This window comes from Uranotaenia lowii, chromosome 2 (assembly GCF_029784155.1).
Source record: "Uranotaenia lowii strain MFRU-FL chromosome 2, ASM2978415v1, whole genome shotgun sequence".
NCBI classification, from domain to species: domain Eukaryota; kingdom Metazoa; phylum Arthropoda; class Insecta; order Diptera; family Culicidae; genus Uranotaenia; species Uranotaenia lowii.
In genome coordinates, this window is record NC_073692.1 from 386,309,418 (window position 1) to 386,546,871 (window position 237,454).

A 237,454-nucleotide genomic window follows, 5' to 3' on the forward strand; every position below is an offset into this window, starting at 1 on the left:
AAACACTTTTCCGAAAGGCGGAAGGAAGTACGTGGAATAGCACAAATGGCGCCCAATGGGCGACTATAAACAGATTTATAGTGTCTATACTCACTCACATGTGGAAAAGCTGGATGCTGTATGAGCTGGGACAGCACAAAAAAAACTACTTCAAACAAAGCTCCCCTTTTGTCTACGTGAGCACATTAAAGCCGGAAAAGCTCTTGAACTCTTTACTACTTAGCAGGAGGAGAATGGTTGAGAAACCTTTACGAACCGGAAGGATTTTCCCCCATCTCATTCGAATCAAAATCGTCTGATTAAGCCATTATCTGAACTTTTTCGGCAGCTTAGAAGTGAGGAACAGAAAGAGTGAAAGTCTCTACCGGTCAGTCGTGGTCGTGATGCTTACTGGTTGCTTCCATGCGGAGGAAGAATACTTCGAGAAAACTTTCCATTTTTCGATGACGATTTCGTCTGCTAAACTATACCCTTTTATCCTCCAAAACCCCGAAAAGGAAGGAAACCGTCGGAAAATCTCCTTTTTCCACATTATCTGTGCAAATGGATTTCTCTTGTTTGCGGCGGTGATTTTTGTGGGTTTTTCCCATCTCTAACCAATTCTTGCTGCTGCTGCTGCTGGCAGGAAAAAGTCAAGTTCAAGAATTTTCCTCTGGCGAATTGACTTGGGACATTATTATCTTTTCATTTTTTCTCATCCTTTTGCAAACCGGTCGGTGTGTCATTTTGTGTGCGGAAGAAAAGTGAAATGCTTATAAACGAGATTTTCTCGACAAAGTGGAAACGTGCCAACATCTTCTTAAAATCTCGTTAATCTTGTTATTATTCAAAAAGAAACGCTCTTATTATTATCTGGCATGGGTGTCGTAAAATTTCTTCTCTCTAGGCATCGAAAAATTATTGATATAAAATTCAAAAGCTCATAATTGTACAGCGAAATTCAGCTTAAAAATTCTTAAAAAATTAACCGTTAAATAATTTTCAAATGACAAAAAATTACAAAATGACAAACATGACAAAAATGACAAAAATGACAAAAATGACAAAAATGACAAAAATGACAAAAATGACAAAAATGACAAAAATGACAAAAATGACAAAAATGACAAAAATGACAAAAATGACAAAAATGACAAAAATGACAAAAATGACAAAAATGACAAAAATGACAAAAATGACAAAAATGACAAAAATGACAAAAATGACAAAAATGACAAAAATGACAAAAATGACAAAAATGACAAAAATGACAAAAATGACAAAAATGATAAAAATGACAAAAATGACAAAAATGACAAAAATGACAAAAATGACAAAAATGACAAAAATGACAAAAATGACAAAAATGACAAAAATGACAAAAATGACAAAAATGACAAAAATGACAAAAATGACAAAAATGACAAAAATGACAAAAATGACAAAAATGACAAAAATGACAAAAATGACAAAAATGACAAAAATGACAAAAATGACAAAAATGACAAAAATGACAAAAATGACAAAAATGACAAAAATGACAAAAATGACAAAAATGACAAAAATGACAAAAATGACAAAAATGACAAAAATGACAAAAATGACAAAAATGACAAAAATGACAAAAATGACAAAAATGACAAAAATGACAAAAATGACAAAAATGACAAAAATGACAAAAATGACAAAAATGACAAAAATGACAAAAATGACAAAAATGACAAAAATGACAAAAATGACAAAAATGACAAAAATGACAAAAATGACAAAAATGACAAAAATGACAAAAAATGACAAAAATGACTAAAATGACAAAAATGACAAAAATGACAAAAATGACAAAAATGACAAAAATGACAAAAATGACAAAAATGACAAAAATGACAAAAATGACAAAAATGACAAAAATGACAAAAATGACAAAAATGACAAAAATGACAAAAATGACAAAATGACAAAAATGACAAAAATGACAAAAATGACAAAAATGACAAAAATGACAAAAATGACAAAAATGACAAAAATGACAAAAATGACGAAAAAGACGAAAAAGAAAAAAATGACAAAAATGACAAAAATGACAAAAATGACAAAAATGACAAAATGACAAAAATGACAAAAATGACAAAAATGACAAAAATGACAAAAATGACAAAAATGACAAAAATGACAAAATGACAAAAATGACAAAAATGACAAAAATGACAAAAATGACAAAAATGACAAAAATGACAAAAATGACAAAAATGACAAAAAATGACAAAAATGACAAAAATGACAAAAATGACAAAAATGACAAAAATGACAAAAATGACAAAAATGACAAAAATGACAAAAATGACAAAAATGACAAAAATGACAAAAATGACAAAAATGACAAAAATGACAAAAATGACAAAAATGACAAAAATGACAAAAATGACAAAAATGACAAAAATGACAAAAATGACAAAAATGACAAAAATGACAAAAATGACAAAAATGACAAAAATGACAAAAATGACAAAAATGACAAAAATGACAAAAATGACAAAAATGACAAAAATGACAAAAATGACAAAAATGACAAAAATGACAAAAATGACTAAAAATGATAAAAATGACAAAAATGACAAAAATGACAAAAATGACAAAAATGACAAAAATGACAAAAATGACAAAAATGACAAAAATGACAAAAATGACAAAAATGACAAAAATGACAAAAATGACAAAAATGACAAAAATGACAAAAATGACAAAAATGACAAAAATGACAAAAATGACAAAAATGACAAAAATGACAAAAATGACAAAAATGACAAAAATGACAAAAATGACAAAAATGACAAAAATGACAAAAATGACAAAAATGACAAAAAATGACAAAAATGACAAAAATGACAAAAATGACAAAAATGACAAAAATGACAAAAATGACAAAAATGACAAAAATGACAAAAATGACCAAAAATGACTAAAATGACAAAAATGACAAAAATGACAAAAATGACAAAAATGACAAAAATGACAAAAATGACAAAAATGACAAAAATGACAAAAATGACAAAAATGACAAAAAATGACGAAAAAGACGAAAAAGAAAAAAATGACAAAAATGACAAAAATGACAAAAATGACAAAAATGACAAAAATGACAAAAATGACAAAAATGACAAAAATGACAAAAATGACAAAAATGACAAAAATGACAAAAATGACAAAAATGACAAAAATGACAAAAATGACAAAAATGACAAAAATGACAAAAATGACAAAAATGACATAAATGACAAAAATGACAAAAATGACAAAAATGACAAAAATGACAAAAATGACAAAAATGACAAAAATGACAAAAATGACAAAAATGACAAAAATGACAAAAATGACAAAAATGACAAAAATGACAAAAATGACAAAAATGACAAAAATGACAAAAATGACAAAAATGACAAAAATGACAAAAATGACAAAAATGACAAAAATGACAAAAATGACAAAAATGACAAAAATGACAAAAATGACAAAAATGACAAAAATGACAAAAATGACAAAAATGACAAAAATGACAAAAATGACAAAAATGACAAAAATGACAAAAATGACAAAAATGACAAAAATGACAAAAATGACAAAAATGACAAAAATGACAAAAATGACAAAAATGACAAAAATGACAAAAATGACAAAAATGACAAAAATGACAAAAATGACAAAAATGACAAAAATGACAAAAATGACAAAAATGACAAAAATGACAAAAATGACAAAAATGACAAAAATGACAAAAATGACAAAAATGACAAAAATGACAAAAATGACAAAAATGACTAAAATGACAAAAATGACTAAAATGACAAAAATGACAAAAATGACAAAAATGACAAAAATGACAAAAATGACAAAAATGACAAAAATGACAAAAATGACAAAAATGACAAAAATGACAAAAATGACAAAAATGACAAAAATGACAAAAATGACAAAAATGACAAAAATGACAAAAATGACAAAAATGACAAAAATGACGAAAAAGACGAAAAAGAAAAAAATGACAAAAATGACAAAAATGACAAAAATGACAAAAATGACAAAAATGACAAAAATGACAAAAATGACAAAAATGACAAAAATGACAAAAATGACAAAAATGACAAAAATGACAAAAATGACAAAAATGACAAAAATGACAAAAATGACAAAAATGACAAAAATGACAAAAATGACAAAAATGACAAAAATGACAAAAATGACAAAAATGACAAAAATGACAAAAATGACAAAAATGACAAAAATGACAAAAATGACAAAAATGACAAAAATGACAAAAATGACAAAAATGACAAAAATGACAAAAATGACAAAAATGACAAAAATGACAAAAATGACAAAAATGACAAAAATGACAAAAATGACAAAAATGACAAAAATGACAAAAATGACAAAAATGACAAAAATGACAAAAATGACAAAAATGACAAAAATGACAAAAATGACAAAAATGACAAAAATGACAAAAATGACAAAAATGACAAAAATGACAAAAATGACAAAAATGACAAAAATGACAAAAATGACAAAAATGACAAAAATGACAAAAATGACAAAAATGACAAAAATGACAAAAATGACAAAAATGACAAAAATGACAAAAATGACAAAAATGACAAAAATGACAAAAATGACAAAAATGACAAAAATGACAAAAATGACAAAAATGACAAAAAAGACAAAAATGGCAAAAATGACAAAAATGACAAAAATGACAAAAATTACAAAAATGACAAAAATGACAAAAATGACAAAAATGACAAAAATGACAAAAATGACAAAAATGACAAAAATGACAAAAATGACAAAAATGACAAAAATGACAAAAATGACAAAAATGACAAAAATGACAAAAATGACAAAAATGACAAAAATGACAAAAATGACAAAAATGACAAAAATGACAAAAATGACAAAAATGACAAAAATGACAAAAATGACAAAAATGACAAAAATGACAAAAATGACAAAAATGACAAAAATGACAAAAATGACAAAAATGACAAAAATGACAAAAATGACAAAAATGACAAAAATGACAAAAATGACAAAAATGACAAAAATGACAAAAATGACAAAAATGACAAAAATGACAAAAATGACAAAAATGACAAAAATGACAAAAATGACAAAAATGACAAAAATGACAAAAATGACAAAAATGACAAAAATGACAAAAATGACAAAAGTGACAAAAATGACAAAAATGACAAAAAAGGACAAAAATGACAAAAATTACAAAAATGACAAAAATGACAAAAATGACAAAAATGACAAAAATGACAAAAATGACAAAAATGACAAAAATGACAAAAATGACAAAAATGACAAAAATGACAAAAATGACAAAAATGACAAAAATTACAAAAATGACAAAAATGACAAAAATGACAAAAATGACAAAAATGACAAAAATGACAAAAATGACAAAAATGACAAAAATGACAAAAATGACAAAAATGACAAAAATGACAAAAATGACAAAAATGACAAAAATGACAAAAATGACAAAAATGACAAAAATGACAAAAATGACAAAAATGACAAAAATGACAAAAATGACTAAAATGACAAAAATGACAAAAATGACAAAAATGACAAAAATGACAAAAAATGACAAAAATGACAAAAATGACAAAAATGACAAAAATGACAAAAATGACAAAAATGACAAAAATGACAAAAATGACAAAAATGACAAAAATGACAAAAATGACAAAAATGACAAAAATGACAAAAATGACAAAAATGACAAAAATGACAAAACTGACGAAAAAGACGAAAAAGAAAAAAATGACAAAAATGACAAAAATGACAAAAATGACAAAAATGACAAAAATGACAAAAATGACAAAAATGACAAAAATGACAAAAATGACAAAAATGACAAAAATGACAAAAATGACAAAAATGACAAAAATGACAAAAATGACAAAAATGACAAAAATGACAAAAATGACAAAAATGACAAAAATGACAAAAATGACAAAAATGACAAAAATGACAAAAATGACAAAAATGACAAAAATGACAAAAATGACAAAAATGACAAAAATGACAAAAATGACAAAAATGACAAAAATGACAAAAATGACAAAAATGACAAAAATGACAAAAATGACAAAAATGACAAAAATGACAAAAATGACAAAAATGACAAAAATGACAAAAATGACAAAAATGACAAAAATGACAAAAATGACAAAAATGACAAAAATGACAAAAATGACAAAAATGACAAAAATGACAAAAATGACAAAAATGACAAAAATGACAAAAATGACAAAAATGACAAAAATGACAAAAATGACAAAAATGATAAAAATGACAAAAATGACAAAAATGACAAAAATGACAAAAATGACAAAAATGACAAAAATGACAAAAATGACAAAAATGACAAAAATAACAAAAATTACAAAAATGACAAAAATGACAAAAATGACAAAAATGACAAAAATGACAAAAATGACAAAAATGACAAAAATGACAAAAATGACAAAAATGACAAAAATGACAAAAATGACAAAAATGACAAAAATGACAAAAATGACAAAAATGACAAAAATGACAAAAATGACAAAAATGACAAAAATGACAAAAATGACAAAAATGACAAAAATGACAAAAATGACGAAAAAGACGAAAAAGAAAAAAATGACAAAAATGACAAAAATGACAAAAATGACAAAAATGACAAAAATGACAAAAATGACAAAAATGACAAAAATGACAAAAATGACAAAAATGACAAAAATGACAAAAATGACAAAAATGACAAAAATGACAAAAATGACAAAAATGACAAAAATGACAAAAATGACAAAAATGACAAAAATGACAAAAATGACAAAAATGACAAAAATGACAAAAATGACAAAAATGACAAAAATGACAAAAATGACAAAAATGACAAAAATGACAAAAATGACAAAAATGACAAAAATGACAAAAATGACAAAAATGACAAAAATGACAAAAATGACAAAAATGACAAAAATGACAAAAATGACAAAAATGACAAAAATGACAAAAATGACAAAAATGACAAAAATGACAAAAATGACAAAAATGACAAAAATGACAAAAATGACAAAAATGACAAAAATGACAAAAATGACAAAAATGACAAAAATGACAAAAATGACAAAAATGACAAAAATGACAAAAATGACAAAAATGACAAAAATGACAAAAATGACAAAAATGACAAAAATGACAAAAATGACAAAAATGACAAAAATGACAAAAATGACAAAAATGACAAAAATGACAAAAATGACAAAAATGACAAAAATGACAAAAATGACAAAAAATGACAAAAAATGACAAAAAATGACAAAAATGACAAAAATGACACAAAAATGACACAAAAATGACAAAAATGACACAAAATGACACAAAATGACACAAAATGTCACAAAATGACACAAAATGACACAAAATGAAACAAAAAAAAAAAACAAAATGACACAAGTGTGAATAAAAAATTACAAAAATGAGGCATAATTTTCACACAAGTGACACAAAATTGATTCAAATATGGCAGAAGTTACCGAAAAAGGCATATAAGAAAGAAAAACATTACAAAAAACTACAAAAATAGCATAAATCACCTTTTCAAGATTGTGAATGAGATTTTGAATTCGAACTTTTATAGCATAGTTTAAAAAAAACTTTTTAATTTCAAATTTTTAATATTCTTTTGAAAAGTTTGGAGCTTTTTTGATCAGAAAGCCATAACAATCACCGTTCCGTTCTAAATTCCCATGTGAAATTGTTGTTTCTTCAAGACAGTATCTCTCGGAGAAAATTATTTTTATGAGTCAATGAATCTTCCCGATTTCGACGCCCTTGATTGCCGTCTGTCAGACAACAAAGTTAAGGCGGCGCATTCGGCATGCTTGAAAAAGCACTATTTGTCAACTAACTGAATTCCCTGCGGGACAAATGAGGAACTCTAAGGGAAAAACAAACCCTCCCTAGACCGGACACCGGCTGATGGTAAACCAAATTGCTTGCTCCTATCGTTTTAGTTTTTCCTCGATGTTGTCCATCCGTGCCGGGACCATAAATCGCTGCCTGCCTTCGATAGATAGTTAGTATCCGATCGGTTTGCCATCGACAAATCGATTCCGACGCGTGTCAAGAACTTTCGAGACTTTTTTTCCTCTTCACCGTGTTGGCGCGGCGACGTCTTCGTAGTTTTTCTGACGCGTCTAGCGCAACAAGCTCCCGGTGATAAAAATGGAGACGAATTGAGACATCCTCAACCGAGCATCCCCCCGTGTGCTGTTATGTTGGTTAGTTTGATTCCGGAACTGGCGGCAAGGAAGTCGATCTATTCCCGGAAGAGGTCGATATCACACTAAAATACCCCGCTCTGGTCTGGACCGCGACCACGAGCCTCCTTCCGTTTCCGGAAGCCAAGAGGCGTCGCAACAAAACAAGACAAAGTATCTTCCGCATTGATTGTATCCTACAGATTGTATTCAGACAAAACATTATGATTTATTCCGAACGCTATTATGTGCGTCTAGGCGAAATAACCGTATCTTTCCGGTGGGTGTACTAATAAAGATAAGAGGAAACGAAAAAAAAAGAAATCTGCGAATCGTTATAGGGGAACATGCCCTATTATGCGCCACCTAAGAGAATCGCTGATTTTCTATGTATTCCACGTACAAATTGTGTTAAAAATGGGTGTAATCGTTGAAGAAAAGTGTTTTCTACAAATTCCTATGATTTTTCATTACTCAAATTGCTATAGTTTCTTCAAAAACATGATTTTTAAAAACCATGTTCAAAGCCACAGAATAAAACTGTGTTGCGAATACGCGCCGCTGTGTATTCAATACGCGCCTAGCAGCCGAACACACCCGAGAGCAGCCGAAGACCGAAAACACACCAATACTTACAGACACTTAGACTGAAAAGAAAATCAAAATGGACTAATAGAAATTTAACAAAAAATGAAAAATAGATTTTTTGGGCTGAATTAACGCTCAAATATGATTTTAGACTTTTTGTTCATTTTCAATGAAAATTGGCCTTTTTGAAAAATTAATGCTATTTTCAGCCTACTACGATTGGTGCGTTATAAAGAGCGCATGGGCCGTGATAGAACATACCCATGAAAAGCATACCTTAGCGAGTTCAGTATGATTTTTTAGCATAAAATCATAATTTAGATTCTCCTCTATCGATGTGTCAGAAAATATTGTCTTATTCGTTTTTCTCTGCTTGGTGACACCTTATTAAAAGTGTTTTGAAATTTAGATCGAAATGAAAAAAAACCTAAATAGTGAAATTATCACGACACAGGGGCATTTTAAGGAAAAATTCATACTTGCCATGACCAATCACAGCATTTAAAACAAATTGGTAATATTTTGCAGGCTTAAAATGTTTCAGATTCTTCAGAACAAGAGTGGCGCGTATTAGCCACATGGGGCGTTATATGAACTTTTCCCCTACTGGAGATGACAGTAAAACCCAGAAGAGGAGGAAAAACGCGTCCAGACAGGATCCACGTTTGGTTTCCCAATTTCTTTTGCTTTTACCAGCTCTCAACAGAGTTGGTGGAGTAAAATATGCGGAACTGGAATAATAGTTGCGAAATAAAAGAAATCATCATTCTACTTTCCCCTTCGATGGGGTTGGATTGGATTGAGTTTTCCCCGAAGAACGTAAAATGGGCCTCTAGAAGCAAATTTGGCGGAATTTGGTAAGACATATCCCATGATGGAACCGAGCTGATGGCGTCTTGGGAAATTCCTACTCTACAAGCTTGCTTTATGGGGTGAAAATGTCTGAAGGCTGATCTGCAATTAAATTGCAATTTCATTCAATAATCGTGATAGGTGACGGTTTAATATTCATGGATTTGTTTCATTGAATCTTTTGAAATTGAACCACTGACAAGATTGAACGTTAAATACAAAGGCAATATAAAATATCATGTCCGGTCTGATGTAAGTTTTCTTTTCTTTTTCAATTTATTAAACTCTTCGGGATATTTAAACAAAATCTATGAAAATCATTTTAAATTCTTTTGATATCTTTAGGATAAGTGTACACATCATTACAAAACATCAATTTTTATCAGTCTTTTTTCGTTATCATCATATTCACATCGAACGTTCTGTCGTGTATCAATTCAAAAATGTGCAAGTTAGGTGCAGACAAGCCCCCTAACTAGACCGAATTGAATAATTCATACTAAGGAGTGTATTCGAAAAAAAAACGCAACATTTTGATTTTTGGATAACTTTTGAATGTATGGATGAAAATTGATGAAGTTTTCAGTGAAGCTACGTAGTAGGTAATGCTATGTATACATGTGCAAAATTTAGTGAAAATCTGTCAAGCGATTTTGAGATGTCGTTCTATGCAGAAACTTATTGACAAACATTTTTGAGCAGAATCGAGAATCATTCAGAAAAGTCCCAGTGGGAGACCCAAATACAGCTGGAAATTAACTATTCGACTTAAGTTTATATAGAGTCCTAGAAGATTTAACAGTAAATTGATTAAAAGTGATGATTATTGATTCCATTAAGTTAAGCAATGTGAAAAGTTTTTTCAAGCGCAATTCGAAAATTTATATGACAATCCTGACTTAACTTCCACAAGGTTAAAAATCAATCTGCCCACCGGTAAAGTATCAAAATACGGTGGTCAAATCGTGCGCAAAATATTTGGATCTCTAGTAGGGAGATATGTTGGAAAAAAATCGTAATGGATTGCGAAACGAACTCTCTAGCGCGCACTTGGCTGGTTTCCAGTCTGAAACTTTTCGTAGATAAGTCTCGCCTGTATTTTTCGGAATTAAAGAAAAAAAATTGATGTCTAGAACTTGAGATGGTTGAGGATCTGTGGAAGCTGCAAATAACTCAATGTTTAATTGCGATTGACAAGATGAATGACTGAATATACCAAGAAGACTGCCTCCAAATACGAGTTCTCTGTGTTATATCTTCAACTGAATTAAAATTTTTGATTAAGCTTCAGGAAATATAAAACATAATCAAAAAAAATCTTGATTTAGAAAATGGGTTGTTCAAAGTATACACTATAGAAGCGTAGTGGTGCCCAGAAATAAAAGGGGATTTTTTTTTATTATCTGACAATTTGCGCCGGGGGTCTTCAGATTTTCCCCAAAATTGAAAATTTGGTTCATTTTTGCGACTTAAAAACACATGTATTTTTTCAGATTTCTAACATTTTTATTTTTTGAGTTAGCTTCGGTTAGATTTTTTTGTCAATAAAAAATATCCATTTTTCAAAGCTACATAACTCTGTTGTTTCTCAATGGAAATTATAAAATAGCACATCAAAATGCATTGAAATTTTATCAGCTTTCCAAATAGAATAGTTGAAAAAAATTAAATAATGACCTTCAACATGAAAAGTTGTAAATAAACTTTAAATGGCGTCTAAAAGTACCGTCTGCACCACCGAATATTTTGCAAAAAATACCATTGTGTAGCTCGATTCATGATGCAACTTTCATCTGAAGACACCAAAGTGGGCCATTAACACCTTGAAGAGTTATGAAAGAAATAATGACAATAAATCTCTTTTTTTGCATCAAAAACAAACAATGGTGGAACAACTGCACTCACATATGGAGATAGCAAGCACTTCTTACAACATGGAAACAAAAGAACTTACCAAAGCAGGTAAAAAACACAACTTTTTCGTGCTTTGTAGAGTGTTTGCAGCAAAACTGACTTTAAATTTTAACCAAAATTCTGAGTATCGTATTGTTTAAGTGATATAACTAATAATGGGAATGTTGCTATTACAACCTGGTCATATACTATATAACTTATTAATTTTTCGATCAAAGATCATTGTGAAGCATAATCAATGCCAATAGTAGAAGGTTCAGTCCCTGTGTTTGAGATCACAAAAATGTGATAAAAAATGAAATATAGACGTGCTTTACATAGTTTTTATATCGGGAGCTAAGCACTGGACACCAAAATCCTTTCCCATTGATCAAAAAAGTATGAGAAAGTGGCACAAATGTTGTAGAAATAATCAAAAAGCTCAGTATGGCCAGCCCAGGCTGTAAAATGATGAAAATATGATACTTTTACCGTATTCGTTTTTCTACATTCGCCCAGCTTTGAGGTTTACCATACAAGAACGAACATAATTCGTCGTCAGTGTTTTGCTACCTTGATCGCTCACACACGAATCTTCATTGTTCCACCGTCCATTTTAAATCAAATCTGAGGAATTACGGATGCAAAACTTAGCGCATAAACTTTTAAAAATGACAGTTAAATGTGCATAACTTGTTGTGACCTGGTGCAAAACTGGGTATAAACGAATACGTTATTAGATTTTTGGATATAACATGAAGTCAGTTAAGCTGCAACAATCTACCGCCCCTGCTTTCATAACAGTCCCATATACAAAAATAAGCAAGCGAGACAATCAGCTTTTTCTGTTTTGGAATATATTTTTAAATTGTGATCACCACTTTCAGCATAAACGAAAATCGTTTGTAAGTTGTCATAATAAATCGTTAGGCCTGAAATTTTCGAAATTGGGTTATTGGTAAGGTCGAGAGCACCATTTTTATTCATTATGGGACTGTTAATTGACCATATTTGAAACCTTTTTCGAATCTACTAGCATTGATCATTTTTGAACATCTAAATGCAATTGTCAGAAGAAGAAACATACTTTTGCAAAAAAAAATCATGAATTCCACATTGTAAGTTGAATCTTTTTACGATTTTTGATTGCATCCGATAGTTTTTCGCTCAGGAAGTCATTCCTAAGAAAGTCAGACCTGCCTTCGAAAACTAGTGTGCATCATTCGACATCAAGTGAGTTAAAAAAAATGTTTAAATGATTCAAAGCAATAAACCAAAGACTATTTCGCCGAAAGAAACATTGAAAAGTAACCAAATCCGTGGTATTTCACATATGGGACTGTTTTTCAGATATATTTCATATAGGACAGCCACGAATTGATTTTTTTTTTTCGAAATTTCTAGAACAAAACCTCTTTTTTAGTCTTTTATGTTGAAGCCTTATGTTGACCTAAAATGACGAAAATTCATATGGGACTGTTATGCGAGTAAAGGCAGTCTGAAAAGGACGAAAAAATAGTGTTTTTACCAGCTTTGATAAGTTCTTTTGTTTCCATGTTGTAAGAAGTGCTTGCTATCTCCATATGTGAGTGCAGTTGTTCCACCATTGTTTGTTTTTGATGCAAAAAAAGAGATTTATTGTCATTATTTCTTTCATAACTCTTCAAGGTGTTAATGGCCCACTTTGGTGTCTTCAGATGAAAGTTGCATCATGAATCGAGCTACACAATGGTATTTTTTGCAAAATATTCGGTGGTGCAGACGGTACTTTTAGACGCCATTTAAAGTTTATTTACAACTTTTCATGTTGAAGGTCATTATTTAATTTTTTTCAACTATACTATTTGGAAAGCTGATAAAATTTCAATGCATTTTGATGTGCTATTTTATAATTTCCGTTGAGAAACAACAGAGTTATGTAGCTTTGAAAAATGGTTATTTTTTATTGACAAAAAAATCTAACCGAAGCTAACTCAAAAAATAAAAATGTTAGAAATCTGAAAAAATACATGTGTTTTTAAGTTGCAAAAATGAACCAAATTTTCAATTTTGGGGAAAATCTGAAGACCCCCGGCGCAAACCCGTCAGATAATAAAAAAAAATCCCCAAAAGTCGAAAATTTCTTCATTAGACACTATTTCTAAAACAACTTTATAGAATGTCCCAAAAATTTGCAAATGTAAACATTACATTACTAGGCAGCTTCACTAAAAATTTCATCAATTTCCATGCATGCATTTATAAGTTAATCATAAAACAAAGTGTTACATTTTTTTTCGAATACACTCGTTAACATGTTTTGTAGAGCGATAAAGAGACCAAAAAATTTGGCAGTCGATTTCCCTGGTTTCAAATTGCAAATAAATATTGAAAAAGATGTTTAGGAGTAACTCCAAATGAATTTACTGCAGTTTAATCTGTTTGTTTCGAAATATAATTGAAATGCAATTAACAATATTTAACCTAAGATATATTTTTTTAAAAAGAAACTTCAATTGGAAAACAGAGAATAAACGTATTGAATGTGCTGTTAAGGATTCAATTGATAATTTAAATATATTTGATCAAAAACTGGTTTTATTTTTAATGAAAATGTCCTATCTAAAATGATACATTTATTTGCATGAGAAATTAAAATTCACTCCGTAGCGATAAGAAATCAATTTTAGAAATACGTCCGTCAAAGAGGCTTTTACCTGAACTACGCAGAAAAAAATCTTTAATTAACATTCGATTAATTTTTGATCATTTTAACTAAAAATTTAACGCTTCATAGCATCACCACGTAAAATATACACTTTTTTGATATTTTTAAATTCTCAATGAAAGAATTTCATATTGGTCAGGTATTGGTACAGACTGTGACGTCACTACCACGAACATTTTATTAATTTACTAGGAAACTTACCTTTTTCGTTGATAATTCGAAGAATTTGCTGGAAATTTGACACTTTGAAAATATGTTTTTCTAGAAGGATTCTTGCTCTTTAAGATCGGTACAGAAAAAGTTGAATTTTTGAGTTATAAATCGACCATCGAAATTCGGAAAAATTGTGGATTTTCCCAACTCAAATTTGCAAAACTTTGAAATAAGTTCAAAGTCTTCCATGAAAATGTTCAAGTCAGTGCTGTTTAAGGTCCTTAATGCAATAATCAAAACACAAATTTTCAAACAAAACTACAATCTTTTTTATTGGCATTTGAGTAAACCGAGTTAACAATCATTTGCTTATGTTAATAGTTCTACATAAGAATTGTATATCAGCACCAACATGTGAAAAGAGTATAATAGACCCGTTTTCAGTGGATTCAAATAGCCCAATACGAGCTCTACTCACAAAAACCGTTTTTAGTTTATCAGTTTTCGTAAGATTTATGATGCAGAGAGCAGAGGTGCAAAGCATCGCATCATTTTGTAAGCAACGTTTGACTTTTTCCCGACCACATCAAACTAACTTCATCTTCGGAAGCGTCGGCTTGCGAACATAGCACGCCGACTTTTGATTGTAAATGAACGCATCGCAACGACGCTGTGGCACGATTGGTTCAAATGACTGCATCTCTTAAGTTCATTCCGATGCTTTGCGAACAGTTCGCCTACTGATTTTAAGGCGACGTCAACCGAAGGATCCGTTCGTTTGAATTTATCGGGGATAAGTACAAACGACCTTATCGAGATAGGGTCGTTTGAACATTCAATTGAATGTTCACTTTTGAACGTTCAATTGTATGTTCGTCTGATGCGTTCGGCAGCCTAAGGCAAGACGCCGAGCCGTGTTAGGATGGGATAGATTATCGATATGGTGCATTGCTTGCGTGTGGTGTTCGGACGTCGCTCGACGATTGAGGGTGTCGGGTGTCTTGTAGCGCGCGGATGACTAGGTAAAGAGAATGAGGCGCAGTTACAGTTTACTTTAAAAGTCCAATTTTACTGAATAAAATGCAAACCGCCCAACTACGGTTGGGCTTGTAAGAGATTGTTTATTCTTTTTCAATCCAATTTGCGGATATTGGCTGTTTGCTTTAGTTCTGAACCTTAAACTAAAGCAAACCATCATTATCCGCGAAATTTAATTTCAGGTTCAGTATGCATGAAAATCTGTTTTCAGATTTCAGATTCCCATTTCAGATTCCCATTTCAGATTCAGATTTCAGATTCAAATTTCAGATTCAGATTTCAGATTCAGATTTCAGATTCAGATTTCAGATTCAGATTTCAGATTTGAGATTCAGATTTCAGATTCAGATTTCAGATTCAGATTTCCGATTTCAGATTCCAGATTCAGATTTCAGATTCAGATTTCAGATTCAGATTTCAGATTCAGATTTCAGATTCAGATTTCAGATTCAGATTTCAGATTCAGATTTCAGATTCAGATTCAGATTTCAGATTCAGGTTTCAGATTCAGATTTCAGATTCAGATTTCAGATTCAGATTTCAGATTCAGATTTCAGATTCAGATTTCAGATTCAGATTTCAGATTCAGATTTCAGATTCAGATTTCAGATTCAGATTTCAGATTCAGATTTCAGATTCAGATTTCAGATTCAGATTTCAGATTCAGATTTCAGATTCAGATTTCAGATTCAGATTTCAGATTCAGATTTCAGATTCAGATTTCAGATTCAGATTTCAGATTCAGATTTCAGATTCAGATTTCAGATTCAGATTTCAGATTCAGATTTCAGATTCAGATTTCAGATTCAGATTTCAGATTCAGATTTCAGATTCAGATTCAGATTTCAGATTCAGATTTCAGATTCAGATTTCAGATTCAGATTTCAGATTCAGATTTCAGATTCAGATTTCAGATTCAGATTTCAGGTTCAGATTTCAGATTCAGATTTCAGATTTAGATTTCAGATTCAGATTTCAGATTCAGATTTCAGGTTCAGATTTCAGATTCAGATTTCAGATTCAGATTTCAGATTGAGATTTTACATTCATATTTCAGAATCATATTTTGATTTAGATTTCAAATTTCAGATCCTGATTCAGATATCGGATTCAGGTTTCATATTAAGCATTCAGTTTTAGAATTAAGGTTAAGATTTTGGGTTTAGATTTCAGATTCATATTTGAAGTCCTGCTTACTGAAAATTACTTTTTGTTTGGTGCCGAAGGGGTATAAGTGCAGACCCCTTTGCCACCAACCCAAACGTCATTTCCTGTACGAAGTGTTCATTCCATCGGGACGGAATAAAAAGGAATTTAATTGGCATTTGAAAAGTAAATCATGTTTGAAATATACTACCAACAGTTAATCATTTCATTGCATTTACTGATAGTTCTTGTGAACAAAATATTATCATATTTTTCATTAATATTAATATTGTATTAATATTATTCTTAATCATATTGTGTACGCCACGAATTTGGGACTCAATATATTTAAGCTCAATGTGTATAAGTATGAGATGATTGGGTTAACGTTGAAGCGCTAGTCGTAAATGTACTGTTAAACATCAACTCATAATGAGCGGAAGGCCATTTCCAATCTGAAATCTGAATCTGAAATCTGAATCTGAAATCTGAATCTGAAATCTGAATCTGAAATCTGAATCTGAAATCTGAATCTGAAATCTGAATCTGAAATCTGAATCTGAAATCTGAATCTGAAATCTGAATCTGAAATCTGAATCTGAAATCTGAATCTGAAATCTGAATCTGAAATCTGAATCTGAAATCTGAATCTGAAATCTGAATCTGAAATCTGAATCTGAAATCTGAATCTGAAATCTGAATCTGAAATCTGAATCTGAAATCTGAATCTGAAATCTGAATCTGAAATCTGAATCTGAAATCTGAATCTGAAATCTGAATCTGAAATCTGAATCTGAAATCTGAATCTGACATCTGAATCTGACATCTGAATCTGATATCTGAATCTGAAATCTGAATCTGAAATCTGAATCTGAAATCTGAATCTGAAATCTGAATCTGAAATCTGAATCTGAAATCTGAATCTGAAATCTGAATCTGAAATCTGAATCTGAAATCTAAATCTGAAATCTGAATCTGAAATCTGAATCTGAAATTTGAATCTGAATCTGAATCTGAAATCTGAATCTGAAATCTGAATCTGAAATCTGAATCTGAAATCTGAATCTGAAATCTGAATCTGAAATCTGAATCTGAAATCTGAATCTGAAATCTGAATCTGAAATCTGAATCTGAAATCTGAATCTGAAATCTGAATCTGAAATCTGAATCTGAAATCTGAATCTGAAATCTGAATCTGAAATCTGAATCTGAAATCTGAATCTGAAATCTGAATCTGAAATCTGAATCTGAATCTGAAATCTGAATCTGAAATCTGAATCTGAAATCTGAATCTGAAATCTGAATCTGAAATCTGAATCTGAAATCTGAATCTGAAATCTGAATCTGAAATCTGAATCTGAAATCTGAATCTGAAATCTGAATCTGAAATCTGAATCTGAAATCTGAATCTGAAATCTGAATCTGAAATCTGAATCTGAAATCTGAATCTGAAATCTGAATCTGAAATCTGAATCTGAAATCTGAATCTGAAATCTGAATCTGACATCTGAATCTGACATCTGAATCTGAAATCTGAATCTGAAATCTGAATCTGAAATCTGAATCTGAAATCTGAATCTGAAATCTGAATCTGAAATCTGAATCTGAATCTGAAATCTGAATCTGAAATCTGAATCTGAAATCTGAATCTGAAATCTGAATCTGAAATCTGAATCTGAAATCTGAATCTGAAATCTGAATCTGAAATCTGAATCTGAAATTTGAATCTGAAATCTGAATCTGAAATGGGAATCTGAAATCTGAAAACAGATTTTCATGCATACTGAACCTGAAATTAAATTTCGCGGATAATGATGGTTTGCTTTAGTTTAAGGTTCAGAACTAAAGCAAACAGCCAATATCCGCAAATTGGATTGAAAAAGAATAAACAATCTCTTACAAGCCCAACCGTAGTTGGGCGGTTTGCATTTTATTCAGTAAAATTGGACTTTTAAAGTAAACTGTAACTGCGCCTCATTCTCTTTACCTAGTCATCCGCGCGCTACAAGACACCCGACACCCTCAATCGTCGAGCGACGTCCGAACACCACACGCAAGCAATGCACCATATCGATAATCCATCCCATCCTAACACGGCTCGGCGTCTTGCCTTAGGCTGCCGAACGCATCAGACGAACATACAATTGAACGTTCAAAAGTGAACATTCAATTGAATGTTCAAACGACCCTATCTCGATAAGGTCGTTTGTACTTATCCCCGATAAATTCAAACGAACGGATCCTTCGGTTGACGTCGCCTTAAAATCAGTAGGCGAACTGTTCGCAAAGCATCGGAATGAACTTAAGAGATGCAGTCATTTGAACCAATCGTGCCACAGCGTCGTTGCGATGCGTTCATTTTTTTCAACCACAAGTTAGGCGTCGTAGCTGATCTTAACCTTTTCAAGAAATAATCAGCTTGCGACTTTTTCTCGACGACGTTTGCGCTGAACGTTCATTTGCACCTCTGGCAGAGAGAGGCTGGGAACCCTGGTTTGCGGAGGACGCGGTTTCGTTTACGTTCGGGTTTGAAAATAAATTTCAGTCGAATTTAGCCGGGTTTTAATAATTATTCGATTCGATATCGATTAGTGAAGTGTACGCGATAGTTTATATCATGGAGGTTTCAAGGACTGTTTGGAATATTCGGAGAAATTTCATTTTTCAATTGTGTGTTATTACTATTTTATGCATTACGTGACAAATTTTTTTATTCGGAGCATCGGTGAAGTTTGCAAAATCAAACGAAGGTGGTGCTGGAAAGCTTTTGAGAAAGCTCAGATCAACGCTAGAGTAAGCGTTACAGGCGTTACTGCTTTGGAGAAAGTACAGCATGTGATCACATCCAAAAACACCCGAGTAAAAAGAAAATTCTTTGAACGATTTTCTAGACTGGAGTATTACAAGCTAAGTACAATTTTATAATATTCTTTTATCTTTAATGCTCTTTATTTTTAGTTTTCTGGGTAAGTCTTTGTTTGGAAACTTTTTAACATTTTAATGAACATTAAGTTAGAATATGGTATTCACTCCTCCTCATATAAATATTTTGATAAAGAAACATTCATTTTTATTCAAGTTGTTTATGATCATAACATGAAGACAAAATTGATATGAATAATTTACAACAATTCATTCTTAATTTCGGTTGATGTTTGAGAGGGCACAAGCAAAAACAACCGAACTTATGAAAGTGAAAAATAGATGGAGCTGATGCTGGTTTAATTTGAAAAGCTTTTCGCGTCATCGCTATCGCTAAACTTGCGTGCAATATTGAATGAATGCGAGATAAATGCGTCAAATCCCGGGTTTTAATATGAATCTGTGAACAAACGAATTCATCCTCAACAACTATCACTGGAAGATAAATGTATTCCTATTTCATTTTTTATTGATTTTTTATATATTAGTTTGACTTAATTTACGGCAACCACGTACGCACAAGCAAATTAGATTTTTCATTCCTTACAAGCATATCGTTGGAACTAGAGACAGGAATCATAGCAGCAAGAAATATTTCATTCTAGGAAATATTTCATGGCTAATAATTTGTTTAAAGAAAGCTTGTATACAGGGTCTATTAAGGGGATAGCTCTAGAATGAACTTTCAAAAATTTCACAGAGGTGGAGCTCTCACATCCGCAATCAGAATTATTGATCAAATTTGTAGTTCTAAATGCTTTTTTTTAAACATACATTAATTTAAACATTTAACACATAAAATTCCGATAATACCGCCGTAGGACAGAACAGTTAATCAATATGTATAATTGTACCATTAACACGTCAATCGTTATTTTTAATTTGTATTTGTTGCGCTAAGATTGCTTATGTTAAATTCCCGGGAAAAAGATTAATTAATTGTAATAATGAAAGGTAATATTCTCTGACCCCACCCGACTGTGTCATTAGATGGGCAAGGTTACGATGACTATTGAATAAAAGTTTTTGTTGAGATAACAGTTTAAAAAGGTTTTAAATGCCTCATATCTTAGATAGAGCCATGAAATCAACAACAGACACTATAATTTGTGTTATAAATTTATTTAAAATACATAGAAAGTAATTTTCACTCTCTTTAACATCTCTCATAAGAAAAGGTAAATGCACAGTCACGAGTGATTGAACCATACCGCTTCGGATTATAACTTCAAAGGAAAAAATTGCTGTAATCAAACCTTATTTGAACAGATATGTATGTACTGGTTCAGTTAAAAAATAAAATAGGAACTTTAATTTAGAATGAATGAAACGTCATAGAGTTTTTGAATTTTTTGAATCATTTTAAGAAAATAGGTTCTCTACAAGCAAGTTTAGTTGTTAGTCGTATTTATAAATTCTTTAGTAATTCATCAAAAAAAAAAGTTCATTCAATAGAATTTTGACGTTTGACTTCAATTAGTTATCCCTTGAAAATGTTTGATAGAGACAATATTGCATACGTTTGAATATGAGTCAGTAGCTGATCAATAATAAAAAAAATCTCATTTTATATTGTTTTCAAATTCAATAATAATGGAACTTTAAAGACCAGGGAATCAAGCGAACAATAAACTCTTGCCATGATTTTTTAACCATCTTTCATTTTTAAAATTTTTAACCGTATATGTTACTTTTACAGAAAAATTATATTGCGTGACAAACATTCGAATTGGTTAAAAAGTAGTTGATAAACGAACTATACTATTCTCATATAATAAAGCAATCGGTGATAAAGAAGATATTCAAACACTTTTATGGAATATTGTTAATACTATTCTAAATACACGATTTCTAAAATGTATGAGGCAAAGGAGAATAATGAATAAAAGAATTTACAAAATGGCCATAAACGCGAAATACTGTTTGAAAAAATTGTGCCTGAGCACTATTAAATTATACTTTCAATTAAAGTCATTTTCTATCTTTAACAATAAATGCCCTTTTGAAAATTCTTTGTTTAAACAGGGATAACAGTTAGGAAAAAGAGCTAAATAGTTTGTCTAGGATGAAATGAAGATGATAATAATTTTTAATGAATACTTTACTCGATATATTTTTATCGGATGCCTCATAGTATAGGAGTTTCCTTAGGAAATGTTTAGGAGCATAGGAGGTGTAGGAAACCATGATCGCACCAGTTACCAAAATGGATCCTGATCTTCACCTTTCACTTACTAACATAACCCCCTCCTTGGATACTTGAATATGGATTCGCAGACGTACAGACGGTTTCCATAGTCGGTGATACTAACTTATTTCTGATTCTGAATATTTCAAAATTATTTTTGGAGTATGCAGGAGCAAGAGGTTGCTAGTTGAACCTAAAGAGTACCATACTAACATTCCTTCCTTTTTCCCCATTGACTACTAGGACGTGGCCGGCGCCGTTATTAATCATTTTAAAAAACGAAGAGCATCAGTTTTGTACAATGAGAATGACTGCTAATCCCAAGCGTCATTTTTTTGGACTTTGTGCAAAATTGATGGCCTCGATTAATCACGGAGTAGCAACCATTGGCGATGTGGAACTTGTTCTGCTTAGCCACGCCAGCGATTATGGAATTCGAAATGTATAGATTGAAAATAAATGTAAAATCACTAGAAACATCACTAGATTGAATATATAAAATCTGTTTTTGAGGCATTTCGAAATCAATAATTTAAGGTGGATATGAGTAGTCAATCAAGCTAAGCTAAGCTATCAGTTTTCGTAAGATTTATGATGCAGTTTGAGCAAAGGATCTAAAAAATTTAGAGCCATAAAATGACATTATCCTCACACAAATTGTTTTATACACCCTTTACTCCACAACAAATCGAACGGACTAGATGCAAAACATTAAAAAGGGAAGAATGCGGAAAGCTATTCACTCACTCCTGTAGCGAGAACCATAAGCCTTTGTCAAAAAATAGGGGAAATTTTATCTCCATCTCACTCACACATATGAGACATACAGTACAAAGCAAAGGGTGTATATGTAAAACATTTAGACGAAATTCATTCTCCAGCTAGGTTCTTTAAACAATTGCGAGCTATTTTTCCATGATAATACCCTCGAATCAATAAAAACATATTCAGAATGGTCCTACGCACCGGTTTGACCATATAGACTTGGAAGATTCCTCTTGAATTGTAATTAGCGATTTAAAAATGGTTGCAAAATTTTCAAACGCGTTTTTCTCGAAACGTCATAAATGAACAAAGACCCTTTTTACGTGTTGGTACTGATATAGTAAACCGGTTGGATAAAAATCAAGACAATCAGTTGAATAATCAATAACTACCAGCTAGATATTAAAAAGCTATTTTTTTTCTTATTTTTGCACGTTTTAGCTTCGAGATAACATTGCATTCATTTATAAAATAAGAAAAGAAAACATAATGCAATCTTCAAAGCACAAAAAAACTTCATAACAAACATAATAAAAAAGAGACTTTCCAACACAATTTAAATTAAACTGCAGTATATTTTCATTCTAAAACGTGTTTTTGTTTGAAATTTTTGCCATTTTCATACACGGAAAATAATAAAATGGTAAAATTTACCGAGATAGCATGGTGAATGCTCGTGAAAGCCAAAAAGGTAACTTCTACCTCTTCGAGGTGAAACTAACCAGGTAAAATTTACCTGAACCGAGGTTGGAAAAAAGCTACAATTCACCGAGAAAAAAGGTAAATCTTACCTCGTAGCGAGGCTGGATTGAGCTAAACAAAACGGTACAACTCAACTCGAAAAAAGGTACCAATTTGCCGAACCCGTTTATTGAGGTTAAGTTATTTTGTCATTCAGGAACAAGTTTTGCTTCGTGCCCAATATTTGATAATCAAAAAAGAACGGTAAATGTTTTCTTAGATTTCTTTAGTTGTGCTGGTTTTCGTCATTATACTTTGCTTTTGTTACAGATTGGCCGACAGAGCTCCCAAGTGTTTTCTACGTCATTCCGGAACATTCCCCAGATCATTCCGGAAAAGCCGGACCTCACTGGATTAATCGAAGGACATGAATGAGCCGAATCGCCACGAGCCTGGTGAAAAAAGTTAGCTTGGACTTTGTTCAACAATACTTGATGCATTCAAACATAATTTATTAGGTAAAGTCCCTATTTACCTTTAATAAATTTCAATTTATGAACGAATTTTGATTTTGATTTATTTTTATTGAAGAAAACAATCAAACATATACCAAACATATACCAAACATATACCAAACATATACCTAACATATACCTTTTAAATAAGAGAATTGGATAAAGGTGTTATTTACTATTTTGTTAGGTGAATTCGAAGAAGATAAATTTTATCTTTTTGCTGGGAGAATTAAAAAAAGGTAAAATTTACCTTTTTGCTAGGTGAATGAAAAAAGGTAAAATTTACCGAGAAAGCTGGGTGGAAAAAAATCACCTCCCAAAAAGGTAAATTTTACCTTTTTTTCTATTTTCCGTATAGAAATTTTCACAAAAAAAATAATTAATATGGCTCTTGGCACTAAATTTATTAAAATTTTCCTTGATATAAATGCAGAAAGAATTCTTTTAACAGTGATTTTACACATCTTTTCAATGATCCGTTATACAATAAACAACCTAAAACCTACTGAATCCAAACAATCGAAAGATTCATTTAAATTCGACTACGGTAACCATGGTTAAATTAAAGGGAACATCTCGATGTCTTTGATTTAGTAGAATTATTTAACCAAGAAGTCCCATAACACCTAAATTTTTATAGAAGATTGAAATTTTCAGGAATGTAATTTCGTTTGCTTGGTTTGGAATCTCTCGATTTTAAGAACTCCTCAGACCGGAACAAATATCAAAATCATGTTTTTTCGTCCCTCATCCTCCCTTTGATCTTCCCGAAAATCTCGAAAAGGGAAATTAATAAAGTTTGAGTTATTTTATAGTAAAATTTGTTAAATTCTTCAAAAATCAAACAATTTAAAGAGCGAAAGTCAAACTGAAGAAAGTGGGAGTAATATCACCTTTTGTATTAAAGATTTTGGCAAACTGCAATGTGCAATGTAAACTGTATGCAAGTTTGTTGCACACGAGCTTTTATCTTATTTGTTCCAATTTTTTGAAAATTTGGATTATTTTTAATTATCTTCTTCTCGTGATGTTTCAACCCCAAGTGATAAAACAAGAATTTCAAATATTTTTTCTTCGAATCGGATTAAACAGAAGTTATTTATTTGTCTAGATTCTCCTTTGTTATTACAACCTATCGGTCCTTCTCAATTACTATTTTGTTAGCATCAAGCTGCGGTAGCACCATTTATCAACAAAACAAATCGTTGATCTTGATTTTTTACTAAAATCAAACCATTGAAATTGTCAGGAGCGTCAAATTTTGTCGATTCATGAAAATTTAAAGCAATTTTTCATCATGTTTTAGGCACATTCGGAACTTTTTGTGTTTTGTTTGTGATGTTTGTTATTCTTGTCATGTTTGTAAACTTTTGTTATTTCTCTCAATTGATTAGTTTTTGAACATTTAGTCGTTTTTAGTTTTTTGTTTACCTTTATTAATTTTTATATTAAATTGGTCTTGTAGAACAAGGTCTGAAATCAATCAAATGCGGGCTATTTAATTTTAACAACTAACAAAATCCGGGCATTTGATTTAAAAAATGTCGTCCAAAATCCGGTCAATATCCGCGAAAATTTGGTTAAAACTAGGAATTTCTCATCGAAAACGGCCAAAACAGAACCATACCTAAACTTAATCGTTCTAAAATCGAGCGGGGTCTGTTTTACTTTTTGATGATAATATCGGAATAAACTTTTTTTACAATCATTTTTTTAAAATCTGCACATCTTTAACAATTCTTTTCATATTTCTCATTTCAGGTACGGAATACGTAACAAACAGACATTATGTGGATCCCAAATTTTATTCGAAGATAAGTAACTATACAGTAGTTTCAAAAAATCTACTCACTTTTTCAATTTATCTACACGTGTTAAAAAAGACTGAATCGATTTGAGGTCATTTTCGAATTACTCAAACCCTAAAGTCTGAAAAGCATCGTTTTGGTTTAAAATTTAACTATTATTTTTTGCAGAGGTTTCAAGTAACGTTTACATTAGTAAATTTGAACTTTTAAGTTTCTATGGGAAAATTTAATATTTTGTTCTGAAAAAATCAACATCATTTTTGTATTTTTTTTTTCTGTGAAATCAAGCCTGCGTATGGTTTTTCTGTCAATTTATAAATTCTTCAAAGGAAAATTTCTGCTGAACAACTTTGTCGAAGACCGTAACTGTGTATCTTATTAGACAGAAAAGTTATAAGGTGTTGAATAGAGGCATGTCTTTCAGCATTGAAAAACAATAAATTCATATGACATCACTGCTGAGGGCCTTGAGAGGAATTGCATGGCCTCTTTTCATGCAATACTTCGCTAGGCAACCAGCTGTGATGACAAATGAATTTATTGTTAACAATGCGAAAAGACATACCCCTGTTAAACAGCTAAGAAACTTTTTTGCCTTATAAGATAAAAAGATACAGTCTTCAACAACATTGTTTACAACATTGGTACAACAACTGATCGATCTCATCGAAGATGGTCACCGTAAATTCAACGTCCAGTTAGCCCCTCAATTGTTGTCATGTTAGTGTTTTGCTGAGTGTTGCCAATTAATTGATTTTCATGTAAAGTTGTCGTTATGTTTGAGCGGGAAAAAGTGTAATGGATGATGTATGCGAAATAAATGATCTCTTCTGTTTTATTCGTCGACAAATCGAGACACATTTTTCTTCCATCCGAAAAATGGTCAACATCCAACATTTGTGGTAGCAGAACGTAGTTGTTGGTTCAGACCATTTCGGATGGGAAAAGATTAATCACCTTTTCTTGTCGACGACTTGAAGTAGAAGAAAGATTTTATTTGTTTCGATTTCAAACATCAACTTTTCCCGCTATTTTAAACAATACAAAACTACACACAAGGTTTGGCAACATTATAGCGATGCTAACTTCATGTCTACCTTTAGGCGTTATTCATCCTAGCCAGGGTGACCAATACGTTCGAGATCAAACAACAACCATTATTAAGCTCGGATCCACAGAAGAAACAAAAAAGATGTAGATTTTTCAGTACAAAATATATTTTCGCATGCTGTAATGCTAAAATAGTTAGATTTCTCTCACATGCGGCTGAAATAGAAAAAGGGTTGTAAAAAATTTACTGCCAACGATCTTGAAAACCTTTTTTTATGAGAAAATTTAAAAATGTGCTACAAGCTTCAATATTTCTACAACTTTTTTCCCAACACGAGTGAACTTGCTCTAAGGGTATGTTTGGCGGTCGCTTGAAATGGGTCATTGTAATTCGTTAATCTATAATTTGACAAGTCAAGTAAATCATTCGCTTCTTACACATGTTGTAAAAGGCATTTAGTGATAATTTGGTGAATTGAGTTCCACCTGAATCAAACCTATTGGAATTGCAATTTTTCTACGGTACCCCAACTTTGGTGTACCGGTTTTCAGTACCAGGAATAATTTCATGTGAGGGTCATTGGCTGGCCACTACCTACATGCTCGCGCAATCGATCTGAGGAAATAATTTATGTTTTACGATACCGGCAGCTGTTTTCGATCGATCGTTCGAGAGCCGTTTGAAGTCCACTTTGAACTTTATGCTCAAGTCACGGGTACGGTGGCACGCAATCGAATTTATGAATCTTTCGGATTTATCTCAAATTAAACTTCAACTTTCTTGGTGGGGGGTATCCGAGAGAGCAGTAGTTTGCCAAGTTTGGTTTTTTCTCTGTTTTAACGGGTTCGACATTTTTGTCTGAAATCCAATACACTTGGAGCAAGTATTTATGAGAATTTCATAACACGAAACATGCAGTAGAATTCAAACCGGCTCTTATCGGCCTGATGGAAGAAATTTATGAACTTCTGAAACAGAATCACAATTTCAAATCTTTTATCGCCTAGCCGCCTTGTAGCACCTCCGACAGGTAATCAAATTTTCTCACCCATTTAACCTCAACCGCGACCCATCCCAAACACCCTGCAGTCCCCAGTAATAGTCCGAATCCCGATCGGTGAGGCCCCGTAATACCTACCAGCCAAGGAACGTTCCGACTCAAGTTAGGAACTCTAAGAAGCTCGCTCTCCCATGGAGCCAGACGACAGAAATGATAATTTTGTGTTTATTCTTTTCCCTTTCTTCGGAATCGTCATTCCAAGGCAAAAGAAAACGACGACGAACGACGGTTGGCTGCTATTTATTTTTCACCAAGATAACACTCGGCATGCAAGAATTTTCTGCCCTCGAAACATTCTTCCAGACCCCCTTCACCAACACCATGAACTTTCAAGCTTTCAGCAGCGCGTAAATAGCACCTTGCGTTCAAGTTCTTCCCACCTGAGCTGGCCGGGTTCTGCTCAAAAGCTTATGCTCATTGAACCTCCCTCACCCAACTTTTCTCACTTTTCCCTGAGTTCAATTGGTCCACATTTGCGATAAGTGGACCTGGACATACAATATAGTTTTCCCTGAATGCGAATCGAGGCTAGTGGGGGAGTTAAAAGTAAGAAAGGAAGAAAAAAACTTAGATTGAAATTGTAATGGCTTTAATGAGAAAATAGTCTAGACGAGTTGGAGTGCAATTTCGCTTACATAACCTTAGAGTGGTACGATGACCTCTCCGCCGTTCTGAATGGCCTGTTGTAACTACAACTGACAGATGTGTTAATCTCTGCACGCGTGGAGATGTTAAACTGCGAGGCTATCATTAACAACAACTGTAATTAGTCCTTCAATCAACAGACAACTTTATGAACCACTCTAAAGCAAGATTGTTATGTCGGTGGTCCCTAAATTGTTTTCCAATTGAAAATCTTGATAAACCTACCTACGTATCATTCCGGGAAATATTATCTTACTGCACGCACTCTGGGGCTCGTGCTCTACCGGTGTTGTGTGTGGGTGGATGGAATGCAGCCTGATGATAATGGTTTCTGGATTAAGTTTTCTTCCACCTATCATCACCTATGAATTATTATTGATAATACGTATGTGCAGCTCAAGGCAACGAAATCGTTCACAGGAATTCTTGGTTCATGAAATATTCAATATATAATCAAATTATTTATACATATTAAAAAACTATTCACAGTTTTCTCTCAACAGTTCAAAACGAATAACATTAGATATTCAACCGATACACATAGTTTCAAACGCTAATGTCCAAAGAAAATGTTCTTAAATAATGTTCTTACACCAAACTGACAATATAATACTGTGAGAAACTGACGTTGTGGTACCAACACATTGATATCTCTTTTTTTTTTAACAAGATGGAAATTTGATTTCTTAAAACTTAAAACACATGTATTTTTCAGATTTCTAACATTTATTTTTCTAGTAGAAGTAGATAGGATGTTTTGGAAATAAAATAAACCCATTTTTCAAAGCTTCGAAACCCTGTTATTTTTCACCAAAAATTATAAAGAAGCACATCCAAATGCATTGAAATTTTATCTGCTTTCCGAATAATATATTTTAAAAATTTAAGTAATCATGAAAAATTGTAAATAAACTTTAAATAGTGTCTCAAAGTACCGTCTGTATCACCGAATATTCTGCAAATTCTACCATTGTATAGCCCAGTTTATGATGCAACTTTCATCTGAAGACAAAAACGTGGGCCAATGTATTCTTTTAGAGTTATGAAAGAAAAAATGACAATAAATCGAAATTTTGGCATCAAAATCAAACAATGGTCGAACAACTGCACTCACTTATGCAGGTAGCGCGCGCTTCTAACAACAAGGAAACAAAACAAAATTATCAAAGCAGTTTCTTCTGTGTTGCTGAACTCAACTATTATTTAATTAAATTTTAAATTAAATTTGATTTATTTCCTGCATATTCTTCATTTTATCCCTACATTCCTTCTCACCTCTATCTCAATTAAAACTGGTTACGCATCGACTTTTGTTTTTTCTCTCTAGAACATAATTTTAAATTCCAAAAAATCCATAACCAGAAGGCAAATTCAAAACAAACAATCAGCAGCAGCCTTGAAAATCCAGATAAACAAAAAAAAAAACAAAAGCAGTAGCCTTAAAAAATCTGCGCTTCCTAAGCCAATTTTTTCTTTTTCCACCAGAAGGCCAAATCAAAACAATCATTCAGCAACAGCAAGCTAAAAAATCTGTACTTCCTTAGCCAATTTTTTTTCACCGGAAGACGAAATCAAAGCAGACAATCAGCAACAGCAGCCTTCAAAATCTGCGCTTCAAAAGCCAATTCCGTCTTTTTCCACCGGAAATCAAAATCATAACAAACAGTCAGCAGCAGCAGCCTTAAAAATCTGCACTTCCTAAGCCAATTCCGTCTTTTTCCACCAGATGGCCAAATCATAGCAAACAATCAGCCGCAACAGCCCTAAAAATCTGCGCTTCTAAAGCTATTCCGTCTTTATCCATAGAAAGGCCAAATCATAACAAACAATCAGCAGCGACAGCATTAGAAATCTGCGCTTCTTTAGCCATTTCCGTCTATTTCCACCGGAAAGCCAAACTAAAACAATCAGTAGCAGCAGCCTTGACAATCTGCGCTCTCTGTCTTTATTCTACCAACCGAGCCATTGTCGTGATTTTCGATGCATCTGAGATTCTGTATTCACTCTGTATTCACTCAGACACGTCTTTTACTCACAAATAGATCAATGACTGACTTTGTTTTGTTTGTTTTGCCTACTCGCTAATTTTGAAATACTCAGAGCCCGACTCCATTTTACTCAGACATTGCCTTTTGTATGGCGCAGCCGTCGCTTGATCTAAAATGACTCAGTTTTTCCGATTAACGGCTACTCAGACGACTCGAAAATTGGCACTCTGCATATTCGAGTGCTTGAAGGCGACAACTGAATAAATTTGTATCAGTTTCTGCGAGGCAGTCGACTTTGTCAGTTTTCGACATCGAAGAATTTGAGAATTTATATGGTAAATGTACATTTTGACCAGTTAACTAATAATAGTAACGTGTTTTGATTATTTTACAGGGAATTGCAATGATTTTTGTGGAATTCGAGGTAAAACATTCGCCGGAGTGCGTTGTAAATTAACCGACGGAAAAGTTTAATGAAGGGTTTATTTTAATAAAGATTTATGTGCAATATTTCGACTTGTTATTTATTGAATCAATAAATTCATCATATTTTCCAACAATTATACAGGTTTTCACTTTCCCAGCATCTGGTCAAAATCTGGTCAAAAACCGTCCCGAAATCATTCACGCATTCTGAGTAACCCCGACTCAGAAGTCGCGAAAAGAGCAGTTTGTCAGATCTGAGTAAAGGCCACTTAGTCAGAACTGAGTAAGTGCGGTTTTGGCGACAACTGAGTAACCGTCACTCTGAAGTGAGTAGCTGAAAGTTAGCGAATATTGTTGCCAAAATAACAAACGTTGCCATAGACATTTAATTTATTTTATTTATCACTAGTGTTACCGAACACAACTATTATTTTATTTTATTTTAAATTTAATTTCATTTATTTTCTGCATATCCTTCATTGTATCCCTACTTCACCCTTTTTCTGTTTCTCAGTTTTTGGTTGCTCCTTTATCTTCTTTTTCATTTTCCACCTTCTCTTTATTTCCTCTTTCTCCTTCTCCCCCTTCTCCTTTTTTCTCTTTCCCTTATTCCTCTTTCGCCGACTTCTTTCAAATCAACTCGCGTCCGTCACAACAACCATTCCCATAGGATTTCTAACTATCACGCCATACCGATTGAGAAACCATCATGCTAGAATCCCGTCGCGACCACTCCGAATGGTTTTTCCGCTTCCCTTTCCTGCAGGAATGATCGTGAGACATGATACGTGAGACATCTTCGACCCCACCACGTGTTCATCACTCAAGTGTTGAATCCTTTCAGTAAAATGACCATTTCAGACCATTTTTCATAAGTCAGGAGAATTCAAGCATTTTTGAAAAATCAGGACGGCTTTTCGAAATTCATGACAAATCTTGTATAACCAAGACGTTCCAGGAATTTGATCCCTGGTTTTAGCTTCGAGTTTAATTGAGTATCTCATATTTATTCATTTTATGCTACCCAGGTGAAATTTGAAAGTTAATTGGAGGAAGATAATTTGAGGTTGAAGTGTATCTTGATTTGAAGTTGAAGGAAAGCTATTATTTCATCACAATAATCCCACGAGTGTTTCAAGGAATTTTCCAAACATTTAAAAGATTCGCATTCAATTCCAAACCTTTTTAATTTAGGCTCTGTTAAGGCTGCCATCTGAACTCGCCTACCGATTTCGAGCGGTTCTCTCAACTCGCTTGATTTCTCACTAACACTGCGCGATCGCCAAATTGTGTGAACTAGTTGTTTTGGATCCCATTTTCTCATTTTGCAAGCATCACTTTTCCAACGATCAGCACGGGTTCATGCCTAAAAGATCCACGACTACAAACCTACTGAGCTTTACATCGTTCGTGCAGGACAGCTTTGCCAAGAATAGTCAAACAGACGCCATTTACACAGATATCTCTGCTGCGTTCGATAAGGTGAACCACGAAATTGCAATCGCAAAGCTCGAACGTTTAGGCTTCTGTGGTTCCCTACTGGATTGGTTCCGGAGTTACTAAATGGGACGAAAGTTATCCGTTCGTACTGGTGAATCCTTTTCTAGGCAGTTCGTTGCTTCTTCAGGAGTGCCTCAAGGAAGTCATTTGGGACCGATCATTTTCGTGATCTATTTTAATGATGTACTCTCGCTCCTCGGTGGCACAAAGTTCGCTTATGCCGATGATCTGAAACTTTTTCACACTATAAACGGCCTAGACGACATCAACTTCCTCCAACAGCAATTCACCGCTTTTGCTCAATGGTGCGATATCAACTGCTTGCCCTTGAACCGCAGTAAATGCTCGGTTATATCGTTTACCCGTAAGCGGCATCCTCTTCATGCAGAGTACATCCTCGGAGACCAAACCATCATCCGGGTAGACCATATCAACGATCTGGGCGTTATTCTCGACCGAAGGCTGGAGTTCAAGATTCATACGAACTATGTTGTCGACAAAGCTTCTCGAAGCCTTGGATTCTTGTTTCGTATGGCCAAAGATTTCAAAGACGTATACTGCCTGAAAAGTCTTTATTGTTGCATAGTTCATTCTATTCTCGAGTACGCTTCAGCTGTTTGGTGCCCTTTCTACCAGAACGGAGCTGAAAGAATCGAGGCTATCCAGCGGCGTTTCTTGCGGTACGCTCTACGACACTTAAACTGGCAGGATCCGTTTCGTTTACCAAGCTATGAAAGCCGCTGCCGTCTCATAGGCTTAGATACGCTTCAAGCACGCCGAAATGCTACACGTGCTCTAGTTGTAGCGGACTTTCTCACAGCTAGAATTGACTGCCCCGAACTGTTGGAGGCCATACCTCTCAGCGTACGACCCCGAGGATTACGAAACCAGAACCTGCAGCTCTACGTTCCGATTCGCCTGAACAATTACGGGGCTAACAGCGCTTTCATCGGCATTCTTAAAACTTTTAATCGGTTTTCCGAACATTTCGACTTCGACGTCTCAAGGAACGTATTCCTAAGAAAAATTTTAAGTGTATGAAGTATTATGTAGTTTTATGTTGATATTAATTTTAATTTGTTAGTAAGTAATCATAAGGATCAACATGTGATCCGTTGATGTTTTAAACAATAAACAATAAACAACTCAGGTTGTTCTTTCAACTTGCCTTTCGATTTCAAGCTGTTCTCTCAATTCACTGGATTTCTCATTATCAACTCAGGCTGTCCTCTCAACTCGCCTTCTGATTTCAAGCTGTTCTCTCAACTCGCTTGCTTTCTCATCATAAACTCAGGCGGTCTCCTCTACTCGCCTACAAATTTCAAGCTGTCCTCTCAATACGCTTGATTTCTATTCAACAACTTAGGCTGTCCTCTCAACTTGCATTTTGATTTCAAGCTGTCCTCTCATCTCGCTTGATTTCTTATCAACAACTCAGGCTGTCCTTTCTACTTGCCTTTTAATTTCAAGCTGTCGTCCCAACTCGCTTGATTTCTTATCAACAACTCAGGCGGTTCTCTCAACTTGCTTGATTTATCATGATAACTCAAGTGGAATTCACTCTTCAGTTGTCAAAATGCCGTCCAAGGAAAAAGAGCAGCGTATCAAAATTTCGCTCGCGCATCGCAAAAATCCGAGCCACTCGTACGCAAAGCTGGCAAAATCGCTAAAAGTTGCCAAATCAACCGTTACAAATGTAATTAAAGTGTTTAGGAACGACAGCCAGGAAGTCTGGATCGGGGGGAAATCGAAAACCGGAAGCCGCTGAGACGACAAAGAGAGTTGCCGGTAGTTTCAAGCGATACCCTAACCTCGCTCTCCGAGATGCCGCAAATACGCTGGGTGTATCGTCTACAACCGTGCGTCGAGCCAAAAAACGAGCCGGACTATCGACTTACAAAATGGTAGTGACTCCAAATCGCGATGATAAACAAAATACGACGGCCAAAGCGCGATCCGGGAGGCTGTACACGACGATGCTGACGAAGTTTGACTGCGTGGTAATGGACGACGAAACCTACGTCAAAGCCGACTACAAGCAGCTTCCGGGACAGGAGTTTTATACGGAAAAAGAAAGGGGAAAGGTAGGGAGGGTAGGCAGGATTTGGCATCGTGCCATTACAGTAAAAAGGCCATGGAGTGGTACGCCGCCAACAACGTGCAGTTGGTTCCCAAGGACAAGAACCACGAAGACCAAAAAAACTGCTAAAGACGAGCAGCAGTTCAAGGCAAACTGGCTTTCTGCGGCGTAGAAGGTGGACAAAATCTGATGTCAGAGGCTAAGCGTAAGGCCCGGCAATTCTGATTTGGAAAAGAGGAAGCCTAAGTGAATATTTTTCTTGAATTTTATACTATTTAAACTTGAAAAAGAAATTTAATTTGATTTTTAAAATAAACGATTTCATCAATTTACACGCGTTTCCCTTGACCAAATTTTGACCGCATCACCCTTTAATAACTCTGCTCTGAACAGAAATATTTTTTTTTTCAGGTTTTATTTTTGACACTTTACCATGAACAGAAATAGATTTTTGTTGTTTGCAACAAAGTTTCATATTTTTGCGTTTACTTCAACTTTGAAGGACAAAAAGTTGGAATATTCATTTTTTTCGTAGTGGACTTTTAATAATTTTCGATGATTTCAAGTTATGATGCATGTTTGAAAAAGCAAATTTTCTGAAGAACTTTTAGAGCTAAAATGAAAGACATAGGCGCTAAGAAAAAAGTTCCACTTTCGGACCACTGTACGATGGTATGGGCTCCCGCAGCGCTTGTGGACACTGCTGCATAAAAGGATACACAATGATTTCTCTCAGTTTTTGGGGAATCTTGGGAAACCTTTTTCTAAACCTTTTTAAGAAAAAATTGAGACATGCTGCCAGTGTACAAACTAGTAAATTCTACAAAAAGAGTTCGCACTGTTAGTCATAACATGTGAGCCATGCTGGGTAAAGTTACTTTTTTATACTAAATTTTTACAATGTGGTTACAATTATGTGAACAATTATTCATCCATACAATTTATTGACTCCACCAACAAACAGACGAGGCCCAATCATTTCTCAAAGTGTGAATAAGCCTACCAACATTTGCGCACTCCTATTGATTCCTTTCACCGCAAAGCGTGTGCGGTTTTAACTACACATAAAAGAGCCTTGCGACCGGCCAAAGAAACGAAAGCTTTCTTCAACCTGTATAAACGCCCCCGCTCCGGTCGATCGTTTTTTGTCGGCTTCGATCCTCCACACACTTGTTTCCTGTACATTTGTGTCGGATCGGAACCGAAAGAACTTAGTCGACCGACTCCGATGTTACTGTGCGTCGGGACGTGTCTCTTTATCTTCTGGTTTTCTCTCTCTCTTCCCTCCGTTCGGGATGTTCTGTTTGTGGTTCATTTGGGTTTATGCACCGGTAAACCGACACCGGCGAATCGTTCCCATCAAAGTGCTGCATTTATCCTACGTAGTATGCATGTTGGTGAATCGTCCGTCGTCGGCAGATGGCAGTTTCTTGGTTGATCCACTTTTTTCAGTTTTTGGGTCGTTCTAGAATTTGAACTCACAACTTCCAACCGGAGTCTGATATGGAAGAACGGTGGAATAAAGAAGGAAATTGTCCTGTTCGTCATTATCGTCATCTCGTGTTCCGTTTATGCAAATATTTGTTCGATAAACAAATGATTTGTTCACCTTATTTCGCTTTGTGGTGTGTTTTTTCTGGGTTTTATTTTTATATTTCGTTTTGAAATGTTGAGTAATAATGAAAGTTTTGATACCTTGTTGGTATGAGAATTGGAACTGTTAGAAGTGGAATCGTCTTCTAAGCTAAATTACATGAAATGTTCGGTCATCGGATGTAAACGTTATGAGTGCCTAATTAAATCTTCAAAAATCTAACGAGACAGATTCTCCGCTCTCGATTCAATGACTGAAACATTATCAAATTGTGATTAACAGACCGAATGACAGGCTCGTGACAGCTAATCCTAACATATGAACTGTGAAAACGATTTTTCATTTTCGACGCTATTGTTAGTTTGAAATATACGCACGCATTAGTAACGCCGGCGCGCTTTCAACACGTCTTTCCCCAAACGTGGAGCGCGCTGTTTGCTGTAAAAGAGTCAACCACGCGCTCAACTGTAGACGGAAGGCTCATCAAACGACAGACAGTGAGGAAAAAAGCAAAAAAAAAACAACCTCGTGGCGTTAGTTGATCACCAACAAACTACGGGTTCTGCGACAAGTCAACGGGCAGCCAAACAACAACGACACCCCTATCAGCATCAGATAATCGAGATCTCAAGCCGATTTGCGTTGGCGTATTATTCGATGCGCGCCCCAGGCGATGCGGCGTCGTCGTCTGGCCACGGAAGCAGAAGCAGAAGCAAAGATCTCGACCCTGGACCGAGATCTTTGGTCAGCAGGATCACAGCACAGGTTGTCCGTCCCCGAGTCAGATGAAACATGACACCAATTGTTGATCTCCCGCGCGATCCCCCAGCGCTAACTGGTGACGATAAACATGTCATAAGTAGCTTAAGTTACGTGCCCCGCAATTTGCTACGGATTTATTCGTTGACTTTTCTGTCGCAATGGTCTCGACTCTCGAGACAATTTCCAAACCATGCTTCAGCTGCGGGAACATCGTTTCGCTAAGCTTTTACCGCATAACAATTTTTGACCGTTAAAATGTTTATTTTATTGAAGTTGATGACTGCGACAAATCGATATGCTGTTGGAGGCTGTTGTTTTTTTTTTGTTTTGGTGAAGCCAATCTGCCCCGAAAAATTTGATACGGCAGTTGAGCCGCGTCACACACAAAGTAGCAAAACCATACAGAGTTGAAAAGCAAACAAATGGTGGGATTATGAAGACCATAGGGAAGCCTATCACACCTCAACGTAAGTCCTGCATAGTTGATTCAACCATGAATTTGAAGTCAAAAAAATATTTTGAAGATTGAACTCAATAGCCCCAGTTAGTCAAACGAACCTTCGAAATCTATCGATCACTCCATTTTTTATTCAATATCTCACCAAAGTCAGATCGCTTGATGCCTCAACTCATCAACCAAAAGCTCTCGCATTGGGATGCAAATTATGTCAGGTCCCTCGTTCGGGACAAAAAGCCGCCTCGAAGCTCAAAAGTTCATTCATAACTTTCCAAGAATGACTGGTCGAATGACGATCGGGTGACATGGCCGGAACTCGTAAAGATGACAATTTTATGGATGGTATATTGATTTTTGAATTTCCAGAGCAAGTATCGATTTTCGGCCTGTTTTGTAGTCCGTTGCTGCTGCCGTTGAATTGAGGTAATAATGATTGGGAAAATACTAATCCACCACATTTGAGGCCGTTCGCAGGTTATTATATTTCACTCAACCGAATTTTAAACAACACATTCCATCGCTGTCCCGCAGCGTTCGATCGGAATGGTACTGTGCGTCAATATTAGCATGGGAAGCTGTCTTCTTGCTGACTTTAATGGTTCCACTGCGAAACCAGGAAGGACTGTTAAAAGTCTGATTTGGTAGCTTAACTACAACATTTCCAAATTCGAACTACTGATCAAAATTTCATGAGGCTAGGTTTGAATTTGGTGGGTAGAATGGTATCCAAATTTTGTTACTTCCAGCAATATGGATGCTCGTCTCTAACATAAAGGAATTCAAATATCATTTAAAATATTGTGTCCAGAATCTCTTTTCTTCCTGCAACTAAAAGCAAAAATTGAACGAATATTCATACCCTTCCATAACCTCTCAAGAAGCCAAGCAGACACTCAAGCAACGCAAGGTAATGGTGCGTGAAATTTGATCAAACACCTCAAAAGCTGTTTGTTTAGAATATACAAATGAGCAGCAGCAGCAGCAGGGGCACACCTGGTCGGCAGTCTGAAGCTAAGTAGTCTAGTAAATTGTCTGCTCATTGCTTCTTGAATGAACCCGGTTTCTTTAATGAGAACTTTAATTGCACAATGATAAACATGGATTTTCACTTGTCCGGCAATTTAGCCTTTGGCTCTCGAGTAATAGTTTTAATCAACATGATGCTCCGGTTAGTGTAACGTACTTTGATGTGCCATTTTATAACCACTTTTATTTGAATTTTACAACTAAAAGTTGTCAATGAAAGCTTGCTTGACCAGCCATGACCTCGTCCACTGTATAGCTTATCTTCGTTTCAAATGTTAAGTCTAAACAATCAAGTATCGCTGACTCAATGGGTTCGAAACACATTGATTGGATGGATAATTCGATCCAAACATAAGCAGAAGATCGCATTCCTGGGAGCCCTAACTGACCTACATCAAGCGTTTTCCGCCAGTCGGTCGTATCTTATACCGGATATCGAGTGTTATATACACAGATTGCAATCACACAACAACCCTAGTTTGGTAAACATAAAGTAATAGGAAACGGACAGACTATTTTGGATGCAATAAGCCCGACCTATCCTAACGAGTACATGAATGTCTCGCTTCAACTGGCACTAGGTGACAACGCGTACCTACTGAAACAAATTTGCATTTTAATTACGGGCGTCAGTTCAAAATTGTCAAGAAATCTTCCGAGGGAGGAGTCGTTTCGGCAAAGAATTCTCATCGTTTGGATTGGTTTAACGGAGCATTTTTGTTGAATAGATTAGTTTTTCCTTTATCGGCGATAAATAGAATTATGACAATTTTAAAATTGAAAACATACTCTGAAAATCTAATTTAATCTCCAGTAGGGTGTCTTTTAACTTTATTCAAAATGAGTGACTGTAATTTTTTTTAAATTGGATAATTCCAAGGTTACCCTGAGAATAATTTAAATTGAAAAATTTATAAAACAAAAATAGTAAAAATCCTCCAAAAAAATCTATTTAATTCTGGCAAACTTCATTAAAATAACAAGTTAATTTAAATGCAAGTTTTAAGTTACAGAATTATTTCTAAGAAGAAAACAAGAAGAAAACAGCTCCATTAAATCATATTTCCCTATACATTTTCTAAGAGAAATGCATGGTAAAGACAAAAATAAAAAGATGTGTTTTTGGCTTCAAACTTTGATAATGCAATGCATTTAAATGATCATCAGTGTTTCCTGATGTATTTTATTTTTTCCTTTAAGAACTTTAAGTTCGTGAAAATGTCTATATCACTCTATAAACATGTTTGAAAGTAGAGGTACATTTGGCCTTATAAAGTAAGGTTTTTTTTTGCCGATGGACTCAAAATGATAATGTTATCTTAAATTATAAGAGATTGAAAATTTAGGACCGCCTTAACCCTCGCTGGAGTTGATCTTTGCAATTTGTCAACGATTTAAATCTAACAATTGTTTAATTATTTATTTATGAAAATTGCGATATTGTATTTAAATCAATTTATAATTCAAAAGAACATTTGCGTTAGTTAACAACCCTCGTTCGATTTAAGCAATATCCGATTATGGCAACTTTCGTCTTTAGCGTTCTCAGCAACATTCGATGGAAGAGTAGGCGATGACTTTTGCTAATCGCAATCGTTTTTCCTTCCATACGCAAAAATTTTACAAAACTGTTAATTTCAGTACGCCAAACAATCGGGAATTAATGGCTTAAAATGAAAGCTGGAAGGAAGTACAAAAGTGTCAACCGACAGTTCTGAAAATTTAGAGGGGAAACTGTGTATAATATTTAAAGTAACGGAAAACATGTTTAAGCAACCAAAATTCTTGTTTTCAATTAAAGGGTTAATGTGTCTATTTATTTGTGTCTGACCACAATGCCGAAGTAAGAATATCAATTATGTGTCTCTGCTTTGCACAATAAACTGTGAATCACAAAAAATATTGAAGGAGCCAAAGTAGGAACTGTAAATCTGCCCATATTTGATAAAGGGTCTAATATGCATTTTTTTCCAAAATGGAGAAAATTGTGCCATTTGATAGCTTATACTCTATATAATATCCCTACTTCATTCATTTTTCACAAAATCCTTTGGTGGAGGCATACAACCCTAAAGAAATTTTGTCTAATGTGCAATATGTTTGATGAATTATCTATGTACAGGCAGGTGACGAGACACAAAACTCGGATATTAACTTCCTTGGCAGCAAATTATGGTTGACACAGTCAGGCTTCGGACGTATCTCAGAGCAAAACAAGAGCGGTGTAACTTTCTGCTCCGCTCTTTCAATGTTGTTGTGAGCGGAGCAAGAGTGGTTGATTGGAGCAGAGTGACGATACCCACAGGGAGCGTATTTCGTCACTCACAAAACACTCAAAATTTAAATGAGTACTCTTTAAGTGCGTCTCCAAAAAGAACACTCTGGAAGTGTACACATAGTGCGAACAAGTAATAAATTGATGGTGTTGTTCGCTATGGGTCATTTTTTTGCTGTTTTTTTTTTCGAAAATCATAATAAAAAACTTTTATTTCTTATAAACTATCCAGTCAAGAGGCAATCTCTTCACGATTAGGTCCAAATATGCAACTTTTAAAAATGCGAAATTGCGAAATTGCGAAGTTTGTCATTTAGAGATTTCGTTGATTGCGTGATGACCTGCTCCAATTTTGTTTTTTTATATATATTGCTGTGTGCGTTGCAACACATCCAATTAAGAAATCCATTCAAATCACATCTTGATGACAATCTTGCTTGAAATTAAACTTTAACTTACATCAATGTCTACTCCTTCAAAAAGTATAAATTAAAGTAAATTTTCTTTTTACTTTATATTTTCTTTTTTTGAAAACCATGTCACCAACACCGATACGGCATACCATCCATTTTGTTTAATTTTTAATGCATATGTTGATTGCTTCGAATTAATAGCTTTTAGTTTTTATTTTTTATACAGGAGCCTCCCAAATATTGTTTTTATAAAAAAGTATTTTCATTACGAGATCTTTGTTTTGGATTTGGCTTATTTTTAAACCATGAAAATGACACCAACGATCTTGAATTTGGCACGTTTATTCTCCTGAGTGTGTTAAAGTACCATAAAATTGGGATAGGAGAAAAAATAGAAAACATTCCAAGAAAAAAAATCTTCCTTTTTAAGGTGATTTATTTTAGAATAACTGTAAGATTCAGTGAATTAGATTTTTTCTAACGTATTTAAACGAAATTTCAATAATAAATAATTCAAGATATTTTTCTAAATTTCCGAGCGGTTTGCGTGGTAAGATGGTAATCGCTAGCCCACTGATGGCATAAGTTCGATTCCCATCTCTAAACTGGATGTAAAATGTTAATCCGTTCATTTTTTTTTATTATGGTATTTTCGTCATTTTTATCATTTTTAACTTGCTGGTCAATTTTCCATTTTGTGACTTTTGAAACTCTGTGTTATTTGTCGATTAAACTAGAGGTGAATTTTTTTTTTTTTAGATATTTAAGGACTACCCTTATGGAAAATTTATTTATTTATTTATTTATTTGCGGGTTTCTTGGCAGTTGGATTAGTCTGAAAACTGTTGTCAAGTTTTACAGATGTGCACGTGAAAACACTTTTCCTTTGGCTTCTTCCTTTGGGTTGCCGGCTAGTGTCTACACTTCACACTTCTACTTTGCTTGGAAAAGGGTTGGATAGGACAGGATAATGAAAGGGTACAAGGATTGCAAATCAATAGAAGGACCCCTAGAGTTCCCCAAATTTATATGGGAATTTTAAAACATGTTAAATGTTATGCGCGGCAGGCTAAAACTGTACCTAGGCCTAATACAAGATTCTCATGATAGTTTGGAGAGTAGTTCAGGCGAAACTGTTGGGTAAAGTTGAATTACTTGATCTCCGTTTTCTTTTTTCATCATTTTTTTTTGAGAAATTTTATCGTTGATGATTTTTTTGTTAATTTTTACTAAAATTGCATAACTACAGGGGCTAAGCAACATGACTTTCCGTACTTTTTCGGTTGTAGTTTTAACACACTTCAATTTTTTTGCTAAATTAGGACTGACCCATTTTGATATAATTCTTGTCAAAGATGTTTCACAAATAACTGAGATAATTTAGCTTATACGAAAAGAAAATATTGTACATACCACAACATTGTACAACTTGTACATATGTATGAAGCTTTTTTTTAAATCGAGAATGAAGATAACTAACGTTTTACTGTCTGTAATTTAAACAAAGTGTTTAATTCGAGAGAATTGTGTTGAAGTTTTAAATTGCTTATTTAATGAATTTACCAAATAAAAAAAAGTCGCAGTAATTTGTTAAACAATTTTGACAGGAATTATATAAAAAAATACTTTTAATCAGTCTTAGAAGAGTTCCAAATTCAGATTTTTTTTTGAAAGATTGTAAAAACAACAACCGAAAAAGTACTGAAAGACATGACGCTTAGCCCCTGTTGTTATGGTATTTCAGTAAAAGTCCTACCGAACAAAATGTCTCAAAATACTCTACAAACTTCAGGCTCGTCAATCGATTGTTACCCGTGGTCTGATCTGGCCCAATTTGTCATGTTGTTTGTTTGTTGTACTAGGTCTATATAGGCAGTGCCAGACGTTTTATGCAATTTCTAAGAAATTTGGTATCAAACAGTCATCAACATGTACATACAAGTTTGGTTTTGAAACTTTGTTGATGGAATTTTCCCCATTAATCCACTGTCACACAGATGTATGTTTATGTGATTGAGTTAAGGTGAAAACGATTATTTAACATTACATAACTTTCATAAAACTTGTTGAATATGAACTACTGCGAAGACGCGCTTACGAGCTGTGTTTTCAAAGCGCTGCCTAAAAGAATCCATTTGCGAGCGTCTGTTTTTGTTACGATGGAAAGGACGGTTTCATAAAACACGCTGAACTTTCCTGTTTACACTAAGAGTACACTCTAAGAGCAACACTGGCGGAGCACACATCACTCATGTAAGTGAGTGTCGAACATTTATTTTTCGGGCAGCATGAGTAGAGTGTGTGCGGTTTGCCGCTCACAAGAGTGTGGGTTCCACACCTCTTTGTGAAGCTTTGCTCTTGCACTTTGAGCGACACCTCAGGAGCCGTCCGAAGCCTGGACACAGTTGAAAGCCAAGGAAAAGTCAACCAGCACCATTACCGTGCAATGATCGTTGTCAAGGTTACTCAGGATATCATGAGACACTTTAGCTAGAGCAGTTGTCGTCTACGATAGCTAGATTGATGCTCAGCAAGAAGAGGAGGAGCGTGTTCATTCAGATGCTCAGTTATTTGTGCAAGTAAAACTTTTTCAAGCAGTTAAGACATGGCTGGCAGTACACTTATTGGTGTGAAGTCTTTGGCAGCATTCGGGTTATTTATTTTTGGAATAGGAGTTGCAACGGCTTTCTTCCATATGGTACAGGTAATATGAAGGGGCAAAGCATTTTAAGGAAATTAACGGGGATGCAGTCTGATCCAGTGGCATTAGAATGAATATCGTACAGATTTTTAGAGATGTCATGAACAGATGTACTTTGGAAGTTAAATTCAATGTTACTGTTGCTTGAGTAATCATCGTCCCTCACGGGTGAATAATAATTATTAAACGATTGTAATAACTGTAGATGTCCAGAGGTGAAAAAGGTATTTAGCTCGTCAACATTGATGTCTTGGCTTAAATTGTTCGTTTTGGAATCGTTATGTATTCCCTTTCTGCGAAGATTACACCATAGCAGTTTGGCTGGTAGATCGACAGAAAAACGCCTATCTGCATAACGTTTTTTCGCTTGGGATATAAGGGTTCTTGCTCTGTCACGAATACGAGTGTAATAAATCCACTGAGGACCTCCTTTCAACCGGTTGGGGTTACGGACGTAAAGGGAATACGCTAAATCCCTGAGCGCAATTGTACGCTCTATCTCGCTCGTGATCCAAGGAGTACGTTTATCGCGGACTGTTATCGTATTTTCAGGAGCATGAGTATCTAGAAGAAATTTCAACTTGGATGTAATGAATGAAGCTTTGTGATCGATATCATTAGTATCGAAAAAAGGTGTTAGGTCGAGTCCTTTAAAGTCCATGTGTAGTTGAGTCGTATCAATTCTTGCTTAACTGCGTATGTGGATGTGATTTAGGTACTCTCACATTGGATATCAAATAGATAATTTCATGATCAGAAATAGAGTTTGCATTTGCAGTTTTAGCTTTAGTTACATGCTGAGGTGAATCAGTGATCATGAGATCGATGGTGGTGGCGCAGTGTTCAGTTATTCTAGTAGAAGATGTGGGTAAGACCGTGAGATTAAATGTAGTATGAATACTGTTAAGAGCATGTAGATTGATAGAAGGTAGGTTCGATGATACATTGATATTGAAATCTCCTTATAAGTAGACTCTATCGAAATTGAATGCTTGCAGATCTGTTAAAACCTGTTCGTAGTGCTGGCAACAAGCGGATTAGATCCACATGGATTATAAATGACAGCCAGGCAGATGTTCAAAGAATTTAGTTTTGTTTGGACAGCTAGAAATTCGAATCTTTGGTTCGGAGGAATAGTGGATCATGAGTGGATTTTAGGATAAGTGTAGCTTTTAAGCATTTTTTAACAGACAGTCCTAATCCTCCGTGCGTCCTTGAACGTCTCTCGTGTTTGGTAGCAAGTGAATAGCGTAAAATGCTATAGGAAGGGAAGGGATACGAATTGGGCCAAGAGGTGCAGATGTTTTTAGCATGGTGTCAGATAACCCAAAGAAATGATACTGTGCTTTATCGAGGAGGAGTTTGCAAATAAAGACAGTTAAAGTTAGACATGCTTAAGAGAAGAGGAAGTCGTCGGTTCGTTAAAGTGTGTAAGGATAACTCCGTATATGTCAGAGTTTTCAGCATCGAAAAATACGGATGAGTCATTAGGACTTTCTTCCGACTTCGAGGTTTCGACTAGTTCTTTTGGATGGTCAGCATTTTTTACCGAGCAGTAGCGTTTATGTCCTAGGAGTTTAACCGAAACATTACCGTTACGTATAAAGATGGATTAAATACGTTTTTGATGTTTGAGTCGCAGAGCAAGATTACGGGTACGGAAAGAAGATGCAGACAGAACTTCATTTAACGTAAAGCGGTAATTGAGAGGTACTCGGTTGTTAAGAGCGGATAATTTCAACTCTTCGAACTTTTTATAATAATGTTTGAGTACTGGTTTGCGTTTATCTTCATTGTCCATAACAACAAGGATAGTAGGACTCAAAAAGCGGTCTGACCAATTCGACGGTCTCACGGGTAAACGAAAACAATTCACTACGTTAATGAAGAGATCAGGAACCCCCAAAATGAGAAAAACTTATTATAATGGAGTTAAAATTTTCCCCAGGGTTGAATGGGATCTTATTCACTACAAGCCTATGGCTATTCACAGTGGTTATGCAAGTGTCAGCAAGTTTTTATCCATTCTCAATGATTCGTTGTTTATCACAAATGTTATTAGAAGATTGGTCTCCGACACACGTTCACTATTGATTCGATTGCTGTCATTTAGCTGGGTTTTCAGGTGAACGCATTGTTTCTTGTTGTTGATGCGGATGGAATCAAGTTCGGTACTTAATTTCTGAACATCAGAGGTGATATCAGCAATACGAGTTTCGAGTTTTACTATAAGTTCCAGATCGACGGTGGAAGTTGGCAAAGCTTTGGGTGTTAAAGTGCCTCAAACACAGCATTTCTCACAGGAGAACTGTAGATTGATCAATTCCGGAAGGAATGCATCACTTATTTCGACGACTTCACTGCTGAGTTTAATGACACATCAGCAACCAAAACAGAGTCAAGTTCCAGAAGTAAGGTTAGGTCCGAATCAACTGAAAATATTCTAGTGAATTTCGCACAAAATGATGAAAGTGCACAAAGTGTTGAAATAACACTTCGCGTTTATAACTTGTTCGTTAAAGCTTCAATCAATTCCAGATATGAAACAAAGTAGACTCCGAACTCAAATATTAATAGACTCCTTGAAAAAGGCACAATAAATGCCGAAACGTCGGATGAAGGAATAAAAATCGTTTTAAGTTTTTTTCTTGATTAAAATCGTCGAAAATTAGTTTTTTTTTTCTTTTTTTTCGGTCGTGGAAATTTTGTAATAACTTTTAAAAAAATTACGAGTTTTCGAAATTCTAACTTTCAGAGAGAGTTGAAGTGATTGAGTGTTTGTTCCAAATCTTCCGATGCGTAGAGTTCAAGTTGTCTAGCGAACATTTTTTCAGTAAGAACATTCAGATCAGGTTAGAGGTGTTGACTTTGATGCAGCGCACGCGTTTTTTCGAAGTCCATAGTGTCAGAAGTGATATAACTGTGCGTTTAAGAGTGTTTTTACAACCACAAGGCGAGACTTGAAAGAAAAATGAAATTTTGTAAGATTTCTGTACTCATTTGAGTGCATGTTTTTGTATTTTGGAAGGCATCTGAGAAACAAATTTTCAAATGGATGTGGAAGCGGACATTATTTGTTATTTTGCTACGATTGAGCGAACGTCATAAAGTTGCATACAGAGGCTTACTGCGATCACTTCAATTGGTTCAATGTTTAAGACGTTGAAAAAGTGAAAAAACATGTGTCCTGAATGAGTTTATGCCCAAAAATGCTCTGAATTTTGAGGGTTAGGCGAAAATTTCAACTGTTTCTGGATACATGGAAAAGTTTAAATGTTTTCCATGGCTTCTCAGTGTATGTGTGGGTGAAACGAGGAAGGGGGTAGATTTGTGTTGGGAAGTGAAGAAGGCAAGTTGAATCGATGTGTGCTTGATGATGTCCCTGGGTCGGCGGAACACATTTGGCACACATTCGAATATATGTGATAACTACGAGCGAATGCAGCAAACTCGGTGAGCCAATTCCAATTTTCCGCCTTTCTGATTCTCGTTTTTTCGTACTAGTGATAGATTTTTACGTGTTTTTCTTAATCTTCAGTTAATTAAATACTTCCAATAAATTTAGATGAATAAAATAGATTTTCAACAGATTTATTATAACTAGTAAGTTTCAATTGAAAAATTCACTTCAAAGTTAACCCACTGAATGTTATCCACAGGATTCCCTCTAATATTTTATTGATAGTTTGAACCGCATTTGACGCTGTAAAATGCGCAATATGTTTTTATCGTTGAATTATTTTGAAACAAGTTTTCCTGGGGGAAGGGGATTTGGGAACACTAATTATGTTTTTTTTGTTCTTCTAATATTTCTTTTCAAGAGCGAGCAAAGGCGCTATATCCAAGGTCAAAGACCAGAAATGATAGTGCGTCGAAATCCAAAACTCTAAGTTACTATTACTAACCACGTTAATACAATACAGATCAAAAAGAAAATTATGGAAATTTGGAAGGAAATATTGGAGTTTTGGATATATGTGCAGAAAAACATCATTTCCATCCACAGAAGGACGAATGCATACGGGCCATCATCAAGGAGCACAGAAAATTTAGCATATGTGCTTCCAACGTTAGAATCTTAGTTTTAAGTAGCCATGGAAACGTATGGTACTGTTGTCCACGTTTCTTCCTCCCTGTGTTCCAGTTGTCTTTGCGTCCAATACTGCACAGTGGGCCCGGCCCATTTAAGATGAGTAGTAAATGTACTTTTACTACTCATCGGGATGCTGACAAGATCTGGCTGTGTATGTATCATAAGCATCAGCATAAGTATAAGCATAAGCAAAAGCATAAGCATAAGCATAAGCATGATTAAATGTATAAGAACATTCAGAAATGTGGGATTAAACGAGATTCCAAGCATTTCTAGTAGCTGTAATGAAATATTGCTGTTTGCACTAAAAATGCTAAAAGTAGTATATAACTCAAATTAATCTGTGTTACTTGGGCGGCTGATTACGTCACATTTGTAGTAAGTTTTAAGTCAATCGTAGCGTTAAGATGGCTTTACGTATTTTGCGTTAAATTCAATCTGTGGGTGCATCATACCTTAGAAATGGCACAATTTTATTCGGCGCTAATTAATAGCGTCCTAAATAATGAGCCGAATGTCAAAAGGATAATAGGAACAGTCAAATCGCCTGCTGACTTTTGGACTCAAGCTGAGCTGCAGCGATTCGAGCTGAATTCGATCTTCTCGCAAAAAGCTGCTAGGGTGACCTTCATCACTTTGGTCTGGTGATTGCTTTATTTACGGCAGCAAATTAGCAAAAGCCATACGTAGCGGACGGGTTTCGGGTGTGAATATATCAATTTTAATTTGGACAGCCGAGAGCAACAAAACGGCATCATCCCATGCTTTCGGCTGGATCAAAAGGCTCGGTTATGTTTTGACTAATGTGACCGAAATAAAAACTAACTGCAGTGGCAATATATCAACGAAAATTGGCAATGTTTTTCTTTTGAAGCTGTCTGGAAAAAAATGCAAATTGGCACTCAGGTGGTCTTTTGTTGTTGTCAGATTTTTTAGAAAAAGTTTTTTATATGCTCAATCGTTTTATCAAACTTTTTCCCAACATCATTTTGAGAGCTTTCGAAGCAGCTTGAAGGTGGATCGTGTTCGTCTAATCGTTTACAAACGTCTGGAATGTATAAGAAGTCCTTTACCTGGGAATCGATTCTTCGAAAAGTGGGCAGCAAAATATTACCGATACCCCCCTAGGAGAGAGTAGTTTTTTACTCACCAACAAACGAGCTGTTTTATGTGATACATGGCGACCATCAAAAAACATTCTTGCTATTTGAAAGCTCCGATTTGGCAACAATCTTGAAACATACACGGACACATTGGACCAGTTTATCAGCATGGTGCGACCAACAAAAGAGGAAGAAGCATCTGGTGCATCATTTTGGCAGCATACTGGCAGCGAAGCGAGCAATCATTAGCATATATCCGTCAGCATAGGGAACACTTCTACGTAGATCTGACCAAGTCAGGTGCGGGGACGACCGATCAGATATTGTCACGACGGCGGCGCGGTGAGGTGCAACTTTTAGTCTTTTCGGCTGGGGGTTTCTCCGATGGCGATTTCGGATTATCATAAACCTCCGATAAATATGGGAATTATCGAGTAGACCAACGATGGGCAAACGATGTGAATCGGCTGATAAGGGTGGCTTTTTTGTGAGTCTTATTGTTCGATTTTTTTTTGTATGCTTCCGAAGATTGCGAAAATAAGACACGTAACAAGTTAATGATCATCCGCGGAAACTATCGTCAATCGGACGCAGAAGTGAAGGACGGAAGCTTAGCCGATCATATCTAGCCAGATATGTTGGCTTACGTTTCTACCGGATGAAGGAGCTTGACGTTTTTAATATGATACTGGCATAGATTTATCTTAGAAAGAATGAAGTTGTTCTAACGATATTTTGGCAAAAAGCATCTAATTTTTTATTAAGGACAACATAATAAGCTTTATGTTTGCCATTCGACCATGACTCTCAATGGAAATTAAGCGTAGTCACATTGTCAGAAAACAAGCTAAGTAGACAAACTTATAATAAAAACATCTGTCAAAAGTTTGGCTTACAAATGGCTCATTTCGACGGAACTCGGAACAGTAGATCAAGCCGTATCGAAAGGGGTTATATCCGAAAGATTTGTGTGTTTTTTAGTTCAGCGAATAGATCTTGGATTTTGCTTTCTAATGATGATTTGTAGAATATTTTAGAGTAAATCCTTATTACTCTTGAGCTGTTTTACTGAAGAAAGAATTCTGATCTTGAGTGGAACTAAAATATGATCTTGAGCGAAACCATGGTGTACCATCAACATCTTTAACTGCTGTCATTCCTATTATTGAAGGTTTCAATTAAATTTCATCTTTAAAGATTTTGGAGTTCAAAAATAAATGTTTTTACGTAAATAACAGAACTTTGCCTTCCAAAGTTGTTCGCAAAATATCCGTTAAAATTAATTTCTTACTTCAAAAAAGATATTCAATTTTCAATTCGGTTCTTATTTTGAAAGAATAGATTCATACTTTTTCACAATCGATCATACTGAATTATAACATAGTAAGAAATCTGAAATTTATATGGGCCTAAAAGATTCTAATTTTTGAAATCCATTCAAAATTCAAAAATGCTATGAAATCTGTGAATGCCTATTTCAAAATTCTGTGTCCCGTGACACAGATTCTGTGATAAAAACTGATAAAAATTCTGTAAAATTACTGATTTTTCTGTGATTTAGGCAACCTAAACAACTCATTCATAGAATAGAGTTCATAATAAATTCCAGTTTCTTATGAATCACGATAAAAATTATGTATATTAAAAAATATGGAAACATTACGTATTAAGCTCAATTGTAAAAACAATTATTTCTTGATCCGATTTCCTTGAATTCAATTACCACAAAGTGTTAACATCAATTACAAAGAAATCGGATAGGTTTTCAATACTAATAAAAAAGCTGACCCGATGTGCTTTGCTAAACTTTTTGTAGAATTGCTGAAATTTGTGTTAAAAACAATTTGAATTTGTTTTAATTATTATATTGCTTTCAATTGGAATCTTAACATCAAAATCAACCAAATGAAGGCTGTTTTTTAAAGTTCGAATGGTAATAGCAATTAAGATTGACTGTTATTCTGAAATTATGGTTCTACCTTTATTTGCTTCATAATTTCTCGAATTATTCCGAAAAATATGTATGAAAGCCTTCCTCCTCCTTCCCGTTTTCCCTCTGAAAGAAAGAATCAAATTTTTTGTGTGCCTGGTTTGAAACGCTGTGACAAAAATTATAGTAACTTAATTTTACATCTTTTCTGTCCCTTAAGCTGATATAATAAAATAAATACAAATTTGATGCATACATTCAGGGGTAAAAACTGCCTGTGAGGCATAAGATGAGGCAGCGCACTTAGCGGTTTATTTTGGAAGCTAGTTGTTAGTATTTTACTTTTAAAACTACGTGATTAATTGATATTTTGATGGAAAACTTGTTAAAAAAAAGTCGAATATTGCTTTTTTATGGATTTTTTAATCATTTTAGTCATTAAAAATCAGTTCATAACAGTCAAGGGTTACATAAATTGACGTTCAAAGTCAGCATAGATTGGTTAAAAATTGCAGCAGGAATGCGTATATTTTTTAAGCTTCTAATAACATTATTTCATTTTATCAGTTTTAGTACAAATTACAAAGCTTGTATGAAAAAAAAATTTGAAAGATGTTTTTTTAACATTTCGATAAGATTCATGAATAATCATTGTCTTGCTCTTAGGAAAAGTAAATGGTTCCGCTCACGATCAGTTTTCGACAAGTTCCGCTCAAGATCATATACCCTATACTTTTTTTTTTAAATAAATTGCATTGCCACTTCCCAAATTGGTTAAAAATAGTTCGTTACCCTACTAAATTAGATCTTATCTTTATATTATTGTGTTTTTCTCTTTTGATCGGGCATCGATTTCAAAATTTGCAAACATTAAAGGATCTCCCTTTTAAAGATCCTGCACGCCACATTTAATGGAAATTACAGTACAAATGCTGTAGAATCCAAGATATTTAAAATTAAGGTCTCTTGTTAAAAAAAAAAGAAATCCCCTTATGAGTGTACTTTTTTATGGATTTTAACGCATCAAACGCGATAAGACTAAGTCGATTTAGGATCATTTTCGAAGTTCTCTCTCTAACATTCTGCAAAAAATTATGTAGGAGTTTTGAATCAAACGAAACTTTTAAGACCTCAGTGTTTCGACATGAAACCAAAACGACTCAGTCCATGTTAAATCTGCACACGGATTTCCCGAGATAAGTCTAACCATTATTGTTTTATGAAAGTTTAGCAATGTATCGCACTGTTATCCCTGTTTTGGAGACACTCTTAGAAACACATGAAATATTTCATTTCAAAACGATGCTCAAAGATTTGTCAGAGCTTGGATCAAACATCATCCTAAAAATGTTTTTTTTTTTACACAGTTTCTTTTCTGTTTGCTTCAACTATGGTTGTCTGTTTTATGATAGCACTCCATGCTGTAATAAAAGGTCAACATAAAACCAAGAGATGAAGTTAAATCATGAAAAAAGAGAGTTTTTGATGCTTTTTGATATAAACGCCAAACGAACCTGTCCTGTGATAAAACTCCGATAAATTTTGTTAAAGAGAGCATAGTTATTGAGAGAATTCGTGTATTTGTTTTCCCTTTGAGAGAAACGTCATGGAACGGAGGGTTGCAGTAGAGAGACAATTTTTGCATTTAAAATGGTAATAATCAAAATTCCTCTACCGCTTCACAGTTTGCCATAGTTTGTAACAATTTGCACATTTTTTTCTCTCTCTGAGCACTGATTTCTCTCATTTAAACTCAAATTTACGCACAATTGGCCACAATTTATCACAATTTCAATCATGGGATGCACAGTTTGCGAGATCTTTAACGTATCATCTCCCTTTATCTCAGTCCCCCGCTATTAGGATATATTGACAGTTCTACACGAACACCACCTTAGCAGGAGGCCTCAGCCCTAACCTCAAACCATGGGAGAATAGACTCGATTTTTGAGAAGGGCGCATGATATACGCGATTTTCCGATACTAATATCGACAAATTCGTCCTGTCGAAAAGCGATACTCAGATGTTCGTGTTTTGATTTTTTGGGTGTTCAGGGCTGCCAAGTGCATTGATATTTGGAAAATGATTACCTTTTTTCAATTGCATTGTTATTGAAAAACATATTCATCAGTACTGAGAATTAGCAACTTTCCCGTCGATTTCTATTCGAATGTGAAATAAAACGCATCATTTATCTACATGAAATAACAACTTACTGTATCGCACACTTGAACGATGTAGCGAATTATGTTGATATGTTTTAAATAATCAGAGCATGTAGGCGATTATTTTCAAAGTCAACATAGACGGGGCTTTCATTAATTTACTTGTTTGTAACAGTGAATGACTTTGTATTCGTTTAAAAGTTAGAAACAACTCTTTTTTAACCTACCAAGCAGTACACAAAAATATACTTCAGATGTTTTGAATTCACCTTGAAAATTCATTAGCAAAAGATGGCTTATCTTCATCCATTCAGGAGCGCTCCGTCATTAATTCAAATGTTAAGCTGTTGATAGTAATAAATTTAATCAACTCAGAAATATTATAATCAGTTTGAAACAAACATATACTAATTTTAGTAACGAACCTAGCATCACTGGTGAGGCCGCCAGAAAATCAAAATTTAAGGTTATGGCTGAGGCCAATTTTCGCCAATACTATCGTCCGTATATACCCTTATTGAAGCTGTTATCGATTTTCAAAGAAATCTATATTGTCCAGCCAGAAAGAGGTTTTACTAGGCCACCCAGCTTTGAGTCCACACTAAATTGCCCGTGAGCTGCGTGAAATTGATGGATCAAAGCAAATAATAAATCCCAAAACCATTTACAGCATGACATGTTATTCAAATCGTCAGGATATATGTATGTAGATCGGCTTCCCACCCATTCCTGCACGCTGCTTATCAATGTCCCAATAAATTGTGTCAACTGCCACGGTATTTTTCCCAGAAAACGAATTGTCATGCTCATGCTGTTGTCGTCAGCTGGTTTGGAATTGCAATATTTATTACCTGACACACTCCAGCAGCACTGTCACAAGGCGAAGACAATGTGTGCAGTGCCATACTGTGTGTACTATTTTGTGTATGTCTAGTGTTTGTTCTCTAGTCAATAACTAGCCACTACTGGATGACAGGACCAAATTGCCACCCACTCGCTTGCTATCAAGTGCTCGACTGAGATACGGACTCTAACATTCGATTCCTTCGTAATTTAGTGTATCACAGAGTGCGGCACCCAGGCAGGACAGGAGTCAACCCGATGACAACCCGGGTGGTAAACTTGAACATTTAAATTGAACCTGTCACCGGGCGATCGAAGAAGTTTTTGTTCGTTTACTGAGTACAGGATGACAGATTTACGACTCGGTTGTCCGTTTTAGTTGTTCGATTGCTTACTGTGTGGAAGGATCGTGGGGAAAGTGATGGGAATTTTGCGGCTTCACACTTAGTGAACGACTAGTGGTTCGGCTACTAGAAACTTCCGAGATGGTAAATCAATTTATTCGCATTAGAATTAAATTATTGAACAAGCAATGGAGCTGTTATAGCCATTATATTGGTGGCAGCTTTTAGATCGTACATATAAATCATGGAACTTGACGTAGTCGTACAATCGGATTATCACTTTAACATAAAGGTTTTGGTGACTAATGGTACTTTTGTGTTCCACGACGGACGGTTTGCCATCCCTGAGCCGGTTAAAATTCCTTCGGCAAGTTTTCCGCATCGGAAAAGGTCGCACCAATCAAAAGCCAGGCATAAATCACAGAGCACCAGATCACCACAAAAAAAAACCTGATAACTTACCATAATTAAAAGCTTCTCGTCACAGTCGTTTAGCGCAATCCCAACCCACGGCTGCCGATTAATCATTCTAACACTTTTCCGCAAGGTTTAATCTCACTCGCCCAGCGCGCTCATCTAGCGGCAAGAAAGATACCAACCCACATGATCGATTACGCTCCGGACGTGTATCGTGCAGTACATCAGCATCAGTAAATGACTTCATCTTGTCATCTACTCAGAAGCGGGGTACAGCATTGCTCAAAAATGTTATTCACTGTACCTACTTAGAAACACTTTTGAAAATTTCAGCTCGTTCATAGAACAAAAATCATTTTCTCGATGCACACTGTAAATGTTACTTTAACATCCTTTCACATTTCGAAGGCAAGAGCTTGGGATGTCGACGCATCATGTTTCAGGTGGGTAAAGGAACTGATGTCATTCACATACAGCTTCTAGCATAATTTAGATGAGATTTATATATCATACCTCATTTGGGCCGATTAGAATCCAGTTGAGATTGTCAGAGGTTGGCTTAGCCATTCCAAATTGAAATGGATACAATTTGACATCCGTGAGTTGATCGAGTAAGCTTACTCTTCAAAAATTGTAATACTATCTTTCAAGAAAAGTTTTATGAACCTGTTATTAGTATATGAACATAAAAGTTTAAATGTTTTGTTGACTTAAGAATTGTGACCAGACATTCAGGCTTCAATTCCGAACTATTTTCGAATCCTTTTTTCTATTTAGATTAAATATACGTACGCTAATCTGTAGTTATGACTTTCAAGATACATAAAAAGAAGACTGATTTGCCTTAATTTCTATTTTATTTAAAGAAACTGAACGTACGGAACAAGATTCGCAAAGCTTTTTTTTTATAAATAACACTGTAAATAACCAGCGTTGTCAAAATCAAAGAAAAATCTAAAATTTTACAGAATTTTGGGCAAATTTTCTTCACAGAATCTGTAACAGAGGTCACAGAATTTTGAAAATTTTCACAGGTTTCACAGAATTCTAAAATTTCAATCATATTTTTGAATTTTTTTTTTTTTTGATCCATCAAATGTTTTAGCTTAGTGATTTTCAATAGATCTTTAACAAAAAAAAAATTGAAGATGTCATTTATAAACTAACACTGATCACTAGGGTCGCCCTTGTTTTTAAACTGTCTGGAATTCTTGCGCCCACCCGCTCATCTCCCGGAAGCTAAAATTCCATGAAAGTTTAGAAATGAGGGCAATCCTAGCGATCAGTGTAAATGTATCAAAATGCTAAGTTTCTTCATGCTTAGGGGGAAGTGTTCCTAAATGCGCATGTGGGGTAATATGCGCATACAGCCGATTGGCGATATGGCTGGATATTCAACGTATCTAATCAGTGTAGTTTGAGAATAGTATGCTTTTGAAACATGGCATGAAGAAATTTGATTGTTATATAAAGCCAAAAAAATTTAAAAATTTAAACAATATTTCTGTCAGTTTTGTTATAATATATTGCATGCGTACAGCTTCTGTGAACAAAAATTTTAATGGGTTTTCTTTGTTATTCATCTGGAAATCGGAAATTCAACAAATTGAAGCTTTTGGCAAGGTTGTAAATGATAAGATATTGGAATAAGAGACAAGTTCTGAATGCCCATATCAAGGCAGGTTAAATGCCTATATCAAGAAAAATAGATTAGTCTTATAAATTATTTACTTTTTATCATATAAACATTAAATCTACGCTCAAATCACGATCTTACAGCGAAAAAAGAAGAACTTAATACGATAAAAATACGATATGAACAAAATATTACCATGAAATATGGCTATATGGCATACCTAACTTTGTTTCATGCAAAAGAACTAGTAATGTAAAAAGTTTCACAAAAATTTCAGTCATGGCGTATGCTTAACCCTTCGTTTCATAAAGTAACAAATTTGCAACAATTATCTATTGTATAAAAAAAGTGAAAAATCGTATTTTATTTTAATTTTTTTTTCTTGATGTACTCATCATTTCCAACTGTTAAAAATGATTTTTAAGGAAAAATTATAAAAATCATGAAATGAAGGGTTAACAGGTCTACCATTTTCAATTAAATAATATCAAAATATTGCAAGTGTTAATGAAATATAGCTGAAAACATAAATATGCGCTATTTTGACTTCTTTTATTATAAAATCATTTTCAAAAAACTGTAAGAGTTATTAACAGAAAAATTGCTCTAACGTTTATAAAACATTTGTCCGCTCATGTGTATATAGTTTTCAGACTCCTGTCTATTGGAATATGGGAGAAAATGAGTGCTTTCCTTAATATGCGCATATAGCCCGCCTCTCCCCTACATGCCGAATGATATGGCTCAAACAAGGCAACGTTTTTGTTCAGACTGTTTTTCGTTGCGACTTGAAATATTTCCAACAATTGGGAATGTCAGTAGCATTGCAAACTTGTGGGCCAAAGTGTTTTAGGGGCCGTTCACTAATAACGTAAGCACGATTTTGGAATTTTTTTTAAAGTAAAACTTAAAAACTGTATTTGAAAAGCACAATCTATATAAAAAATAAACAGATGAAATCTCATAAACGATTAAAGAAAACATTACCCAAAACGTAGCATGTTCGGGGTAACAATAATCTTCAATAGATTTCCACAACTAAATAAACAATATAAAATCAAAATTCCGATTTAAAAAAAGTGAAGATTGGATAAAGTCATTTTCGAAATATAATGGATTCAAATCGTGGTGTCACAAAGGGCCATTTTCCTTTTTGTTTCTATAAATTTCTCAATTAAAAAGATTGGTATAATGGAAAGCGAAAAGCTACGTTCTTTGTAAATAATGTGATTTAATGTTTATGGTAGCATGTTAGTTTGAATTTATTCTCTATAAATTTTATAAAACCAGATTTTTTTTTAATTCAAAGACATTAAAAGATAAATAATTAACATCAAAAATAATCAACAAATAGGTAGTGGAAAAAAATTAGAGTTATATGGTTTCGTATGGCTGTGACGAAATATCAATTTAACATTTCTTACGTAAGAATTCTGAAAACCCCACCTCCCTACCCCCCTAGTAAGAGATCGTAACAAAAATGGAAAAGTAACGATCCTTTAGGGTCTATAGAAATAAGCTTCCTACGATTCAAAACGCTTTTTGATCTCAATGTATGTACCTTAGTACCCATGTTGTTTATCTAAAGGTGGGGACAAGACTACTCTTGCACGAGTTTGAGAATAAGTTTTTTCAATGTTTTGATTGCTACGTCACAAACGATCATGAGCGTCTCGACGATGCAGTCGTCATTCATCGACGACAAGTCGCGACATGCAAAGTTTCATGTTATTAAGAAAATCACAATCAAAGCACCCTTTTATTCACGCTTTTTCTTCCTGACGCGTACGGCGACGCTATGAGTTCTAAATAATAAACAACTTTATTTGCGTTCCAAACATTCCTCCTAATAAGTTTCTATGGCTACACTTGGACGCCTAATACTTGGCTCCGTGATGACGTCGCGTTACGTCACAATCGTTCATAAACAACTGTATGGGTACAACGAACTAATACTAATATTTTTGGTTGTCCCCACCTTTAAACTAAATCAACCTGTAGTTAACAAAACCTGTTATTTTAAATTGATTTCCTTAAAAATTAACGAAAATCATTTTTTGTTACAGGACATTTGCGTAATTTTACAGGACATAATTTTTGCTGTGTACTTTTAGCAACTGAGCAAGCTAATTCGCTTACTACCTTCAAGATCACACTGAACCGAGCCAACTAGAGAGAAACTTACCTATATTTTATTAACATTCCAAAAGTTTTTTTTAACGCAAGTGTTTTCCTTAACCTGAATTAATAGTTTTTTGTAACTGATAGGCTACTTTTAATTTAATAAATTAAAAATTACAAATAAATTTTTTTTCATATCCAAAATGACGGCTTCCACATAAGTTTTCAAAGCTGTAAGCAACATTAAAAAATTAAATAAAACTAGGGAAAATAAGTCAAACAAAGGTTTTTTACAAAAAAAAACAAAAAAGAGCACAAGCTTGCAGTTCTATACGTATTTAATTACTTTTGGTATAGATATTGCAACAATTTAAGATATTTAGTCATAAGTGTAAAGCTTCCAATCCTGCATAAATATATTACTCCAATCCACGCTACTTTAAAAACATTATTTTTAGAATCGATTTTAATTGTCTGCAATAAACTTTCGAACCAAAATACATTATAATTTTGAGTTAAGATTCCAAGCATAGATTTTTTTGCGGACATCATATTCAATATGTCATATCCAATTATCATCAAACACATGTCAAAACGATGATGTTGTATGAAGAGGGAGAACCCGATTTCGATTTTATTCAAAACGAATCTAACAGATCGTGTAGGTATTATTCAATTAACGATTTACATTTGCGAAATCACCGTTAAATTTGCATAGTTTTGACCACGCGGTTGTCCGAACGAAATCAAACCCATGGACTCTACCCGATCAGTATTCCTGCCGGCGTCCAGTGGCGCCATCATTCATCGACTCCATCTATTGGCCATTCATCGGGCGGTAATCGTCTTCTCATTTTTAGCGCCACAACCACCAGTAGTCCTTTCTCAAGTGTCATACCATTCGTATGGGACCATGTTGTGGTACGTGACGAAAATCGCAACCCGTTCCGTGTTCCTTGATGCCACCATAAATCAGAAATATTCGGCCTGTTGGTTGCTGACCATTCTTGTCGGCTTGTTTGATTTCGTAGTTTTCTTTTTTTTGCTTTCCTTAAGCCACATTCAAAACCCGCCACAGAAGGAGCGAATGACATTATTGGCAATTTGCGAACGGGACAAATTCACAAATATACTTTTTTATGAGACGTTTTGTCGGTTTTTATCTGCTTAACTATCGCGGTGGTAACAATCAGTGGTCAAAAATTGCCTTGAGGTGATTTTCTGGTCGGCAAATCGGTGCAGACTTTTCACCGAGACGGCTCAGCCGAAACAATAATCGTTTTAATTTGGTTGAATGGGTGTTCTTGTTTTCCTGGTTTTTCGAATTGCGACACTGTCAACAATGGCGCCGTGTCGGTTTGTTGTCGCCTTTCACAATTACCGGGCATGGATGGGACTCGCGAATTTGCCTACCGGCAACCATCCTCCCTATTTAGTTTACAATACTACAGGGTTTGCACGGGAAGGATTTTTTTTCTGTTCGGCCTTCATTCAGACCTAAAGGGTGATACGGTCAATTTTTGGTCAAGGGAAAACGCGTGTAAATCGGTGAAATCGTTTATTTAAAAAATCAAATTAAGTTTCTTTTTCAAGTTTAATTAGTATAAAATTCAGGAAAAATATTCAGTTAGGCTTCCGCTTTTGCAAATCCGAATTGCCGGGTCTTACGCTTTACCCCTGCCGTCAGATTTGGTACAGCCACCTTGTCCACCTTCTTCGCCGCAGAAAGCCAGTTTGCCTTGAACTGCTGCTCGTCCTTAGCAGTTTTTTTGTTCTTCTTTAGGTTCCGCTTGACGATAGCCCAGTATTTCTCAATTGGGCGGAGCTCTGGCGTGTTGGGAGGGTTCTTGTCCTTTGGAACCACCTGCACGTTGTTGGCGGCGTACCACTCCATGGCCTTTTTACCGTAATGGCAAGATGCCAAATCCGGCCAAAACAGTACGGAACAACCGTGTTTCTTCAGGAAAGGCAGCAGACGTTTATTCAAACACTCTTTCACATAAATTTCTTGGTTGACAGTCCCAGAAGCTATGAAAATGCTTCTTTTCAAGCCACAGGTACAGATGGCTTGCCAAACCAGATATTTCTTCGCGAACTTTGACAGTTTCATGTGCTTGAAAATATCTGCTACCTTTCCCCTTCCTTTTGCCGTATAAAACTCCTGTCCCGGAAGCTGCTTGTAGTCGGCTTTGACGTAGGTTTCGTCGTCCATTACCACGCAGTCAAACTTCGTCAGCGTCGTCGTGTACAGTCTTTGGCCGTCGTATTTTGTTTATCATCGCGATTTAGAGTCACTACCTTCTTGTAAGTCGATAGTCCGGCTCGTTTTTTGGCTCGATGCACGGTTGTAGACGATACACCCAGCTTATTTGCGGCATCTCGTAGACAGAGGTTAAGGTTTCGCTTGAAACTACCGGCAACTCTCTTTGTCGTCTCAGCGGCTTCCGGTTTTCGATTTTCCCCCGATGCAGACTTCCTGGCTGTCCACAAACGTTCCCCAAACACTTTAATTACATTTGTAACGGTTGATTTGGCAACTTTTAGCGATTTTGCCAGCTTTGCGTGCGAGTAGCTCGGATTTTCGCGATGCGCGAGCAAAATTTGATACGCTGTTCTTCTTCCTTGGACGGCATTTTGACAACTGAAAAGTGAATTCCAAAAGCAAAATAGGAGCAACATTCTACACACACACACACCTTCAAAATTAGGGGTGTTCAGGTTTTTTAAATGCAAAATTGAAAGAAATACGTCAAGTTGATATTGACCAAATTTTGACCACCCTTTGACCACCCTTTATGCCTTCTAGAAACTTTAGAATGAGCAACTGTCGATTGAAAAATACTCAGCATCTCAACAGATCATAAAAACTGTAAAAAGTGGATTTCAGGTGAAGAAGACTGCGCCTAAAAAAAGGGATTCTGAAAACCACACTGTATCGCTTCTGGACTCAAACCAGTTTGTTCCATTTTGGTTCAAAAACATTCTCAAATACTTAACTCACAAAAATATTTACTTTTACAGCAATTTTTCCGGCAAAATATACCTTTTTTTTTGCACAGTGTCCGTTTTACCCGACCTTTTTTGAAAATTGTAATTTGTATGCATATTTTAGATTGCTATAAAACAGTTAGGAAATTTACTAATACCAATGATTAATGTGATAACCTAAACTGCACGAAGATTCGATGAAAAAAAGCAACGTCTGATTCTCTATTGCAATTAGACCTTAGGGAGTCCATCTTACCAGACTTTCCCTTATATATTTCCTAATATGTCTGAACACGATATCGACTTCAGTATGAGCTGCGAGCCTACTTGGTTGAATAATTCTACCATTTCGACTTCTCCTTTATTAAATCTACTAAATTGGATGATGCTGAAAGCATTTTTTCAATCAAAAATCAGTTAATCTTTTAAACGGAGGTCATGAAAAATTGTCGTGAAGTGAAATTCAATTAAGAATTCAATAAAAAAAATGTGATTTTAGGTTTATCAAATACTAAACAAAATTTCTTTTTTTTTCTTCCCATTGCAGGAGGCGCACTGGACCCTGGCATCGATCTGCTCGACGCGCTAAGTTTTCACACAAATATGTCCCAATACCAGGGAGTTACCGTCACACAGGAATACCAACATCAAAGGGTATTCCATTTGTCAGGTTAGCATCCGATCATTTCCTATATTAAAGTTTATTATACATATTTATGGTAAACATTAGTTTTAAGGCACTGTTGTAATGAACTTTATTGAAATGCGTATGAACTTTATTGAAATATCTGTGATCTCAAGAATTATTATATTGAAATGTCTGTATCCTGGAAAAAGTTGTTAATAGGGTTTAAATTATTCATCAGTTTCTCGAAGCTACTGATTGCAGCTTATTTACGCTATAGGCTAGTAACGGGTTGCTTTATCGATGTTCTTAATACGAAGACATTAGGCCAAGATTAGCTCCATTCAGAAGCTCTCTGTGGCTCTCAAAGAGCTCTTAATTAGTCAGTCATTGGAGGAATAATGAGTGAACGAAAACTTTAAGATGAGACCATTAATCAGAATGGAGAGAAAATAAAGTGGCTAAATCTTATCGTTGTTCATGTTTGTTAAATCTGGACCTAGAAATTTGTCTCACGTAATTTGGTTTCAATCTAAAATCAATTTAAAATAACCATCACAAAATCAAACATTCAAAACCAATCCTTTAACTCAAAAGTCTACAGTCTAAGTGATTTCCGGGGCACACCACCAGGGCAAACAGGGAAACGATCCAGACCCATCCTTCGAATCCTAATTTCCTGAGCTTATGAATGAACCAGAATCCACCGGGGAAACCACCCGAAACCCAACCCCTCGAAAAACATTAGCGCCACATACTCAGTTGGTTTTTATGAATGCCAGGCATGAAACCGTCATTCCACCCGGGAAAATCCGTCACGGGAATGGGTGGCGCGCGAAAAAAAATCGCGCTGGAACTCCGGGTCTAGACGCCGCCGTAAGTCCGGGATCACGAAACTCGTCTAGACTTTGCCGCCATCAGGCTGTGGCTGACTGACAGGGAGTGTGTAAGAGAATTTTGTTTGTCCAGCCACATCACGAGGACGCTCCCACTAGACAAACTAGCTCACTTTCTAGGCAGGAGCACGCCTAAATTAAACAAACCGAGAGCTAGTTCAGAATGTCAATCATCATCTGGCTAGGCGCTACAAATTTCCATGTAGTTTTCCGGCCTTTCCTGGAAGAAGATGGGATCGGGGCTTGACTGGCGAATCACTTAAGCCCAATTTCCCCGAGGAATTTGTGTGGCGGGAAAATTGATACCGAGAGACGGCGACGGGAGTCACTGGATGTGCTTTTCCCAGCCGAATGGGCAACGGGAAAAAAGGAAGTGGTCTAACGGGAAAATGGTGTGACCTTCACAAGTGGTATCTGGCTTGACTGGACCACAAACGGGGGGTTTGAGTTGGCGGAACCGGGAAAGCGAAAGTGCGCTAGTGGAATTGACACTACAGTGGTCGTGGGAGGGGGAGCTGTCTTTTTTGGATACTTTGTTTGGGTTTTTCTTTCTCTTGGTTAGTATTAATCACACTGAAAGCTGAGGTTGTCAGCAGAGCTTGGTCCAAACCGCTCTTGAGATGATTTATTATGCAGCATCGGGAATAGGTACTTAGACTAATTTGTCGAATGGACTACTCGAAAATTCAAACGTTAGCAGTGAATTATTGTCTACTGGAAAAAGAAAAAAAGCAAACATTTAGTCTAGTATCTACTTAGTATGTTAGTTCACTGATTATGAATCACGAGCTTTTAAAGGGTTTCAGAACTTATTTAGATTAAGTTTTATGCACTTATCTAAATTTGCAAATCCAAATAGATTTTTTACTAGCAGGTCTATTTTCAAGAAACCAGGGGTTGAGTTAAAAAATGGATAAAAATCTACAGAAAAATGGGTAGATATATATAGTTTGGACAAAGCTGGTTTCTCTCAAATATTCAAATTAAAGTTTTTGAATCATGAATCAATCTTCTCATAAACTACTATGAACTTTACACGCTGAGCTTAGCTTAGCTTGAATGACTACTCACATAAACCTGAATCATTGAACCCGAAATGCGCTATTATCTTACAATTTTTGAAAAAAAAATTTTACAGAAAAACTTTGTTCCTTTCAATAATCAAATAATAATATCATTGTTGACTTTCACTTTTCTACAATAAATGCATTACGAAAACCATGATCGCAAGCGTGGCTTTGTAGAAATAATTTCCACATTGTCAATGGTAGCTACTCAGGGATTGACCGACGTCATAAATTGTGCACAGAGGTCAAAAGAATGTTACTTGGAATAAGAAGCTCATTCTCATTATACAAAACTGATGCTCTCTCTCTTTAAACATCAATAACGGCCCCGGCCACGTCCTAGTTGTCAATTAATTGTTAGGAAAAATAGAGAAATGGATAAAAGATAAACTTTGCGCTTTAGGACCAAGGTGCATCCTAGCAAACAATTTTGTTTTGAAGGGTGGGTGGAAGGATATAATCAGCAAACACCTTTGACCAGTGCAATCTTTTTTTTTTCAATCATATGTACTCGAAACAACGACTTGTACAACTTAGTGGAAAAAATACAAAATATGGGAATGTGGTAGCAAAAAGCAAATCTTTCAACAACCGACTAAAGTCTTTTGGAGTAGAATAAAATCTGTAAAAAATGCTTGAACAGGATATTTGAGAGTGGGAACTGAACACAAAATTTTAACTAAAAAAGTTTGAGGAAATTCAGCAATTTCTATAACTACTGATTAGAATTTGTGCTTCCCTTGTTTTTCTTTGTATGAAGGACATTCTACTTCTTAAGAACTTCTTATTTATTTATTTACATAGTATTCCGTCTTACGACATAACTTGACGAACATAATTCCTAAAATTCACTCGGTTCATAGCAACCGTTCTCCAATTTCTCGGGCACCCCACGTTCGCCAGATCACGCTCCACTTGGTCTAACCACCTCGCTCGTTGCGCCCCCGCTCGTCTTGTTCCTACCGGATTCGTAGCGAACACCTGTTTTGCAGGACAGTCGTCCGGCATTCTCGCAACATGTCCCGCCCAGCGTATCCGGCCAGCCTTCACCACCTTCTGGATACTGGGTTCGCCGTAGAGGCGCGCGAGCTCGTGGTTCATCCTTCTAAAATTCATTAAAAAAAAATGTTGAAAACCTTGACAGCTTCTGACCATTACTATGTTTGTTCAGTCCTGCTTAGTCGGAAGCGATTAAAACAAGAAATTCAGGGCATAGGAAAAGTTGTTTGGATGTTTGAAATCAAAAATCTCGATGTAGTTTTGATTAAATTAGTTTTTGAGTCAAAAATGGTCTAAGGTTACAAACCGCTTTCCCAACTGAGATAGGAAGCATCTTGAGCCATCATTATAATAATCACCGGCGCATAAGATCCCAAAAAACTTAATATTAGTAGCATATCAGGTTAAAGTTATTAACAAGTCGAACGTTTTTAGAATGTCATTTAAACTGAAATCGCCAGATATTATTCTTTAAATATAAAAATTAAACTGTTCTATTAAAAATTTTTGAACCTTTAAATTTTTCCGCTGAAATAATTAATTTATGAAAGTGAGGTCTTGCAATAATTCAAAATTTAACCAAGATTGGTAAATTAGACAGTTCAGAGTTCTTTCCTGACTTAAGGATTGGAACGATCTTGACTATCTTCCGGATGCTTATTGAATGGCAATAAAGTTCCCGTACCTAGCAAAAAATACTTCAACAACCTAGTATTCATTTTAATTTAAAATCAAATTAAATCAATCAAACCATAGTAACGTTTTTAGAAAATTTGGCTATCAGGTTTAACCGGAAAAAAGCACAAAAATAGCTCGAAATACCTTCCGTGCACACTCAATCTTTTCTCCTGTAGTCGAGATGATTTCGTCCTGTATTTTCATCAGCTGGACGATTTGAGGACAGAAAAATAGCTCAGGAAAACATCTGTCAAACTCACCTGTATAATCGAAACGGCTTTCTCCTGTGGTTTGCAAGAAGTTTAGAATTTTTCCCATAACCTCGAGACTGCTTTCTTTCGAAAACAAAATTAATTTTGTGAAATTGTTCAATAAATAATGAATTATTTATCCATTATATGAACAGCTTCAGCATCACGTTATTGCTGCTGATTCCAGCGATTCCTCGAATTTCCTGCTTGTTCATCAGATCTTTGGAAGTCATCTTATTTTTGTTTTAAACTTCCTCGGTGGATTCTCCCACCAGGTTTTCATTTACTTCCTTTGATTCAGCAAAACTGAGGGAAAATCATTACATTTTGATTAAACCTACCTAGCACAAACCGTTTCTTGGTCAACTCTGTAGACGCCACACAAACTAACACAACGCGACACACAAAATGAAGAAAAAAAAAGCGGAACAGAAAACTGTTGACAGTTGACGATCTCCCGTAATGCAAAACGATTGTTCGAGTACCAATTCCCTCGTAGAAATTTTATCACAGATTTCAGGAGAGATGAAGCGTCCCGAGATTCAGACGGGTTTTTATTTGAACTTCGTCTGAATATATCAATTTCCCTGTGATCATGGATGGCAAAACTCCTCAGATCAGCTTGTTTATTGACAAAGTGTGCATTTTTTTTCGTCTACTCCCCCCAAGCTGTGTGGGGGAGATATTAACCGCACTGCAATCAAGAGAGAGGTTGTCAACACATAAGAGTTAGCGAGCGCTAATGAAGCGAATTCAATTCTCTGCGAAAATCTTTTGCGCATTGTATGGCGAAGAAATCTGAGAGCTTACCCAGTTTTTTCTTGGTATGTTTACTATAAAATACGCTCCGAGCCAGAGGTGTCTGATTTTTCAGGTTTCGTGCTAATTTTCGAGAAGCCGTCCTGACTTTTCAAAATTTCTCGAATTGTTCTGATTTTTGTAATTGGCCTTTAAAAGTCCTGAATTGTACTGAATTTAATATAAATATCTAGTGGAATCGCTGGCAGCGGGGAAAAAATGTTCTTATTTTTTGGGCGTTGTGGTGGGAGTCTAAATTGTTTCTCCATTTACACTGAGGTGTATGACTGAAACTCTAGAGCGCTCTTGGCTAAAATTCTCTTTCTCCCTCTCAGATGCGAGAGCTCTCACACTTCCCGTCCGAGTCACTTAGAGCTTGTGAAAACTCGGATAACGAGTTGAGCACGATCAGCGGAAGAGGATTACACTCGGAAGCCAATCTGCAAACAGTGTTGTTTTCTCCCGACTCTTTGTTGTTCGGCGGGAGGCGACCACCAAGCCTGTGATTCGGAAAGTCATTATCCCGAGAAGAATAATTGAAATTTTAGTGTGTAGACCTCCTTCCTTTTTTCAGTAAGAAGAACATACCTCCGACGCTACTGAATATCAAAATTTAAAAAAAATTCACAGCGTTTTCTTTGCCTAGATTTTTACAACTGAACCACTTCACTACCACCAATTGCTCAAGGAGGGTCTGTAGCAGCATTCTAGAAAAAAAAATCCTCAAAAACTGTCCAGCTTTTTTTGAAAAGATTATACCTCTATCCCTGGAAGGACCCTTGTTCTGTTTTTAAGACTTTAAGACCAATACTGCTAACCACTTAGCAACGGGTTCTGCGTGTCGTACTGGAGCCGTACACAACGGAGCACTTTGGTCCAAATGGATTCACAACCTCAGGAGGTTTTAAGATATCTTCTAGGAAAAACTCTCAGCATCACGATGTGGTACCGGAGATAATCTGACGTTGATAGGGTCTCTCTAGAACGACATTTACGAAAAAAAATTCCAGAGGTAAAAACAAGTATTGAGGTCTTGGGACGAAATTTCGAACAAATCTTGAATTTTTTTTTCGTACGATGTTGTTGCCAAGATTTCATAGAATGCTGCTTGTTATTCAGGTGATTCGATTTGAATAATTACTAAGCAGGGCTACGGATTAGAAAACATTTTTTAAAAGTATACGGGAATTTTATTTTCACCCTGTATAGAGCGCAGTTCCTAGCCCTGGCGAGGATAGAGAAAAAAAAAGACAACTTTATGTTGATATTTTCAAAAGCTCATTTTAGGACTTTTTATAAACGCGGAACATCCGTATTTTTGGGAATCATCAGTATACTTATTTGACAGATATCTTGATTTTCAAGGTACTGAACCAGTGGTTTTAAGATGGGCGTGGACGTGTTGTTTTACGTGGCTTACAAATGTACTTACGATGCAGAGAACCTTGAGAAGTTGGGTTTTCAGCCCACAATTTACACAATATCCACAATGGTCTGAAATTGCCGCCTAAATTTCAGGTCTGGTCTTTTCTTTTATGAGATCCTCTATTTATGCAGATCGAGGTCTACAATCTTTAGATTTCAAACCTCTCAATCTGATGTCAAAGAACATTGCGGAGTAAATAATTGGTTACCCAGGAGGTAGATCCACGTCAACCTGTTTTGCTACTCTCCACGGGTGCAATGGCAGTACTCATGATATACCTCATAATCTCTAAACTTTAACTGGAGCCAAAGATCTTCGTTCACACTACCAACTGTCGGTAAACTAATCTTTAGTGGTGAGAGGTCTTTTCGCGCTAATCATTCATCACTCACAGACAAAATCATTTTCAGCAATACTTCTCCTTCCCTTCTGGAACATCGTCTACGACGAACTGCTAACGAGAGTGCGACCTGTGGGATTCGCCGACGACGTGGTTCTCCTAGCATCGGGCCCATCAACAGAAGAGATCCAGCTACTCGCCACAGTAACGATCGAGAAAGCGGAAAGTTGGATGCGTACCAAGAGCTTACGTCTAGCTTACCACAAGACCGAGATGGTGCTGATCACAAACCTGATATCACCCAGTACTTATTGCACTAGGGGTGATGATCGACGATTGGCTGAGTTTCACGGTGCACGTCGACTACGCCTGCAAAAGAGCGGTGATGGCGACTGCAGACCTCTCGCGGGGCATGACCTGAGTGTGACCTCGGGGAAGGTAGCTTTGAGCAGGCACTTTAATCTGCAGCGTCTGATGGACCTGCGGGTTATCAGCGCATACCAAACAGTGTCCTCGGTAGCAGCTGATGTAGTGGCGGGGGTTATGCCCATCTCGGTCTTGTTAGAGGAGGATATTTTCTGCTACGACTACAGGCACATGCCCGATGTGCGGAAACATGCCAGAGAGGCCTCGATGTCCAACTGCCAGCACCAAGGGAATAGCTAGGAACGCAACCGGTGGTCTCATCACTTGATCCCTAGCCTAGTATTTTGGATAGATCGGAAATAAGGACTTCTGCATGTCGTAGCTCTTGACTGGTCACGGATGCTCCATGCAGTACCACCATTGGTTTGAACATGTGGCCTCGCCATTCTACCCAACCACACAGTTGGGCACCAGAGCACGCAGTGCAACTGTCTGAGGTTCGAAGGGATACGCATTACTATACTTGCCGCCTGTTGACCCGACACGACAGCCGACAACATCGTATGGAGGATGTGTGAGGATACCATCACTTGGCGCGTGGTCAGCGATGGGTTCACCCGGATCATGACTGCCCTGCAGAGTAGTTGGAACCAGCACCAGTCCGCGACCGGTGTAGAATGACTTTTTCACCGAGGAGCATCTGAGTAGTATGCGTCCGAACCTAGCAGTGAGGCATACAAAGATAAGACTTTACCTTCTGCGTATGCCAAGCTGCTTGGTATGTTACGGGCGTAAGTAGGATACCTCCACCAATACCGCCACGGAGTATCCGAGTAGAACGCGCTTTCTACGACGGAAGCTAAGGAGATAAGACTTGACCTTCTTTGCAGTCGAACTCGTGGGGAAAAGAGTGTTAACGCCGCGGAATACTCTCGGATATAGTGACTTCATGAGTCACTCGAATTGGTGTAGGATGACATCACCGTCGGGATTCATCTGAGTCGTAAACGTAAAAAGCCCGTACGTGTACTGTGACAGGTGCAAATATAGAATAAGCTGCTCTCGGTCGGCACACGGCGGGCAAAAATCCTAGGGTTGTCAGCCCAAGGATGGAGGAAGACCGGACCACGGTCGGAGGAAATAGATTGCCCTTTCGGCGGGGGACTTTCAAGTAGCGTGCGTCCGATTCTAGCAGTAAACCGTCTCGTAGTATCCGTGTAGCGTAGTATCCAAGTAGAACGCGCTCTCTACGACGGCAACTACGGGGATAAGACTTGACCTTCTTCGCAGTCGAACTCGTAGAGAGAAGAATATTCACGTCGCGGAATTCTCTTGGATAAAGTGACTTCACGTCGTCGGCTGGCGAGTCACTCGAGTTGGTGTAGGATGACGTCTTCGCCGTAAAACATTCGAATAGTTTCGTAAAGCCCCGGATGTGTGCTGTTACAGGCGCGAGTTTAGGATAAGCTGCTCTCGATCGGCAGCCGGACGGTCAAAGAGGAGAGTGCCTCGAGCCAAACCAAGCGGAGCCAAGACCTCAAGTCGTTAGCGGAGAGGTCATTGGTCTCTAGCAGTGATCTTGAACAAAGGCGGAGCGCACGATAGTCGAGGTAACCGAGCGAGCCTCGAGTTACGAGTGAAGGCCGAACCTCAAGTCGTCAGAGCAGAAGTCCTTAGTCTTGAATCGTAACCTGAGGCAGGGAATATAATATGCTGGAGTTTTCACTTCAAACCGAGTAAGCCGATGAGCACAGAGGCGCGGACTTGGTCTTCCTTCACGGTTATAGCCTACGTTGCAAGTCCGGGTGGGTTGGTTTTATGGCCAGAGGCCCTAGGTCGACTTTATGGCCTATGGGTACATGGTACCTAGAGTCGACCAATTGCACCCATGGACCCAGAGTATAATACTGAGGAGACGCGGTGGTTCGCCGTACCTTGGAATGCACTGCGAAGTGGCAATCGAGCTGGAGCTGAGGCAATCAAGTTGTATTATGTAAGGTGGGGTCCGGTAGCCAAAACCCATCATCAGGCTCAGATGGGTCTCGCAGGCGCACGGCTATGAAGATATCCTCGAAGTGATCAGGCGAGGACATGAGGTTGCAGCTTCAGCTACAACTTGACAACTGGATTTGTTAAATGGACCCAAATGTACAATCTTGGATTAAATAGAATTTATATTTAAGGAACAATAGCTCTTTGCCGAATTTAAATATTCTCCCCTTAAAGTACGGATTTGAGCATAGTAAAATCCCCTAGCTGAAATTGATCAGAAATATGTTCCGCTGTCTACAAAAACCCAGCCCATTAGTGATTGTTTCAAACTGCCTCACCAAATGCTACCAATTGAACCAACACAAGGATTCGACCACTCCTAATTGCACTTTAATATGTCTGTGAAAATTATTTTTCTATTCCCAGGACCTCGTTCACCATCGATTGTATAAAGTGGGGGCACCAGGGAAACGCAACCGCGAATCCAATTTTAATGCCTTCTTGCTGCCACCGATTGCGTTATTGGTGATGATGAACCCATAAACCATCTGGCGAAGGCACTAATTTTTGCATAAACTATGATGCACTTCGGCAATCAATTCTGCCTGGCATCGTGTTCGTGTGAATTCGAGTGAGTTAGGAATCCATTAGCGATGATTGGCAATGATGTGTCCTGCTGGCTGACATCGTTCGGGTGCAACGTGATAGAGTCATCAGTTAAAATTGTGGCCAATAAAACGATTAGGGGGTCTGCCTTTCAAATTAGATTGCGATTAGATTATTCGTTGGGCGAAAGTTTCCTTGGTACTGCCATATTGTTGATGCAATTGCCATTTTAATAAATTTTTCTATGAAAAATAAGGGAACTACAAAAATAGTTGTTCATTGGATAATTGCATGAATTCGAATGTAATTTTAATAAGCCCAAAGTTGAGATATTTGTCTATCCAATCGGAACGGATCACCTGCAGGTTTGTCCCATTTTCGGCACGTGGTCGGTCGGCTAAAACTGTTTACCCGAAGTCAGTCCCATAGCAACCGGTCACGAGGTCGTCGCTTTTCCGCGCTCTCCCCTTATTTCATTGCACTTTTCCTTGGCGCTTTGATATAAAGTCGTCATCGAGGGAGAATTGTCCGTCTGCCAGCCAGCCAGCAGGAGCGGCCAACCGTTTTCAGCCTTGATGAATGTTTGTCGACTCGTGCCAACGAAGAAACGAATGGCCGCATCGGGTTCCACTTTTATTCACCGACTGAAAATAAACTCATGCAATTATAAATATTCATTCATTAAGGTTCGAGAAAACTCGCTGAAAGTTGCGAAGAAAGCTGTCGACTTAGCCCGTCTTGATTAGGATGTGTGGCTAAAGCTGGCTACCTACTTCACATCACATTCAAATACCTTCGCCGAAGAAATGAACAAATTATTTCCATATCTGGCCACTGAATGTCCGGGCTCGCAATCTTCGATGGCGTCGTCGTCGGCGCAAAAGTCGGTACACCGAAAAACTATTCCTGTCGTCACCGTTTGAAAGTTTGCCTTTCGGATCGGAAACAGATTTACAGCAGAGTATCATAAATCACAGCCGGCAATTTCCGTGCTGCTGATGATGCATTAGTAGCCAGCCGGGTGGCGTTTTCCAGGCCACCCAGTTGCCCGAGCCGGTAGCATCAGCAGGAAAGCAGTAGGAAAACCGGAGTTTCCCGGCCAGTTGGGTGACCGAAACTGCAAGAAGGGTTTTGCACTTCGAACGAATGTCATTCCCATTTATGGATTCCACGAAATGGGTTGGAACTAAGTAGTGCAGCTTGTTTCTGTAAATGTTCTCAGTGGAGAGAAGAATGAAAACGTAAATAAACATACGAAAATGCTTGTCAGTTTCGTGGAGGAAATTTTCAATCGATATTTTCTGCAATGGATAAAATTAAGGTTTTTTGACTAAACATTTAAGTGAAGATATGAGCGATATTACTCATGTTTAAAGGCGAATTCTCTCTCAACATTCACTCATTTGCGACCACTTTTATGGACGATTCAAGGCTTGACTTCTTCTTCACAACTCAAGGTCTGAATTCTTCTCTTGATGGGTCAGGCCAAAACATGTTAGGTCGAAGATTGCTAGACCGAATGGGTTATCAGGCCGAAATATTTTCGCCTGAACATGAAAATAGACCAAGTGGAACCATACATATATTTAGAGGTTATTTCGCTAAAGGTTTTTGCGAATAAATGTCAGGCTGAAATGACGCTAGGCTGAAAGGTTATTAAGCCGAATGGACGATTGACCCAATGGTCACCAGGTATAATGGACGTAAGGCCGAATTTACATTAAGTCGAATATATGGTATGCCGAATTGGTATAATATGGAATGGAACGTAATGGACACAAGGCCGATTAGTTTCTAGGCCAAATTGACTTTAAGCCAAATGTTTGTTAGGCAGATAAGTCGTTGAGCCGAATGGTCGTTAGGCCGAATAGTCCTTAGGTCGCATGGCCATTGAACCGAATTGACGGTAAGACGAATGAATGTTAGGCCGAATGATCATTAGGCCTAATGAACTTTCTTCAACGCTACTGCAAATGGTTGCTGGGCAGACTGTACTTTAGGGTAGACGACTATTCGGCCTAACATCCCTTCAGTCTTTTGTTCTTCAGCCGTATGACTGATTCGGTCTGATCACAAGTTCAGTCTAACGTCGATTCGAGCATTCATCCGGCTTCTCTATCATTTGGCCTAACGATCAATCGGTCTAATGATCATTCGGCTTAATGACATTTGGTAAACGACCATTCAGCCTAACGTTCATTCTACCTCGCGTTCATTCGGCCTAACGCCTTTTCCACCTAGGGATCATTCAGCCAAACATCCATTCGATCTAACAATGTTCACCTGGCTGTTCGTCGGCCGTATGACCCATTCAGCCTAGTGGCCTATTCGGCCTGGTAACCAAGGTTTCCGAAAAAAATCTGTGTTTTAGAGAAAAAAAAATCTGATTTTCTATGGTTTTACCCAAATAATTTGTAGATAACTGTTTTATGTGATGCTCTTTCATTGAAATTTTAACGATCTGTTTTAAAATATTTACGAAATTCTCTGTTTTGTGATATCAAAATGTCTAGAACGTTGAGACATTTCCAAAACAAAAACCTGTACCAATTTTATCAGGAATATAAAACATAATGATTTACTGCTCGAATTGCGGCTAGATTGCATACATTTCACGAAACCGCTCTCTCCAGCCATATCATCATTGCCGTTTTTGTCGCCGTCATCGGTGTTGATGGTTGCCAAGAATCCACAAAACAGAGTAGAAGCATATAAAAAAGCTAGAACCGAACGTCATAGAGCAAATGTAAGGAACCAGAACATATGTTCCAAATACACAACACACATATGGACTTATGGGTTTCAACCACAGTACTGAGCTGTTGGCTGCTATAAAACAATCAACAACAACAACCCTTTCGGCAGAATTTCTCCAATCTCCAACCGCTCGTTGTCACCCTCGGGGCGAGAACGTACCATAGACGTACTTTATGTGTACTTTACGAGAACTGACACGTATGTACCTACCCCTGAGCCTCATAGATCGTCACCCGGCCTCCGAATGGCGATGATGGTTCCGATACACACTTGCCGAAGTACAGGACAAGGCAGACTGTTGACGCTATAATGTTCGCAAGCGATGTTTAAAATTAATGCCCTAGGTCAGTGTTTATTATTGTGCTTCAGCAGCACCACCATCACCTCTTCTATATAGCTTTGAAACTTTTTTGTCATGCCGGACAAGTTCTAGTCTGCTATAACTGGGTGTCTCCAGCTCGTCTTCACCTTAAAGGGAAGTACGTAAAGTACGCTCACGTGATACCCATTTATTTCCGGTTTTTTTGCAGTTCTTACGGTTTCTTGTGCTTACATTATTCTGTTCGCATAGGACACATAATAAATCAACTGAAAAATCAAAATTTTCGGCTGCTGATAAGTGCTTAAATTTAAGTTTCAAACTTTAATATGTGTTGTGAGCCTACTTGATTGAATAATTCTACTGAACCAAAGCAATCGAAAGATTCTCTTCAATTCAACCACGGTGCCGTGGTTCAGTTAAAGGGAATCTTTCGATTGATTTGATTCAGAAGTTTCAAACAATTTAAGTAAACAGTGAAAATGTGAAATCTCTATTGGCGTTTTGCAGCAAAACTTTTTGACATGCAGCACCAACTGGATATCACTTACAGATCTAACAAAAGGATGATGATAGCTGTTTTCCAACACGATAGTGAATACAAATTGTTCTCAAAAGTAATTTTCCAGCAGAAACTCTAATATTCCGGACAATAATAATAATTCTATTGGGTAAGAAAATCATTATTTTACTGGTTTCAATGATTTTAGCATAAAAGAAAAAACTTTTAACAATTTATCTGACAAATTAAATTTGGGATTTGCAATAACGATTCATTATTTTACTGGTTTCAATGATTTTAGCATAAAAGAAAAAAACTTTTAACAATTTATCTGACAAATTAAATTTGGGATTTGCAACAACGATTCTCTTGAAGTGTGGTACAACGTGGGGTCACCTGATAAGTAATATTAAACTAGCGAGTTCCGTGTCCTCTTGAATGTTGTTTAAATTATTACTTGACTAACAAAAAATATTTTTAAAGGCTTTTATAAAATGGATCCGTAGGAGATCAAATAACTTTCAATTTGGTGAAACTAGGTATTTGAAGAAACATTTGGGTGTGTTTTAAATTTGTTAATTTTAACGTAAAAATTTTCTTTATTGAAGTTCTGTATCAAAGTCAACTCATTTAATTCGCTTGTTCTCGTTAATTCCAGGGGACGTAGAACAGTTTACGTTTTTCGTTTGTCCGTTTAGGAGTGATAGATTTGATAGAATCCAGCGGCTGAAATGCTCTACAAATTCGCCGGCAAGTTTTCGCAGTTTTATCGAGTTAAACTGCATCCAAAAAGTAGAATAAACCGGGTTCTTGATCTCGGGTCCCCAATAGAGTGTCCATTTCCCGGCCATTTTAGCGTTCTAGAAAATTATGTGAACTATTATTGGCATGAATGGCGTATGATAAAAAAAATTTCACAAAAGTGTCTCATAAATACATATATGCATACTCTGTTGTGGTATGAGCCTACTTGGTTGAATGATTCGACTGAATCAAAGCAATCGAAAGATTCCTTTTAATTCAACCACGGTAAATGAAAAGTTCATATACCAGTATTTCGATAGCAACTTACTACCTTCTTCAGTGAACGTTTTCGATTGATGAATGTGTATCGTTTCCCTCCCTTATATTGTCCGGGTTAGGTAAGCTACTACTAGGTAGCAGAAACCTCCGAATGCTCGGCAGTTGTGCCGTTGTCTGTTTTTTGGGTCTACCTACCCTATTCTGGGTGTTTTCTGGTAGTGCTAAATTATTTTCTACCCGTTTTTGGGCATTGTCAGGTAAATTATTGTATTTCTTTTTACCTAAGAATTTGAACAACCAAGTGTGCCCTGGTCCGGAGTCTCCGTTTAAGAGATGAACTGATTTTTCATTGAAGATTTCAATGCTTTCAGCAACATCCAATTTAAGCGAATTACTATTCAAAGACCGGATCAGCGAGACATTTCCTCGATCAATAGAGTGACCAGATTCACACATGTGTAAAGCTACTGCAGATCTAGGATTCTGTGAAGGAAGAATTTTCTTCTTTGAGTCAGATCTAGCTATAGCCATGTGTTCCTCGAATCTATCAATCAACTTCCTTCTGGTTTGTCCAATGTACACCTTATCACAGTCGGAACAACTGATTTTGTACACACCAGATCTATGAAGGAGCTCCACTGGATCTTTTGTCGATCCTAAGATGGATTTCAGTTGATTATTAGAGCTAGTGAACACTAGTTCAATATCGAACTTTGTCAACTTGTGTCGTAATTCGACTGCGTTGACACTGTTGAACTCCATGGACCTTCGTTGAAACTCCTTCTGAACAGGAGTTAAAGTAGTGAAAGATTTCCGTTGAAGCAATCTTTCTTTTTTCCTTATGATGGCTTGAATGGATCTACTTTGGTATCCATTTTTATTAGCCGTTTGGAAAATATATTGGAGTTCCTTTTCTCTTCCTTCAGTTGATAGGGGAATGGAGTTCATCCGATGGATCATGTGGTGGAACGCCGCCATCTTATGCTGGAACGAGTGGTTCGAGGTGCTCGGTATTACCCTCATGGTGTTTGTCGGCTTTCTGTAGATTTCGAATTGGAATAGGCCATCATCTCTCCTTACCAGAACATCCAGGAAAGGTAATTTCCTGTCTTCTTCTATTTCGCAAGTGAATTTAATATTCTTATGCAAACCGTTTATGGATGTTTATGTTGTTGATATATGCATAGAAAATCGTACAAAATGATTATACCTTCTGAATAATATCTCATTCAGATCAGTATAGAAATTTATTCCGAAAACATTGTTTTTCGTGATCGCAAAAGTAGCTTAAACGCCATTTTTACCTAAAATATCTCGAAAAACACGTGTTTGATGACGATTTTTGCGCAAATAAAGATATTTCTTCCAATGCAGTATTTTGCCCTCCTTTTCCAATATCTGAGGTGAAAGAAATCTGAATAATCAACCTCAGTCTGTACCACCCTTTAAAACAAGACTAATGAAAAATCGTGATTTTCAACAGTCAAAACATCATCTAGAAAAACGTAAATATCTGTAAAACGGGCAATTTCGGGCAGCTGAAACCACTTTGAGCTTTTAAAGGATACTATAAACGATAACTGGAGAAAAAATCAGAGAGGTATTTTGATATATATTTTTGTAATGTCCAATTGAAGTTTGATTATCCGTTTTCTTGAAATATAAAGTACGCTTATCGATAACACCTTCATATTTGTATATATGGAAATTAATCACAGAGATAACCTCTCAAATATCTTTTACTTACTTGCTTCTTCAGTTTCCAATGCGGTTCCAATAGATTAGAAAAAAAATTATTAAAATAGAGTATTTTTTTCTGAAAAAATACTGTGCACGTGTTGCGTTGAAACAATCTGACAATATAAGCCTGAAACAGACATAGAAGTGCTCCCACGTGGTTAATTATACACATGCAGCACACTTCAAACATATATGAAAAGCACCGCCTACTTGATTTGGTGAAATAAACCTTTAAATTTTTTATTTTTGTCTATGGGACGCTGCACTGTGTGTTGTTCAGAGCTGCAAATCGCCAATAAAAAAAAAAGATTTAAAAAAACTCAGTTAAATTTTGAATCTCGACCGTTGAAAGGATTGTTTTGAGGAAAAAGTTTAAGTATTTTTTAACGGTTGCCATATAACAGTAACCCTAAATAAAAAAGTGCATGGTACCACACTCGTAGTGCAGCCGTCGTTTACCGTTTGTCTGGGTGACTTATTTTGCAAAACATTCCTATTGGAAAAAAGAAAAAGTCCTTTTCACAAGTTTTAATCATCTCAATGTTAAATTCAGCCAGAATTTGTTTGATAACGAAACCAAAATAGAGGAATGTCTCAAAGAAGAATTTGTCGTCCAAAGCCAGCTAGTTTTCGTCATCGTATTTGAAAACCAGACGTTGTAAATAGCTATCGTCTTCTTCTACCCTGGTGTTCCAAGGTGTTTTTATGAAAAAAAAAACATGAAAAAATACAGAAAAGATTCAATTTATTTTCCAACATTTGACGTGATTGAAAGTGTGGTTTTCCATTTTTTCTCGAATTTTAAAGTCAAGTTTTTTAAATGCATAGCAAAAATCGGTAATTTGAAATTTTCTTACATTCTAGAAAGTATTGATTTTAAAACCGAATTACAAAGAAATGAGAATGTTTCTTGTATAGCATACTAGCTGACCGGGTGTACTTTGCTAAACCTCTCAAAATAAATGATTTTTTTTATAATTATTCGAATTTTAATTATTTTGTGAGCATGATTTAACATCAAATAACAACATAAATCAAAAGTCACCGCTATAGAATGAGAGATGCAGCTTAAGTTTCCATCACAAATAAAAAGATGATATTAACTTATTATTAGAAATTATCTTAATTTGTTAACAAGCTTTGCAATTAGAAATCTGTTATTATAAGCTTTTTAAGTATAATAATATAATAATCGTCGAAATATATCTCGTACTCAAATACCTTTCCATGCCATAATTGATTCCATTTGCTGGTTTCGTCAACATGAATTGAGAACTTATGCTAACAACTTTGTATTGGGTCATCCTCCCTTCTTCCTGTGTTCTGTAAGAAGGGTAGTGTCTCAAATAATCATAGAACCATATTAAAATAATTACCCATGGCAAACATTGTCCATTTGTTAGATAAATTCCATAGATAAAACATATATAAACCGTAGAAACATTTCTCGTATTGAAACACCCTTATATGCCAAATTTGGTTTCATTTGCTTGAATAGTTCTCGAGTTATGAAAAAATGAGTGCTTTGCTACACCTTGTAAAAATGATAAAATTTTTAATTTAAATTATTTTGTTAATTATTTTGTGTTTTAACCTCAACATCATTATAAATGTTAAGAATCTCAATTTGTTTATTCATAAGTTCCTAAATTCTGCCAAAAAAAAAATTCGAAATAAATTATCTTGAATTGAATTCTTCTCCCATAAAAAATTTGTTTAATATGTTGCTTGATGAGTTTCCAAGTCATTGTTGAAAAATTATGAGAGTTCTCTTATTTAATAATCAAGAAAACATTTTTCGCACATCAAACCTTTTAAGGCTAAATTTGCTCAATCATTTCTCGAGTTATTAAAAAAAAGTATCGGTGCACCCCTTTTCTGTATCTATTTCCCCACTGAAAAAAGATGGGGTCTAAAATTTTTATTTCCTTATACTTTCCTATGACAAATTTGGCTCCATTTGCAAAAATGTTGTCGAGTTATTTCTCCTCCCACTGGAGGATTCCCGAACAAGCATAGAAACATTTCTTTTTTGCAAATCCCTTCCCCTACAAAGTTGTTAAATTTCTTTCCATAGATATGCAACAAAAATGTATGGGTTTCTCGTCTTTTCTTCCTATCTAACTCGATTAAAGAAAGGAAGGGTCCCAAATAATTATAGAAACATTACTCGTATCAAAATACAATCCCATACCAAATTAATTTACTTTCGACTGATTAATTCTCGACATTTTGAAAAACTGTGGTGGCCCCTTCTTCTCTTTTTTATTTGTCAACTAGGATCAAGGAGGGATCTCAAACATCCATAGAGACTTTTTCCGTATACAAATATCATTCCATGCCAAATTTAGTTCCATTTGCTTGGTTATTTCTTTAGCTATTTAAATAATTATATTAGAGCCCCCTTCCCTTTTCTGTTTCTCCAATGGAAGGTGGGAAGGGCTTTCAAGCATTTTGTAAACATTACGTTCAAAAAAAAATCTCTAGCATTTTAAATTTCATTTTCCTCTCTTGATCAGATTTGAATACATATTGCAAAAAATTGTATGTGCCCCCTTCCGATGCTCACAATGCAAGTCCGGAAGATCCCATTTTTGCATTTAAAATTATATGGAACACCCCCCCCCCCCCCCCCTTCGCTTTTTTTCTCTCCACCACTGAAAGAAGGTAGAGGTTTCAAATAATCATTGGAAAATTTCTCGTATCCAAATAACCACGCATGCAAAATCTGGTTCCATTTGATTGACTTTATCTCGAATTATTTTTAAAAAAATGTAAGAGAGACCCCTCTCCCTTCCACTGGAAAAAGGGAAGGGTACCAAATATTTTTCGTAGCCAAATACTCCCCCATGCCCAATTTGGTACCATTTACTTGCATGCTTCTCAAGTTATGCAAACATTTCAATTTCGCTGAGAATACTCTCTCTCCCTTCCAGTAAGAGGGAGAGGTCCCAAACTATAATAGGAACCTTTCCGGCCTTAGAAGCACTCATTTGCCTAGTTTTAAGCAAATCGATTTAGTGGTTTTCGAGTCAATATGGAACAATCAGTTAGAGAGACAGACAGAAATCCATTTTTATACACACTGCTGGCCAAACGTTGGTGATCACCCTTGGAAAACATGATAATTAAGATAAGCCATATCTCAGTCATTCTATGACATAATGCAATTCTTGAAATCTCATTCGAATGATCGTTCCAAAAGTTTGGGATCATCCCTCAGTATAGTGTAACGAAAAAAGTTTGGGTCAGTCTTTTAAAACATGCATTATTATTTTACGCGTATCTCTGTTATCAAACAAAGCATTGATTAACTGGTAAGTTGATTTGGAAGCTAATAAGTTCAACTTGCTTTATTGATATTTAGTTGAAATATATATAGTCTTCAAGACTAACTTCGTTAAATCTTTAGCTATATTTTGATAACTTTCTGATAATTTTCACCAAAGAGTCCGACCGTTAAAAACACGCAATTTTTGTTTTGATCATAACTAAGATGTCTTACAAGATATTGCAAGTCAGATTTACGTTGTCGACCGGGATGATGTTTTTAAATAATTTTTAGGTTTTTTATGGACTTAGATTTTAATCTAATAACTATCTTCTTGAGATAACCAGATTCGACCATTTCTTGTGATTTTTCTCAAGGGAATAATCTGTTTGCTTTTGTTGTCAATCAGACGCCAAGCCGTTAAAAAAAGCGATTTTTAAAATAGCAACAGACAGTTAATTCCCTTGAGATAGACCACAAAAATAGTCGAAATGTATCGTATTACAAGCCGAAAAAATAATTCAAAATTATATGCAGTTTAAAATTATGAGTGTACATCAAAAATATGAAAAAAATCGACATTTTTCTTTTTATCGCACATTATCAAGGTTGCCGAAATTACACAAAAATCAGAAATTTCACTGAATTTTGATCGATTTTTCATCACAGAATCTGTGTCACAGAACACAGAATTTTGAAATTTTCACAGATTTCACAGAATTTTGCAATGTTGAATGAATTTCCGAAATTATAATTTTTTTTGGACAGTATCAAATTTAGATTTCTTACTTTGAATAAGAAAAGTATGATAACATTAGAAATGGTAATTGATTTTGCCCAGCTAAAATGTGAAAAAGATCCAATTTACCATGAATTTTCTATGAAATTCAAAGAAATAGCATCACAGAAATCCATCACAGAATTTTCGGGTCAAATCACAGAAAGTCAGATTTATTTTTCTCAAAAACACAGAATTTTTTTCGGCAATTTTGCACATTATCTGTTGCAAAATACTATCCCAGCTAACATTTTTGTAGCTATACTCTTATGCTGTTTTGATAAACGTTTCATATTCATTCTAATATGATTGTATAAAAGTTGGAAAAACACAGCATTTACCTACAAAAGTGGAGGCAATATACCTACATAAATTTCATTTCTTTCTAAAGCGACGAAAACTACACCAATTGGGAGTTATCCGGCACCTTATTCGTTCCTATCGGAAGAATGCAAGAGAGTGGATTTTGGTCTCATAGCCTTCAAATTGTTGCCAGCTACAATATTTCCCACTTCTCTCATTGATCAATATTACTCAATTCCCATCTGAGTTTAAGCCATCTGGAATTCAAAATCTACCAACATGGCGGACTTTCTGTCATATCCGATTTAAACTTACTTCGGACGACATTTTATACGATCTTTCCCTATGCAGTTGGAATAACGATTCGCAACACCATTGTAAACGACTGAAGTTATCATTTCTGATAAGATTTCATGGTTTCTGGGATATGCAACAATGGTGAAAATTTCAGTTCTTGTTCGGAATGTTGAATGTTGGATTCCTATCGGGTTTGAATATGCATTTGAAATCTGAATTTGGGATAAGCATTCTGTAATATTTTTTTTAAACATAGAATACACACAAATGTCAATATTATTTCATATTTGTTCATTTTCAATAAGCATACCTGCGAATTTGAATCTCAAGTCGAAACTGATTGATGTAATGATTGATGATTGCTTAGTTATGTTAAAAATCTTCCGATTTATTTTATGAATCTCGATTGTGTTTTCTATTTGAGTTCTGAATCGAAATTCATGTTTCAAATCTGGAGCTATTTATTCTTAATGTCAACTCCTTTTGTTTATTTGTTTCTAAATTTGGAAGATTCCAGATTCCATCAGAATTGAGATCTGAAATAGAATTCTTAAATATATTCTATATCCCAAACATGGAAGCTGAAACAAATTATATTTTTGCCAATAAAATTTGGAATCTGATAAAGCATCTCAAATGATTTATATCGTCTTTCAAACTTAATAACTGCATCCTCAACATTCAGTTTGAACAAAAAAAAATTGAAATTTCTTCTGGACTTGAGTCGAGTTTAAAAGGTTTTAATTCAAGCTTTTAGTAAAGATCACTATCATAATTTGATTTTAACAATTGAATCATTATAGTTATTCATCATAATTGGAATACGAGGAACCTCCTCTTTCAGAAGGAGGGCGTTTCAGCTCACAAACACCACCCCATTTCGTTCTTTCAATCGTGAACCCTAATGTATACACAAAATTCAAGCCCAGAAAACCTATCTAGATTTTTTTTAGCAACTCGAGGGGTTTGATAACTTCTCGAAGCTTTTTGTAAAAAAAATACTATGTTCATAGCAACATCGTTCGACTAATCGATTTTTCTGGGCATGTTTGTCATTTAAATCCACCGATACATAGAATACAAAAACAAAACTTAGCCTATTTCTTGTTAGAAAGTAGAGGAGAGGCGGGCTATATGCGCATATTAAGGAAAGCACTCATTTTCTCCCATATTCCAATAAATAGGAGTCTGAAAACTATATACACATGAGCGGACATCTGTTTTATATAAGTTAGAGCAATTTTTCTGTTAAAATCTCTTACAGTTTTTGTGAAAATGATTTTATAATTAAAGAAGTCAAAATACCCGATTTCCGAAACTGGCGGGTTGAATGCGCATATTAATGTTTTTAGCTATATTTCTTTAACACTTGCAATATTTTGAAATTTTTTAATTGAAAATGGAAGAAATGGATGTTAAGCATACGTCAAGGCTGAAATTTTGGTGAAATTTTAAATATCATAAGTTCTTTTGCATGAAACATAGCTAGGTATGCCATATGGCCATATTTCATGGTAATATTTTGTTCATATCGTATTTTTATTGGCTCAGTATGAAGTTCTTCTTTTTTCGCTGTAAGATCGTGATTTGAGCGTAGATTTGATGTTTCAATGATGAAAAGTAAAAAATTTATAAATCTAATCTATTTTTCTTTATATAGGCATTTAACCTGCCTTGATATGGGCATTCAGAACCTGTCTCTTATATCAATATCTTATCATTTACAACGTTTCCAAAAGCTTAAAATTGTTGAATTTCCGATTTCCAGATGAATAAGAAAGAAAAACCATTAAAATTTATGTTCACAGAATCTGTACGCACGATACTTTAAGTTCAATATATTATAACAAAACAGACAACAATCTTGTTTGAATTTGTTAAATATTTTCGACTTTATATAACAATTTATTTTTTTCATGCCATGTATTAAAAGCGTATTACCCTCAAACTGCACTGATTAGATTTGATGAATCTTCAGCCATATCGTCAATCGGCTGTATGCGCATATTACCCAATATGCGCATTTAGGAACACTTCCCCCTAATACTATTATACCAACCAATTTCTTAATTGAATAAAAAAAGTTCAAACCTAAGTATGTATCTGCATCAACCCCCTGCCTGATCAATTACAAGAAAACTTTTTGTCACGCTAATGTTTACTCCCATTAGCAAAGGGGCGCACTGAAACCTGCCCCCTTCTATAGGCAATGGCCATGGAACTGTCAGGCCCGTCAATTGCTCATAAATCGATCAACGAGGAGAAAATGCAATGACCCCTTTTTGGCTTCCACCCACTCTTCTCGGTAGTCCTACCGGCATCAGCAACCAATTCCGTTGAATTTACCTTCATACAATCACAATCGAACGAAAGAATACACGAAACATATTTGGATGAAATTAAAGAACATTGAATGTTGCGCCGGTTTTTGTATCGTTGCGCCGTTTAACGGAGTGACGCAACATTCGTCGCAAAACGAGCCTCCTAACGTTAACCAATCATGCTCTCCGATGTTTGATAGACTCTCTCATATGCAACATAGAAAATGTCATTTCTCTCTGGCGCTCTGCAGAATTTCCTTCTTGTATCCAACACTGACCCAACTCCCGATGGGATTCTCCCAAAACAGCCTATCGGCTGCGTTTTCTCTCTTTCGGAAAATGCTTTCACAGAAAAACAGCCAAGGAAGAGAATCACCACGTGAACATGTGACTCTGCCAACACTCACGTTAGAAAATCCATTCACATCGTCCTCGAATTTGGCACTCGCGCGCTCTTCCTTCGGAAAGTTCTACACACTCCAAACCAATACACCTATAAGAAAGTTGAGAAAAACCTCCGCTGCTGCTCGCCCCGCTGCTGATGCTAAGAGAAACAATCACGGAACAAGTTTAAAGAGACACACTCCCCCGATTTGTGTATATAAAACATCTCGGCTGCCCCTCAACCTGTTTTGCGGCTTCGCTACTGCACACCGCAACATGCGGAACTCGCGATTTCCACCCACTCACCTTCCTTCACGTGTCATCTCCGACGACGACGGCTGACTGAATGGCTGACGGACTGAATGACTGACTGACGGACTGGCTCACTGGCCTGACGGAATGACGGACCGACTGATTAGCAGCGCTCGCTCTGTGTCTCCTTCCGGTGAGCACGGGGGGGGGTTTTCTGTTTTTGTGTTTTTCTTTCAACTTTTCTGATAAGGTATGGTCGTGGATACGTATCTACAGTGGAAGGTCGTTCGATGAGAACTGTCAAAGAGTGTTGTGTTTACTTCGGGATTTCAACTATTGCATAATTCTTTTTACACTTCCAAAAAAACGTTTAATTTTTACAATTTTTTTTTCTTTTTTCAGCAGTATTCTGCTGTTAAAAAAATGCATGTTTTATTCATGTTTACAATTTTTTTTTGTTCATTTATTCACGTTTTTTTTAATTACTGATAATTTTGACGGTCGCCATGTACAGTCGGTGAAAAAACTAAGTGACCACGGTCAATTTCCATCATAATTTTGCTTATCTATTTGTCTAATAAAATGACCATTCTATGAAATAATCTATCCTGACTTATCCTTTTATTGTTCTTTTAGGCTAAGGTTGCCAGAATTTTTTCAGCATGTATCCGGGCCAGATAAATCCGGGAGTTTTTATATAAAAACCTGGCAAATTCCGAGCATTTGGTTTAAAATTGACGTACACAAATCCGGACAAATTTGATCGAAACCCATAAATAACTCAACAAAAATCAAGAAAAAAAACTTAAGAACCAATTTTCCATCAATTTTTAACGACAAATTTAAAATTGTATTTGAAGCTACCAAATAAAACCTTTCATGACTATTTTTATAAAACAAGCTTAAAAAAATCGTTTTGGAGGAATGAATAAAAAAAAATTACAACACAACTTGTATTTTTTTTGTATGATTTGCCATGAAATGACCCGGGAAAAATTCGGTAATTTTTCAGTGAATTTTTAGCAACCGGGCCGAGCCTGTTCCCAAATTTGAGATTGAATATTTGGGCGGTGGAAAATGCTCAACGTGCCCCAATCAATTGTGCTATATACGCCCCGAGTCAAAGATTTAAATTAAAACGCGTTAAAATTGATTATAGTGAAAAATCAAAAATTTAATGATGGTGAAAATTAAGGAACATACATCATGTAGCAGTGCGTATCTTATAGATCAAGATGATTTAACGATCATAAGAGCTCATTTTCCGGTGCACAAAAATTATAATATTTTTGTCACTTGAGAACCTAGTTGATTTTTCTAAATATTTCTGTAAAGATAATAAGTTAATTTCGTTTTTGCTGAAAAATTAATAATTAGGATATATTGACAGTTCTACACGAACACCAACTTAACAGAAGGCCTCAGCCTTAACCTCAAACCATGGGAGAACAGAATCGATTTTCGAGGAGGGCGCATGATAAACGCGATTTTCCAGTACAAATATCGACAAACTCGCCCTTTGGAAAAGCGATACACAGATGTTCGTGTTTTGATTTTTATGGGTGTTCAGGGGTGCCAAGTGCATTGATATTTGGAAAATAATTATATTTTTTTAATTGCATTGTCATTGAAAAACCTTTTCATGAGTACTGAGAATTTTGAACATTCCCGTAGATTTCTATTCGAATGTGGAATTAAACGCATCATTTATCTGAACGAAATAAGTCAACATAGACAGGGCTTTCATTATTTTTTAGTAACAGTGAATGATTTTGCATTCGTTTAGAAGTTAGAAACAACTTTTTTTTTTAATTTACCAAGCAGTACATGAAAATATATTTCAGATGTTTTAATTCACCTTGAAAATTCATTAGCAAATGATGGCTTATCTTCATCCATTTAGGGACGCCTCGTGATACTGATTTTAGTAACGCACCTAGCATCACTGGTGAGGCCGCCAGCTACTCAAATTAGAGGTTATGGCTGAGGCAAATTTTTCGCCAATACTATCGTCCGTATATACCCTTATAGGAACTACAAAACTGTTCCTCATGAAAATTTATTTGAAAAAATTTGAACTTTCGTGGAAAAGAGGAGTGCTCACTATGCCCCGGGTGCTCGTTATGCCCTTATCTCCCCTACTAAATAGGATGATTTTTAGTTCATGCCTAAGCCCAAACACGCAAAGATTGTTTATTGTTATTTATATTTTTTGTAAAAAAATAAAAAAAAAGTTTTTGATACGTTATGATTATTCATTATTAAGATCTTTTACATAAATAATTTGACGTGTTCAATTGAAACTTTTGAAAATACATCTTGAAATATATCATTATATTTATTAGGATTTATATAGAGAATTTTTTTTAGTAACAAAATAGGAAACTTTCTTTCCTCGATGGTTGAAATCTTTCAAATTACATAAAAATCTGGTGGACTTAGCTTCAGAATGCCGGAAGTTTTCCAGCACGTATCCGGGCCGGGCATATCCATGCTATTTTATTTAAAACCTGGCAAAATTTGACAAAATTCTATTTTCAAATTTTTAAAACCAAAGACCGGGCAATATCCGAGAAAATTTGGAAAATCCAGGAAATATTCAACGAAAAGCAGGAAAACGAAACATTTGAATCATTATATTTTTATCGAAAAACATAACCGGATTTTGAATCGTATTTCAGGCTCCCAAAAAACGTTAGGTTTTTTTTTTTAATACGTCTAGCTTGCAAAAATTTTTTCTTTTGGCGACAAAAAATTAAATTAAAATGATGGAATTTTAATTTTAAGTTAGATTTTCCAATAAAATGTGAATAAAGCCGGACAAAATCAGGATATTTTCCAACCAAATTTGGGCAACCAGGCCGGGACGAACCTTTCCCATATATATATATATATATATATATATATATATATATATATATATATATATATATACATATATATATATATATATATATATATATATATATATATATATATATATATATATATATATATATATATATATATATATATATATATATATATATATATATATATATATATATATATATATATATATATATATATATATATATATATATATATATATATATATATATATATATATATATATATATATATATATATATATATATATATATATATATATATATATATATATATATATATATATATATATATATATATATATATATATATATATATATATATATATATATATATATATATATATATATATATATATATATATATATATATATATATATATATATATATATATATATGTTGGAGAACCGACCAGGTTCTTTTTGCCGAAAGTATCAGAACTTGTGGTTGTTGGCGAATAGATCCTACCATAGGATCTATGGTTGATAACGTTAAATCCTACCGTCCAAAATGGTTTGATTTTTCCGGATTTTCGGGGTAAATTTAGCCTTTCCAGAATCCTGAGGCCTCACTGAACAAACTCGGCACAATTACGTTAGAAAAACACGCGTTTATTAAAACCAACAATATTCTAACTTCCGATTTATTCTCTTATACAGTCTAACTTAACTAAGTGAATTTTAATTCCGATGCCGAGCTGTGGTAAGACGATCGCGGCCGAGGATCAACTGCTTCGGGTGATCGCGCCAAAAACGTCGGGTACTGTCGGCTACTACTTCTGCTGCTAGTCGACGACCACATCTTCGGGTCCTCTAGGTAGTAGCTCACCTAAGTGAGCTGGTGTAGTGCGGTGTAGTAGCTGACAGATTTGATGAACGGGTCGAGGGGCTTTTGTATAAACATTCCCGACCCCCCTGAAATGACTACATTTCAGAAATCTTCTGCTCGTCTGCAGGATCCGGGGTGATGGGAAGAAGGCAAATCTTGTTGATGGCTCGCTTGGTGTAGCCTTTAGCCGTCTTTAATGTAACGACTCTCGTCACACCGTCGTCGCCAGGGTGTAGTTGATGGATACGGGCCATTTTCCAGTTCATCGAGGGTTGGTTTTCATCGATCATGATGACGAGTCTGCCGGGCTGGATGTCAATAGGAGGCTGCCAATTTTTGACACGAGCTTGAAGCTGTGTCAGGTATTCGGTGCTCCACCGTCGCCAGAAACGGTCGAGTTGCTGCTGCTTGAGCTGAAGTTGGTTTAGCCGATTCTCAGGAACGCTGCTCAATTCTTCGTCGGGGAGTGCTTGCAACGAGGATCCGATGAGGAAGTGGCCAGGGGTGAGCGGTTCTAGGTCGGTGGGATCATCGGTGAGCTGGGTCAGCGGGCGCGAATTGAGGCAGGCTTCAACTTGGGCGAGGAGAGTGATGTAATCTTCTTGGGAAGCGGAGGAGGTACCTAACACACGGAGGAGGTGTTTCTTAGCGGATCGGACAGCGGCTTCCCAGAGTCCGCCAAAGTGGGGAGAACCAGGGGGAATGAAGTGCCAGTTGATACCGTTTTGGCTGCATTCATTTTGGATTTCGTCGTGATGAGTTTGGGTTTTCAGCTTCTTGATGAGTTCCTGCATCGTATTTCGGGCACCGACGAAATTCGTTCCGTTGTCGGAATATATGTTGCTACATTTACCCCTCCTTGCTATAAAACGACGAAGTGCCTGGATGAATCTCGGGGTGGACAAATCGGAAACTAGTTCCAAATGGACTGCCTTTGTGGCAAAACAAACAAAGACGTCCACGTACGCCTTCACGGGACCTTTGCGAAAGCCTTGTCGAATATAAACTGGCCCAAAATAATCGACGCCGGTGTTGGTGAATGGTTTTGAAACGGTAATTCTAGTTTTCGGTAATTGGGACATAAATTGCTGTTGTAAGTTGGGTTTTGCTCGGAAACAAATCAAACATTTGTGGATAACCTTTCGACACAAATTTCTTCCTCCTAGCGGCCAAAATTTCAGTCGGATCGTGCTCAACAGCAGCTGACAACCGGCATGTAGTAGACGGCGATGATAACAATCAGCTAGTAGCTCTGCAAACGGGTATTTTCCTGGGATGACCATCGGGTGTTTCGCATCTTCGGGCTGTTCGGAATTTTGCAGTAGGCCACCAATGCGAATAATTCCATCCTCGTCGAGTCTCGGAACGTACCAACGAAGTTTGGATGATCGATGCACAGGATTACCTTTTTGTAAAGCGGCATATTCTTTGGGGAAATAATCTTTTTGTACCATACAAACCAGTCGGTGTTCTGCATCGTGGAGTTCTTGAGTGAGAAGAGGTGTCGAATTTATTTTCTCCTTATCTGGGGTTCGTAGATACTTCAAAAAGCGTCGTAAATAAGCGGTAGTTCGAACCAACTTAGTGTAATTGTTGAACTGGGAAAAATACCAACCACTAAATTCGTTTTTTGAGTTGGGGGAAATAATGTTGGGATTTGAGATGCGCTTGCGCTCTAAATCAATATTTTCAGCTTCGGTTTGTGAATCTGACTGCTTTGGCCAAAATTCTTTCTCCTGGGCTAGCCACGGTGGTCCATTCCACCATGCTTCGTCGTGTATCACCAATTCCGGATCCAAACCTCTCGAAAGCTGATCTGCCGGGTTGAGTACTCCAGGTACGTGGTTCCAATGAGAGTTCTGGGTGGCATTTTGGATGAAAGAAACTCGGTTTGCTACAAATGTTGACCAGGTGCTTGGTGGCTGGGCTAGCCACTGCAAAACCGTCCTAGAATCCGTCCAAAAATAGGATGTGTATGGGATATTCATGGCTTCCGTTATCCTTTGAAGTAATTCTGCCGAAATAAAGGCGCCACACAATTCCAACCTGGGGATGGTAACCTTTTTCAATGGGGAAACGCGAGATCTCGATGTGATCAGCGACACGGTCACCTGTCCATTATCATCTTGAGAGCGCAGGTACACGCAAGCACCGTATGCTGCTTCGGAAGCGTCGGAAAAGAAGTGAAGCTCCGAAGAAACAGGATGACAAATTCCAACAAAACGGGGTATACGCAAGACTTGAAGTTTTGGTAATAGTGAATAAAATTTGGTCCATCTTCTAACAAGTTCTTCGGGTAAATTGTCGTCCCAACCAAGAGCTTCGTTGCTTGAATTTTTCAGCAGCCAAATTTCCTGCATGAATAGTTTAGCTCTTGTGACAACGTCGTCCATGTAGACGTCTTTTTCTAGCCTTTTTGCTGCCAAAGGGTAATTTGATGCCTCATCTAAACTCAGTTGTTTCAGACAACGTGTCGCAAGAAATGGAGCTGGCTTTGTGCCGTAAGTAACGGTCAAAAGTTCAAATGTGTCGATGGGGTCAGTTGGGGAAAAACGCCACAAAATTCGCTGTAGTGGCAAGTCGGCAGCATCGATCCAAACCTGCCGAAACATCTTTTCGACATCAGCGATCAGAATTATGGGAAAAAACCTGCTCCGAATAATCAACGTCCGCAAATCATCTTGGATAACTGGCCCATTTAAAAGTGCGTCGTTGAGGGAAATTCCATTTGTTGATTTTGCCGAGGCATCGAACACAACCCGCACACGTGTTGTGGTGCTGGAAGTTTTGATTACCGGATGGTGGAGAAGATAGAAGTGGGGAATGTTATCGTTGGGTTCCATAACCTTTCTCATATGACCATGACTTAGATACTCAGACATGAAGTCATTGTATTCGCTCCTCAGCGATTCATTCTGATCTAGACGACGTTCCAACTGTAGCAACCTTCGTAAAGCTGCAGATTTCGATTCTCCAAGACGTGCCACAGCTTCGGGGGATTTCGGCAAACCAACTATGTACCGACCATCGTCCGCTCTTTTTACCGTCTCAATAAAAATTTCCTCACATCGGGTTTCTTCCACGGAATATTTAGACGAAGACCGACCTTCTTCGATTTCCCAAAATTTGCTCATTAATCTTTCCAAGGATTGTAAAATTGATGAATGCTGGCATAAGATAGGAGCCTCTCCACTGCTTACACCACATCGACCAGTAACCAGCCATCCGAAAACTGAGTGAACCAACATTGGAAGTCCTTCACCCAATTGAATCCGTTGCTTTGTTGGGAAAAAGCAGAAAAAATACTCGCCACCAAGAAGAAGATCGATAGGATGAGATTTGAAAAAGTCCGGATCAGCCAATTTGATTTCTTCTGGTAAGCGCCAAGTGGAAATAGAAATGTTTGACGTGGGAAGATCCTCCGTTACCTTGGGCAGCACGTAAAACTCCATCGGTTGCGAGTAATCAGATTGAAATGATTGGATCGTAGCTCGCACCCTCTCCTTTGTATTTGTAGGAACCTGTCCTACTCCGCTGATTTGCACCTGCACCCTTCCACGTTGGATTCGTAACCTCTGGGATAGTGACGTGGAAATGATGTTGCATTCGGACCCAGAGTCCAACAGTGCTCTCGCAGGAACCTTGCGACCAGAATCGTCCTGCACCCAAACAATCGCTGTGGCCAAGAGAATTTTTTGAGCTGTTCTGACCACATTGGAAGCAACCCTCTGCGCTTCATTTCCTCCGCTAGTAGATGCACCATCGTTAACTGCTTGACCAATCCTAGGACCACCAGATTTCAAACGTTGTGAATTTTGGCCCTCTTCCGCTTTGAAGCAAACTAATGTATGGTGGCGCCCCTTGCACCGCCGACAGGAAAATTTAGATGTACACTCTTGAGCCCTGTGTCCCCTACGAAAACAGTTCCGGCAAAGCGATTGAAGACGCAAACGCTTTTCCCTTTCCTCCACTGGCAACCTTCCAAAAACGGGACACGTGTGTAAAGGGTGAGACTCTGAACAGCAGATACATTTCCAGGATTCCGATGGTAATTGAACCGCACCGTGACTAGCGACCTTGATATGATTGAATTTCCGATTAAGTGATTGGGTTGGCTCAATAGTTTTTGTGGGTAGAGAATCTAGAATATGGATTCGACGACGCAAGAACTCAACAAAATCTTTCAAAGTTTCCTCTTCCATTGTGGACGAATGTTCCTCCCAACTCCGACGTGTTTTATCATCCAACCGAGAACTCAAAACGTGAATCAGGAGAAGATCCTTGTAGTCCGATGCTTGAATGACTTGATCCAAAACCTTCGTCGCCTTATCGAAACCCTCAACCAGCTTGTAGAGATCCGTGGCCGATTCTTTCCTCAAGACAGGAAGATCAAAGATGTTTTGAACCTGCCGTTTTTTCAAAACCTTGTTGTTAGAATACCGAGCTACAAGCAAGTCCCATGCGATCATATAATTCGATTGTGTCAGAGCTAACGATGAAATTACCGATAATGCTTCTCCTTCTAATTGGCTTCGCAAGTAATGAAATTTTTCAATCATTGGCAAGTCCGGCGAATGATGAATTAACGACAAGAAAAAGTCCCGAAAGGCCAACCAATCTTCCACATTCCCCGAGAATTTAGGCAGACTAATTAGTGGCAACTTAACATGTGGATGCGAGGAGGTAATAATGGTGGACTCATGGGTCGGTAGGGCAGCACTTATTTCAGAGCACATCCGAATTCTCGAAGTTAGGAATGCCTTCAACTCGAAGAATTTATTTTGAAAATCAAGGCGATCTTTTACATACCGATTTTCCTCTCCTCCAGCCTCACCATCCGCATCCTCCACTTCTGTAAACGCTTCTTCGACCTTTTCCCACAGTGGGTCGAGTTTTTCCAGTCGCACCGCCAGCTCACCGGAATCCCTATCCTCGTTGTACCTTTCCATGAAGCTGTAGATGCCCGAAAATGTTGCCAGCAGGCCTCGTAGCACCGACGTCTTGGATCGAGTTTTCGACATCTCGATGCGGCTTCCGTTGATGACTCACCCTGACGAAGAAGAACGAAAAAACAAAAGAAGCACCCTTGGGGGGATAGAAATTGATTGGAGAGGTACGCACCTGCTCCCAATCGAAATTGGGCCTTGTATTTTTTACGAATGCTTCTTTGCACGCAGCTTCAAACGTTGTAGCGATGACCAGAGCCGTAGTCGAAAACCAACCTCGCTTTGATCGGTCCACGAAGGGTCCAAGTTTCCAAGATTTCCGAAAACCGTTTTAGATAAAGATGGACTCCTTGCCCAAATCCAGATTCGATACGATGATGTAAATTTACTAGAAGTTACCGTCCGTAACTTTCACCAACAATGTCACGCACCAGCTTGAATTAGGAAAATGGTCCAAGCGTAACACCGTACACAATTGATGAAGGAAGTTTGGAGTGGTACTCACCTGCTCCCGATTAATTCGGGCCTTTGGTTTTTATTAAATATCGGGAAGCAGGCTACCGTTCCTCCAACCGTTGAGCTGATCCAAGCCAACCGCTAGAATGGAATTCCTCCGGGTGATGAAAATAACGTCTCAACCAGACCAAGTTATTTTCCGCTGTGCTCCGATACGGGGAAGATAATCAGGTCTCGATGTCCTTGGAATCGATCAGCACCAGGAACCAGGATATAGAATCGAAAAAACAAAAAGCGAAACACCGGACCAACACGTGTGGTATTTTGGAGTGCTACTCACGTATTTTCTTAATATTCAATGCCTTGTATATTAAGAAATCCAGAATTTGGTAATAGGATAGCTTAGCTCCCAGAGCTCAGCTTCAGCGTTGTTCCGGATTGTTCCGATAGAATGTTGGATGCTTGGAAATGGTTCCACGTGGGTTGCACAAAATCCTTTTATGCAATGGCGTCCGATGGTTGCCCCTTTGTTACCGATTTCCCTATTGTGCGACCACGCGGCAATGGCGGAAAGAAAATCCTTTTGTGATCGAAAAAAGTCCGGTTTCCGGTTCCGATACCTCCAACATCCGGCTCGAAGGACCAATAATGTTGGAGAACCGACCAGGTTCTTTTTACCGAAAGTATCAGAACTTGTGGTTGTTGGCGAATAGATCCTACCATAGGATCTATGGTTGATAACGTTAAATCCTACCGTCCAAAATGGTTTGATTTTTCCGGATTTTCGGGGTAAATTTAGCCTTTCCAGAATCCTGAGGCCTCACTGAACAAACTCGGCACAATTACGTTAGAAAAACACGCGTTTATTAAAACCAACAATATTCTAACTTCCGATTTATTCTCTTATACAGTCTAACTTAACTAAGTGAATTTTAATTCCGATGCCGAGCTGTGGTAAGACGATCGCGGCCGAGGATCAACTGCTTCGGGTGATCGCGCCAAAAACGTCGGGTACTGTCGGCTACTACTTCTGCTGCTAGTCGACGACCACATCTTCGGGTCCTCTAGGTAGTAGCTCACCTAAGTGAGCTGGTGTAGTGCGGTGTAGTAGCTGACAGATTTGATGAACGGGTCGAGGGGCTTTTGTATAAACAATATATATATATATATATATATATATATATATATATATATATATATATATATATATATATATATATATATATATATATATATATATATATATATATATATATATATATATATATATATATATATATATATATATATATATATATATATATATATATATATATATATATATATATATATATATATATATATATATATATATATATATATATATATATATATATATATATATATATATATATATATATATATATATATTAGTATTCAAAAACTCGCACTCACAAGATCTTTGAAAGTGATTTGAGTCATTTTGCGACCTTTTTGGTGTCATTGGTGACAACTTTGGTGAAGTAATTCGTATTTTCCGGCAAAAAAAATGTTTCAAATTTGTTATTTCCGATATAGTTAAGTAATCTTAAAATTGACTCTCTTCGAATCAGTAGAGGAACCAGTATTTACAAAAAATTATTCTTATTTAATCACGTTTATCATAAGCTTATTGTGAGGTATTTGTTATTCAGTTAAAATGTCCCAAAGACACTTTAGGTCTTAAACACGTGTTTTGGCGTAAACAATTTGAATCACCTTGTTGTATCGTTTTTTTCTACACTGTTCCATATGATGGAGTTAGATTCTCCGACGGGATAAGACAATCAAGGAAAACTACGAATGCTGGAAAGCTGTCACATTCAAATAACACAAAACGCCATAATCATTAGAAAAGTTACTGAAACATCCACCCCACATATTCCAACATTTACAAACATAATTCAATCAATAAGGGGCCGTTCAAATATAATGTAACGCAATTTTCGATTCTATTTTCCTCCCCCCAAACACGTAACGTAATTTTTGAATGATCCCTTAACGAAAATCCAAAACAAACGAAATAAAAACCCTACCCTACACGAAACACACAGCAAGTTGACATTTTAAAACGTGAAAAGTGAAAACTGTTGAAATATCCAGATGTTGAGAAAAAATTATCCCAAAAATACCATAGAAACGGATTTGATCCACGAACAAATATTTACAGTAATTTAAATATTACATCTTTGTTAAAATAAAACACAGACAATTGCTGTCACTTTTTTTTTCTTTGATAATAATCTATTCTCATGCCTACAGAATATTCTGAAAATTGTTTTTTTTTAGAATCGGTTGGGACATTTCGGACTTATGCGGTGCGACTAACACCGTCACACGACAATTTTATATGATAGAAGGTCGCCAGAGTGCCCGGTTTTATCCGCGTTTAACCGGATATTTAATACCAAATTTGGAAACAGTCCAGTCCAGCGCAGTTGCCCGAATTTCATTGAAAATTTCCGGATTTATTCACTTTATCTTGCCAATCAAACAAAAAAAAATTGCATTGTGAAATTTTTATTAAGGCCTCCAAAAAAAAACTTTTTGAGAAAGTTTTCAAAAAATAATCACGAAAATTTTCGTGTCGATAAATATTGATGAAAAAATTTGTTTTCCAATTTTTTCTTTATTTTTTAAAAATAATTTTTGGGTTCTGACAAAATTTGCCCGGATATTGCCGGTATTTTTGGTCGTCAACTTGGAAGTCAAATGCCAGGATTTTTTTTTTTATTCAACTACGAAATAAGGAAGTTTTCTTATACTGTGCAATTCTTTTCTTAATACATAGTTTTAAATAAGATTCAACTCATTTCAGAGATTCTGATTCCTAATAATCAAATTCGAAATAGAATTTGTGTTTTCATGTTTCGCTTCATGTATCCAGTTAAGGATTCTTGATTTTCGGTTCAAATTTTCATTGTAAATTGAAATGAAAAGCTGTGTTTGAAATCGTCATTTAAATTCATGTTTCGCATTTTTTACATTTAGTTAATATTTTTCCGAATTTTGAAAAAAAAAACACTTAGAAATCATATGCAAAGTTTTGCTATGTTTGAATTTTGCAGCTTCAAAATGACAATATATATACATCATTCAAAATTTATATTTTTTATTTAGATTTGCAAGTCGGTCTAATTGAAATAAACTATAAACATTGAAACCCAAAACATTCGAATTATAATTATGTATTCATGATTGAGGGCTCTCAAACTGATTTCAATTTTCAACTCATATTTCTAAACCGTTTCGAAACCGTTTTATGAAGAGATTGAAAATTCAAACTTTGAATTCAGGTTCAAAATTTAGATACAGATTCAGCTCGTGAATGAGTTCCACAATCAAAATAAAACTATCAACATAACTATTTCCGTAAGGAAATTAAATTGCAAGAGATCGCAAGCTTCTAATTCTGCTTGTTAGTTCAATTTCAAAATTTAACGAAAGTCGGTTCGTTTGACAAAAATGACAAAAATTAGATAGAATTTGAGTTTATTTGGCATGTTTTGTCTTAAGAAAAACTTACTGAAAAAAATGCCATTCACAGGAATCTGAGAAAAATGTATCGCCTCTTAAAGAAATTGCAGGAAATTCCATATGTTATGGCGTATTGTTCAACATTATTAATATTGCAGATTTTTCAAGAACCAAATTTCAAACTAAAATTTTAAACGTGGATCGAGATTTCATAAATTCAATTTCAACGACAAAAATATATTCTTTTTAAAATTTTAAATTTTTATTTTCGAAATTGATTATTGAAAAAAAAAGCTATTGTAAGTTCAAATTTAATAAGCAAAATTCTGCTGACCAGATTAGGCAGTTTTACCCGGACTAGCCCGGTATATTAGAAAATATATATATATATATATATATATATATATATATATATATATATATATATATATATATATATATATATATATATATATATATATATATATATATATATATATATATATATATATATATATATATATATATATATATATATATATATATATATATATATATATATATATATATATATATATATATATATATATATATATATATATATTTTCTAATATACCGGGCTAGTCCGGGTAAAACTGCCTAATCTGGTCAGCAGAATTTTGCTTATTAAATTTGAACTTACAATAGCTTTTTTTTTCAATAATCAATTTCATTCAAATATAAATTTTGAATGATGTATATATATTGTCATTTTGAAGCTGCAAAATTCAAACATAGCAAAACTTTGCATATGATTTCTAAGTGTTTTTTTTCAAAATTCGGAAAAATATTAACTAAATGTAAAAAATGCGAAACATGAATTTAAATGACGATTTCAAACACAGCTTTTCATTTCAATTTACAATGAAAATTTGAACCGAAAATCAAGAATCCTTAACTGGATACATGAAGCGAAACATGAAAACACAAATTCTATTTCGAATTTGATTATTAGGAATCAGAATCTCTGAAATGAGTTGAATCTTATTTAAAACTATGTATTAAGAAAAGAATTGCACAGTATAAGAAAACTTCCTTATTTCGTAGTTGAATAAAAAAAAAAATCCTGGCATTTGACTTCCAAGTTGACGACCAAAAATACCGGCAATATCCGGGCAAATTTTGTCAGAACCCAAAAATTATTTTTAAAAAATAAAGAAAAAATTGGAAAACAAATTTTTTCATCAATATTTATCGACACGAAAATTTTCGTGATTATTTTTTGAAAACTTTCTCAAAAAGTTTTTTTTTGGAGGCCTTAATAAAAATTTCACAATGCAATTTTTTTTTGTTTGATTGGCAAGATAAAGTGAATAAATCCGGAAATTTTCAATGAAATTCGGGCAACTGCGCTGGACTGGACTGTTTCCAAATTTGGTATTAAATATCCGGTTAAACGCGGATAAAACCGGGCACTCTGGCGACCTTCTATCATATAAAATTGTCGTGTGACGGTGTTAGTCGCACCGCATAAGTCCGAAATGTCCCAACCGATTCTAAAAAAAAACAATTTTCAGAATATTCTGTAGGCATGAGAATAGATTATTATCAAAGAAAAAAAAAGTGACAGCAATTGTCCGTGTTTTATTTTAACAAAGATGTAATATTTAAATTACTGTAAATATTTGTTCGTGGATCAAATCCGTTTCTATGGTATTTTTGGGATAATTTTTTCTCAACATCTGGATATTTCAACAGTTTTCACTTTTCACGTTTTAAAATGTCAACTTGCTGTGTGTTTCGTGTAGGGTAGGGTTTTTATTTCGTTTGTTTTGGATTTTCGTTAAGGGATCATTCAAAAATTACGTTACGTGTTTGGGGGGAGGAAAATAGAATCGAAAATTGCGTTACATTATATTTGAACGGCCCCTTATTGATTGAATTATGTTTGTAAATGTTGGAATATGTGGGGTGGATGTTTCAGTAACTTTTCTAATGATTATGGCGTTTTGTGTTATTTGAATGTGACAGCTTTCCAGCATTCGTAGTTTTCCTTGATTGTCTTATCCCGTCGGAGAATCTAACTCCATCATATGGAACAGTGTAGAAAAAAACGATACAACAAGGTGATTCAAATTGTTTACGCCAAAACACGTGTTTAAGACCTAAAGTGTCTTTGGGACATTTTAACTGAATAACAAATACCTCACAATAAGCTTATGATAAACGTGATTAAATAAGAATAATTTTTTGTAAATACTGGTTCCTCTACTGATTCGAAGAGAGTCAATTTTAAGATTACTTAACTATATCGGAAATAACAAATTTGAAACATTTTTTTTGCCGGAAAATACGAATTACTTCACCAAAGTTGTCACCAATGACACCAAAAAGGTCGCAAAATGACTCAAATCACTTTCAAAGATCTTGTGAGTGCGAGTTTTTGAATACTGAATGTTCTATGAAGCCTTTCATAAAAAAATATTTGGCAAACCAGAATGAATAATTTGGTTCTAAAAAACTAGAGTAAAATTGTCTATGAATGGACAGCAAAATTTAAAGTTTCTCAGAGGACCAAAATATTCTCGTTTTTGAATCCTTATCATCTGCTTACAATTCAAAGGTGTTATAGAGATGAAAAAAAGGAAGTTTCAAGTTGAAATCATGTTTAATTTTGAATATTTTCTTGTCCGGCCATAGACAGCAATATAGTGTCCGGTAGTACACAAATTGCATTGAATTTTGCTAATATTTCTTTTGAACTTTCGTTTTGTTATCTTATATCTACGTTAGTCGAAAAATAACCAACCAACGATGACGATTATGTGCAATTCACATTTCATAATCCGAAACGTCTGACCACAATAAAAATGCATAGTTTATGCGATCCTCTCCGTTCTACTCAATAAGCAAAAGCTTTCGATTCCTATCATTGGTTTAACATTACAGATTGGATTACCATATTTCAAACACTATACCAGGCTGCTATTTACTTTGTTTCCATGGTGTTCAAAAATTATTAGGATGATGCGTTTTCGAAAAATCAATGTTGTCCGGCTATAGATAAGTTCCCACTATGTCTTCAGCAAGTTTTTAGATTGTAAAAAGTTTGAAAATTTTGTTGAAGATGTCAACATCGTAAATGCTAACCATATAAAGTTAAAAAGGATTGAAAATATTTTTTTTTTCAAAATTTTCAGTTTTTGAACGATTTTTTTTAAGATAGAGCTTATACATGCATAGAAAGTTAAATGGAGTTTTGAGTCACTTGAAGTGGACCAGTTTTGTATAGTTCTGGTCTATAGTTTTCAACGTTAAACCGTTATATTTGTAGTTTTAATATTAATTTAAGCTAGTAATTTTCAACGGTTTTCGAGGGCAAATACTATTTTTTTTAAATGAACAGGCAAATTTGAACATGCTTTCATAAATTAACAAATAACTACAAGTCGTAGTATAAACAAACGATAGATCAAGAAAGTTTAAAATAGTCTATCAAAATGGAAAATTATATAAAAAATAAATTTAATTTAATTTCCACTGTGAGAGTGAAAATCTAAATCTTCTGAAAAATTGCAGCCAGAGAATTTTCGTATTCTATCAAAAACTGTTTTATTTAAACATGAAATAAGAATAAGCAATGCTAATGTTTAAAAAATAAAACCACAGAGAACAGATATACAAACTAACCCCCGAAACTAGTGGAAAATTTCCAACGATCGTTTTGAACCAATTTTTGTTTGTTTGGCTGTGCTACCAGATATCTTCAAACACACCAAAGAGAACTTTAAAAACCGAACTGAGAAAAAAAATCACAATTTTGGTCAGTTTTGAACAGGTCGTATGATCTGTAGGGCATGTTTCAAGATAATTGCTGTTAAAGTTTCGTAACAATTTCATTCGTTCTATAATGGAAAAATATCTTAAAAGTTAATCACTATTTCCTTCAAGCTAGAAGTACTGAATTTAGAACAACGGGTTGCAAAAGTGATACTTGAAAGTAGCCCGCTTTGAGACGTCTAGAATCAGTTCTGATGGGTAAGACTGATTCTGTCCAGACAAATGCAACTCTTCTTGCATTTATCTAGCAATGAATTGAACCCCTCTATTTTAGTGATGCATTAGTTAAATTATTGATGAATTCATAAACGTTTACGCCTTTTCGAAAATTTGATTTGTAACTTTTGAACGGCGCAATAGAATGCACTGTTTCAAGTTAATTTTCTACGTATTTTTTTGATGTCAGCATTTTTTGAAGTTTTTTTTGTTCGAGCTCGTACGTCTGTTTGCTGTGATAAACATGTTCTACTAGATACAGCATGTTCTGATTGTTGTGCGCTCTGCAAGTGAACGAGTCTTTAAATTTAATTTCGTTCAATTTGTCAATGCTACCATTTTTTTGGGTAAACATTGTTTTGAAGTGAGCTAAAGCAAGGTTTAAAAAGTGAGTTAATTTTATCAGAAAGAAGTAATGATTTGAAGGGAAAGCCGAAACAAATAAAATGATACATATTTATTCAAATGAAATATTACATTTTTTGTCAGAAATGTTTTTAACACTATTTATACCGGAGGGGGTCAAATGACATTTTTTGAACTTCAAATGACTATAACTCCTATTGTATTCATTTTTTCGCAAAATTTTCTTCATGACTATTTTTATTTTCAAAATGCACGTATTTTTGCATCAAAATATTATTTTTTAAGTTTGTAGATTTCGAAATACGTATGTGGTATACCTATTTATACCGTAGGGGGTCAAATGACCCCTAACACCTTTTCCGCTATCATATTTTTGTCACGCGTTGCACCGCCAATATAATTACATCACTAGAATCGGTATGAAATTTCCTTTCTTGTGCATATAAACTTGCTTCTTAAATCTTTTGTTAACAAACTCAAAATCCAGTGCAAAGCCGATCGTAAGTGTAAGAATAGTCTCAGAAATAGTAAATTGATAAAAAAGTCTAAAAACAGCTACATTTGAATAACTGTCAAAAATTCTGTATTTCGTGTTTTATAAATCTAAAGATGCCAAAATGTTACAAATTACGTCAATTTTCCAATTCAATTTTCAAAAAATTTCTACTGTGACTGGGACAGCTTTGGCGATTGGTTCATTAAAAAGTACGATTTTTACACCACTTTTTTACATTTTTTGTGGTCATGATCTTAAAAAAAAAATTAATTTTTTTCCATATGTGCAGCGTATAGCTTCTAATTTCAGCTTTTCCAGGTACAAAATGAATTTTTTTTCGCGCTCCTATAAACTGACTTACAGCCATTTTCCCAAAGCATGTTTTTTTGGATTTTTTTTCTTAGACCATGAATAACTTTAAAATCCATGATTGTAGCTGAATATTGTCTGAGAAACATATTTGAGTCACGTTACAAGCTTTCCAAAACTATAAAATTTGTAAAAATCGGTTGAGAAACAACAGAGTTTTAGCGGAAAAGGTGATAGGGGTCATTTGACCCCCGGCGGTATAAATAGGTATATACAAAGTGCCGGTATGTTTAGTGTTAAAAAAAAAGCGTAAGGGTGCTGCATACATTTAGGGGTAAAAATACTACAAAAAATTCTATTAGCTAAAAAAGACAAAAATATTTAATAAGGGTAAATTAACTAAGGCGGCATCCATAAATTACGTAACGCAAAAAATGCACTTTTTTAATCCCCTCCCCCCCGTATGTCACAGATCGTAACATTTCGACGTACCCCCCTATGAAAATTACGTAACGCGGATAATAACCCCCCCCCCCCCCCAGGTTTTCGTTTACTGATTTCTTGAGGTAAAAAAAGATTTTAACATAATTTTTTTAATGTTCTTCAAAACGGAATAAATATCTATCCAAATCGCTTCTTAGTACTCATTGATGATAACTCTCTGATAAAATATTTTGATTGTCTTATTGCGAGTTGCTCTGTGCTTGTTAACTGATGATCTACCTTGTTTACTTTATTTTGTTCATACTCCTGCAGAACTTGTTATGCAAAATATACTTCACTTAGTAATATTCGTCGGAATAATCAAAACTGTATTTTTTATACAAATTGAGAAAAATTGTAAAATTTTCGTCTTATGGTTGAATTGAGTTCTTGGGGGTAAATTTACAAATATTCGGTTTTCCGCTAGATAATTCACGTATATTCAATACACTTCTTAAGGAGTCTATCTCAGAGTCTTTAAAAAGGAAAGGTTTCAAACTAGTTTCAATTATGCTGTAGCTTACAAATTTTAAGCTGATTTTGGTTTGCATATCATTTTGCAAAAATTGCATGACTTAAAAATAGTAGCGATAAAACTGAAATTTTTATGGAAAATCGTTACGTAACGATGAGCATACCTCCCCTCCTCCCCTATGTCACAAGTTGTAACACTTGAGCTTACCCCCTCCCCCCCCTAAGAGCGTTACGTATTTTATGGATGCCTCCTAAACAGGTTCTAAAAAAATCGTTAATCCATAGAATCTTGGCACAGCTAAAACGCTTTCATTTTCAATTATCAGCCGATCGTCCGCCCGATTGGAAACTGTTTACAAATTTTCACGTTCCGTTGATTCCATTGATCGAGTTTTTCCACCATGTCATCCCCCGAGGAAAACCAACTCTCCTGCTTTTACTGTACTCTCTAGTATACCTTCATATGTTCTATGTAGAAAGCTGCATTGAAGGTAATCCCCCGGTCCAGTTTGCAACAACAACTACTCGGGGGCCCGTGTAATGGCAAACAAAATCATTGATAGAAAATCGAAAAGCATAAAGCGATAAAGGCTACCTTTTTCCCCTACTCAATGGCAAGCATTCGAGGACCACGCCGGTTGGGGTTGATTTTTCCGTTTTGATATGCTTTTTTCCTGCTGTTTAGGTTTTGCTCTTCTCATCGGCAACGATTTTTTTTCTCGCTGCCGTCTGATATTTATCGATACTGTTTGGTTTTGTTTGTTGCATGCACGTGGTTGCTGGGGGATGGGACAGGAAATTAATATTTGCTACTGATTATAGGAATTCTTCTGGAGTGGATTACATTCGATTAATCAACGTTTTATTTCTTTGTGAGTCTGGAAAAGGAAAATTTTCAAAAATAATGTTGTGCTTCCAAACCTTTTTTTCAATTTTAGTCAGTCTTGTTTTATTTTACATAATTTCTCTCTACATTTAGGATACCTACAACAAACTTTAACTATTGTACAAAAAGCTAAAACACAAATTGCACCACTAATCAAAATTACATCCAGTGCATAGATTTCCAGGAATCCATAGTTGTTTAAAGTTTGATTGGATAAGTATCGCTTGTTGTGATTCCTCAAAACCCACTCGATAGACCACACAGCTTTTTCCAAAGGCATCGCTGAATCGTCTTGAAATAACTGAGACAGCTCCATAGCTGCCCTTTTGTAACTAAAATTAGAAATAAAATATTTTTATATTAATATTCTTTATTTCAAACAAACCCTTACCTGTCATTGCTTAGCATTTCCTCAATACTTTGTTGTAAGTAGGCAGAACTAAATTCTTTAAGGGATAACCGCTGTCCCACCCCCAATCGAACCATCTCATTCACATTTCCAAATTGATCGCCGTAGATGGGAAGTCCTAGCACTGGAACTCCGCGCCAAACTGCTTCTTGAACGCTGAGTAATCCTCCATGAGTCAAGAATAGTTTAATCTTTGGATGAGCCAACAAATCGTTTTGAGGCAACCAACCGAAAGTATGCACATTTGATGGTAGCTGCATAGGGAGGAAATCTTTTGATTCCAGTTTCCAAAGAAATGTTAAATTGGTCAAATTGGCCATTGCAGTAATTATTTGAATTAACGTCTTTTTTGGTAAGTGGGTGAACTTAACATTTGTTCCTAGAGACAGTAAGATTACATCATTTTGACTATGTTCAAGAATTTCCTCGACATCCTTTGGAATTTCTTTTGGTTTTCCTATATGTAGACCTCCCACTCGAATTACATTGGCAATCGTGGGTTCCAGAGGTTCTAGCCAGACGTTAGAATTTATCAATGCCAAAAGGGCTCGTTTCTCCAGATGGCTCACTTCCTGTGTTACGTTAAGATACGTTTTGATCACTTGTTCTAACCTAGGATGATACACATACTCTTTGAACAAGATCTCAAAAAAGGTTACCAGCACATTGAAACATCTCTGATCAAAATTCATAGGTCCAACGACATCGTACAATTGATTCGGTATCATCCCGGGATAAACAGGAACCCCAAAAGCGGAAACCAAAGTCGAGAGTCGATTGTAAGCGGATGCCAAAATCAGCGGTGGATTGTTAAATGTTTCTATCAGCGTTAACAGACATGGTCCGGCTAGGTGGTCGTGAATCACCAGCTGGAACGTGAAGCTCTTAGGGTAATGGAGCAAATGTTGAAAGCCATTGCTCCCGAGTGAATATTCGCATATCTCTAGCTCCAGATCGTAGAACGACATGTGCATCTCGAAAGGATTCAGCTGCCCAAACTCCACCAAGTTTTCGGTGTCATCTAGGGAGAGGTTTTCCAGAACGCCGTCCAGCTGGATCAGATGAACCCCTCGAATGTAGCCTTGTTTGTAAAGATTCAACACGGTTACGTTGTGTCCCCGTTTCGCAAATTCTTCGAATAGTCGTTGACTCCTGAAATGAAGAAAATGAATAACTTTTAAGCTGACTTAGGCATAGCTCAGTTGATAGAAGCAAATAACCTAAGCTTTCCAGATTTTTTTCGAATGAAGCGCGGATACATATTTGAACATTTTGCTCTAAAAACCTGACAAAATCCGGACATTGAACTTCAAACTTTTCAAATGAAAACCTGGGCATTATCAGGGTAAAATTGGGCCAAATTTCAAGTTTTGTTAAAAAAAATTTACGGAAAAGGATTTTTTTTTTAATTTGAGCACATCGTTGGCGTTCAACGTTTGAAGTTTATTTTGATGAAACTAGATTCGAAAGTGTTGTTTTTTGTCCCGAAAATCATGCATAAAATCAACCGAACATGCATAACAATCTGCTAATTTCCGGATGACCGAGCCGGACCGGACTTTTGAGACATTTTTCTTTGAAAATCCGAACAGCCGAAAAGTACAAATCGATCACATTTGCTTCATTGACTACACTCACGGAACACAAGTTTTTAATTTTTGGATAACGAACTGTTTTCACACTTTTTTGTAACTAGCAGACCCTGTAAACTTTGTTTTGCCAGAAATTTTATATAAATTTAAGAATTTAGAGCTGTTTGCACAGCTTAATTTTCTTGCATTATCGGCTGAACAGCGTGATGCTGAACAAATCCTTTTGAACAGTAGGGGAGAGGCGGGTTATATGCGCATATTAAGGAAAACCCTCATTTTCTCCCATATTTCGATAGATAGGAGTCTGAAAACTATATGCACATGAGCGGACATCTGTTTTCTATATGATAGAGCATTTTTTCTGTTAAAATCTCTTACAGTTTTTGTGGAAATAATTTTATAATAAAAGAAGTCAAAATAGCCGATTTCCGAAACCGGCGGGCTAAATGCGCATATTTATGTTTTAAGCTATATTTCATTTACACTTGCAATATTTTGAAATTATTTAATTGAAAATGGTAGAAACGGATGTTAAGCATACGTCAAGGCTGAAATTTTGGTGAAATTTTTTACATCACTAGTTCTTTTGCATGAAACAAAGTTAAGTATGCCATATGGCCATACTTCATGGTAATATTTTGTTCATATTGTATTTCTATCAAATCAGTATGAAGTTCTTCTTTTTTCGCTGTAAAATCGTGATTTGAGCGTACATTTAATGTTTAAATGGAAGAAAGTAAAAAATTTATAAGAATAATCTATTTTTCTTGATATAGGCATTTAACCTGCCTTGATATGGGCATTCAGAACCTGTCTGTTATTCCAATATCTTATCATTTACAACTTTGCCAAAAGCTTCAATTTGTTGAAATTTCGATTTCCAGATAAATGAGAAAGAAAAACAATTAAAATTTTTGTTCACAGAATCTGTACGCACAATAATTAAAGTTCAATATATTATATCAAAACTGACAAAAATCTTGTTTGAATTTTTAAATTTTTTCGACTTTATATAACAATTTAATTTTTTCATGCCATGTGTTAAAAGCGTATTACCCTTAAACTACACTGATTAGATATGATGAATCTTTAGCCATATCGTCAATCGGCTGTATGCGCATATTACCCAACATGCGCATTTAGGAACACTTCCCCCTATTTTAAAAAGTGGGTAATATTCTGAACAGAGGACATTCAATATCTTTCCACGGCATCACATTTCATAAGATATACAACTGTTCCTTTTTGAAGTGGACTATGAAATGAAACATAGTTGTCTATGGTATGGTTGTTTGATTCGAGTTCTTTTAAAAATTATTCGTATGAAGCCACAATCGCTTAGTCAAAACATGCTTAATGTTGAAACATTATTCTGATCCACTTGCAAAACTTTCGAATTTAGATGTACTGTACAATAGGGTGTGTCGTTTTGCAACTTTCCTCGAATAAGAAAGTAAGTTGATGCCGGCCCGGTAAAGAATCTTCTTACCGATAGTTCCACCTCCAAGGAAGTTCGTTATTGGAGTAGAATCTGATTTGTAGGTGTTGCAATTTAATTTAGGTAATTTTGGTTCTTTTCTTTATACTTAATAATAGCTTAACTATATTTTTGGTTTAAGAAAGTTCAATCAACAACATATAAAAAACCAACAAAACTGTATATGGACTCTGTAGTCAGTTATAGGCTTTACCAGTTCATGTTCATGGGCTAACCTTAATGAAAATTACAAACGCTGGCTCCAAAATACTATATATCAAAAGTGTGCTATTAGGAGATTTTTTTAAATTCTTATTTTTGTTTATAAGTGTGTGGATAAAACTAATAAAATATTATGTATCCCAGAATCTTTAATTCTTTAAATGTCGTTGTCTTGCCTAAAGGTGTCATACCAATTTTATAATAATTTGATTTCAAGATCAGAAGCTCGCGTTTACATGAAATTTTTTTACCCTACAAAGCAAAGGTTTTTTTTACTGTCATCAAAAATTCAATCAAATTTCGAAATTTGGAAACTGGAAACTGGACGAAGGAAAACTGAATAATCTTTTGAGATGGAACAAATTCAGTGACCTCCAATTGGACCTTCGGAAAGTAAACGATTCCATCCCCCGAATATTCAAGAACCAGATTCTCTGGCGGACTCTTCCAACATCTAGGATCGGATTTTACTTGGAATTTCTGGTGAGCCCGTTCCTTCACGAAACTTTTTTCATTTTTATAAGCATACAATTAAACTAAGCTCGTGCGAATTGAGAGTTTTTACGTGTAAAACACAACCCATTCCCTTAAGAATGTGTTTTCATTCCTAATTTTAATATTCAAAATTTTATAAAGTTGTGTGTACACATTCATTTATCATAATCTTCAAATAAGGCAGTTTTAATTCAATGATGTCCTTTACTTTTATTAAACTTTGGAAATGGTCGTAAAAATGGTTTCTTGAAGTCGGTTTAAGCCATTTAAATCGGATATGATAAAAAGTTCGCCATGTTGCAGATTTTGAAGACGATTTTGCTCAATTCGATCTCCCGCGTGGGCTTCAAGTGAGAGACCAGCCTTGTTGTTATCTCTGCGACCAGCAGTGAAACCAGATTGTTTAAAATCGGATGATATTTCTAAAAGAATTCTAGAGTTTGTTTTGATTACGTCGTATGAACCAATGTAAACAAAATTGAGTTATTGGCTGCAAACAATTGATAAACATGTTATCTATCTTAGAAATCAACTCGGTTTTATTTGATTAATTAACGAATTCTACAAAATGGTTTGAATTTAGGACGATTTCGAGTGCAATTTGATTTTGCAAATACTATTTGCATTGCACTGGATTGGCGTACAAAACAGAGATCGCAAAATAACTGTTCGGCTCTTTGATTTTTGCGATCATATGTATTTTCTCAGAAAATGCTGCTGCGAATGATGTAAAGTTTAAAGATTTTAACATTTTTGATTGTGTGAAGTAAATTCAATAGCGTATCTTTTATGACTAGACTGATTTTAAGTTTCATATTTTTTCCACCTTAGTGGCTGCCAACAAAGCTAAAAGCGTTTCGTAGGAACCGAAGATTCTGTAGAGCGCATATCCCCCGTGAGAACCTAGATAACGCTCCGGGAATTCAAACGTAAGAACACTTTTTCAATAGTGAAGTGATTTCTTTAATACACATTCGAATAATGCATAATGGCAGACGAGCGATACATAATATTAGAACTTGAGTACTTGAAGCCTAATAGTAAAGAATAGCAAAGATTAAGAAACATGAAATAAAGTTTTGAGATCAAATTCAATAGCATGCAAAACGAAGTTTGAGCCAATCATGCAATGCCTAGAGTTGTAAGTGCATGTTTACTCGAACAAATAAATGTATGCCTAAATCGAATATACTTGCCTAATTCTCATTTATTTTCATATCATATACTGATTTCTTAAGACTCCGAGTGATATTTTAAATAATAGAATTAAGAAGAGTTTTCAAAACTTCAACAGAAATTTTCTCGAAACACGTCAGGTGGCTTATACGACCTAATCAAATCAAACTCTAGAATTGTCCAACGATGCAGCAAATATAGTCGCTGGCTGAGAGCAAAACTTTGTGCTCTCTTGTCTTCTTTCAGTATGTTCAGGTTTTGAATATCGTCCAATACGTGTACATTATCGCCTCCACTTCAGTTGGTAAATGCTGTTTTTTTCGAGTTTCATACGATCATTCTACAGTGTATATAGAACGTACACATAACAAAGTTGTTTAGAAAAATACCTACAAAAATGTTCGCTGGGTAAATTTAGAAGGTTTAGAAATGCAAATCTTTTGGACAACATACCGTCAACTGGGGCAACATGCAACACTTTTCAACTTCAATGACTTCTAAAATTTTATTGCTTACAGATAACCATACCTCTTGAACATCAAAAGTTTTAAGGTTGATTGGACACCAAACTGACGTAGTCAGAAAAATTATTGGTTTTACCAGTTGTTTTTAAATTTACAAAAACATGCGATTTTCGCCCTACTATAAAAAAGGGGTAAATTGCAACAAACTCTGTAATTAATGAAAAATCAAATGTAAACGTTTGAAAATTTAAAGTTTTTGAAACATTTGTGATGTCATAACGCATAAAGCATCAATTGCAGTAATTTTTAGTTTTGATCGAATATAAATTTTACATTTTTCCGTCAAACATGTTTTTAAGAGGAAAGTGTTAATCTGTTGCATACATTTAGGGGTAAAAAACACAATAAAATATTCTATTATCTTAAATCATGTAAATAAATCTTAGGATGGATGAAATTTTAATGTCAACAAACGCATAATGCAAAACAATCATTTCCTAGCATATGAAAACGCGATTTATGAGGTTTAGTTCTGATTCGCATTTTTTTGCATTTTGCCCCAGTCAGCTAACTGAATTATAAAAATATTTATTTAAGAAAATTTGGTGATTGCCTGAAAAAAATTTATACACCAACAGTGTTGGTATTGGATAATGAAAGCAATATGAAGTTTGTAGGTGATATCAATAAGCCAATCCATCATACGAGGTAAAATTTTTTACGGCATCGAAAAATGTAAAAATTTGAACATCTATTGCTAGATTTTTTAAATTTTTTTTATGAAAATCAAAATCTTTAAAAAACTATATCACGCTGTTAAAAACTTTGTCATCATTAATTTGTTATCATTCAATGATAGCTTTAATACAGTTAATTGAAATAAAAATTTAATGAGTGTTGTGGTATACAAATGTTGCGTCTAACCCTGCTTTTGCATGATGCCCCGTTTGACGGTACCAAAAAAGTTATTGAGAGTGGAAGAGCAATGATTACAGCTTAAAAGTAAGTTATAATATTCGCCAGAAGTATAAAACTCAAATGTCTCACAAATTTCAACAGATTACTACTTTCAAAGTCGACCAAGTAGACTATAATATGAAGAATATCAATACATCACTTGCACTATCTTTTCCCTGCATGTAATACTACCCTAAAATTTGTGGACGACTTTTATGTGTATTATAGGTTTAATTGCCCTTCATTTGGAAATCTAAGAGGTGGTTTCTATAAATCCTTGTTTTTCTCACAAATGTGTAAGAGTTTTGTGTTTTTCATCAAATCTATTTAGAGTTGAAGATCACATCTGCAAGTTTGAATGATAATTTTGAACTTTTGTTTCGCCGTTCTTGGCATATTTACGAAGATATGGATAACCAAGATCTCCAACTTTGAACCTACTGCTCCTGCTTTAGTATTGGACTGGTACTCTCTATAGGACCTAGATGTTAAATATCCGAAAAAAGTTCGATTTTAGAAAAAATCTTAAAAAATTATATATTCAATTTTATTATAAAATATGATAATAAAAAGGTGTTACAGCCTGTTGAAAATTGAAATTATTACTAAAATACCAGTTATGAATATTTTAAACATTTTCACCTCCAGTCAGTATTAATGAGCACATTAATGAGATATTTTGCGTGGTCACTTTTATCTTATTTACTCAAAGTTGACAAAGAATGATTAAAGCTCAAAATAGCTTCTAAATTATGCCCTTATGAAAATTCGCACCTTAATTGATTCGTTGATATTAAAAAAAATTGATAACGTTGGGTCAAAAAGTGGAACGTCATTCATGACATATAAATTTTGCGAATTTTCCAAAGATTTTCCTTTATTTTTGGGATAGGATAGGAAAAAAAAAATAAATTTTGGCTACGATATGTGGATTAGATTGAGTCGATTTGGGGTCATTTTTGAATTTCTCAAACCCTGGGGTCTAAAATGCTTCGTTTTGGTCCAAAATTCATCCATGATTTTTTAGCTTAGCTTAGCTTAGCTTGACTGACTACTCATATCCACCTTAAATCATTGAACTCGAAATGCTTCATTACAGGTTTTTTTTTTCAAATCGATTCTAGAGGAACTTCTTTTTTTTATATTTTGTTTTTTTTTTTTCAAACTATACATTTCGAATTCTATGATCGCTGGCGTGGCTAAGCAGAACAAGTTCCACGTCACCAATGGTTGCTACTCCGTGATTAAGCGAGGCCATCAATTTTGCACAAAGTCCAAAAGAATGATGCTTGGGATTAGCAGCCGTTCTCATTGTACAAAACTAATGCTCTCCCTTTTTTATATGATTAATAACGGCGCCGGCCACGTCCTAGTAGTCAATGGGGGAAAGGGAAGGATTGTTAGTAAGATACTCTTTAAGTTCAGCTGGCAACCTCTCGCTCCTGCATACTCAAAAAAATTTAAATAGTCAGAACCAGAGATAGGTTAGTATCACAATCTATGGAAACCGTCTATACGTCTGCGAATCCATATTCAAGTATCCAAGGGAGGGGTTGTGTTAGTTGGTTAAAGGTAAAGATCTGGATCCATTTTGGTAAACGGTGCGATCATGATTGTCCTACACCTCCTACGCTCCTAGACATTTCCTAAGGAAACTCCTATTTCTATGAGGCATTTCATAAACGTCCAACAAAAATGGATAGAGTAATATATTGGAAGCAAATCAATACCACCCAATTTTCTTCCTTGATAAATTAGCTCTTTTTCCTAACCTTGATCCCTGTTGAAGCAAAGAGTTTGCAAAAGGGCTTTGATGGTTGAAGACGAAAAGCAACTAAAAATGGATTTTGTTATAATATTAAGACCAAAAAAATTCCAAACTGTTTCCTATGCTTAATGCCTTTTTGAAAACTCTTTGATTCTTTCCTCTTCTTTGCCTCATATTTTAGAAGTCTTTAGAGCTTCAATGCTTAAAGAATACACAGTAATATTTTGAATAATCAATAAGAGGTTGACACTGTTTATTTAGAAAAAATTATCATGAATATTATCATCAGGAAACTAAGGAAATTTCAATTCGGATGGATGATGTATTGACTTTGAGATTTGGTAATCGCATTAAATTTGTATTAGTTCACCCGGAGAATCACCAGTAAAATAAACTATGTGAATGAAATATTTTCTTATCTCTTAGTTATAAAAATGTAAAAACATTAACAAAACTTTTATTAAATCATATTTTGCTGAGATTTCTCAAGTTTATTCACATTTTTTTAACGATTTGGTTGTGTTACCGGGTTTTCAGAAAATTTTATAATAAATTTTTGAAGAAAATGTATGTCAAATAACAAATTATCTGTGCCAGGAAAAAATATAATGAACATTTATCTATAATGAAGCGGTTGTATTAAAACATCAAGAATAAATTTAGCAAATTATTCTTGTGGTATTATTTTGGTATTAAATTTTGATTCCATTTTGGTGTGGATGGAAAGATATAAGTGTTGGAAGAAGGTATGCCAAAAGTTGAAATCTGTTAAAATTCAATCAAATCTGAAAATCTAATTAAACAAAATTTTAAAAAAAACGGGAGCTTGCTTCTGTGTAAGATCAATGTTTAGTGTTTTGCTTTTCTGGATGAAAAGTACTTTTAAGTTTTCAAATGAAATATTATCCTTTATATCCCCCTACCCCTATGTTCTTGTGCTAGATACGCTTCATAGTTTCTTAGGCTCATCTTTAAATTGTTTTTTTAAAGAATGTATTTTCAGTTTAATGAGGAATGTAATCTTTGAAACAATTAATTTTGTTTTTGACACATTTTGTTGATGTTGACGAAAAATTAAGAGTGGGTGGAAATTTTGTCCTAGTTTCAAAGTTGTCTTTGTAACAAAGAATGTGGGAACTTTAATTTTGCAAAATATCAAGGAACAAGGGAGGAATGAAGCGGGTAATTCCAAGCCAAACGATTCATAGAATTATGTAGGGTTTTAGTCATAAAGTAAAAAAAAACCGATTAAAAATAATAAAGAACGAGCTCACCAAATCAAAGGGATTACAGATGATTCAGAACACGGGAACAGCTTTAACTGAGGTGATGTTAGGAAAACTGCCGGTTTAGCAGGAACCAAAGCTACTTGTAAGGTCTTCTTTTGGGTGGGCCAAATTTCCAGAGTCCGACCGGTTCCATTTTCCGAAATTAAATCACCATAAAAGCTTCCAGCACCATAAAATATCACAAAAAGCTGAAAATTTTCCTCCATCTGGGTAGTAATATTCCTGGGCAATCTGGGTGGTTTAGCGCTTTAGAAAATATCAATTTTCAGATCACATTTCCAAGTTTTCATTTTCTTCATTTAAGCACTTGAAAACTCATAAAATTTTCCCAATTTGATGACTAGAAAATGTTCTGCCCGAAAAAAATCCAACCGTCACGTTCAGCCACAGCCTACCAAGTCCCCATTCATCCATGATTTTTTGTAGAATTTTTAAGTAACGTTTACATGAGTAAATTTGAACTTTTAGGGTTGTATGGGAAAATTGAATATTTTGTACTGAAAAATCAACTTCATTTTTGTATCTTCTGTGGAACTGAGCCGGCTAATGGTTTTGTGCCAATTTATTCAATTCCTTCAAGGAAATTTTCCGGTGAACAACTTTGTCGAATAGCATAAATTCGCATCTTTTTAGACATATAGATGATCAAAATTTCCATATTTGAACCTACTGTTTCTATTTTGGTACTAAACTGGTACCTTTCATTGGACCTCGAACTAAAATTCCTATAAAAAGTATGATTTTTCGAGAACAAATAAACGAATTCATTACAAATGTAATCTTCTATCAAATAGTATTATAGAAAAGTATTATAGCTTTTTAACGATTAAAAACACTCAAATTTCTGTTATGAATATCTCAAACAGTTTCACTTCCTGGCAACTCCATCAGCAGATCAATAAATAAAACTTTTTAGTGTTTACTTACTTGTAGTTTATTTGCGTTAAGCTGACAAAAAAGTTTAAAATATTCAATATTGGTTCTGAATTATGCCTCAATTAAAAATGTCGCACCTTTGTTGATTTGTTGGTACTGGAACAAAGTTTTGGTAAAGTCAGTTCTAAAAATGGAAAATCAAATTCGAAAGTCTCCTATTTTTGGACCCTTTACAATTTCCCGGGTTTTCCATTGATTTCCATTTATTGAAGGGAAAATAGGCCATACTGGTTCATTTTCTTCACAGTGAAAGTAATTTTCCTTTAAACTTAGGCTTGGATTGTAAAAAATACGTTCCTTATTCACTGTAATTTCTCAAAACGCGCCCCACTAATTAAGCTGTCAGATTTCCACTGATTAGGAAATAAATTTTTTAAAACGTTGAAAATTTTATCAGAAGGACTTTTCATGGCAAAAGCGGTATGGTAGGATTCAGGAAGAATAAGAGTTCATTGTATGCGTAGGAGTATATTTATCCTATGCTAGCAAAATGAATTATTTACAATTTTCGACACCTTAGGACTGAAGTAGGCTCTAGGTCCAAAGTAGGAGCACTCACCCTATCTTAAATCTATTTCAGTGAAAAGTTTTTTTTTACAATTTTCAGCATTTTAGAACCATATTAGGCTCTAGGTCCAAGTAGAGTGTCAATCACCCTAAAAAGAACCCTCCATTTGGAACCAAAAAAAGAGAAGCTTATTAATATGTATCTCAAAATATTTGCACAGATATTTATATTATTGGGCCTTATCTTGAGAGTCTCGTAAGGTGACTGATCAAATCTCATCTCTAATTCCTGAATTCTGTAAGTGCTCTAATCAAAAGTTCTAGGAAAGATAAGCTTTGATTAGTTCTCGGAGTTCTATGAAACTCAAGTTTCTTGGTTAGAACACTTACAGCTGTCAAGACTTCGAGGTAAAATTTTGCGAGTAACGTCACGTGACTCGCAGAATAGCCCTTATTTCTAAATTTGACAAGTGTATAACTTACCAGAGGAAGTGACTTGGTGAAGCCACTGCACTAATATACAAAATATTGGCACCAGAGCAAAGTGTAACCAGCTGTTCACCAAATGTGACTACGATCACTGCTAAGGCCACTAGTAAAACCACCCGGTCACATGTTTTGGTCATAACTTAAACCGTACTGCAATGTCACGACACCATCCCAGAACTGATTCGTTTCGAACGGATTCGCCTTTGATCTCTCAATTTCAAAAGCTCCAGAAGCAATAACAATCCCTGGGAACATGTGTTGCCCTACCGGATTAGTTGGTGTCCGGGCCCAGACGCTACACTTTATCCAGATTTGAATTGCTCCAATAACATTCACAATCGCCGACTTCTTTGCTCCGAAACGACGACGACAGTGTGCGTTTATCAAAATGCAGCAAATTCAATAATCATAATGACGGTTATTTTAGTCAACATCCAATGTGCCGGGCTTCAATTGGGATCTTTCAAACTCAATGGAGTGGAGTTCTTTATTTTTTCTATTTTGTTTCGTGCAGAAGCGTCAGAAGAAATTAATTTGTATCTTCAATACATTTTTGACTTTTGTTTAATTCTGGTTTCGTTTAGGTGTCATACTAAAATTATTTTCATGAATGAAATTCTAGAAAAAAGATCTTCCAAAACACGACTCTGGGTCACGAATCATCGCACCCATAATCACAGGGCAATCATTTTGGATCATGGCAGAAGTCGCCTCTGGTCGAGTGTCTTGTCGGGCCAAATTGAAACATTCATTCCCCGTTTCGTACGTAATAAATGCTAGCTAGAGCTATGTGATGGCATTCTAGTTTTTGTCATCCACACTTTTCAAACCGCGACCGTGATGTCTTCTTAATACGGCGAAATTGGTCGTTACTGTCGGCCGGATGATTTATGTCCGAAAACAAATCTCGATTCTGGTCTGCGGGTGAAGTAGAGAGTGCTGCTGATGGTCTGTAGGAAGTGAGCGAATTCTAGACGGCTAAGTAAAAGCTTGTTCAGTCGTTCAGTGGCAAGTCAGACAAAATTTACTGTAGGTATTTATTTAAAAGTTTAGTTGTTAAAAGGGTTAATGAATAGAATAATTATGGACTTTAATATTGAATAACTTGAACTAAATAACAACATCAACCTCAATTTTCAAATATTTATATGTGTTCTGAAGCACTTTCGCGGTAAATTATCGATGCGAAAATAAATCTTATCGAAATATTAAAACCTGTAAATTATTTTATTAACCCACTTGCGAACGATTCTTTTACTAAGGAAAAAAAATCCCATACATCATCACAACCTCTCACCAGGCGATGCGGCGTGCGGCTTAAAGTCCCATAAAATTGTTTAATGACAGCTTAAAAACTGAGACAGCAGCCGATCGTTTTTTTCCCATTTAATATACTCATCAAATTTTTCCCCAAGTAAACAAATGTCCCATAACTCACAATAAATCACACGCAGACGCCACGCCAGCCAGAGGATTTCGGTTTGTTTATTTCGAGTTTCGTGTCGCCATCTCCCTGGCTCGGAATCACCCTTTTTTCTTTTTGGGGGCCCCCCAAGTGTCACGTCCGATGTGTCGTCTTGTTTTGAAGTGTCAAGATGTTTCGGCCACGAGGAACAGACGGGGTGATTTGTCTTTGCGGGTTGTTGTTTTTTTTTTCACTCTGTTGGTTTTAACTTTAACCCTTTCTGTGGCGTTCATTCACAGATTAATGAGAATTGTCCTCTTTAAACTCCAAGGGCTGGGGACAGTACTTAACAGTTGTTTCGTGACATTGTAAGTCGATTCAAAATCTGAATCTGAATTTCAGGTGCTGTGAATGGGTCATTTCGACTCAGGATGCGAATAAAACAGGGCTATATCAGGAATTTCACGTGTTACAAAACAAAAAAAAAACGCGTTACATGTCTTAGGTAAATATGTTACACAATTTTGACGTTGACTGCACCTCACAAAGTCTTTTTTATAATGTAGGGTAGGTGAGCCTTAACTTGGCATGCTCCTTATCTTGGCATGCCAAAATGCATTTTGGTAATTTGTATGTCAAACATGTGCCTAAAAATATAAAATAAATCAAACATAAAAGAAAATCGCATTTGTCTACATTCTGCATAGCATTTGTTCGCAATTGAGTCCAAATAACTGCGTAATAATTTTTTTTCACATGACGAACTGGAAGTAAAATTACGATTTTCGGGAAAAATCTGAAATGAACCTACCTTGCTAGTGCATCTGCCACCTTCGGATCGATTTAAAAAACACACTTCCCTATGAAAAAATCACTAAAAAATACCGTTGGTCACAGCAAAACGTGGCAAAAAATATAAAATTATAACCTACTCCAAACAACGTACATATTTGATCTAAAATTGAAGAAATTATAAAAATTTTTTTCGCCTAATCTTGGCATGAAATTCCACTAATTGAGGTTTGTATGTATGTGTGAGAACGAAATCAGCAGGCAGACGGTAGCCGGTAGCCGGCAGCCGAATCGTCGGCCGTTAGTGCACAGTGGTCTGGAAATTTAAAACCGGTCGAAAGTAAAAAGAATGATTGAATTGAAATAACTTAAAAATACCATAAATGTATTTTGGACTATAATCAATTTATTTATCTCTCAAGCGTATTTGGCATCTTAGTTGGAATTATAATACTAAAAGTTTAGCTGCCTTTTTTTTTGGTAAATTATCAACTTCTGAGCACAAAATCCACAGGATTCGGATCCGAATCGATATCTTGGATCTCAACGTTGAAGTAACTTTATCCATACCCAAAAAAGAAATCTACAAATGGAAATAAGGTCCAACGTATTTTGATTTCATTTTATTTGTGCTGGAGCTGAACATTTGCTGTTTATGTGTCGCTTTGAAAGGAATGGTTACAAAGTTCAAATTATGACATTCTAAATATTATGTTTATTAAAAAAAAGTAGTTGGGTTACAATGTTGAAAAATTATGTTATAAAGAGCTAAATTTTATTGTTTTCAATTTCATATGAAATCAAAAATAATGTTTTGACCAAGTTTGTTTTATATTATGGATCACTGTGCATGAGGTGACGACGTTTGTTTTCCGTAGGAAAGGAATATGCGAAGGAAGCGCTGCCGAGTTTGGATGATGATTTTGCATGAGTGCGAGTGGGATGCAGCTTGAATTTCACCCAGCTTGTAAATTTGTTGTTCGCTTCCATTGGCTATTGGGATTGGGCCTGCTAAAAAGAATAAAGCTTGCTCTTTACTCTTACACAGATTTCCATAAGAATGACAGCTAATCGGAGTGAAATTGGAGTGGAGGCTATTGCTTTCTCTGTCTAACACACGAGAAATCGTATACCCGAGTTGCGAGCGCGCCCATCGCCCATAGTCCCCAAACGAACGAGTGAGATGCAATCTATTTCTATCAGGCTGGCTGGAGTGAGCGATAGTTTGTTTTGTTTTGCTATCCGGGTGTACGCAAACGGTTGCTAGAAAATTCCTAAGGGCGACATTTTAAATATGTATGATTCAAAGAATCGTTCGCTTAATTGAGTTTTAGCTTTAGCTTGCTTCTTGCCTCGGTCATAATGGTTTTTAAAATGACTCTCCTCCTTCTATGGGAGTGGAATAAAAAAATATGAACATTCACTATCGTATGTTAACTTCAATGGAAACAGATCTATCATGATTTCATTTAAAAAAATTTGACAAACGATTTGTTTGCTCGGTTAATAAACATATTTATGTTAACCAACACTCAGGCAAATTCTTATTATAATTTTCATAAGATGCATCTTATGAACCGCTTTTTAGAGTGTAAAATAGTTTTTCATAAGAGTCTTATGAAATTCTTTCAATTTTTATACGATGTTCTTATGAAAAATAGAAGAAACGGCATTGTGGAAAAATAATGAACACATTCATTCCACCAGTCATCTATTTCATCGTCGTCAGAAGCACTAACCAATGGTAAAGTTTCTTCAATGTCAATTGATTCTGATATTCTAAATGGTAAGTTTTCGTTGACATTTAATTTTAATGAAGCTTGAAGAATACTTGTAAGCTCAAAAGATATATTTTAATTATTATTTACTTTACAGATTGGCTACCGATAAGAAGCGCGAAGTCAAAGGGCCGAGGCGGCAATAAAATTGGGTGTTAAAGGGCTGCTGATTGTCGCCATGATGTTATTTCAAACCAATGTTATCAAAAATAAAATTATTTGAAAAACAATCTTGAATTATTTTTATTGTACGCGAAATTTTCTTTTCCCCTAAGAATATCTTATGAAAAACAACAATCCCTCATTGAAACCGGTGTTCATCCTTTGAGTTCATTTCCATCATAAGACAATCTTATGAATTTCATTATTTTTTCTTATGGCGCCACTTCATAAGAAAATCTTATGGCATACTTAATAGGATTTTTCTGAGTGAATGTAATATTTTGGAACCTATTTTCTAGATTGTCATTCTGATAATAGAAATTTTAAACACACCAAAAACTGAAACAAACAAATGAAACTTTTTTACGTAAGATTATAATTCAGCACACAAATATCAATTTTATAAATTGGTTGACATTTCGTACTTTCGACTTTTTGAAAACAACACAGAACATTGTTGTGCTTCCTTCCAGGATATTATCTACGAATTCGTGGGGGCTGTTGTTGTATTAGTGAGGCAAATTTCTTCTAGAGGCGGCCAATTTAAGGAACTCATAAAGGGCCACAATTCGGAACGGGGGCCACAATAAGGAGCATTTCAATCAATAGTTTGATCAGGTTTATATCAAATTATCCACCGCTTTAAAGCAAGGACATATTTTTACTACATTTCAGGCTAGTAAGCAATCATATTTGTCGAAGGACTTTTGAAGGTACATATTACAGGAAGACTACAATCATGGGAAATATAGTCAACCATGCCTTAGGGGCCAAGTTCGGGTACATTTACCCTAATACTCAGATTTGAGAAAAGCAAAAAAACGCACAATGTTAAAAGCCAGATGCAGTTGTGAAAAAAAATTAAAACGACACTATAAAACTGTAATTCCTTGCTGACAAAAATGACAAAAATGGCAAAAATGACAAATATGACAAAAATGACAAAAATGACAAAAATGACAAAAATGACAAAAATGACAAAAATGACAAAAATGACAAAAATGACAAAAATGACAAAAATGACAAAAATGACAAAAATGACAAAAATGACAAAAATGACAAAAATGACAAAAATGACAAAAATGACAAAAATGACAAAAATGACAAAAATGACAAAAATGACAAAAATGACAAAAATGACAAAAATGACAAAAATGACAAAAATGACAAAAATGACAAAAATGACAAAAATGACAAAAATGACAAAAATGACAAAAATGACAAAAATGACAAAAATGACAAAAATGACAAAAATGACAAAAATGACAAAAATGACAAAAATGACAAAAATGACAAAAATGACAAAAATGACAAAAATGACAAAAATGACAAAAATGACAAAAATGACAAAAATGACAAAAATGACAAAAATGACAAAAATGACAAAAATGACAAAAATGACAAAAATGACAAAAATGACAAAAATGACAAAAATGACAAAAATGACAAAAATGACAAAAATGACAAAAATGACAAAAATGACAAAAATGACAAAAATGACAAAAATGACAAAAATGACAAAAATGACAAAAATGACAAAAATGAAAAAAATGAAAAAAATGACAAAAATGACAAAAATGACAAAAATGACAAAAATGACAAAAATGACAAAAAATGACAAAAATGACAAAAATGACAAAAATGACAAAAATGACAAAAATGACAAAAATGACAAAAATGACAAAAATGACAAAAATGACAAAAATGACAAAAATGACAAAAATGACAAAAATGACAAAAATGACAAAAATGACAAAAATGACAAAAATGACAAAAATGACAAAAATGACAAAAATGACAAAAATGACAAAAATGACAAAAATGACAAAAATGACAAAAATGACAAAAATGACAAAAATGACAAAAAAAAAATGTCACAAAAATGACAAAACCTACAAGAAAATGACACAAAAATGACAAATTTTACATAGTTGACAAAATTGGCTCACTTTCGTCAATTTCGTCAATTTTGTCTCAATGTGGTCCATTTTGGTAAGTTTTTCAAATTATCCTAGTTTGTCAATTTTATCATATCGCCAAATTTGTAAGTTTAGTCTGTTTTGTTAATTTTTTAAAAAAATTAAAAAATTGGCTTTTTTGCTAATACCATCTAACCGGTAAGTTAGATATACCTATTCGGACCGTGAGCAGGCAAAATGACTGGTAGAAGGGAAATTTTGTTCAACACATTTTTTTTTTCTTTTTTACTTCTGATATCGTTCACTAACTCATTCGAGAAGGTTTATGTTAAAAAATAGAATTATTTTTTCACCATGGGTGCACGGAATCACCTCATTTTCACATAGTTGACTATTCAGTGTATCACATAAATTGAATATTTCAAATAATTATCTAAACACTCAAACACTTGGTGTTGACCAAGAGTGCCCGGTTTCATTTTAATTTTGTCATAGTAAACATTTTCTAGCAGCTATTGCCCAGAAGTTTTTCAATTTATTGTTAATGAACTAAATTTGATATATTGTAGGTTTTTAAGCATTTTTTTAATGCGGAGTTATTTTCCACGGGTTCATCGCGTAATAATTGAAGATTGAGCCTTTCGAGTTTTTTTTTAAAAAGTATTTAGAACAATCTTCACTATTCCAAACTCGAAACAATGTCTTAACATGAATTTATAAAAATGATTATTAAATTTTAGCTCCTTTTATTCATTTTTGAAAAATAGTGTCAATCATATATTAAAATTATTCGTTTCCTTATTCGTTATTGTGCCTTATAATATATCCCAAGGCCGTAGGAAGAACCGACTGAAAAAAAATTTAAAAAAATATATGTGTGTAGCTATATGATTATTCAGTTTAAAGTACTCATAAGAACCGTTTTAAATCGTTTTAAAGTGGTTCATAACCTTAAGGGTAAGCAAAATTTTTATAATGAAACCTTAAGAAACAAAATATGGAATTTGCTTTCATCGATGGTTAAAATCTATGAATTTGTTTAAGAGTTTGGAAGATCAAACGTATTCGATTTGAGCATAAAGCATAAGTTCTATTCAGGGTAGCCTTCAATTTCTTCTATTCTATACTCAAATCAAACAAGACCAATTTCCGAACTCTTATGCAATTTCCAAAGTTCTAACCTTTGATGAAAGAAAAAAAATATTTCAAAAAAGTAAGAAATAAAAAATTTCCGTTCAAATTTGCTTGATGAAACTTGAATCAAATTTATGATTTTAGTCCGAAAACTGCATTATTAAAAATTAAACGATATGGTATAAAAAAAAAGAAATTTGTGCAGATTTTTTGAGGTTAAAATCAGGTTTATGTTTCTTTTACAGCAAATATTTACCATAAAAAATCAATTCCATAATAAAACTCCTGTAGATGATCTTTAAAATTTGAGAGTTTTTGTTTAAAACAAAACATTTAAAATTACTACATACTACTTACTTTATATTTGTGATTTTCAGCTGAATTGTGTGTACAAACTAATTTTGATTTTAAAATTTGAAGTCTGGAAATTGAATTTATAAGCAAATTTTTTAGTTCATATTCTCTTGAATTCCTCAACAATTTAATGTTGATTGAAAAGCTCATTTACAAGATAAATCTTTATTTGAATTTTGAATCTGAATTCTGAACATGAATTTGAAAATTGAACTTAGAATCTGTTTCCGAATTTCCATACGATTTCTGAAATGTACAAAAAAAAACGATTTGCGAATCTTGATTCCAGATAAGATTTTTATGAGTCAAGTTTGAGGGCCTTTATTCTTAAATCTATAATTTGAGTTCTGTAGTTCTGGTTTGCTCTTAATTCATTATTTTAATTATTTATTTTTAATCTGTATTGTGAATCTGAATAAATATGTGGATTTCAAATCATGAATCTTCAGAATGAATAAACCAACTTGGTTTAAAATCGCTGAGAGAAAAAAAATGATGAATCTGAATCTGAGTTTTCAATTTTGGAAAGCCATTTCGGAGCTCTAAATGTTTAAATTTTGAGTAAGAATTAATGTTAAGAACTTCGAAATTGAATATAAAACAAATTTTTTCTTTTTTTTAACATTCGGAAAACTTTTATTAACGTATTGAAAATGCATATGATTTTCGAAAACATCATTCAAATTTGATATGAAATGTGAAAGCAAGTTTGAACCAGGATTGCAAAACTGCTTTTTATTTATAACTTTTTTTTTATGATTATTTGAATTGAAAATCAATAGAATACAATTTTGGATAAGGAAATAAGGAACCAAACGTCCGAAAAAATTAGTTTAAAATGTAATATTCAGACCTGAATATCCATAAACAAGGGAGAAAATTTTGAAAAATTGTAGCAGAATTTTGAACTTGGGATGGGTTTTTGAAGTTTTGGTATCAGTTATTTAGTCTAGATTGTTACTCTAGAATAACTTGGCTCTATAATCGTAATTTGATTATGAATTTAAAATTTTGAGTGTAAAGTAGAAAACCTCGCTTACTTTTTTGGACCGTCAAGAGAGGGAGGGGGATATCCTTGATTCTAAAAAAGAGCGCTGATACAAACTATTTGCATGTTTGGATTAAGCGCTTCGTTCTTCGAAAAGTGTGACTTTGTTGCCTGGTGTAATTTTCCAATTTTTGAACTTTTGTTCCCCTATTTTTTGGACATTTTTTTAAGCAGATTCAGGTTGCAGATAGGAAACAAAAGCATATGCCACAATAATAGCGATACCTACATCTTGCGAGTAATGAAATAAAGTTTTTTTTTTATTTGAATTTGATTTTATCGATTCAGTTTTGTTCTGTTCTTATTTCAAATGGTAACGAAATTATTTCATAAGATATTTTGAGAGAAAATTTGCCAAATCTGCTTAAATCAGTCTCATTGCCTTAACCAGCTAGTATTTTCAATAGTATTAGCCCACATGAACAACAAAAACCATTGAGGTAAAATATTGATTTGTGTAGGCATCCCGCGTTTCCCTTCCGGCTTTGAAAAACAATTTAGATCGCGCAATTGAAAATTAGCTTGCGCCCCACATGAGCTGTTGTTTTGAAATATTAATCCTTTGTCAGTTACTAATAGTCCCTAGTCGCCCACTCATTCACTCGTTCCTCACCCAAATGCAACGGACGGTGATAAATCTGCCCATTTAAATTTCCTGAAAATGATGTCTCAATATGTATGTCCAGCGGGTTCCGTTGGCCCTAATCCAACAACCATACCTCGTATAGTGTTTACGAACATTAGGTACTACCCTCCCATAAAAGTAACTCTAATTTCCATTAAATCGGCCACCTCGTCTCTCTTTCTCGGCGGCATCCATTCCATATAGAAGAGTCTGGTTTGGATCCCTGGTACGTCACCTGGCTAATAGATACACGACAAGTGGCGCTACCAACAATCCCATATTATCCGCAAACCACCCGCGGCGATTTGACAGACTGAACGCCTGGACTAACTCCTATAGCGCACAACACATTACCCCCTTGCATATCGGTATGTACGTTTGGCTGTACCGTCAGTTAATCTAGTGCAACCTACTACCGAGCAAAATCGCACACTGATCCTTTGGGCAAAACTTCACACTCTACTGTGTTCTACACGCTTATTGTTACCGCCAGCACTACTAGGAGGTGAGAACTCAGTGTGGGTCGGTTCCTAAAAGTGGTAGAAACTATTCTGCGCCGCTTCGGGTACAATTTATCACTGTCACTAATCCGCGCGAGGACTAATTTGCATATTGCATGCGGTGCATCGTATATCTATGTAGTAAGTAAGTATGCCAGAAGCATCCGACGACCGATTGCATTTGCCGGGAAGAACCTGTGACGCTGTTGTTCCTGAATAGTTAGTAGGAATGGCGACGTAAAGGGCATCCCAGTTCATATGGAGTAGTTCGCACTTCTGGGATGTTGACCATGTAAGACACCCTTTAAGCCCGCCAGGGGAAACTGTTTGGAGGTGCGAGAGTTATCTGTTTTGTAAATCTGTTTAGTCCAGTTATGTGCAACCAGGTAACGGTTGTTATCGGAATGTTTTCGGTAAAATTAATTTAAATATAGTTGAAATAGATTTTTTAAATCAGGTCAGGTTATTCCTGGCAATTAGTTCCTTGGATGTAAGGAGTCAGTACTCAACCATTCAGAAATACGACGCTTTCTTTGACTGATAGCTAACTTCTTATTTATCAGACATACAAAACTTTGACAACATTTTGTTGCCTGTTAAAAGTGCTATCCGACCTTTTTAAATTATAATATTCACGCGTTTTCGCGATACTTAAATACGATGCATCATTTTTGTCATTTTGGTCATTTTTGTCATTTTGGTCATTTTTGTCATTTTTGTCATTTTTGTCATTTTTGTCATTTTTGTCATTTTTGTCATTTTTGTCATTTTTGTCATTTTTGTCATTTTTGTCATTTTTGTCATTTTTGTCATTTTTGTCATTTTTGTCATTTTTGTCATTTTTGTCATTTTTGTCATTTTTGTCATTTTTGTCATTTTTGTCATTTTTGTCATTTTTGTCATTTTTGTCATTTTTGTCATTTTTGTCATTTTTGTCATTTTTGTCATTTTTGTCATTTTTGTCATTTTTGACATTTTTGTCATTTTTGTCATTTTTGTCATTTTTGTCATTTTTGTCATTTTTGTCATTTTTGTCATTTTTGTCATTTTTGTCATTTTTGTCATTTTTGTCATTTTTGTCATTTTTGTCATTTTTGTCATTTTTGTCATTTTTGTCATTTTTGTCATTTTTTTACATCTGGATTTTGAACAATTTTCGGTTTTTTTCTTATTCAACGTCCAATGTCAGCTTCCATTTTTCTTGTTCTGTTATTATTATTTGTAAAATTTATTTATAAATACATTGTAAGATATCGTTATTCAATGTTTTTGTTTTCAATTACCAACAAACGTACGGTCAACCTAAATAAAAATAAAACTCTAGCCATGCATGCGACATTTGTATCACTTTCGCCCGGAATCTCCCGCAGAATTGATTATCTTGTCCCGCTGCATAAATGTGTCCTATCCCATTAAAGTTGACCTAATTGCAGATAAGTAGACGACATTTGCTTGTCGTTTCTTCCGAATGCGAACTGAACACGTGCTTTGGCAGCGGCATGTCACGGTCGCCATTCGGTGTCGCAAAGCCTGTGCGTCCACGCGATATAATTTACGGCGCAATCTGTTCGACAACACCGTTCGAAGCTCGCGACAGAGAGGTGTTGCCGGCAGATGAAAAATGTCACAACATCACACGCACCATGTTCCGCGAACTGGTTACGCCGGTGCCTTCGGGTTATTTAATTCCTGAGGAGTTCCTATGGAGGATTGCTGCGTTTTTCACACCTTGGAGATACTTCAGTGAGGTGCTCAGAAGCAACACAGTCGACTCTAACGAAAAGGCGGAAAAAGGGTACAGCAGTTATCAAATATTAATTTTCCAGTGTGATAATAAATCAGCTCCTCGGGTGGCAATGAAGATAGGTAGCTGATGAATATGTTGTTTCGAGTTCTCATTGATGTTTAATTAATTTACGACGCTAAGCCGACAAATTTGATTTTTTTGTCCAAACGTACGCTTCTGAGTAGCGGAAAAATATTAAGGTATAATAACACGATAAATCTACGTTCGAATGTTAATAACGAATGTCATTCGAAAGTGTGATGGAAATAAATCAAACATTGATGTTTAACTTTATAATCAACCCTGGACACACCGATTTCAATATCAAACCAGGTATTTGAAAAGTTTGAAAAATGATCATGAACGTGAATATTATTGGTAAGCCGTTTTACGATCGATTCCAAACGGAGACCGCAAGCAACTTTTGAAACTGGACAAATTCTACCGCGTTTGGTTTAGTCCACTGACTGGGGACAGATTGCAAAGTCCGAGCAACGGAATTGCTGCTGCTGTTATTGGAATTTTATGGAAGTAATTTTTCACTTATCGGCTTTGAAAGTTACAACTCTTCTTGGACCACATACTTACACTGCCGGCCAAGAGTTTGGGATCACCCGCTAAAAAACACGCAAATTTTGATCGTTCATATCTCAGCCGTCTTAGGACATATTGCAAATCTTCTGATCTTATTTAAAAGATAATGAACAATAGCTATTTCTGAGATATTTTGCCTAGTAATAATGTTTTAGTTTTGCACCTAAAACTTTACCTAAAGTTAGAACATTTTTTAAAAATCGCACTCAATATTCAAAGTCGATCATCTCGGGATAGGGTGGACCAAATTTCAAAATTTGAGTTGCATTAGAATCCTTATTCTGTACTTCTCAAAACACAATCAAAAATTTTTGTGCAAAAATTTAAGAATGTACTTTTAATTAATAAAATTGACACTACAGTTATCGTCCAAAAGTTTGGGATAACCCCTAGTATGGTGTATCGGCCAAAAGTTTGGGATCATTCTTTTAAAAACATGCAAATTTAATTCATTCATATCTTTCTCATCTAACATCGTATTGCAGATCTGAAGGGTGCATTTGAAAGCTTAAGAATTGTTGTTTTTTTTTATAAATTCATTAAAAAATTATATTTCAAATCCATAACCATAAAAAATTCAGAATCATAAATGTGAATTTAAAAAAAAAACAATTAATTTCAGTTAAATTTTTTATGGTTATCACTTTAAAATATATTTTTTGTATGAATTTATAAAAAAAACGATAATTCTTAAGCTTTCAAATGTACCCTTCAGATCTGCAATACGATGTTAGATGAGAAAGATATGAACGCCCCAAACGGCCCAAAATTTTGGCCGATACACCATACCAGGGGTGATCCCAAACTTTTGGACGATAACTTAAGTGTCTATTTTATTAATTAAAAGTACATTTATAAATTTTAGCACAAAGTTTTTTGATTGTGTTTTGAGAAGTACAAAATAAGGATTCTAATGCAACTCAAATTTTGAAATTTTGTCCGCCCTATCGCGAGATGATCGGCTTTGAATATTGAGTGCGATTTTTTGAAAATGTTCTAACTTTAGGCTAAGTTTTAGGTGCAAAACTATAACATTATTTCTGGGAAAAATACCTTCGAAATAGCTATTGTTCATTATCTTTTAAATAAGATCAGAAGATTTGCAATATGTCCTAAGACGGCTGAGATATGAACGATCAATATTTGCATGTTTTTTAGCGGGTGATCCCAAACTTTTGTCCGGCAGTGTACATCAATAACTACCAGGCGCATGACCGGCAGCCAGCCGGTACTTACTTTGATATGTCTCGCCAATCGGTGGTTGTAAAAGTTGCTGCCAATATCTACTCAAAGCTTGATTAATAACAATAAATCGACATGTTTCTGAAAGAATTTGTGGCAGCATTTGGTTTATTCAGATATTCCAGCTGAATCGTCGAATTTGGTACATAGGCTGTGAATTTTAGAATGGTTTCTATTCAAAAATTTGAGTTCACGATGGAAATGACAAAAATGACAAAAATGATAAAAATGACAAAAATGACAAAAATGACAAAAATGACAAAAATGACAAAAATGACAAAAATGACAAAAATGACAAAAATGACAAAAATGACAAAAATGACAAAAATGACAAAAATGACAAAAATGACAAAAATGACAAAAATGACAAAAATGACAAAAATGACAAAAATGACAAAAATGACAAAAATGACAAAAATGACAAAAATGACAAAAATGACAAAAATGACAAAAATGACAAAAATGACAAAAATGACAAAAATGACAAAAATGACAAAAATGACAAAAATGACAAAAATGACAAAAATGACAAAAATGACAAAAATGACAAAAATGACAAAAATGACAAAAATGACAAAAATGACAAAAATGACAAAAATGACAAAAATGACAAAAATGACAAAAATGACAAAAATGACAAAAATGACAAAAATGACAAAAATGACAAAAATGACAAAAATGACAAAAATGACAAAAATGACAAAAATGACAAAAATGACAAAAATGACAAAAATGACAAAAATGACAAAAATGACAAAAATGACAAAAATGACCAAAAATTACAAAAATTACAAAAATGACAAAAATGACAAAAATGACAAAAATGACAAAAATGACAAAAATGACAAAAATGACAAAAATGACAAAAATGACAAAAATGACAAAAATGACAAAAATGACAAAAATGACAAAAATGACAAAAATGACAAAAATGACAAAAATGACAAAAATGACAAAAATGACAAAAATGACAAAAATGACAAAAATGACAAAAATGAGAAAAATGACAAAAATGACAAAAATGACAAAAATGACAAAAATGACAAAAATGACAAAAAGAAAAAAATGACAAAAATGACAAAAATGACAAAAATTATATAAATGACAAAAATGACAAATATGACAAAAATGACAAAAATGACAAAAATGACAAAAATGACAAAAATGACAAAAATGACAAAAATGACAAAAATGACAAAAATGACAAAAATGACAAAAATGACAAAAATGACAAAAATGACAAAAATGACAAAAATGACAAAAATGACAAAAATGACAAAAATGACAAAAATGACAAAAATGACAAAAATGACAAAAATGACAAAAATGACAAAAATGACAAAAATGACAAAAATGACAAAAATGACAAAAATGACAAAAATGACAAAAATGACAAAAATGACAAAAATGACAAAAATGACAAAAATGACAAAAAAGACAAAAAGGACAAAAATGACAAAAATGACAAAAATGACAAAAATGACAAAAATGACAAAAATGACAAAAATGACAAAAGTGACAAAAATGACAAAAATGAAAAAAATGACAAAAATGACAAAAATGACAAAAATGACAAAAATGACAAAAATGGCAAAAATGACAAAAATGACAAAAATGACAAAAAGAAAAAAATTACAAAAATTACAAAAATTACATAAATGACAAAAATGACAAATATGACAAATATGACAAAAATGACAAAAATGACAAAAATGACACAAAAAAGAAACAAATTGACACAAAAATGACACAAAAATGACACAAAAATGACACAAGAATAATACAAAAATGACACAAAAGTGACACAAAAATGACACAAAAATGACACAAAAATGACACAAAAATGACACAAAAATGACACAAAAATGACACAAAAATGACACAAAAATGACACAATAATGACACAAAAATGTCAAAAATGAAATCATGAAAAAATAGTAAAATTCTTAATGATGCAACTTGTAATACGCGGTTTAAATATTTTTTCTTGAAACTCAACAAAACTTTTTTTTCTATCGTTTATTCGTATTTAAGTAATACAAACAAAAATCTCGCCCATCGACCTATTGCTTTTAAATCCATTTCGGTTTGCTCTCTCTCTCTCCCCCGCGCAGGTGGCGATCGAAATCTCGTTGTTCCGACATCGGTTTTTCGCCGGGCCGTGGACCAGATGAAGCGGACCCCGGAATTCACGTTCGCCGTGGTCCTGAAGCAGGAACAAGCTAACTCTGGGACCATCGTTTCCTTCTCGAACGGAAACAATAGGTAGGTTTCTCATTCCGTGCCTGTCGATTACGCTGTCGACTTTCCTATCAGCCTTCTGTTCAAACTTTTTTTCCCATTTCCGACCCCTTCTTCGTGCACCTTCATTTCCACAGACACACGAAACACAAACATTACAGAACTTTTATTTTTTTGAAAACCTATTCCCAAACCGTCAAAAAAGTCCAATATTTCCTCAATCTCCCATATCGTGATTTGTTGCCATATCGGTTGGCCGGAAGTAATGTGACGTTCCCTGGTGACAATAAATTTCTCCCCTTGTTGACAGGTTTCGGTGAGCATCGTTAATGAGAATTCATTGCCAACAGTGAGCGTCATTTAGTTCCCCCATGTGAAAAATTTTCCTCTACCTCAAGCAATGTATTCTTTGAGCGCCATAAACGATTCCCATTATTGCCGACAATAATGCAATCTCTAGGGATTCCCCCCTATTGGCATTGCCGAGTAATTAAATAAGGCATCACTATCTCCCCTCCCTTTTCTTCGAAGTTTTCCCAATAAAATTCCGCTGCCCAAACACCATACGTTAAGAAACACACACTCCTACACATCATCTCTCTCTCACTCTCACCCTCACTCCTTTACCCTATCTCTGTCGCATATGATCTCTATCGAATCTATTGATCTATCTTTTCTAATCCTAATCGAAACAATGTAATAATTAATATTAATGTTAAGGTATTTAGAATTACAATCAAGTGGAAGACGTGACGAAATACGTTTTCATTACACACACACAACAGCAGCGGGCGAGTCGGAGGTGCACATCGAGTCCTTTCCGTATCGCCTGGCGGACGACACCGAGCACAAGGTGGCGCTGACTGTGAGCGGCGCCGAGCTGCAGCTGTACATCGACTGCCATCCACTGTATAAACGAATGACACATTTTTTACCAGATAGAAATTTTAGTGCTTCCAATATGCAATTGTTCGTCGGACAAAGAAACTCAAATAGTCATTTTTTATTTAAGGTGAGCATCTCTACGGAGCAACTTTTATCTTCTACTTCTTTGAATCCAACTGAGGTGGACGTTGAGCGCGGAGAGGCTTTGTTTGCAATGTTCTAACACTATAAGTTGAAAATTCTTCTACAAATTTCGGAAACGGTAGACTGCTAATGAAACATAGAATTAAAAAAAAAAAAGGAATCGTTATACGAAATCAGAATTCAAAATCATAAAGAAGAATCAGAATTGTTATCATGAAATGTGGTTCAAACACCCAAACAAGAGGCTGCAGAATTTCAATGCCGATGACGCACACTCTATGCCAAAAATGAGATAATACGTGAACTGTACCAAAGATGACACGATTGTCTATGCCAACATTGACATAGAACCTATGCCATAGACAGTCAAGCACTCATGCAAAATGATGCATTCCCGCTACATACACACATTCAAACGAAACAATAAAATATAAAAAAAAAAAAAAACGACGGAAAAGTGAGCATCGAACTTAAACTTCTTTCTCACCTCGTTTTGCCACTTGTATCACTTTGCCATGTATTCTACCAGAGTCAGTTGGAGAACTGGTGTTTTTTTTTTTGTAGTCTTCCCGTCATCAACTTCATTTGAAATAAAAGTCGGGGGAATTTCTTTGATTTGATATGATGTAATTTTACAAAAAGGTTACCGTCACTGAATAAAGGATCAATTACAAGTTCAATCAAAAAATTTAAATTTTTAAAATTGCACAGTATTTGACACATTCATAGGTGACCAGCATTTTTGCTGCCTATGTTTTTACAACTGGTTTTAGATAACTGAGGCGTTTTGAATATAAATAATTTGGCAGATTTTATCTATCACTTATAAATTTAGTGGTTATAAAGTGCGAAAATATTTTAAAATTAATCCGTTTTAAGAAAAATCGATCTTTAGTAACTAATAAACAAATTCATAAACCTACGTGAAAACTGCAACCAGATTTTGAATCTGTTTATTATTCTTTATTCAATCACGTATTCGGATTTGGCTTAGCTATTCGTTTCAGAGATTCACTTAAAAAATTTAATCTTACAATTTTGAGAACTAGGAATAGATAAGATTACAACTTTTTCTAACATCATTCGAGAAAGTCTTCGAGTATTTGATATTAAAAATTTTAACTCATTTAATAACTTTGTTGCAGGCTGTGAAACCATTCGACTTACGTTTAAAAATTTTCAAAGATTCAAATTGTCTGTAATCTTTTTTTAAAATTCCGTCAAATTTACTGCTTTTTGCATGATTGGGAAAAAATAACTAAAAGAAATCCACTGTAACTTTTTTCTCAGATGACAAAATTAAACGCGTTCGTTAAAACTGTTCATTGAATAAAAAACTTATTTTTAAAATCTTTGAAATGTGCTACCATAATAGTGCATAAATTTGTTTAAGGATTTCTTACTTACTTTCAAGAGTTATCTCGAAAATAAGAGCTGATAAAAAAAACTAATTGCATTAGAATCATACATGTGAAAATTGGTATAAAAGTCTTTGCACCTCGGTAAAATGTAAATTTTGTGGCATTGTGTTAGGTATATGTACTTTCCATCACATAATCATTTTCAATTCCGATCATTTTTGCCTTTCTTTCAGAAAGGTATAGTTATCGGTCGATTTGGGAGATCCTTAATTTTGGGTCTTAGATATACCTTTATAGGTACCTATCGAATCAGCTCGACGAGTTCAGACGATGTCAGTGTATTTGTGTGTGCTGGTGTGATTTTTTGTAAACATTGTCCACACGTTTTTGCGAAACTGGGAAGTACAATAAAAATGATTTTCGTCTTAAAAAATTTGATTTTTTTCCCTCTTCAATGTATAAAAGAAAGAAAAAAAAAACAAAATAGTTTGAAAAAAAAATTTTCATAGTAATTATCATCAAATCATCACTCCAAAAAACGTGTCAATTTGGCTTGCTAGCCACAACCAGCAATCACTAAAATGAAAATTATCGTGTATATGACGTCATATACACGATGGGCGCGTTCGCTACACGCTATTCGCTACACGATGGGCGCACTCCGCTCCCACTCATAATGTCTTCATGACGACAAAAGGAGCAGTAGAAAGGGAGTAAGAATTCTTATAACTTAACAGTTTTCTACTTTTTTACCAGCTCAGTGTTAACCGAACCGGTCGCAAAAATTTTGAAGCCGAAGCTTCAAAATCATATTGTGATAATGTGGAGTTTCATAAAGGGGTACAACCCCGAATTGCCATATCAAACCGATGGGTGTAGGGTTCAACACCGCATTTTTCTGCAGCGATGGCTGGCTTCGATACGTTGAAGCAAGCGTGAATCTGTTAGATAATTTTGTAGTAAGTTTGAAAAAGGGCGAACGCACCAAATGTAAACAAACATAGCGTAACATTTCATAAGGGCGAAACTATCAGTTAGCTCGAAAAAATAACGCTTTTGAAACTTCGGAACATCTAATCAAATCCTATTTCAAAAATCGACGCTATCTATTGGCCCTACCCGGATAAAAAAATCCCATTTTAAATAGGCGTAATTTCGCGTTCAAAAGAAAATGCATCAACAAAAAGTTTCACCCAATTTAATTTTATCAACTGTTTTAAAGTTTAAAGTGATTTTTTGTACAGACGTGTTAATTTCAAAATGTTGAATTCCCTGGACTTTAAAGTATTTCAGATTTTAAACTAAACTAAAAAAAAATCGGGTCCAATAGTGAGTTTCAGAATTCAGATTAAAATCCACAAATTCAGATGCAATCCAGCGCTAGACGATTTTCAAAACAAATTTACAAAACCGACATAATGGACAAAAATGTCAAAATAGTCAATTACTACAAAAATGACAATTGTTTAAATTTTCTTAAATTACAAAGTGTATCAAATTTACATAATTGATAAAATTGATAAAAATTACAAAATAGACAACATTCACAAACTTTAATCAAGTTTTAACAAGCCTGACATATTTCGCAAATATGGGAAAAATTTACCAAAATTGACCAATTTTGAATGGATTGACATAAATTATAACATTTACAAAATTGACAAAACTGGATAGATAAAATGAATATAAATCATAAAACTGAAAAAGTTTTCAAAATATGCAAAATTGACAGAATCAATATAGAAAAAAATTAAACAAATTTACCAAACTGACATAATTTACAAACATTTCAAAATAGTCTATAATTACAAAAATGACATGATTGTTAAAATCATCAAAAATTACAAATTGGACCAAACTTGCATAGTTGACAAAATTGAAAAAAAATGACAACATTCACAAACTTGATAACCTGACAAATTTTGCAAATATGGCAAAAAATGTGCCCTTTTAAAAAATCGACCTTACGTTGCGAATCATTCGTTGGCATACCCAGAATCCCATTATTTTCTTCCAATAAGATTCTATATTCCCTACCCAGAATGAGAGCAGCAGTGGTATAATTTTTTTCAAAAGGGCGTGCGGCCAAATGTTAACAATCAAATTGTGAGCTGGGTGAAAAAGTACCGTTTGAAGACTTACATTTTAAACCTAATTACTTTCAACGCGATTTTCTCGAAACAGCTTTCGTCGTTTCCAAAAATGAATCAACATAGAAATCAAAGTTTTTAGCATACCTATCAGGGGCATTCTTGTATACTAGTAAGAATGCCCCTGAAAAGTATGCTAAAATAATTTATACCACTGCTGCTCTCATGCTGGTTAGGGAAAATAGAATCTTATTGGAAATAAAATAATGTGATACTAGGATCAACTGATCTAGCAGTAGCATGTATATTGACAAGTTAAAGTCAAAAATCAAAAATAAATATTTTAAATATTGTCGAGTATAAGTTTTTGCATCATTCAATTTCACTTGCCGTTCTAAATGTTCTAAATGTTGACAAAACTACCCAAGTGGACAAAATGGACAAAATTTACAAAATTTTCAAAATTTACAAAATTCACAAAATTTACAAAAGTTACTAAGTTTACAAAATTTACAAAATTTACAAAATTTACAAAATTAACAAAATTTATAAAATTGACAAAATTGACAAAACTAATAGAATTAACAAAATTGACAAAAATGATAAAATAGACATAATTGAAAATATTGACATTTCAAAGTTGTCAAAATGTTTAATATCTATTGTTAAATCGATAGATAATTGTAATCTACATTGAAGCATCGTATTTTAGTTTAGCAGTTGAAAATTTATTTAATTTTTTTTCCATTTATTCGCTTCCTTTTCTTGAGAGGTTGAATTATTTGAAACACATGGTTAGGAATCTTTTTTAAAAATTATACCCTTCATTTTTAGACCTCTTCTATTTTATAAATATAAGATCATAATGTCATAGAAACGGGATCATACAAGATATCCCAGAATTCAATCATTCAAAATTTTTCAATTAGTTTACAATTATGTTATTATTTATGTGAAAATTATAATTATTTCAAAATACCTTCATGCTTTAAAAAATTTAGAATCCTAATTTCTTAAATTCATTTAGGATTTACTACGTTCGAAATACTTTAATCATTACTCAGAATTTATAAATCGATCATTTTATTATTTTGTGTCATGTGTATCCAAATATAATTTTTATACTGTAAGAAAGGCTACAATCCACTGTTAAGTGTATTAAATCGGGTTTTTCCGATTGTTTTTGGTTAAATCATACCACTGGTTTTAAAAGTGGTTTCCACAGTTGTTTGAGCGTTGTGAGCTTTCGAACGGACTCTACCTCTACCTCTACCTATTTTGGGGAGTTTGGAGGGCCTCAGGAAAACATATCATATCAAATTTTAAAAACTCTCCGAACCACATTCATATCATAATCACAATAAAATTTTAAAATTTTGCGTTAAAAAAATCTTATATCCGTCAAATTGAAACTCTGGTACGTAAGTACTTAATTTTTTTTTTTTTTTTGGCTTAACTAAAATAATTATAAAAGTTCAACCAAATTTAAATAGCTCAGTTTTTGTAACGTGTTCTTAAAAATTTAAGAATTTTTTTTTTAAGTTTATGGATGACTTTCCCGAAACACATATCAAATCAAAATTTGATACTATAAAAAGTTCCTCTGAAACATAGTTTTTTCTGTGCGCAAAAAAGGGAAATTTTGAGATTCAATTAGAAAGAGTTCAGGAGGTCCGTTCTTATAAGTAATTTCAGTAAATAATCTTTCAAATATCGAAAGCTTATGAACGGTACAATTTTTCAACAATTCCATTCCATGTAATGTTTTTATTTTAATTCGAAACACCTACAAAATTTGTCAGACAGGTAAACTCAAAAACTTTGGAAATGAGCGGCGATTTGACATTTATGGAATTAATAATGATGGTTTTAAATCGCTTGAAAGAATTGATAACAAATTCATGGAACAATATTTGCCTACTATTTAAGATGAATTTATACTTGCAGCAAGCATATGCCAAAATTTTTAATTTAAATAGCGTATTCTTTTTTTCCTTGAATATTTAAGAAAAAAAAACTTGTTTGGCCCGCGAGCGAATCTCATATTAAAATTTGGACCGCCTGTTGAAAATGTTGGCCACCCATGGTCTAAACAAAGAAAATTCACTGAAAAATGAATGCAAACTCAGAGAAGATTACAAAAAAGGAAAACATTTTAAATCCCGAAAAATTACCACGAATTGGCCAACTTTCAAAAATTGCATTAGATTCAATTCTCTACGTACCCAAAATCTAACGATTGCAGAATGTTGGAAAAAACATGAATTTTGAAGCCCTATTTTAAAAACAATTTTTTCATCTCTAAAACAGTTTTTATAAGAGGTGAAATGAAAACTACGATTTTAGACTACTTATTAAAATTTTTGATCGCTAAAAATTTGAAAATGGTTTTCAATGTTCCATCATACAGCTTTCAACTTCAGCTTTCATGAACTCTAAAGCAATATTTTTTTAGTAAACCATATGTGACCCACGGTAGTTTTAATAAGGGATGTTTTTTCGGATTTTTTTTTATTTAAGAAGTTGGTCTTTTTGGAAAAGCCATGTTCTAAAAATTGATGGTTTTCTTGGTTTGCGTATATCATTTGGAAAAATATATCTCAATCTTTTCTAACTAATTTTAAAACAAAGATCTAAACATCTCTTTGAAGTGAAATAAGCCAAAGCGGTTAAATTGTATGAAAACTAATTTCGAGAAAATACGCCTTTAAATTATTGTGTTTAGCCATTTTCCATACATTTTTCGAACATTTGCAATTTTCAATAATTTTGTAATAATTGTAAAACATCAAAAGTTTGCTCTGTAACGTTTTCCAATTTGTTTTTGTTTGCTAAGCTTTAACAGGAAAGGATGTATTTATGAAAATTTAACCAGATCTTAATATATTTTTACTGGCATCTTGCTCTGTATTTAGAAACATCAATAAAGAAAAACTAGCCAGAATTTACAGTTGGATAGTAAAATTCAACTAGAACTGGTTAGTTACTGACAAATCTCTTAGAAGAACGACTTTTTTTAAGCAAAAATTTATCTTGGAAAAATTGCAATGATTAAAAAAAGACTCTATTTCGTATTTGTCCTGTTCAAAGAAGGCTTTCCAAATTCACTTGTCAAATCGAATTATTGAAAACTTTGGAAAGAGTTGGATTGAGTTGAGGTTGACGTCCGTACTTTGAAAAATCAATATTATTTATGATATAACTAGAGTTCGTCGAAAAAATACTCTTTCAAATGTCAAAAGCTTGTGAATGCCTTTTTTTCAACAATATCATTCTGAGGTTTTTTTTATTATTTGCCTATCAAATTTTTCTAAGGAAAACGGTGAACTTGAAAACTTTGAAAAATGGGCGGTCATTTTTATTATATTTGATAGTCTCCAACAAAAAATTGACTTTATGTCCATTGTAGCACAGATAATGTAGTCACGTCATTTGACATTTCTGTTATCAGCAGATTTTAAATCGTATGTTAGGCTTCCACAAAAACTTTCATGATTAGTTTTGTGAAACTTACTCGAAAATCTCGTTTTCGATGCATAAATAAAGAAATTTACAATACAATTTGTTTTTTTTATTTTGTTCGATTTGGCATCCGAGCATTTTTCAATGGAATCCGGGTATTCGAGCCGAACCGGACTTTTCCCAAATGTTTTATTAAATATCCGGGCAAACCCGGATAAAAACGAGCAATCTGGCAAGCTTAATCTTTACTCGATGTGACCTAGGCAAATATTTTTATAGCGTTTTAAAAAATCTGTTAATATATTTTTGAATACTCAAGAACGAATTGTTTTTTGGCCCGCCAGCCAATCTTATTTCAGAAATTTGGCCCGCCTGTTGAAAATGTTGGTCATCCTTGCTCTAGAAGATGGGAATTGTAACTTGATTGTTCGATTTTGTACAAGATATATTGTATGCAAGTTTGTTGCATGCAAGCTTTTGTCAACTCTTCTTTTCATGACTTTTCGGGCAAAAAATTGGTTATTGTTCTGATTCCAAATCTAATTTGCATCCCACCAATTTTTGGAAAGTCTCACAGTCTCACAATTTACGAGAACCAAATTCTTTTCATGATCAACATTCTAGTTAGAAGTAAAGTGACAAGAAATCTGATGTCTGTGAAGATGCTTCGTAAAGTTCAGCAAAGGGATTGGTACGCTGTTGCTTATTTTGTTTTGAAATTATGTCAGAAGAAGCGCAGATTGGAAAGACTGCTGCTTTGTTTGTTTTAAGATTATGCTGGTTCCAGTCAATACGACGGACTGAAGAAGCGCAAATTGGGAAGGCTGCTGCACTTTGTTTGTTTTGAAATGATGCCAGTTCCGGTAAATAAGAAGGACTGAAGAAGCGCAGTTTGGGAAGGCTGCTGTTTTGTTTGTTTTGAAATGATGTCAACTTTGGTGAATAAGACGAACAGAAGAAGCAAAGATTAGAAACTTGCTGCTGGGTTTGGTTTGAAATGATACCAGTTCTGGTAATTAAGACGGGCTAAAGAAGCGCACATTGGAAAGGCTGCAGCTTTTTTTGTTCTGAAATGATGCCAGTTTCGGTAATTAAGACAAACTGAAGAAGCGTATATTCGAAAGTCTGCTGCTGTGTTTGAATTGAAATGATCCCAGTTTCGGTAAATAAGATGGACTAAAGAAGCGCAGATTAGAAAGCTGCTGCTTTGTTTGTTTTGAAATGGTGCCAGTTCCGGTAAATAAGACGGACTGAAAGCGCAGATTGAGAAGGCTGCTGCTTTGTTTATTTTAAAATGATGCCATTTCCGGTAAATAAGACGGACTGAAGAGGCGTGGATTGGGAAGGCTGCTGCTTTATTTGTTTTGAAATGGTACCAGTTCCTGTAAATAAGACAGATTGAAGAAGCGCAGATTAGAAATGCTGCTGCTTTGTTTGTTTTGAAATGATGCCAATTCCGGTGAATAAGATGGACTGAAAGCGCAGATTGGGAAGGCTGCTGCTTTGTTTGTTTTGAAATGATACCAGTTCCGGTAAATAAGACGGTCTGAAAAAGCGCCTATTAGAAAGTCTGCGGCAGTGTTTGTTTGACGCCAGCTCCGGTAAATATGCCGGACTGAAGAAACGCAGATTAGAAATGCTGCTTTGTTTTTTTTTTTTTCAGATGATACCAACTCCGGTAAATACGACGGACTGAAGAAGCGCAGATTGGGAAAACTGCTGCTATATTTTTTTTAGAAAAGATGCCAATTCCTGTGCCAAATGGAAAAAAAATGCCACATGGAGTCATATCTTGAGCACTTAGCTCGCAACATTTTACCTAACCAATATATTTTTTGAGTTTGGTTAATATTAGAATGATTTTCAAGACTCATGAGCTATGCTGTGAGAAGTAAAATTTGAAATAGCCAATGGACCATTCTATTTATGGATTTTGAATGATTTTCAACAAAGGTTAAGTACCCCTGATTAAAAGTTCAAGTCTGCTTTAAATTTAAAAAAAGTTTTTTCGCTAGGATTTTTGGAGCACAGTTTTGGAGTTTCATGCTGTCAAAACTGCACCTCATTCTCCCCTACTGAAATACCTTACCCATGCTTACGAATCGAAAGTTACGATCTTCTGTATCGTTTCCTTTAGTTATTTTTGTAGGGAATAACTACGAAATTCAGGAGCATCCGGTTTTGATGAGGCCAGTTTTTCCCTTCAAAAATAACTTGGCTTAGCTTAGCTTGATTGACCAGTATAGCCCTATAAAAATATCAGATAAAGTCAAATTTAGGAAGCTTTTGAAAATAGCCAACACAAAATGAAAAATTATACTTAATTGTTTGGGACTAAATATTTTTTCGACTCGCCTTTTTTCTCCAATATTCGACCGTACAAAAAAAACTCTTCACAAAAACTAATCAACTCGAATTTTCAACCAGAGGTGACTTATTCGAAAGGAATCTTCGATTGGTTTGATTCACAACCAGTAACTTTTTTTTTTGGATTTCGACCTCCTTGGATTTTGCCGACCACATACATTTTTCCCCATAGATGGCGCTTGAATTTAATTGGGGAAAAAATTAACTTTAGTGAAAACATTTTAATAAAAGTCAGCAATATAATTTTACGGATTATGTTCTATGATTAAAACATTTCCTGTTATGTTGACTTGAACTAATATCAAAAGCAAAATATGCTACCATAAATAGACAACAAACTGCATTAGAAATCCCAAACATTGCAAGGATATGTGTGTGCAGAATTAAAAATCTACCTCAAAAAGGTTATAAAAAGGCATTTCTGGGAAGAACGCGCATTTTTTCATTTTCGCCTAAGAATTCAAAAAAAAATTGAAAGCAGCCGATGAGACTTTTTTATTGATTGTTTAGTTGGCTTATCACCGCGATTGGTTGTTTGTTATCATCTACTTTTTATTGATTGAAACTTGCTGCACGATGTCTTTTTAGAACAATTTCAATACCAAAAAAAACTCGGCATCTTCGAATTTTGAATGTTTTAGCTTGGGTTCATTACAATGCCTTTCAAAGTAATCAAAAAGAGAGGACAGGCGAATAGTGGGCCAAATTTAATTTTTTAAGTCGTATCCGAATTAAAAAAAAACACACCCATAGAAGAGAATGCAAATACCCAATGCCTATCTTGCAAATCTCTGTGACGAAGATGCGCTGAAAAGTCTATTGCCAGCCGGTTTACATACACACACCGCGCTCTGGAATATGTTTTATTTGATTGCTTTCGGACATATGCAACGCGGTTGCGCTGAGAGGACAATGTCAGTTGATAGAAAGTTTTTTAATGGTCCGGCATAGAATCTTATTCCAACAATTCCATCTCCAAGGAAGTTCTGTATCAATTTAGAACAAGTGAATCAGGATTAAAAAAGAAATGAATTTTAGAATTGTGATCTAAGTTTGAAGCTCAAATTTTTATAGTACATTCTGAAAAAATAGTACGAAACATCTAAACTAAAACTGAAAGCAAACCAAGCCTCCCCGCCAAACGTTCCACCGTTTAGCCAATCACCAGAACACTCAACACCGCACCATTCCAGTCCAACTCTAATCGTTTCCGTTTTCTCCCCAACTGGATTCTCTCTGATCGTGTTCCGTTCTCTTTCCTTCAACAACCTGCCACCGAAAACGAAAACCAACCAAAAAAAAATGAAACGATAACAAAACAAAAAAAAAACAATAACAAAAATGCGCTAAAATGCGTTCGCGTGTGTGATACACCCAAAAACCAAAATCTCGCTTTCTCTCCAAATTTCATCCGATAACCGACGATAAACACAGGGTGATTTAAAAGATTTACGTATTATCACCGGCCCGTACGGTTATTTATCACAATGTGAACTAATGGATGCACAATGCCCAACCTGTGGGCAGTTTATAGAGTTAGAGAATGCTTTAGTAGAATTAAAACAAACCTTGTCGCTGTTAACAAAAAGGGTGAGTATTTGAGCTGTTTTCTCTGAGAAAATCAACAAAATTTGAGAAATTCATTCAAAATCAATTGTTCTAATTCCTGTCCCTTTCTTCATCCAGCTAGTGGCTGCAGAGAATCGTGTCTCATATATAGAGGAATGTGATTGTAAAAAATCATGCCTAATCAATGGTACAAGTAAAAACGATGGTGATATATGGGATATAGGTTGTAGTCAGTGTAAATGTGAGCGTGGCGTCGTCACCTGTGGTCATAGACCATGTCCAGCGGTGAACTGTAAACATCCAGTATTAGAGGAGGGTGAATGTTGTCATAAGTGTTTAAGTAAGTAGCAAATCCCATTGTTTCGTATGTGTGTGTTTTGTTTGTGTTTCTTCATTTTATTAATCGTTATAAACGGCCCAGGCTATCGACTGACTTAATCCTCATTGCCAAATACCACCCAAACAACGAAACAACCCGTCCTTAGACTGTTTGTCCACATGCAAAATTGATAGGGCTGGCTTAAAATGTCAAAAATTAAGGGGTTCTTCGATATGACTGCCTTAAGAGCAAGTTCACTGGTGTTGGGAAAAAGTGGTAGAAATTTTGACATTTTGAAAATTTTACCATGCAAAAATGTTTTCAAGATCTTGGGGCGTTGTATTTTTTTACAACACTGTTTCTATTTCAGCCGTATGTGATAGAAATATTGCTATTTTTGCATCACAGCATGCGAAAATACAACACGTGTTGTTAAAAAAACTAAAAGGCCACAGATCTTGAAATTGTTTTTGCATGGTAAAATTTTCAAAACGTGCCGTAAGTGTCAAAATTTCTACCACTTTTTCCCAACACCAGTGAACTTGCTCTAAGGAGGCATGGAAAGTAATATCATTATGAAACTTAAAACAAATTACTGGGTGACATTAAAGACATTAATTTCATTTGTGATTTTTAAATTTACAACAACCTATGTTGAGTTGCCGAAGTTTTTATGTAGTGCCAAGAAGAATTAGCAAATCGTTGATTCGCTCGTCGATAATAAACAAACTCCAATGAGGAACACTTTTACAAAGGTGTCGCGATAGGTTCACACACTATTGCCCTATTGCACGTCAGATAGAAAATAAACATAAACAAAGCCTGCGTTGCGACGCGTCGTTGTCAGGAAGCTTCATTTATCCTAGGCAATATGCGTCGCGAAAATTGTCTGAAGTGACGTCTCTTTTGTCAACTTTACTACTACCTTGGCAACGTTTCTTTCTCATCACCTCTCTTTCCACCACATTGAACAAACTCCTTTATGTCCTTTTATCTTCAAACTATTGATTTAATTGTTCTGAAACACAACAATCTCTATTGAAATACATTTTTAATGTTGCACAAATTCGCTCGGAGACTGACTAAGATTTACAACTAACGAGGAAAAAAAACAAAAAAAAAACAGATCTTTTATGGACTACCAAAAATATCCAAGTTAAATGGAATAGAAAAAATACGAAAATGAGAATCATGGCAAAAATGACAAAAATATATTAATTTGAAAAAATACCTCAAATTGTTACATTTTTTTCTTTTCGTTTAGTTGAACGCAAAAATAGAAAAAAATAACCTGTAAAAATGATCATGTTCAAAATTTATGATATTTTCAATTGCTTCGCTCGGATCTCGATAAGCTGGTGAAGTGGTGATGTCGATTATAATTCGGATGATTTAGGCGATATTAATAAAAACAGACATTAAAAACACCAGAGAACATTTTGAGAAAATAGAAGCTTTTGAGGATCTTATACAAATTAAGGCTTTTAAAAATTAAAAGAATTAGATAATTGTCGTGATCTCACCTAATCAAGCACATTTTGTAGAACAACCCGCATCACGGTAACACAAAAGTGCATATAAAGTAACACAAATCGTCACAACTAATAAATTTTTTTCTCAAACAACCGAACTACTTCCATCCGCTACAACATTATTTTTCAGAATGTCTCTTTCAACTTCCAACAGCATTTATGCAAATTCAGAACCGATTACCCGTGTGGTGAAACGAGACGAAATCATTCACTCAGCTTATCTGTCTCCCCTTTTTTTTTATTCGGCCTACCACAGTTTATTTCATTGACTCGTATTTTAACTTTACACTGCAAATCTCTCTCTTACATTTTTTTCTACACTACCATTATTTCATACACACTTTTTTCTACACTATACTATTATTTTCTACAATAAAGAGACTCAGTAGACAGAATTCACATAAAATGCAGAACTAGGAATTGTTCAAAATTTCTAATACAGTTTTTTAATTCACTAAATTACATTAGGCCGTAACAAATTTCAAATCCTTCTTTTGTCACTCGGAGTTGGAACATTGCGAGAAGGGGGATAATAAGCAACAAAATTGCATACATGGATATAGCACGACACCTTTAAATCAAGTATTTTTTATGCGAAAAATTCAATAAAACCAAGAATATAAAAGCTAATAAAACTCTCATCTTCCAGAATTGGTTTTTGCTCTTGTAATCTTTCGGATATTTCATAATTTTTTCGAAATTTTCATGAAATATTTCGAACTTTATTTATTTCCCCCTTCAGGTTTTTTGGCAATTTCGAAGGGGGGAGGGGGGGGGGGGAGACTGCTGTAATTTTTTACGAATAGCTCTCATCTGTTTTTCGATACCTTTAGGGCCACCAAGTATCAGTGCATAGTGGGATTTATTGATTGATTATTGAATCGGCTCAACAAATTTCAATAGGGTAAAACACCTAGATTTCGACAGTTTTTGCTTGTTTTGTCAGAAAAACCATGTAAATATATTAATTGACTAATGTTTTTCATTTTAAATATGATTGGTTATATGAATCAAACTTTTTTCTTCATTCTCTACCTTTTTTATTGATCAAAAGTTTCAAAACAATGCTTTTATTATGCTTTTACTAAAACCTCTCGATGATCTAGTTTTCGACATTCAATTTTAGTTTTCGACACAAAAAGTTTTAGTTTTCGACAAGCATATTTCCACCTCCTTTGTTAGCTCAGGAATATGAATATTTGCATATTGGAATTGCTTGTCTACTTCACGGCGTTTTTCACACCATGGAAACAGTATAAACATATCCAAGAAGATGGGTGTCGAAAAATAGGTTATTAGGTTAATATTCAGCGCTAGTTTTCGACAGCTCAAAAAATAGTTGAAATTTCATTAAATGTTAGCAAAAATATAAAATAAATTACCTAAAAGATTGATTTAAGAACCTTATCCATCCATTGATTTATTTTATGTTGCTTTTAATCCAAAACTCCAAAAGGGGAGTTTGTTCGTGATTCAGAATCATTCTTATGTGGCCGATGGCATTGAATTTCACAGGTGACAAGGAACATTACTTTAAAGTTATTAATTTACTACTCTTCAACAATTTATTTATAAAAAAAAAATATATTCAACGTATACTAAAGTGGAAGAGCAAAAATTGAAAAATATGAACATAGATAGCTTGAGCCACCAAATAGAAAAATAAGACTTTCATTAAAAAAATTTCGAATACTAGCTCCTGTCGAAATCTGAATTATCTACCTACTATATGGAAATTTAAATGGAATCAGGTATTTTTAAAACATTCTGTTCAAATAAAAATTCAGATGAGTCTGAAATAAAATATATTTTTAATAATATTTTTGTTCATAATTAAGTTTCATTTTTTGCCTTCATGAAATAAAGCTAAATATTTCGTGAAAAAGTTATGACAACAGACTTCAGCAAAAAAAAAAATGGCTCAAAAGTCACACGGGATAGTTTGGAGTAGAAGTTCTGCCATCATACATTCTTACACAGTTTAAATAGTTATAATTTTAATTTTGGCTTTCTGCTCAAAAACTTGCCAACCCTTACTCTAGGAGAATTCCATTTTTTCTTTGGCATCCATTACATGCAATTATAAGATTGTTCATATCTGTTAGCATTTTTTTGAAACAAAATAAGCGTTTCAGTGTTTATGACGTTCTTATTCGAGTTCAATTTTTGTAAACCGTGAAATGTAACTACGGTCGTCAAATCGTGCTTTATTTAAAAAATGATGTGATCAAAATTTTTAAGGCATGATCTTCAAAACATTTGAAAATGATAGCAAAAAGATCATCGGTATCCTATTGCCCTTTGCTATGTGTAAGCTTTTCAAAATCAATCTTTCACTGCTCCATCACCCTAATATTGACACTTTTATCAATGTGTTAAATTTCACTTTGATTGGACAACTCTAAAAATTTGAGGGTCATTTGTCATTTCACGTTGTGAAGTTAAAAAATTTATGAAAAAAATATTAGAATGTCCATTAAAAAAAAAATTGTGGCAGTACTTTAAAAAAATTTAAACCTTATTTGAATTAAAAATTTTAAGTCTAGAAACAACTTTTGAAAGGACAACGAATAGTTTTAAACTGAGCTAAAAAGTTAGAAACCTTTTTGTTTATATTTCCCCACACATTCAGTCTAGGGATATGTTAATGTTGCCAGATCGCCTGGTTTTATTTGAGTTTGCTTGGATATTTAACACAAAAATTTGGGAACAGTTCAGCCCGCTTTGGTTGCCCGGATTTCAATGAAAAAAAAAACGGATATTTTTTCACTTTATTTATACAATCAAACAAGAAAATCAAATTGTGTTGTAAGAATTTTTTATTTTTGCACCCAAACAAAAATTATTTTTTTTGGAAAGTTCTGCAAAAATAATCATGAAAGGATTTTTGGAAGCCTAAAATACTATTGAAAAACTGTCGATAAGTTTTGAAGATTTTTTTCAATTGTTTTTTCTATTGATTTTTGTTGAGTAAATAGTTTCTGGGTATTGACAAAATATTTGATATTTGATTGTCAATCATAAAATCAAATGTTCGGATTGTGTTAGGTTTTAATATAAAATTGCCCGGATTCGTCCGGCCGGAATGCGTTTTGGAAAAAAACCTGGCAATCTTAGAATATATGAGAGATTAAATGTATAACAAAAATTTATGCAACTTTTCACGCTTAGTTTAATTTTTATATCTTCTTTGGAAAACTTTCTCCTGAAATTTTGAAAATAAAACATTCAGAAATGTCTAAAGAGTTTCCGTGAATATGATTGTGATTTTAATTAGAATTATCTTGAAAATTTAGGAAAAAAAATGCACAAACAATTAAAGCTTAATGGAACCTTACCGCTAATACTTTGATGATTGTTACAAGACGGAAAGAAAAGGAGCCTCTTTAAAATGCTTATTTCGAAAAGATTGATAGTTTAGTTGTTAAGTAGTTAAGCTGAATTGTTTTGCTCTGCTGGATTTTTTTACCTGTTTTCACCACGATCTGCAACTGTTTTCAAGTGCATCTTTTGTAAAAATTTAATAAACTTAAAACCTGTTTCTAATATTTTGTTTACAACTATCTGATACAATTACGTTTTGTCTCTTGAACATCCGTTGTCGTTTCTTTTTTCAAATTTAACGTTATTTTTATTTACGGAGGGTAATATATTTAAATGAATTTTGTAATGCTACAAATGATTTAAAATCGTTGCTCATTGTCAAAGATTCCTCTTTTATTGTTTTTTCTTTCGTTTTTACTGATTTGTACCATTTTATCATAGTTTGGCCTTTTATTCCCACTATCTTTGTGATTGGAACATTTTCATCCAGATGTGGCAGATGTGGAATGATAATGCTCCTAGATCAGCTTTATCAATGAGTTTCTGATTCCAAAATCCAAGCCTTGCAAAGATAAAAAGGCCTACCAACAAGTAGTAATTATTAAAACATTTCTTTTAATAATTACTACTTAAAACGGTTAATGTTTGAAAAATTTCGCGGATACGAAAAAAAAACTCGACGCTTATTTTTGTGAGTTGCTGTATTTTAAGAAATTCTTCACAATTCATAAGAAATATTTTCTCAACATCAATATTTCATCAGAAAATGGCGTTTCATCTTGGTGATTCCATGAAATAAGAATAATAATCTAATGATTAATTGTAGGAAGAAAAAACGGTTTTTCGAATCTAAACTTCTAAATTTTGACTAAATTGGCTAATTTCGCTATACTTCGTCACTTTTAAGATTCTATATGAATGGGATTAATCTTCAATTCTCATGTAAAAATTTTTTGGTTTGCAGGTTTCAAACCTATTTCTTGACTGTGTAAAAATTTGGATTTATCATTTTCAACTTAACTTTACGGAAAATAACATAATTGTTTAACAATTTTGGAATATTTGTTCCTCATTTTGCCTATGGTTGCCTAACATTCGTAAACGTGAAATTCAAAAATTCCAATCGAAACATGACTATTACGAAAGCAAAATACGCATATCCAAAAAGGTATTCTTAATTTCAACATAGGATTTTTTAACTATTTCCTTGAAAAATATTTCCTTTAAACTTCTTATTACCGAAACTATGTTAATAGAATATCATACAAAAATAACGTCACAAACAGTCTAAATCACACGATATGGCAAAATAAGGATCACATGCAACATTAGAAACACTTATCCAACCAGATCAGAATTCACGCCATGCGATGGCTTCAATACTCACCAACACTAGACCACCTATTGAAAATCAATCAATCCTCATAAGGCTAAACACTAATCCTTTATTTTACGACTTATCAATTAATTATCAATTCATTGTGCTTGCACCGTCTTGCGTCGATTCAACGATCCGGTACTGTACTTTTTTTTTCTTTTTGGAGAGCTAGAATGTTACTATTTTATATCTCTTAATAATCCCCTCACTTCGCTTATCCTCTCACCTCTTCAAACCTTCATTGAGAACTAGGTAGATACATATAAATATTTGCATCCTAACCAAAGCGAGTTAGCGTGTGTGCAAATGAAATCTTTTTACGACCCTACAACTCATGTCTCTCTTCATACTGTCCTGCCTTCCTCTCCCCGATCAGTTGCAATTCCCTTCAACCGATCCTCAGACGCACCAAGACGAGATCGAAAAGAGCTCCATGAGCACTTCATGTATCTGTCAGTGCAGTGTCAATCGAGCTCACATTCGCATTCGGTGCAATTCCGAGCATGCCATCTGTGTGGATCGGTGTAATCGATTGCTAATAGATCGTCCCAGAGGCTTAACTGCCGACAACTACAAATAGGACGATCGGTGAGCTGAGAGGCCGGCTTTTTTATGCGGGGGAGTAGAAGCTTGGGATGGAAGGGGGTAAACCATTTGCGTGCTACAAATGGGGACTCAAAGTGAGACATTAGACGAGTACGGTGCTAACGTAGGTGTTAACGTAGATCCTCAGCGATAAACTACTACGCTACGTTCTCTGAGCACCTTATTCCTAGTTGTTTAGATAGAGAACTGCGCATGGACACAGGACGCGACGGGTGGCTCAAAATGGTTTTGACATTGAGCTTGATGGGCTTTCGGTAATGAGGAATAACGTCCAGTCGTGTAGTAGCTGTTAAACAAATACGACTCAGGTGAAATGGAACAATATCAATTCTTCAATCGTACCTGCCATTGGTTAGTGAAAAAAGAACGAAAAGAACATTTCTAACCGGGCCATACTTTATTCAATCGATAAAACGGTCACCTGACAAATTGACAGCACTTGATGGTGAGTGAAACGATGTTGTTTGCTGTAGGTTTTCTTTTATGGAATTGACATTTTTCAAACTATATTATTGGTTGGATTGGAGCCAACGCAGCAGCAGAGTTACCGGAATCAGGCAGGATTTATGGTAAAATTATGTACACAAAATGTGTGGGGCTCTTCTACATTGTATGATGGAAACGTAAGTGACAACCAAACTGCATGTTCCATCGTTATGAGATGATTGAGAAACACTTCCAAGGCAGTAAATTTCCATGAACGTACTTGACATGATCTTCCAAAGACTTTAATCAATGGAGCGTACGAAACATAAACTAAAATTCATAATTAACAGAATAAGAGCCGCGAAGAACTGTTGGCCGGGACACACATAAATTCGACATTCTTTATCTCAGAATCAACTTAATTCTACAAATCTAGTGTCTCTAGTTAATTTAAATTGTTGTGTTGATGAACAATTTTTAATGACAAATTTATAACATTTAAGTTATACTTCCAAGTGCAGCAAAAACGCGTAATCTGAAAAACGAAACTTCTCATATTTTTTTTATTGAAATGACAAAAATGACAAAAATGACAAAAATGACAAAAATGACAAAAATGACAAAAATGACAAAAATGACAAAAATGACAAAAATGACAAAAATGACAAAAATGACAAAAATGACAAAAATGACAAAAATGACAAAAATGACAAAAATGACAAAAATGACAAAAATGACAAAAATGACAAAAATGACAAAAATGACAAAAATGACAAAAATGACAAAAATGACAAAAATGACAAAAATGACAAAAATGACAAAAATGACAAAAATGACAAAAATGACAAAAATGACAAAAATGACAAAAATGACAAAAATGACAAAAATGACAAAAATGACAAAAATGACAAAAATGACATAAATGACAAAAATGACATAAATGACAAAAATGACAAAAATGACAAAAATGATAAAAAATATAAAAATGACAAAAACAATAAAAAGTACAAAAATAATCAAAATAACAAAAAATACAAAAATTACCAAAAAAACAAAAATAACAAAATTTAAGAATTACAAAAATTACAAAAATTACAAAAATTACAAAAATTACAAAAATTACAAAAATTACAAAAATTACAAAAATTACAAAAATGACAAAAATTACAAAAATTACAAAAATTACAAAAATTACAAAAATTACAAAAATTACAAAAATTACAAAAATTAAAAATAACAAAAATTACAAAAATTACAAAAATTACAAAAATTACAAAAATTACAAAAATTACAAAAATTACAAAAATTACAAAAATTACAAAAATTACAAAAAATACAAAAATTATAAAAATTACAAAAAACTACAAAAACTACAAAAATTACAAAAATTGCAAAATTTACAAAAATTACAAAAATTACAAAAATTACAAAAACTATAAAAATTACAAAAATTACAAAAATTACAAAAATTACAAAAATTACAAAAATTACAAAAATTACAAAAATTACAAAAATTACAAAAATTACAAAAATGACAAAAATCACAAAAATTACAAAAATTACAAAAATTACAAAAATTACAAAAATTACAAAAATTACAAAAATTACAAAAATTACAAAAATTACAAAAATTACAAAAATTACAAAAATTACAAAAATTACAAAAATTACAAAAATTACAAAAATTACAAAAATTACAAAAATTACAAAAATTACAAAAATTACAAAAATTACAAAAATTACAAAAATTACAAAAATTACAAAAATTACAAAAATTACAAAAATTACAAAAATTACAAAAATTACAAAAATTACAAAAATTACAAAAATTACAAAAATTACAAAAATTACAAAAATTACAAAAATTACAAAAATTACAAAAATTACAAAAATTACAAAAATTACAAAAATTTCAAAAATTACAAAAATTACAAAAATTACAAAAATTACAAAAATTACAAAAATTACAAAAATTACAAAAATTACAAAAATTACAAAAATTACAAAAATTACAAAAATAACAAAAATTACAAAAATTACAAAAATTACAAAAATAACAAAAATTACAAAAATTTCAAAAATTACAAAAATTTAAAATTACAAAAACTGAAAATTACCAAAATTACAGAAATATATTAAATTACAAAAATAACAGAAATAACAAAAAAAACAAAAATTACAAAAATAACAAAAATAACAAAAATAAAAAATTAAAAAAAATAAAAAAATTACAAAAATTACAAAAATTACAAAAATTGAAAATTACAAAAATTACAAAAATTACAAAAATTACAAAAATTACAAAAATTACAAAAATTACAAAAATTACAAAAATTACAAAAATTACAAAAATTACAAAAATTACAAAAATTACAAAAATTACAAAAATTACAAAAATTACAAAAATTACAAAAATTACAAAAATTACAAAAATTACAAAAATTACAAAAATAACAAAACTTACAAAAATTACAAAAATTACAAAAATTAAAAAAAATTACAAAAATACCAGAAATAACAAAAATCACATAAATTATCAATTATACAAAAAAACAAAATTTAAAAAAATTACAAAAATGAAAAAAAAAAATACAAAAATGACAAAGATGACAAAAATGACAAAAATGACAAAAATGACAAAAATGACAAAAATGACAAAAATGACAAAAATGACAAAAATGACAAAAATGACAAAAATGACAAAAATGACAAAAATGACAAAAATGACAAAAATGACAAAAATGACAAAAATGACAAAAATGACAAAAATGACAAAAATGACAAAAATGACAAAAATGACAAAAATGACAAAAATGACAAAAATGACAAAAATGACAAAAATGACAAAAATGACAAAAATGACAAAAAATGACAAAAAATGACAAAAAATGGCAAAAAATGACAAAAAATGACAAAAAAGACAAAAATGACAAAAATGACAAAAATGACAAAAATGACAAAAATGACAAAAATGACAAAAATGACAAAAATGACAAAAATGACAATGACAAAAATGACAAAAATGACAAAAATGACAAAAATGACAAAAATGACAAAAATGACAAAAATGACAAAAATGACAAAAATGACAAAAATGACAAAAATGACAAAAATGACAAAAATGACAAAAATGACAAAAATGACAAAAATGACAAAAATGACAAAAATGACAAAAATGACAAAAATGACAAAAATGACAAAAATGACAAAAATGACAAAAATGACAAAAATGACAAAAATGACAAAAATGACAGAAATGACAAAAATGACATTGATGATGTAATGATTTAAAAACACAATAGATAACATTACCCAATAGTTCCAAAAAAATTACAAAACAAATCGAAAAAAAATTAACGAAAGGCAAACAAAACTTTATATTACTGTTTAACAATACAGAAAATATATAATTTACATTGCAAAAAGCACAAAAATGGCAACTATAAAGTTTGAGCCGTTTCAGTTTCAATTAAACGAACTATAAAAAATTGTTCGTTCTCAACCAACTTGAAATTTCTTAATATTGCTTATGTCAATCGGAAACGCAATAACTCCTGTTGGTTCGAAAAAGCTATAAAATTTTTTGATTGCTCAATTTAAAAGAAAATAAATAGTGCATGGCCAACATTAAAAATTATAATCAAATCTAATGGATATTTCTCAAAAAAAAATTTTTTTGGTAAAGTTCTTGAAAAAAATCAGTAAAATTTAGAGTTATTCATTTGAATTTTAAAGTTTATGTTCAGCACAAAACAAAAATAGAAAAGCTATAAATAATTTTTCATGATTTGTAAATAAATAAGAAGGTAGTGCAAGTTTTTCAAAGCAAGGATAATCAATTTGATTTCATCAACTTTCAAAATATAAATATTTGTAGAATTAGTCAACAATAGGGGAGAATCATGAGACATATGCAATTGCTCCCTTAGATGACTTGATTCTTCAACTATCACGTAACTGAAATATTTTATGAAGATCTTATGTTCTAGATAAATGTGCCATATAGAACAAAATGGCTTTGCTTTAACCTTAGAAAAATTTTAAAAAATGTATTTTTTGAGTTATTTATCTTAAGATGGAAAAAATTAACAAAATGTGACAAAAATATTTTTTTTCATCATTTTCAAACATTTCTAACGTGAAGGAATTATAACAAATCATCAATTTCAAAGAGTCAATTTTTGGACAATGAAATTAAATTCATAATTCAATGTTTTGCTCATAAATTATTTAAGAACCAGTTGACAAAAAGATAATTTTTCACTATATGGCTAGTAATGATTGGTAAGCATAAAATTACTTGAACTTATTCAATAACTAATATTTAATCAATTGTTGCCTAATAAAAAATGACTCCAAAGATTGCTTTTATGAAGTCAGCTAAAGGAGTTAAGGAAAACTTTTTGAATTTTCCTTTTTTAAGGCTTATAAACTGAGATATGGCCAAAAAAATAGCCAAACAATTTCAATCTATCGGTTTTGCATGATTTTGACCAAAGTTTAAATTTTTCCGATATGATGAAAACAATAAAACGGGAAGTCTTCCCATGCTGCTTTAAGCAATAAACAAAAATATAGCTCAATGTCTTTAATTCTAATCGGATTTCAAAAAGTCTCACAACGTTTCCGGGCTTTTGGTGTTTAAATTTTTTTTGCAACTTTGTTGAGGAAAGTAATACGTTTATAGCATGCTGAACAAAGCTTTTAAAACTTTTTATTCTTTTCAAGTTCTTTCAAAATTTCATAGTTTTCCAAACAAAAAAAAAGATTTTTTTAAAAATAACCTCAATTTTGTTAATTTATTTTGACCTTTTTCTCAACTCATAAATAAAGAAACATCAAACGTTTACTACAATTTTCCCCATTTGGAACCGCCATCTCCTGGTTTTTAGACTATTGAAAAATCAGGAGCATGAAAAGCATTTTTAATAAACTACTGCTAGAATTTTTTTCGTAATTTTTTGCTTAAGAATCTGTTATTCGCCCGAAAATCTCCTATATGCCCGAAAGTTCTCCTATTTCATAATAAAAAAAACTTTTCTCGTTCTCAAATCCCTAGGGCACTCCAACAGTTATAGAACCTTCTCCCAAATTCAAATATCCCACCAGGCCAATATTGTTCCATTAGCTCGAATAGTTACCGAACTTTGCAATGAAGCTCCCCCCCCCCCCCCCTTCCTCCGTCATTCTTTCTTCCCACTGTAGAAAAGAGAGGTCTCAATATGCTTTAAAACATTTCTCGTATCCAAATGCCCACGCATGCCAAATCTGGTTCCATTTGCTTTACTAAATCTGAGTTATATTAATATTTTTTACGAGAGCCTCCTCCCTCATTACTATCTTCCCATTGGAAGAAAAGAGGGGTACCAAATATTCATGGAAATAATTCTCGTACCAAAATACTCTTCCATACCAAATTTGGTACCATTTGTTTAAACGGTTCTCAAGTTATGCAAACATTTCTCTTTTGCTTGGGAGGGTTCTCAAAATATAATATAAACCTTTCCCGTTTCAAATGAACGAATTTAAAAAAAAATTAAAAAAAACCTTTCCCGGCCTCAAATGCATCCATCTGCTAAGTTTCAAGTGAATCGGTTTATTAGATTCCGAGTCTATAGTCTATAATAGGCATAAAGGGTGATGCGGTCAAAATTTGGTCAAGGGAAAACGCGTGTAAATCGGCGAAATCGTTTATTTAAAAAACCAAATTAAATTTCTTTTTCAAGTTTAATTAGTATAAAATTCAGCAAAAATATTCAGTTAGGCTTCCGCTTTTCCAAATCCGAATTGCCGAGCCTTACGCTTAACCCCGGCCATCAGATTTGTACAGCCACCTTGTCCACCTTCTTCGCCGCAGAAAGCCAGTTTGCCTTGAACTGCTGCTCGTCTTAAGCAGTTTTGTTGGTCTTCTTTAGGTTCCGCTTGACAATAGCCCAGTATTTCTCAATTGGGCGGAGCTCTGGCGTGTTGGGAGGGTATTTGTTCTTGATAACCACCTGCACGTTGTTGGCGGCGTACCACTCCATAGCTTTTGTAATGGCAAGATGCCAAATCCGGCCAAAACAGTACGGAATAACCGTGTTTCTTCAGGAAAGGCAGCAGACGTTTATTCAAACACTCTTTCACGTAAATTTCTTTGTTGACAGTCCCGGAAGCTATGAAAATGCTGCTTTTCAAGCCACAGGTACAGATGGCTTGCCAAACCAGATATTTCTTCGCGAACTTTGACAGTTTCATGTGCTTGAAAATATCTGCTACCTTTTCCCTTCCTTTTGCCATATAAAACTCAGGTCCCGGAAGCTGCTTGTAGTCGGCTTTGACGTAGGTTTCGTCGTCCATTACCACGCAGTCAAACTTCGTCAGCATCGTCGTGTACAGCCTCCGGGATCGCGCTTTGGCAGTCGTATTGTGTTTATAATCGCGATTTGGAGTCACTACCTTCTTGTAAGTCGATAGTCCGGCTCGTTTTTTGGCTCGATGCACGGTTGTAGACAATACACCCAGCTTATTTGCGGCATCTCGGAGAGGGGTTAGGATTTCGCTTGAAACTACCGGCAACTCTTTTTGTCGTCTCAGCGGCTTCCGGTTTTCGATTTCCCCCCGATCCAGACTTCCTGGCTGTCGACAAACGTTCCCCAAACACTTTAATTACATTTGTAACGGTTGATTTTGCAACTTTTAGCGATTTTGCCAGCTTTGCGTGCGAGTAGCTCAGATTTTCGCGATGCGCGAGGAAAATTTTGATACGCTGCTCTTCTTCCTTGGACGGCATTTTGACAACTGAAGAGTGAATTCCAAAATCAAAATAGGAGCAACATTCTACACACACACACACCTTCAAAATGAGGGGTGTTCAGGATTTTTAAATGCAAAATTGAAAGAAATACGTCAAGTTGATATTGACCAAATTTTGACTGTATCACCCTTTAGAACCAAACCGCAAGGGAAAGTTAAATTGTTTGGCTACTACTCCAATTGGAATCTAAAATTTAAAAAAAAGACATAAAACAGCGAGTTTGTAAACTGAAAATTCCGGCTGAAGTCCAAAGATAACATTGATTAGAGCAGAGACATAGCAAGACCTAGATCAGGGGAAGAGAATATCATGGAACTGATCATCACTATACTATGATAATCAGACAAGGTTTTAACAGTCTAGCAGCAACAGAAGTTTATAGTTGAACAACATCGGGGATTTCCAGTGATTTGCAGATCGAGATGAATCGGCTCTGTTGAATAGACTTTGATTCTCTTTGCAAACCGTATCAGGAGTATATGGCTTATATCTTTTTTACCGCGCTTTTTACAATCGTAGATCATTTGACGGGTACTCAAATAAGATTGAAGAATTGATAATGTTCTCATTTCCGTCCTTCCCACCCCACTGATGACTAATAAGTTCTTCTCTCGTTCCAGAAAATTGTTACATTAATAAGAAAGACTACGAACACGGCGAGATGCAGATCCTAAGCTGTAGAAAGTGCACCTGCATCGATGGCAGTATGATGTGTGATATGCTGAAGTGTCCGGAGCTGACCTGTCCCCCGGAGCAGCAGGTCTCGGTCACGGACGAGTGCTGTAAATATTGTCAAGGTATACCACCGGAAGGTGTTCCGGAAAGCTCCCCTAGCCTTGGTAGCCCCACAGGGGGGAGTAGTAGTAGTAGTAGTAGTGGTACTAGTAACCTGCATTCGGTGCGGCACTACGTTGAAAGTTCAGCGTCCATCGGGATCGTGGATACGTTGACAGAGTTTGATCCGCGAAGGACGCTGAACCCATTGCAGGAACAGGAAGTGCAAGAAGAGGAGGACGAGGAAGATGAAGACGGGGCCGAACAACGGAGTCAGTTGTTTGTGGTTGAATCCGGTGGACTTGGTCCCGGATTGACTATGATTGAAACTTCCTCCGGCGTCGACGGCAAAGGTCACAGGCTGTATGGTTCAGCTGAACGGGACGAAGGCATCGGGGCTAGACGGGAACTAGAGTTTGAACTGGACCCGGACCAGGTCTTAGAGCTGGATCCCATTGAGCAGGATAGTCTGCGAGAGGCCGCTTTCGATACGAAGCTGGTCGAGGAATTTAGCGAGAGATAGCCACAAGACTGCCCTCTGTTAGCTTTGTTATTGTTACTAGTTCTGTTGATCATTTTTGAACCGTTATACCCTGAGATATGCATTGTTTCTGAGAAAAAAGTCTTCAAAGCTACCTCAGGTTTCACTGTACTTGGTAAAATGTGTTTTAACATTGCTATCTGCATTACTGTCATAGTTTCTAGCGTGAATCTTCAACTGCATCTTAGTATAAAATGTTAGGAAATGTTATTATTTATTGAACGAGGACTCAACCACCGATTTAACCATTCCAAATGCTAACGATAAGATGCTTACAACCAAATCTGTGACCTATTGCTGTGGGTGCTAACCAAAGGCTTTCGAAGACTGAAATTATATCTTGTTTAGGAATACCTCTTATACTAATACGCTTCCATTTCAATCTCTTGTTCCAAATTTTCTATCTGCTACCTCTGCGATGTGCTCGAAATTCTTCCTTTTTTCGAATCGGGAAAAAACCCCCACCGTCATCGTAATCGTGCGTGCTGTGCTTACCAAATAACCAATCATCTTCAATTTGGGCCCGCTATGTAACAACCCTTCCATCATCCGGTCTAACAATCTGCTGCTTCTACGCAAATGCCATCAACAACAACAAAACAAACAAACATAACCTTCTTCGGGGTTCACTGCCCTCTGATTTCGGCCGATTGCTATCAAAATTTGCTACCCTCCATCTTCCGTCCGCGGAATCCACCGGAATCCAGGAGTGGACTATTGCTCAAAGGGTCACGCATGTCATACTAACGCTACGTGTCTTAATCTTAACACCAAGTACACGTGTACCTGTCGCTCGGGCTTCCAAGGAGATGGGTATAATTGCTCTGGTAAGTTCAATTTTTAACCTTTCATATTTATTAACTCAATATCGACATACATCTAATAGTATTACGTCTAGTGACGAGAGCGCTCATAATAAATTGATTTTCCTAATTTGAGTTCAATCGAGTGGAGCTAACCTTTGGTAACAGTAAAAAAAACGCATTCATTATCTAATCCAATAAAATCTCATCGACTCAACAAAACAACGCCGCGTGGGTAGGCCATTTCAGTAACCAAGAACCTAAACACAAATATGTCCAATCGAAACCATCAAAACGATTGCCACTAATTCGAGATAACCCAGAAACGATAACCCGGTTGGTGACACACAGGAAGTACACATTCAAAGTCGGTAAGAAACACATAAAAAAACCACCCCCATGGGCAGGTCAACAACACTCATTACGTCAACGAAAAAAAAAACGTCACTTTCTTCAACCCGAGAAACAGGTGTATACAACACTCAAATTCGCTGCATCTAATCAACACCATTTCTTCTGCTAACCGGGCTCTAAAAAGGTGCCGCAAACGAATAACTACAATCGTCATAATCACAATAATCTTGCCTCCCCCTGCATTACTTCTACAATTCCAAGCCCCGGGTGGAAAACTAGAAGTGAACCAACTCAATCGCCCAACAACCCAGTCATCGGCTTCCACATTTGACCCAAAAATTAGGTTAACCAAAGACTCGCGTCATCCCCCCTTTCCTATTCAGCTGCTAAATAGTTACTTCGGTTTCCCCTACTTAATTCCTAAATTAATAATGGTTGGTGGTAAGGAAAAAGTTGTAGGTACTAAATACGTAACAGTCCTAGTAGCTCTTTCGGGGTTCAGTGGAACTAGCGAGAACTTCCATATCCGTCCGGTCGTCCATCCGGGGCCCTAGAACGGATGAATGGAAATCTCACACAACATTTGCTTTTCGATTCTATCCCCGTTTTACTCCAGTTCAAACAGATACAGGACACAATAATGAACGGACTAATTGAATGCCGGTGGAGACGTAAGAAGGAAAATGTCTGTAATTAGTTGCCATTCATGAGCCATTCTAGTCTATACTCCGACTATACGATAGAATCCTAAACTTTTTCAGAGAGTTTGGGAAGGGGAAAACTAATCAGTCGTAATCGTTTTTGTTGTTTTCTCGGCCACTTTGCTCGATGGGGAAGGAAGGCAAAGATTATCTCCTTGCCGCTTAGAGTTAAAGCAAAAAGAATTATCTATTTATCGGGACAATAAATGCAAAGAGGGGAAATTTGGCAGCTCTTTTGGAAACTCATCTTCACGAGGGGATTTTTCCACAGAAACGAAAAATATTCTACCAGGATATAAGCAACTTTGCATACAAACTCAGGACTTTGGTTTATCCTTTTTAATTGAAGGGTAAAGACGGGTTCATTTTTACAATATTTATCTTTACTTAGTGAAAGAACAAAATCTATCTTCTGCTTTGAAGGTCAATAATGCCTAACATGCGTCCTAATAAAATCTTTCTTCAGTTTGATTTAACTTTAACCGTAAAAAAACGTTTAAAAACCTCCAGAAACGATATTTGAAAATAAACTTCACATTTTGTACAATTTTTACGAAAGCGACAGATAATATTTTTGAATGGAATCATCGATAACGTTTTTGCCAGGAATTTTAAAATTATTTAATTTTTTTTTTTTGTTGTTTTCAAATTTATAGCATTTAACTTTTTTCTTCATCTTACCCATTTGAATCAACCATTTATTTTTAAACTTTTTCCACTCAGCGCCCACCTTATGTTGTAGTTTTAAGCAAACGAAAATCGAAAATAGCATAATCCTGGATGGAATTGTGTCGAACCATTATTTTTTTTTTTAATATTTTGCAAGATAAAACTAAACTTTCAATTAAACTTTCAATCAAATTATCGGTAAATGAATGGATAAATGTTTTTACTTCAACATTCGATTGAAAAAGTACTCCACAAGCTTCCGGTTTGTTCAAATCATTATTAAATTTGCGTTTAATATATTGAATTTTAATTAAATTTCAAAAGAGAATATTGGATGTTTTTTAAAATGAAATGCATAAAACATGCATAAAAGATCCAGTAAGAACTAAACAAAATTTCCGAACATATTCTTAACCTTGAAATCAATCTGTCTGTATCGAAAATTCAACGCCTATCTTAGATCGTGGTAATTTTTGATAAATTCTTTTATTGCTAAAGTTGTCATAATAGTTAATAAACTAATTACTGCAATTTCGGAGAAAAAAAGAGAAGTCATAAATATTAAAATTCAATCAGATTCTAATAATTTAATTCTGGCAGTTTAAGTGATAAACGAATAATTTTGTAAGCTTTACAATAATAAATGGCACAGTTGAATTTTTTAACCGATTTACACAAAAAGGAAAAAAAAATCAAAACTTCAAATTAAAAGGGCAGAAAGTCAAAGTTTTATCATTTTTTTGTTTCCTAAAATCTTTCCAAGCTGTGACGCTTTTCCTCAGTTTTTTCGAGAACATTGTTTGCTCAGCAAATGTTTTAAGTTTTCAATGCAATACATTTATAATTTCCAGGCATTACCATCCAAAATTTAGATGCTCAACAAATCCAGATCAATATTTACAGATCGTAGTCAAAATGTCAGACAATTTAAAAGCAAGTAGATTTGTGCAATTATTAATATAATTGTATTAACCCTCATTATTATTTGATATTTAGTTTTGCAGTTTTTTCATTGTTGTCCATTAAACTTACCCGCTGACATTTTAGCTTATATTTCCACTTTGATAATACTTCTGAACCAGAGGTGAGCAACCCGCGTCCCTCGGGCAGCATTTGGTCCACGAGACCCTCTTTTGCGGCCTGCAAAGCTTTTTCTCTAATTGAATTAATCTCTTCAATTTTCCTACTATGGATTGTCAGTTATCATAAAACAGCAGTCAAAAAAGCATAAGCAAATTTTAAAAAAATCTAAAGACTGCCAATGAGAACATTCCGGTGATTATTATTTTTTCACTTTCATGAAAGATGGAGCTGTATGATAAATCTGCTCAACAGATAATTTGTTTGAAAATTTATTTTTTTTAAGTCAAATTAGGCAAATGCCGCAAATTTCGTGACACTTAAATTGTGGAAGAAATTGAATCCTTAACAAACAAGATATCTCGCGTGAGCTTTCATTACGTCGCATGAAACAAAATGTAAACAAACAGTTTTATTACGAATACAAAAACTTACTTAAACTAGTCGCAACTTATTTCCATTTAGAATATTTGTCGCCTGGACAAAATATTCTATACACGAAACACAAATTTTGAAGTTTTTTTTTTAATAACTTTTGCAGCAGTTTTCTGTGAATTCTTAAGATGTTTCATACGACGTAATGAAAGCTCACGCGAGATATATTTGTTACGAGAAATTGAAACTTTTCACTTTGAAAATTACCTATTCAAAAGATTATCATAAATCAGCAATACAAATCCCAGTAATTTGTTTTCCTCCATAATAAAATAATTGACTAAACTTTATTAAAAGTATTTATACATTCTATAAAACTGAATATATTGTCTTCTGCTATTGCTTTCAGTTGGTTCTAAAATTTCTGGATGTTTCGGTTCATAATACAGTTTTTTAGTCTTGAATTTTGCATTCCTCCATCCGAACTTCAATCGCTGTCGGTTTGGTCCCAGGTGCATGATTTCTTTTTCGGATATTCAGAGTTGTGGGCCATCATTTTTTTAAATTCAGAATTCTTAATCCTATGCCTTTCTCAGTATTATGGAAATTTAGTTGAAAAAAGCTTTTCGAAGCCTCAGAAACAATTAATCAATCAAGAATGTAAACTGTAACCAAGATTCTTTGACAAAATTTGTTTAATATTCTGTGAAATTATAGTTTTTCTCGGATATTGATAGCTTTTGCTAATCATCTTATTACGAATTTCATGACAAAAAATATTTCTTTCATCGTTTACCTAATGAAAAAACAAATCAGGGCTTAGATTGCATTTTTTTTTAATTAACGATTCAAGGTCCAACTCTGAAAAGACAACGGTTTCGAATGAAAAAATTACCTTGAAAAATTTCCGTTTCCGTCTCAAAAACTGGCATTTATTTAGTGATTTACCTAATCAATATCGGCTGATATCGCCTATTAAAATTTGTTAAATGATTTGGAATGCTTTCTTTTGGTTTTTACATTTTAATTTTATTTTTTGCCAGATATTTGTAGGTAGACAATAAATGGTCTTATTTCTTACGAACTGCTCTACAAAAACAAACAGTGAACTGAACAATGAATTGACTTCTTCTGCTGAATAACTTTTCGGACTGAGTGCTGAAAAACTGATGAACAGATTTCCATAAATTCCAGCTTTTAAAAGCCAACCATTTTCATATTTTTTGAAATCCTCAATGAGAAACATAAATTAATTAGATTCCGAGTTATAAAGTTGCGATTTCAGAGCTTCAATAGCCTTCGAGGAATTTAAACGGGGGATAAGAAAATTGATAAGATTATTAAATCTGAGGTTTTAAGTTTTAAACAACTCAATTTCATTGGCCAATTTTTTACTTTTAATTCGATTCAGCCATCAAATTTTGAGAAAATTTATTGTAAAACTTATTAGTACAGCCAATTCAAACAATTGATATCTTAGAATTTAACATTGATTTCTCTTCAAAATAATTAATGGGATGTTTGTGCCCAAGAATAGAAAAATTGAATTGGTGACTTCGGTTCAGAGATGATCTGTTTTCGATAACTTCAAAACAACTATTAGTGAGCTTTCAACATTTAACGTAAACTAATAATAAAACAGTGTAAATTAAAAAAGCGAAAAAATACACACATACAATTGAAAACATGCAAAGTAAGTTTTTATCATGGTTCAACCAAGTTCGGAAATCTTTTTAGAAATTTCTAAATAAATAAAGTTTACACAAACCTATGTACAAGAAGATTATCGATCTTGAAAAGTAAGATAGTCTACAAAAGAGATTTTCATTAGATAGGGGATAGGAAAGATAAAAAAAAACAGTTTCTTCTTTTGAAGAAGAGAAATATAGGGCCAAATCTATTTAAGCTTCCTAAAAGATGATGGATGTAAAAAATGTTTTTCGTGAAAGGATGAATTAGCATTCAAGGGAAATTATTTCAAATTTCTATTAATCAAAACTTCATTGGAATAATTTTTTCAATAATTTGAAAACGATAAACATATTGAATATTCTCAATAAAAACTTTAAAAAGACTAACAAAACTTACATGGCCAAACTTGAGTTAATTTCTTATAATGATGAATATAAAGCTTCCAAAATTTCGAAAAGTCAAACGATTTATTTTGATTTATATTTTATGTGAACCCGAGCAAAGCCGGGTAAAATAAGCTAGTGTTTAATTCATGGAAAATCTACTCGCCAAAAAATGTTTTCTCAAACGTTCACAAATTGCATCGATATGATTACAATTTCGCCTTGATATTTAAAAAAAAAGCTGATATTTTTCATGAAAATTAGCAAACGCCATAGAATTGTTAATCAAAGAATCACGAAACACATAGAAAATAGTCTCAAGAAATTTGCCAATACGTTCACATCTAAAATTGCAATACTTATACAAATCTATTTTTAATGATCCAACTGAAACCGCTTTAAAAAAAATGGATTATAAATCTACTTCCACGATAAACTTGCTTTAGTCTGCATTTGATCCGTTAAGATTGGGTGGCGTATGGTTTCCCAAAAACTATGGGTCATTGTCGATATATTTCAAAATTTAGGAAAAATTGGTTGAAGTTTATAAAAACTAGAATCGAAAAAGTATTGAAAGTCAAGTACCTTAGCCCTTGTAGTTATGCAATTTTAGTAGAAATTATCAAAAAAATTGTCTTATTTTTAAAGATTTTTTTAGGTGGATCGATAATATGGCCGTTCATCTGGATCTCGATCTGGATGCAAAAGTAACAATCTTTGGAATTTTTGTCTCGAATTTAAAAAACAACCAATCCCCCATAATTTTATAGTCAAATGTTTGATATTTGAATTTTAATGCCTTAATGCCATCTTAAAATATTTTTTGGTTGGTACCAATTCGAGATATAGCAGTTCAAAAATAATAAGTTTTTGCTTTAAAAAAATCCGTGTTTTGTTTGATTTCATTCACAAAAGTTGAAGCCAGAATACTGATATTTTTGACACTCACAAACATTTCTGCATGCCAAATATCATTGCTAGCTAACAAATCATCGTTTGTATTTTGTGTGTTCGGTAAAGTTGGTTCAAAAACTATTGGCTACAACTTAGTAGACTTAACTTTTGTGAATAATTTTTGACTTATTTCAATATGATTTTTTCCTAAACATTGTTTATTAGGTGCAGGAAGATATTTATGATTAATTCAAATTGTAAACTTTTTTGAGAGTTTCCTTATCTGAAAACATTTCTGCGATTTTCCGAAAACTACATTGCTAGAAAAAGTTATTTTATTTGATTTTTTTTTATCTTCTGCATATTTTCTTCGATATCTTACACTAGACTGAGTCGATTTGGGGTCATTTTTGAATTTCTCAAACCCTGAGGTCTCAAAAGCTTCATTTTGGTGCAAAACTCGTCCATGATTTTTTGCAGAATTTTTAAGTAACGTTTACATGAGTAAATTTGAACTTTTAGGTTTGTATGGGAAAATTGAATATTTTGTACTGAAAAATCAAAATCATTTTTGTTTCTTCTGTAGAACCGAGCCTGCTAATGATTTTTGTGCCAATTTATAAATTCCTTCAAGTAAATTTCCGCTGAACAACTTTGTCGAATATAGTGACTTCATTACTTTTAATACAAAAAAGTTATTAGCTCTCTAACAGGTGTATGTCTTTTCGCATTGATAAACAATAAATTCAATTGACACCACTGCTGGGTACAAGACCACTTTTTATGCAATACTTCGTGGGGCACAAGCAGTAGTGTGTATTGAATTTATTGTTTATCAATCCAAAAAGACATACACCTGTTAAACAGCTTATAACTTTTTTGTCAAGAAAGATACGAAGTTATGATATTGGACAAAGTTGTTCAGCGGAAAATTTCCTTGGAGGAATTTAAAAATTGGCACAAAAACCATTAGCAGGCTCGGTTCCACAGAAGAAACAAAAATGATGTTGATTTTTCAGTACAAAATATTCAATTTTCCCATACAAACCTAAAAGTTCAAATTTACTCATGTAAACGTTACTTGAAAATTCTGCAGAAAATCATGGATGGGTTGTGGATCAAAACGAAGCTTTTAAGACCCCAGGGTTTGATAAATTCAAAAATGACCCCAAATCGACTCAGTCTAGTGTGAGATATATCGAAGAAAATATGCAGAAGATAAAAAAAAACACTATGTTTTAAAGGGCTAACTTTTTATGCTAAATTCTAGTAAGACGCAAAGAAATAAATTCGTTTAAAAAAAACTTTTCGAAACATCACGGGGAAAAAATCAGAATTGAGAGTAGTTTTCATTCTGTTAACTTAAGCATTTATTGAGCCAGAACATGTGACCATGAACTAGAACGATCCAGAAGGCACAGGCTTATGATAAAGCTCAGTTGGCAAGTTAGTTGCTTCCTGAGCCGATGTTCGTGAGCTCGAGCCCAAGGGTAAACATCGACTACAGTTGTACCGGATAAGTTTTTCAATGACTGTCCGCCAACTACATCGTTGATATGAGTCGCAAATGACATAAATGAAGGTTGCCAGATTGTCCGGTTTTGCCCGGGTTTGCCCGGATATTTGATACAAAATTTGGGAGCAGTACGGCCCGGCCGGTTGCCCGGATTTCATTGAAAAATGCCTGGATTTTGCCCGGGTTTTTTCACTTTATTTGGCAAATAAAGCCACAAAAACAAAAAATTTAGAGAAGATTTTGCACAAATAATCATGAAAGGTTTTTTGGAAGCCCAAAACACGATTAAAAATCTTTTTATGAATTTTGATTAAAAAAATATTTTTTTAACTTTTTTATCTTGATTTTTGTCGAGTAATTTCTGGGTTTTGACAAAATTTGCCAGGATATTGTCCGGATTTTTGGTCGAAAATTTAGAGATGATATGCTTCGATTTTGCCAGGTTTTTATAAAAAATTGCCCAGTTTTTCCGGCCGGGATACGAGCTGAAAAAATTCTTGCAACCTAAACATAAATATGTTAAAACGACTATAATCGAATTTTAAAATATAATATGGAAGTTACCAGTATGGAAGTTACTGACGTGGAACCGCAGTCAAAAGGCTAAATCAGTTTGTTTATGATACCTTTTGTTACATTTTGAGCACCATCCCATCTTCTTAAGTATCCATAGAGACATTATGTTTAATTGCAACGAGATCCACCCTAATGAACGAAAGATTCATCTCATAAACTAACAAAATCGGTTCCCGAAATCAGACGACTATAGTAATATTAATAAAAGCAAAGTTCCAAACCATTTTCGAAATGAATAATTTCCACTCATATGTCCCCAGTCCCCCAAAGCAAATTGAGCTAACTCATTAATTAAATGTCGCTAAGCCAAACTTATAGAGCTAGTAATAGCGCAGTTAACGGAGCAAAAAAAACAAGCATCCCGGCTTTTGCATTTCGGTGATTGCCGATTTTTTTCATCGGTTTTAGTCTCGAATTCGGTTAAAGGTACCATTCGCGCCATAGAATCACCGAATTGACCACTATGACCGTGACCATTTTCACCGGATCAAAACGGGCGAGCGGCGATGATTTGAAAATTACCGACGCGACGGACGGTGGCGCTGCTGTCGTCGTTGTCTAGTCTTCTAGGATAGGCAAAAAACCACGTGACAAATGTGTCTGCTTCGTTGCAGAAGCGGCTAGCTGTAGAAAATTATTAAGAGATTATTTGCGAAACGTGTTCATTGCTTTCCCCCTAACTCAGGGAATCCTCCAGCCATCAGAATATGAAAAATAGCGCACTGGCCCGCCGCGTTGCCTCAAAGAGCGTGGGAACGGGATCGAATCTTCAGATGGCACCGGAAGGTGAGCAGATTTCGCATATTAATAATACCGTTGGACATTTTCGGAAACCACACACGATGGACAGCAGCCGCCGTTCGTTGGCAGCGTTTGTGGCGTCGTGTCCATTCCGAGAAATTTATTCCGAATGCGTGGGCGGGAATCGCGCTTCTTATTAAACTCGATTATAGCAGTGTTTTCTGCCGAGCTTGTGCGGATTATGGCGGACTACTTGTCGACAGTTTGCATGCGGCTACAAGTCTCCGCACCGAACTCGATTGGTTCCGATTCTCTTAATTAGATTGTTCAATCCTACACCTTTATTAAAGACGTCTGTCTGATGCTGACGTTCGCGAGAGCTCGTTGACGCCGATCTGTTCGAATGGGTTATCCCACTTTTTCACACTGAAATACATTGTTGCCTTTTGGGAAGTAGTCGTTACATTTTTTAAGAATTTTCAAAATAGGATGTCGAAACAATATTATCCAATCCCGATAAACTTATGCATAATCTTATCGATTTCAAATAGTCTGAAAAATAGTAGGGGAGGAGCGGGCTATATGCGCCTATTAAGCAGAACACTGATTTAATCAAATATCACATCGAATATTTGTACAAAAACTATATACACGCGTGCAGGCATCTGTTTTCTATACATTGGAGTAATTTTTATGTTAAAATTTTCTTCTGTTTCCAAGAAAACGATTTTATTATAAGTGTTGTCTAAAATGCGGAACCTCAAACCGTGCGGGCTGAATGCCCCTATTTACGTTTAAGGCTAAATTTCTGTTTTTTGAGCAATATTTCCGTATAATTTCATTGAAACTGCTAGAAAGTAATAATTTCCATACGACAAAGCTGAAGTTTTATAAAAATCTATGTATATTATGATTTTATAGAATAAAACAAAAGTTAGGGTTTCCATACTATGGAGGCAGTTCATCCATGAGAAAAACTTTATCAAATCTGTTTTTAGATCTTCAATTCTCTCTTAAGATGTTATTCAGAGCTAAGATTTGAAGGTTTAATGATAAAAATCATTTATTTATTCTATTTAACCTGTTATTTTAGGATAGAGGCATTTTACAAACATGATGAGGGCATACGAATACACTCTATTATTCCACTATATAATCATTATTAAACCTCCACAAAAGCTGAAATACGTTTAATTTCTTAAGTTTATTTGAGTAAGAAACAAAAGCCAACCTAGTTTTTGTTTTAAGCTTCTTTACGTATAATTTTTAAAAGTCGAAATATTACATAAAAATGTATCAAAACCTTGTATGTTTTTTTTATTTTTTTTTTTTAATTTGTAAATTCATAAAATTCTTTCAAGCCTTATGTTCTAAGCGTATCACCCTTAAAATGCATTGGTCAGATAAGCTGTCTAGTCAGCCATTTCATCAAACAGCCTTAGGGTCATTTAACCCGATAGGCCCATTTAGGAAACCTTTCCCCTACTGTTCGGTACCACGAACTGAAAAGCTAATAAGATCTTAATTGGGTCTAAGTTAGCGATCGATAATAGAAACCGCTGGATGTTGCTTTCCAATTGATATCAGCAATCGCTAGTGGTTCGATCACCGGCAGGGTTGCCAACGTTTTTTTTTTTTTCAAAATTCAGGGACATGAGAAATATAAATCAGGATATTTGGTTCAACGTAAATTTCGGTCGAAGTGATGACCTTTTTTTGGTCGTCAATCCACATTTGGACCTTCACGAAAAAACGGAGGCTTAACATGTTATTAGTACGGACCTCCATAAATCAGGCAAATTCCGAAAAATCAGGCACATTGGCAACACTGTTCACCGGTAAAAAGACAAGTTGACTCAGGGACCACATATTTTTAAGGCTGCTGCTACGGTTGTTTGTTTATGTTCTGACAAGAAAAAAAAAAGGAAAAGCAAAGATTGGGAAGGCTGTTGCTAAGAATATTTTTTGGATTGTTCCGGCTCTAGTAAACAAAGACAGAGCGGCAGGAAAAGCATAATTAGCTTAGCTTAGCTTAGCTTGGTTGACTACTCACATCCACCTTTAACCATTTAATTCGAAATGCTTAATCAACATTTTTCTTTTGTATGAGTTTACCAATGCAAGTTTAAGTTATGTATTTATAAAATGTTTTCGTTAGTTGGAAAATATCGTTATGAAAATAAATACATTTCGAATTCCACGATCGCAGGCGTGGCTCAGTAAAACGAGTTCCACATCGCCAATGGTTGCAACTCCGTGATTGACCGAGGCCATCAGTTTTGTTCAGAGGTCAAATGAACGGAGGCTGGGATTGGCCGCACATTCACAATGCTCAAACCTGATGCTCTCTCTTTAAATATCAATAACGGCGCCGGCCACGTCCTAGTAGTCAATCGATAGATTGGAAAAGGTAGAAAGGGATGAAAGTTCAATCTTGTGCTTTAGGACCGAGGTCACCTCTGCATCCTAGCAAAACAATTTTAGTTTGCAGGTGTGGGTTAAAGGATATGATCGGGAGACACTTTTGACTAGTGTGATCAAAATTATCAAGCCTACTCTCCTTCTATTACCTAGTTAAATTAGTTGATATTTTTTTTCCTGGAATTATTCCCTATCTTAATCTTTCAATAAGTCTCACTACTGAAACTCGAATAAAAAAAATTATCTTAGTTTGGTTCTATTTTAAATAGATTTTTTCAGAACAATGTTTGCGTTTGTTTGGTTTACGTGCCACTACTAAGCCTATCTTTTTTTGACCAATCACCAATGTTACTATACTTAAAACTGCTTTGATTAAAAAATCAAAAACATTTGAACAAATGTCCTAAATTGATTGATTTCGTTACTTCTGAATACTTTTTCTTTGGTCGGCTTTTAAATACAAAAAAAATATAAATGAATTTCAAAAATTACACAAAAATAAAAAAATAAATAGTTAGAATATTTAATTGCATTTGTGAGATAACGCTATCACATCAAAAGTTTTTGATGGTATTGAAATTCAAACATGTTGTTTGGAAAATTTATGGAATTTGTTGGAAAGGCTATTCTCCTTGCTTTCTATTTTTGTTAATTTTGTTTTCATTCGTAAATCAACGGCCCTTGACATTCTTAAATATTTGATTCAAATAATTTTAATTTTATTTTGTTATATTTCTTATTGAAAATTATTTTAAAAATAAGTTTTCAACTTATAATATAATTAATATGTTATCAAGTTAATATTTCATATTTACTAAAGCAAAAACAAAACTGTTATTATAATAATCTTGAAATGGTACATTTCAAAAAAGAAACAATGCAAAACATGAAAATAATTAATTAAATAATCTCAAATGTTTTTTAATTTTTCTTCAGACTTTTTTTCGATGTATTTTCATGCGCTTTAAAAATTTGTTCAGTCTCATATAAAATCAATGAATGGAAAATAAAATCATTAGTATACCTGTTCAATTTGAATTACGTGAATCTGATAGGGTTTATAAAATTTACATCAGAAATTGTATGGAAATTTCATCAAACTCGACTATCATGCGAGTTTCTATGAAATCTAAACTTTTCAAAGAGTTTTCTTCGAACTTCCGAACGGAATGTTTCCAGTCATCATGTATCTAAACTGTCAAAACTTTGTTCAATCACTTTTTTTTTAAATAATTATAGAACAATTATATAATTATGAACGCCAACAAATTATGCACAATTTACGCAATGTACTTATCTTTTAACCGTCCTAAAATTATTGGATAAGCTGGTCTCCGGTCTTGTTGGTCCGGGAGGCGTAGCACCAGACTTTTTGACCGCAGCTTCTCAAAAACTCTGATTAAAACACTTATTTCACCGATTCAAACGCAGATAATTCACTTTCTCTATATAAAACACTGCCAAATATTGCCCAACAATAAAACTTGATCAACTTTTAATCCGGATTTCGCCTAAAATTTAAAAATTTTCAAAATTTACTGGAGCAATGAACCCAGAGCGGCAGGAAAAGCATCATTCCATTCAAAGTTCTTCGTTCGACAGGCTGATATCCATGCTCGAGCAAGGCCTTAAGCTGGTGCATTGATCCAGGGATAAAGAAAATTCGAAAAAAAAATCCTTTTCTTATCTTAGTAAACATTGAGATCCATTTTCTTCTGGAATAAATACTAAAAACCTTTCATATTACAAAAAAATCGAATATAAGGTCTTGAGACGGAATGATGAAAAAAATGATGATCTACATTTTTCGTTTATGGCATAATCAATACTTAAAAGATTCAGCGTTTTTCAGTTAGCAGAACTGAAAATCAGCCAAAGAAAATTGCGCTAGTTTACTAATCACTATGAGATTTGAGGCGGCTAAAAGTCAAAAACTAACTTAATAACTCAATAACTTAATATTTGACTAAGATATCCCCAGTTTTTCAACTTGTTATCTTGGAAACTGAATGGACATCAGATTTTGAAAAATTATAAAATGTATTTGATGAAGAAAAAAATTAAATCGCGTATATTTCTATAAAAACATATTTTCTGCTCATTTAATGTACACCATTCGAAGGCTTATTTTTAAAGCTTTCATTTGAGCCATTCATAATTTTTACACACTAAATTGAACCAAGATAAAAATGATTAAAACACTTTTTAAAAGTCTTAGTTTTAAAGCCGGTTAAAAAAAGTCCTGCATTGTCCTGCAAAAAAGTCAAGCATCGTTTTCGGATGCAATTTTTTCGGGTGCTTGTTTAACACGTTCGTCGCCAAGCGTCACCCACTCAAAAAATGTCCAACTTTGAAAGGCCATATCATCAACAGGAAATATCGTTTCGGCTCCAAATTTTGGCTAGAGAACGGAGAAGAATATAGTTAGAATCCGAGATAATTTTTAATAAAGAATATATCTCCAATTTTGTGTTTTGACTTTTCAAATTTAGACGTATTTTGCGTCACCCACTCTTGGCGACGAACGTGTTAATTATGTAAGTACGTTTCCCTATGGCCCATGTCACCCCACTCTCCCGTATAAATTAAGGTTGCCAGAATTTTTCCAGCACGTATCCGGGCCGGGCAAAACCGAGCAATTTCGTATAGAAACCTGGCAGAATCCGGACATTTGATTTCAAAATTGACGACCGAAAACCCGGGCAATATCCGGCCAAATTTTGTCAAAATACAGAAATTACTTAGCAAAAATAAAAAATACAATTAAAAATAATTTGTTCATCAAAATTTATTGACGGATTTTAAATCGTTTTAAAGGCCTTCAAAACTCCTTTATTGATTATTTGTTATAGAACATGCTCGAAAAGTCGTTTGGATGCATAAATAAAAAAAAATTTACAAAACAATGTTTTTTTCCAACAGCACGCAATATTGATTCCAGAGTGCGATCAGTTTGAAGAGTGCGATCGCAGTTAGGAAATGCCACCCAACTTTGAAAAAAAACAGGCAATTTCTACGATAAAATCGGGCTAAATAGGTACATTTTTCCTACAGGGCATTTTTTGTCACATTTTTCAGATTCGCCACCTACCGTCGGTATAGCGAACCTACAAAATTTGACAAAATAAATTAGACAGAAAATGGTTGAATTTTTGTTCTTAGTGTCATGTCAGTGTGATCAGTGCTTAAACGTAGTTATAAAATCTCGCATCTGGCATTGATTATCAACAATTTTTGGTCGAAAATAAATTCATTATCTAAAATTAAGTTATCATTAAAATTAAAATAACATATTGGAGATTTGATATGGTTTTCTAGAGACCCTTAGTTTGAAGCATTTGTGAAGTTATATACTTTTTCGCCAATCCAAGAAACAACTGAAAAAATTATTATTATCGCTTAATTTTCAATCAATGAATCATTTTGTAAAATTCATATCATATTTTTTAATTTCTTAGATAGTTCACTACCATTAAATGTTACCCTTAAATGCAAATAAGGAAGAGCAGAAAAAGGTACTTAACTTTAAATCCTGGTCCAAGAAATGTGATATCCGAACATCTATTTTCCTTTTTCTCCAGCACAAAAAGCCCACAAGTCTAGGACGCCTGATTGGGTCCCTCTCCTAAATCCAAACAGCCAAAACATCGGAAAACTTGGGTCACACAAACCACCTCGGCCGCACTGCAACAAATTTGACTGCCTTCCGCGTAAACAAAGTTCACATCTTGACAGACCTATGGGTTGCTTCGATCCTGTTGTCAATATATCGTATTTTGCAGACGTAATTTCACAAAAGCCAATCTAGTTCTGATGGTTTTACTCCATTTACCTAGTGAACCTTCATATATAAGAGAAGCGACATCTGATCCCTCTTAAAATAAAATATGTGGCAACATCGCCGAAATCTTGGACAAAAAATCCCCAGCACTGTTTTCTGGCTCAAATGTTCAAGCTCTAAAGTGAACGCTCCTTCAATCCAACAAAACAACATTGAACTCGATGCCCGAAGGATCGCGATAAACGGTATGAATGACTTGAATTTCGTTAATAATCAGTTAGTTTTCTAACTAGAAACACGATTCACCAAAGCATTGACAAAAGTTGCACCTAATCATAAATTCATATGACCAGCTAAAAAAATTTCTGTTTGAACTATAACAACAATCACAATACCTTCCTTGGTTGAGTTTTCAATAAGAAAGGTAAAAGCTCTGCGACAAAATGCTCGGATCGATTGGAATCGATTTTGACAGTTCTTTTGCTCGATTGGAATTTTGTGTTTCAGATGTCACTTCTCTTATATACACGTTCACTACATTTACCCGAAAACGTTTATCCAAAATGATAAGTCCCCAGAATTTCATTCACCAGAACAAACACTTTCCAAGAATTTTTCAAAAATCGTAAACAAAATACAATATTGGTTTTGTAATAAATTTAGTTAGAAACTTTCAAACAATTTTGTCATTTAAAAAATCATTTGAAATTTCGATTCATTAGAAATTTGAAAAACAAAAAAATTAGACTGTAAGCAGAAAAATTTAAAAAAATTATCTCAGGAAAATTTGGGATTTGTGGCGTTGTGGGAAATGTTTTATTCTGGGGGAAAAAAAACTCTGGGAAATGGTCCAATCTGAGAAAAAATCTGGTAAATGGTGCGTTTTGGGGATTTTTTTCTGGGAATTGTTCCATTCAGGGGTTTGATTTGTGCTATTTGTCATTCTGGGGAAAAATCATACTGGGCAAAACTTTTCGGGTAAACGAGATACAAAAAAGTTCTGACGACTGATTCCGACAAAATTTTAAATGGATGTTCCTGTTAAGAATCAAATCACTACTCAAAACTGAATATTTTTGTAAAAAATTGGATTCCAATATTTCTGGTCGAAAGATTCAATTCATTACATCAGTTCAAAGATTGAGTGAAAGGTACTTTTACTATTGAACAGTCTGCAATACTGGATAAGCAGATTCAAAGATACAACTTATATGAAGGAATTTGTAGAAACTTATGATTTTTTAAGAATTTTTAGATAAAAACAACTGATGTTTAACATTCAACGTTTCGATGCTCTTTGGATTTCTATCAGGAGCAAAAAAAATGTCGTTTATCACCTTGTTCTAGAATCAAATGAACCCGAAAACACGCAACTGATGTAAAATTGTAGATCCAATAATAATTCAGTAGATTAACCTGTAATTCTTGATAAAAATGTTGAACTGAGCAACATTAAGCAACATTTATTACATATTTTCTAACATGTAGGTAAACTCGTTCCTCCTCTCGTGCAATAAATGCCAAATAGTTTAGCAATAAAACCAGTTGACAAAAATACATATTAGGCCATAAAAACACCGTTTGCAGCTCATATTTACCCAGTTACACCGATGCTAAATTAAGAAAATTCAATAAATAATTGAATAATTTAGATACTCCACATAGGCGAAAAGTACACCGACGGAAACCGCACCAGAACCACAAACGTCAACACCACAAAAACAAACAACAGCGCGCTCATAAAAAGAAAAACGAAGTGGTTGAGCCACCTCCAGGTGAAGATTAATGAATGCGTTTTTTTAAACTTTCTTATATTGTCATCATGTTTTCATCGTTAATCGATAGAATTGGAAAAATTTAAAACCACATCCATTTCCCAAACTGACACTTATTAAAAACATGGAATATGGTTGAAATTTCCTTAATAACTCAAAAAGATTCTTTAAAATCAAAAGTTGATTAATCGTTAATTTGTCATTTTTTAGCTCCTACTCACAAACTTTACCGAATTGTTTGACGCGGTTCATCTCTCATGAAATCAGACGTACTAAGTAGATGTACCCTCTAACTTCATCCACTCCAATTAACCATGTCCCAATTGGAAGAACGAGGGGCAGTTGAGTTAACTTTTTATAACTTCAGTAACCTCACAGTTCCAAACTGTCCCTCTTTTTCCGGACATCATTTTTGGTTGGGTGCTCAGGCCTCCAAATTATTTTACAAGAACAAAAACTAATCTTCTTTTTTCCAATTTTCTACAACTCTTCACCCACCCACCAGACATCAATGAGTGTGATCAGCAAGGTGGTCTCAATGGCAACCATTGTCATCTGAACACGCGCTGTGTCAACACGTTCGGGTCGTACGTGTGCGAGTGTCTGCCCGGGTACCAGCGGCAGGACAAGTTCAACTGCGTCGAGCTGGACGAGTGCAAGTCCGGGGAGCACAGCTGCCACCAGCAGGCGGACTGCATCAACACGGCCGGATCGTACCACTGTCGCTGCAAGGCGGGATACGCCGGCGACGGATACGACTGCAAGCGTAAGATACTCAGTAGAGAGTGACGTATTCGAGGGCGATTACTGTATGATCTTCTTCTCTTTTCAACAGCTGTTTGCAATCAAACTTGTCTCAACGGGGGAGAATGCCGGGCACCGGGTGTCTGTACCTGCCGCGCTGGGTACGTGGGAGAATCCTGTGAAAAGGATTTGGACGAGTGCGCTACCGGAGTGCATCGATGTAAGGAGACAACGGACTGTGTTAACATGCCAGGATGGTAGGTTTTGCTAGATGCTCTTGGTGCATCAGAGTACTGACCTCATTTTCCTCAATTCTAGGTACTTCTGCAGATGCAAGCCTGGATTCGAGACCAAAGGAAAGGATTGTGTAGATATAGATGAGTGCTATCTCAAAACGCACAGCTGTCATCCGACGGCCAAGTGCGTCAATACGCAGGGTCACTTCGAATGCGTTTGCCCGGGCGCGACTACGGGCAACGGAGAAGATGACTCTGGCAATCACGGCAGCAGCAGTAGCAGCGGGCTGCTACCCCTGTCGTTATCGTCGCCCGTCTGTAGGTTAAGTTGTATGTTCGAGGACAGTGAAATTCCTGACGGTGGACAGATTTCACCCCGGAATCAACCCTGCAAGGTGTGTACTTGCTCCCGGGGGGTCATCAGTTGCGTCGAACCACCGTGCAATTGCTCGGCCTGGAGGCGAGGAAGCTCCCGGGACCTGTGCTGTCCCCAGTGTGATCCCAAAGAATCCTGCCAACATCAGGAGCTGAAGCACGTGACGTTCCGAAGCGGAGAGCAGTGGATTTACCAGTGTCAGACGTGCGAGTGTCTGGTAAGTATCTCTGAAGCATTAATGTCGAAGAAGCCCCCCTTAATACTTCATCCATCTCTCAGTACGGTGAATTCGACTGCTGGAAGCTCGAGTGTCCCCCACTGACCTGTGATAACCCGCAGCCGCCCAGGCCCGGCGATTGCTGCCCGCGCTGCCCGGACGATATGTGCGGCCTGGACAACACAACCGTAGTCGGAGTCGATGGCAGCAGCGGCAACCCGAACGGAATCACAGGTGGCAGCGCCTGTCTGCACAATCACCACATCTACGCCTCTGGACAGACGTTTAAGTACGCGTCCAGAGAGTGCGCCACCTGTTCCTGCAAGGTAAGATCGATAGCGTTCCCATGACATTTACCAAAAAAATTCGTTTTGCCTCCCATACGTATTTACACTTTCATAGAGTTAAACACACATTCAACGTACATTGAATTCGTTCATCGAAAAATGTTAGTCAATTGAAGTCTACAAAGTATGAAAAAGCTTTGACGATCAATCAAGAGAGGCAATCTCCCTTGCTTGATTTGGTTTTAATCTTCCACTGAAAAAAATCATACGAAAGATTTGTGAAGATTCTACATGAAATAAGTTGGCGGCTTCCTTATTTCAAGCAGTTTTCTATCGTTTGCTAGAAATTAGCCTATGTTTATTGAAATATATTATCAGCAAAACTTTACAAAAAATTGCGTAAATTTCATTTTGGTTTAGTTTTTTTTTTGCTGAATGCTTGTTAGCTGTTGCTATTCTTTTTGTTGTTAATCGGACCATAACCGGGTTTCTCCGTGCAACGAAATCGCTGTTATACTTTTTTTTATTTATGTTTTCAAAAATTTGCATCGTTGTTTCCTGTTGATAAAATTCTAATTGAAAATTTAGTAAAAACCGTTTTAGAACATTTAGGAATCAAGGAGCAAGACAAAAAAAAACTACATCACACATACATTTGCATCATCCAAATTGGAACACACCAATAGTCAAAATTCACAACGACAGTACATTCTCATACAGAATCACCTAAACAAAAAAAAACACCAATTATTTTCTATCGAATGAGAGAACGAGAGAAAAAAAACGCCCACTTAACTACCCAACAAAAATAATAATCGATCCGCTAGTATAATGTGTGCCCATCGAGCATTAGTGAAATCCAGTTGCATTAATTAGCCCCATTCGTGTGCCCGATAGGCTCTTCTCATTCATAACATAAAAACTACCTAGAAATAACCGTGATTAGTGAAAAGCGCTTGCTAACTAACAAATCCCCCTGGATGGCAAATGCTGCTACTAGCAAGCCCCCCCCCCCCCCCCCCGCCAAAAATAATTTCGATTCGAAGCCAGCTGCTTCCAGCTTATTACAAAATACTTTCTCTCTTATTGGTATGGCTAGCGCGCTCTGTTTGGGATGTTGAACGGCACCCGTCTGAAACACTGCATCCGGCAAAATGTTTTGGCATTTCAATCAATGCACCTTTTTGGAACTATCACAATCAGCATTTTGAAATTAAATTTTGAAAACAATGTTTCCAAACGTTTGTCAACCACAAATCATTTGAACAACACTGTTGTTAGAAAGAGCTTAGTTTTTGAAGAAAGCATTCAACAAAAAGGACCTTGGATTAATAAACGAGAGAGTAGTATATTCTAAATTTTATAATCAACGATATTTATCTTTGATTTCAAAAGTAAAAATAAATCTGAAATAAGAACAGTATTCGAGAAAATGAGACATCATACCTACCAGAAAATATTTAACATACCTAAGACTTTTTTAACAGTATAAACTTAAACTGTGTTATAATAATGAGATACAGAAATTTGGACCAACGCTGTTTAACTTTGTAGCAGACTTGAAATAAATTTTTTACGCCTGCTGTTTAGCAGGGCTAGGTCATTCGGACAGAAATCGTTAGGCAAAACGTCATTCGGCCAATGGACCTTAGACCGAACGGGTTATCCAGCCGTAGGCTGTTATTTCAAATGAATGATAAGTCGAATGGTCAGAATGCTAAATGGTTCACGATGTGCCAAAATACGTTATTAAAAATAAAAAATGACCACCAAAACGGCACTCGACATTCGAAAGATATAGTATTCAGGCATCTATCCTGAAAATTTGGAAATGTTTCATCGGGCTTTTTTGAAATTAGAGCGATTTTAAATTTTTAGTCAATTTGCATTAGATTTCCAATGGGGTTTTTCGACCTTATGTTCTATGACCATAGATTTTTCTGACTACACATATTTTATGACAATCACCCAGTTCAATGACTTTATGAATAGAAAAGAAAATAGAAAATTTTATGCCCGACATTTTTGTGGAAGGCCGAAAAAAGATTTGAGTTGATCCTGAAATGTTATTGGCAATTTTCTAAAACTTGATTAGAAATTTTTCCATGCTTCTTAAGTTTTTTTTTCAATTCCGCTTCACTAAAAAGCGAATATCTTTCCAGGCGTAGTTTGAATCGTTTTTTGGTCTTCAACCATTTTTTTCGTACTTAAAATGCGCTTAGTCGAACAAGGTAAATAGCGTAGTCCTCAAGTTTCCGTTACGTGTCATCAAATATTGCTTACTGACATCGCAATATGGGCACGGATGGGCTGACGAATGAGCCATTATACCCGTTAGAATATTTATGACTTTTAAATCTCCTGCAACATATCCATCGATGCCTTGCAACTGTAGCGCGTTCCAAATTCTAGCAATATTCTCATATTTTTCTGTCAGTTTTGGGGCAAGAGCAAGAATCAAAAGCCTAATAGTTGATTAAATAATTTGACGTTATTATACTATAAGCCTAATGTTCATAACTATTTCTAAAATACCTTCGAACACCGCCATCCTTGAAACGTTCAGCTTTGGACTGCTGTCCCAGTGAAATCACCGACAAAGTAATTTTAAAATAATCACCTCCACCGTCCATTCAAAATTTAAAAAAATAGTTCTTCATCAGTCATATTTCGCGAGTCTCGAATCTTTTGAATAATTTCTTTTACAGCGACGCAGTATACTAAAGGTGCTTCTTTGACGCTTTCGTTTCCTCCCTTATCACCCAACTTCGGTTATATGAGCCTAACTTTTCTTCAAGATTACGCTCAAAATTTATACCAATTTTAAGGAAGTTTTGTGTAATACTAAGGGTTTTCCTCACGTTTAAGTTGTTGTCAACTTTCATTTCGAACACATTCGAGGCAGATACAGGAGTAGTTGGTTTCAAAGAGCTGTGAGCTCGTATGATGACTATTACCCGTAGATTTACTATAACATACACATTTGTACTGAAAATTCTATCCCAAACAACTTTATCGAAGACCCAAAACGATTCAAACTACGCCTGGAAAGATATTCGCTTTTTTGTGAAGCGGATTTGAAAAAAAAAACTTAAGAAGCATGGAAAAATTTAAATCAGTCTAATAAAGTTTTAGTAAATTGCCAATAACTTTTCAGGATCAACTCAAATCTTTTTTCAGCCTTCCACAAAGTTGTCGGGTATGAAATTTTCTATAAAGTCATTGAACTGGGTGATTGTCATAAAATATGTGTAGTCAGAAAAATCCATGGTCATAGAACGTAAGGTCGAAAAACCCCATAAGAAATCTAATGCAAATTGACTAAAAATTTAAAATCGCTCTAATTTCAAAAAAGCCCGATGAAACATTTCCAAATTTTCAGGATAGATGCCTGAATACTACATCTTTCGAATGTCGAGTGCCGTTTTGGTGGTCATTTTTTATTTTTAATAACGTATTTTGGCACACCGTGGGTTGTTAGGCGGAAGCCTACTGTCCATGCAGGCTACTGTCTATTCGGCCTTGTGACCATTCGCCCTAACATCCATTTGGTCTAACTCCTATTCGGCTGATTGACTGTTCGACCTGATGACTATCCGGCCTACCGTCCTTTCAGCCTAACGACCAATCGGCCTAACGTTAATTCAATCTAGAAATTTTGGGCCAAATAATCTTCGGCCTCATGTCCAATTTGGCACATTGTTCCATTTGGCTGTTCCTTCGAGTGCTGTGATACTTACCTACTAACTTTATGGTCGATTATCCGGCGCATAGGGCCGTGGTAGAAGACCTACAATGTGGACGACCCGGAACCAGCGTCTCCTTTTGGTCCCAGTCAAGATTCTCGTCGACAATTCGGATTTGGTCGGCGCTTCGCCGCCACGAGTTTCTGGGTCTGCCTCTCGTTCGAAGTCAGTCTGGATTCCATTCAAGTGCCTCTTTTCAAACCTCATTTTCATCTCTTCGCAGCGTGTGCCAAATCCATCTCCACTTACGATCCCGAATCTCGTTTTCAACCCCCTTCGATGACAGCGGTGATGAAGTCCCTCATTTGAGATCCAGTTTCCAGGCCAGGCCAGCGGATGATACTCAAATTTGAGTTGAAGATTTGGATTTTCGGTCGTAAAGAGTTATGGTGTAACCGCCAGATGTTTCGGAAACTCGCAAACGTAAATCGGGCCTTTCTGATTCGGGTTTCGATGTCCTTCTTGGTACCACTATCAAGCGTATTCTGGAAGCATTCCGCTTTCTCAACATGTTGCCCAGCTACTCCGAAATTGGAAGGATTTTCTGTGTTGACTTCCATCGACTTGGACTTTCCGATATTGATCTTGATTGAGACCTGCTGCCTTGGAGCCTTTGGTGAGATCATCGAGTTTGCTTTGGGCGAGCAAAACAATATCGTCTGCCAGGTCAAGGTCGTTTAGCTGCTCCATAGTCAAACGATTCCACGAAAATCCTCGGATTGATCTACAGTCAATCAATCCAGTGCTGTGATGTAGGAACCGTAGAAACCGTATGAAACCGTACGAACCGTAAGAACCGTAAGAACCGCACGAACCGTTGGTATCGTACAAACCCAAGAAATCGTACGAACTACAGGAACCATACGAACCGTAGGAACCGTACAAACCATAGAAATCCTACGAACCGTTGATTATTTGTCGAATATCTACACTAACTAGATACAAGGAAATATACAATGCCCCATCGGGAGCTACCGTTGCAATTCATCACGAAGCTAAACAACGGTGATCGGCATACTTGATGATACATTTTGAACGTCGCTCCTTCAATCATTCACGAACGTTTATCCTCGCATCATTGTTTATAATGGTCGTATTGATAGACAATCATGAATGTTTCAGGAGGAAAATCTGAAGAAATACCATGACCACATGTTTAAAAAAGCCGTAGCACATGCTGTACAGTTCATTTCGGTTTCCGTATGGGGCACTGTCAGATGGGTATGGGTAAACGATACATTCTCCCAGAGCATTCGTAGCATCTACCTCAGTAACGACGTAACAGTCTGTCAGGTTAGTCGTGGTGCAGAAGAGCGGGAAAGACCAGCGTTGTCAGAATTGCATGTTTGTTAGTATTAATCAAATCTGAGAAATAAAAAAACGCATTTGAGTTATTTTTAAAAAGGCGAGTTGAGAGGACAGCCTTATGCATGCGCGTTGAGAGGATCGCATGTGAACAAAGAGTGTTGGAAGGACAGCTGTTAAAGGAAAATTCGAGATGAGAGGACAGCCTTCTGAATGCGTGTTGGGAGGATCGCATAGGAAAAAAGCACAGCGTGTCAAGAGGAAAGCTGTTAAAGGAACAGCCAAGTCGAGAGGACAACCTTAGGAATGCTTGTTGGGAGGACCGCATAAGAAAAAAAGCACAGCGTGTCGAGAGGACAGCTGATAAACAGGACAGCCTTATGCATGCATGTTGAATGGACCTCATAGGAAAAAAGCACAGCGTGTCGAGAGGACAGCTGTTAAAGAAAAAGGTGAGTTAGAGAACAGCCTTAGAAATGATTGATGGGATGACCGCATAGAAAAAAAAAGCATAGAGGACAGCTGTTAAAGGAATAGGTGAGTTGAGAGGACAGCCTTTATAATGCGTGATGGGAGGACTGCATAAGAAAAAAGCATAGCGTGTCGAGAGGACAGCTGTTGAAGGAAAAGATGAGTTTAGAGGACAGCCTGAGGAATGCATGTTGAATTGACCCCATAGGAAAAAAACACAGCGTATCGATAGGACAGCTGTTGAAGGAATAGGTGAGTTGAGTTGACAGCCTTAGATATGATTTTGGAGAGGACCGCATAGGAAAAGAGCGTGTCTAGAGGACAGCTGTTAAAGGAATAGATGAGTTGAGTTGGCAGCCTTAGGAATGCATGTTGAAAGGACCGCATAGGATAAAAGCACAGCTTGTCGAGAGGACAGCTGCTAAAGGAAAAATCGAGATGAGAGGACAGCCTTATGCATGCGCGTTGAAACAACCGCATGTGAAAACAGTGTGTCGAGAAGACAGCTGTTAACGCAACAGGTGAGTCGAGAGGAAAGCCTTAGGAATGCGTGTTGGGAGGACCGCATAAGAAAAAAGCACAGCGTGTCGAGAGGACAGCTATTAACGGAAAAGGCAAATTGAGAGGACAGCCTTATGAATGCGTGTTGGCAGGACCACATAGGAAAAAAAATCATATCATGTCGAGAGGACAGCTGTAAAAGGAAAAGGCGAGTTGATAGAACAGCCTTAGGAATGACTGTTGGGATGACCGCATAGGAAAAAAACACACCGTGTCGAGAGGACAGCTGTTAAAGAAAAAGGCGAGTTAAAAGGACAGCCTTATGAATGTGTGTTGGGAGGACCGCATAGGAGAAATGCACAGCGTGTCGAGAGGACAGCTGTGAAATGAAAATGTGAGTTGAGAGGACAGCCTTATGAATGCGTGTTAGGAGGACAGCGTGTTGGGAAGACAGCTGTTAAAGTAGAGCCTATACGAGGGGACAGTATTATGAATGCGTGTTGGGAGGACTGCATAGGAAAAAAGCACAGCGTATCGAGAGGACAGCTGTTAAAGGAAAAAGCGAGTTGAGAGGACAGCCTTACGAATGCGTGTTGGGTGGACCACATAGAAAGCATACAGCGTGTGGAAAGGACAGCTGTTCAAAAAATTCGAGTTGAGAGGGCAGCCTTGATAATGCGTAGAAAAGAACTACAGTGAAAAAACTGTGCATTGAGGCAGGTGTTTAAGAAAAAGAGCGCGTTCAGAGGACACCCTTACGAATGCTCTGAGAGAATGAAACGTTTTTCCCATTTTCGCAGGTTTCGCATTTTGTTCAGGAGAAATGATGCATGACGAAGCATTACAGATTGTCTGATTTGATACTGGCTTGCATGGTCCGGCTCGACCGTCTTTCATCATACCAGTCCGATGACCCCACGACGTCATGGCTCCCGTCCCGGTGCCTTCAAACTGATTATCTTCCGTGGCATCGGTCTAACAACCCACGAATAGCCTGCTCGATAATCCTCCATCTTAACCTGCTCTGGGAAAATGATTTAGTCGCTGATTTTGCTTGGTTAACTCCTCTCCTCTGCTTTTCAAATAGTGTTTGAACCATACATAATTTTTCGTTAATAAAGGAAAGAAGTAATCCTTACTATTTGTTGGTAAAAACTGGAATAACTTCATCTTAATATTTTCATTCAGTATGATAATCTTCCTAAAGCATAATCCACACTCGGCAACTTGAAGTACGATTTCGATAGATGAGACTTGTTCATTTTTACGTTTTGGTTGCTGAACGTCTCCCATACTTGTCGGGAGAGTTGAGACATGCATCTCTTCGTCTATTTAAAAATGTAAACATAAACAAGTCTCAGCAACCGAAATCGCAATTCAAGTGGCCGAATGTGGCTCAAGATACCCTTAGCGTTTTCGTTTTCTCCACTGGTACGGCAGCAAACATTTTCTTAATAAACAAACAAAATCTTCACCTGGGACGATGCAAATATATGGTTGCTACAATCACCCTTGAGCTTATCCCCAACACTGACAACTTTTACAGAGTGAAACCGCCTGCTTGAGGCTCAAAATTCGGGCAAAACTGGTGGACTTCTGATTGGATAAACGAACACAACAACATCTATAAGGGCAAAACTCGTGAAGAACTAGGTTGCCGCTCCTTATAGGAAACGAAAACGTTATATGATTATCTGCAAGTCATATGATGCGTTGTTGTCATCGATAGCTTTGATATGAAGAAAATCAATCAATTTTGTGATGTGCTTTTCAATCACTGGGAAATTACTAACGTTAAGGTTAAAGAGTGCTGTAAAGTGCTTTCAGTTAAATTATTTTTGTTTGTCTTAACTTTCACAACTGGTATGTGTCTCAATTTTCTAGTACCGTTCTTATAAATTAGATGCATTTTTACATCTTTCAGTAGTGATATCACTACTGAAAGATGTGAAATGCATATGTAATAAAACTGTAAACTGGAAGATAGTAAATTATTCCTTGGTTCAAACAAGAAAACCAATTTGATATTTTTTATAAGCAATTTTAAACATTTTCAATATTGAGCTTAACTTTAGTTTACAGTAAAAAAAATTACACGTAAAAAAGAATTTTCTTTTAAAAAAGTATTGAATAGCATCAAAAGTATTTAACAAAACCAGAAGAAAAATCTTACGAGTATCGCTGTAATCCACAACTAATGCCAGTCGTGTCATCGTCTTTTAACATTTAACAAAAACTCCTATAACAATGTTTTTCCAACAATCATTAAACTGCCTCTATAGTGTAACTGATCCCTCCCTTTGAATAAGCAACAACAACAACAACAATAATATTAATAACACCTGTAACCTGCGAACAAATTACATTCCAGGTCCCCTACTGTGCCCAACTGGTGAGCAATTCCGCGTGTTGTGTGCATCGGTAAAAAATCACTCTTTAACTACACTAACATTTGTTATTGTTTCGTTGGTTTTTTAATTGGATTTGGTTTGTTGGTATTCCTTGTAATTTTATTTATTTCATTATTTTTATACATTTTAGTTCCAGATTATGGTTCTTCAGTTGATGCAGTTGTTGTTTCGGTTTTCTAGCAGTGGGCTTCTTTCTTTATGAGTTGAATGTTTTTTTAGTACCATAATTGGATCTGGACATAGAATCTAGATTTTTTTTAAATTTCTTCCATTGGATAAATCCAATGGCTTTATTTTAGTTTTATTAAGATTTCGGTTTTTTTTTTTTTGAATCATCAACATCATCTTTGTCACATCTATCTTCCTCTATTCTTTTCATCACAAGTTTTTCGCCTTCACTACAATTTGTGTGTGTTTAAAAATTCTCACTGAACTGCAAAAAAACATATAAAATGTTTGGTATTTTTTGAATATTCTGATCACTTTCCTTCAATTTTAAGCACATTTGAACTTTTTCGAATTTCCGTCAATAGTCATTCAGTCCTGAAAAAACAGGGGCACTGTGTAAGATAACTGTCAACATTCTACACATTTTACTTTCTTTCGTTGTTTAGATATATTTTTTTTACCTTTAAAACTTTTTTTTTAAATTCCCTTGATTTCAATATGATTACGTTAACAATAATTTCAACAAAATCATCGACAAAATTTCCCACGATTTTAAAGTTTTGCACCTGCACCAAATGCGCACTTTGTTAACGTTTGAACAAGTTTTGATAATTTTATAGATTGATTCATTTTCCACTGTTAACAGCATGTTCCAAAGTATTGAAATCTCTCGCCAGCAGGAGACAAAAATCAGTATTTTCAGTCATTTTCAAAATAAGTGATCTTATGAAAAAAAAAAGCAGCTTCAACCTATCCAAATTCAAAATTTTAACAACCCACAATAATTGTAAACATTTCACACATGCACACAGATTGAACATAATTCACTTCAACTTCACTCCCCACCGCAAGACAACCACAAAAAAAAATCACCAATCCACATCCGGAATATGATTCAACTCAAGTTTTGTTCCTTTATGATTTCCTTGTTTCAACCTGTGATTTGAAGTTTTTATGTTGAAAAATAAATTGTTTTTTTTTACCAGCGCCGGTTTCTTTCGAAGTACTCTAGAAGCTTTTTTTGTAGCACTCGTAGCAATCCCACTTTTATAATTTCCCAAAAGCATGCTTGTAAATATTTGTTCACTTGTTTAGCACTAAAGTTTCGAAACGTTTGATACTTGTTGCATAAAACTAATTTAAATTAACAATTCATTCAGAAAAGAACATTTTCAAAAAAGACAAAGACGCTCTTGAAAGAAGAATGCGAGAGATTTCATTGCCATTTTAAGTGTTCTTAAATAGCTATACGAAGAAAAAAATCACATTGATTGCACCGACCTTCTCTCTGCATATTTTTCGAATCACTTTTGCAAATCTTTTTCCACTAGATCACTTCCCAGCTTAGCGAGTGATCAAACTGTATAAGAGGACAACACAAGTACAAAACATTCACACATACACACACACACTCCCGGATACTTATGAATATAAATAGACTTGTAGCTATGAAGGATACACAACATTGATTGAGTGGTTTAAATTTGTTTTATGTAGAAATATGAAAATCGGTTGAAAGGTCTACAAATGAGCTGTTTGTTGAATGGAGTGAATGTTGAAAATACAGAACGCAAAACAGAAATTCGAAACCATACTTCCAAATAATCTAAGTTTTTAAAACCATTCCTAGTGACTTACAAAGTTTGAAAAAGGCTGAGTGAGATTTTAAGAACCAATTATGAAACTCTCGGTTGCTTCGGAATCTTTTCGTAAATGGTCAATGCGCATCGAATGAAATAACTGCCTCAGACACAACCATTGCTATTTGGTCGCTATCCGGTGTATTTTTAAGGCCAAACGTCATTCTAACATGTTGAGTCGAAGTCATGAAGTAATAAGTTATTACTAATAACTGGATTAGAACGCTTATTTTTATAGCGAACTTATTTAGAAGTTATTTTATGTGGAATATCGAATTTGAAATGTCGATTCAATGGTCGATTATCGAATGTCGACTATCGAATATATATTATTGAATAAGAAAATATAACATTGACAGTCAAATATCGAATGTCGATTGTCAAATGTCGATTGTCGAGTTTGAATGTCGATTGTCGAATATGAATTTCGAAAGTCTCATATCGAATATCAGATGGCGAATGTCGACTGTCTAATGTCGAGTATCGAATGTCGTGTGTCGAATGTTCCATGTTTGATGTGCAATATCGAATGTCGAATATCAAGTATCAAAATGCGATATGTGAAGTAAAAATTTGCATCTGTATCTAGGTTTGAAATGGTAAATTAGCCTTCTTTCATCGATTCATCTTCAAACAGCTCATTCGTAGCCTATGACTAGAACTAGTTTTCTCTCAACCGGTGAAAACCCCTGAAATAACATAGTGTACATAAATCTCAAAAACATATTTTTAATTTTTCCACTTTCTTCTCTTCGCATATTTTTGTGTTCTCAAAACTACACCAAATTCACCAAACCACCCCCAATCGAAATAAATATTTGCCGCCTGCACGGATAAAAAAAAACCATACGCACACACAACACTCAACAAATAAATCCAATTCGTATCGATCCCAATGGTCAACGCTTATTCGATAAACACGATCCTTCCCCTCAAAACAAACGCCGTGCGGCACCGTGCGTTCCATCGACGATGATCAACGATCAACAGGACGGCAAAATCAGCTGCCGTTACGACGATAATTGTATTGATGACCAACTACGAAAGATCAAAGAACCTGCTGCGGACGATCGCACTCCAGGTGGCACTACTGGTGCTGCTGATATTTCAACAGCGACGTCACCGCAAGCATCGACCCCAAAGACATCCCAGATCCCAGCACTGGTCAGCAGCACAGGAATGTTGCTGCTACCATCATCAACTACCGCAAACCCACCAGCACCATCACAATCCATCGGTGGAAACTCAGCATCTGCATCAGCGATACCAAAGCCCATATCGACCTCCAATACAGCCAGTGCCACAACTGGTTCAATCGCTGCCTCAAGCAGTGGCGCCCAACCCTCTACGACAACCCACGACGAAGGTCGTCTTCAGCTATCGGACGATCCTACGAGTGGAACTGCCCCGAGGATCCTCAAACGATCGCTACCATCCGGTGCTGATAGTGGCCTCGCGAGCGCACCGACTGCGGCACCTCTCCGAAGGTTTGTTGGTAACTAAATTCATCAAAAGCAGCGATCTTATCTGGTCCGGCAGACCCCCAATTGTCTCGGAGCAATACTCCTAGAACAGTCAGGGAGTCTCAATGGAGTCATTCCCTTTCGCATACTTAAAAAGCAAAACATAAATCAACAGAAAAAAACAACGACTTCTTCAACTCTCGTTTTAGGTCTCTTTTTAGCGAATCAATTTATAACAAAAATCTTTCCTCCCTCTCCAAAAACAAGCAAACAACCTCCTCCTGATATTTATTATGAATCAAATCTCCAAAACCTAGCTGTAGTTACATGTACAATTATTTTGTAATTAAATAGTAGTTGAACAAATTTAAAAATAAACACTTGACTAGGGATGTTCAAATTAAAAGAAAAAAAGAGAAAAAATAAACTACTATGAATTTCTTAAACTTTTAATCCTCCATAAGATAGAAAAACAAACAAACCGAAATCGGAACACTTTCAAAACAAAGTTCAGGATTAGCAAGTCGAAGCAAACGGAGGTCGACAAACTAATTTCCACTCTGAAAAATGGTTAAATCTACTGTCGAACAATCTAAATACACTCTACAGCAGCAGCAAACAAAATTAAACTAAAATCGATTCCAACATTTACAGTCAATTTAATGAAACCAAACTCTTTATCCTTCTTTTCATTCTTTAAGCAAAAATTAAACAAAAAAAAACAAACCAAACAAAACGAACATAAATCATACGAAAAGAATAAAAATAACAGACACAAGCGCATCAAGTAAAATTAATGAAAAAAAAAACAACATTGATTGTACCGTTTTTGTACGAGTGAATCTTCTAATTTAGGGACAAAGCAAGCAAAAAACAAAAAAAAAGTAACAAAATTCGTAACAAAAGCTTATTCGAGATATCGATTAAGTCATGTTTTGTTGATTATCTATATATCGCAAGCAAGAAAACGTTTTAGTTTTTGGTTCAACCGTTTGTGAATGATTGATACTGTACACCTAACCGGTCGGTGTAGTTTTTTCGCTTGGATGATAAAACAATTTTAGCGGGGCTTTTGTAGAAAACCGGACGGCATTGGATGGTTTTCGGGCGAAAATATACAGAATGAGATTTTTTTTCGAACGATCCTCTCTTAAGCGAATACTCATTCTCAACAGAAGTAATGCAGCGAATAACATTTGGTAGTTATTTCTGAAATTCGTTCGAAATAATAATTCAGCGTTCTCAGTGGTTCGCCCTAAAATATCCAATCCACATTAACGAGACATTCCTGGAAGGCAGATGTAGAAGACTTTCTATCGCGAAAGGAAACTAGAATAAGGAGAAAGCTAAAGTATTATTACTTTGAGTAACTACACAGATCAGGATCGTAAAAAGAAGGAAACAGAGATCGGAATGATTGCGCTAAAGCTGTACAGAACGTGAGATCAAAATTGTCGAAATTAGTAAAAAAAAATTCTCTGTAACTTTGTACATAGTAGTTGAATAGTTTGTAGATCGAGCAGAATGGCAAAGAACGCGACGCGAGCCTTGGTTTGCATTTGTTTTCACTAATTTATTTCACGTAAGGACAAAAACAATGTGTAGCACACCGACATTTGGCTACGAAACCCACACACACATCCATTCGAAACTCAATGAAAGATTATTTAAGGAAGTCTTTAGTTATCTACGCATATACTACGGTAATTGAACCATCAAACCATCGATATATGGAATCATTTTTCACCAAAATGTCAGCAAAAGGCTCACAGATGCACTCACATAGGAATCCATCTCATATATGATCGATTGTGTGTGAATGTCACAAAAATCTAGTCAACTTCAGTTTATTTTAAGTGTAATTTATTTATTACAATTTTCCGCGCTGTACCAAAAGATTTTCCGTTCCATTCTAACGATGTGCAAAGTTTAAGCAAGAAAGAAAAAAAAATGTCAAACCAATATTGCAACAATCAAACGGTCGAATAGAGTTCTTCACAGATAGAAACAAGATTTGAATGTAACCGTTACGAGTTATGATATTTTCGTTTTGTACATTTTAACTTTACAAGAACAATTTCAATCTGTAATGTGAAATTACATGTAAATGAGTATGTAAGTCAGATATTGCCTAAACTATCTAACAATTGGGTGTGATTTTTTGAGTTCAATGACCCACTTTTTGTGTTTTTAGGAAGCAGCAGTTCAAGTAGACGATACAAAAAAATCAAATGAGTGAGCGTGAAATGTGTGCTTTTTATTTCCAGTTTATTTTCAATACCAATTGTCAAGTTTACGAACTTACTTATACCAACGCACGCGTATTAAGAATAAGAAAAGAAATATTAGTTCCTTCAGTCTGGTGTACCAAATACACAAAAACTCTTAAAAAATGTAAATTTATCTGGTTAAATGGTAGAATATCAAAAACAAACCAACGTGCATATAGTATTGTCCCGGGTATGAAAATTAACCGTAACAAAAATAAAACCAATACTAGCTGAAAGATACACTAAAACAAATGTATCCTACGGTAAAACAACACCGAAAATCTTATTTGAGTGCGTTCAATGTAGCCGACTGGCAGCAGCCGATTTTTTGGTTTTGATGCAAACGCGACAACCGCCGCTCTGCCTAGAGGACATTTAGTTGATAGAGAAAATTTACAACGCGACTAAAACTAAAAGAAACCAAACGAAAAAAAACAAAACTCTATTTACTCCGAGTTACATGTAGCGATTCGTTGTGACCGTAGTCGGCCATGTTTTTGGACACGTTATGAAAACAACTCCCAGATTATAACTGTAAATAGGGTGGGCAAGCTTTTGCTTAAACAGAAAAAAACCCATCACGTTGTGTGGTGCATTGAAGATGAGTTTAGTTGTTTTTTTGTGGTTCGAAAAACTGAAAACCCACACTAGATTGGTTCACAAATGGAAAGAAAAATTAAATCCGATCATCTGTGTCAGCTCACACGAGCCAACATTTGCATTAAAAAAAATACTGTGTGAGATGATATGTGCTCTCTACCTTTTAGACTGTAACGGCAAAAAGATAATACTCTCCTAAGTTTTTGGCCTTTTGGAACGACGATTTGTATTATAAAGTTCGCGATCACACTAGAAGCATACCTATAGTTTGTATCGAAGTGGAAAGCAAAACAACAACAAAATACAGATGAAAAACGGCATAACAAACCAAAATACAATTCAATACAATAAAAACAAAACTTAACTAATAACACATTGACCTAAAATTTAAAGGATAGGAAAAAAAGATGAAATAAATTATTGATTGTCCTGTAACTATTACTAGTTAAGTTTCCTAGTGAGTATAAATAAATTCTTGTACATACTAGTTAATAAATAAAAAATTATAATTCGAAACGGAAGACAGCCAGCGGATGCGAGATCGGAAATAAAGAGATTTAGCAAGTAACGTAGAAAAAAAACCTAGAGGAAGCAAACCGAAGACATCAAACACAAAGGCTTGTTTCCAAAATCCCCCAGCGTATTTGGGTGGTCGTGTAAGTGAAGTTTGTGTACTAAGAGGAAAAGTTAGGGAAGGCAGCATAACTCATTCAGCCACAAGGCAATGGTACGATCAGAAGGCAGGAAGCTAACGTCGAAGAAAAATAAGAAAACAATTAAAGCCAGAAGAAGAATTAACACAGAAGTAAATTTGAACAAAACGAACAGTGTATAGTGGTTAGAAAATTGTAATTTTATTTGGTCTTTATATTTATATTAAATATATATTTTAACAATTTCTTTTAATAAAACAAGCCAATTAAATGAACAACTATCCAACGAACTAAAAAATTGGGAATTCTTTTCTTTTCTGAATAATAATACACATTCCTGAAGCCATGCGATCCAACCTCTGTTTTTCTAAACTGAATTCTTTCTCTAGTCCTATTTTTTCCGATTCATGAATTTCGAACAGTGTTCAACAAAACGCACTCATCTAGCCACGCGCAGCGCACGCAAACTATTTGTCTCGAGCGAAACTCTTTATCTTTTGCGTTTTGGACGTTGACGCACTATCGCTCAAAACAAAAACTCGCTCGCTCAATCTTTTCCACTCGCTCTCAGTGATGTCAACCTTCCAGATTTTGTCATGATCTTCCAGACCTTTTGGACTGTTGTCAGACATTTTTTTGGTTTCCAGACTTCCAGAAAAAAAAAAATTAGAACTCGGAGAATTCATAATGAATAAATCATTAGTTCTTCTAATTCATCTAATTTTTTCTTGTTATCGCAAGTGGCGTTTCTAGTCAGCCTCAATACCTCAACGCCTAATCCACACTTGGCAATTTGAACTGCGATTTTTGCTGTGAGACGAACATTGCTGTATGTTGTTGTTGGAAACATGAGACAATATTAGTGTCTGCCGAATAAAATGGGAGGCATTTAGACCTTCTCGAGACCAACTGTCTCCTAGTGTGGACTAGCCTTAATATTGCCACATGTAAAAGCGCCAGCTCCAGCGTCAACGTCCTAAGCATTGCTACACTATCGAATAAGCGATAAAGCCAAGCTTTAGTTCAAAAGTTGCTTAAGCAACTAATCGAATTCGTTCAAATTTTTATTTTATATGCTGAAAAGACTTTTCTGAAAAACAGTTGGCATCTCTGTTCGTTCTCTTCGAAGAGATGCGCTATCTGAAATCTACGCGAGCAGCCGACAGGCAAGGCTAGCTCACTGTGGCCTCTCTCTTGGTTCGGCCTCTCTCCAAACTCCAAGCGGTCCGAGGTTGCTTTCTTTTTGCGACCGAGCGGCGCAACCGCCCAGTAAGCGCGTCCTCTCAGAAATCGACAGAGCATGCAAAAAATTGAGAATTGAGTCACCGAACTTAGAATAAAACGGTTAACTTCGGCGACACTCCAAGAACGCAAATATTTCATTCGGTTTGTCCTGCCGAGATACCTAGAGGCAACAAATACGAATGCGTACATGCGAAATCAGTTTGAATCGTACACTCGTACGGTGTGGTCGCATTTTGTCCCCGTGTCCCGTGTGTGCTTTCAATCGTAGCTGTCGACTTCTCAGGCAGGCGAACACGCGTCTCGGAGGGAAACATACAAACACGATTCGGATTGTGTTCGTGTGTTTCTCTGGAGGGCGTGTCTTAGCTTAATTCGTAGCACTCACCCAAGGCACGCGTATGGTGTGTTCCTCTCTAACGATGTGATGATGCAAAATCGCCAGAGAGATCGTTACGATCCCTCTGGCGATTTGAGTTACCTCTCTGCCGATTCAAATTTACCGGGCGGGCTCGGGCGCTCGAGTGTGCCCAGCTAACATGAAATCGTAATGGAAATGATAATCCAAATCGACTATTGAAACATTTTCAATAACCATCGGAAACACGTTGGTATTGAGAGGTTTTCTATCATTCATTTACGACAAGCTTTGCCCTAAAAAAAATTGTATCGGATAGCAGTTTATTCAACTCGTAAAGATGTCTCCAAAAAGTTGAGGATATGCTAGTTCGACTCTAACGATTTGAGCTATCTAAAAGTGAACTGGTTTACAATAAATGGGAGTCCTTCAATTGACACTCCATCCGGTCTCTTCCTTCCTTTTTTCGATCGGTTCCTAAATAGAAAATCTCATTAATAGAGCTATAGCGCGGATCATGGCATCGTGGTAATAATCGGACTGCGAACTTGGAGGACTGGAGTTCAAATCTCGGTAGAAGATTTTTTTTTGTTTTACTTGAAATCGTTTATTTTGCTTTTTATGGGGAAATAGAATCGTTGGAATCGTGCCCTTTTAGATATTATATTTTCTCCACTTTTGTAGTTATATAAGGGGGCCCCAAATAACCCGACATTTGGAAAAGTTATGCGCTACAGGCTAAAATTGATCCTAGGCCTAGTACATGGTCTCATGCCAAATTTTGGGCCAGATCGGATCACGGGAAAGGGTCACTCAAAGAGCCTAAAGTTTATATGGGATTTTGGGACATTTTGTTCGGGAGGAACATGAAAATCAGGTTTTTATGAATAACTTTGGTCCCCTTCGGCCGATTTATTTTGAAAATGGTTTTTCTTAAAACCTAAACTTTGACTAATATCCGAAGACTGCATTACGATTCAAATTAAGACACAAAAGTTATTAAGCTTCTAAAAATAGTTATCTTTTTTAAGGGTGATATTCATCACTATTAATGAGAGATACTGCTTCGAACATTTTGACGCAACATTAACAGTGATGAATATCACCCTGACAAAAGCTACCCCATTTTAGAAGTTTAATAACTTTTTTTATCATAAGTCGAATAGATATACAGTCTTCGTATAAAATATTTGTCATAGTTTAGCTTAGAGAAAATCCGTTTTCAAAAGAAATCGGCCGAAGGGGACCAAAGTTATTTATGAAAAACTGTATTTTCATGTTCCTCCCGAACAAAATGTCCCAAAATTCCATACAAATTTTAGACTCATTGAGCGACCCCTTCGCGTGATCCAATCTGGCCCAAATTTGGCATGAGACCTTGTACTAGGCCAAGAATCAATTAAAGCCTTCAGCGCATAACATTTCACAAGCTTGAAATTTCTCATACAAATTTGGGGCAGTCTAAGCTATATGCTATTTTGGTAAGTTTGATATAATCTTTTGATCTGGTATATTTGTTTGAATAATTCTTTTTTTACTGCGATATACCGTCATATATGCTTGCTGGGTGGGCCTTGTGTTTCGTTTTTAACGTGGGCTGATAGTGAAATCTGTGTGTGTAATTTTATCAGCAGGATAGTTGAAACAAATGGTAGCATGCAATGGACTTGGTAGAAATATTATAAAATCAATGTAGGAGTTTTTTTGTCAGAGAAATAGCGCTCTCGGGGTCTGCCTCCTCTATTAAACAACATCTTATGCAGCTTGCTTTGTGAGAAACATTTGAACTTTGCTCACGGAGATATTGCGATAATAAGGATTTCATATATGGGGGTACCCCAGGGATCATAGTTGAGTCCACTTCTGTATAACTTTAACGTCAATGACAGTTGTCTCTTTGAAGGCTGCACTTTAAGACAACTTGCAGATGACGCCGTAGTATCTTTCACGGGATCTTCTGAATCCCATCTGCACAGGCCTTTACAAGATATTTTAGACAGATTGTCATTCTGGGCTTTGGATTGATGAAATGATGATTTTTTTCAAGAAGCATAGACCGGCTCAACCACAGCTCCAACTTCTAGGTAGAACGATCAATCAGTCGAGGTGTTTTAAGTATCTTGGGATTTGGTTTGACTCCAAATGTACCTGTAGAGCCCATATTGAGTATCTGAAAGGAAAATGTAAACAAAGAATCAATTCTCTCCGATCAATCACTGTACCTGGCACCTGGAACCTCCGCATCGCTTTGGGTTGTATGACCTCAACGCATAACATGAGTCTTGGAGTTTTGGCAGGAATACTCCCTCTGAAAGATCGATTCAATTTAATATCTCTGCGGTTCCTCATCAGCTGTGAGGTCATGAACTCATTGGTGATTGGCAATTTCGAAAGGCAAATTGAGCAAAATCTTCAAACCAGATTTATGTCTATATACCTGTAGTAACTTTGCAAATCTTACTTCGGTAAACTAATATTTTCGAAAAGCCGCGCGTCTATCTTTCCCGAAAATCGTTAAGTGAATGACCAAGGAATGGATGTTGCTCGTTCATCCCAGTATGGGCGATGGGCGCGCTCGCAGTCCCGGTATACGATTTCTCGTGTGATAAACAGAGAGAGAAACAGCCTTCACTCCGATTTCACTCCGATTAGCTGTCATTCTTATGGAAATCTGTGTAAGAGTAAAGAGCAGGCTTTATTCTTTTTAGCAGGCCCAATCCCAATCATGCATTTCGTTCATACCTTCTCATTCTTGAGTTTCAATCTTACTGTCCCGCTCTTACACATCGTTACATCGTGAGAGGTTCACAGTTTGCTTGATGCTGTCATCTCTCTTTCTATTTTATTTAACACGCTCGAATTCAACTATGTATATATTTATGAGAAAACACTGAACTCATTTTTGAGCTTCACCAGCTCTCGCATACTACATTCGTCCCTGTCTCCAATCTTATGGAATAGAAAACTTTAAAGAGATATTAAGAATGAATATTAAAACTCATCAAATCAATAAATTTTAATCGAAACAATCAAAAGGTGAAGTTCAACAGATGTAGGAAATATCCTACTGTTGTTTACGAGAATGTGTGCTACGTACAAAAAAAAAAAGATTGAAATTGATTAGCAATAAATTAAATGATGCGCTTGATAGATTTAAGTATATGAAATATTTTTCCTTTACGGGAAGATCTTGATTTATTCATTTGATTTTATTTTAATTCAGTTTGTGACCGCACTCGCACAAACTGAACTGGACATGACCTCTCGCAAGTCATCTTTAGTTTATAAAAACATATCTGATGTTCATTAAAATTTAGTTCATCAACATTTCGTTCTTTTGCTATTCATTAAAATTTAGTTCGTCAATGTTAATATTTTTTGTTTATTTTAAAATAAAGTTTGTGACCTCTCGCACAAATCAAACTGGACTTGACCTCGCAAGCCATCATTTGATTTATCAACATATCGCTCGTTTGATTTTCACTAAATTTTAGTTATGACCTCTTTCAAGTCGTCTTTCTGTTCACCATATTTTATTCAATCGATTGATTTTTCTTCAAATTCACAATTTAATTTAATTGACAAATTTAACTGGACTTGACCTCTCGCAGGCCATCTATAAGTGCAATCTGAATTAAAATTTAACTCAATAATATTTCGTTTGTTTAGTTTACATTGAAATAAAGTTCATAAATATTTCCTTCTATTTTATTTTCTTCAAAAAATATTCAGACCTCTCGTACAAACAAAACTGGACTTGACCTCTCGCAAGTCATCTTTAAGTTCTTCTATCTTTCGTTCATTCATTTGATTTTGATTCAAATTCAGTTTGTGACCTCTCGCACAAACCAAACTGGACTTGACCTCTCGCAAGTTATCTTTTTGATTATCAAAACATTTCTCGTTTCATTTTCAACTCTCAAATTTAGTTTGTGACCTCTCGCACAAACCAAACTGGACTTGACCTTTCGCAAGTCATCTTTTAGCTCATCAAAACATCTCTCGTTTGATTGTCATTCAAATTTAGTTTGTTACCTCTCGCACAAACAAAACTGGACTTCACCTCTTACCTCTCGACAGTAATCTTTTAGATTATGAACATGTCTCATATTTTCTTCATTTAATTTCATTAATCATTAATCATCCTGGACTTGACCTCTCACAAGTCTTCTTCCTATCCCTCAACATTTCATCCTTTCATTTGATTTTTGATCAAATTCAATTTGTGACCTCTCGCACAAACCAAACTTGACTTGACCTCTCGCAAGTCATGTTTTGCCTGTCAAAACATCTCTCATTTGATTTACAACTATCAAATTTAGTTTGTGACCTCTCGCACAAACCAAACTGGACTTGACGTCTCGCAAGTCATCTTTTTGATTATCAAAACATTTCTCCTTTCATTTTCAACGTTCAAATTTAGTTTGTGACCTCTCGCACAAACCAAACTGGACTTGACCTCTCGCAAGTCATCTTTTTGCTCATCAAAACATCTCTCGTTTGATTTTCATTCAAATTTAGCTTGTGACCCCTCGCACAAACCAAACTGGACTTGACCTCTCGCAAGTCATCTTTCTGATTATCAAAACATTTTTCGTTTCATTTTCAACTTTCAAATTTAGTTTGTGACCTCTCGCACAAACCAAACTGGACTTGACCTCTCGCAAGTCATCTTTTAGCTCATCAAAACATCTCTCGTTTGATTGTCATTCAAATTCAGTTTGTGACCTCTCGCACAAACCAAACTGGACTTGACCTCTCGCAAGTCATCTTTTTGATTATCAAAACATTTCTCGTTTCATTTTCAAATTTAGTTTGTGACCTCTCGCACAAACCAACTGGACTTGACCTCTCGCAAGTCATCTTTTATCTCATCAAAACATCTCTCGTTTGATATTCATTCAAATTCAGTTTGTGACCTCTCGCACAAACCAGACTGGACCTCTCGCAAGTCATCTTTTTAATTATCAAAACATTTCTCGTTTCATTTTAAACTTTCAAATTTAGTTTGTGACCTCTCGCACAAACCAAACTGGACTTGACCTCTCGCAAGTCATCTTTTTGATTATCAAAACATTTCTCGTTTCATTTTCAACTTTCAAATTTAGTTTGTGACTTCCCGCACAAACCAAACTGGACTTGACCTCTTGCAAGTCATCTTTTGCTCATCAAATCATCTCTCGTTTGATTTTCATTCAAATTCAATCTGTGACCTCTCGCACGAATTAAACTGGACTTGACCTCTTGTAAGTCTTTTTTTTTTTCATCCAAACAACGTATAATTTTCATTCAAATTTCGTTCATTACATCTAATATTAAATTAAGTTCATCAACATTTCGTTCGTTTGCTTTCCGTTATCATTTTGTTCGCCAATATTCCCTTCAATAAATTTTCTTTAAAATATAATTTGTGGCTTCTCGCAGCAATCAACCTGAACTTGACCTCTCACAACTCATCTTTCTATTCCTCAACATTTCATCCTTTCATTTGATTTTTATTCAAATTTAATTTGTCACCTCTCGCATAGACCAAACTTGACTTGACCTTTCGAAAGTCATCTTTAAGTTCTTCTATCTTTCGTTCATTCATTTGATTTTTATTTAAATTCAGTTTGTGACCTGTGTTTCCTTTTTATTAAAATTCAATTCGTTAATATTTCCTTCCTTTCATTTTCTTAAAATATAGTTTTTTTTTATCACTCGCACAAACCAACCTGGAATTGACTTCTCGCAAGTATTTTTTCTTTTAATATACTTTCTTTCATACGTTTGGTTTCCATTCAGATTGAATTTTTGACCTTTCGCGCAAACTTAATTGAAATTGACCTCTCGCAATTCATCTTTTAGTTCATCAAAATAGCACTCGTTTAATTTTCATCAACAATATTTATTTATATTGTTTTACTAACAGCAAGCTAACATTCTTGCCTAATGTATACTGGTTCGGGCAAATTTTTTTTTTTACGCGTCATGGAGAGTGGTTACGAATAAGCAGACTAGTTTTCTGAATTTGAATCAGAGTTATCTAGATCATTTAAGCATTCCATTCCTATGCTTTTTATAGAAGCAATTTCTAAGAAGTTTTAAAAAAAAGTTTTTCGCAGAACCAGTTGCTTCCATTATTATTCCAAATTTATCATTCAGGGTTCATGGGCAAGAAGTCCTTTCTTGCGATTGATCTAGAGTTTGCAATCTACTTAACTTAATAATCTGATTTAAACACACAATCACTATTAATGTTCATCGAACTTTATCATTATTTCTTTGAGTTTTGAACCACACTGTGTTTCTCAATCAATGATACAGTGGACATAATCGGGGGGACGTTGAAAGAGAAATTTAATGGATATTGTTACCCCAGGATAAGTCTCGGTCGAACAAATAATCTAATGGTGGGCTGATAAATAGAAAATGTCAACTTCAACGAACCTATCAACCCGACTGGGATTTCATTCAAACAAGTGTAAATAAAACCTTAAAAGTCTAGGCGATATGTTTCCTTTCCAAAACTGCAACTACTCCTTGCTGAGACAAATTGCACTAACTTCACTTACCGTAACGCCTCCTCGATCGAATAGAACAGCATCACCCGTGCAGCCTCATTTCCAAAAATGAATTCTCTTCATTAACCTCAAACTAAATTCAAAACTTACCAGAGAATCCTCCTTCAATGACTGATTCCATCTTGATCGCAAAATCTTACCTACCCCGCTTCCGGGGTTTTTCTTTTCTTGGCTAGAGCAAATTTGCTCATCTTGCCATCTTATGGAATTCACAGCTCCATGCACATATAAATTCACATAGCCAATCACTGAATAAAACGACATAGCCATTGAACAAAATTTCAACCCTTTCACTCTCCGCTACAATACCTTCTCTCACACTGATGCACGAAATTTATTTCTTCTTTTCCGAATCCAATATTGTAATTATTTGCTTCGTCTGCCATTTTCATTTCGGATACACATAAATTCTTTTCCACACTGACTGCGCCATTGTAGTAACTTTGCAAATCTTACTTCGGTAAACTAATATTTTCGAAAAGCCGCGCGTCTATCTTTCCCGAAAATCGTTAAGTGAATGACCAAGGAATGGATGTTGCTCGTTCATCCCAGTATGGGCGATGGGCGCGCTCGCAGTCCCGGTATACGATTTCTCGTGTGATAAACAGAGAGAGAAACAGCCTTCACTCCGATTTCACTCCGATTAGCTGTCATTCTTATGGAAATCTGTGTAAGAGTAAAGAGCAGGCTTTATTCTTTTTAGCAGGCCCAATCCCAATCATGCATTTCGTTCATACCTTCTCATTCTTGAGTTTCAATCTTACTGTCCCGCTCTTACACATCGTTACATCGTGAGAGGTTCACAGTTTGCTTGATGCTGTCATCTCTCTTTCTATTTTATTTAACACGCTCGAATTCAACTATGTATATATTTATGAGAAAACACTGAACTCATTTTTGAGCTTCACCAGCTCTCGCATACTACAATACCATGTCCTCATGTCAATGCAGGTAAACCCTTCTTTGTATTCTCCAACTCGTGCGTGTAGCCCAGACTTCGATAATTCTTCTGTCCAGTTTGATTTGTCTATGCAGCCAGAAATTCGTGGAATTCCGGATCCGCATCGTCCACTTTTGATTCCTAGAATTTTCGAAGCTAAATATAGACACGTCGATGCTGATAAAATGTTCTTTACCGATGGATCAGTTATAGAGGAGTCAACAGGATTTGGAGTGTTCAACGAAATCTTTAGCTGCTATTAATTGCGCTCTGGAAAGTATCGCCACACAACCTGTTGAACACTTCTTTATTATAACTGACAGTCTCAGCTCTGTTGAAGCAATCCGTTTATTGAGATCAGGGAAGCACACGCCGTACTTCCTCGAGAAGTTGAGTACTTTATCAAGACGTTGCTTTTCCATCACCTTTGTTCGGATCCCCTCACATTGCTCTATAGTAGGAATGAGAGGGCAGATGGCAAAGGTGGATGCGATGGAAGGTAACATTTATCAGCGTGAAATAGTCTCCAACGAATTCTACTTCTTGGTTCAGAGAAACTCTCTTATCAACTGGCAGCAGAAATGGGACGAGGATGAGTTGGGTCGGTGGCTCCATTCCATTATCCCAAAGGTAAGCCTTAAACCCTGGTTTAATCGATTGAACTTGAGCGAGATTTTATTCGTATATTTTTCCGTCTCATGTCCAATCATTATTCCTTGAATACGATACTCTATCGTATAAATATTGCTGGCTGCAATCCATGTGGTTGCGGCTTAGGTTACCACGACATCGAGCACATTGTTTGGTCATGTGGTCTTGTCGCCAGAGCGAACTTAATAGATTCCCTTCCCTAAAACCTATTGATCTTCGTCTATAATTCACACGCACCTCCCGGTAAGCCGCCGTGTCCTCTCGGTAGAAGCTCGATGTTTAACACACGTACGCGGCTAGAGAAACGCAAACGCAATTCCAGAACCGCTCGTGCTCTCTAATAGGCGCATGAAAATTCACACCGCTCCAATTTTCCAAACTGCGATTCGACCGCAAATTTCTCGTGAGAACAATTAAATGTGCCAGTAAACGGACAAAGAGAGAGATTTCGAAGTTCATTTATAACCAGATGTGTTGGTTTATCAGATCAAGATTCAGCTTAAATTTAGTACTTAGTTCTACCACAGAGAACAGAGTTCGAGCTGGAGCTCAACACGTGTGTGTGAATACCAACCTAAGTTTCAAACCAAATGCGTAAGTGGACTAACATACATAAGATGTCGCTACCGGTACACCTATTTTTGTTTTCATTTTTTCGACACGTCTAGAAATTAATACTCATCGCTTATCTCAAAGGAGGCAAGTGCAATGTACGACAGTAACACAAATTTTGGTGTAATAAATTATAAAACATCATGATTTAAAAAAAAATGCAAATCATATTTCAATCTCAATTGAACGCTGTCATATGCCCCATATTGTTCAAACAATTTTGGCACTGAATTGAAAGTTGGATTCCAAGTGTTAAAGTATGTGTTGGTATTATACTATCAGTTAACAGTTTTCTAGAACAGAAAATGTGAACATAAATGTTATAATTGTAAACTATGGCTCGATATTCTGGTTGATGTTACCTGAGATCGATAGATGAGAACTTGTAACTCAGGGTTAGTAATCAGTAGAAATGATTAAAGTTATTCATAAACATGAGTTACAAGATAACATCAACCGGAATAACCGACCCATAATTAACAATTATAACATTTATGTTCACATTCTCTGTTCTAGAAAACTATTTACTGACAGACATACTTTAAAACTTGTTATTCATCTTTGAATTCAGCGCCAATATTGATTGAACCATATGGGGCATATGTTGGGACATATGACAGCGATTAAAGTATTATTGAAATATGATTTGCATTTTTTTTTAAATCAAGATGTTCTTGAAATTTATTACACAAAAAGTTGTGTTACTCTCATACATTGCAATGGCCTCATTTGAGATAAGCTATGAGTATTAATTTCTAAGCGTGTCGAAAAAATGGAAAAATATGTGTACTGGTAGCGTCATCTTATGTATGTTAGTCCACTTACGAATTTGGTTTGAAACTTGGGTGGGTATTCTCACACATGTTTTCAACAAATTTTTGTTCGGGGCCCGATGTCTGTTCTCTGTGGTTCTACTTAGTTGAAACTCTTAGAATTAATGCTTTGTAATATTTATTATTTTATTTTTATAAAATTTACGGAAAAATCATTCGAATTAACGTTCGTTTAACTACTTAATTGGAATTAAGCTTGGTTGGCATATAATTCAGTTAAAGGCATTTGATAATACTATTTTAAAGTCGTTTGAAATCCATTTTGATAATTTAAAATGAGTACACTAATACCAGTCGAAAATATACATCCTAAGCGAAAACAGATAAAGAAAAAAATTTAAACAAAAAATTGCCGAGCCCGCATCTAATCTCATTTCCACCGGGTATGGCTCGAGCGACTTTTACCGTTACCGGTGGGCATACCGTCTTCTTGGTTAGCAATTTCCTCATCGATGAGCAAATCAAAGTTTCCCAACATATCCGGACTAGGAATTTTATTCCATCTTACACTAAAAAGCATAAAAAGAACCCATTATTCCATTTTTTAAACATATCCTACTTTTGCTGAAACTTACTCAGGAATTCCATCCGGTGGCAAAACAATGTTCAATATATTATCGATGAGTTTGTACTTCAAGATTCGATCATTGGCCGTGGTTGAAGTCAATGATGGTGAAGCGTTAACCTCCACTAACCACGGTTTCAAGGTGTTGTCAATTATAATATCGTACCCATAGCACTCGAAACAGTGTCGATCACTGGCCATAACACTGGAAACAGCTTTCAGCGAATGGACTATCAACCAGGTTATGGCCCCAAACAACTTATCAGTCACCTCCTTGCCTCGGGTTCCTTCCAGATAGAGCCGAAGATTTTGTACGCTCCATTTGCCTCCGTGATGGCTGTTGTACTCGCCCTGGAAGAAGGATACAGTTAAAAAATTTACTTCACTCTTCTGAAGAAATAAATCAGTGTTTTATTTATTTATTTATTTTGATCCACTTAGTATTTGCCCAAAACTTTGATAACCTTTTATTTGTTTTAAATTTGTTAATTTTTTTCTCCATTCAACAATTTCACAGTGTTGAACGCTCTCCAGCATTTTCGAATAAAATATTTGGAAAACGATTCTGTTATGCTTTTTAAGTGACAACTCCACATCACATCTTATGCCAAATACGGCATTCCAGCTTAGTGCTACAGTTTAAATCAAGCATAACCCAGACATGTTAAAGACAGCAACATTGCTTCAATTGACTAGTGACTTTGATCACCAATCTCTCGGACCTGACCAGTCAAGGAACATTCGGAGATGTGGCAAACAGGAACATTTCGGTTGAAAATGCAAAAGCTACCTACACCCAAAGACGAGGTTGCAAAATTTCTATGCCGCTCTGTGCTTACTTTATGCCAAAAATGCGCTGGAACAAGCAATTATCACTGTGAAGTTTCATTATACTACTTGGTATTTATCCTTAGCACGAAGGCTAAGCACTATGCACAAGCTCAACTTAGCCGGTCGAATGCTGGCGTGCGAATTAGAATATTTAAAGCCACTCGCCGGAATATATATCCGTCAGTCTGACAGCATATAGTGTGTGTGACGCATCGCCCAGTGGATGCTGTCTATGCACTATACTGTCGATTATACAATCGCCACAAGCGCTCTCCAGTCTTATCGTGCCTTCGTATACGAGACGCTCAACACAGTGCGTAATCTATATACAATGTGGCTGTTCCGTATTCTCGCACCACACAACCGCTACATTCAAGCGAAACAAGAAAAATATTTAATAGGATTTTCACCATATCGTACCAAATTAATCTCAGAAACAAGAAAAAAAAGTTGTCGGGAATTTAAAATCGATCTCAATCACCATTTTATATCGTCGAGCCAATCCGACCACTTAACCAGTGTACTATCTGAGCCGGATGGAAGTCTACTGTCTTTTTTATTAGTCTTTTTGATTACGGCATTTACATCTTAAGCCGTTAACGTCTTGAACTCATGATTGGAGTAAAGGTTGAATTTTGGGTGTATTTTTTTTTAGTTGGTAACCACAGGTGGTAAATCCCGGTTTACGGATTGTATTCCAAAGCACGGCGAGCCACCGCGTCACCCCAGTTAGCTACTCTGGGTCCATGGGTACAATGGGAAGACTCATGATATACTCCGTGTATACCTCCTACTCCCTAAACTCCACCTGGGGCCACAGACCTAGTTCCCACCGCGAACTGTTCGACATACTATGCTTCAATAGTGGGAGGTCTATTCGCGCTAGTGCGCTCCAAGGCAATACTCACTAACGAGACCACTTTCAGCAAAATCTCTCATCCTTACGACTCAACGCCTGAACTCTTCTCTAACGACTTGAGAACCGACATCTCCTCGCAATGACTCGAGATTCCCACACAACCTCTCCTCTTCGCGATTTGAGGCCTGATCTCTCCTCTAACGACTCGAGATCCGACCCCTCCTCGCATCGGCTCGAGGTTTTCCTCTCCTCTGCATGATTCAAGGCCCGATCTCTCATCTAACGACTTGAGATTTGACCTCTCCTCGTAATGACTCGAGGTGACCACTTGTACCCCTTCTCTTGTTGATTTAGGGCCAGGTCTATCCTTTTACGATTTTAGACCCGACCCCTTATCATAAAGACTCGGGGTTTACCACACAACAAACCTCTCCGCCTGGAGGTTCGAGGCCTGACCTCTCTTCTAACGACTCGAATCCCGAACTCTTATCTCCAGGATTCGAGATTCGCCACCTTGCCCGTCGTGTACCAGTTCGAGAGCAGCTTTTCCTAGACTCACGCCTGTCACGCCACACGTGCGGGACTTAACGCACCGACTCGGATGATTCCCGACGAAGACGTCATTATACTCCGACTCGAATGGCTCACCCGGCGTCGAGAGCCTCTCTACCCGTGGGTATTCCCCGATCGAGGAATAACCCTTTCCCAATGATTTCCACTGCGAAGAAGATATAGTCTTATCCCCGCAGCTTCTGTTGTTGGAAACCGCCCAACAGAACGCAAGAACCCAAAAAGAGAGAACGGAGCGTAGGCCACTCTTCACAAGCGCGAGATCGGCCCTCCGCAGGGCCATCAACACAAGTAAGAGGGCACGTTTCAAGCAGTTATGCCGTGACGTCAACGACTGTCCATAGGATGCCTATCGGATAGTCATGGGCAGGACTAAAAGTGGGGGTGCACCACCTGAAACGTGCCCAGACAAACTGAGAGTCATCATCAACAGCACGATATTACCCGCTGGCCAACAGTTCCTTATGACTGGGACACCAGCGCCGAAGAGCGGATAACGGTGGAAGAACTTCGCGAGATCGCCAAGTCTCTCCAACCGAGGAAGGCCCCCGGACCGGACGGCATTCCGAACGTCGCAGTGAAGGACGCGATCAGGGAGTTCCCCGATATGTTCCGGACATCGATGCAACGATACGTGACGGAACGAGTTCCCTGACATGTGGAAACGGCAAAACTCGTCCTTCTGCCAAAACCGGGTAAGCCTTCAGGAAACCCATCGGCGTATAGGCCGATCTGCCTATTGGATACAGCGGGTAAGGTCCTGGAGAAGGTGATTCAGAACCGATTTCAGAGATACACTGAAAGCGAGGGCGGACTCTCGGAAAAACAGTTTAGTTTCCGTAGAGGTCGCAGTACTGTAGATGCCATTCGCTCGGTCATCGAGATAGCGGACAGATCCAGGTTAACCAAGAGGAGAGTGCTTTTGAGCGGTGGTCACTCTGGATTTGAAGAACGCCTTCAACAGTATCAGTTGGATAGCGATTGCGTCATTCGGATCCCGGCATATCTGTACTGGCTTGTGGAAAGTTACTTCCAGCATCGCCAACTGCAGTATATGACCGACGAAAGTTTGCGAACACAAGAGGTTTCGGCGGGTGTTCCACATGGGTCAATAATCGGACCGGTTCTGTGGAACATCACTTACGACAAACTACTACGAACGAGCCTCCCATCGGGAGATGTAGTCCTCTTGGCGAGAAGCTCCTCAACAGCGGAGGTTGAGCTACTGGCCACGGTAGCTATCCAGGCAATGGAAAGCTGGATGCACTCCAAGTGCCTGCGTTTAGCCCACCACAAAACCGAGATGGTGCTTATCACCAACCTGATTTCACCCCAAACAGCTACCATTGCAGTTGGACCGTGCAATATTGTGTCCAAACGCGCAATCAAGTACCTAGGGGTGATGATTGATGACAGGCTCAGCTTTACGAGCCATGTCGACCAAGTGTGCAAGAGAGCGGCAATGGCCACGGCCGCACTCACACGGATGATGCCGAACTCCTAGGCAATCCGAAGTAGTAAAAGGAGGATCCTGGCAAGTGTGACCACATCAATCTAGCGGTACGGAGCAGCGGCCTAGAGGCAGGCCCTGGGAAGAAACTTTAAGCTGCAGCGACTTAGCAACGTTCAGCAGCTGATGAACCTGCGGGTTATCAGCGGATACCGGACCATGTCGTCCGAAGCCGCCTGTGTAGTAGCGGGTGTCATGCCCATCTTTGTTTTGCTTGATGAGGATGTCTATTGCTACGACAACAAAGACACGCCCAACGTACGTGGGGCAGCTCAACGAGAGGAAGATGGACCCATCGTCTGATCCCGCACATCGGGAGCTGGATCGTAAGAAGGCATGGTGAAGTGGACTTCTAAATGACGCAATTCCTGACTGGTCATGGATGCTTCATGAAGTACCACTACCGCTTTGGACATGTGGCTTCGCCATATTGCCCAGATTGTGGGGAAGTAGAGGAAACACCCGAACATGTTGTGTTTGTCTGTCCGAGGTTCGCGGCGGTATGTACTCTCATATTTGCCGCCTGTGGGCCCGATACAATAGCAGACAACTTGGTACAGAGGATGTGTGCGGATTCCAACACTTGGCATGCAATCAGCGATGGGTTCACCCGTATCATGACTGCCCTGCAGAGGAGCTGGAACCAACGGCAGTCCGCGAACGGTGTAGGATGGCTCCATCGACGTGGAGCATCTGAATAGTGTGCGTCCGATCCCTTGATCGCTGCTACAAAGATAAGGTATCATCTTCTGCGTAGCGGAAGTCAGGGATGCGCCGCGAACGTGTATAGGATACCTCAATGTAGGGGGGTTTCCGAGTAGTGCCGCTTCCTAGGGGGGGAAACTGCGGGAATAAGACTATACCTTCCTCGTAGCGGACCTCGAAGGAAAAGGGTTAACCACTGTAGAGGGATACCCACGGGTAGAGAGGCTCTCGATGTCGGGCAAGCCTCTCGAGTCGGAGTAGGATGTCGTCACCGTCGGGAGACATCCGAGTCGTTGCGTTCAAAGTCCCGAACGTGTGCCGTGACAGGCGCGAGTCCAGGACAAGCTGCTCCCGATCTGGCACACAGCGGGCAGAAAAATCCGCGGGCCAAAAGTCCTAGGGTTGCCAACCAAGGGGGATAAAGAAGACCGGACTACGGTCGGAGTGCGTCCGACCCCACGGTTTGCAGCTACAAAGATAAGGCAACATCTTCTGCGTAGCGGATGCCGTGGGTGCGCCGCGTTCGTGCGTAGGATGCTCCACCACCTATATTTAGACTTTGATGAATGGTACACCCATAGAAGAGGTTGCAAAAATCCAATGCCTATTTAGCATATCTCTGTGCCGATAATGCGCTGAAATGTGCACTGTGCCGAAAACGGTATGTTTGAAAAACCGTAACTGGCATAAGGACTCGGCTCCCAACCAAAATGATGACCACTACATTCAAGCGAAACAAGAAAAACCTATTCCTATTGGATAATTCATCCCAGAAACAAAAAAAATAAAAATTAAAACCACAGCGCCGTAGTGAGAATCGAACTCAAATTACCAATCATAGCGTCTTGTCAGACCGGCATTTTAACCAGTGTACTATTCAAGCTTCATGCAGGATGAGGGATATTTGTCATAGGCTTTCTGTCACCGATCAATCGAAAAAAAACGCACAACGGCGGCTTCCCGGCGTTTGGCCTTCTTTCAATGCATTCCTTTGTCTTAAGATGGAAACGGGAAAGGGAACGGGAGTGAAGGAACGGGAAACCCATTGAATGAGAACTGTGTTTGCTTACCGCCTGCTATTACATACACACGCTACATATACACAGCTGCTAAAGCCGGGCAGCTTGGCCGGTGCGTGGTTGTTTGCCGGTGAATTGAAGGAATGTTTTTTTTGTTGCTTTTACTGCATACACACGCACAGCTTGGCCGTGGTTTGCCGGTGCCAGTGGATTGAATTAGAAGGATATTTTTGTTGTTGCTTTTGCTACATTCACACGCACAATGCTCGGTTCGCTGGCTGCCTGGTGTTGGCCGGTATTTATTTCCATCCTTCTTCGTCTTGTGATGCGATAGGGAGGGACGTGCAAACGTTTTTATTTTGTTTCTTTCAGACATACGCAATTCGGTTAACTTGGGAGATTAATGCCAGTGGGAGCAAATCGAATCAGCACCGGTCGCGTTATCTTCTTGTACCAATGATGCTATGTAATTGACTACACGCCATTGGCACAGAGGCTGTATTTTGGGTGTAGCTACCCAATGCCCTGGAAACTATGTATCAGTTTAGACAAAAGGCAAACAACGCCTTAGGGCTGGCTCGAGCTTAACGATAAGGCTGGCCAAGAAATCATTTTGCTCACTTTCTACCTTACTTTCTATCTTAAAACCAGCTGCACCTTGATAAAACCTCCATAGTTCTGATGCTTAGCTTGTCGCCTTCGAGTACACCAGGTACACCAAACAAACATTGGAGCGGTCTGATATTTGATTCGGAAATATTGAAAGGAAAGCAGCTTCGTGGACAAAAGATATCTGGGCGGAGACTGGGTCCGGTGAAGAAAACTTTGGACCGGAAAGTCATACGTGCTTACGCTCATAAGAAAAATGCCTCAGTTCACAGACACACTGACACAATGAAAACAGCTGTTTACGTTCGAGAGTGCCTCAACCGTCGCCTGCTCCCGATAATCCGCAAGCATGGTTACCCAGTACTGATTTGGCCGCGTTTGGCATTAGTTCGCAAAAGGCACTATGGCTTGGTACAAATTCAACAAACTCCCGATCGAACCAGAGGAGATGAACCCACCAATTTGTCCTCAAGCAAAACCGATTGAAAATTTTTGGGTCCTTACCAAAAAGTATTTGAGAAAACTTGTGATGCCGATAGATTCAATAGAAAACTTCGCAAAAGACAGGGAAAAAGTGGCTAAAATAATCGCAAATCAGTCTGTGCTGAAGCTAATGAGCAGTCTTTGATCGCAAATTTGATCACTGGCCTACGATTGACTCATGGAATCTATTTCTTATGGATTCACTGTAAAAGAAGACTATAGAGAACATAGAAGGGAAGAAAAGAAAAATTTTCTCCTAAATTGAGTTCATACGGTTCATTTTGAATCGTGCTAAGACATAATGGAACACCCAATATATGAAAATGACCATCCGTGGATACAGGAAATTGAATCAAGAATTGCAACAAACAAACGAATAACTCTCGCATGGATACCAGGACATTCGGGAATCAAAGGCAACGAACAAGCAGATAAGCTAGCAAATGAAGGCCGTGGAAAAGTACCTTTGGATATTCCGGTACCATCTTCTGACGCCAAGCACTTTATCAGTTTGAGTATCCAAAACGCCTGGCAAGAACAGTGGGATCGATCCAGAGGGTTTTTACGACAAACAAAACCTATTGTATCTAAGTCAACGGATAGGAAATCTGCGAGTGAACAACGAAATCTTTCCCGATTGCGCATTGGCCATACTCGCTTGACACACTCTTACATCTTTGAAAAAACATCTAGACCTGATTGTAACGGCTGTGGGGTACCCCTTACAGTACAACACATCCTCATTGAATGTAGGAAGTATGATAAAGAACGACGTGAATGTGCATTAGAGGGATCCGTGCAAACTGTGCTTGCCAACAATGACCATCAGGAAAAAAAATTACTTAGATTTATATCAAAGTCAGAGCTTTCAAAAAAATTGTAAAACAGTTGTGTAAAAATTTAGTTTTAGAGACACGAAAGCCACAACCGTGGTAAAATGTCTATAATAAATATAAAAAAAAAATATATATATATATATATATATATATATATATATATATATATATATATATATATATATATATATATATATATATATATATATATATATATATATATATATATATATATATATATATATATATATATATATATATATATATATATATATATATATACAGTGGTGTTCGAAATAATAGCAGCGCAAGTGAAGCGAATCAAATTATACTGCGTACTTGTATGAGTGTTGTCCTCTGCTAACATATGTTACGCACGTTAGTGTATTGATGAGTGATGAGTGCAACGCTCGACTATTTCGATGCACTACGCACTTGTTTACTTTATTCGGTTGCCATTTTGAAAACATATCGTTCTTGGGCTGTTCGAAAAAATAGCAGCACAGGTTACAAAGTGCACTAAATCGCTGAAGTTTTGAAGAAATCCATAGTTTTCGATGTGAATTTGTTGTGGTAAGAGACATAAAGGTTCCATGATGCGTTTTGGTTGATTAGACATTACCGAAAATCTGTAATATTTCAGCAAAATGGGTCGCTCGAAGCATTGTACGTTCGAAGAACGAAATCACATCAAACGACTGATTGCAAGCGGAAAAACATATTGTGAAGTTCCGGCACTGCTTAACTGTTCTGCGAAAAAGGTATACAACGCATTGCACTGGAAGGAAAAGGGTAAAACTCGTGGCAGAAAGCGAGAAACAGCTTCACGAACTGATCGGAAGATGATTCGGTTGGTGAAAATGCAACCACACATCTCATTAAGAGCACTGAAACAAGAGTTGGATCTTCCCATCAGTACCTCAACAGTAAGAAAACGTCTGATTGAAGCTGAATTGCAAGCTAGAAGCCCGAGGAAAGTGCCCCTACTAACTTCCCGACATATTCATAACCGCTTGAACTTCGCCAACTCTCACGTCAATTGGCCCATCCAAAAATGGCGTAACATTTTGTGGACTGATGAAAGCAAAGTAGAGCTGTTTGGTTCCAGCGGTAGGCGAATGTTCGTCAGACGTCCTCCAGGTGCAGAATTCCAACCCCAGTACACCGTGAAAACAGTTAAACATGGTGATGCCAAAATCATGGTGTGGGGATGTTTTTCGTACCACGGTGTTGGGCCCATCCATCGTATAGAAGGTATCATGGACGCAGTTGGTTACGTGGAAATTCTGCAGAATATCATGCTACCATACGCAGAAGAGGAAATGCCCTTGAAATGGATCTTCCAACAGGACAATGACCCGAAACATACCAGCAGACGAGCAAAAGCGTGGTTCCGGGACAATAACGTTGATGTGATGGATTGGCCGGCTCAATCGCCGGACCTCAATCCTATCGAAAATTTGTGGGGAGACATCAAAAAGGCAGTTTTCGAGGCAAAGCCGACAAATGCAGAGCAACTATGGGTTGTAGTTCGCCGTGCATGGTCAGAAATACCTGTCATACGGTGCCAAAAGCTTGTGGACTCTATGTCACGCCGTTGCGCTGCAGTGATCAGAAATAACGGGTACACTACGAAGTATTGATGTCACAAATGACTTTCACATAGAGAAAGACTTGGTATGAATTCATAATTTGTTTTAAAAAAATATTTAATTTCTTGCTGCTATTATTTCGAACAGGGCAAAAATCATTTTTTTATTATTCTCAACCTGCAATTGATATTCAGATCCTAAATCTTTTGTATTTCTTACGTACCACTAAAATGCTTACTAAACCAAGAGAGAATTGAAATAAAAGTGGCAATACAGAAAAATGCCTTAATTATTTAAACAATTTCCGAGCCGCTGCTATTATTTCGAACACCACTGTATATATATATATATATATATATATATATATGAAATTAAAATGAGGTAATAAAACTTCATTGAACTTATTAAAGGAAGTTCAACTATTTAAAAAAGGTCACTCACCCCATGTTTCTGCACGCTGACATTGGTTAGATGGACGTACATATTATCCAATTCAGTTACACTGGTATCGTACTTGACGGTGCAAAATCGACAAAACCCAAGCCTAAACAGGTAGGCCTTCAGCGGTCTAAACGAAGTCACCAGCACGTACAGCCGCAGATCGAATTTCTTTCCTCCGATTAACAACGGATTTTCTATATATCTGTTAGGAAAAGAAAAGAAAAAAAAAGCAGACCGAAACAAAATACCATAAACTTCCATCCTTAACTGTCGAATTGTTTATGGTGACAACAAAGTATCGCTCCACCTACCTCGAAATGACATAGCTCTCCTTTCCGATTTGCGGATGGAAGGAAGTTTTCGCCTCCCGCGACCACCGCTTCAATTTGGACAGCTTGTTGATGAGAAAGATTCCCGCGCCCTGGGACTTTCCACATGGTTTCATAATCCAGGTGCTCTGGGGATTTTTGCGATACTCCTCGACGAACATGTTGTAATCGGCTGGCAGAACAAATGTCACCGGAATGAAATCCAGATACAGGTACTTGGAACCTCCTGGTATATTGATTTCAGATTTCTCCGCCAGAGGATTCCCGTCCCGTTCCAGGTCTTTCCGGTAACGTTTGATGTTCTTGACCAACAAATCCTTGCGGGAGAGCTCGTAATGATTGGGAAAATGATTTATGAGTTGGTTATCGTGCATCCGGTAGCCACTGTCTACACTAAAGATGTTCCGACACGTTCCGGTTCCAGCCCAGTAAAAGTTCCAGTCATCGTCGGCCGAGACCTGCATCCAGCCACGTTTTTCGAAATTACTTATCAACACCGATTTGTCCAGGTCTGTGCAGAAGCAAATTTTCATCCTTTCGTGCCCTGTGGAAATTCTGAGATAGATTTATATTGTTAATTTCAAAGTAAGATCTCCAATACCGCGCCGCATTCTCTTCAGTTTAGTAGTCATCTAAAATCTGCTAGGAACGAGTAGGAAACTTTTAGGTTAACACAGCTAGAGCGCTTTCCAGCAACTGATGCTCGCCCAACCAGGTGACACCATAAACTGGAAACCTACCTACCTCAATTCGAAAACTCCATTACCGCAACGTTGTCGATTTACTATCTAGTGAACCATCTATTCCAACAACGAAAAAACAGCATTTCATGCGGCCTGTGATGCAGCAACATTACGATTATGATTGGAAGCACATAAAACAGCATACATACAGACGGGATTCCCGCCTCGTGCAAAGCAATGCAAATTCCGTTACCCATAAACAAACTTACACCAAACCCTCGGGAAAGCCCACCCCAAATTCGCAAACAGCCCTCCCATCGACCTTCACCTACCTCCCGTACATGGTGGCCAGATTGGTGGAAAGCCTTTTAGGTTCTGATGTTGACATCTCGCGGAATCCAAGAGTTCAGGTACCCAACAACAGCTGCCTTCGAGGTCAAAACAGGGCACGCTCGTTCGCTCGGTTCAACGATCTGATTTGGGGGCGCACCTGTCTATGTAGATGTCTGTATGTATGTGTGCGCCAACCCGCTTCTCTTTGAGGGATGACTTTCCACAACTACTGACTGTTTCCTGTTCCGCCTCCGAACAGATGAAAGTAAGAGTCACGCAATGGTTTGATTCCCTTCGCCGAAGAAAATGAAGCTTCGATTGGGTCTTTTCTGGGGAAGAAAGTAACGACTTTACTGTTAAAATACTACATTTAACATGTTTTGCCTTTGAAAATTATGGTTCTTGATGGTTTTTTTATGTAGGCACTAAAGATGTTACAATTTCTTTAAGAAGAAAATTACGTAAAGCTGAAGAATACTCCATCTCTCCCCCTCAATTACCTTTTTTTTAATATTTTAAAAGGTTCGAAAACAGTTTAAGCGTAATAATTTTCAAAGTTTTTCAAAGTAAATTTGAGCAATTGATTGGATTGCAATGTTATAAATTTTTAAACAAACTAAGCAAATGTCTGGTATTAAAAAGTTTTCGCAACATCGGATACCACATCAATCCAAATTTTCCAGAGTAGTCAATAAAACGATTACTTTCTGTGCTTTCTGTTCACACTCATAAATCGCCTTATAACGAGTTTATCTATGCCTGTTAATTGATGGTCTTGCAAGCTAACTTTGTTATACTCGAGGAGCATAACCTGTGGTGCAAAATGTATATTACTTCACAATAATCGGGTTTCCAATGATTATTTTATGGAATTGTAGAACAGATCATGAAGCAATCCCACAAAAAAATCACTTCCATCTGTACCGTTGAGCCGTCAACACGTATGCCGGAGCATCGTATCGTTGCTGTGTAAATAAAAGCCTTGTTGGTGGTGATAACCCACAAATAGAATTCTTCAAGTGAGCGAATTGCGCAGGTAATCATTCCTCCAATTCCATAGACTGTCCCGTTAGGTGAAAACATATTGCTTCAAGGAAAAATCCCTAACCTACCTACCTAAGGGTCCGGCGCCGATTGACCGACGCATAGGGCTGAGATAAAAGATTTCCACTGCTGGCGATCCGGAGCCAGCGTCTTCACTTGCTGCCAGCCAAGTTCTCGTCAACTGTGCGGATTTCAGCGGCTAGACTTCGCCGCCACGAGCTTTTGGGCCTGCCTCTTCTTCGATGCCCATCTGGATTCCAGTCAAGCGCCTCTCTGCAATTCTCATTTTCATCTCTTCGCAGCGTGTGCCCAATCCATCTCCACTTACGTTCCCGAATCTCGATTTCTAGCGCCTTTTGATGACACCGGCGATGAAGTTCCACGTTTGAGATCCAGTTGCCAGGCCACCAAGCGCGGATGATGTTCCGCAGGCAGCGATTCACAAAACTTTTCGCGTCGTCACCGCATATGTGCACCAAGTTTCACACCCGTACAGCAATACGGATTTGACGTTTGAGTTGAAGATTCGAATCTTAGTTCTTAGAGAGATCTGGCGTGAGCGCCAGATGTTTCGATGACTCGCAAACGCAAATCGGGCTTTTCTGATCCGAGTTTCGATGTCCTTCTTGGTACCACCATCAGGCGTAATCTGGCTACCAAGATACTGGAAGCACTCCACTGTCTCAACCTGTTGTCCAGCTACCACGAAATTGGAACGATTTTCTGTGTTGATTTCCATCTACTTGGACTTTCCGACATTGATTTTGAGACCTGCTGTCTTGGAGCTTTCGGTGAGGTCGTCGAGTTTGCTCTGCATGTCTTGTTGTGTTTGGGCGAGCAAAACAATATCGTCTGCCAGGTCAAGGTCGTTCAGTTGCTCAATTTCTGAAGGATTCCACGGCAATCCTTGGTTTGGTCTACAGGTCATCGATCCAGTCAAGATCTCATCCATTACGATGAGAAAAAGCAGCGGTGACAACAATTCTCTGGGACCCCTCGTCGTCTAAGAACAGCCCAAATGTTTTCGTGGTTCAGTCGGTCAAATGCTTTGCTAGAATTCGTTGATTTGTTCCAGTATTATTCGTAGCGTTGTGATGTGGTCCACACATGATCGTCCGGATTGGAATCCAGCTTGTTGCCGTCGGAGTGTAGCGTCGATTTTCTCCTGGATCCTGTTCAGGATCACTTTGCAGAGTACTTTGAGGGTTGTAGAGATCAAAGTTATGTCACGCTAGTTACCGCACTCTGTTAGGTCTCCTTTCTTCGGGACCTTTACGAGGATACCCTGCATCCAGTCGGCCGGGAATGTTGCAGTATCCCAAATGTCAGCGAAAAGACGGTGCATCATTTGTGCTGACAAGGCAGGGTCGGCTTTGAGCATTTCAGCAGGAATGCAATCGTTTCCAGGCGCTTTGTTGGATTTCATGTCCTTGATTGCCGCTTCTATTTCAGCCAGCGAAGGCGCTTCCGAGTTTACGCCATTAATGCGACTTACTGTGGGCGCCTCAAGCTAAGGGTTCTGTTGGTTCTGTTGGCCATTGCTATTTGTAACTGTAACTGCTCGGTCTTTCAGCGGCATTCTTGCATTAGTCCTTGCACCACTAAGGCGGCGAGAAATATCATATAATAATCGGATATCTCCAATGGCGGCGGCTCTTTTTCCCTCTTCGGCTAGGGAGTTTGTCCAGGCTCTCTTGTCTCGTCTACAAGCTCGTTTAACTGCCTTTTCCAGCTCCGCATACCGTAAGCGGGCGGCTGCTTTGGCTGACCCGGTACATGCCTGCTCAATTCCGACTTTCGCCTTCTCCGATCATCGATCATCCTCCAGGTTTCATCCGACATGCATTCACTTCGTCTTCCACAAACTTTACCGAGAGTACCATGGCTCGTCATGATAAAGGCATTCTTGATTCTACACCACTGTTCTTCGACTGTTCCGTCTGTCGGCAACTCCGAGGCTCGGGATTCTAGCTGTTCAACGTATGCCCTTTTCACCTCTGGATTCTATAACCGGCGGACGTCGTATCGACACCCGACTTTCTCCTCGCGCCGTTGGACACGCGCAACTCTCAGTCGTATCTCGCCAAGGACGAGGTGATGGTCAGATGCAATGTCTGCGCTTCGTTTGTTGCGGACATCAAGAAGGCTACTTCTCCATTTTCGGCTGATGCAGATGTGGTCAATTTGATTTTCTTTTCGGCCATCTCGGGATACCCAAGTGACCTTATGTGCTGGTCGATGGGGGAAGAGCGATCCTCCGATCACCATGTTGTTGTTGCCACAAATCCCTAAGTTGTCAGAAAATTTTCTTCTCCTCCTTTCTCAATTCCATCTTCACACGTCCGACCGACAAACAATCTGCCTGTTCGCGGTCAGTCTCGACCTACTTTAGAATCACGTCTTGGTAATGCTCGAATTGATTTTAATGTTACCTGTGCTGATTCAGCGCCACAGACTCGTTGTTTAACGTGCTCAGAGGTGGTTGAAAATGGGTTGCCCGCTTCGGGTATAACTAATGGGAAAAACCAAGTCTCAAAGTACATGCGAAGTCCCAAAAATAAAAATATCTTCTCCTTTATTCTCTGATCCTAACAATTTTGTTGATTTGGGTGAGATTATAACGTCGTTCTTCACAGCTCACAACGATGAAACTGACTGACAGCCAAACCTTTAAAGGGGTAGGGGAATTCTTTCAGGTAGTATCAACCCGCTGATGTGTTGTAGTGTAAGCAGGTATATGGTAAAGAGACCCGCTCTTACCAAACCCCGGCTATTTATTATTAATCCATACGTTAGTGTTTACATACACGATACGTGATAAATAGCATAAGTATTATTGTATTTAAATCATAAGATATTACATGAAGATTACTGAGGAAAAATTAAAATTTTTGCATCAAAATTTATTGGAAATGATGCAACTTATTGTCGTGACCTAAGCCGACTTCATTCTCCGGATCAGCGCTTGTGCTCCTTTTCTTCCTTCGAAGAGCATCCATCGTTCCAATCCAATAGTGAACTACACTACTCAACTATCACCAACAGAATCGTTCACGATGGATGCTCTTCGAAGGAAGAAAAGGAGCACGAGTGCTGTTCCGGAGGATGAAGTCGTCTTAGGTCACGACACTTATGTTGGAAGCAAATTCAATGTTTGAAGCTTTTCAAACTTCTTTTAATTTTGCTAACAAAATTATTATGACTTTACGATTTCCTCATGGATCCAAATAGGTGTTTAAATATTATGGATTGGAACGCTAGATCTTTGCTGGCTAACCAAGATGAGTTCTTTTTTTTTTGAAAACTCAAAACTGTAAGACTAGCCACTAGTCAGTCGGCAGGCGTTCCAGAGATTCCCTAACAATCCCTAAGGTCGGCAAGCTTACTGAATAAAATACAAGATGCAGAGAATTTCCGGAGGAAGAAACAACTCCACCTTCTAGCTTAACACATTAATTTATTGTTGAACAATCCAAGCTTGGTTTTATTTGCCCGCCACTTCACAATATAAAAATAAGATTTTATCTGACCTGTTGCTGCTACCACCTGGATCCAATCCTCGTTGCGGATTTCATTCGTAATGAAAATTTTGCTAAAGCAGTAGAGGACATAAAACCCTACTCAAAGCCATTTTCTAAATTAACTAAAATTATGAAAAAGCCCCAGAAGCCAATTCCTACTTTGAAAGATGGAGATAAACTTCTTTTAACTAACGCAGAAAAAGCTCAAAAATTAGCCCAGCAGTTTGAGTCTGCTCATGATTTTAATTTAAACGTTGTTAGTCCAATTGATGCTCAAATTTCCCTTGAATTTGATGATATTCTTTGTAAGCAAAATGTATTCGACAGTTCTTATGAGACAAATATTGATGAACTTAAATTGATTTTCAAAAAATATAAAAATATGAAAGCTCCGGAGGAAGATGAAATTTTTTATATGTAGGAAATAAAGTTAGAATAAATAAGATTGAGTAAATAAACGGAAGATGAATAGCTAGATGAATGACAAGAACTGGTTGTTAAAATGTGTCAATATATGAAATAAGAAAAGATTGTATAATTGGCATCGCTATCAATAGTCGAAGATGAATTACTCGTTTTTGGAAAAGAGCTAGATCTTTCGTTTGAGCGTGAGAATAAAGTGTGTAGAGTTTCAAAAGAAAAGAGTTCGTCGCGCATAGAGGAGGAATGTATAATCAGTTAATAAACGAATTTTACGGAGTTGGTGAGAAAATGGTGTGTGAAGAGAAAGAAATAAAGTTGGAAAAAACGCGTGAAATTTCGGTCGGTTTCGACACTATATTCTTATTAAAAAGTTGCCTGAAAGCACATTAAATTTTTTAGTAAAAATCTCCAATAAATGTTTTTACTTGGCTTATTTTCCCAATAAATGGAAAAATGCCAAAGTAACTCCAATTTTGAAACCTGGAAAAAGTGCTTCATAGCCTTCAAGTTATCGACCAATTAGTTTGCTTTCTTCTTTAAGTAAACTATTGGAGAAAGTTATTGTGAATAGAATGATGATTCACATTAAACAGAATTCTATTTTCCCTGATGAACAATTCGGTTTTCGTCATGGACATTCTACTAGATATCAACTTTTGAGTGTAACTAATATGATTAACGCTATCAAATCTGAAGGTTATTCAACTGGTGTTCTCATCTAGATATTGAAAAAGCTTTTCACAGTGTTTGGCACAAAGGTTTAGTAGCTAAATTAGCTCGATTTGATTTTCCTGTATATCTCACCAAAATTATTCAAAATTATTTGACTAGCCGAACCTTACAAGTAAGCTATCAAAATTCATGCTATGAAAGGACACCCATTAGAGCTGGTGTCCCTTAGGGCAGTATACTTGGGCCAATTTTATACAATAGTTTTACTTTTTTTTTTCTTTTTGATAGGAGTTTAACCCGTTAAGGTCATTCTTCCTCGATTTTTACTTTTGATCTTCCTAATGTACCAGAAGGAAAGGTAGAAGATTATTTGCTGACGATACTTTGCTTTCAGCAAAAGGTCGAAATTTACGGGTGGTACGCAGTAGATTGCAACAAAATTTAAATTCCTTTTTGAATTACTTGAAAATGTGGAAAATTTCTCCTAACGCTTCCAAAACTCAACTTATTTTTTTTTCTCCATAAGCCAAGAGCTTAATTTTTAAAACCTAATGAAAATCATTCCATAACTTTTAATGGAGTTTCATAAGAATGGTCTGATCACGTAAAGTACTTCGGACTTACACTTGATCGGAATCTTACTTTTAAAAATCACATTGAAGATATTCAATCTAAATGTAATAAATACACTAAATCTCTTTATTCTCTCATCAACAGGAAATCCAGACTTCGCCTAAGGAATAAGTTGTTCATCTACAAACAGGTGTTCCGACTAGCGATAATGTATGCAGTTCCGATTTGGTCTAGCTGCTGCGCGATGAGGAAGAAAGCCATCCAGAGGACTCAGAACAAGGTTCTGAAAATGATTTTGCGGCTTCCACCTTGGCACAGCACCGAAGATCTTCATCGGATTGCGGGCATGGAATCTATCGAAGAGATGGCCAACAAAATCATCTCTAACTTCAGAGGAAAATCGATGTAGTCTTCCATCGCAGAGATTCGTTCTTTTTATAATAAGTTTAATTTTAGGATAGTGTTTAGTTTTAAGTTTAAAATATTTTTGCCATTACAGGATGTTCTCCTACATAAAAATACTTAATTGCGCTTAGCAAATTTAAGTCGATTAAATAAATATTAACTATATGGCTCTGGACAGTTCATTATTGAACTGAACACCTAATTTAATGTAATAATGTAATATAAATCTAATGATGAATTGGTACGAATATATTTAAAAAAAAGGATTTCAATGCTTTTAGAAAACAAGGAATGCAACCTGATTGGTTTTTATTTTGTCTCGAATTTTAAATGTGAAATTTTTTTTTATTTTCAACAACGATCTTAAATCCAATGTTAAATTCTTGCACAATGTGAATTTTGAACCTCAAGTATTATTCTAGAAATTAAGGATGAGATTAGATTGTTAAATCCGATGAGGATCAGAATACATACGAAGAACTTTGTTCAAGTTCTAATTAGAGACGATTTTTCAATTGATTGAATAAGGGAATAAATCATCAAAATTTTCGTCCGGATATCTTTTGTATCCCTAGACTTAAGTTATCGTTGATAAGTAGCGCTATAAGTCGGTAGAAAATCTCTCTGAAATTGGCCAGAATTTCTTAAATAATTTGTTGCTGCAGAACTTTCTCAGGTTGAAAACAAAAATGATATGAGTGAGTTTGCGCATGCCTTGGGACGTTAAAGAAAAACTTAAAAATTTACTGATATTCATATATGTACTAGTTTTTTTTTTAAATTCATCATTAAATTATGTTCACAGTAGAGTTTAGAATTTTTCGAATATATACATATTCATTATTGAAATCAAACATTTGATTAACTCTGAATATCGAAAATCGGTGTAGATTTGTATTTTAAATTATTTAATTTCGCAATATGAACTCGTCTTCCACATTTAACCTACGGTTGATGACATCTCTATAGCCCACTTTCGATATCTATATGTATGTTCAATTGAATTCCTGTACCCACCTCGTTCGGCAATTCGGTTCCATAAACTTGCAGCTCAACAGTTACATTTCCATTTCCTTCCAGAGGAAGGAGAAAACCCTTGTCTCGGGAAACCACAAGTCACGAAATCTGCAACTTACTCAGCTATATGCAAAACAGTACTTATTGGTAATAACAATATCTTCACGGAAATACTACAATGGCAATGCATCTGCTCCGCCCTCCCGACAATTGACTAAAACCAGAGGCTCGGTACAGGAAAAAAAAGCACACCCACGACGTCACACATATGAATGTATGAAAATTGTCAATCAATCTACCGGGTAAAAGATTGGATGAACTTGAACTGTATTCTTCTTCAGGTAGGTGATAGCTTACGAGTTCACAGGTCGATGAAGACACACACGCGTTATGAAAGGCAATTTATTGTGCCAAAAGTCGAGGGAAATGCCATCTGGCAAATCCGCAGATTTTCCACGGGGCACGCTTAAAATGGCTGATTACACACGAACGACCCCCGGGTGAAAATTAATAAACAACCAAACGGCGCAACTTCGCTTCCAGGACGACGAGTTGGCTGGCTGATTAAAGTTTGCATTTTTTTTTTGTTTACTTTAAAAAGGGCGCCGAAGGCAAGCAGGCATACTGACATTTTAGGGCTTTAATTTATTTCATTTGTACTATTGTGACTGGTTGCCATGATCACCACGTGGTTTATGATGTTGATGATGAGCAGAAAATTTCATGTCCCTGCAAATTTGTTGTTTGTCATGAGAAATGAACGAGTTTGCTGCTTTTTATCCAACGAGAGCTAATGCTTTAACCACGGTAGGTAGGTATGTGTATTAAGTGTATTACTTTCTTAAAGTGAACTTGTAAATTGTACTTGAAGTGAGCTATCGTCTGTTTCTGTTATCAGAAAATAAATCCTTTCGTTGATTCGCGTCATTTTTGCAACAAAACTGACACCTGGCGGAAATAAAAATAACTAATTTCATATCTTCTGCTAACCGGTTGTTGCATACCTATCGGGCGAATATGAAGGTGACCTCCGAGCCAACTCAATCTGCTGCTCTGCAGGATAAACGGGCTAGATTTTAGTTTTATGTGCTATTAGAAGAAATTTTCTGTTTCCAAACCGTCATATTTATATCATGTAAACAGTTGTTATATTATATTTATTAAACGATATTGGTTGAATAATTGCGTCGAGAAACAAAAAATCATTTTGATTAATTTTGAAAAGATTCTTCAACTAAAGGCCTTTTAGTTAGTTAGCTAAAAAATTGATTTCTCATGATCCGCATTAATTTTCGGAAGCATTTCGGAACCTCCTCTTACTATAAGATCTGCTCTTTTACTCGCTAAAGCCTTAATTTTTGTGTGAGAGTACTCGACAAATAAACTTTTCTAGACTTCAATATTCTCTACAAAAGTATTGTTTAATGTTGGGGAATTAATTTTCGCGTTCTATTTTTGGTGAGCTAGAGGTTGAGAAAGTTTCGTCAATAGAGTTGTTTTTGACATTTCTTACGCACACTTGCTGAGCGTGTACAGATGAGACGGGACAATTAACCTCAAAAACTCTCGGTACAAAAAACGGGCAGCCGATTTATACACATGGTCGTTTTTGAGGTTGATTGTCCCAAAACTGAAAAGTGTTGGTGAAACAACAGGCATAATATGACGAACACTATCAGCGGCAAATAGGACTATTCCAGAAAACGCTTAATTTTGCTTATTTTGAGTAGACCGCAGTGATTGAAATCCTCAACCATTTTCTCATCAGAGGCATTCAAAATACACACTTTGAGGCCTCGTATAGTAATACAGGAGACGATACATATACATTCATTCAAACCTCCCCCCATGAGGAGGATCTGCTCCGAGAGACACTATCCGTTCGCTGCTCAGAACGAACTCTCTCAACGTTCGGTCGCTTCATGATGCATGAAGTAAACGAGGCACACATACTCATTTACGTTATTGAATTTGATGGACTCAAGCCGATAGCTGTCGTTGAGGAGAACCGAACTTATTGCATAGCATAGGCCCGCAACGTATGGAGCAAGGAGAGGGGAGGAAAAGAGACGAAAAAACTAGCTGCCTGCGTGCGGTTGCTGTGCAATAATAGCAATAGCAGAAAAACTTCGGGTATTCGATCCAGACCAGTGATGTCAACCTTCCAGATTTTGTCTGGATCTTCCAGACTTTTTGGACTTTTGCCAGACATTTTTTTAGGTTTCCAGACTTCCAGACTTTTGACATTTCTTCCAGACAATTCCAGACTTTTGGCTTAGGACGTAAATTGTTCTAAGAAACTATGAAAATTCAAAATGGTCATGGTAAAATATGGCAGTAAATGATTAGAATTAATGAATTTTGAATGCAGAAGTGGTTGAAAGCTAGGAATAATGCAAATGCTTGAAGGTTGTGCGTTAAATTGAGAGTCAAACAGCGCACGTAAGTGATAGTTTTAGAAACGAACGATTAGTGGCTATCTGCAACATTGGGATCTGGCGACCAAAAAAACGGTCACCACCTTCCCAAAAGTAAGCTATTCAGACTTTTCTAGATATTTCCAGACATTTTTTCAAAATCTTCCAGACTTTTTCGAAAAACAGTTGGCAACCCTGATCCAGACACAAACGAGGAGACTCGGGTTTGCTCTGCCTTTTGAATTCGGCTCCCTCGAGAATGTAACAGGAGATGAGTGAGAGCCATTCGTTTGGTTTTTTGGATTCGCTGCCTCGAATGTATATTGCTTCTTGAAGGTGGGCCATGTGAGAGCGTATGCATCATCGGTTTTGTCGTTTTCGCTGCCTCAAAGCAACCTTTGCTTCCGAGTAAAGCGTTGAGCGAGAGATGGTTGATCAATTCATGCTCAGCAAAATTCAATCACTGGTAGACCGTATGATCATTCCATCATCACTCTTATTCAAAAGCTTATGCTCGAACAGAAATTTTAAAATGTTTAAAGATTGTGATAAAACAGTGCAAAAAAATTTTCAAATTGTTCGAACCCCTGATCTAAGGCACTCAGGGGTGTCAGGTGTCCTGATTTATCAGGATTTGTCCTGATTTTCGAGAGGCCGTCCTGATTTTTCAAAAACGCTTGAATTGTCCTGATTTTTCAAAAATGACCCTTAAAATATCCTGATTTTTTAAAAATATCTAAATTATAACTAAATTTATTGTTAAATGATGAGAACACCAAACAAATCTTTAATACAATAGTTAAACCTGTTAAACCAATGATATTTTTTGGTTCAAATGATATTTAAATGGTGTTTTTCGATATTAACTGCAGGCCAGCCAAGGTTTTTTTCGCTTCAGTTGTATAATTCGAGGCGTCTTAAGCACATATATTTCGCCTTTAGTTATGCAATCTAAGCAGAACTGCATGTTATTTTCACCAATTTAGAGGTGTCCTGAAAAATCCTGATTTTTTTCTTCGCGGTGTCCTAATTTTTGATAAAACGACCTGGCACCTCTGAAGGCACTACCTTGAAGCTTTCTCCTTCTCCGTGGATTTCGGAAAAGGTGAAAAAATTTATTTACCTAAACTAAACAGGCCTGAACAACAATATCTGCTGAAACAAAAACTTTACATTGATTGACAAAAAATGATAGTAAAAAAAGGGCAAACTTTGTTATTTTTTAAATGTTTTTTTATCTGTAGATATCTTTACTAAATACACAAACAAGCTTATATGGTTAAGCTATATTTTTTATGGTTAAACTCAAAATAAAATTAAAAGCGAGCAGCACTTCTTTTTGTCTTGTTTTCGAAATAAAAAAAGTTGGTTAATTTCTAATTCGAACTTATCGGTAGAATCCCATTTTATAAAGTTCGACTCATGTCATCTCAAAATTGATATGGCTCAGTTCAATCGCTAGAACATATAAATTTACTAAATTTTGATTGTCACAATTTAATTTTAGGTAAGTCTCTAAATATCTCCAAAAAATACATTTTTGTTATTTTCCTTAAAAATTCAAAAAAAAAATTGAAAATAACAACTTCAAAATATTGACATAGTAGTAAGCCCCTTCGTTGTAGTATTCTCGTCTTCTGTTTACATTCGCACGCTGCAGGGGCCGTTTTGTTACCCAACCATTCGCTGCGGTAGATCGAATCTTCGGCAATGTCCACCCGGTGGTATCCGATTTTCCAGCGGGGAAATCCGCAGCTTCGCGTGTTCCTGCCGAACTTCTGGCTCAAGCTGATAAAGCCGGAACACGAACAGCCCCCGAATGTGGTCCAGTTTGGGTGCTCGATGGAGATGACCAAGTACGATGTGCGCAACTATTTGGAACAAATCTACAAACTTCCGGTGGTGGAGGTCCGTACCCGGATAGCTCTCGGGAAAACCAAACAGGATCCGGTCAAGGGCTATGTCACCAAAGAGGAGGACATGAAGGTGGCGTATGTTACCCTGGTGAGTTGAAACATTTCTTAGAAAAAAGAACCTTTGAATTGATTTCGCTGTTCTTATTTAAGCCAAAGGATATAAAGTTCGAGTTCCCGAATCTGTTTCCGGATCAAGCCAAACAGAAAATCGAGGACGATAAAAAGCAGCTTGATGAGGCCAAGAAGAATCACAAAAAGTATCTGGAAAAGAACAAGGACCGACCTGGCACGCCCGGTTGGTATACGATTTAAGCGTCATTTGTTAGTTTCGTTGAATTATTTTGAAGTGAATATAAAATGGATGAAAAAAACTGAGTTTTGTTCATCAATGCATTTAATACATATTTTAGATGTCCTTCAACTGAAAGTAGCCGGAAATATTTTCTGAAGCTGTAGTTGGTTATAAACTTAGGCTCGAAACCGGAAAGGATTTAAATTCGAATATGAATAGCTTGAGTATAACTTTTAAATTTATTTAAGTACCTACATGAAATAATTAAACTTCAATACCTACGAACAGACAAATTCCGGTTCTTTTTTTACGCAGCCAAGAAGGAATCAAGGTTGAACCAGTTGAACTCCGAAAGTAGAATTGAATAATTGTGCTTATTGTGCGCTAGTTGAAATGTGTTTCAATTTTGGATCAATTAAAGAAGAGTACATTATATTGCATATGATCAGGCGCTTTTAAAAGTCTTAAGTATCTGCTTATAAAAAAGCGCCTGAATTTATCTATTATATAAAATTCTCTTGTAACGGTGTTTGTAGTACTACTCCTCCGAAATGATACAGCCGATTCAAATGAAATTATTTTTAGAATATTCTGTGGACATGCGAATCGGTTTATATCGAACAAAAACAACAAAAAGTCGCATCAATTGTCCGTAATCATTAAATTTGTAATAAATTGAATCAAATTAAAGTCATGGCCTTCAATTTTATCGAGATTTTCTTTCTTTTCGGCGCCGGGCGGTTTGTTTTTCGTCTCCATGGTCGAGGCGTCTCGAGCAAGCGTCGTAGGAGGTTAGTAACTATGGCATAGCATACTGTTTAGTGAGAATATTTGGGCGCGCATTTCTCAACCAAGTATAATTTCAATGCATGTGGTGGCCATATGAAGCCTAGATGTGTTTTTTCTTCTTGATTCCTAGATCATTTGTACAGCACACAGTAAAGGCAGAAACACAATACAGCGTCGGTCGTCGCGTCACGTCAGCGGTCAACGCTGTCGATAAGTACTAAAACGCGGACGCGACGCACCCGACGATTCTTGCATCACAATTCAGCGTCAAGAGACATCTAAGATGTCTCTTGACGCTGAATTGTGATGCAAAAATCGTCGGGTGCGTCGCGTCCGCGTTTTAGTACTTATCGACAGCGTTGACCGCTGACGTGACGCGACGACCGACGCTGTATTGTGTTTCTGCCTTTAACCGCTGACGTGACGCGACGACCGACGCTGTATTGTGTTTCTGCCTTAAAGAATGACGCTTACATTTGATCCAGATTGATATTTTGCCGATCAAATCAAAACCATTTAAACGATATGAAAAAATTAAAACTTTAATTCGTGTTATTTAAAGAAGGAATTGTTGTCTGAATAATATGAATTTAGTACTGATGCGTATGAAATAATGGTATGACTCTTTGCGGACATTTGAAAAAAGAAAAATGGAAAGATTTGGTTTATAATCCAATTCGCTAGAAATATTTTTCGAACATGTACAAATGTGCTTCACAGAAGTTTTATCAAGCGCCTTTAATTTTATAGAACAACCACAAAATCCGTTGCAAATGAACAGACACATGAACTGAACAAGAACCTGTCCTTTAAAATAGATTATATAGGATTGATGTTCATTTAAAGGCCGAATGCAAAGAATTGCAAACGTTCAACATTTACAAAAAAATGTATGCATGGTTTTTTAATTTATAAATGGTTGGGCCCAAATACACAATCTGAATAAATAAACTTAACTTTTTTTTTAAATCGTTCACCAAAAAACTGTTTACAGGTTCCCTGTTTGTTTACACAGAATTAAAGTACGTACTTAACATAAATGTGTGTTTTTGTTTAACAAATTTTTACTACATAGAAGAGACTTTAGATCCGATTGTTTGTTGTAATTTTTTTTTGTGATTGATTTTCCAGAAGCATAATTTTTTTAATAGCAGAAGCAGAATTTTTTTTGATAAGTTTTTATTATGACCTAAAAGTGTTGAAAATAATATTAACTCCTGTCATTTCACACGGTGAAACAAGTGGCAACACGCCTTTTAGCCATGAAACATATACCAATTTTTCTCTAAAATAGTCAGATAGGGTATCCCGAGTGTTAAATTTGAAGCGGATATTTAAAATTTTTAAATGTCGAGGTAAATTTCGAGGTAAATGTACATGAAAATTTCCAGAAAAAAAAATGAAATGATCGTAGCCTTAAAAGATTAGTTCTTTTTTATGTATTTAATTTTTCAAAACCTGCATTCCAATTAAATGTTATTGAATCTTGAAAATATCACATAATCTTAAATAGAATCGCAAATCACCTTCAACACTGTTTAGGAAAATTTTAAATCAGACAACAATGGTTTAAATTGGCAGGTATGTCTTTAAGGAAAAAATTAAAATAAAAATGCTTTAATACGGTTGAATAACAAAAAAATTAAACATAAATTTTCTCCTTTCAAAACCAAATTAAATTCCTTTGAACATTAACCCAATAAATAAAGTCTTCTTGATTTAATTTGCATTTTTTGCTCGAACAAATAAAAAAAGGGCGAACTTTTTTTTTGAACATGATTTTGATGAAAATATGGAAATAAAAAACCACTGCTTCCAAAGGCGAGGAAAGCGAAGCTGCTTGAAAATGGTTTGTAAAAAATCTTATCTAATGTTTTTATTTCTTCAGTTCTAAAAAAATATACCATCAAAAGCTACTCGGGAGCTAAAAGTGCTGCGCTAGGCAGAATATTGGGCAAAACTCCATAAATTGTCCCGATATTAAAAATTCTTCTTCCATAAAGTTTCATATGCAATGAATTCCAATAAATGAGAAACTTTTGATTTCGATTTAAACCTTAAAGTGAACTCGAGCAAAGCGGAGAAAATCAACTAAATGGTATACAATAATAAAAACATAGATATAATCACATATGTTATTTATGGAACAAGTTATAAAGAGTAGATTTTTTTTAAGCAAGAGGCTTGCCAAGTTTGATGGTAACGTTGCAACGCGTTGAGTGCTGAAAAAATCGAATTTGCAACGGGAAGCTGTTACCTGATTTCATTCGCCAATATTCAAAGCATCCGAATCCAAGAAAAGTAAACGAAAAGGATTCATGTAATATGCATGTAAAATTGATAGGAGAGAATTTTTTAATAATTTATGAAAAGACCCGTGAAATTGAGTTAACATTCCTAGATTTGATTTCGATATAATTGAGCGGGACAATTCGAGCAAACGGAAAAGATGGATATGTTAAAAAACTAGGACATGTTCAAGAAAGCGATACGATTAACAACACAAGACTTGGTGTTGTTTTTAAGTCAAACAGCGAAAAAAAAAATTAAATTGACGCCAAGTTTAACATGGTAAGACGAAGTTTACCGGGTCTGCTAGTATATATATAAATGAATGCTTGTCTGTCTGTCTGTTCCCTATAGACTCGGAAACTACTGAACCGATCATCGTCAAAATTGGCATCTGAGGGTTTTTGGGGCCAGAGATAGTTTCTATAATAGTTAAAACCCCATGCGACTCAAGGGTGGGAGGGCGGTGGGAGGGCCCCCATACAAAGTTTGTAGTTTTTCGAACCAGATTAAAGTCATGACATCCATTTTCTCGAGATTTTTTTTCCTTTGGGCGGTTTATTTTTCGTCTCCATGGTCGAGGGATCGCGAACCAACGTCACTAGAGGATAGTAACCATGGCATAGCATACTGATCAGTGGGAATATTTTGGCGCGTATTTCTCATCCAAGCATATTTTCAATGCAAGGGATGGCCACATGAAGCCTTGATTCCTAGCTCATTTGTACAGCACATGTTTATGAATGACGCCTAGATGTGATCCAGATTGATATTTTGCCGATCGAATGAAACATATACAATATTTTTGCCAAAATCTTAAATTGTTAAGTCATGGCATCCATTTTTAAAGGTTTTCCTTTCTTTGAGGGGTTTGTTTTTCGTCTCCATGGTCAAGCAAACGTCGTCGCAAGTGTATAGTAACCAAAGCATAGTAACATACCAAAGCATGTTCATTGATTGCTGGAAAAAAATAGCAATTAGTCGCCTGTTTCTCAACCAAGTACCTATATTTTTTATGCACGTGGGGGCGATATGTAACCTAGATATGTTTTTCTTGCTTAATTGTACACAGCACGTGGAAATAAATGACGCCTAGATGTGACACGGATTGAAATTTTATCAATCGAATCAAAAGCAATTGAAAGATTTGCAAAAATACTTCCATATTTGTTGTCCATATAGCATTTGTTGTCTAAAAAATATAAATTTAGTTCTGATGCTAATTAAATAATGGTATGACACTTTGCGGACAATTGAAAAAAAAATACTGACAGTAAAGAATTTACATTCAATTTTTTTACCCATTTTGCCTAAAAGCTTATTTTTTAATCATATTGATAACAGAAATATGAATAAGATGTTTTCTACAGAGGTAGATCGGAAACATTTTGTTGAACATGTAAAAATGTACTTAACTGAAAAAGAAGATAAAAAAATCCGATCCGATGAACTGATCAAGAGCCTTTTCTTTAAATTAGATAAGATAGGACTGACGTGTTCAGAAGTGAAAGGTATCAGTGAAATTAACTGATTTTTATTGACCAAAAGTGAGGGAATTCATTTTCCGAAAGAATTTTCATTCAAGGAACACTAGAGCATGTTCAAACGTTCAACTTTTCTCTGTTACAAAAAAAATAAAAAATAAATGTTTTCTTCTAAAAATTGTTACTTCGGCGCAAATACACAACTAAAACGAATTTAGAAATGAAAATGGGACCTTTTTATTTTCAACAATTCTGAAAAAACATCTTAGTTTTTGCTTACATATCAATTTAAGTACGTACTTAACATGAAAAGTGTTTTTGTGCTACATGGCTGTATAAAAGAGACTTTTGATCCGCTTCATTTTTGAAAAGTGAGACTTTAGAACTGATATTCAACTGGAAGATAATTTTTTATTAGAAATTTTTATTATACTTTTAAAGTGTTCAAAACATTATTATCTCCTGTCAACTTACACGGTGGGGCAAGGGCAAACGTCGAACTTTAAAGAAATTCATCTTCAAAATGATTCAATATGTTTGAAACACCAGAATGGGTATTCCCAATATTGAAACTGAAGCGGATATTTAAAATTCTTAAATGTCTTTGTAGATGAAGGTCATTTGTTTTGAACAGCATTCGTTAAAAGTGAAATAACAAACATAAATTTGGGCTGCTGGAATACTGCAGATTTATCAATGAAACTTTGCATTTACACTTGCCTCAGTATACGGGACAAATGTTATCTTAGAAATTTGTTTTTGCCAACATTTTTGAATATTTGACTTTCAAAGAGTAAATAAAAAACTCGGAGAAATTATTTAATGATGCAACTGATATTTTTTGCTTTAATAAATTTATTAAAAAAAAGAAATTTGCACTGTATAAAATCGATAATTTCCATACCATGATAAGTGTTGTTTAGTAAAACTTCAAGCTATAATGTCTCATGTCCACGAGTTTCGCATATGGCGAAAAAAATTTCAACATAATTTTGGCGCAAAATGGATAGATATTCAAACTGCTTCGAAAGGGCGGTTATGGTGAAAAAAGCTGTTTGGAAATGTTTATTAAAAATCCTTTTCATCGTTTTTTTTTTTTCTATTTTCGATAGCTTATTTTTTTAACTCCAAAAAATGCATCATCTAAAGCTAACCAGAGGCTGGAAGTGCTCATAATACAGAATTTTAAGAATATACTAAAAATAACTGTCCCGAATCACGCTATTGTTCGGTTTTCAAAATTCTATTTCCATAAAGTACAATGTGCGATAAATTCCAATATGCTAATCTTTCTCTTTCGATTAGAAATTTATGTAAACTTGAGCCAGGTAAATCACCTTCTTCATCTACCTTCTTCAAGCAGTGGGGGACAAAATTGGAAAAGATGAGGGAGCTCAAATGTAAGTTTAAGATAAAGAGCTTTTCAAAGAAAGGACCATATTTTAAAAGAAGGTTTTTTTGCGTACGGATATTTGGCATAACTCAAAAATTGAAGTGACAAATATTTTTATGGAAGTTCGTTACTTTCCACTTTAAGGAAAAAAATGTGAAAATGATGAGCCATGATGAGGTTTGATTTAAAAAAAAAAAAAGGTTAGAAATTCTAAATTTGAATAAATTTTTACAAATTACATTTATTTTTGCAAGGTGTAGCAATGCACACTGGGTCAGCTAGTATGACTATAAATAAGGCCCTTCACAGATCGCTGTGAACAACACAACGTGACTAAAGCAGGTGTGGAATCTTTGGAAAATAATTCAGAGATAAAATTATAACCTGAATCAACGTTTGAAAATCAGGAAAAAATAAACCAAATGAAACTGCTCTAAGAGTTTTTAAACAACAAGTCCTGAAGAAATTTAATCTTTCAACCATTCCTTACCTATTCCACTATGTTACAAAACATTTAGTCAAGTCGCGTTGATGAGTTATTAACGAAATAAGATTGGTTCACATTTTATTTCACGCGAACTGTAATTGGACTAAGTGTACAGTCAATGGATTCGTCGTAAAAACAAATGTATGATATTGTTGAATTCTCATTTTAGCGAAAACTGAAACTCTCTCTCGGTGCATAGAAATGTATAGAAAATAGTAGAGATAGGCTCGGTAAACTATTTTCTATAGGAAATAATTATGAGATGAACTAAACAAAAAATTCCAGTTTTAATTTCTGGCAAAAACTGGCAGCATGGTTTTTCGAACATCAAAACAGTAGGTCAAATGCTGTTCGAACTTATTTTCCGATACCTCCCGCAAAAAAATCGGCAAAAAACAATCGGTTTTGACAGTTCAGCATTTGCTTTTTCTGAAAACAGGTTTGTAAAATTTTACAGTCTGAAAAGTTTTTAATTTTCTCAAGAATTGGTATAGTTTTTAGCTTATAATTTGCTCTTCATATAAAGTGATTTATTAATTGTTAAAATTTATAATAAGTGAAGGATTGTTTAGCCAATTTAAACCAAATTTTTCGATATTATTTTTCCATCTTGGTTATGTAATTGCAAGTGTTTTTCTATCAACATTAATAATTTTCATCTTCCAGAGCAAAGTTCCGACCAAAGTCAACATCAACCATGGGTCACGGATTCGGTGAACTGGCCAAGGTCCGAGGTATTGTTACCCACAAAATCTCGCCCTACGAGCAGCGTGCCTTTGCTGGTTGGTTCGAAAAAGCCATCCCCAACACACTGCGTCGCATCCGGTCTCAGATTTTCATTGTGGCTCCACGTAAGACTCCTATCCTATTGTTTAAGAGAACATACGGTTGACCTATCTTTCCATTTACAGCATTCGTTGTGGGCTATCTGGTCTACAACTATGTGGAGAGTCTGCATACCCAGTTGGGTCGTAAGAATCCCAAGGATTTCGAAAACGACCAGTGAGCAGCCGTGGTCCGTTGCGATCAGTGAGTTATTTTAACTATTTCTTTAATTGGGTAAACTAGCAAAGGAGATAAATAAAAAGAAATATCTGGATGTGAACATTTTTTGCACATTTTATCTTGATGACTGTAATACAGAAATAGGTACAAGGGTTTAAAAACTGGGTAAATGATGCCATTCGCCTAAGGCCTAGGCGAATAAAAACATAGAAAGAAGCTTCTTTACTCTGGTATAGCAATTGTTTCACATCCTTCTCAACCGGATAATAAACTTAATAACTACCTATTTGATCTTTTTTAAAATGAATTAGCAGAGCAAAATCGAGTTGAAAAATCTCTGTTTATATTAACAATCATCCTAACACATTCAATACACATTTTACCGCCTTTCTGTCTGTAAAACGCGTTTAAATCCTAGAAATATGATAAAATAAACAAGGTTATTATGTTTTTGTAATTTGAATTAATTTACAAACGCCTGAATGTTTACTATAATTGGTTGCCACTGATGTTCTACAAAAAAAATATAACATTAAGCGCCCTTGTGTATGCAACGGATAAATTTAATTGAAGAACT

General features: G+C 35.5%; 4 protein-coding genes across 11 annotated transcripts; 3 read left to right on the top strand and 1 right to left on the bottom strand.

Moving 5' to 3' along the window:
* Positions 1-43,435: 43,435 nt before the first annotated feature.
* On the top strand, positions 43,436-191,846 carry LOC129749780 (protein kinase C-binding protein NELL1-like). 6 transcript variants are annotated; one of them, XM_055744861.1, is made up of 14 exons: positions 43,436-43,531; positions 61,717-61,839; positions 132,037-132,187; positions 132,884-133,175; positions 143,907-144,062; positions 144,159-144,381; positions 159,043-159,219; positions 177,376-177,498; positions 178,004-178,264; positions 178,334-178,499; positions 178,561-179,071; positions 179,134-179,397; positions 187,753-187,802; positions 190,591-191,846. In XM_055744861.1, exons 2-14 carry the CDS (start codon positions 61,773-61,775, stop codon positions 191,168-191,170), a joined length of 3,021 nt encoding a protein of 1,006 aa, XP_055600836.1. In that variant the 5' UTR covers positions 43,436-43,531; positions 61,717-61,772; the 3' UTR covers positions 191,171-191,846. The 6 variants fall into 6 exon arrangements, with proteins under 6 accessions (XP_055600836.1, XP_055600830.1, XP_055600837.1 ...); XM_055744855.1 differs by lacking the exon at positions 43,436-43,531 and having other exon boundaries at positions 187,753-187,773; XM_055744862.1 differs by lacking the exon at positions 43,436-43,531 and having other exon boundaries at positions 187,923-190,734.
* Positions 191,847-205,907: 14,061 nt separating this feature from the next.
* On the bottom strand, positions 205,908-225,306 carry LOC129748908 (polyglutamylase complex subunit TTLL1). Of its 3 annotated transcripts, none has more exons than XM_055743703.1 (6): positions 224,806-225,306; positions 216,879-217,479; positions 216,117-216,689; positions 215,806-216,007; positions 206,361-206,701; positions 205,908-206,294 (listed from the first exon to the last, which is right to left on the bottom strand). In XM_055743703.1, exons 3-6 carry the CDS (start codon positions 216,665-216,667, stop codon positions 206,156-206,158), a joined length of 1,233 nt encoding a protein of 410 aa, XP_055599678.1. In that variant the 5' UTR covers positions 216,668-216,689; positions 216,879-217,479; positions 224,806-225,306; the 3' UTR covers positions 205,908-206,155. The 3 variants fall into 3 exon arrangements, with proteins under 3 accessions (XP_055599678.1, XP_055599677.1, XP_055599676.1); XM_055743702.1 differs by having other exon boundaries at positions 216,875-217,479; XM_055743701.1 differs by having other exon boundaries at positions 205,909-206,294; positions 217,150-217,479.
* A 3,545-nt stretch (positions 225,307-228,851) lies between these two features.
* Positions 228,852-229,519, top strand: LOC129747918 (probable 39S ribosomal protein L23, mitochondrial). The gene is made up of 2 exons (XM_055742337.1): positions 228,852-229,226; positions 229,289-229,519. The coding sequence occupies exons 1-2, from the start codon at positions 228,933-228,935 to the stop codon at positions 229,448-229,450; spliced, it is 456 nt and encodes a 151-aa protein (XP_055598312.1). The 5' UTR covers positions 228,852-228,932; the 3' UTR covers positions 229,451-229,519.
* Positions 229,520-236,251: 6,732 nt separating this feature from the next.
* On the top strand, positions 236,252-236,977 carry LOC129747901 (cytochrome b-c1 complex subunit 8). The gene is made up of 3 exons (XM_055742301.1): positions 236,252-236,311; positions 236,539-236,723; positions 236,784-236,977. The coding sequence occupies exons 2-3, from the start codon at positions 236,570-236,572 to the stop codon at positions 236,876-236,878; spliced, it is 249 nt and encodes an 82-aa protein (XP_055598276.1). The 5' UTR covers positions 236,252-236,311; positions 236,539-236,569; the 3' UTR covers positions 236,879-236,977.
* The last annotated feature ends 477 nt before the right edge of the window (positions 236,978-237,454 follow it).

Excerpts from the sequence above, each read along its gene's own strand:
- LOC129747918 (XM_055742337.1), top strand. The coding sequence starts at position 228,933 with ATGTCCACCCGGTGGTATCCGATTTTCCAGCGGGGAAATCCGCAGCTT. Across the intron at positions 229,227-229,288 it reads AGGTGGCGTATGTTACCCTG|CCAAAGGATATAAAGTTCGA; the intron begins GTGAGTTGAAAC and ends TTCTTATTTAAG.
- LOC129748908 (XM_055743701.1), bottom strand. The coding sequence starts at position 217,205 with ATGTCAACATCAGAACCTAAAAGGCTTTCCACCAATCTGGCCACCATG. Across the intron at positions 216,690-217,149 it reads CTGGCCACCATGTACGGGAG|AATTTCCACAGGGCACGAAA; the intron begins GTAGGTGAAGGT and ends AATCTATCTCAG. Across the intron at positions 216,008-216,116 it reads GAGAGCTATGTCATTTCGAG|ATATATAGAAAATCCGTTGT; the intron begins GTAGGTGGAGCG and ends TTTTCCTAACAG.
- LOC129749780 (XM_055744861.1), top strand. The coding sequence starts at position 61,773 with ATGTCCCAATACCAGGGAGTTACCGTCACACAGGAATACCAACATCAA. Across the intron at positions 177,499-178,003 it reads AGTGGTTGAGCCACCTCCAG|ACATCAATGAGTGTGATCAG; the intron begins GTGAAGATTAAT and ends CCCACCCACCAG. Across the intron at positions 187,803-190,590 it reads TCCGCGTGTTGTGTGCATCG|GACGGCAAAATCAGCTGCCG; the intron begins GTAAAAAATCAC and ends AACGATCAACAG.
- LOC129747901 (XM_055742301.1), top strand. The coding sequence starts at position 236,570 with ATGGGTCACGGATTCGGTGAACTGGCCAAGGTCCGAGGTATTGTTACC. Across the intron at positions 236,724-236,783 it reads GATTTTCATTGTGGCTCCAC|CATTCGTTGTGGGCTATCTG; the intron begins GTAAGACTCCTA and ends TTCCATTTACAG.